The sequence below is a fragment of the Sturnus vulgaris genome, chromosome 2, assembly GCF_052056855.1.
Source record: "Sturnus vulgaris isolate bStuVul1 chromosome 2, bStuVul1.hap1, whole genome shotgun sequence".
Taxonomy (NCBI): domain Eukaryota; kingdom Metazoa; phylum Chordata; class Aves; order Passeriformes; family Sturnidae; genus Sturnus; species Sturnus vulgaris.
This window is the reverse complement of record NC_142244.1, coordinates 44,918,018-45,135,071: the sequence shown is the minus strand read 5'-3', so window position 1 is coordinate 45,135,071 and position 217,054 is coordinate 44,918,018. Positions and strand designations below refer to the sequence as shown.

The window sequence follows — 217,054 nt, the reverse complement described above, 5'->3', positions numbered from 1 at the left end:
ATATGACCCCCATTCCTCTGAATTATTATAAGCTTGAAATTAAGGGGCTCTCAGGCAAAGATATGGGAATAGGAACAACAGTTCTTTGCTAGAGTGTATAATAAAGCAAACAAACGACTACAATTACGGCATTAACACCAACCAGAGCAGGAGCCCAGTGACCCTTCCCGGCCGTGAGTGCTTTCCCCCTGGTGCAGTTCCGGGCACAGCCAGCAGGGGCGCTGGTGGCTCCCGGCAGGCAGGGAGGTGCAGTGATTCCCCCGCGGCTGCAGGGGCGCTGTGGCGCAGGGAGTACGCAGTAGTGGCGGTGGAAGCAGGCAGCAGGATGTGATGGAGAAGAGGCTTCTCCTAGGGACCTCCAGGGGCGGATGATCCCACCACCCCCCCTGGATAGCTGTACAGGAAACCTCTGGAGAAGCAAGCTAGAATGGCAGGACCTGATGGAAAGCTACAGTGTAACACAAACCCAGAGCAATGGCGGAGGTATGGAGGGGGTTGGAGCAGTCCAGCTCTGGAATGCTGTAAAAGTCTCCTCAGACTTTTCTCACCAGCGCTGGCTGGTTCTTCAAATCCAGGCTCTACAGAGGGTGGGGGCAGCCCACGAGGGCAGTCACGGGTCCCAGTGGGGCATCCACTGGCTCTGGGCTACCCAACAGCGGAGCAGCAAAAGAAGCCCAGCCGGCAGGCCCAGTCACAATGCTGAAGAAAAAAACCCAAAAAACCAAACCAAACCAAACCAAACCAAACCAAACCACACCCAAAAAAAAAACAAACAAACCCCCCCCCCAAAAAAAAAAACCAAAAAAGAAGCAGGCAAACCCCACAGAAACAGCAGACACACCAGCCATGAGTGTCCAGTCAACCCTCCCAGTGGAAGAGAGGAGACTGCCACTCGCCTCGCTCCCAGCTCTCCCCAGAAACCACGGCTCAGCTTCTATTCCTCACAACAGCCCTGGAGCCAGGGAGGATGGGAGTAGGGCAGGGACAGCTGCCACCCCTGAGCACACAGCAAAACAAATGCAGATCAAAGACCCCCAAAATGGGATTGGATAATAAACCATCCCCAAGACACACAGCCTGATTTATGCAGTGGAAAACCAAATCTCTTTATGTTGCAGAATAGAGAGGAAAAAGCATCAGTTCAAAAGCTGCTCTATGCACTTCCCATATGGATATGGCAGTGAAGAGTGTGGTAGAAAGAAACCTCTATTCTGCTGTCTCTTGGTTTCTAAAAGTGAGAAGAGGCAATACAAAAGAACAGCAAATAGATCAAAAGTTCCAGAAATTCATGAAGAAGGATGAGTAGGCCTATCTCAGAGGAAAAAATAAACAAGAGGTGTTATAATAATGCCATACAATCAAAGTGGGTTAAGATACAGTGGATTACACTTTCTCATCTGTAAACAAACCTGTGACAAGTCTTTCCTTGTCATGCTCAGTGTCACCTGAGAGAACAAACCAGGGCTTCAGAAACTCCTTTTGGTCCGTAGCAACAGCACCATGCTCTTGCCTCTGCTTCCAATTAAAACCACGTCATTGTTTCTGCAGGTGTCCTAGCAAAGGGCTAGGGAATGAATACACAGGAATGTCCAGACTAGGCCCTGTCCAGTAGTTGACCAGTTATTCTGGCTGCATTTTTTTATTATTATTATTTTGCCGTTAAACAGCTCTAGTGAATCTTTGAGAGTTGTCCAAAACAATGAAAATTATTTTTAAAAAGCACCAGTAAAATAAACGAAACCTTCAACACTGAGCAGGTGACAAAGATAGTTTTATGCATTTATTTTATAAGATATAAACAAAACTACTTTGTAGGCAGAAACACCTTCTGTTTCTTCTGAATTTTTTTCCACAAAGCAAGCAGGAGTTTCAGCCATTTCTTATCAGTAACTGGAGCTGACTAAATCGCTCAAAGAACATGTTTTAAAAATACCCTACATCAGTGAAAAAATTATTTAAAAAATCACTTCCAACTGGATGTCTAAGAGATTATAAATCGAAGGAGAAGCATACAAGGAGAGATAACTGGCTGTAGTTTAATACTGTAGCTAATTTTGTCAAACCAACTGCTCATTTTGTTTGACACACATTCTACTCGTTATTGAGTTAAAGCTTCCCTTTATTGATAAGAATCAAATTATTATTTAAGTTCACTCTAACTGGCATTACTGTTGTAAGACTGTGAACTTCAGTATGACTGAAACAATGATAAATTATTAAACTATTTGCTCCTTATTACGTAAATGTTCAAATGCTATTCTTACTCCTAGACTTCAAAAATTTTAGGAAAAGTAAACCCAAAAACCTTGAAAAGTGGAGTATAGAGAAGGGAAGTGGGGGGTGGGAAGGCCACCTAAGTGTAATCTGTCCAGAATAGAGTACAGACAAATGCAGTGAGCTGCTATCAGCTTATACTGCAACTCCATAAACAGTTGGCATGTAGATGGCATAACAGTACCACTAGTCAAGTGTAAATCTATATGCACTACGTTCAAACTGCAGCTAAGAAACTTTAACTGTCAAGACTACAATGGCACAACAAGAGTAGCTTTTACTGAAATATAAGCATCAAAACCCTCTTTCTCCCCATGAAATAAAAAAATCCTGATCCTTATATTACATTTGATATGGTTTAGAATGTCTATATTAGTTTTTCTGGGATTCCTGCAAATGCACTAAAGAAGACTTTGAAAATGCCATACAGAGTCTGAACCCACCTACTTTCAAATTCATGGTGTTTATACCTTCTTCAATAATAATTATTCTCATAGGTCTCTAATATTCCTCCTAAGACACCTTTAAGTTATACTGGTTTTAACTCTGGACACTTCAGGTACTTCATCTCACTTGAATTCTTACTTTTATGCTTTTTTTAAAAAAATATTAACTATTTTCTTAAAATGCATTGAGAACAGATGTTTCTAGTTTAAAAAACTTAGCAAGTAACAGCACTTGGTAGGGGGAGGGAGTGGGGAAAGGCCCACCTAAAGATACAGGAAAGGGGAAAAAATGTTCCTTTGCGTAGCAATCTTAAAAAGCACTTACATGTTTTCAGACTTCTAGTCTTGACATGTTCACAAACGTTAATGGGTTCAACTGCAGACAACTTTTAAAATTCTTTTTGTGTTTTTTAAGGGGGTTGTCTATGTCAGGCAGAGTGGGTGTAGTCTGAAATATGTCTGAGAAAAAATAGCAGTACCATTAAATTCAGTCTGAGATGCATTTAAAGAAACAAGGTAAGGGGGTTTGATGCTTTTCTGCGTGGCTAGCATTATTTTGAGAACACAGCTTGTCTTTTCATAAGTTATGTCATGATCTCTTTACAGACAGATATAGTCAAAGTCTCTTGCAGTTACTGAGGCAAGGCAGATTTGATTCAAGAGATATATCACAGCTTTCCTCAACACAGCCCAGGAACATGGTGTTGGACACGTGCAGCTGACTGTGGACATAGAAAAAACATCCTTTAACCAAGGTAAAAGGAATATTTGTCATACTGAGTGTTCATTCCTAGTAAGAAAAGAGCAGTCACTCCATGAACAGCACACAAAAAGCCTGACATGAAGAAGCTCATTAAGAAGTATTATGAAAATTTCTGCTGTCATAAACAAGTTTCAGATCTCACCTAAAGTGCTTTTGAAGTCCTTGATGAGACTCATCCCTGAAATTCTCACATAAAGAGAATGATTGTAGTTTTTTTAAACAGATATAAAAAAGCATAAGCTCTTCAAATTTTTTGCCAAAAATTCTGATTACTCTCTTTCCAAAGTGCTTATGAAAAGATAGAAATTCTTTCAATCTTCTGTAGACATGTTCCAAAGAAAGGCACCATTAAAATAAACTGCAACTATACTGTAAGACTGTCAGTAGGAGCAGTCATTCTCCATATTCATACAATTTCTGGACTCCTCAAAGGTCATCAATAAAGAGACATATAATGACATAATTCACAAAGGGAGGTCATGTAGTACATCCTGTCCCTGGGCACAATTATTTCTGCATAAACCACTCCTGACCTATTTTTATTTACCCTACTTATGCAGATTTCATAGTATCCCCAAACAATCTATTTCAATGTTCAGGCTCCTTCAACATTATAATAATTATCTTTATCCTAAACTAAACCTCCCATGTTCCTCTTTCTGCCCATTCATATTCTTCTGCACTAATCTACTGTGACCATTTAATTCCAAGTGTAGGCTTCAATATGTACCATGTTTAAGAGTACCACATTTCCCCTCTGATTTAGCTACTCTTAACTAAAGGAATACACCTGATGGTGGTATCTTGCTTTTTTCTTAATGTACATATCTAGATAATAAACTAACTCAGGCTGTTGACAATAATTACCTTTTAGGGTTTATTGGATTGATTAGCATGAAATACATATCATGTGTGTCTTATCAATAACTTGTAGAAAAATCAATTATCCACAAATAGTTAAAAATGCATTTGAAGAATTTCCTTTCAGGAAATATTGTGATTTCAATGAGGATCATTTGGGCAAGCTTCACTCCCTAACCCTGCATTTATCATCCCATTCTCTTTTCTTGTTTTCACTTCCATTCAGTGTTTTGGGGTTTTGGGGTTTTTTTTCTTTAATTTCTTCAGTTTCTTTTCTCTCTATTTGTTTACCTTTCTTCCATATTCTTTAGGGATTTCAATGGGAATAATTTTGGCAAGTTTGGTCCTTTTCACTGAACCTCATTTAATCTCAGTACATGTGGTTGTAGTCACTGCATTTCAGATTTTCTGGCTTTTTTCAATTGTATTTTAATTTGATCATATTTCCTTTCAAGAATGTTTGTTTCACTTCGGTTCCCTGATTTCAGGATTTCATTCCTTTTCCTAAAAGGAATTTTTTTATCATGTCAGTTATTTTCATAGGTACTTCAGGCACATTGCAGAGCTGTTAACATATTAAAATAAGGTGTTTGTTCTGTTCTCATCTCATGCCCCTGAGATTCTCTGTCTGTGTGGCTTAGGATCAGTATATGCCACATCTAGTTCTGTCCTGTTTTGCACCTGGAGCTGTAAAGGACAGAACAGGCAATGGTGCACCCACACTGATGGGATTTGGGCAACCCCTTTCCCACTGCTCTATAAGCCTCCCTATACCTTAACTTGGTGTCTGCATCATAAGAGAAGGTGGGGAATCTGTGTCTGTGTGGCTGAGGACATGGCCAGAGCCTTGTGTGAGCCTTTGGTTCTGGAGAAGGAGGGGCAGCTGCCATCTGTCACACCATGGGCAACCCCTGCCTGCTCGTGGACTCTGTCAGCCTGCCCTCCCCTCCCTGCCCTTCTCCCTGCCCTTCTCCCTGCCCTCTTGCCTCATGCACTCTTCACCTCCCCTCTGGGCCAGCACTCACAGCCTTTTCTGTACACATCCTGGGCCCCTCTGCCATAGCAACCACCAGCGTTCTCCCTACAGCCTCTTGAGCCAGTTCTGTGGTCACTAGCAATAACCTTTTATTCTCTAAATAGAGCATTTCATCTCACAAGTCATAATTATATGAATGGATGTTCAATCATTTATTACAGAATTCCTATCTATTAGTAAATCCTGAAAACAGAACCACTGCCATGTTGCCTGTTACAGCACAGGATGAATTATACTCAGTTTGAGAATTATGACAAAATGTTATTTGGTTCACAGCCCTATAAGTTGTTTCTTGCCAAGGTACTTTTGTTGTGATCCAAAGCTAGTGCACATTACTTCTTCTCTGGTCTACCTGTTATGATTGTCAAAATTATACAGACTTACAGACTTCATAATCGCCTTCCAAGGTAAATCAGCACTAATTTTATTCATAGGGATAGAGAAGATCTTTAGAAACAGAAAGTTGAAAGTGTCTGCAAAGTTGGAATGCTCAGCCTGAAAATCTTGAAGCCTGGTTTTGCAGATCTCCTAGCAAAATATTTATCATTCATCTCATACTGACTTTGTTTTAGTAACATCTGTGTACCACCAAAATCCCTGAGGATTGGTATTTGTCTCCTCTGACCACAGGAAAATGCACTACTGACATATATAGAGATGTCTGTCTCTATAGACACATAGACAATTGAGTCAATGGAGAGTGATCAGTACTTCTACAGCAGATGACCCCTTTGATTAAGATGAATAGCAACATTAAATGTTCCTGTTTCTCTCCACTGACTGTAACAAGATCCTAACACAATCAGTCTTAAGGACAAAGGATGCCTCTTCAGCATCACAGACTGGTGGTTGTGGAGCAAGTCCTCTAACTGCATGAACTTTTCTGCTTCCCAAAGCCTTGATTCTGTATACTAATATTTTAAACACTCATACAAGAGGGGGATGTTCTGGGTGTCACCAGGGCTATTTATGCAGTCTGCATGGGACATTTATTGAATAATGCATATAAATAGTAGCATCAAAAGTTTTTTTCTTCTAATTTATTACTTCTTATTCTACCCTAATACGATTCAGGGTCCCAAACAGTAAAAATACTTCAGTGCTATATTTATAGCACCCATGGGTACTTGTACCTTGTAGCAATGCCCTTTATTAGGGATAAAATCTGAGCAGGAAGGGAAAAATTACTTTTTTATTAATAGATTTTCTCTCAGCATAATTCTGAAAAAATATTCTTTCAGCAGCAAAGTGAATGCAAAGATCAACAAAAATAAGCAATAGATTGCTTCTCAGACTTGCCAAATCTACTGTTCTCCCCTTACCATACCCTTGCCTTTACAGCAAGAGAACCTATTCCAGGTTTTTGAAGCCAAATTTCACACAGAGATGTAACAGAAAAGATGAGTGTTAGTGGATTTTTTCCTAGTAGCTTTGCACCCATAAAATTTGACTTTTCTTTTCCTATGATCTCTTTTCAAATACCACCATTTAAATTATCCAAATCCAAGTTTCATAGATTGTCATACACATCAACAAAAAAGTGAGTTTTTTTCCCCAAGTGTGTCATTCCCCAGGCACCAAGCAATTCAGTGTCCCTTCTACGCTTTGCATGGCATAAAGTATGTTACTGTGCATGGTGCAGGTCTTACCTGTTCCCACCTTTGCAATTCTTGGCAGAGAGGTCCCTGCAGATTCTGCTTCTCTGTTGCTGGCATCCATCCCCTTGCACAAGAACATCGGCCTAGCAGCCATTGTCTGTAACCTCTCCCAAAAGGATGTCTGATCCCAAACAGCTTTGCAGCTAAATACAAAGGACATTAAGATATATCACTCTTACTTTACAGAAGTTCACTTTTCTACTGTACCCTATTCAGCTGCAGTGCAACATGGGTCACAAAAATTTCTTGTCCTCTCACTCCCTGTAGTTTTTCCTTCCCTTCAGGAAAAACACCATGTGGTAGGAAACAGAAAGAGTATGTGAAACCCAATAGGTGTCATACCCTTCTGAGCTGCAGTGAGCCATTTCCCAGCACTTCCAATTCAGATCTTGCCATTTGATTCATATACAACAGCAGTAGAACACAACAGTCTTCTTTCCCATAATTACAAACACTTTATGGCCAGTTACTTGCAACTTTTTTCAGGCAAGCTTATGAGAGGATGTTGGCAGATATATTTTGGTAGTAGTCCTCAATATGAAGGACCTGACCCTGCTCAGAATACCCTATGAATCACAACATGTGCCTTAGAGCATTGTCCAAACTTAGGCTGGGTGCTGTGACCACTTCCTAGGGAGCCTGTTCCAGTGCTCAGCTGCCTTCTGGGTTAAAAACCTTTTCCCAGTATCTAACTTATATGTCCTCTGACTCAGCTTTATGGAGTTTCCTCAAGTCCTGTCACTGGTCATGAAAGTGAAGAGGTCAGTGCCTATCCCCCTCCTCTTCCCCTCACAAGGAAGCTGCAGACTGCAGTGGGGTCTCCCCTCAGTCTCCTCCAGGCTGAACAGAGCAAGTGACCTCAGCCAATCCTTCACCATTCTCATGTCCCTCCTTTGGACACTCTCTAATAGTTTCATATCCCTCTCATATTGTTTCACCCAGCACTGCCCCCAGCACTGGAGGTGAGGCTGCCCCAGCTCAGAGCAGAGCAGGACAATCCCCTCCCTTGCCCAGCTGGCCATGCTGTGCCTGATGCCCCCAGCACAGGATTGGCCCTCCTGGTTGCCAGGACACTGCTGGCTCATGTCCAACTTGCCCCAGGTCCTTTTCCACAGTGCTTTTCTCCAGCTTCTCACTCCCCAGTCTATACACACATGCAGGATTGCTCTGTCCCAGGTGCAGAATCCAGCACTTTGCCTTGCTGAATTTCATACAGTTGGTAATTGCACATCTTTCTAATTTGTCAAGGTCTCTCTGCAGGGCCTTTCTTCCTTTGAGGCAGTCAACAGTGTCACTGACAAGCTTAGTATTCCTTCAAGCCCTGAATTCGTTTATGAAGATGTTGAAGAGAACTGGGGTGAGGATGGAGCCCCGTGGAATCCCAGTAGTGACTGGATGCCAGCCTGATGTCACCCCATTTACTGCAACTCTTTGTGCCTGACCCTTGTGCCAACTGCTCACCTGTTACAGGATATTAGTATATTCTCCTTTCATACCCTTACCCCTCAGATGCATTTCCTTTTTGGTAGACCAGTATAAGACAGTCCATGAAGAGCTTCTAGCAACAGAAATAATTACTAATTTCTACTTTCCTAGTATATAATTTCCTCTTATTCACTATTCCTCCCTATTCCCTTGTGAGGTTGCACACCACTGCAGGACTGAAATATATAGGCAATCAGAAAGACTGTGTTCTTCCTCTATTTAAATTCTTTAGTCATACTTATATTCTCTTTCATTCAGTTTCTTGCTCTTTCCTGATGGAAGATTTGGACTTATTAAGGGGGAAAACAGGAAAAACTCAATGCTATTTTATTGCATTAGTGTAATCCAAAAATAATTTCAACTTTAACAATTAGTCTGTACCCCTCTCTGGAATACTTCTGGAAGATTTTCTCTTGACTTTAATAGAAATAGTGCCCTGAAAAGCAGGCTGAGAGAGATGGGGTTGTTCAACCTGGAGAAGTCTCCAGGATGACCTTATTGTAGCCTTTCAAAATGCAAAGAGGACTTAAAAGAAAGATGGAGAGAGACTTTTTTAACAGGGCCTGTAGTGACAGGACAAAGGGCTGCTTTAAAGAAGGTAGGTTTATATTGGACATAAGGAAGAAATTTCCTGTGATCATGGTGGTGAGACACTGGAACAGGTTGCTGAGAGAACTTGTGGATGTACCATCACTGCAAACATTAAAAGTCAGATTGGATGGAGCTTTGATCAACCTGAACTAGTTGAGAGCATCTATTCCTATGGTAAGTGGGTTAGGCTAAGTTATCTGTGATAGTCCCCTCCAATCCAAACTATTCTATTAGTGTTAAGATATGAAATCCAGGACTCCATCACATATTTTATGGATGCACCTATGTAATGCAAAGTACAGCATATCAGTGCAAACTTTGGTCATCCTTGAGCGCATCGCATCTGGAGACCTATTTATAAATTTTAGTGCAAAAATTATGTATCATGCTGTGTAGCTTCCCCTTAGAAGAAGTAAATATCACTACTACCATGGCCAGCATAAATTTAGTCTTGAAAGTACTAAAAAATATTTTGGAGAAAGCCTGTGCCTTCTCAGATTCTCAAACTAGTTCCTCTGCTCATCTCGCTGTGAGGGTTTGAACTGGCAGAAGTGAGAGGTCTTGAGGACACATTCTGAACTAAATTTACACAAAGTAAAAAAAAATTCCCCGAATATTTAAGGGAAATATTCGAGCTGTACCTGACACAAAGATCTTGGAAACTGTTTTTATTGTAATTACTCTTTCAGTAAAAAAGACCAAAACGCTAGCACTTCTACTTATATTTGGCCCTTGTTACCACTATGGATATTCCAAGTCCTGTTCAGAATTTACCTGCCTATCTCAGACAGCATGAAGCAGCTTCACTAAAGTATCTGGTTGAGTACCCCATTCAAGAATATCTCTAATTTACATAGGTAAGACACTGTTACAATTCCCTTACATGAAGGAATAAACTGAAGCTCTAAGTATTTTACACATGTCGGACGTGTACAATAATCTGAGAATCTTTGAATAAAGTATGTTCAGTAGTTCTTTAGCCATGTTTTGTGAAAGAAATTTGAGTGAAGAACTTAATTTCATGAAATTTTTTAAGATTATAAGTCTCTCTTCCGAATGAAGGTTTCCTAAATCCGTGGGGAAGAAGAGTATAATTTAAAGCAAACTCATCTTTTTAAGGAGGAAAATCACATTCTTGCTTTCCATAGTCAAGATGCTGATCAGATTGGCTTTTTCCAATCCCTTTCTTTTCCACCAATCACTACATCTGAGTATTGTTCTTCAATGGTCATCTATGATCTTGGCAACTAAAATTCATAACTAGTGGAGCCACAGACTGAATAGAGACATGGTTTCACAACCCTTTGCAATTTTCCAGTCACTTCTTCCCTCTGCCCACAGACGACAACAATCTGTTTTTTCTCTGGTATAAAAATTATATCCATCTCAATCGATCACAGTTGCAATTTAGTTTGATACTTACTCTATTTCTCCCAGTGAAAACTTTGTTCCTCTGGAAGCTTCTTTTCCTTTAGATACATATATATAGATATATAGTAAATATAAAAAACCTGGCAAATACAAATTTTCCTCATTCCCACAAACTTTCCTAAGCGCTTTTCTGTCTTTTTGCTAGACAAATGAAACAAAGGCTTTATTACTCTACTCAGTGATAATTTCAGATCATGGTTGTGATTTCAGCATTATTCATTTCCAAACTGACCCTGCATCAGGCTGTAATTATGTTTCATTTGGAGTGCTGGTTTCTGCACAAAATGGGCAGTGCTTGATGTAGACACGAATGCTCTTGCTCTGAATACTCTGTGGATTCAGCATGAGTGTGAGCCATGAATTTATACAGTGATACAGTTTTCTTTCCTCTTTTATCCCAAATAATTTTCTTGTAAGTTGCGGGATGTGATTTGTTGATTTTTGGTTTGATTTTTTTTGTTTCTGTTGGTTAGTTGTTCTGTCAGGTACTGAGTGCATTTTCCCACTGATCTCTCTGTCATAACCTCAAATCTTACTTTTATAACATTAATGGTCACCTCAGACTCCGTCATTTTATACAGGAAATTGAGTATCTTTCTCCTCACATGCATCACTTCACATTTATCTACACCAAATTTCATCTTTCATTTTATTGTCACTCAATCTCATAAGCTCCTTATGTAGTTCTTCATAGTGATCTTCTGTCTTTTTTATTTTGAATAGGTTCATATCATCAGCAGAGTTTGTGACCTCAGAGCTCATATTCTTCAGCTCATTTATGAATATGTTGTCTGGAGAGCAAATGTAGGCTGTACAGAGAAGAGCTCTCAGTGGAAGGTACTGTGGACCTCCAGCACTTTGGTACAAAAGCACCCACCTGGAAATTTTGTAGAAGCGACTGTCAAATGCCAGTGGTTGGAGGATTGCACAAATTGTCATTTGGATATTCCCTATGGAGAAGGGTGGACTAGGCTGCACTAGAAAAGCAAGAGAAAGGCACACTTAGATACATCATAGGAGGTAAGGAAATAGTAATTCCTAGATAACATGGGAAGAATTGTGCAATATGAAGACTACATACAGGTTTTTAAGTGCTGTAGGAATAATTTGTTAGAGTGAGGAAGATACTCTGACCACTAGCCAAAAGACCAGAGCCATAGACATTACCATGTAATTTCAGATATTTTTTGAATGTAGACTTCTCCATTCTTTGAACTGTTTTCATTGAGAATTATCTTGAGTTTGGTGTTTTTATTCTGCTATCCCATCTCTTTAAATCAAATGATACAAATCCAGAAGCAAGGAACATATATCATATTGAAATGGAGTTACTATTGGATAATTTATTGGATATATTATAATAAAAGGGCATCTTATTTATCATCAGGGAGATGAAATGTCTTTGGAAAAACATCAATCATGAACTGAATGTACAATCCCAAAACAAAGCTGCAGCATCTTACTGGGCAAATATAAACTTTGGTCTCTAAGTAAGACAATAATAAAGAAGAAGGTGATTTTCCTTCTCTGATTATTAATTTAATTTTAAAACCTATGCTGAACATTGAAAGGTATCAGAGATCACTAGAACTTTAAGCAATCTTGCATTATACTAAAAGAAGGAACTCAGTATTTATGGAAAAAAAAATCTGAAAATTACAATAAACAGAACCTGGAAAAAAAAAGAGAGAAATTCAGTGACTGGAAGCCCAAACAAGACAAAATCCAATCAAAACTAATATTGATGCTTGAAGTGAAGTAATAGACTGTTGGGTCAAATGGACTGTATTACTTCATATATTTTGGTCGTGAGTTGGTACTTTTATACAATGATGATCTTACTGAAACTCGTTACATTCCTGTTATGCAGGCTGGTTTGTAGTTGATATTGCCTTTGCCATGCTTAGGGCTTTAAAACAGACAAAGATATAGACTCAGCTTCGGACACAGGAGTAACTGTGTCTGAACTAATGTTTATGGAGTGTTCAGAATATATATTTATTTAATTTTTATATCTTTATAAATATAAAATATATATATAAGTTTATATATATATATATATAATATGACATAATACTGGATACACATGCATTATAAAGTGTCAGGGTGTTCATAGACCCTTATCTCTACATCTCTGTTGCCAAACTGCAAAAGTCATCTTATCACAATTGCATGAAGCTCTCTATCCATTTCAATCACCTGTTTGGTAAATAGTTCCATATTAGAATGATCCTTCATACCAGAATTCTAATATCTAAAAATAATTTTATGCACAGTGTTAACTCTCTGGTACACTCCAAGTGAGAAATACCTTGAATATAACAAACGTCATTAGTGAGATTTTATTCTGCTCTCAACTCAGGACCCAGTATTTTCATCTTCTGAGCAAAAGTAAGATACAGTTGTTGGTCTTAGTGTGATGACTTATCTAAACAATAACTGAGCGCTTCATATCTCTTTATTCCTTAATTTTTCACTATTTCATACACCTAAATAACCTCTTCCTGATGGGTCAGTTTGTACCCAACAATCCCAGAGCCAACCTTGTAGTATCTTTCCCAGAAGATCTCATTTGAAAGACTTGTTCCACCAAAGTACTTAATCATTTCAGCTTTAAATGCTTTGGTAAAGTTTCATAATTTCGTAATTAGTCTATTAACTCTTGTGTTACATGATGTACTTCTCCTGTGAAAACTTTCACCCTAAGGGATTTTGGTATTTGTATTAATATAATGGAAGTATGCACAATTTTGTCCTTGTCTTAAGAATTCCACTGAAAAGTGCCATTTGGGAATGAATTGATTAGGTTTAATTACAGACTTGGATTACTAAACATTATGTATCCAGCATAAGCAATTATTTTGCTCCTTGCTGTTTTTTGCTGGTCATGAATAATGAATAATTTGTCACTAAATAAATATTAGTGGCTCTTATTAGTACTTGCAGCAACTTTTCAGTTCTTACTTTTGCCTGTGAATTTTAATATATGTTAATATCTACTGTGCTAGGCCATCATGATGGCTTTTTTTTGATCCCACAAAGTAATCCTGCAGATGATTAAAAGTGTGTGCTTAATGCTTCAAGTCACCCAAGGGCTTTCTCTGTCACACTTATAACAGCACTACTTTTCAGTGATTCCATTTTACCTGCAGGTCTAGGCATTGCCAAACCACAGCCTTTTTTCCTATGTGCAGTATTGGCTTTCCAGAGATAGAACTAGTCTAGGTAGAATAGCACAGCTCTACTTATTTCAGTCGAAAACTTTTTATTGCCTAATTCATTCTTTCTTACTAAGTAAGAAAGCTAAGTAAGGTCATCTAATGAAGAAGATCCCATACAGGAATAGATTCTCCAGCACAGTTATCAAAAACTAGGGAAATAAAATCCCAGCCACACAAAAGAACGTTGGACTCCAGCTGTTCAGAAAATAATTTGTTATAGTTTGATCATGTGTTATTCCCAGGTGACATTTATGAGCCTCATGTTATTTTTTAATATCTGCAATAATTCAACAGAAAGTGTACTTGAACAAATTTCACACTGCATTTTAGATGATGTTGCTTTCCTGGGAAAACTGTACAATTCCTCATAGTTTATAGTTTTTCTGATGTCTGACTTTTCCATTTTCTAGTTCTAAACTGATACCTTCATGCCTTTTTTTCCACCCACACATTTTCTCTGCTTCTTTTCTGCATTGGATCACAAAACAAATGGTGCAAAGATCATGGCACTGTCACTTACACTTGGGGAAAGGCTGTCAGCTGTCATAGGCAGTGATCAAATTCAAATATTGTTTCAAATAGTCTTTTTTGCACCCACTGAAGAAGCCAGGCTACCTAGGATATGATTCAGTAATGGGTGGTGTTGTGGTCACAGAAAGGCCTTTTTCCTTCCTCTTTGGGTGTCAATTCCTCTCCTGAAATGTGTGTCCATTTTCCAGTGAATCCTAAATAGACATTCTTCTTAAGGACAGCTTGCTCCTGTCCCATGGCTTGCTCCTCTAAGTAAATGTAATTTTGGTTTGAAGTATAAGAAAATGAATGCTTCCTATAAAACACATAAATCATACTAATAAAAAAGAAGAAATTCAGAAGATACAAGGAAATTTGTCTTTTTATCTATTTTGTTTTCCAAGACTGTGCGCTCAAAGTACCCTAATAAAGTGTCTTAAATCCTGAGATCCTCTAACAGTAATTGCCAACAAGTTATGCCACTAATAATAAAATTAAATCAAAAATATATAATACAATGTGATTTCATGAGAATATATTGGGGTCTAAAAAAAGAAAGCATTCAAGCTCAGCATGTGACAATGATCAGAATGAAACTCCTATGTGATTTGCCGGGAAGTAACTTACATGGATATTGTAACAACTTAGAATTGTTAGAGGGGTTTTGTTTTTATTACAAGAGTAAATCTGATTAAAGAAAGTAACTTTGTGATTTAAAACTGCTTAAAAATGGCTGATTGGGGGTTTTGTCCCAAAATCTGTCCTGTGGGAGTGGTGTTTTAGCGAACCTTTGAACTTTATGCCTTTTTTTCCACCCACATGTTTTCAAGCCAATGGGGCTTCTTTTCTAGAGGTATTTAGAGCCATTTGAAATGTCTTCTGTACCCTGTTGGGACTTCACATGCTACTGCAGAAGGGACCAGACTTATACAAGCCCTGATTGTTACCAGTAAGCTGCAATGAATTCTCTAGAACATTTCTAATCTTACATACATTTTAGATAACTGAATCATACTATACATGCTCCAAATAATTAAGAAGAATTGGTGTGACATCTAGAACAGCTTCTGCATCATTGCCATTTCTGTGCTGCCAAGCTGCTAAGAGCATGAGGTCAGCCCAGTGCTAAGGAGAGCCTCAGACCACTTCAACAAACTTCTCCAGCGTCTGTATCTCTGTCTACTCGCAGGCATATAGAAGAGATGCTACAATGATTACTCTGTCAGTGGAGCAAGTTGCAGATTTGAGAGCTATAGAATTGCACAGAGTACTCCATAACATAGAGCTACAGAGTGATTTGGGTTGGAAAGAACCTTAATGAACACTTAGACCAACATACCTGTCATAGGCAAGGACAGGTTTCACTGGATCATGCTGCTCAAAGCTTCATACAACCTGACTTTTAGCATTTCCAGTGGTGAGGCATCCACAAAGTGTCTTAGCAAACTGTTCCAGTGTCTCACCACCCTCATGGTAAGAGAAAAATCTTCCTTACATCCATTCTGAAACATCCTTCTTTTATTTTAAAATCATTGCCCCTTTTCCTGTCACTACAGGCCCTGTTAAAAAGTCTTCATTTTTCTTACAAGACCCCTATACATATTGAAGAGCCACAATAAAATTCCCCCTGAAGCCTTCTCCCGGCTGAATAATCCCTGGACATATTACTTCAGGTGCTGCCTCATGAGAAGAGAGATGATTATTAAAATTCTGTACATACTCTGTTCTTCCCTTTTTGCAGCAGCATCAATGAAGGAGTTGTTCTGTAAAACACTTTACACTACTTAAAAAACTTGTCTTTTGCCCTTTACTTGATAACTTCTTTCCTAAGAAATCTTGTTCTTTTGCTTGTAAAGGATGATAATTCAGAATTGGTTAAGTAATTAAACCCCCAACCTCTTTGTTTTCTAACTCTTGTCTTATCTTTTTATTTTAGAGGGTAGAGCGTACCTTTTAAAATATAGCTAAATCAGAGGAATAAATATTCTCAAGTCTTGTTGTGAGATCATTTGTTCTGATGCTGTGATGATTCCATAGATCCACTTAAGGGAAGTTAAAGGCTCCCTTACTGAGCCGGGCTGCTTACGAGTAAGGACTGTGGGAATTCCTGCTCTCTGGAAAGGGCTTCTGATTGAGTCAGGAGCCAAACATTTCAGCCCCCATGAAAGACTGACATGTGTCTGGTCTTGCCCAGGACAAGAACACAAAGCATCTGCTGAACCTTACTGTTAAAAAGATGGGATTAGTACCTGCATTTCTGCACTGGAATGTTTAAATTTCATGCAGCCCTGGGAAGGTGTCCAAGACTCCCATAATTTGATAATTGATAATTTGACTAATATTTCCATATATCGGTTCCACCTGAAAAATACTCAGGTTCTTCACTTAGAACCCCTATGTCCCAAAGATGTACACGAGGTGCAATACTGACCAGGTGAAATTCATAAAAAAAATATAACAGGGATGGATTTTTCCCTCTCATAGCAGTGAAGCAGCCCAAAAACTTGGATCTTGACAGTGGTATCAATCAACCACAAAAGAAATGGAAGTTATCACTTTTTATCACATAGCAAATTTTGTAAAAAATCTATAGGAAGACTAAAATGAAAACTAGCAGAGGGATATACTTGGCACATCTAAAAGAGCACCTGGTAGATTTTCAGAGGAATTTGGAATTAGCTCTTAGAAAATAATCCACTTTTAGACACTACATTTTTTTTTTAATAGCACTTGAAATACATTTTCAATACATTAATATTACTTGAGATAATTATGTTTCACATAACAGATATCTGAAAAATAGAAAATATTTATTTATACATATTTTTAACATTTTTCTTAGTAGCAACTGTGTAATTTTTAGATTTTTTTCTCCCCACTTGTTTTCTGAGTGGTTTCTTTGTTTTTATTTTTTTGGTGGGGTGGGGGGATTTTTCAGTCTGCACCCTTGGTGTTACAATATGCTGAAAAGCTGAGGCACAGAGCAAAGCTCTATTAAAAGCTTTCAGTAAGATTTCGTCTCTACTACTTCTGTGGCTCATCAGCATTCCCATTCCACAAAATAATTAAGTGGGTGCTTATACTTAGGCTTGTAAAGTGGTTCAATTTGAAGATGGATGCTGCAAGGTTTAAAATAAGGCTCAAGACATTTTTCAGACTCAGGGCCTCATTATTTTCCTAGTATCTAAGGCATGCTCTATCAAAGGGCCACAGAAAATCATCCAGCAGTAACGTAATCAGAGCTGCCTGAGAAGACAGGCATGGAAAAGTCTGTAAATAACGACAAAGCTTTTCTTTAGTTGAAATAGTACAGCTGGAAAAGCCTTTACATGGAGTCTTTTACAATTTTATGGCTTGCCAGTGCTGCAGGATTTCTGCCTCCCTTGACTGGATATGTAGTGAGAGCACTAAGGGGACTTAGATATCACTTACTGGAATGCAAGCTACCACAGCTGAGCAATAGGTATGAGCTTCTTCTACAAATTACATATGGCTTCTCTTTGCCTATACAGAAATTTCAAATAAAAATGCTTTATATGTGAAATTGTCCTATGCATCTTGTATAATTTATATAGCTCAGAATGGCATCTAGCATTCAACAACAAAGTACTTTGCAATTTAGCTAATTTGTAGTATCTCTTATAGAGTGGAAAAATAGAATTTTGTATCTTTCCTCTTTTATTTTGCATCAAATAAAGTAAATTTTGCCATGTCTAACCTTTGTCAGTGTCTTCCTGCTGTCATCCATAAAGCAAACTGCATGGAACAGCTCTATATTCTCTGGCAATAAGGATTAACAAATCATTGCACAAAAGGCTGAAAAATACCCCCAATAACTAAAAAGTCACAATAAACTTTGGCAGCAAGATGAACTTTGGAAAAATCCCATTTATTTATGCCTTAGGAATTCATTTTTTTTTTTCATAATTTTTAGGAACTCATATTTCATACTGAAACTCATATTTATATTTCATTTGCTTTGACTTCTAGGAAACCATCTATGTATTGAATCTCGAGTACCAGAGAATACTACAGAGAAATATACTAGAGATTAGTGAGTACAAGAAATTTTATTAAAGTGCACATTTTTGGGGCTTTATATTATACACAGGCAACTCCATAAAGAAATGTTGAATGCAGAGGACTAGAATTTAAGCCTGATAGGTACTTGACATAGCTCTTCCACTGATGTGCCTCATTTTTAATTTAGCACCTTTGAACTTGCATGTATTGGTCTTTAAAATAGCTGCCCAAAGTCTGCCAAACTCACAGGGCCCTGAGAATTTAATAAATAATATGTGCAAAGTAGATTCCTATCTTAGTGTTGGAAGGGTTTGATAGATTAATGTGACTTGACTAGGAAAGATACTGGAGGACACAAGGGTAGGGATTAGGTGCCCAAATACTTTATAGAATCAGTCCCCTCCATTACATGCACTAGATGTGTATTTAATGTAGATGTTTATATAGTGACTGAGGCTGGGGCAGTGATTGTTATATCTAGTGTGACAATGTAATTTCCCAGAAAAATCAGTCATGCTAAACTGCACTGAAGGCGAGAATAAGGAACCTTTCATGAACAGCGATTCATTTTTATTTTCTTACATTGTTCTACTTTAAATTATACAATGAATCTGATACTAAATCAGAGCCACTTCTAATTAGGAATATTTTCTGAATGACCAGTTTCAACCACTAGCTTTTTATCCGATTTCACAGCAGGAACTAATTTTGTATAATAATTCAGTCTAACAGATCTTTTGCAGTCCTTTTCCACAGCATTTTGGACGCTTATCCTATCTTCATAGAATTTTTGCTTTAGTTTGCATACTACAACAGATTAATTGATTAATGAACTGAATCAACCATTTTTTACTCAGAAGAGAGCCAAATTCCTCACCCTTTAAAATCTTGAATACAAAGCTAAGTCCAGAGCAAATTACTTGATGGAAAATACTGTGAAAGCTATGGTGTGAGAAATAAATAACACTAATGCTCAAGGGATCTCACAGAGCTTGCAATAGAAGTCTTTCTATGCTGTCTTGAGATTATATTATACATTAAACTTCATGGTGGATCACATTGCTTTTCTGTGACTTATCAGTCAAGAAGCACAAAATCACGGATTAATTTAGGCTGGAAAAGACCTCTAAGATCATCCAGTCCAACTGTTAACCAAGCATTTCCAAATTCCCACTAAACCATGTCTGCAGTACCACATCTAACCTTGCCTTAAACACTTCCAGGCATGGGGCATCCACAACTTCTCTGTTCCAGTGTCTCACCACCTTCACAGTAAAGGATTTCTTCTAATATCTAATCTTACCTTGACCTCTTTCAGTTTAAAGCTATTCCCCTATATGCTGTCACTACGTGTCCTTTTAAAAATCCCTCTCCAGCTTCCGTCTAGGTCATCTTCAGGTACTGCAAGGCTGCTGTATGCTCACTCACGAATCATCCAGTATTTTCTGTTTACTCTTGAATTCTTACCTTCAGTACATTCAGTAGCAATGAGTTATACTGGTAGTTCGCTTGCTCATCTGCTTTATTTTTTTTTTATGTCAGCTTTACTCATGTTCGTGTGTCTGCAGCTACACTTACTTCCACATCTCATCAAGTCCTGTAAATTCTGAGTTGAACTCTGAAAGTTCTCTCCAGAGTATGAGATTAGCTGGGGGAAAGAATAAATGATACATTTATATTCTAGACTAAAGAATAAAAATCATTATATTCTTCTCCTGTACATAATAATGCTAATATGAGAGAAAAATTAGCTTATTAATGTCATATGAAGTCTAAGAGTTTTAGGAGATAGTCCAACCTGGTACCACATTCTATTCCTCTTTTATGTTGAAGAAATTGTGTTCCCTGATGTAATGCTGTCAATCTGCCCTTTCCATTTTTTTGTTACAGCCAGTAGCAGTAATTTTTATGTATCTCATGCCCTTTGGGTCTAAAATCTGCTTAGCAGTACTTAGAAGCCAAGTTTCTAGGTGCCTTTGAAATGCTAGAGAAGAGAAAGCCAGAAAGATTGTCCAGGGTTCCATTTACCTTCTATCTATTTTAAAAGCACATTAAATCAAGAGCTTAAAGCACCCTTGCTAATTACTATTCGCTATAGTTAATCACAGGACAAGATGGCAAAATAGCCTACTGAATCATTTGGATAGACTGCATAAGGATTTGATCTTCTGTAGTGCTGTGTCTTGAATTTCAAATTGCTCAGAAAATTCAAACCCATGATCTAAATCAGCTAAACACTGCAGCCTCTGGGTTCAGGGCTAATACCTGTGTACACAGGATAATAATCTCCTGCTTTCTCAATATTTTTGAACACTAGCTAGCAAGTATAAGTTGCTTCAGTTATAGGACAGAAAGCCAAATACCTACAATATTATACAATATTACAACGGCATATGGTATCTACCTTGTCCTTGTAAGCAGCTAGAATGAAGACTGACTAAATTCCACTCTCCCTTGTAAATGATAAATCACTACCTTCTCAGAATTTTGTTCTCTCTTGCATGAACAATATTAGTCCTGTGATGCCACTGCAAAGGTGGGTAAGAAATATGAGAACAGCCAGACACATTCTGCTGGGTGGATCTGATGTCATGGAAGATAACAGTGCCTATGGATGTGCTTTACTATGCAAGAGGTACTAGAAATTTTCCTACTGTGTACAGCAGCTGGCTTACCCTAAACCTGGCCTATGCATCAGTCCTCATGAATAACATGGGCAATTAGTGAATCTGCTTTCAAAGAATGGTGTACACAGAATCTCTGTTTTCCAGTTTGTCTGTAAAATAATGGCAAGTTATAATTAAAAATGCATAACACAGGTATTATGGAAATGAACATACTTTTAAAATGGCTCAGGTATTATTTAAGATGGGGAATGATTGTAATTGCATCAGTTCCACATAGTATAGTGCATAAATTGTATTAAAGACATGGTAATTCTTTATTATTTTTAGTATTGCTATAAAAACCCTAAAAAAAGCAGTTACAAGGTGTTATCTGCATTTGTACAATGAAAGGAAATCTAATACTCCAGAAATGCATCCAAATAATGTAATCTCTAAAGCATCCAGGTAACAATCCTTATATTTGCTGGAATCAGATCTCCAACTTCTATGCGTATGTTCTCTGGTATTTACAACCTTAAAGCCATAGACATGAAAATCATAATCTTGCTTACAAAAGGAATGGAAAAAAAGTATTTTTCACTCACTCATTCACTCACTCACTCACTCACTCACTCACTCACTCACTCACTCACTCACTCACTCACCTAGGTTCTGGCTGGGTTCATCCATGAAAACCTTTCCATATGCAAAAACAAATGGCTCTTAGAGTAGTAAAAAATGAACCACTGATGATGTCATGAATTGAACACAGGAAAGTATGGCTACGAGGTCTTCATTAAGTTAGTGATAGGTATCTGGCTGATAATAAATCCAAAAAAAAAGAAAGTTTGTGAAGCCCTCTTCTCCAGTAAATACTTAATTTATCAATGTCAACCTGACACACAGCCTACTAATCATATTATTTCAACTGACTGAATTAGCCACACGTTTTTGGCTAAGGGAATGATAATGCACTGCACTGAATAAGGTTGCTCTATTATCCAAGTTTCAATGAGAAACATTTCTGAAATGAGAAATGGTTTGATTGGAATTTGGATTAAAAACAAAACAAATCTATTGAGGATATTGGTTATATGCGATTTTCTCTTGGCCCACAATTAAACTGAATTTTTAATTTTTTTTTCCCTGTAGATTGCTGCTGAAAATTCATAGGAAGAGACCAAGTAACTAGTCTTTTTCTATATAATCTAGAGCAGAGCTCATTTTGCAACAGATGAATGAAGAAAGAGCTGAACCGTGTAAAAAAATCAAATATAAACACAGGAATTTTCTTTTGTCTAGGAACAGCTTCTTTCCTTTAATCAAAAAGAAGTCATATATAATATGAGCTTTGAAGTAATATATATTATGAGCCTTATAATGAAGATGAAAACACAGTCATCCCCAGTAAAAAAACAAGGTGATTTTCCATTACATTAAAGCTCATTATAAAGTTATATATTTAAAAACATGTTTTACAGAAATCATAAATTTTTTTAAGTTGGAAAAGATCTCTAAGATCATCAAGTTTAATTCAGCACAGCCAAATGCTCCACTAAACCATGTCCCTGAGTGCCACATCTACAAATCTTTCAAATACCTTCAGGGATGGTGACTCCACCACTGCTGTAGGGGAGCCTGTTCCAGTTCTTGGCAACCCATTTGGAGAGGAACTTTTTTCCCAAAATCCAATTTAAACTTCCCCTGGCACAATTTGAGGCCCCTTCTTCTTGTCCTGTCACCTGTTACCTAGGAGAAGAGACTGACCCACGCCCCATTGAAAACGCCATCCAGCTCCATAGAGTTATGTGTGTCTAAGGGGTGTAGCAGGTGCTGACCATTTCCCCCTGGGTTATAGGGACTTCACTCTGCTCCTCATCTCTGTCTTCCAGCTCAGAGAACTGGGTACCTGGGAAACAACTGATGTTAGTATTATGAACTGAGGCAAAGAAGGCATTAAGTACCTCAGCCTTTTTCTCAGCCTTTGTTGCTAAGTGTTCCCCTGCATCCAAAAATCCAAAAAAGGATGAAGATTCTCCTTGGCCCTTCTTTTTTTTTTCCAGTGTATTTGAAAAAGCATTCTTTGTTGTCTTTTTTGGCAGTAGAGAGATAAGTTCTAGTTGGGCTTTTGCTCTTCTCATTTTCCCCTTCATAACCTCATGACATCCTCACAGTCCTTGTGAGTTGCCTGTCCCTTTTTCCAAAGTGTTTCATAAACTCTCATTTTCTTCCTGAGTTCCAGATAAAGCTCTCTGTTTAGCCAGCCCCTCTGGCTTATCTTTTGGCACATGGTGACAGCCTTCCCCTGGGGCTTTTAGATCTTCTTGAAGAATGTCCAGCCTTTCTGCACTACTTTGCCTTTCAGGTCTGCCTCCCAAGGGACTCTATCAACTGAACTCCTAAAAGGTCTGTGCCCTATTATGCCAGGGCACATTGTGGGGGGGTATAGCAGTCACAGAGGAGCTGCCTCAAAAGAAACCTATATGGGAACATGATGAGAGTACAGTCTTCTGATCATGTATCACATCCTTTTCTTTAATGAATCAAATGTAGTGTGGAAAATACAAAGCAAAATGCTGAGAAAAAAAAAATTAGGCAATGAAAATAAGTTCACCAATGCACTAAAACAGAACAGAATGAATGAAACCTTTAAATGTCATTTTAGTGACTACATGCAAAAATGGCCTTAATCAAAATGAATAGAGAAAATATTAGAAAGGCCAAGAATGGGGATCTCAATATTTGGAAAGTTTGCCCTTTGTACCTTTTACACTGCAAATTAGAGGGAAGAAGGGGCAACACTCAAAGGCTGAAAATATGATCTCTCAGCACAAAAAGACCAAAAGGATAAAGAGAATACAAAAGATGACAGCATTTGGATAAAAGCCAGTCATATAAAGATATCAGCACAGAATAGTAGAGGAGACTGGCACACATCCCAAATCAATTATGGAAGATTAGTGCAGCATAGACCAATATACTTGCCTTAAGAAAGCCTAAGAAGTGCATAACAAAGTTCAAGAATAGCTACAAAAAACGGAAGAAAATGTGAATTTTGGGAGATAGTTGGAAAATGAAGGCGATGTTAATTATAAATCAAAGGAAGGCATAAATGCATTATTATTATTTCACTGCACCTGTTTGTCACCTCTATGAACTACACAAGGTCTGAATTCGCTGATTACAGACTCTGAGTTAGATTACTAAGACAGTAATTTAGTGGGTATGGAACGTATACCTCATTGAGACACGTCATTCTGTTACCAGGTACACTGTCCCTTGATATTCAGTACTTCTGAAAATATACAAATTGGTGTAAAGCTCCCAAAAGCTTAATTTACACAAAATGTGAGATATTCTTACCAAACCAAGCATGTCTAACATGATGGATTTCCATTTTTTAAATTAATAGTGTTTTATAGAGACTAACAAAAAACTTCAAATAAACTACTGCTCATGAATCAGTACTGCTGGTAAATAAGCCCAAGGCCATTTCCATCACTCCCTCAGAAAGAGAAAAATGATCACCTTGGGTATCTTAAAACTTGGGGCAAAGGTAAAGCAACACATAAATGCTGTGCAGGGTATTTCAACAGACATTAATAATTGGCTACTGGGGCTACGACTAGCAGTTACTTACTTGGACTTCACCTCAGCTGTCCATCACATTGAGACTGTGTCTGAAAATACTGACAGGAAGTCAAGCAGTAAAATCACCTACTGTTCAACTTTTATGAACAGCAAACTTCCACTGCTGATTTACTTCTTTAATCTATATCTCCTTCCTCTTCAATTATGTACTGAATTCCAAGCTAAGAATGCTCATCCTCCTTGGATTCATTTTTTTCTTCGTGCTTCTCAAACACCTAATGTAAGAGCAAGCCTTCTAATTTTTCATCTAAATCTCTGTTTACACTATATAAATCTCTATACTACTTAAAGTATACTAGACTTTGAAGAGCATTTTCAGACAAACAGAAAATTGCCCCTTCTTCATTTGCCCCTTCCTTATTTGCTTTTTCTTCTCTGTGTGAAGCAGCAGAATTTAAAAGAATGCATTATTATTACTTCTGTAGAGAGTTGTTATCCTTATTTTGTTATGAAAATGATCAGAAAATAGTCAGACTGTGAATCATAGACTGGTTACCTGCCTCATTGCCATGAAGCTACATTACTAGAACTGAGGTTCTTTTCATCCTTTTCATGACTAGATCCAATGAGGGACATAAAATAGGATCTTTCTCATGCAAATATATGACTCTGCGTGTGTTTGTGCAGGTGTGAAGAGGTAAAAGCGTCAGCTCTAAGAATACAGTAAAAATAGACACATAACTTCCATTTCAGTTACCAAAACAAATTCCTTCTCCGTTAAAACTGTGAGATTTGATCAGAAAACATTGTTTGAATGCTTTTGTAAAATTTGCAGTAAGCTTCTTTTGTCTCTTTTAATCCAAGAACGATACTGATCCTTTTTCCTTCTATAAATTGTTCTTTTCAGATCTCAGTGACTCAGCTGATTCTGCTCCAGATTAGTTTACTTTGACATGTGACTGAAGAGCAGAGCTGCATATCCTGTAGTCCTGAAGTTTTAGCAGAGATATTTCTTACATTGGTAAATATCTGTAGATGTCTTTGTTGAAGTTTTTGCTTGGTGTCTTAGATCTGCACCAGAACCATGATGTGCTCAGTCTAAAACAGCTGTCTGTCTGTAGCATCACCATGTGACATTTCATCATGCAGATCTGCATAGGGTAAATTCAGATCTCTGAATTCATTCATTCCCACCTCCAGTGACTTTTGATATAAGGTAGCTGCCAGTATAGCCACACAAACAGCAGTTCTCAAAAAAATCGTGGTTACTCAATGAGTAGCTCCATGGTCCTTATTTAAACTGTGGGTGGAGAATGGTAGTAATACAAATACATCTAACAATGTGCTGAACTGGTCAGTGTTAACAGAATGACTAAAAAGTTCATGGTCCATTTCTCTTCTTCCTTCCCAAGTACATCTGCAACAGCAATAGAGATACAATTGTAATTCTTGAATATCTACTGTGGCTGAAGATGATGCACTCTTCTGAAAATCAGATTTCCAAAATTATTAGGCTGTTTTGGGCTTGACCTTCATTTAAAGGTCAAAATCAGTGTTCTGGTGTCCTGTGGTAAACTAAATCAAGTCAGGCTCAGATCTGATACCTCCAAAGCCCTTTTCCAATATGTTAGATGTTTATGCCCTGCCTAGGAAGGTCACGAATTCTCATACACTGTTCAGTGGGCTCAGGATGGCTAATAAGGAGCTCACATGGCCTACCCCTGCTTAAAGTAAGTTTTCATTGCAATGCAGCCAGAGCAACCCTACAGCAGAGCCTCTAAGGCCTGATCTTACTGACTTGTCTCATCCAGGGCAGCTTCTAAGCAAGAAAAGTGCAAATGAAAGAAATCTAAGAAGGAAGTACAACGGTATCTAATGCTGTTGGGTGAGATTGAAAGACTTTTTGTTGCTCATAAAATATCTGCAAGACTTACACCATGAAGACACATGAAAGATGCCTTGTAAGTTTAACATAAACTGTGTCTGAGGAGCCATGAATCAAGCAGTACAATCACCTCCTGCCAGACACTGTAATCTCTGAGCTGTTTTCAGTGATCATATCATACAGTTTTCAGGGCTTAGCATACAAACATCAGCATACAAAGCCCACATGGGCTTTGCATGGGACAGTGCAGCCTTGCCAGCAAGAAACAGAGAGAAAACTTTGTAAGGAATGTTAGCCTAATGAGTTAAACACTGACTCATACTTCCATTTGTTACCTGATAGTTTTGTGCAATGTGACACTGGACAAATGATTGCAGTCCATGTTTTCCCTGTTTCTGCAGTGTGAATGTTAACAAACACCTAGATAGCTTCCAGCAAAAGGCTCTGAGGATTAGGCCGTTTTTGTGAAAACTTGAAAATGAAATGTCCTTACTAACTCCAGAGGAATGCTGAACATAGTACTAGAGCTGAGACATGCACAGGCCTACAGGGCTGCCCTGCAAGCTCTGTTGCATGCCACAGGACTGAGAAATGATGAAGGTTTTTCAGGCAGAGCTAGTAAAATTTCCTATTATCAATTTGTTCTCCTTTCCTACTGTTCAACTCTCTTTTCAAATTTTAACTGTTTGAACTTAAATGCAACATTCCAAGTGTCTGCCTCAGGTTGATGTCTTTTTATTACCACTGAATAACTATTATACTACTATTAAGATTGCCATGCCAAACTTTCAAGAAACATTTTGTACAAACTTAGTTTGGTCCCTTGTGCACAGCTATTACAAAGACACTTAACAAATAACATGATCAGAGACTATATTTTCTTATAATCTCTGCTTCATTCAGAGCCCAAAATTGAGATCAGCACAGAAGGCAGGATTCACCTGTACTGCCTCCAGATATCTGCAGCCCTGATGTCTATAGTTAAAGCACACAGTTTGTGCTTCCCTTAGTTTAACTAAAACAAAAAATTCAGCTTATTCTTACACAGACACATTAACTGTGTTCAAAAATTGTCAATTTTTGTCTATGTTACAGACATATCTATAGTTAGATGCAGGATTTTATTTGGCAGATCATATACCATGGATGCTACAGTGTATAGTGAAGTACATCATCCCTTTTCTCAAATGGGATTGGGGTGCAGAAAGATTAAGTTTCCATTAGTCTTAGACACTAAGATTCGTAATGCTTGGTATTATTTAGCACTACACATACTCAAGAAACAGCTGACAACAACCGTTAACTTCAAATATAGTTATGCATGCTCTGAACTTCTAATGAGACTCTACTGTCTCCAGCTGGGCATCCAGAAAATGAGAAACATAGAGCTGAAAACCAGCTGTGAGAAATCTGGTTTGTGTCATCTCTGTAACAACACACAGGTGAGTGTAGAAACCCTTCCATGTCACTCAACTGCCTCAGAGATTCAGTTTTCTTTTCCACCCACCTCCTGCCCCACTCACTTCATAACTTTAAGCACTGCAACGAATGAAGTAAAGGTTCTACAGACTATCTCCCTCTGTACTGCCAAGTCATGATTTATCTCCATTAGGGATATTTAATCCTCTGAAAAATGTAGTTTTCACACATAGTAATTACAACATATGCCCTGCATATGCAAAAAGGAGGCAGAATTAAATTTCATAAAGTGTTTTTTTTCAGAAATGTTCTAACTCCTGATTGGTAACTTAGGTTTTCTTAAGTTAGACACGTAAGTCTGTGCTAATCATCCATATTTGTCTTATTGGGCAAAAAAGAAAGCCATTGCAGATGGGGGAAGGGGAACTCAACACTTCCTAAGTTAATTATGAAAATAGCATGTGAGATCAAGCACCCTCTGGTGGCACCTGATTTTCTCTCAGACTGTAAATGAAATATGCCATGTCTACATCAGATTTAGCCCTGAAAGTTTTGTTTACCCTTCTAAGTTTTGCTTTTTAAATCTATGTTTAAAGCAGATTATTCTGACATTTTTTTATTGAGTACATCAATACTTTAAAATGTCCACAATTGCTGTAGGTGTGCACAAATCTTTCTTTTCCTTGTCTTTATTTTCTGCATGTTTTTATTTTGTTCTGCCATTTTCAGAGGTCTCTGGAGAGGCCTTGATATTTAATTTAATACTTCTGAATTAAAATTGAGCTCAGTAAATGATAAAATATATTTTACTGTACATGCTGCTTCCTAGGAATGCATTGAATTACTATGCCTTGTTGGGTTCTCCCCCAGGAGACTGATTTAGTCTAATGATAGTGCAAGGTCATTAGTGCAGTATCAGCATAAATTCTGCTTAACCAATGCCAGGTGGTTAACTAATTTATGTTAATGTGTTGTGTGCATAAAACTGTGAACTCAACTCCCCTGTATGACAATGTGATCTCAAGAAAGATTTGGGTAGCCTGAATGCAGTCCCACTATCTGGAACCAGAGATAAGTCATTCTCACCGGTGCCCCTAAGATAAGACTCTCATTGCCATCCAAAGCAGATTCAAAAGATTTCTTCTTAGCAAGCTAATTTAAAAACTGCATATATTTAAAAGAAAACCTTAAGTTTGCTTCATGTGCTTTCTCCAATATTTATAAAACAATTCCATTTGAAAATCTGGTTTCTTGTATATTTTTAATCAGTTTTATATGGATTCTGTTTTTCTTATGATCTAAAACAATCTTCGTAAAAAAATCCAAATCCAAACTGTAAGTGTAGAGTACATTTTACAACAACAAGGGTGACTGGAAGGCTCTGCACATGGGTCAGGGCAATGCCCAGTATCAATATGGACTGCAGGAATGAATGGATTGAAAGCAACCATGGGAAGAAGGACTTGGGGATATCAGTGGATGAAAAAATGGACATGATCTGTCAATGTGTGCTCATGGCCCACAAAGCCAACCATATCCTGAGCTGCATCAAGAGAAGTGTAGCCAGCAAGGCAAAGGAGGTGTTTGTGTCCCTCAATTCCCTCTTTGTGAGACCCCACCTGCATCCAGCTCTGGAAGCCCCAGTGCAAAAAAGACAGCAACCTGTTAGAGCAGGTCCAGAGATGGACCCTGAAAATGGTCCAAGGGCTGGTATACCTCTCCTATGGACAAAGGCTGACAGAGCTGGCAATATTCAGCCTAGAAAAGTCTTGGGGGGACCTTATTGACTTCCTTCAGTATCCAAACAGGACTTATGGGAAAGATACGGGAGACTTTTTATCTGGACCTGTAATGACAGGACAAGGGGCAATGATTTTAAAGCAAAAGAGGGGAGGTTCATATTGGATGTAAGGAATAATTGTTTTGTTTTTTCCATTGTGAGGGTAGTGAGGTACTGGAAAAGGTCACTGATAGGAGTTCTGGTTGTCCCATTACTTAAATGTTGAAAGTCAGGTTGGATGGGGCCTTGAACAACCTGATCTAGTGAAAGATGTCCCTACTCATGGGAGGGGGCGTTTCCCTAAGTGATCATTATTGTTCTTTCCAACGCAAACCATTCTATAATTCTATGATAAAAGCTGTGAATTTTGAGCCTCAGAGTTTTGCATTTTTGACTTTTATGTTCTGGATTTTTCCTTTTAATGATGTCAAATTATTTATCATGAAATGACTGAAAAGGCTTCATTTTGATGCATCTGTTAAATACAGGCAAATCCAGAGGAAATATGACAAGTTTACTTTCCAACAACGTAACTAAACTCAGTACCAAGAGGCTCAGCAATGAATAAAGGGTTCTCCATTCTGCACTGCACATTTCTCATTGCAATCCAGAATCTTCCCTACTTATGAAGTGATGTTGGAAAATTCTTGAGAGGGAAAGAAAAAGAGAAAAAATAAAGGCTGAGGTTTTTGGATGATCAGATTTAGGAAGTATCTCCACTGCACATGTGTGCCCAGACCTCAAAAGGGAATGAAATTACCCATGAACAAATGAAAAAAAAAGCCCAGCATCATGGCTTGGCAGTTTTGAAACAGCTGACAATCAGATCCTAGCAATTCTCATACTATCTGTAGTAAAACATTCCTAGAATTTCTCTAAAATTTAGATGACAGTTTTCTAACTCAAATGTATTGAAGACAAACAAAATCTGACATAATTTTGACAGGTGCAAAGAAATTGATTACAGAAATAACACAACTGGTTAGGTAGAAGATACAAGGGTTTGAGGACAGCTCTTTTACTAAATCCAAACCAAGAGCTTCAGATTACTTGCATCCAAATATTTAAGACCAAGCACAGGATCCTGATAAACCATTACTGTTTATTCACAGCACAAGATTCAGAGGGTAAAAAAAAATTAAAAACAGTCATTAATCACTTGAATTACCTAACATTGATGGTGGGTGGTTCTCTGTCTCAAGATACTTTAAAATTAATTTCCTACTATTTTAAAATAAAGGTTTTATCTTTTATTTTTCTAAAAGATACCATGCTTTTAAGCAAACAAAGCAAGAGGTCAGACAGCAAAATGGTTTGGCTTATTAATGCAAGAAGCCAAACTATATCATGTCTGAAAGGTCTCTTTAAATCTACAAACCTGGGAACAGGGCTACAGAAGAAATGCAGTCTTTTTGAAGCTATTACTCTCTTATTATGAAAAACTTACAATAAAACATAGCCCAATATTTTTAAACCCAAACTTATGTCTAAATGCTGGTTCCACTGATATAAATGGGGGGTAAAAATCCTACTTAACCTCAAGAGGGCAACATTTCTTATTTCATTGTGGATTATTTTCAGTTTTTGAAAGCATGATTCTGAATATTGCATGCACACTATATGTCAATTGGTATTGTTACTAGGTACCAGGGAGAGGGAGACACTCTGAGTGATATAGCATTTTGTCAAATTTAATATATCAGTGTGTTCAGCTTGGGATATTGTTTTTCTCTACCTTCCTATGTGCATGTTGGTGCAATATTTGTCTCAACATTTGCAGTGGAGAACTATCCAAAAGTTACATAAAGCCAACAAAAGTGATTTAAGAGTCGGGACCAGAAACAGGTATATGCTGAAAGGGAGAAGGGCACAGCATCCTGTAGTGGTGTAGACACAAGAAGGAAAATCAGAAGACTGAATAAATCAAAGCTGCTTGCAGCTTTTCTCAAGAATGGGCCAGACAAGTGACCTTGCAAATCTGGTTGGTGGAGGAGGACAAAGAGCAGCACCTCTTACAGGTCTGTGGCCCAGATCTAATGTTCAGTGTTTTAACATGAGGTTCCACAAACCAATGTTTGTAGTGATACCAGGCAGCAGTGCTTGGGCTTGTGTTTGATAGGTCTGATCACCTAAAGTGATCAGTTTCACTGGGGATTTTCTGTGTATGTTGTTTAATCATTGCCTGTAGCTTAAGCAGTAAATCTGGCCATAGATCCCTGTGCTGCACTTTCTTGATGTCGTGGTGCCTGGGGTAAATTTCTTAGTAACACATGACTCTGCCTGTGTTTTCTAATTCCAGACATATAATAGCTTTGGTCTAATTTTCCTTACATTCTTTTGGTCTTCCATCATGGTTAAAGTTGTTTACTTAAGACATATTTTAGCAATTCGGAGATGTTTCTCCATCCTACTCTAGGCACCTCTGCTCATTCTTATATCTTATTCACAGATTATAAACTGGGGGATGAGGTCATTGCCCCCACTTGACTGCCCTCCTATATAACAGAAATCACGTTGCCTGGAATTAATCCTTGGAGATATATTTTTTTTAGTTGTTTTCCAAGAAACTGCAGAATCCCTTAAAAATGTGTCTGTGGCTTGTAGTATAGAACATATGAACATACTTTTCTCTGTTGCCTTTACAGACTTTCCAGAAATGATCAATAGGCCCCAAGAGTTCCTAAGCACAACCTGAAACCACTTGACTGGTTTTAGGAAAACACCAAATCTTGCCTTTCAGATTTTCAGTGGTGAAGAACTCTGATACTTCTATAGCTTTCCACGGAGAGAAATGTGCCTTTTACTTCTAAACTTAATTTGTCTATCTCCAGCTTTCACCTTGATATGTCATTGTCCACTAGACAGAATAGCCTTCTAGAATCAATATCCTACCTCCGGGAGGTAGATGTGACCCTTCTGGTTTTCTCCTTGACAAGCTAAATGGCTTGTGATTTTTCTAAGCTTTTTCCTGAGTGGCATGTTTCTCAACCTCCAGCTAACCCTGTAGTTTTCCTCCCAGTGTTTATCATTTTATTATGATCCTTTCTAAGACTTTATTCATAGGAACTTAAAGCAGTAGTTTAGTAATAACAGAAGAAGGCATAATGCCCCTACTCTAACTGATATTACCCTCTTTAAATAAATATTCAAGGATCCCAGAGAAAACTCACAGGGATCTTGGGTTTTGCTACGTAATCAACAGAGTTCAAATGTTCTGTGCTCCAAAGACAAAACTGTATGACTCTGGAGCATGTCCCAGTCAACAAATGATAACAGAGATGGCTACAGCCCATTGACTTCCTTGATAATCCACCCCCAGCATTTTTTTCTGCATCAATGCTTTCTAGGATTAAATACTCTATCCTACAACTATGAATGTATTTTTTTCCCTGCACTCTCTCCATGCATAGTCAGTGGAGAGAAACTGGACCTACCAAACCACCCTAGCATGATTGCCTAAAACCTCTGGGCTAGAGGGCCCTCTGATGGGAATCCAATTCTATCCATGAACAATGAGAACCTGTGTGACTGGCTAACACCAAGTTCTTCCAGAGGACTGAAATGAGGTGAGGTGGATGCCACAGGCACTGGGCAGTGCTGCCAGTGGCTATATCAAAGCATAAGCTGGTCCAGGGCTCAGCTTTACACTTATATCCAGTCTTACACATCTGTCTTAATATATCACCAATGCTATAAATCGTCCTATTGTTACACCCCCAAAGTTTTTGTCATCTTCAAAAGTCATCAGTAGTAACTGCATTTTTCACAGGTCATTGTTGGAAATGTAAACCAATGCAGACATAAAAAGTTAGCTATGTGGCACTCTCTCAAAGCGAATCCATTTAATAATGTTTCCCTTTTTCATAAACATGTTTAAGCCTGTCATTTAAGAAGTTTTGAAAACATTTAGTATACGTGGCTTTCATTTAATATGATTCAAATCATGCAGTACCAATTGGTATGTTATGAAAGCCATAATTTGGACACTATTCTGCCTGTCAACCAGATTTCCAAGTTAGCATGGTAACATCTTCCAGGTTGATTGAAAATAATTATATTATTTTCTTTTTAATTTCTATTAATTGAGTTTCATATCAGCTGTGAAGACTTTTTCATTAGGATCCCAGTTGAGCTTACAAATCTATAATTACGTAGGTTATCACACTTATACATCAGTGTGTACTTTTGTGCAGCAACCATGACTTGCCATAGGTCTTCCTGCAGAAGCCACCTGATGCTTTAAATTATCCCAAGCACTTAGAACACAGATTAGCCAATGTGCTAGAATGTTTGCCAGAAAGACCTAGTGATATGCCTATAAAACTGTCTGAGTATAATCCAAACTTCTCTCTCTTTGATGGGGGTTCTATGACACCTTATTATAAAGATACTTTTCTGGGTTTTAGTGTGCCTAGTGGTTATTAAAGTGAACTAAGAAGCTATAGCAACAGTCATTGGAATGCAAGCCTTTCCTCTAACAGTCTACCAATGCATGTCAGTTTTGCTTCTGTCCCAAAATCTTTCTGTACACCTGTATATCAAATTGGAAAATCTGGGGTATTTTGATACCAGGGCTAAAATAAATATCTGATAATTTATAGAACTAGGCCTCTGTTTTGGACCCTACAATGTTATTCGCCGTTTTCTGATCTGAGAAAGAGACTTGTCTGTTCTGCTACAGAAATATTTTTGCTTTAGAACAAAGAGTGGCATCATCCTATGCTTTGTACAGGAAGAAACAGAAATGAACCATGAGCATATGATAAGAGTTATGCAGAGTTCCTCTTAGTATGTATCAAAGCCACTGGTGGTGGAATCCACTTGCCTATCTCCATCATCATCTAGTTTATGAGGCCCCATACTGTTTTGCTTGAGAATTCCCTAAGTAACCAGGGTATCTCTGCCATATAAACAGGAATTTCATCTTATGTACCACAACAGTATGTACTCTTAAAAAAAAAAAAAAGAAAGAAAGAAAAAAAATTGTGCTGAGGAAACCTCACTTCTGTGCCGTGATCAGATTGAGGAAGTTTAAACTTATAGTCTCTATCAAGCCAGGGAGCATGTCAGCCAAACAGCTGTAGAATGTTTAAGTCAAAAGCCTCTTTTACTCTTCAGTTAAAGTTGGACCTTTGCAGCCAGGGAGGCATGGGGCCAGAGAGACTGTCTCTAGACCAAGGTCTTGGGAAGATGTATGAATTTTATATAAGCAAATTTATATGGATAAATTTGGATACAGAAAGAGAAACAGCCTCAGAAATAGTGCCATTTCTTGACTGAACTGTGCAACTGCTCAGATACTGTCAAAACACCTTTTGTCTGACTTTCAGTTGGAAGATAATCTGTCCTTCTTTCTCTTTCTCTTCCACCTTAGAATGGCCACTTCCTCAAAGAGAACCAATTATGGGTTCCAACGTCCTGGATCTAAAGGAGAAGGAGGGCCTGAAGGCACTAAGAAAGGCAAGACTTCACCACAAGTTGTAGCAAAGGTCAGAAGAGAGCTGGGGAGCTAGGATTCTATTGGCATTTTCTCGCAGTTCCTTGTAAGGTAACTGGAGAGAGGCAGACATATTGACTGGATGAACACAGAACATCTCCCAAGCTCCCCCATACTCATTCACTCTGTGTCCTCTATTTGACTTTCTGTTTCTATTAGGATGATTGAATTGGCCACCTTCCCTCTGTTCACCCAGCTCCCCCCCTGAAATGGGCACCTAAAATATAGGCACATCTGCTCACCAATGAAGCGCTGTTGGAGCCTTTCCATTATCTACCACATGGGAGCAGGATTAGGTTCGCTGTCAGTTTTGGGGAACATGAAAGGGATAAAGAAGCATGAATTATGCATAACAGAATTGCACCCTACTGGTTTCTTAAGACATACAAGATGTTTCAGTCCCATTGTCATCCTAGCATGCTCTTGGAGAAAATGCTTCACACAGCCAGAGGCAGTCCTCACAGTGTAGCAGGACTCATCCAAGACTCCTGATACACCACCATATTGACATTCTTCGGCTAGTGACGTATGTTTCGTGTTGTTAAAGATCTGGCAGCATGTAACAGTTTGTTAGACTGCCTAAGCCTGCATAAAATGTTGTAAGAAATAAACTGAGTAGGGAAAAATTTATTAGAGAACTGTTAAAACCTGAACTTTGGGGTTTTTTTTCTGCATCTTCCTTTTGATTATTTTCATTGGGGCTAATGGAAAGAAAAAGAGTTTTAAACTAGCAATCTGATCACAACCCTCACATACCTTTGGTTTAGACCTAAACTCTTCCAGGCAGTAATACAATCTTTTAATACCATACCGAATTTAATGAGGGTCTAAATTAGTAAGAACTAACTTTTTATGAAAGGCTTTGGACAGTGCTTGGCATGACAGAAGAAGCCCGTATATTTCTCCCAGGGACAACTGCGGGTTATTTACCGGTTGTCCCATTGAATCTCCTCACTCGCCCTGGCACAGCTCGGAGATTTGAGTCATTCGGCCCAGCGATGACTTTTACGTGGTCACCGCGGGCCCGAGGGTGACGGGACCCCCGGGTGCGCGACCCCTGCGCTGGCGGAGAGCCCTTGGCTCACGGCTCCGTCCTACTCAGTCGCCAGGAGCCCGGCGTTCACTGCGCACCGGGGACAGCCCCCTCCTCGCACCATCCCTCCTGCCACTTTTTGCCCGGAGTGCAGACGGCGCTGCCGGTAGCTCAGGGAGGGCCCGGGCACCGCTCCCGCCCCCTTCCCGCGGGCCCCCTTGGCTGCCCCAGCCCCGGCGCGGAGAGCCCCCGGCGCTGCAGCCCCCGGCGGCGGCTCCCGCGGCTGGCGCGGCGGGCGGGGCGGTGCGAGGCGCGGTGCAGCCCGGCGGCGGCCGCGGCAGGGGGAGCGCGGCTGCGGCAGCCCCCGCCTGCTGCTGGGGCACGGCCGTGCCGGACGAGGGGAGTGGGCGGCGGGCCCGGCTCCGCACCTCTGCCGAGTTTGGCCGGCCCAGGAGGGCAGCCCAGAGTTCAGCATGCAGGAAGTTTTGAGGCAGCTCGCAGAGTAGAGCGGCGGCCGTGACCGCTGCTTCGCCTGCTCTTGGGTTTGGGGCTTTTTTTGCGAGGATCGTGCCTTTTCCCCCTCCCTGCACACAACTCCCTCAAACAAACAAGCAACCCGCAACAACCACAAAGTCCGTTAAAAGGGAGAAGAGAACACGAGCGAGGGAAGCACCCTCGGCGGGAGAGGAGCCCGTTTCTTCGCAGCGACACGGTCCCGCTCGCAGCTGGTCCCAATGCAACTGCTCATCCTCCTCCTGCTCTACGCCGTCGTCTGTGCGAACTTCTGCAGCCGTCAGGGCACCACCGCCCCTGCCCAGAGCGGATCTATAAAAGCCCTGCGGGCTTCCAACCTCAGGCGAGATGGTAAGTGTCCTGCTGCGTTATTTAATCCCAAGGGCTGCTTTTGCGGGGGAAGCCCTTAGGCGCGCCTCGGGGCAGCCGCTCCCCTGTCCCGGGAGCGAGGGCCGCGTCCCCAGAGGAAGACGGGGGTCGGTCCGGGTGGGGTCCCGTCCCGGGAGTCAACCAGGACCGTGGGGTCGGTCTGCGGGGTCCGGTCCCGGAGGCCGGTGCGGGAGCGTGTGGCCAGGTGGCCGGAGGGAGGTGTGGACTGAGGGGGCGACTCTGCCCGGCTGCTCCCAGACTTCTCGGGGCAACTTCGAGGAGGTCTGCTGGGAGTCGGCCCAGCGGGGCTGCGGGGGGCACCTGGCTCCTGACAACGCGAGTGCTCGGTCCCAGTGCCCAGGCGGGCCCCGCCGGGCGTCCCTCGGCACCCTGGGCCCGAGTGCCCCGAGTGCCCCGTGTGCCTGTGATGTGCCGGCGTCGGGGCAGAGCGGGCGAGCGGCGGCTTTGCGGGGGCTCTCAGGGGCGGAGTGTCGGGGGCGCCGACAGGGCTGCTTGGCGGGAGCGGGATCGGGATCGTCTCCCGGCCCTGCCATCGCCTCGCCGCCTTCGACTCCTGTAAGGGCTGTCAGCGTGCGACTCGCCGGGTTACGGGACTTCCTCGACCGGAGGGTCTGAGCCCAGGGCTTGGTGTTCCCCTGGATCTGCTGGGCACTGCCCCACCAGGACTGGCCTCGTCCCCTGTGATGACCGGGGATGGTGTGCGCCCCTCTGGGCTCTCGGACACCGCTAGCCCCGTGGGAAGGGTGTTCAGCCTGAGCTCCGATGCGGTTCCCTCCGGGATCCTCCGGCAGAGGATGTCCTGGACAGCCCAGGTGCTGCCCAGCGTCTGCAGCGCTGTGGGACGAGGTGCCTCGAGTGATCGTGTGCCGTGACCCCACGGGAAATGAGTGGGGAGACTGCATAAAAGTAGCGCTGCTGAAATTCACCTCTAGAATCCACGACTTTCATTTTGGGAAGAGTGATGGGCCTCTGGCCAGGGAGCAGCCTGGTGTGTTCCAGCCTCACGTGGGAGAACTTGCTCTTGCGCGTTGCCCTGTACCTTCTTATATGGCGAAATGCAGGATGTTCTCCTTGCAAATGAACAGAGTTAACATCAGTCTTCAAGTTAACATCTTCCAGTTGACAGCATTTATATATTTTATAAACCGTTTTCAAAAACCCAGTCACTTGAGCCATTTCCAAGACTGTATTTGCCAGTGTTTATTTTCTAGCATGTATACAACGCATGTAATGGGTATACAGTTGATTTAGGAAGATGTTTTTGTTTAATGTTTGGAGCCATATTGAACTTAATATTATTTTTTATGCCTTTCCTAGTCACTGAAAGAAGACTTAAAGAAGGTGGAGGAGTTTTTTCTTAGAATGGAAATGTTGAGTCAGGAAGCAGGACAGAAATGCAGTTCTTTCTGATACAGAAGTCAAATTTAATCTCATTAAAGAAAAAGAAAGTATGTGTGCACAATAAAAGTACATATTTGTTATTTCTGGTTCATTTTTTTAAATTGTTCTGTGTTTTATCAAGCTTCATGACTTGTAAGCCTGCCATCTTCATAGAAGAACTGAGACCATCTCTGAAGTAAGCTAAGCAAGCTTCCATCCTTCAAACTTCAAACGAGCTTTTTCATTGAAAACTTACATACTTAGAACATCAAAATATGTATTACTCTGATCTTCTCTGTATAGTCAATGAAGAAATTATTAGCCCCTAATATAAATAAAGTTTTCATATTAATGGCAGTATGATGGGTGTTTTACTCCTCAGAAGACTTCCTGTGGTGAAATTGCTTCTTGTAGTGATGAAGAGAACAAGCCTTTGAAATGATTAGGTAATTGCTGTCTTCCTAGGTGTAATAATTTTATCAAGCTTTGTACCTTTAAAATTATCCAAGGCAACTTGTAGTGGTTGATCTTTGGTGGGTACCAGGTGAGCTAATACTGGGGCTGTTGAAGGGTTGCAGATCTTTGTGTAATTACATCCTGCCTTTCATCTTTGCTGGGACATGTGCTAGTGAGCCTTGCAGCCTACAGTGAATGCACCCATGCTGAAGTCGGACACTTGTGCAGTTCTTGAGTGGATATTATGGACGTGCTGAAGAGGTCACAGACTTTGATGAAGACCACGTGTAGACCCCTAGCATGCTGCAGCCTTGCTCTCTCCCTTGTGCTTGGGAATTCTGTTGCTTTTTTCTCTGCAAAGAACCATGGGTTCTGGTGCAGCCAGTGGAGCTGGGTGTGCAGTTGCAGTCTTTAAAGCAGATCAGCTGCTGATCGCCCTGATTTTACTGAAATAAAATTGTTGCTTGAGTTCCTTGAACGAGGGTCTATATTTGTGCAGCCAGAGGTTTTGAGCAGTATTCCAAATGTTGCATGCATGTGACGAGCTCACAAGCAAATGCTTAGACCACAGTTGGCTGGAGGCCACTAATAGTATTTTTGCCTTTTATAATTCGCAGTGGTGTTTTTGTGTTGTTTTGGTCTGAAGCAATGATATGGAACAGCATGAAAGACATGTGAGTTGCATTGCTGAGTCAGACAGTATTTTTTGCTTTGTAAATATTTGCAGACATGACAATACAGATCTGAGAGCACACGATACATTCGGGTAAATGTGTTACAACAGTCTCTCTCAAAACACACAGCAAAGATAAAAAGTAGTTTAATATTATGTTTTGGGTTGATGATCATGATTATTAGGTTGTGAAATTAAAAGTGATACAGAAGAGGAAACAAGGCCCATTCAGCTTCAAAAAAATACCTTGGGAAGTCCAAGACCACCTGCACATTTTATTAAAAAAAAAAAAATCCATTGAGTTCCAGTTTTCTTTTGATTCCAAGCAGGATAAACTAGTGGTACTGCATACACAGAGTTTAATATGGAGGCTTGGTATTGCTTCCAGCCAAAACAAACATTTGCAGTGTGCATGATTCAGTATTGCCTTTCTTCTTTCAGATTAAAAGAAGTTGGCCTGTTTGTAATTGCTTTTACTTAAGGCTGAAGGTGATCTGATAAGAAATCTATAGATGAGGGCATCACATGCAAAAAATTGCCATTTAATGAGTACCAAACCTAACCAGACTGTACTTTCTGCTGATGATATTAAGAATATAAATAACTTGCTTACAAGACATCCTCTTGTCCTAGTTGAAGGACTGTCATTGATGACTCAGCAGTTCAGTGTAGCACTAATCAATTTTTTTAAGTGTCCTGGAGGTGCCAGTGACATTTATAGCACAAGTAGTGGTATTCACTTAGTGTTTATTAATGCTATTAAGTTAAGTACTTTGAAGTTCATCAGAATAATACAGAGGTGTCCCAGATGCTTCCATTTTTCTGTTTTGACTCAGTATCCCAGTTTGCAGTGTGCCGGTAATACTGCCTAATTACAAGAAGTCTGATATTTTGTTTCTCCTATTTTGGTTGTTTGTGTTTGTACTTGGAGATGAAAAGTGGAAGCTAAAAAGTGGTAAATAATATTATTTACTATATAATGGTTAACTGAAACATCATATGCTTTTTCTTATCAGTTATTGAACAAACATCTGCTTAGTCTAGGAAAGTATGCCTAGTCTGTATCTTCAGACTAAGTAAGCATCACCATACATATTTTAAACTTCAAACTCCAGAGTTTAAAGGAAAGACAGAACAGAACAGACAGCATAGTGTCAGGTCATTTCAGTATGTAAACAACTGAAAGCCATGGAATCAGTATCTTCTGATGTGGATTTGAAACCATAACATCAGATGACTTGAGATGATTCCATGCTCTTGTGGTTTTCATTATGAATCCAAAAATAAAAGGAATTTTCAAACTTTGCTTTTCTTGTGCACACCAAAATACAAAAAAACCCTGCACTTTATAATTCTGGGGAACTGCCAACAGTTTTTGGCTCTTTAAGGGCCAGTCCAAATAAATTTGTGCCATTAACTGTACCCTCTTCTTCCTTGTATTGGCTGATGTCTGATTGCAGGTAAAAGTATATGGTGATTTGGGTGGTATTCTCTCACCAAATCAATGTTAAATGTCTGCTCTTGGGAGAAGATTGTGTTGTTTTCTGTTTTTTTTGGTTGGTTGATTGGTTGTTATTTTAAAGAGGGTAGGTTTAGTTTGGATGCTTAAAGGTCCCTTCCAACCCAAGCCATTCTATGATTCTGTGATTTTAAAGTATTAGGGGAAATTCCTTACTGTGGATGTGGTGAGGCACTGGCATAGGTTGCCCAGAGAGGTCTGTTCAAGGGCTTTTATCAAGCAGATCTAGTGCGAAGTGTCCCTGCTCATGGCCCTCAAGGTTTTTTTCAACCCAAAGCATTCCATGATTCTATGATTTTATGTTTCCGTGATTCTATGAAATCTCTCTGGTATCATCAGTGGTATAGACCATCGCTTTTTGAATGCACTTATTGAGTTATTTTATAAGAGACGTGTATACATTTTTTAGAGGACTCTGGTAATGTAAAATTGTGTAAACGGTAAAATGGCCAAAATAAATTGGTTTTTATAGGCTTTATTTCCTTGTTTTTTTAGATTTTGTATAGAAATGTGTATTTCAGGCTTTCAGTTAAAAATAAAGCCTTACTAATTTCCCTGCAGTAATGCACTTTGGTTTACAATTATCTGACTTTGATGATGTCTCTTATCTGTATAATTAACAATTTGGACTGAATATCAAAGGATATTGCATGAGAATTCCAGCCCTGACTCAGCAGCAAGCAGCATAGAGGATTTCTCTAAAGGAACTTGAAATATGTTTTATCAGGCAGATGTATATCATAGTGGAAGTCAGTATAAATTCTTCAGACAGTCTCTTGAAACTTTCTGGTTTTCGTTTGGGGCTTTTTAAGTATTACTATGAAACTGAATTAGGCCAGCTAATTCTTAAAGGGCTGGAAGAGAAAACTTGATACTGCTATGATTTGTAGAAACCGAACAGTGCTGAAAATCTAAAATAATGTTGGGAGTTTTTTTCTACTGTCGTGGAACAGAAATGTTGTGTTTCATAAAACATCTAGGAATAGGCATAAATAGAAAATTCACAGGGGATCATTAGTGCAGTAATTTTCATCATGTGCTTAACTTTGACTATCTTCATAATTCTGTTAAAGTCAAGGGATTCAAATTGTACAAGACAGTGTAATATGAAAGCTCAAATAGCTTTTATGTAAATGAGGTGAGTAAAAATAACTGTATTTTTTGATGAACCAAGTGTACCAAGTATTTGCAAAATTAGGAACTGTAGAATTTTTTAGGTCAGAAAAGACCTCTAAGACCACCAAGCCCAGCTATTTACTCAGCACTCATACAATTGGCCTTGGGCCATCAATCCAGGTGCTTCTGGATCCTTGGGCTTGTCCAGATCCCTCTGCAGAGCCTTCCTACCCTGCAGCAAAGCAACATTCTTGCCGAACTCGGTTTTATCTGCAGGCTTGCTGAGGATGCACTTGCTCCTCCCATCCAGGGCATCGATAAAGATATTGAACAGGACTGGCCCCAGTACTGAGCTCTGTTGATCTGACTTGTGAGCAGCCACCAGCTGGATGTAACTCCATTCAGCACCACTCTCTGGACTTGGACAATTGGGCAGTCCTGGTTTCTGAAGGATAGTTCTGTGGGATATGATGTCAGAAGCTTCACTAAAGTGTCTTGACTGGCTGAGATGGAGTTAATTTTCCCCACATGAGCCCTCACAGTGCTGTGGTTTGCATTGTTAGTTAGAAAGGTGTTGATGACACAGCAGTGTTGTGGCTACTGCTGAGCAATGCTGGCACAGCATCAGGGCTGTCTCTCTAACATTCTGCCCCTATCAAGTGCTGGGAGTGGGAAGGGTCCTGGGAGGGGACACAGCCAGGCCCAAATTAACCAAAGGGATATTTCGTACTGTATACCATCAGCTCAGATATAAAAACGAAGGGAGGGAGGAGAAATGGGGGGCATTTGTTATTTTACAATATTTGCCTTCTGGAGCAATCACTATGCGTGCTGCACTTTGCTTCCTGGGAAGTGGCTGGATATTACCCCCTGTTGGAAAGTAGAGAAAAAAATTTCTTCTCTTTGTTTAGACTCACCAATTTTTCACTTTTTTTTGCTTTAGTAAAGTGCCTTACCTCAAGCTAAGAGTTGCTTTCCATCTTATTTTCTCTCCCTTGGCCCACTGAGAAGGGCAGTGATAGAGAGACTTGATGGGCACTTGGTGTCCAGCCAAGGTGAACCCACTTACACAAAGTCCATGCAGACAACATCCATAGCCTTTCCCTCATCCACTGAGCGGGGCACCTGGTCACAGAGGAGATCAGGTTTGTCAATCAGGACCTGCCTTTCCTAAAGCCATGCTGACTGGGCATGATTCCCTGGTTGTCATGCATGTTCTGCATGATGACATCCTGTTGATGAGTGCTGCCATGACTCTCCCCTGCACTGAGGTCAGGCTGACAGGCCTGTGTTTCTCCTTCTCCTTGCATCCTCCTTCTGGCCATCCTTGTAGATGGGTGTCACATTTGCTGACCTCCAGTTAACTGGATCTTCCAGATTTGCTAGCACTGTTGGTAAATGTTGGAATGTGGCTTGGTGAACACTTTGGCCAGCTCTCAGGACCCTTGGGTAGATCCCATCTGCCCCCATAGACTTGTGTCTAAGTGGTGTAGCAAGTCACTGACCATTTCTTTTGGACTGTGGGGGCTTCGTTCTGCTCCCTATCCCTCTCTTCCAGCACAGGAGGCTGGATACCCAAAGCAAACTGGTCTTACTATCAAAGACTGAGACAAAGAAAACATATGTAACTGAGGCTTTTCTACAGGCTTTGTTGCTATGTTTTTGTCAGTTGTATGTAGTCTATCAAAATAAAAAGTATATATATATCATAGGCCTGAATCTTTTGTACATGCATTTGCAGAATAAATATAAATATAATTTTTATTTTTAGAATACCATCTAATATAGCAAAATAGATAGCTATCACAGAATCACAAAATACGTTTAGCTGAAAGGGACCAAGAATGATCAGCTCTTAGCCCTGCACAAGATATCCCAAAAGTCACACCGTGTGCCTTGTTCAAATGTTTGTACAGAGTACATAAATTAAGGACAGAAGCACAAGAAAGTGAGGTTAAGTACACTTGATATAGTTGCTTCCAAATCAGCATTAAAATCATAAAAATATTGCACCTGCAAATTTGTTTTAGAGTACAAACCAAAAAAAAAACCAACAAAAAACCCATACCCCAGGTTTAATATAATTTTTTGAAGTCCTAGTTGAACAATGAACTATTAGACCAGTATTTGAGCCTAACTATTCAGGGTAGTTAAGGTCTTTACATGATAAAGTTGGTAGCTATGTAATTTATGGAATTTGGGTTGAAAGGAGTTATGTTTAATGATAATGTATGGCAGTTTTTCAGGTTGCTAGTTGATGTTCTGAAAGTCATTTTCACATTATTGAAATTTTTATTAGTTGAAAGGGAACTTACTAGAAAAGGATTATCAAGGCAGAAATGTATTGAACACAGTAATATACAAATTCACTACAATATATTTCTGTTATTCCTTCTTTAGACTGTGTGTAACAATTACATGAAATGAACATAGTCACAAAATATATATTATTTCTACAGCAAGAAACTCCTTTGGGGAGCTGTAAATCAGAAGAATTTCATGCCTTTCATATACTATATGTACAAAAGATGCAGCAGGATTTTGTGTGTTTTATACTCCAGTCTTTTCCTATGATAGTCTGGCTAATATTGAAATATATTTTCAGCAAATGGCAGACTGATCTCTTTAAAAACAATTAAAATATCTTACAGGACTGGCACTGAACACAGGGTAGGCATCTGCAGATACCAGAGTCCCAAAGGCCTCAAAATACCATCTCCTTGTTGTCACCAGAGCAGTAATTGTGGTTTCTTGAGCTCACTTCCAACCTCAACCATTCCACAATGGCATCTACTACAGCTGAGAGATGAGTGGAATGGGTGGAACACATTGGTCCTAAGAAGCAGTGCTCAACTTCCCTATCTCTTCCATCCTGCTCTTCCTGTTTCCCAATCTCCCCCTTTTTCCATGTGCAGCAGTAGCAGGAACGGGGAGTCCTGCTCTTTACATCTTTTGGTCCAGCTATGTCCCTTTTCCTTGCCATCCTCCTCCGTTCCTTGTGTAGCTGCACTCAGTTTTGCTTACCCAGCTGAGAAACCTTGGGTTAACTCTTAAAAGTTTTTAGCATGATCTCAGCCCCAAAGAAGGGCTGCCCTGGCTTGCTCTGGCTTTTGTGTACCTGCAGGGATTTGACATCAGGATACTAAAAGAGTCCTAAGAAATACCATGAAGGCTCTGTGTTGGCATTCTCTGTAGTAAGAATTTGCCCACTAATGCAGGGAAATGTAGTAGTAATCTTTTAGTCAGTTGATTCAAGCTGTATTCAAGAATTGCCTCCAAAATTCTTGCCACTGTATTTATGAGGTTGATTACATTATACCACATTTTGGATAAAGGAGAGCACAAAAGTGCTCTCATTGCTTCTGGTGAGGTGCTCTTGGCTGAAACACTGGATTATGTAGAGTTGTTTGGCAGTTAGTTTCAAATCAGTCTCCTGTTTACAAAGCTAAGGAAGCGTCCTGTTTACAGTGTGAAACTGGAGATACTTTCTTTTGGGAGTTTGGGTTTGGCTCTAATATTTTTGGTAGTGAATAAATCCTACATGGTCTCAAGCTGCCTATTGTACTTGAGAAATGTTCAGTTTCATGTTTCCTTTTTGATCTGTATTCCATGCTGTGAAGGCCAACATCCCATGTTTCTGCTTTGTTAATTAGAGCTCTGCATATTTGGAGATGGTGCAGGAGGACACATTTTTACCTTCTGTTCAAACTTTCTGCCAATGTATTTTAGTCCTGCTGTGCCTTGGGACTTGATGATGTTGCAACTCTGTAAAACTATTTATTAAGCACTAGATCCATGAAAAACTTGAAAAATAGCCGTCTTGACTTTTGCTGCACTAAAATCAATGAAAAACTTCCATCAGCACTTCTTGTGGCAAGGCCTGGCACGCAGTTCACATGAATTAATACAGGATAAAATAAAATGCTTAGAAATTCAGTGATGAGTTTGTAATACAATCAAAGACTAATCAAAATGTTTAGTTTGAAAAAGACCCTAAGATTAAACCTACATAGCACCGCCAAGCCCACCACTAAACCACATCCCTTAGTGTCACATCTACACATCTTTTAAATTCCTCCAGGTGTAGTGACTCAAACACTTCCCTGGGTAACCTCTACCAGTGTTTGATAACCCCTACAGTGAAGAAATCTTTCCTAATATCCAATCAAAATCTCACTTGGTGTTGTTTAATGACACTTGCTCTTGTCCTATTGCTTGGGAGATCAAGCCCCACCTGGCTACACCCTCCTTTAAAGGAGTTGTGGAGAGTGATAAGGTCCCCCTGAGCTTCGTCTTCTCCAGGCTGAACATCCCCCGTTCCTTTGGCAGCTCCTCATCAGACCTGTGCTCCAGACCCTTCCTGAGCTTCGTTTCTCTTTGGATGTACCTCAGAACCCCATTTTCTTTCTTGTTCTGAGGGGTTTGTGTACAGTACTCAGAGTTAGAATGTTCAGTCCATACACTGAGACAAACCAAACAAATCCTTTGCAGTGGACAGAGAGGGAGGGGTAACTGATGTAATTAGAGATTGCATAGCAAAAATACTAATACTTGTATTCAAATGTCCAGTTTCTTTTTCTCCTATACTGACTACCTTATGTGTCACCCACAGGATATCCTACAAGTGACTTCAGCTGCAGTACATTTCTAAACAAGACCATTAGGAAACCTGTCAGTATTTTTCAGTGTCTTGCATTGTTTCTGTTTGTTTCTTAAAGAGGCTCCAAATGTAATATGCGGGGGTTTCTGTTATTGTTTCTTTTTGGATCAGTTGCAAAAGATTTTTCTCATAGTTGAATGTATTTCTTATCTGATATGACTCACAAAAAAAAAGTGGATTGAGGATGAAGCAGAGACCCAGACTGATTAGAGAGAAGGAGTAAAAATAGATACACAGAATGTTGATTACCAGAACTACTGTGGGATCTGGAAACCCTTTATGTACTGTTCTGCCCTTAATTTTTCAGCCAATTTTCTTGAAAGACAAATCCTTCGCCTCAACAAACCAGTGGCAGTAATGCTGAGTGAGAACAGCAAGTAGGTGGTGATAATGCCTTGGGACTCTTTGTGGAGATGGACCAACACAGCTTAATTGCGATACCACAGCATGGATAATCACTGATAGGAGTGATTTCACTCACACATCCAGATGGCAGTAAAAGGGTTTAAGACCTCCTAGCAGAGGATAATTCTCCTACAGAGAATTTTCTGCTTTGAAATTGATAGAAAGCCCCAGAGTTATGGCACTGTTTCCCTTTGTGGATCAGGTTGTAAGCCTGTTCCCTTGCTCCATTAGCCACATCCATATTGATTTTTTAGGTTTCTGAATGTTTGGCAGTCCGCACAGGGGAATGCTGGTTTGCTTCGTCTCTGTCTGTATAGTGTGACCTGGGGTTCCCAAACCACCAGGTGTGCATGTATCACTGCTACTCTAGTAAGATGTCTTTGAAACTGTGAGAAGAGGAAAGGGATTCTTTGTTTTTTTCATCCTCCTAATGGAAGAAAACTGTCTGTACCTGAATAGGCTTGGTTTTATTTTTGTTTGGAATTAATGCTTGTCACCTGGGAGACTTGCTGACATGATACGCATTTCTCACCACTTCCTATCATTTATAAGATCCTAGAAAATTAAACTCTTGTTTTAAGCAAAATATAAAATTCTTGCATCATATATAGTAGTGATCTCGCTACTCCTAGTATGTGTGTGGTCTGCTGTTACATAATTTGCATGTGCAGACATTTCTCCAGAGTCAGTTCTCTGAAGGTGCACACCCTGTTTACAGCAGACCACAGGGTGTCTTGAGTGGCACCTCTGAGAAATGACTGAGTGACAACCCCATCTTTGCAGAACCCTAGAGTAATGTTAAGGTGTCTTGAGTCTGTTCTTGGACCTGCATGGCAAAGCCCCATCTCCATATATACAGCCTGCCTCCCAGCAGACTTCAAGAAATGAGTAATTCTCTTGGCCACATGACAACATAGAAACAAGCATCACTCCAGAAATAAACTTGTTTACACCACAGAGGAACCTCATGCTATACTATAGCATGCATCTCAGGGCTGATCCTGTACCTGAGTTGTTCCCACACTGGCAAGCAAAGGAGGATGAGAAGTGGATCAGTATGGCTGTTCAGCCTGCTCTTTCCCCAGTTTCCTAACTGGTCACAGTACACACAATAAGCCTTTCCTGGGCAGTGTTCATGCATTTGACAGTATTTTCCTGCAGGCAATATCATTATATGTAAATACCTTTAGTTTCACTGTAATGGTTGAGCCCTGGCAGCTTGGAGAGGCAGAAGTGCCACCCACAGCCACTGCTGCAGGTGGGCAAAGACTGGAGATCCTTACCAGGGTGCAGCCATCCTTGAAATGCTGTGGCCTTACTGTCTGTGCTGTCCTACCTCCTGTCTGCTTTCCTGCTCAGATGTGCCACTGTTTCTGCAGACTGAGAGCTAAGTGCCATACTGAAGTAAAATAACAGGGCACATGAATAGCCAGTATTGGAGAACAAAGAATTACACAAAATGACAGTGTGGTGTCCTGGATAAAAATCAAATATCTTGGTTCTCACATGCTTGCCTGAATATGACTTCAGTGGCATGGGAGTTAAATAGCAGTCTCTTCTCCAAAGAAACCCTGGAACAAAACAGGGAAAGCTATTATTCTGGTTTTGTTACTTTGCACTTTTGTTCCCTGGGTTTGGTTTCATCTAGTGTATAAGGATATAGAGGAAGGTCAAGAAGAAATCATAATGACTTGATATGTCAGTTCAGTTTATTTTTTTGAAGAATGACTTTAAAGGCTTTTTTATCAATATGTGCAGGATATTTTTCAAGGCTTGCAGGAGCTCCCTTTTATTTTTGTACAGGGATCTTGTCTCAGGATTTGTCTCCAATGACTGTGCCATTTCCTGATTCTCCTGCTATCTTTTGTGCCATCACCAATGCTTGCAGGACCTAAAGTTAAACCTTGTCAAGCAGATTGCTTTTAAACCTTACCTTAGGCAAGGGAAAAAAATGTCACCTGTTTTTCTTATCAGAAGTGAGACAGAATGTATTTCTCTGTGTGCTTTTACAGTGAAGTGATTGCAAATTTAACTACGTGTTATTACAGTTTTGACAATGAATTGCTAGCACATCAGTTTCAAAAGGGTATTTGAAAGTATCTTCAAAAGTATTTGGCCAAACCAGACCAAAAATACCGTGAGCTGCCTTGTTTCTTTCTAGGGCAATAGCCAGCCTAGTCACCTAATGCAGCTTCTGCTTCCCTTCTGTTTCCAAAGGTGGGAGAGAAGCATTTCCTTCAGTTATTTATTGTCTTATTTATCAGTATTGTATTTTATTTTCATTTTACATTTACTGTGGCTAAAGCAAAGCCGATTCTTAAGAGACAAGCCACTGTGAACTCCACAGTATTATTATCTTGCTGACTTGATGTTCCTGCCAGTTAAAAATTGCTTAAAATTGCCAGATAAAATAGAGGATCCGATGCCAGCACGTGAAACCAGGCAGTTCTCTAAATTGGTTTTGACAGAGGTTCCTGTGCGTGCAGCAGCAGCTGGCAGAGCTTTTCACAGAGCATGAGCGGGCCTGGTGGAAGAGCTGACTTGAAGAAACACAGGGAGCTCCCACTGGGGGCTTGGCTGGACCTCTGTCAGAGAGCTAAGACATGCAAGATACACTGTGCTTGCTTATGATGGACACTAACAAAGAGTTCTTACCCATAATGATTCCTGAATTATTTCACATGGAGTGTCCAATTTTTCCTGCACATATGCACAGCATTTCTATTAAAAGCTGGTAAATTTTTACTCCTGATGCTGACATCTGAGGCTCAGAAAAAGAAAATTGAGAATAGACTGGCAATACTCGAAGCTGAAGATTTCTAGAACCTGTCAAATCCCCACATTTACTGTATTCAAAACAAAGCACTGCTCTCACAAATTTTTCACTAAATATATACTTTTAAAATAAAGCAGAGGAAAGCAGCCAGAAAGAAGGAAAGCATCAGAGATATTTTCATTTCGTTTTTTGCCAGAACATTAAAGAAAAGGATAGAAAAAATAAAAGCACGCTCAGATCATTAAACGTGGGTTTAACCTTAAACATACTTTTTTAAGAAAGAAATTCAAAATCACATATCACATTAGGTACAAAGCTGAATTGACTACACAGCCTTGTTATATGTTCAAAATAAAGAAAACAGATGAACTAAAAATTTTGAAGTTTTTTTTGTTGTGGTGGTGGTGATTTTTATGTTTCAGGGATTTTTGTTAGATGCATTGTAGGGCCAGATGCAGCAGGAGTAACATATGAAATCATGCATGTTCAGCCAGGTGCATCACCAGCCATGTACTGAGTGTCATAGGGGAGATGAAGGAGCTGCAACCCTGCCTCACTTTCCCAAATAATCTTCCCTTTGGGTCTACCAACACAGTGCAATAGAAGGGGAGGGTCATTGTAAATGATTGGTAAGGCAGAGAGGCTGGAAGGAGTTGGATAGTGTGCTAAGACTCCTACCAACTCCCTGCTGAAGTAATTGCTCAATATCTTGCTGGTGAATGTGGGAGGGCATCCTCTTGTTTCAGTGTGCTCCCTCCTGCCTGTCCGCCTGTGTCTGTATAACTGAGGCCACAGCTTAGCCCTGTGTCAGCAAGCAATCTGATACATTGCCAGATTTGACTTTTCACAGTTCCTCCATGTGGTACTGCAGCTCTTGCTAAGAAAAAGATGTCCCTGATCATTGCAGAGTGGTGGGACTAGATGACCTTCAGGAGTCCCTTCCCACCAACCGATTTATGCTTATATGATTCTATGAAAAACAAATGATGTGCTCAGTCTCTGTATTCCCCACTGAGCTCTTCAGGAGAGACAGTCCGCGTGCACCTCGTGTGAGGTGTATGTATATTTTGTGCATTTGTTTGTCAGTGCATGCCATTTTTACTTCCTGTGGAAAATGAACACTAGGTGCAGATCCTATCTTCACCTTGTTCCCACGACTGGGAATAATGCAATTTTAAGCATTGTGTGATTGTGTTCAGTTTGTAAAAAAGTAATTTACTGTGTTTGTGACCTTATTAATATAGTGTGATTTCAGCTGCAACTCATCTCTTACTAATGAATGGTAAATAAAATGCTAATCTGTTTTACAGTTTTTGTGTTGCGAAAAGTTCAGGTATTCGGATTACTTTATTAGCACTAATTTCCTCAGTGCAGTGATTAGTTTCTTAAATTTGTCAGTTTTGAGACATCTTTGCTAAAAGTAGTCAAACTATAATGATGCTGTTACTGCCACTGTTGCTTGAAGTCTGTCTTTTCGGTATTAACTGGTATCTTTACATTCATACTCTATGAATCCATATTTGACTTCTAGTAGAAAAGAGAAGGAATAGTGTATAAAACAATTGTGGCTTTTCTCCCTTGTGGTTGACAGAGGAGAAAGAAACATTACAAAAAACATGAGAAGGAATGTCTTCATGTGTGCTCCCCTCTCGATCTGGTGTATGAATGTTGTCCTATAGGCAAAGAAACATTTGACTGAGGAATACAGGATCTAGCATTGTGTCTCATAAATCCATCAGGATCACTCAGTCAATACCGGGACAGCAGCTTATTCTGCCTAATTTAAAGTATGTAAATTATGAGTTACTCTTTTATTATCTGTATTATCCTTCAGTGATTACTGTCTTTGTCCTTACGATTATTCTGGTAACTTCGAAACTGAAAAATTAATACCTCAGACAGCTCCTCATAAGGAAATTCTCTGCTGCAACATGATTCAGGCTTGCATTCATCATGCCAGTGCTGAGGGTGTTAAGTGGAAGTCTAAGCAATTCCCTGGAGTTCTCTGGGTTCTGGTGTTCTCAAGGATCTCGTTTTAAGACCTTGACCATATTCTGCCACCTTCTCCCACATCCTGTTTGTCTAAGAGAGGTGGTTCCTGTGCCCGTGTGCATAGCAGCTAATCTGTCTGTGGAAAGGTAATCAGTGTGCAGTCTTGCTTGATTCTAGTGCAAATATCTCTTTCCATAGAGCATTGCAAGGATAACGTGCAGTCTCTATGCTGTAACATTTGCATTTTTCCCTTTGGCTCTTCCTGCCAGAACAATTTCAGAATAATCCTTTTCTGTTTGCCTCTGTTTTGCAAAGAATTCCTGCTATGGACCGAGTGACGTTGTCAGCCAGTGAGAAAGTTTATATGTCCCATATAGTTAGGATTTCTCTCGAATAATTGCAAATTTTTATAGACTCATTTCATTTCACAGTTCCTGGTAGTATGCGTGGTCTTAAGCTGATGCTGATCTCTCAGTAGCTGGGACCTAATTCTGAATTCAGGTGTCAAATGGTACATTTTTGTTAACAGGCCCTACAACCTCCTATTTAAAATCTATGCAGGACTTTTTATTGTTCTGATAGACATTGAAAAACTGGTCATGCTTGTTTTGCTTCTACAGTTTTGGAGTTACCTGGACATAAAACTTAAATACTACAATCCTAAGTGTGTTGTTCTCAGTTATAATATTGGTTTATACTTCAATGAAAATCTTTCTTATCCTATGCTGTTTTGAAGAATTGATATCATGTGGTCTTGATGAAGTTAGTAGCTTTTAGAAGGTCTGTTTACTTTTTCTGTATTGTTTACATCTGTTGCATTGCAGAAGGAATGCCGGTGCTGCTGCTATACTCTGGAGATTACTCTGCACAAATCCCCATAAAATCTGCAAACTTTTCTCTGTGATGATATATAAATATATTTTTCTTTAATCTAAGACTCAATTGTGTAATAAAAACATTCTTAATAGAAAATGCATGCTATCTAGTTTGTAAAAGAAACCCATTTGAAATCATGGCAGCTTATTTGAAGATGTGACCAAAATGTAATACATTGCAAAATGTAAGATGCATTACTAGATAACCACAAAATGCTTTCATTGAAATCTGTCAAATTCTACTTGAAATATTGCAGTTTTCTTAATCATGTATGGAATTGAAGAACTATTTTTATCCCTTGAGTTTAGCTCAAGCTTTGCAACCATAGTACAGTGAGATGCAGTTCATTAAATATCAGTATGGACAACATTTACAGTAGGTTTTTTTTTCCAAAAATCTGCAGTCTTCAATTACTACTGTACAGAAATTTTGCTTTCATTACTCATGTTTTCCATTTACCTGACAGTTGTAGAGTGAATGTTCCTTTTTCACTTTGTTCAGTTCACTCAAAATTGAGAAGTCAGTCTGGGCTTACGAAAGTCCCCAAACCAAACATACCACAAACAGAACAACTGGTTTTCTCTTTCAGTCCATAAGTAAAAACCAAATGTATGAAGTCAACACTGCAGAGAAAAACATCCTGAATTAAAATAGAAACACACCTGCACAGATGCTTTCAAAAAGATTTAAATTTTCATTTTATTTTGGAGCCCATGAGTTATTTCAGAAATATGGCTACTATTGGGTGAATAGAAGCAGTGGGAGTTGATTAATAGGCCAATTTTCTTTGTTTACTAAGTCAAACATATTATGGTACTTCTTTTTCTGATATTTTCAACACAATTAGGTGTTTTTTCCTAATTAAGAACTATTTAAAATGCTAGGATATACACATTTTAATTGAATTCTGATTTCTGTCTAAATGGAGCTTAATGCAAACCATCGTCAAAACAACTTTATTATGAATATGTTCTCTGACATCTTAAAAATCGTAAAATTCAGGCTGCACAATATATGTATGATGAGACAAAATAGATTTAAATATTATTAAACATAGCTCATCTTCCTAGGGAGCAGAACTACTTGATTTTGTGCTAAGTTATATTTAATTGCAGACAATGCGTTCTTGATGGTGGTGTCTTTACATATTCTTTTGAAGCAAGCAATCTCAAAAAGTGAAAATGAAAACTCAGAATTAAAGCTAGATTTCCTACCAATACCTTTAGAACTGAGATGAAATCTCAAATGTGATTCAGTCCATCTGCCTAGCTCCACGATAGATCAGAAAATATGTCATGAAGTCAGTCACTTCATCTCAGGTTGTGGCTGCAGGCCTTTGAAAAGTGTGTGTGTATGTACTTGTGCAGCCATCTATATCTATATGTTGGTTTGCCTTGTGCTTAAGGGATTCACACACATTGACATTTAGATTCAGTCTGCCTTACCTTTTAAATTAGGCTGAAGTGCAACTGGTATAGGAAAAAACCATTCATTTTAAAAAAATTTGGTGGTTTGAAAAATGGGGCATCTTGCTAAAGCTTCCCTTATAATTGAGGGGGAGAGAAAGACACCTGCAGAGAACTGCTCATCCCATTTGTTTTAGATGTCCACCTTCAGGTGGGATGAATAACTTTCTGCATGTGTCTTCTTTTCGCACTCAGAGCAAGTCTGGGGCAAGTAGGTCACTAGCACAGCAAGCTCACAAAATGTACCTAAAATTATTTCAGCTTTTATTACTGTCTGAGAAATGTGGTTTGGATCTTCTTGATGATCTCTTCAAAATGCTGCATCTTTAGGTAAGATTAAAGATTTCTTTAGAGTGATGAGCAGTGGCATTATAGTAGTTATTTCTGACTTGCAAGTTGTAACAGTCCATTAACTCTGTGAAATGTGAGCTTCAGGAATAAACGTTCACTACCACTGCTTCTGGGATGAAATGTGGAGGGCTGACACTACTGTTGGAGTAATAGAAGATTTAGGATTAGATTTGGCTTCTCTCTCTCTTTTTTTTTTTAATTTTTTCCCCAGGATCTCAGGCAGTTATTACATAGACTTAGGCCAGCATATACTCCACAAGATCTTACGTTAGCAATTTTTTATGTGTACAGAGGTCAACTGAGATTAATACATCTCACCCCTGCCAGCTGGTTTAGACCTCATAATGGCATTAGTGCCTGACTTATGGAGAATGAATTTATCAGAGGTTTCTAAGAGGGTCTAAAATCACTGCTTGTAAGGAAGCAGCTCTTGGCAGCACCTGGTTGAAGGTACACAGTCACAAAAATTGAGCCAAGCGTTGCTGAGGAGTTGCAAGTACTGGAGGGAAAAGTTATTGATTGAACACTGCAAAGAACATAAATCTTGTTGTGGGTAGTATTGGTAAAAATATACTTTGGGTGTTGGCTGGTTGCATGAATGTGTAAGTGAACATGAATGAACATGAATGTATATTTTTTGAGCCCAGTACCTCTCTATCTTCTGAATCTTTTCAGTTGTGTTTGTCTCACTGCTCAACCAGCTCTTTTCCCTTTCCCTCTTTTCACTCATCTTGACGAAGCCCACTTAGGCATAATGCTGACTGAAAGATCTGTACCTGCAGATCTCCTCCTTGGAGCAGCTGTAGTGCATGTAATTATTGACTCCTACACGTGTTCCTGCACCTCAGACTGTGTAGTGGGAGATACTTGGTACCTATCTGCTGCTCACATGTTGAAAGATACTGTTTTCCCTTGCTGATCAGAAGATACGAAAGCAAAGAAAAAATAAATAATCTCAAATATATTTGGAATTTGTTTTAGCATTTTCTTCCTTAAAATATCTAAATGCAGATATAAAATGTCTAAATTTTACTGTGTTAAAGCTTAAACATAATTTATTTCATTCAAATCAATTATTTGTACATTTGAAATATTGCAAACTTAAGGGTTTTTACCTCATTGAGAGGCTGCCTAACAGAGTTCATGAAGTGTTTGACAATATTCTTAGGTACATGCTGTGACTCCTGGGGATGGTCCTGTGCAGGGCTGGGAGTTGGACTTCTTGATCTTGGTAGGTCCCTTCCAACTCAGCTTATTCTGTGATTCCGTGATTCTATTAATGTGAGCTGCATTCTAAACTTTTCCCAGTATCAAGGCATACCATAATATTTTCCCCCTGGATTGACTGCTGAAGAGTGAGGATGAGGCTCTTCCCAACTCCCTGGGAAACATTAATATAGTCTCTGTTCTCTATTTTCCTGCTAGTCTTCAGAAAGCTTACAGAACTGAAATACCTGTGAGGCTTTATCCTCAATTTAGCTAACAGGTTCAACAGTTATTAGGGGAACTCACAAGTGGGAATATAGGCATATAGAAAATCGACACTGTTGATGTTATTGAGTGCTTATGGATTAAAAATAGATTTTATGTATGCCTAGAAGTCCATTTATGGAAACATTACAACATGAAATCAGGCCTCAGTGCTGCCTAAGCTCTCATCTCACAGGAGTGTGGAATAAACAAGCAGTGACTTCAATGGGAATAGAGTATTGGGAGCTTTCAGAAATCCCCATCCAGTCATATTTTTATTTCTCAGAGAGCTGGGAGTATTTCAGATACTAGAATTTAAACACATAAATGAACAAAGTCAGAGTCATAGAAGGTAGGGAATTTCTCTTGTTTTTCAAGAAGAGAAAATTAATGTCTCTTTAAAATGGTAATAGTCAAAAGAAATTAATGTAAGCAAGAGTCTGGAGAGACTCTGTTCCATTAAGAATGAACATACAGTTGTATATCTAAACTTGCCAGTAAAGGTAGTTAATGTATAATTCCTATCTAAAAATAGAACATAAGCATAGTATTATAAATGACAGTTTGCATGGGAGAAGTAGTACAGAGGTAAATCACATTTTGGATATTAGGCTGAGATTTATATTGTGTTAGGAGCACCATGCGTCTATAAGGTTTGTTTAGCATTGTTCAGTGGCTTTGAAACCAAAATAATTGCAGCTAGAAACTGAGTATTCTCTGACCATCCAAATACTGTTTCTGGTTCACACATACTGAATTTACAACACAACTAAAACTTCATAACTCAGCATGCCCCATTTCTTTCTTTTCAGGAAAAGACCCAGCCAGTTCTTACCCAGCCCTTTGCATTATTTTATTTCAACTACTCATGTTAAAAAAGCTATTTGCAACTTGGATGTTTGTCACCACAAAGAATTTGTACTTTAAATGGTATAACTATTAACTAGTTGCTTTCTCAAAGTTAAGCTTGAAAAGCTGATATAGAAAAACATTCAGTGGGGACTTTGAGTGTTGCTTTTTTTGTCTTACTCCTGTGAGGCATTTTTTTATATGGTTAAATTAATTGCACCAAAAAAACAAAACAAAACAAAAAAAAAAAAAAAAAGAAAAGAAATGTGCATATATTTATGATGATAATAAAAAAGAAATGGCAAGATTCAGAAAAGCTAAGATGGGATTCTTTCTTTGACCCTCTTTGGGAATATGATGGAACCCAATTTAAAAAAAAACAGCAATTCTGTAGAGATCTCATAAGGATTAATTTACTCAATAAAATCACTTATGAAAATTCATATGGTAGAAGGCTTGATTCAGAATATTTCTAAAGGGTGTTTGCATCTAATGTGAGACAAATTATTTAATATATTTTGAGCAATGCTGAGACATTTCTGGACTAGACCATATGCCCTGGAAGATAATGACATTACTATCTTTGTTTCCAAAGTTCAGTACTGGACCCTGAATGAAATTGAATAGAAACTGTCATTAAATTAACCAAATGTTTATAGGTCTAGGAATCCAAATAGAATTTAAAAAAAAATACCATGAACCAAAAGATGTTTTCCTTTGTTATCTAATATTACAGAATTGCTTGTGCCTGCTGTTTTAAGTTGCCCTTTGAGGAATTTGGCACAAGCACTATCAGTGTAGAGTTATCAGACTGAATGACTGATTTGACCTGTTTCATCAGAGTTCCTTCTTGGCTCCTATTATTGCACTTAGATTAAACAGAAAAGCAAAGGCAGATGTGTGTAATATGTTGAAGATAATGGTTTGGACAAGCTGTGGCTGGTTTTCCTCTCCTCTGGTAATTATCTGTTGACACACTGAAAAAATTCACTTGGAAGTGATCATAACCAAAGGATCTCAGCATCAGTCCTCTCTTGGACTGAATAGCTGTCCTCTGTGAGAAAAGCTGGTTCAGAATGAAGGAACTGAAGAGAATAATAGCATTTCATATCTAAATTTTAGTCTGCAAATTGAAGGCTTTCAACATGCATTAAAAGTGAAGCTAAGGTACTCCTTTTTTGTCCTGCAGCTCTTCATCTTTTCACTTGACATCTTTGTGAGGTTCGCAGTTGTTAGGTGGCCTTTTCCTCCTTTCTGGCTTGATCTTAAAAATGCTGGGAGTTGTGGCTCAGATACAGCAACAAATTTAAATGTGTTTAATTCTGAGAGTAGATTATTCAGTGTCCATCATGTTTTGCAAGCCTGTGATCTCTCTACCCTAAGCAATTGTCCACTTTCAGAGACTTGTTTTGCCTTGTGCCTGGAGTTTCCTCATCTTGATTGCCCTCTCCCATTCTTCGACTGAACTATTTCTGTCCTTCATTTTCCTGTGCAGCTCATTCCACTTTGTATCCTTTGGTAGAGGTACATACCACTTCATGCCACCCACAGGTTGGCTTTCTTTTCTCATGCCTTTTTTATTATGTTGTATTAAACTAATTTTTCTGGGGTGTGAGGTTTTGCCCATTAACAAAGGTGCATCTGTCTCTCTGCTGGGCAGTATTCCTAAGGTAATTTCCTGCTCTTCACACTTTCTATGAAATCCTTTGCTAAAATTCACATACTCATTTGTGCCAGTACTTCACCTTTGTCCCTTTTTTGCTGACACTGCAGTTGAAAGGGTTGCCTCAGTCCAAGTCTCTGTATACAGGTCAAGTGAACTCCATCTTAAAAATAATATATTCTTTGCTACTGCAAGTAGTACTTGGGGGCTGTAACAAAGCTGCTTAGCAGCCTTCTTACCATTCTGGCCATGATCTATGTGTGCCAGGTTTTCGTCTCTTTGCTCCCAGATGAACTCTTCCCTCCGTGTTGGGGGTTCCTCTTTGAAATTAACACCGTGGTGTATTTATAGAATATGATCATTTTGTGTTCTGATAAACTGACCCTTGCTGATAGGAAGATGTTCTGAGTAGTTTTGTTTCCTTCTGGAATGCAGAACTAGCACGCTGGTCTCCAGTTTTAGAATGTGAGGGCTTTACTGCTGTTCAAGCACTATAAAGAGTGGTTGAAGACTTACAGAGATGACAGATTAATTAAGTTTTGGGTGCTAAGCTATTAAAGTGCTTTCCTGAATGACAATAACTAGTTTTATGAGCAGTAAATAATGATTGGTTTCTTTAGGGTTTTCAGCCTTTATGATGAGAGCCAGTGTGGATTCCCTGATAACTGGTAAGGATCCTCCAATTGTGCAGCCTTTTCCTGAGCTTGTCATTAGCAGAGTCCCTTTTTCTAGCTGGTATCCTGTTTTCTCATAACTTGAAGAAATGCTGTACCTTGCTGCCTCTTTTCCTACCTCACATTGGTTCCAATTGGCTTGAAGGTTAAAAATCCAGTAGTGGATATTGACAAGGAGTCATGGTTGACTTAATGTGCTTCCATGGGTAACCAGCTCTAAAATTCCACGTGTAACTGTGTGCCTTGTACAGGATCCCTTTGGCTATTGGATGCTATTGTGCATGCTTCAATCAAATTATAGCTTACCAAGTGCACGTATCACATACTTAAAAATAGTAAGATAGTTTGATTAAAAATGTATATGATTAAAGAGTTTTTGTGGAAACAGTTTGAAGGCTGGTCTCCTATCTGGACTAGCTCTGTCTATCACAGTTCTTTGTGGAAAGTGGAGATAATGTTCATACTCTTGAAATACCAGGCATACACAACCCATTGAGGTGGTTAAATGTTGGAGCTCTAAAGGCTTTGCACCTCTGGGATTTACTGTTGGCTTAAGTGGAAGAAAGTAGAAGAGCAAGAGCCTTTGATGCTCATGATTTACTGGGTGTTAAATAGAAGAATTCTCAGAGTGAGTCTTAGAAGAATATCAGAGTGAGTCTCAACTTTCAACACACATTTTTTGCACCTCTTGTTTTCAAGAGACTTATTTTTTGGCCCTGAATCAAGATAACACTCAAGCACGTACTTCCATCCCATTGACTTCAGTAGCATTAAACATCTTTGTGTCCACGTGTGTACATCGTGAACAAAGAGCTGATTGCAGAAGTTGCATGAACCAGTGGCCTAAAGGCGAAAATCTCCTTCTGAGATGCACTGTCAAATCCTCATTCTTAGGAGATCACAGGGCTATGTGCCAGCAGCTAGAACTAGAGGGGCTCTCAGCCAAAGTTGCATGTTACTGCAGCGTGAAATGTGATCAATACTTGCATTTTTTTTCAGAATTATCTAATGTATTTGATATTATTAGTTCATGGGGTTTTTTTTTCTGTTGAGAGGGATAATGTGTTTTAAGAATGAATGAGGTTAACATAAAAAGTATGGTAATAAAAGAAACTTGAATACTTTTTTTAGGGTCGAAATACTGAGGAATCTTTCTTTTATACTGAAATGTCTTTCCACGCCATCTGTGTATTACTGTTATTTCCATTGTGGTTGCTGATCAGCATGTGGATGTTGAATTGAACGACTGATCTCCCCATCTTTCTTATTTCTAAACAAAGGCCATGTTTTTTCGAGTCTTGGAGACCTTTTTCTTGTTTCACGCCACTGTAGCTTGAATGATTTCAGCAGAAGTAGGGTACAAAGGAGAGTCCTGATGCATTACAGCTGTAATACTGACAGTGGCCTTTCAAATAATGCCATTGTGGTGGGCTCACATGATTGTTATAAATGCAGGGGGTTTTATCCCAGGGTAGTTATTCTACAAGATGAGTTCTTGCAGAACTGGCAAGCAAGTTGTAGGCCAGAAAAAACCACTAGATTGATTCTGGCATTCTTCATTAAACAGAGTGCAGTATTTCACCAAAAGGTTATTTCACTGCAATGACATATTTCTGAATAGAGTTAGAGGAAATTTCTGATTCATTACTTTAAAATCTTTTTTAAAAACATTTAAACTTGCTAGAATCCATTGTTAAGTTATTCCACTGGTTTGGAGTTAATTTAATCGCATTTTCAGTCTGAGTTTGTCTAGGCTTGTCTGAACTGTAGCAGCTTGCTGAGCCTCAAATATAAATATTTGTGATAATGGTAATAAGAATAGAAGATGTGGACTGGCTAAGAAAATTTTCACTCTGTGGATTTGCTCTAGTGTGAGAGACTATTCCCAGCATTTTATAGCAATAAAACAATTTTTTCTTTATGTCAGTTTTATACAGTTTTGTCACTTAAGAGACTGACTGGAATTCAGATTTTTCAAAAAAGCTTTACACTTTATTACTAAACTTTAAAATAAGATGTGACATGAAGTCAAATAGCCCTGCTATACTTATGTGAGGTATGTGTCAGGATGATTTCCAGACTCAGAGCAGCTTATGATCTACCAGTGAAAATCATGGTCATAACACAGCTGCTTTGCCAGAATACATACCTTGCTTTATATCCTGGATCCTCCATGAAGGTGGTTGTTTTGAGAGGAATATTTTTCCCCCACGATGCTGGGTCTGTTCTTTTCCATATGGGAGAACTCTGGAATTAACTATTTTCTAGCTGATAAAAGGAGACTCCTATCTCAAATCTTCTACCTGTTAGGGCATATTGTGTTCCCTCTGACGTCTGCTGCCTTCTGCCCTCCTTACTGCTAAAGAGAGTTTCACATAAAAATTGGGCTCTTATGATTGATGCTTTTCAGTCCCCAGAAACCTGGATTGCTGTGAGACAGTGACACGTATACAGTTATTTAAGCCATGGAGTCTGGAAGACATGGGTTTATGTGTAAAAGCTTTTTTTTTTTTTTTTTTTTTTTTCCTTTCCTATCATGAAGAGAGATGTTTAAGTTTTATTTGGGAAATACGGAATGCAACCACTGTCTCCAGTGTGGTGGTCCTTCAGATTTGGTCTAGCTTCATAACTAGTCTGAGCTGTTACCTCTTGCTTAACAGAAGCAAGGGATTGCAGTTTAGGAATGAATGAAAAAAGGACATTGTGAAGTTAACTGGAAATTACAGTGATCTATTAATTGTTATAATGAAACTTTCAAAGACCAAGATAACATTCCAGAAAGTCTGAGTCTTGCACAGTCAGGAAAGAGTGAATATCAAGTAGTTTTCCAGGAAAACAAAAGAAAAAAAAAAGAGTAGATTGTGGAAGCGGCAGGCTCTGTGGTTGGAGAATATTTCTAGCATTACCTAACACCCCAATAAGACAGTGAAACTTTGGCAGAGATCTCTCTGTATATAATGTTAAATATTGTGCTAAAAAACGCTAATATGTGTTGTCAGTTAGTGATTACAGGAGAAATGCTGATGAAATAGTTTGCCAGAGAGGATGAAAATAGAAAGTGATGTCATCTTGTTTACAAGGAGATGGAGTAGAACACAGACTTGCAGTGGTTCAGAGTCACACACTTGCACAGATGTTCCCTGAGGCTGCCTTACAGATAGATTTTTTTCCTCACTGAAGAACATCCCACTGAATTGGGGCAGAGTTAGTGACACCTTTCAGTTCATCTCAGTCAATGATTTAAGCAGTGTGTACCTGAAGTTGTTCATCTGGGTTCTGTCTGCAGGCAGTGAACCGTGATGGGCTCATCCTGAAAAGTCTTCACATCTCAGACTGATGTTAAAGCAAGGTGATACTAATCCTCTCTTCTTTCCTTTTTTTTTTCTTTTTTTTTTTTCCTGAGCTTCTGGCTTTCCTGTGGGACTGGTTTTGCACAACAGAAGTCTGCATCCCACTACTAGTATTTCAAAGCATGCTAGCTGTTTCTAAATTTCCATTCAATTAAAAACTTTGGTTAGGGCATTTCTTTGATCTATGACCTGTCTTCTTCCTTCTTTTCCTTATTTTATTTGCCCTTGTCCCCGGGGAAAATATATTAGTGTACATTATTTTTTCAACTTCCTTTCTTTCTCTTTGTAAATGAATAGGCTAGGCCACGTATTGCTCTCAAGAGCTTGTAGCACATGAAAGATGCACAACTGGGACCAAAAATGGCTGGAAAAGATGAAAGCTATGATGAGCTGCCAATTGCTGTGTTTGTGTCTTGTTGCTAGAGAGGTTGATACACTTAATATATGGTGAAAAAAATGTGTGAAAAGGCACAGAGTAGAGGATAAATGAAAAATCATGTAGAATGTTTACACAGTCTGTCCCTCATAATTTTAACATCTTAGGTTAAATTTTACTTTCCTTGTAATTTAGCAAAAGTAACTCTGATGACTTAACTCTAGCACAGCACAAGCTGGAGAAAATCATGCAGCAAAAAAGTGGGTTAATGTGTGTACTGGCAGAAATTGAAGAGTGGAATGAAGGGACTCCAGTAGGTGTGATCATGAGTGACCTCACTGCCTGCATTTCTGTTTCCTTCACGTCCTCAGGAGAGCCACACTATAACCAGAATGGATGCAAGATAATTGCATAAAAGTAATTCTTAATGTTTTTTTTCCCCCCAAGGAGAGTGAACTGACCTTTCATTCAGAGGTCTGTTACTTGCTGGTCTACTACTGTTCTGCAGTACATAAGTATTTTTCTCTAAGTATACCAGTCATAATAGCAAGTAGCTGCATTCAGCAAAAGGTCCCTAAGGTCAGGAAGCAACGAGGTGGGGAGGGAAGAACAGCCTGTGCTGGGCCTGGTGCGAGAAAAGCAGGAGCAGAGCAGGAGGAGAGGAGCTCCTTTCTAGGCACTTGCACAGGAGATGGGTGTTAGACCTGACTGACAGCATCTTGAGGTGCCAGCTGCGGTCAGTGTCAGGGCTGAGGAGAGCTCTGCCGGGCAGAGGATGTGCGTCTGTACCGCATTTGCTATAGTGTGATGCTTGTCTGCTAGGAAATTCACTGAATTTAAAATATTCAAAGTTCAGCAAATGGCAGCAGTGGCAACACTTCTGTGAGTAACAGCTGCGCCTTTTGACATCATTCAGTAACACTGCAGTCATTCAGTTCTCTCCTTGCCTTTTACATAAAGGAGAGGAGATTGGAGATGAATGTGGACATTTCTCTTTCTTACCCTTATTGATTTCCTGTTATAACTTGTAGCATAATAGCGCTAATAGCCTGAATGCACTGTTTTTCTCAGCAATAAATGATGTGATAAACTACTGGTCCTTTTGTCTCTTAATTTGCTCTGGCAGCCACATTAAGGCTTTTTACATAGCACAGTGAGAGTTTTATTACTTTATTCAATTAGAACAGCGACAACCTGAATGAAGTATGGAGGTACAAATGTAGTTCACATCTGGTACCCAGAAAATCTCATGTCCAGAACTGGACATTTATTATTACACACAAAATGTCAGCTTTAGGTCCGTGCTTGGACATTCCAGCTCTTTTGACTATGGAGGAAACCCAAACATTGAATTAGATGTGGTAGGAAGCTTCGGATGGCTTATCCTACCTAATAAGCTCTTTGACTGTAGGGACTGCATTTGTGTACACCCAGTGTAACATTGATTATTTTTTGCCATCAGCACATGTATAGAGCTCTGGATAGCTGGGAGAGCTTTCCCAAGGAACTGGGCAAATGCCTTGGTAGCGATTTCACCTTAAGCTTTATGGTGCTGTACTGTTATAGGTATCGAGATTTAGGTAATTTGAAAGATAATGCAGTGGTTTCCATGAATTGCCGTTGCAGCAGACTATGGCATAGTCATGTCTGTGTCCTACAGTCTCTGAGGCAAGATCCATCTGGAAGATACTGCTTATGTAGTATCTCATCTCTACAAATCTCTGGCATGTATCCATGTAAACTTAGTATTGTGACTTAGAAGGTCCTTCTGTGTGCCATCTCGGTGGAAGTGGGGATGGAGATCCAGTCAGCAGCAAAGATGGAAGGGTTGATGATGTGCCTGAGAATGGTCACATTGGAATTAGGACTTCTCCCCCCAAAAATGCAGTGGGATCAGTAACCTATGAAGTGCATCTACACCAATGCACACACCATGGGCAAAAAGCAGAAAGAAATGGAAACCATAGCCTAGCAGGAAAACTACAACATTGCCATCACAGAAATTCGGGAGGAGTCACACAACTGGCGTGCTGCAATGGACATCTACAAGTTCTTGAGAAGGGATAGGCAGGAGTGAGAGGTGGTGGGGTAGTCCTGTATGTTGCTGAGTGTCTTGATTTTCTGGAGCTTTACCATGATGACCATAGGGTTGAGCATTTATGGGTAAGAACCAGGGGGAAGGCCAACAGGGCAGCTGTCCTGGTGGGAGTCTGTTACAGGCACGTGAAATACTCTATAAGAAGCTGGAAGAAGGTTCACAATCACTATCCCTTGTTCTTGTGGGGGATTTCAGCTTACCAGATGTCTGCTGGAAGTACAACATAGAAAAGAGGAAGCAGTCCAGGTTATTCCTGGAGTCTATGGAATAGACTTTACCAACACAGCTAGTGAGGGAGCCCACTAGGGAGCGTGTGCCCCTGGACCAGGTGCTTGTGAGCACAGAAGGAATGGTGGGTGGTGTGGTGGTTGGAGGCTGTCCTGGGCACAGCAGTCATGCTGTGACAGTTTTTGGTTCCAGGAGAACTTGGACTTCAGAGAGCAGACTTTGATGCATTTTAGAAGCCCAGCCAAAAGAGTCTTTGAGACTGAGTCATAAAGGACAGAGGAGTCCAGGAGTGCTGGATGTGTTTTGAGAAGGAAATCTTAAAGATGAAGCAGCAGGCTGTCCCCATATGTCAAAAAATGACCCAGTGGGGAATGGAGAGGTCTGGGTGGAACTTGGGAAGAAAAGGAGAGCTTGTGACCTTTGGGAGAAGAGGAAGGAGACTTAAGAGGACTATAAATGAGTGCCGTGAAGTTATACAGAGAGAAAATGAAAAGAGCCAAAGCCCAACTAGAACTTAGACAGGCTAGTGCCATAAAAGACAACAAAAATATTTTTTCAAATACATTAGCAGCAGAAGAAAGGGTCAAGGAGAATCTGTGTCATTTACTGGATACAGGGGGAAATACAAGCTCTCCAGGGAAGTGGTAGAGTTGCTACCCCAGGAGGTATTTGAAAGACATGGTGCTTAGGGAGATGCTTTGTAGTGATGAGCTTGGGAGTCCTGGGTTAATGGTTGAACTTGATGATCTCAAAGCTATTTTCAAATCTAAATGATTCTATAATTTCATTTCATGTTTAAGACATACAAACATTAGCTAATTAGTTGTCAACAAACTGCTTGCAGGTTGGTGACGGCAGAATGAGAACTGAGGTCACATGCCTTCCCCAGGGCCATAAAGACATTCAGTGCCTAATACAAAGTAGTTTCTGGCTTCCTTGGTGTAGCCTCTTGCACGCAGAGAGGCTGTTTCCAGTTGTGCAAAGGCTGCAATAACACACGGTCGAGCCAAGGAATATAAAATCAGAGTAAAGCTGGAGACATTTCCTCTACTACATTCTCCCAACTTTCAGTAATCAATATCACTATGGAGGCTTGCTGAGCCATAGTTTGCATCCAAACCATCATATTTTACAGCTTATGATGAATCCATCCTCTACAAATGTAGAATATTTTTTAAACTCATGTAAACCTTTTCAATTTCCTGTTACAATGAGCTCTACAAGGTAATGATATGCTGCATGGAAGCTATTTGATTTTGCTGTCTGTAAATGTTTTTCTTGTATTCCACAATATCCATTTTCCTCACTGTGATGCGTCTTTCATCCTGTCCCTGTGCAGAGTGTAAGAGATTTTAGAGAGTGTGGCTCAGAGTACCTGGCTGAGCATGGGCACGTGGTGACCATCCTTTTGCCTCTTCTCCTGTGCCAAAAACATGCGTGACTGGAGTGATTGGCCTTTTTACGTGACATTCCTTGGCTATAGGAAAGCAAAGGAATATTCTTATAAGTTCAACCCAACCATTTCTTGGCCTGCTTTCTTTTGGCAGAAAAAGAAGGTGTCAGTGGCACTTTTTCTGACTTTCTGGAAAGAGGCTGAAGTGAAGTTATATTCAGTGAAGTGTGTGAACTTCCCCGCATCCTCTATGATGCTAACATGCTGTCCCATTTTCAGCCTAGGAATTGAAAAGCATTTAATTCTTAAAACCACCAGCCAGTTATTTGTTAGTTTTAGTTAAACCTCCTAAACACACTTACTCCTTATAATTAAAAAAGAAACTTAAAGTCACGTGTAAAGTATTGTTTAATACACAACCAGTTGTATTTTAAGTGGCGGAGGGCAATAGTATATAAGGTGAGAATTAATATCTGTTGAGATCTGAGCGGCTTTTATTGTTTCTTTTTAAAACCAAGTTGAGGGGGAGGAGTGTGTGTTTGGTATTGTGTTTAAATGCTGGACTGGTTTCTTAGCTTTCACAAGAGAAAGAAGCAGGGAGGAGGCAGCATTCTCTCAAACCCACCACGACTGTGGTGCTTCTTGCAGAGCTGGTGCAGATCTTTGTACAGTAATGGGTCCGTCTCTCTGGCACGAAAGGGACACTGCAAGTGCAGCAGCATCAGCTCTGCAGTACCACATCTTCCCAGGTCTTCCAGCATTGCTCAGAAAGCTCAAAAGCCCTAAATGCAAATTTTCAAGGTCTTTCAATATTGTTCACTTCTTAGGTGGAATTCTCTTTTGTCTGAGGATGACGCTTTTCCTGATTCCTTTTGATTTTTCACTGGAGACCTTCTTGCATGTCTTTTTGCACATCAGCCATCCGCAATAGCATGTCTATGCAGCTCACTCATGTTCTTCAGGATAGAATATTTCCCTTTCTCTCCTCCTTACAGAAATAGGAGGGGAAGCGGCAGGTGCTTCATCTCTTTCCTCTGCTGGGCAGCTGGCCAGCAGTTTGTGGAGAATGTGTCACTTTTTGCAAAGATCGAACAGTGAGAAACAGAGGGAAAAATGTCATTGAGAGAACTTTCAAGTGCTTTTGGACCACCACTGGACTAACGGACAAGGATCTCAAATAAATTCTATAGGAATAAAATGCTTCCTGAATGTCATGAAACCTTTAATAGAAAATAAGAAAAAAAACCTTTATATTAGGAACATGCTCTCAAAGGCTGCATACCTGTAGTATTTTATATATGATAGGTCAAAATGCTAACAGAAAGTTTAACACCTTCTAATAAATCATGTGGCTTTTTAGAGTAATTCCTCTTGAACTCCTGGCATTTCTGTAGGTCTTGGGTGTAGAGTACCTATTCTGTAGGACTGCTGTGCTATAGCCTGGCTTGCTTTATAGTGGTTTTTTTTATGGTGCACTTACTATTCATGGTGCTGTCTCCTGGCATCTCCCCCAGTAACTTTTTTCCCCACCTCAGAAACGAAATCCTGCCTTAAGTCAATGATTCTCAATGAGATAATTGATGATCTTGTAGGATAGAGTTTGGCCTCTGGAGATACTGCTTTTTCAAGTTCAGCTGGGCGGAGCAGCTGGGGTGTAGGCAAGGAATGGCTCCACACCCACCAGAAATACCCTCAAAGGTCCAGGAATGTTGTCTGTGTTTTTGCAACTCCTTGTGCTCAAGACACACCACACGGGGCCACCCTGGCAGAAGCCAAGAAGATAAACAAACAGCCAACTCCTGCTTTGGCTTGGGAAGCCTAGATGCTTCAGCAGCTTCTGTTTCCTCACTGAGGACTCGGGAAATTATTGAGGATCCTTGAGTTCAGACCTCCTGTATCACACGGGTAACATTGAAGGGATCATGATGCTGGAGATCAGGAGAGCAGTGAGTGGTCTGTATCAGGGGTCTGGAACTGTCACGTACTGGTCATCTGTAGTGGCAGCATGGGTAGTCAGGTGGAGTTAGGATTGTCCAAGATCCCCAGTTTGGGGGTTGTGACTCTCTGCACTGGGAGCTGGAGTCGATCAATGAACCACCTGTCCTCCTTCTGAACCCCAAAGTGGGGCTGGGCAGCTCAGTGTGTGGAGAATGGTGGGGTGTGTGGGCACTGCTCCTCTCCAGCATCTCAGGAATAGCAAAGTCGTGTTGTCATATGCTGTGAATTAAACCTTGTGTTTTACTTTCTTGGCATGAAGCATTGAAGTAGGTTGTTTATACAGGTATGGTGCTGAACAATCTCTGGTTTATTCTAGTGGAAATAAAGCAGGCCTGCACTGTTTTAGCTTTTGTGGCCCACCACTGACTAATTCTTGCTGCTGTTTCTCTCCTCACAGTACAGAAAGGGGTTGGGATTTTTCTAGTGCCAAACCATGCAATTCAGGCAGACTTTCTGTCTGTCACAACAGCAGTCTTTTTCTTGTGCCCAAACAGTGTTTGACATGACCAAACTTCATTTCTATATTGAAGTTTTAATGAAGTGGCCTCTTTGAAGACAGCTGTTTAGAGTCTTTCCAAAGATTGTATCTCTGCAGAGAGTGGCCAGGCACTCCTGGAGTCTGCCAGCCCTTCACTTCCAGCACAACGTTTGGGGGAAGCTGTTGCAGAGCTGTTCAAGCACAAGCACCCAGGAGGCTCTTTGCTACACTGAAGTATTTAAAGCTCCACCAGTGATGGTATTTTATCTCTTTTATGCAGTAGTACAGCAGAGCTAAGAAAAGACTGCATAACTGAGTGTCAGGTGAAGCTTTTTTGCCTTCATTTCTTCTGGATACAAATTAAGCAGTGTAAATTTGTCGTCTCAGAGTGATAAAGGACCTGCGATATTTTAAATTCACAGCTTGAAGAATTTTAACAGAAAGCAAATACTTCAGCAGCATCGTCTCTGAAAGAGTTCTTCACATTGACTTCCCTCATTTTGTTCTTTTTTGCACTTAGTTATTAGTGATCATTTACAGGTTTGAATCTGCTTCTGCAGGAGCAAGAAGCATTATTGAACACCTCCTTCTGCTTCTTTTTCTGGTTCATTTAAGTACTATTTCTTCAGTCAATTAAAGTATATGATGTTTTCTGTAGTCAGCCGTGCCCCCCCAAGCCTCAGTCACTTTCCTTGCAGGACTGTGAGGAAGGTAGGGAAACGTGGCAGAGCAGGGCTGTGATGTTGGGTCTAGTACAGTTGTGTGTTATGAGGTCTACACACTTGAGCTAATCCTGCTCCTCACGTGTTTGCTGTGCAGAGCTGTGGCCTCTGACCCTCTCCAGGACTCTTGGTCAAGTGCAGCTTGATCTGCGGTCTCTGCATTTGTTTTTAGCATCTCTTTTGCAGCCCAGAAACTCCAGGCTCAACTCAGATCATGGATCTACAAGTTTCAGTAAAACAAACAAGCCAAAAAGAAATAATGCATTTCTTCCTGGATAATAATAAATGTCCCAACTTGCACAAAAAGAAAATACAGGATTTAGTGAATAATGTCCAAAAGCAGAATTCCTAAAATATTTAAAAGGTAGGACTACCTTATACATGTGAAATATATTTTGTAATTCGCTATTTTTTCTGCAATTTTTGTCATTTATAACAAAGTAATTCATTAAACAAAAGAACATTTTAATTATTGACTTAATGTGTTTATTTCTAATAAACTGCATTCAGGGCTTCAGAACTGCAGTGCTCATCCTCTCATCCTGTGCTTTTATTCACAAGATGAAATTAGAAAGAAATCTGTCTCTGAAGCTTTTTGTTTTGGTTCTTATTGCCTCAACTCTTGGTTGGTTTCAGCTCGGAATGAATTATTCAGTGAACCAAAAATACTGAAATAAACTGTCAAGAAAGATACATTATCTGTATTTGCAGAAGAGACTAGTGCTGTCAGAATCAGTTTCAGCACTTTGTATTCTAGGTGCTTAACCACTGTCTTCCATTTAACTTCTTACTAATAAACCACTTCAGGTATTTGACTTGTTTGGAAACTTTAACAACATGCATGTATTATTTCAATTATCCAATGTAAGTAAAGCAGTATTAATAATACATGTTTTAATAGACATAATTGTTTTCATTTTGTTTAAATAGGCTTATTAGGGACAGATGAATTTAAATGCAATAGCATAATTAAAAAATACCGTGTTTACGTTCTCCTTGGTCCTTTCTTAATTGACTCTTACTCACCTGTAGTTGGACAAGAGGTGCCCTGGAGAACCAAGTTCTATCTAGTTCTTAGGTCACAGACAGCTGAAGCTTGTGCAGAGGCTTGAGAACCCTAAGCACCCATTCATGGAATCACAGAATCCTTTAGATTGGAAAGGGTCTCTAATCTGATCAAGTCCAACTGTTTACCCAGCACTACAACTAAACCATGTCCCTGAGTGCCACAAGTAGAGTCTTTCAAATACCTCCATGGGTGGTGACTCCACTGCCTCCCTGGCCATCCTGTTGCAGTGCTTGAAAGCCCTTTCAATGAGGAAATTTGTGTTAATATATAATTTACACCTCCCCTGGGGCAACTTGAGGCCATCTCCTGTCATCTTTTCACTTGTTACCTGGGACAAGGGACCAACCCTGACCTCGCTACAACCTGCTTTTAGATAAGGCACCCCCAGCTCCCTGGGCCACTCTTCACAGGACTTGTGCTCCAGACCCTTCCCCAACTCTGTTCCCTTCTCTGGACACGCTCCAGCCCCTCCATGTCTTTCTTGCAGGGAGGGGCCCAGAACTGAACACAGGATTGGAGCTGTGGCCTCAGCAGTGCCCAGTACAGGGGGACGGTCACTGCCCTGCTCCTGCTGGCCACACCATTGCTGAGCCAGGCCAGGATGCCATTGGCCTTCTTGGCCACCTGGGCACACCCTGCATCATGTTCAGCTACTGTTGACTAACACTATCAGGTTCTTTTCTGCTAGAGAGCTTTCCAGTGACTCTTCCCAATTCAGTTACTAGAGATGTTTTTTTAATCAGGTACTGTTTTTTATTTAGATCTCCTCTTCATTGGAGCCTTTCCTATCCCTGATGAGGCTTTAAAATTGTTCTGTTTCAGGGATCATGTATCAACTCCAGCTCACTTTTTATTATGATACATGAAAATTTCTCTCAAAGTATATGTATTCTACAAAGCAGTCTGCATGGTAGTGCTCATTCAAGGTACCATTTTAGCCTTCCTTCTTCATTACCATTCGTGGAAAAGAAAAGTTCTGAATCTTGTGGTCCACAGTTTGGATGAATTGATCTTTTGCCAATTTTCGTTCTTTTCTTTTGTACTATGTGTCATTCTTCTGCAATACTTTGTTAGGGATCCCGGATGTTCATCAGGAATGGTTGCGTTGTCAGAGTCCCTGCAAAACAGCCAAGCTGGGAAAACAATAGTTGAATAAATTTGATGGATTGAGCAAACATTTAATGAGAACCAAGGGAGCAGAGGAGTGAGGCTGCGAGGAACATCTAAAGTAGTGCATTTCCCCTCTGTCTCTCTTCTCCATCGCTTTGCTTGCCATGAAAGAGCTTAGGCCATCTGTCTTGTAACATTTGAACGCAGCAAATTATAGCAGCTGATTCTCGTCTCAGACAGTCTATGTGTGCTCTCCTGCCAGCATAGAAATGCCACAAACACACTGCAATAGGACTAGGAGAGCAATCCTGTGACACAGAAACAGCTTGGTAGCTTTGTCACAAAGACCATAGGCTCTACTGTGAAATCCAGAGAGCTCCCATTCACTGCCACAGAAATTCCTGACCTCATCCGAAGCTGGGATTACCTTGAACTGATGCAGACCACTTCTATTTTAGTATTATTTTGGCAACAGTTTCACTCCTCGCAATTGTCTTACTCTTGTGTAGGAAAGAAGGTACCTGAAAAATGGCACACTTTGTCTAGTGGAAATTTGCTATCCAGTTTTGTCCATTTAAAAGTAAATGCCTCCTGTTCAAAGGTGTATGGAGGTTGAGCTCCTTTCCAAGGCAGCCTCTCTTGACCAGCTACAGAAAAAGCCTTGAGGTGATAGAGATACCTTGGCTTTAGATGACTACTTGGATGACTCCCATCCTGGGCAACATAAAATGCATTTATTTTCCACTGCTTAGAGGGAGAGAGGAGAGAAAATTACCTGTGTGGGTTCAAGCTGGTAAGTATCTTGGACTCAAAGTTGGAAGAGGGCAGGAGTGTCCATTTCCCTCTGGGAGACTTCTGGGCCAGTTGCATGACATAAAGAAGCCAGTTCAATCTTTCTGTTCAGAAAGCATCAGCAACCAAGTAAGTGTCAGCTTTGCCTTCTTTTTCTGGAACTTTTTACTTAGAAATCCTGGATCTTTGTAAAGGCCTGCATTCCTCTCTATCGCAATGTTGATTTCATTGTGGCTTTGATTGTTGAGAAATTTTATTGATGATCTTTCTGTTTCCAAACGTATGAGCAAAGAGTGGCCAAAATATCTGTTTCAAATCTTGTTTAACGGCAGAACTGCCAGCTTTCTCACTGGGGTTGCTCTGAAAGCTCCAGCCTTTCCACCTCTGTCGCAGGTCCCAGCTGTCACTCCTGCTGCCAAGGTCCCTGTGCCAGACCTGAGCCTTGCTGGGGGCTGGCAGCCTCTGCTCTGACCTGCAGCCAATCTCTGCCTCCAGACTCCAGCCCAGGGAGACCAAGAATGAGGAGAGCTCCGCTCAAGGGCAGGCACTGAATTTCCTTTGGCCTGAAGGAGGCTTTTGGGGATTTTTTTTTTTTTTTTACAAGCAGCATACCATTTGCACATTTCAATCCCCAGATGATACCAGATAGTTGCAGTGAGTGAAACCACAGAAGTGGCCAGAGTTAGGAGAAGCCTGTCAAAAGCAAAACAGTATCAAGTTGTGGTACTTTGCCAAAATGTGTTAGGCCCAGATTGTATCTAAGTCAATACAAAAGATGAAAGTGGGGGTCAGGGACAAGGTCAGGCATCAGGCTGGAGGTTCACTTCAGCAAAGAGCCAGCAATTACAGCCTGTCAATAAGCAGAAAAGACTTGCCAGACAATCCAAAAGCTTTATGAAGAACCATGGCTTATTCTCAGAGGAATATGTATTACAACAGTTGTTTGTTTTTATATTCATGAGATGAGAGCTTCTTCACATCTTGGTGAGTGATTGGAGTGAATAGTGTGTCTTGGGTTTTTCTTCTTGCTTAAATATATAGAGCTAAACACTCTATACAGTATATTGTCAGATATGAGAAAGTTGGCACTGATGTAAGGCACTTTCCAGTCCTCTAATAAACTAATCATAGGGCTTTCAGAGCCTCAGACAGCTGGAATGGCTGTGCTACTTGTAGACATCTTTTGCATTTGGGGCCAAGGAAGTGACCTTTATTTGTATGAACAACTCCTGCTGGAAGGAGTGGCCTCACTGTGGCCTCAGAGTGGCCTCACTGACATGACGTGAGTTAAAGTTATTTGAAGGGAATGACACAAGAAACTGCAGGATTGTGTTGGCTCCATTGGCGTCCATTACCTGTGCTCCAAAAAAGTTGGTGTCAGTAGCAGAGTGAGTCAGAGGGGTCATGGTCCTTTGTTCAGTTATATATTAGCATGTGGGTGGGGAAAACAGATTGCAAAAAAGACTGATGGTAAAACGATTTTGGATAGTCAGGGAATGATGAAACTTGAGATGTAAAGGTTGTTTTCTTAAGGATCATACACACTTTTTTATTGAGTGTGTGTTGTAGCTCACCTCCTTGTATGGCTTCCCTTAAGTTGTTATGGAATGCTGAACAGTCACTGTTTCTGAGAAGTCAGAGCTGTAAATGCCCCAGTAGGGCTGGTTCTTGCCCCAGGAAGTGTAGCCCAGTGGCTGTCCTGGGCCTTCCACCAGCCAGCCTCGGGGACTGCTGTGCTCTGACATTCCTTTGTGACAAGTGCCAGATTTCTCTCCTGGTCAGACTGATACCCATCTGGTCTGGCAGATTTAAAATTACACGTCAAACCTAGGGAAGGCTTCATCAGTCCTTCTCCACAGTGGATGATGGAAAGAGCTATCCACCTGTAAGGGGGTCCATCCAGTCCTAGCATCAGTATCTCTGGTGGGTGGTGTAAACTGTCCACTGTGTATTTCTGGTGCTCTGGTGACAGCAAGGGAAGCTTCGGCTTGATTTCATAGGACTTAAGGTTTAGCCTTTGTTCTCTTTGAGATGACAAGAATAAAACTGGGTTCTGGCAAGGGCATAAGAGTATAGCTGTGTGGAGCAATGATTTAGGTACTGCCTTGCATGGAAAGAAAACAAAGCACAGTCATATTTAAAACCTGCTGGTTTCAGAGGTAGAGATACAGGTTTCCTCTGCATTTCATTAAGTGCAAAGTGAATACATTTTAAATATAATCAATTTTCTTTCCTTTTTTGAGTAAGATTTTCATTGTTTAAGAAATTACATGCTTAAATGGTTTTATTTTTAATTTAGTCTTTTAATAGGAATAGGTAAATATGTTATTGTTTTGTTTGCTTCAAGATTCTTTGGTCCCATTTTTAAATAGGAAATACTCATAAGTTCCTTATCATTTTTGTACTAAAATGTAATAATACTTTAATGGTTAGCTGTGATCAAGAAAAAATTGCACTTACTGTGCAAGAATTGTTACTCCAAAGCAAAAGACCAGGGTACTTAACACCTTTTGACAAAGCTGTTTTAGACATAGGGTAGTAAAATCTGACTCTGTTATTGTAGTCTGAAATTCTACAGCTGCATGTAAAAATCTGTGTTAGAACTGTGTTATTGCCTCAGGCAGAGGCATCCCCTGCTTCGTGACCAATTAATGTCGTCTCTGCCTGCCACGTCCTGTCCTTCAGCCCCATAAATGCACTGCTCAAACACAGTGAATTTTCAAAAGTATTGTGATTGTACAAAAAAGTATAACGTTTGAAATATTTGAAATATCTGAATTATATTATAATGGCAGTGGAAATAACTGTGTGTTATAACTGAGACTCTGCCAATGTCTCCTCTGCAAGAGTGTTCTGTTTTACATTCCCAAACACATGCCAGACTTCAACTGCAAAGCATTTTTCTTTTATCCTTAACATAACCATGCTATTTAGATATGTACTTTTTTTTTTAATAGCCTAGCTTTTGCCATAGTTTTTGACACTTCACACAAATTATCCCTAATGCATTTAGGCAGTAGACTGTAACTGAGGTGAGGCCTTTGTATCTTCGCTTTTAGTGTAGAAACAGACATTGTAAGGCAAAAGATGCCAGACATAAACTGGAAATCAAAATTCAGTTCCATAATAATTTCCTAGGTTCTTTCTTCTTCCTAATTAAAAACATAAAGAGGCTTGAGTTCCTGACATGAGTTCCCCTTTCTCTTCTTAAACTGATAGTTATTGGGGAGCAGTAGTTCTGTAATAATAGTTTCCTGTGAAGTCCTATGCAGATGGCAAATATAGGAGCCCAGAGGAGGTTTGAAGGTAGTAAATACTAAATCTGCGTAAGTAGAGTGGAAGAGGAGTATGGCTGCTTGTAAAAGGAATTGTCTAGATGGTTACATTCAAAGAGTTATGCTCAGTGTTTCAGTGTCCAAGAGGACACAGTGGGATTTAGTGCACTCTTAGAAAGTTTGCCATTGACACCAAGATGTGTGGTGCTGTTGAAACACTGGACATTTATTTTCTTGTAGTTTTGTATAGTGACCTAACTACAACTGCCCTTTAAAAATAAATACCATATTTGGTGTCAAGAATAAATGTACATTTTAGGTTGAGATAATTCAGTGTTGGATCTGTGGTGTTTTGTTGCTTTGAAACAGAATGAATTTCAGCAGATCAGACTACCTTTATGCCATCAGAGTAACTATACTGATAAATGTATCTGCAAGATTTTGTTGTGAACTAAGCAAATTATACTAGGAGGTCATGAAATTCAGAAGCTCCAAGTTAGATTTCTGTTTGGAACTTGAAAGTAGATGAAGCAGTGCAAGCAAGCGAAATCATTCCTGTGTTGTACTTTGTCACGTCATTGATCTTAGTTTAGTTGGTAATTGCTTTTAATGCACTGAAGATTCCGTCATATTTTTTCCTTCAGTCTTATACAGTGTTTCATATTAAAGCGTTCATCATCCAAAATTTCAGTGATATTCTTGTGGGGCATTGTAGTGGAGCATCTTATTGAACTAGTATATAATTTCATCATAGATAATATATTTAGAAGTTGAAGGTCTTACGTGAAATAAAATGATTTTGTTTTCTCCGATCACAATCACAAAACATTTAGCAATTTTAAAAATGTCTTGAAACCAATAGTCATTATGGCTTTGATTTCAGAAGAAGCTTTTGCAATGTTAAAGGGACAATGCAAGTTTAGAGTTTTTCTTATAGTAAAGTAGTTCACCTTTTACTGTGGGTAGACATTTCAGTCCAGTAGGAATGCGGTTTGTAAATTGGTTACATTCTGCAAAGGTACTAAAGGTGAAAGGATCAATGAGAAGGATCAGTCCCTGTTCAAAGTCTGGCCTGTGGTTCCTGCACAGGAGAATAACGTTGCTGTGCTCATGTTCCTGATACGGTAGAAGAAAAGGTTAATAGGGTGCAAAATTTCTCAGTAAGAAAAAATAAAAGCTGTTTTGCTGAAGTGTGTGAAACAAGCTGACATGAAAACGTACCCAGGTTTTATAAGCCCTTCTCAACTTCAAATACACCTACAAATAGTCCTTCTAGTTTTACTATGGTGAGTGAGTGCTCTTGGGCTCAGATTTGTATACTACATGACATGTCTGGAAGAGTTACAAGCTCTTGAAATGGGAATGGTTTGCTGTTTGTTCTGTGTGTATGTATTGAGGGGTGCAGGTAATTGCACATTGACCTTTTGATATAGCAGCCCTAACAATTGCTGCTGTAATAATCATCCTCCTTTCAATTCCATGGGAGAATGGAAACTGCAGTCCTACAGATTGGTTCTAATTTTATGTATGAGCTTGTTTAGAGCCATCTCTCATTGAAGAACATGCTGTCTCCTCATTGTGGCTTTTAAAACGTCTGTAGCATGTCTACTGTATTTGATGACCTATGATGCTGGATGCAGGCAGATCAAGCCATCGTCACATATGCATCCTGGCATCAGCCAAATTGAGTTGCTTTACTCCCCTGCCCTTGATGAGGGGTGGTGGTGAGCACTGCTGCTTTTCCAAGTGATAGTGAGTGATGGCCCTGCCCTTAATGCTGGCCAGGTATGGAGTGGAGTTTCCTTCTGTAAGGATTTTTCCCTGCAACCGTCTTTAAAGCACTGTAGTGACTGAAAATTAATTAGCTCCTGCTGATATGACGTTGCTCAAAGGTATTGTATTACCTTTAGGGGCATAGATATCTTTAAGAACAGTTCTTGACTTGTCAGAGATCTGCTTTGGTTTGATTTTGGTTGGGTTGAGTTTTTTTGCTTGTTTGGGTTTTGAGTTTGGAGTAAGGAGACAGCATGTTGTGGTTGTGGTGACAAGAGAAGTTGGTGTCCTTCTGTGACACTAATTCAAGAAATATCTTTTATCCACATATCAGGTTTAGTGTTCTGGCACTGTGCCTAAATCCATGAGCTGGTTTCTGCTGGAGGTGTATAATCTCAGTGAGCCAAATCCAGAGCTTCTGGAAAAGCCCATATTCAATTAATAGTCCTGTGGTTTTTCTGTAAATGTTAATGGTGTTAAAGCAACAGAATGACTTCAGAAAGGATCAAAGTGTCAGGGGGCAGGAATAGGGATCCATGGAGCTGAAGGGGGCTTGGCACTGGCACTGCACTGTTTGGAAACATGAAGGCAGAATTGTTAACGTGGTGGGATCAGGGAACAGAAAGTCATGTGCAGATTTTGAGGGGGATCAAAGATAAGGTGAGAGAGTCAACCACGGGAGAGAACTTCCAGCAGAAGTTAGTGATAGGATATAAAAAAAGTAATGAATATTTTATAAGACAGAAAATAACAGGAGAGGTGCTACATCATGCTCAAGGTATAGTGATGCTGGCATTGCCATGTGCCTCACTTCAGAGGCCTCAACATGAATGATTACAGGCATTGAGTCATCTTTGTGCTCTGTGCTCCTAGAATTGACTCCAGTGGAGAGATCCAGGAGATAGTGTGTTCTGGGGATATCATGGAGAAGGTTCGCATTGTGTCCCATGCATATTGCCAGTTTAGATACAAGCAAAAGCAGTTAATCAATTTTTGGAGGTTATTGTTTTGAATTTCAAGCTTTTTTATTTTCTCAGCTTCTCAAAGTCTTCATCTTTCTCTATATCCACTTTAGGACTCCTGAATTATGAAATGCAAAAGTGGTCTTTGTTTCCCTGGTATACAGTGAGTGTGTTTATACAAAAGAAATAGATACTGCTAAGATGAATCCAAGGGAACAGCTCGTTCCACACCTTAAAAAAGCTAAAGCAAATTCATACCAAAAAAAGGCTGAATGTTGAGGACTCAAAGGAACTAAGTGAAATTTGGCTTCAATTATAGTAATGGTAAAACTTGTAAGATAACCATGGAGCCAGTGTTGCAGCTTTGGATTTAGTTTCCATTACTGCCATTAGAAGTACTGCCTGTTCCCCTGGTGTCAAATGAGCACTGTGGCACTTTCCCATCACTGTACAATACTGCAAGGGTCACTGGAAAGAAAGCCTACACTAAATCCAGGTATTTGCTTCGTTTACAAAGCGTTTTATTGCAGATTTATCATGGGGTAGAAAGTGTGGGGAGGTTTCCCAGCTGTTTCCAGGCACCTCCTGTACGGACTCTCCCCTTCCTGACAGCTGAGGCCACATCCCTCTGTCTGGCATGACAGTTGTACTGCCAAACAAGAAAGATAGCCACACAAAACTCAATGTCTTTAGTGTATGGCCTTAATTCACCATCTGTTCTAGCATCCTGCAGCTATTTGAGATGGATAATATTTCCTGGAGCTGTGAATCATAGGGGATTAGGGGTGCCATTATGGGGCCACTAGCTGGAGAGGGTCTTTACATCTTGGACAGGCCCTTTGGTTTGTTATCAGAAATGCATGGATTTTTGTAGTGACTTTTTTGATATAACTTGTCTTAATTTATATTGTTCTCAGTTACTGTCTCTCAAAGTTTTTTCTAGCAGCTGTTTATCATTGTGGAAGTGTAAATCCAGTGGAGAAGAGCAGATGGGCACCTCACTTCAGACTCTCTGGGGAATTAGCTTTGTGAGTCTGTCTTACAAGCAAGTTGGCTTTAGAATTTGCCTTTGTTTTGGAAGCAGAGTTGTGCATTTGGCCAGAGTGCTACCCTGCCTAGGAATAGTGAGGTTAGTATGAGCCGAGTGAGTGCCTAGAATCTGAGCTGCAAATATATGTTTTTCTTGATTGTCCATGTCCAACATATTCTCTCTTGGGTCAATCAAGTTACTAACTGTATTTTAATATAAATTCTGATGCTGTGTCCCTACTGTCTGCTACTTCATATGTCCGTGTAGCTAGGTAAGTTTGTATGAATTGGCAGAAAATTACCTCATAATTTTGCATATCTATAGTAAAGCAAAATTAATCTGAAAAATTGACTTGAGAGGAACAGGAAACTGCCAGTAGAAGTTACTAATGGTCTATTAGTAGAGAAAAAGCTAATGCCTCTTCTTCATATTTACAGGAATATTCCTGTTTACAGGATTCGGCAAAGCACCAAAGGTGCTTAAGCAACACTATGTCGAAGAAGTGAGTATATAAGGAAGGAATGTGCAGGTTTGGAAGAGGCTTGCCAGAATGGTAGCTCTATCCTTGTGACCCTACATATGTGGTGGCATGGCAGAGTGGCTGCATTTGTGCATGTAGCAGAGAAGCTGAGCATCAACCAGGGCAGGGAGGTGATGTGCTCACACCTGAAGTAGGAAGGTGGGAAATTAAGTAGAATAGGTCTGTGATACTGGAAACAAAGCATTTCATCACTAGTGCTGTTAGAAGGAATTTGTGGAGATGCACTTTGTGTACAGAGTTATCTTGACAGCTGATCCATTCTGTGTTATCCCAGAGAGTGCTACTCCCTGTTTCTCCACCTGAAATACCACCCACTCTTCTAACAGCATCTTCCAATATCCACATTTCCTGCACAAGAACCTGCCTTCCCCACCACCCCAAGGCAGCAGCAGGCAACCCACTCACACCTTTTACCTCCTTCGGTATTCTTCCCACCCCATGGGCAACCAAAGATTATTCCCTCTCTCTCTCACCCTCGGGAACAGCATACTCTCCCCATCTGCTCCCTCAGAGCCAGGCGGGAAAGCCCAGAGGCCTGTGAGCCGGCGTGGGAGGAGGCATTTGGCTGCTCAGCCAGCCATTCTTCGTGCTGCCCAGGGAAAAGGCAGCCAGCTGAATGTAGGCACTGGGTTTGACACTCCAGCTGCCAACTGGGCCATGCTGCTGCAGCACATTCCAGTCATGAGCGGAGTAAAATGATACACCAGCAGTACAGATGTGGTTTGATGGCTGGCGCTTGCTTCCCAACATTCCTGATCTGTGCAGCATACGCATCACACTTTCTCTCTTCTCATTTGATTGAAAAATGATGAATACACTGCTTTTCTGCTGTTTAGGGACTTGGGTCAGTTCTCTCTCTTGGCAGAAGAACAGAGGTTGTGGTACAACTTCCACACAGTATTGCAAGCCTGTAAAGCATCTGCTATTCTGCTTGTGTAGACTGCTTGTGTGCATGCAAATATGTATGCACTTTGTGCTGTTGTGCCCTTAAAATGCAGTATTTTCACACTGTAGGAAGGCAGCTGTCACAATACTAGGAGAAACAGAATTGCAGTCATAGAATAGTTGAGGTCAGAAGGCACCTCTGAAAATCTTCAGGGCCACACAAAGCAAGGTCAGCTGGAGCAGATGACCTAGGGCTGTGACCAGCTGCATTTTGAATATCTGTAAACTCCACACTTTCTGTGGGCAGCCCTTTATAGAATTCGGCCATCCTTGAGACTAAGTTTTTTTTTTATGATGTGTAAATGGAGTTTCATGCATTTCAGTTTGTGCCCATCACCTCTTTTTCTTTGACTGTGCACCAGTCAGAAGATTCTAGCTTCATCTTCCTTACACCCCCATCAGGTATTTGCATTCATTGATAAGAGCTTTCCCTTCTCTAGGCTGAGCAGAACTAGCTCTTACAGCCTCTCATCATATGACAGGTGCTTCAAGATCTTAATCATCTTTGTGTACCTTTGCTGGATTCTCTCAATGTGTCCATGTTCCCCTTAAACTGAGGACCCCAGAACTGGGCACAGCACTCCAGGTGTGTCTTGGCAATGCTGTGCAGAGGATCAGTGCTCTGCCTGATGGAGCCCAGGAGGCTGTTGGCCTTTGTTACAGGGACACTTTCCTGGCTTATGTTGATCTAGGTGCTTACCAGGACTCCCAGGTCCTTCTCTGAAGAGCTGCTTTTCAGCTGTTTGTTCACAGTCTGTCCTGTTCTTTGGCATTATTCTCTCACATGTTCTTTGTTGAACTTCATGGTTCTTGTCAGCCGATTTCTCAATTTTCTTTGAGGTCTCTCTGAATCTGAATCCAAATCCATCTGATGTACCAGCCACTCCTCCCAATTTTGTATCATTTGCAACCTTTCTGGTTCACTCTCTTCCATCATCCAGGTGATTAATGATGATACTAGGCAGTATTTAGTAGATGCCAGTATCAGCTATAGAGTACACCACTGGTGACTGGCTTTCAGGCTGGTCTGGATTTCATGTCACTGACCACAGCCCAATGATCTTGACAGTTTTCAGTCCGACTCACTGTCCACTTATCTAGACTGTGCTTCATCTGTTTATAGCTAGAAAATGCCATTGCTTCCTTGTCCTTTGTCAGCAGGGCTCAATTCCTATCCAGCAGCAGGCTTGCATTTTCTTTAGCTTTTCTATTGTGGATATAGTTGTGGAAGCTTTTGCTGTTCTGCATAATCAGATTAAACTACAGATTTGCTTTAGTTTTCCACAACCCCGTTCCTGCACGATCAAGCTGTTTCAGCATTTCTCCTGTCCCTGCTTCCACCTCTTAATACTCTTCATGTTTGAGCAGGACCTTAATCATCCATGGAGGCTGCCTGTCACTTGCACTTGACTTCCTGCTTAGGGAGCTTCCTTGAGCTTGGAGGAGGTGATCTTTGAAAGTCCTTGAAACCAGCTCTTGAACACGTCTTTGCTCTGGGATGATATCCCATGAAGTTCTTCCAAGCAGATTCCCTAACAGGCCTAAATTGATTCTCTCAAAGTCCAGGGTTGTGATCCTACTGTTTGCCATGTTCCATCTTCTCGGGAGCCTGACTTTTACCATCTCATGGTCCTGCAGCAAAGTCTGCTCCCAGCCTTCACATTTCTGATCAGGTTGATGAAGATCAGGTCCAGCAGAGCTGGACATTACAAAATAATCCTCAGACACAGGGGTTTTAAAGCTTGTCTGTGAAATTAGTTACATTTTCTTGAGCCACTGGTATCTTTTATTTGTTACTTTTTATTTTTCTTGAATGAATGAAAATTCACAGCACCACTCCCCACAAGTCTTGGTCCAGAAGATTTGTACTGTGGCCTACTCTGTTTTTGTAGGTGCCATTGCATGAACATTACTTCTATCATCCACTAAGTATTATCCTGTATTTCTATGCAGTGGCACTTACAGAAGCAGAGCCACAGTATAGTTATTCCTGGCCAAAATTTTTGACATTATTTGGAGACAGTGTGGCTTTGAATGTGGAGCATGCGAGCACCATTCTTTCTAAAAAGTCTTTTTAAAGATAAGCCAAAATTAAAGACATAACAAAAATTGTGTCTTTGTTCCCTCACATTGCAGAGAGGTTAAGTTGGTTCTGTTGTCTTTTGTGTGTGCTTGTCACATTGATCTCTTCTTGGCCTGTTACCTGTGCCAGTATAGACATGTCTTCCTGAAACTGGGCTTTGGGAAGAAACATTACTGCACAAATACCTCAAGTCTTGCATCTGATATTGCTTTTACCAGGTTTAGTTTGACTTTTTTTCCTAAACTTGAATTCTTGCCCAAGGACAAGCCAGTGTTTGGCTCTTGGCTTTTCCAGAAAGTGCTGGTGGTGATATAATCAGTTCTTTACTGTCAGTGTGTCACTTTTCAGTTGGCTAGCACAGCAATAGATTAAAAATTTAAGTGGGTGGAAAATCAGCTTTAATTAATTAAGATGCTTCATAACTATTTCTAATGTTACTGTTCTCTGAGGAAATAGTCACCCATGAATATGCTGCATTAGTTTAAAAAAGGCTAATTTCTCCAAGAGAGAAAGATAATTTTATATAAAAAGCTAACCACTAACAGTCTATGTAGATATTTCTGTTTATTTTTTTATTGCAAGTGGATGTTGCAAGTATGGTTCATAAATGATGAATTGCAGTGAATAACATAATCCTGCCTTTTTCTGCATTTGTCTAAACTCACGGACCTCAGTTGAGTGGCTTTGGTGAAGCTGAGGACAATATTTGCCCTGGATATGTTTAGGTAAGTAAATTTGTTATTGTTAAGAAGCTATACAGTCGATAGGACAACATGGAATATTGTGTTACTCAGTATTATCCCTTTCCTCCAGAACATTTTTATGACTGTCCAAGCTTTTGATCACCATCTTTTTACGTGATCAAATTCACTTTCCGTGTCTAGAGGCTATAGAGATTAAAAAACTGATATCTCTTAGAAAATTAAGCTTCAACATTCATCTTTAGTATCTCTTCCTAGATCTGTGGCACTCCCTCTGGTGAGTACTTGCCAGGAATGCTTTTCGTGGGTATTTATAGCAGTATTTTTTTACAACTAAATCTTTTATGATAGACTTTGGCTTTTGGGCTCGTTTTTATTCCATATCTCTACTTCAGTTGCACAAGACCTGTGACATGTGGTAATCTAGTGGAATAAGTAGAGTTTTCAGTTTAATATAGGTTTACACAAGTTTTGAGGCTTTGTGCAAGTTTTGGAATATAATTCAAACAACTTTTTCCAGTATCATTATTGAATTCTTCCAGATATTTCATAGTACGGTGTGATAATTCTTGGCTTTGTAACACATCAATCATTTAAGTTACCTAGCTAAGGAAACAATCTGGGTGAAAATGAAGATTAGGTGCATGAGATATTGAAAATGCATCAGTAGGGATATTTCTTTAAGAAAAGTAGATAGATCAAAGGTCTCAAAACAGGAGGAGAGGGAACTGACTGACAGCTCATCTGTCTGTGTGTACTCCCTTGGATGACGATCTCTGATCCAGAACACTGGGTCACTGAGATAGTTTAAGTCAAACAAGGCTGACCAGTAAGAAATTTCGAAGTTCATTTTGCAAGTTGCACTGTCACTTCATTGATAATCTTTCTGTTGTATACATGATGCCTGATATGAATTTCCAGATGTAGGCCATTTCCCAGCACCAGTAGCTTGGAAATGCGCTTATCTTGAAGAAACAAATGGTCTTAGATATTGTTTGCATCATACCTGAGGGCCTCCCTCATATTTATTCATTCTACTGACCAGGACTACATCCCTCTCTCAGCCAAAAGTAAGCATATGCTTTCTTGATTTCCTGGGAGAATTTAAGCAAATGCGTAAGAATATTACATAACTGCAAATTTAGCTTCTAAGAGTCCTAAGTTTTAGTAAAAGCAATGACTTTCCAAACTTCCTATCATTTGTCATTCCATTTCTATGTAGTTTACAGCCCTGGGAACTCACTCAACCTGATATCCCATTCATTTTGTTTGTGTTTTTTTTAATTTTTTGGCTATTTAATTCAATTTGATCTAGGACAAAAGATTGTTTTATCTGGTAATATGGTAAAAAATACTACTTAATAACCTGAATGACTCAAGGGATGAAGAAGCCTATTTTTTTGTTTTCTTCCTTCAGCTAATTAATTTTGGTTTTCATCCTTTCTTTTCTTTACTTCATTATCCTCCTTTCTTCATTTGTGAACTTATAGTAGTTACAGTAAATATGGGGAAAAAAATAAAAGAACCCCTCATTATAAATGCTTCTGAGGTTGTAACTCTCTTAAAAATACCTGTGGTAACTTTGAAGAAGCTGCAATATTCGGCATGCTGTGATGTGATGTGCTGTGTGTTATGATAGCTACCCTGCTATCAATACTGAGATAGCTAATTTAAAGATAGCTCCAATATGTTCCCATGAGCTCTGGTGACTCCTGGAGTGTTCACTGTGAATAAGTACTCTGATTACACAGTGAATGAGTATTCTATATAATATATGGGGTATACCCAACAAGATAATGGAAAATGGAAAAGGAAGAGTGCTTTTCTTCGTTTGCAGGTATTCAGTTTGACTGTAGGAAATAAAAAAGGTAAAGAAAATTATGTGAGAGAAATGCAGGATACCATTATGATAAGAATTACTGTGTCAATTTCTTATTGTGAAAGGGCAGTATTAAAATTCAGACCATCCCAGCATCAGGCACAGCATCAGTGCTTTCAGGAGAGAGGAAATGCAATTCAACAGTGCTAGCATTTGTCAGCAGATCATGAGATTGGGAAGGGGGAACCCACATTAAAGATGTCAGCATTTCTGCACTGACTTTGGGTTCCAGAATAGTGTATTGTCTCATAATTATTTCCTTTACATTTGGTCCAGTGAACTTTCCTCCACTTCTGCCATCCCACATCTGTTTTGTTGCACAGCTATAACTGGTTTAGAGTCCTCATAATAAAAAGGAAACTTCTTTTATTTCAAAGCAGTCTGTAGTTTGGCAGGGAATAAAATGGCTACTTCAGCACTGGCAGCAGAAAAATCTGCCTTTCATTGACAGGAATAACTTTCTCCAGACTCTTGTTTAGGCACACTGTCTGCACATATACACCCTGAAGTACCTTAGGGGTTAACATGTAGCACAGAAATACAGTTTAATTTTTTATGCTTTGTAATAATTTTCTTTACCTTATTTCTCTGTGAATTCTTCTCCCTCTTATGCTCTAGTGTTTCATTCAATTTCATGCATTTCTCTGCTGTAATGCTGTACTGCAGTTTTGATCCACTTCATCTTTTGCAATAAAGCACTTACTTTCCTTTAGAAATAATTTTAATTTCTCTGCTAGTATTTTTTTCCAGGACCCACATTTCCTATTCTGAACAGAAATTGTATGTAGTAAGGTGGTTTTACAATCCAAGAAGTTCTAGAAGCCCAGACCTGACCTGCTAAAATTTGGGGTTTGCAACTCAGAAATGGAACAGAAATAAATTTGGAGAGTAAAATGTTATTTGATGAGCCAAACAGTCACCACAGCCTCAAAATGCTCTCTTCCCAGTCTCAAACCAATGCAGAAAACAGGGACAAAACACATTGCACCATTTTTGTCATGCATCCTGAAATATTTTTCAAATCTCTAGTGCCTTCTCAAGCTGCAGACTCAGCCTTTGGTGAGAGAGAACGTGAAGTTGCCTCTGGGCAGTGGGATGGCAGATTTCTGCAGCAGTTGTCTTCTTCAGCCATTCTGTCTCCCTCTGTTTTCCACAAGTTCTCCTCAAGCCATTCAGCAGGGAATTTACAAGCTATAAAACTGCATTATTCAGTTATGAAGTAACAACCTCATCACCATGACTTCAGCAAGGGCTCGTAAAAGGCAGCGTCAGATTTACAAGCAGAGGAATTGCCAGCTTAGTCTAAGAGATGGTTTGCAATGACAGACTTGCTGGTTTTTGTAACTCAAGAAGGTAAAACTCTGATTAGGTGTTCATTGATAGTCTTTGTAAATTATTAAACTGGTTAAAAATAAAGACAAATAGTTCATGTGGAGCACTTCTTTTAGGGACATAGTATTGTCCCCTTGGATGTGATTTTCTACATTGCAAATGAATTTCCATGTTCTTTATTGCTTTTACAAAAGCAGTCATGATGCAGAAAAATGCTGTTCTTCCATGTCACAGTTTGGTCATTTTGCCATGTATAGTTTGTCAATTTTCTGTTCTTTTGATGCTTCTTCAATATGACACCCAAGTAGTATGTTCACCTGTGGATTAAGTAGAGGCTGGGTGTAGCTGTGGGTTAGGGACTTAACCCTTTGGAGCAGTGGAAATAAGACACAGTTACATGGTCCCTCTCATGATAGGAAAGAGACAACTTTATTGAGAGCATGATTTACACTTATAGGATCTTCTGCAGAGCTAAGACAAGACAGTAGCTCATGGGATAATTGAGAGAACGCCTTTGGGACAGTAGTTCAGGAAGAGTCTTACAGTTTGTACTAGGTGTTAATGTTGTTAATTCCATTCTATTTTGACCAAGTTATCATCCTGGGAGAAAATTTCCCTACCGAAGCTGACACATTATCAGCTTGGGAATGGAGCTGAGAGAACAGGAGAAACTCCAGCCTGAGAATGATTTTCCAGGCTATAATTTTCCTAGATCTCTAACAGTGTGTCCACAGCTGGGGACTCAGCTGCCTACCTTTGGAAGGGTCAGAGCACGTACCTTTGCTCTCCAGGTACTTGTTATCTCTAGTTTTGAAAAACAGATTCCACATTTTCTTTTTTTTTTTTTTTTTTTTTTTTTGGAGCTCCCCAGATCTATGCAGTCTTTCAAATCTAATTGCCAGTGGCTCAGAAAGTTCATTTATTTCCCTCTCACCTGAGGCTGTATTTCATAGCATTTATTAGTGAAGTGAAAAATATTAATGAAAGCATCAAGCCAAGTTTTTTTTCCTTGTAGAAGCATGAAAAAGGGTGAAAGACAATGAAATCCCTTATATCACCCACACATATCAGACTGAGTATTTGGAATATCTTAGGAATTCTAATATCCAAAAACTGGTAGTTCAGTCTGGACCTATTATTAAGGACAAGCTGGAACAGAGATGTTGAGAGGGTTTTCACAGTACTTCAGAATAGCTGTTTCCCATTAACCCTACCAGGACCCTTTAATATTGCAGAAGGTGTTAAAAGGTATTCAGAGATCATTAAAAGATTAGGCATTTAAAGATCATGCAGAGTCGTCTGCATGAACCTGGTGATCGTAATAAATTCATGACTGCTTGCATAGACACTTCTCTTTCACAAATATTTCAGTAGTCATGAAATTAGGACATATTTAATTAGAAACATTGAGACTTCATGATAATATCAACATAATTCCAATCACTTTGTCTGATTGCATGAAATCCTGTAGCTCATGGAAGAGTGGGATGTTGTCTCATTTTGGCACAAGTGGTGTTCTGGTGGCATGAGTAAGCGACATGTTTAAACAGAGATCATGTCTGCTTCTGCTTGCTGTGATTGCCCATCTGTTTCTTCTCTATTATTTGCAATTATTTATCTCCAAATTGAGGAAATATAAAAATGGCTATTATGGTTTTGTAATAATGGTATTCAAAGTCTGATTCCACACCATTCTGAAAATACTAGAATATTGAGTATAACATTACACAGTGTAGGATTACGAATAAGAATAATTTCAAGAAAAATGCTCAATGCATAACGAACTTAGCAAAGTTAATAGTTGCTGACATTAGTGTTTGCCTGAAGGTCAGAGTCATACAAGTCTGGTTGGACAGAGGGACAGTATGTATCATCATAGGCCGGGGGTGGCATGGACACATTAATGCTGCCAGCCCATGGGTGTACTGAAAGTTATTTGATTCTGGGGTTCCACAGACCATTGCAGTGTGGAGGTGATGCTGAATTATGTTTCAAAAGGAAAATAGTATTTGGAACATCAAAAGGGGAGGACAGGGCAGTGATCCATGCTTAGGGGCAATGTGAGCATTGTCCATGGTCCCCCTGGAAGTGGTCAGAGCGATTTGTTCACCTCTTGATGGATGCTTGGGAGAAAATGGAAGAAGTGTCCTCTCCTAAATGCTTTTAACCCTCACTCCACGGGCACCTTTTGAATAGCAATCTCACAATCTCTCAAATCTCACATAAAAAATCATAGTATTAAAAAAAAAAATGAACAACTGTGTGAAAATGCATTAAGGGAGTGACATGCCTAAAAAACAACGTGTTAAATCAGTAACATTTCTCACCAGTGCAACATGAAAATGGGGTGATATTTTAATCACCTAAAACTTTACTTTGGTACTTCTGAGTATCCCATAAGTACTATGATAATCCTGTGTCCTGATTTAGGGAGAAATACAGAGAGATGTTTCTGAAATTCTGAGAAAAAATAGTGAACTGTACACCTTCAATTGCTCATTGTAACTTAACAGATTTTATATAAGGAAGGATGACAAAGTCTTTTGCAGCTCTATCAGGTAATATTGTCATTTAGTGGTTCCAAATTACTCCAGTAGCCTTGTAGGCTTTGCAATTATTAATTATTGATTAGGATCAATTGAGATTATACAATTCCGTAGATATCACAGCACTCTGATCAAGGGTTGAACTAATAGATAGGGAGATCATTGGTGCAAATCATTGAATCACAGAGTCATTAAGTTTGGAAAAGACCTCCAAGATAATTTCTAACCTGTGACTGAATACCTCCATGTCGAGTAGACAATGACAGTAAGTGCCACATCCTGTCATTTCCTGAACACCTCCAGACTCTACCACCTCCCTGGGCAGTCCATTCCAATGCTTGTAAACCCTTTCAGTGAAGAAATTCTTCCAGATGTCTGACCTGAACCTGCTGGTGCAGTGTGACTCCATTTGCTTTTGTCCTGTCACTGGTTTCCTGTGGGAAGAGGCTGACTCCCACCTTGCTGCAGCTTCCTTGGGTTCGTGCCAGGTATGCAGGCTGCTTTTGCACAAGTGGAGGTTAAAGCTTGTTAGCTTTTTTACAGATTGATTAATGCAATATGGGCATGGACCCTGCTGGGTTTGAGTACAATTAACAATAATGATGCATGCTATTAAAACCTGACATTTATTAAGCACAGCCAGACTTCCAAGTCTGCTGCAGCTGTGGGCTTGGGTGTGCCCTCCCCCGTGGGGTGCGTGTCATCTTCCTGAGCCACACCAGCACTGGTGGGAAAGCAGGAGAGACTGCAGGCACTGCCAACAGACCACTTCAACTCTCTTCCCAAGACAGTTGTCAGGATCCTGGGAACAGGGAGCTCAAATCTTCCCTCAATCCAAAAATCCAGGTAGATGGTGAACCCATGCCTCATTGAGTTCAAGAATTTGTCTCTCTCATTAATTTTTGAAAATTTTAACTGCATTTATTGGAATGATTGTATACACTTTCTACTGATTTTATTATGGCTTTCATTTCATCTAAGACAATTCCTACTTATTTATTTCATTAGAAATTGCTCAGAAGTCAGTTTTATGCTAGCACATCAGAAAATGAGACCAGTTGTACTTCAAAACAACACTTCAAAGGTTTTATTGATTTTTGGGGTTTTTTTTCAGAGGAATGTTTTGCCAAGGGCTTTCAGTGAAGTTCTTTCTTCAACACTTCTTGTAATATACAGTGCTCTGAAAAGTCAAAATGTTGTCTTCTTAAATGATTAACATTAAAGGGCAAAAGCATCAATGCCTGAGGAGTAGAATAAGTTGAGATTGTTATATATTAGTTAGTAATGCAGGTTTTTCTACTTAGATGTACAGAATTTAGAACTATATCCTGGCAGGAGGCAAGATATGAAGGAAATTCTCAGTTAGAGGGGGACTACATATTCAACTTCTCAGTTTATGTGGATGTGTGCATATTTTATAAAATCTTAATCTACAAAATCTGAATGTTGTAATGTGATCAGCACTTCATGGTGGTCTTTTTAAATTTTATACAAGATTGCACTCATTAATTGTATGTGTTTACAGGTAGAGAGAAGGGTGAGAGGGAACAAGGGGAAAAAACCTGTGTTCTGTGGGATACAAGATACAGATTTTATTGTGAGTCTTGCAGGGGCAGTCTGTACTACTGGAGATGAGCCATGGCACAGTTATGCACTTTTCTTGGAGGAGAGCTGGTAAACCCTTGTGTCACACCAAAGCAGAGAGAGGTCTGTGGTGGAGATGGATCAGGCAAGTTCTTGGACAAATAGTTACAGTGCTCTTAAAAAGTATCTGTAGGATTATTGCTCATATCCATTTGCTTTTAAAGCTACACTCGCTTCACTTATATGGCCTGGAGTTTATCCTTTGAATTCTGTGCTTGGAGAGAGAGCTCAAGTGGTGACCACCATGCCCCTGAGGGCAGCCACCACTCAGCACACTCCGGAGCTGGCTGGCACACCTCTCACCATGCGGTTTGCACCACCCACCAAACACCACCCAGTGTGTTCTGGAAGGAAGGATTAGCTCAGCTCAGGTCCACTCACAGTCCCACTGAGCATTCTTAGGAATGACATCTCTTATGAAGACTTCATTCACTTCCTTTTTCTTTGTCTTTTTCATTTTTTTCTGTCAAGATTGATGACTGTGCTATACTTTGACAGCTTGGGATGAGTTTTCCCAAGATGAATATCTGCCCTAAGCCATATTATTTTAATTATTTTCTTTAGAAGAATGATGACCAGAAAATGTCAGGAATTTCTGGGAATGAAGCAAGGGGGAAAAAGTTTGTTTTCTGATCTTGATAAATGTGTTGACTTTGAGTAGCTATAACTTCTCTGTATTTTCACAAAGGCTTGAAATTAATCAAAGCACTGTATTTACCAATGTTCACCAGGAGGAGGGGGCTGCTCAGGAGGGATCCCCACACTCTGCTCCTCCATCTCCAAGCAGTGGGAGATGTTCTGCCTTGTGTCAGGTGTGCTGTCTCCAGCACAGGAACTGGAGTGTGCACCTGTGCATCATTGGCTTCTACAGCATTTGGAGTCTCCAGCTCACTCCTCACAGACTCCTGACTCCCACATCATGAAACTCAGAATACCCAAAACTGGCAGCAAGAAGTTGGAAATCACACTCCTGCCACTGAACTCAGGCAGCAGCAGTCACTCATGGTGGGAATCCTGTTTGGGTGTGTGCTCCGTTTAAGTTTGTTTCTAGCCTGTGTAAGTGCTTAGTGGCTTTGTCTATGCTAGATGTTTGAGGGTGAGGTAACTCTGATATACAGCCCAGGAGTGATTTTAGGTGAACTAGGCACTTTGTCTTGTGTGCAGATGAGTTTTTTTCAGATGTAAAGTGTGATCACATGGTTTTGGGGCTGGCCGTCATATTTATGTTAATAAATACAAGACAAAGAGCCAAGGTTTGTGATGCCACAGCAGCACCAAATGGTGGAAGGGGGAAAAAATAAATCAAGCCCTACTCTTTTTAGCCTCTTTCTCCTAAGCTGTGCTAGTTTGGAGAGGCTTATGGATAAGAAACAAGGAGGAAGAAATGTCTGCAGTATCCAAGTTTGTGCTACTCGTTGAGAACACGGCATCAGACCTGGTTTTCAAGAAGGAGTCAGAAACAATATATTTCTACAAAATCAGACAAAGTTGTCAGTGTTGTCAAGTATTGTAGTATGTATCAGATCGTGTCAAGTCTATTATAGGTATGAGTGCTATCCCTCTGGTTTTGAGTTACTGGAGGGGAAGAAAAAAACTTGTGGTCTTGTCCAGAGGAAAGAAGAATTGTGAATCTTTTTTTAAATTTCTGCAGTCCCCAGTTAGGCATGATCAAAGTACTTCTGAAGTAATTTAGCTCTCTGCCTCTCACTAAAACTTAATACAAACCATTCACTTCACACTGTGTGTGAGAAGCCCCCTGTTACTCCAGTGAGTGCAGTGTATTGACAGCAGGGCAGGCAGACCAGAAAGTCAATTAATCTTTCCTGAAACTTCACTTTCTGTTGTGATTGAAGCTATGTTAAATTTCAGTAGCTGGTTAAAACTTGTGGCAGTGGTCCCAAAGTCCTCAGCCCTCTTGGTAACACCAGGTGCTGTGATGGTCCTGGTCAAGGTACCCAGCTGTGATGAAGGGGGCTGAAGCAAAGGAGGTTGTTGGACCTTGCCCACGTGTGAGCAGGTCCTCGGCGGATGGGAATGGGTGCTCTCCAGAGTCCCTAGAGAGGAGCTGGAGAAACCAATAGCCCCATGTCTTCACCTGCAGCCTCCTACTTCAAGATGGGCATTGCCACAACAAGCAGTGAGCATTCTAAAGTGAGATGCGTCACATGCTTTGGCCAGCAGATAAATATGTTAATTAATTCTGAATCCACTGAATGTAAGTGGAGCCTATGTGACAGGTTTAGTGGGATTTTCAGCAGCAAAGATATTACCTTCTTCAGCGTGTTAGCATCCCAGTCCTGGTTTTGCTTAGGTCACATTTCCCAAACATAAATCAGTCTTATCATCTACCATGAGTACTGTTGGGCATCTTTTTTGTCCTGAGTGTGGCATGAATAAAAAAGTAGAGGAGGTTACTCTGACCAGATGGAGTCCAACACAAGCAGTGTCAGATTAAATTTACAAACTGTTAAGGGGAGTCCTGCAGAGAAGGACTTGGAGGTACTGGTGGCTAAAAAATTTAAATTGACTTGGCAATGTGCACTCACATCCAGAAAGCCAATCGTGTTCTGGGCTGCATCCAAAGCAGTGTGGCCAGCTGGTTAAGATAATACCCCACCTGAAGTGCTGCATACATCTCTGAGGCCCTGAGCCCATAAAAAAAAAGCATGGGTCTGTTACAGCAAGTCCAGAGAAGGACCCTGAAAACGATCGGAGGAGTAGAACATAACTCCTATGAAGATAGGCTGAAAAGGTTGAAAATGTGCAGCTTAAGGAACAGAAGGCTCAGGGGAGATATTACTGCAGCCTTTCAACACATAAAGTAGGCTTATAATAAGGAGAGAAACTTTTTTACCCAAGTGTGTGGTGACAGTTCAAGGGACAATGGTTTTGAACGGAAAAGAGGGTAAGTTTCTATTGGATGTGAGGAAGATATTTCTGCAGTGAAGATGATGAGATGCTGGAACACGTTGGTGAGAGAATTTGTGGATATCCCATCATTGATAGTTTTCAAGGCTGGGTTGCATGGAGCCTTTAGCAACCTGATCTAATGATAGATATGGCAGGGGGATTGGACTAGATGATCTTTGGAAGTACCCTCCAATGCAAACCATTCTAAAACAAGTTAGCAAAATAGCCAACATCTGGTCTGACCTGGTCATTGTAAAGTTTCCATGGGTATTATATGCAGGAGAGTGAGTTCGTCAGTGGCTGGTGGGGACATGCATAAGTTACAGAAATTACATAAGTTAACCAAGTTACATAGCAAACTAGTTATGGCAAGGACTGAAGATCATAGAACATAGTTTATAATCACAAGTTTGATAGCACATAAGAAGTTACAAGTAAGCCACAATGAATTATACAGCCTTTGGAAGTCAAGAGAAGTACTGTATATGTGCTACAGCAGAGCGGACTGGGTCAGTAAGGGATGTGTAGATTATGTGATGTGGTCAAAAGCACAGGCCTGCTGAAGGAGCTTTCAGAATAGATATGAATGGTGCACAAGTCCATGTGATGAAGGTAGAGATGACAGCTTAGACTGCATTTCAGCTATACAGCTTGCTGTGAGACTACAGGTGCATGGCAAACATGACAAATACAGGACCTGGAGTGAGAGAGTGCTGCCAACCCTACACACCAGAAATAAGACGGTAGAACCCCGATAAATGAGATGTAAGGGACTAGCTGTTTCTTTCTCTCCTTATCTGTACATCTTTTGTCATAGATACCTACTTTATTGGATACAGCAAAGCTCAACATGTCAGCTATTAATTTAAATGAATTATCCCAGGCTTGGAGTGTGCGACAAGGCTTTGATGTCTCGCTGCCTGACAGTGATGGTTTCTTAATGGTTGATGTTGTGTTATGTGAAAAAGTATGCAGAGAAGTATGCGAGCATTGCAGTGTCAGGTTTGGTGATTTACTCCATTTTCTTCTTGTTTAGTATTGCAGAATATCAATGTTTTCAGTCCTCAGAAATGTGACACTTGTACAAGATTTGTGACTGTTGCATCAGTAAGGAGCTTGGCACTCTGTCAGCTTGGCACGCCGTTGACTCTGCAACTTACTCTTGAATGAGGGAAAGCAGGCAAACAAGGAATTTCAGACTGTGGCCCCTGAAAACCATGAGCATGGCCTTTTAAAATAAATGCTTCTCATAAGTTTGGTTTTAAAGCACTTCAAAAGGACTTACATGACTAATGAAACTTGAAGTTACTTTTATTAGAGTTTTACCTTTGGAACAGAGCAAGTCTTCCATAAAGGTTTTATTTGTTCCTGAAATAAAAAAAAAAAACAAATTCCCTTTTCTGGGCTATTTCTTACCTTGGAAATATTTTTTCTTGCATTGTAGCTCTAAATAACTTTTTTTTTTCTGACTACAGCATATCAGACCTCCCTGACCTGAAGTCCAGCATGCTGTTCAGTTCCATTATAGAGCCTTGCCTCCTTTGAGTGCATGTGGACATTGGTGTGCAGGCCCACATGCTTCCACCAAGACAGCTTTGTCAGACTGGCATTCTGACCTGGCTCTGGAGGATCCAGAGCAAACCAAACAAATTGTGAGTGGCAGAGTGCCACCATCCAATGACCCATCACAGGGCTGGCTGAGCTACACACAGTTCTTCCAGCAAGCATGGACTGCAAAAACAAATAGCCTATTCTTTAATTTTTGACAACCAAATATATGCAGCCTTATCTCTGCTAGGACAAATAATCCTGAGAGGGTAGGGAGTGAATTTTACATATATTATTAATGCTGGTTAGAAAACAAAGAAAATGCAGTGACATTTGCCTTGTTCCAGACGTTTAGGTCCATATGTAATTTCAGAGACATGAGAGGTTGCACCAAATGCTGTTGAGGGACTTCAGAGCCCTTTGGCAAAGGACAGGAACTCCCTTCACCTCAGTCTCTCTCAGAGCATGGGGGAAGCTCTATGAATAGCTAGCTGACTCTCAAGTTCAGAAGGGCTGCTTATTGAATATGGACTTTTGAAAATAACTATTAAAAAAAAAACCTCCATGCTATATGCCTGACTAAGCATGATCTGAATGTCTTTAGAGGAGCAGCTTCCGGGTCCCATAGCAGTTTCATCTGACTCATATTATAAAGCCAAGGTGCTGCTGCAAATAAAAAGTTCTGCAAAGTTCCTGAAATTTTTTATAAGGTCGCAGAAAACTATCTCTCCTGTAATTGAACTGTATATATCTGGCATATAAATTGGAAATTTTTGCTTCATTTTATAAAATTAGAGGTTTTGAAAAAAAAAAAACTCACAAGAAAGACTAAAACCAAAACTCTTCTCCCCTCATAGTAATGGACATCTTTATTGCTTGTCTACTTATGCTACTGCTGTTTTAAGACATTGTCTAGATTTCACTAAACTTCACGATGTTGTCTCCATAACTGAGATTATTTGTTCTAACCCTCTTTTCTTTTCCCAATGTTGTAATTGGCTTCTTATGCTAAGTTGACCCTTCCATTTTTCTAAAGATGGGTTCCCTGTGATGGATACATTAAAAGTATCTTCTGTACACATCGACCTTCTCCATCAACAGAACAACCATTGACAAACACGATCCTTCCAATGCTTAGGATCCAAAGTGGAATAAATTGATACAATTGCTGATCTGTTTTTCTGCTTTTTCGATATGTGTGTGCTTTCAAAGCAGCAAGTAGGAGAAGTGGTTGGGTTCCATAATGAATGGTGACAAGTAATGATCCTCATACCTGTCAAATACGTAAATATGCTGTCACACTGGATGAAACTGAAATAGAGATGTTGTCTGCTTTGCTAAATAATAATTTCTGGGAAAGGACAGGGTTAGAAATTAATTCACCATGGAACTACTTTCTCTGCATTCCTTTTCTGTGCTTTATTTTGCCGGTTTGAAAGGTACTTTAGATACTGTATATGGTCCCTGAGGTGTGGTTATGTCCTTCTCAGAGTCAATCATTGACACAGCATTTGGAGAATTAAATTCATACCTGAATTTAGTGGAGAAAGAATGCCATTACTTTTTTGGTGTAGTTTTAATTAGTTTTGCTCATTATCCCTGGAGGCATCTAGAAGAAATCAGATTGATAAACATATATTCCATCCTACTGCTGGAATCAAGGTGGGAGACTTCTGTGTGTTGAGTTGTTAATAGTTCCCTGTAAGCAGCCAAGTGCCGTATCTCTTTTCCATATGCAGGTGTTAGTTACCACAAATATATGTATCTGCCAGGCTGCTCCTCACATGTTCTCACTCTGCTTTTCTCTGACCACAATTACATCTGTGCCATAACTTATTTTCTTCTTCTTAAAAACGTTATTGTAGAGGTGTTGCTACCATTTCTAATTGCCTCAGCCTTGGCCAGGAGCACATCTGTCTTGGGGCTGCCAGGGATTGTCTGTGCCTGACATGGGGGAAGCATCTGGAAGCTTCTCACAGAAGCCACCCCTGTAGTCCCCTGCTACCAAAACCTAGCTACACAAAATCCAATGCAGCATGTTGTCAGTTAACTCGTGATCTCTGATCTTCACATTTGAGGTTAAGAAAGGGCAATTTTGGCATCATCTGTTTCCCACAGATCTCTCTGATCCCTCTTATTAAGACAGTCTGAATCTGAGAGTGGGGCCGGCCTTTGAAAATGCTCACCATGAGCCCTTGAAGGTCAGGTGCTTGCTGTTCACGTCAGGTTATTCTGCCCATTCTGCCAATGTTTTACTGCATGAGCTGGAAGAGATCAGTGAAGTGCTGCAGCCATAGCATCTTTGGGACCTCTTTGCTAGAGAGGTCTTTAGAGTGCTGCCAAATGCAGTGAGGTAAAAGGAATAAGGAGAACAGCAAAGGTAACAGAATGTCTTAGTATAATTCAACTAAGTTGAGCAAGCAAGAGAGAGACAGTAGGAAACCAATCTTCATTCGTTCTGCTGTTTGCAGAACCATTGTTTCTAATCTAATACGTTGTTAATAATCTAATGGCTGTGGGCCATAGCCTGTATCCTGCTAAAGTTGGATGGATGTTCATGATGCTTTATTTTGATTTTATCACCTGTGAACTCTTTGTCCAACAATAATGTATTTGTTGATTAATACTTATCTTGTCCCTATTTTTCCCTTTCCTTTTTTTTAATTGACACTGTCATTATAACCTGTAGATCATGGATTTAGATAATGATTTGGGTTTGGTTTTGTTGGGTTATTTGTTTGTTTGTTTGTTTATTTATTAATTAGATAGATAACTCCTGACTGTTGTCTCTCAGTTTCTCTGAAATCACTTCTTCAGTGAGGTTTGAAACAAGAAGATCCCAAATTTTGCTTCCTTTCTCCATGTATTTTTACTCTATCTTCAGCCATGGACTTTCTCAATGAGGGCAGTCCTTTGTGTCCCCAAGACCTGTCTAGGTATTATTGTAGTGTGTGCTCGCACCTTTAGGAACAACTTAGAGACGTGAACAATAATCCTCTTCATACATTACTGAGGGTTTTTTTCACGGTAGTATTCACCTGTTCTCGTATCAGTGACGCTTATAAAACACAGAGAAACAATACTGCTCTGAGCTTTGGTTGCGACTAGACTGTTCTCTGCAGAAATTCTTCCTCTTTGGGAATTATTTATCTTAGTGCTCCATAAAGCTTGTTGGTTATCACAAAGATATTTTTAATCCCAATTGTTAATTGTTAACTTTTATTTCTGGAAATTTGGTATTGTGCAAAGACTTTGCTGAAGCAAACAGTGCAGGAGAGAGTGCATCAGGTTCAGATCCTGGGTCCCTAGTCAGTTCTGAGTATTTTTCTCTAATGTAATTGCAATACCTAGACATTGAAAATGTCATTTAAAATGTTGCAGAAGAGCCTGATCGTTGTAAGAAAAATGCTCTGAGTTATTTGAATCACATTGCAAAATGCAAATACATGTAAGACTACAGTAGGCATAAGATTTTCACATTTTGGTGATGAAGTTAAGAACACCAGAACAGCATTGCCCATGGTTTCTCTCTAGCGGAAATGAATGAGTATTGCATAAAAAAATCGTACTCTGAAGAGAATTCTGAAGAGAAGTCCTTCTTCTTACGTAGTACATAATGCTTACACAAGATCCGTAATTTTTGATATTACGAATTCTGTCCACTGCTTCTCTTCTCTTTAATTTCTTTGCCTGTATTCTATGTATTTTTTTAAAGAAATGTTTGGAAGTTTTTTAAAGAAATTCAGAGATTAATATATGATTTTAGCAACCACTTTCTAGTAGTAAAATATTCACAAAAATAAAAAAAAAAAAACATAGTGAAATAAAAGTTATTGATGTAATGATGAAGTGTTTTTCCATTATGGATTTCGTAAAAGGTCTGTTGAAAATACAGCTTTCTAAATAATAATTGAACATGATCAAGATTAGATGTCACTTTGAAAGGGAAATGTTAGCATTTTTTCCACCTATCTTTTACTAATTACTTTTACACTGCTTTTACCATAAATACAGACCCATTTTTCAGCCTTTTCCCTTCCAAAGAATCAAAGTCAAGATCGATTGCATCCATACCATAGCCATGCCTGGAATGAAATTTCTTCAATATTTTAAGCATGTGCTGCTACCCCAGAATGGACATAGATAATTGAACAATAGTAAGATAATACAGAGGAATCTTCAGCGTCTCATTGTGTTGAAAATACTGGCTTTATTCCGCCTTTAAAGATTAATAGTTTTGCTGGGATATATTCAATTCCTTTGATGTTTAAATACTAGAAGCTGTAGCTCAGATAACGTTAAACAGAAGTCATATTTCTGTTCAAATCTTGATGGTTGGCAGAATTCTCTCACTAATATGTGAACCAACTGAAAGGACCTTGTACACCTTCATCTGATTGTCATACTAAAACACTTGGATCCAGAGAATATGAGGTGTATAGTGGTTGGATTTTAATGTGCTTTGGTCAAGGCTTTGGGTTTGGATTTGATTTTTTCCCTTGTTTTTTTGATCTGTCAAATTCCCAGGGGAGTTTTTGCATTGACTGCAGTAGCATTTGAACAGGACACATAGTAGCCTGAAAAACACGGTTACTTTGCCAAGGAGTTATTTTCCTTTATCTGTTTAACCAGGCATTGATTTTCCTCCCCCATGTGCTCTGAATGCACTTCAGAATTAAAGCCTGCTTTTATTAGCAGTTTTTAAGGCAGGGAGCAGTGTGATGTCTTCCTGAGCATCTTTAGAGAACAGCAGCATCACGGCTCCCAGAAGAGCTTTGCAATCTATATGTGTTAATTACTGCTAAAAATTCTTATAATAAAGTAGGTATGATTCTACTTACGGTTTTGTTAAAAATGGAGTTCAGCCCTAGCATCTCATTGGCATGCAGTAAGGAAGTTGTTTAAATCAGGAGTGGTTTAGCTCTTCTCTATTTTCCTCAAGGTGTTTGCTTTCAGGAGAAAAGCTCTGGTCCCAGTGGTCTGGTATTTCATCTGCCCTTCCTGCACTCCCCAGTCTGGTATAAGAAGGAGGGAAACCTCAAAAAATCCTCTCCTAAACCTCACCAGTGGGACATGGACACAAAAAAAGAGAAGATCAGTGAAAATCCTGTATACCCAAAGGCATTTTGATTTCTTTTTAAAGCCAATTCAATTAGTCTAATTAAAAATGTTAATTTTTCTTACAAACTTCCTTTTCTACTTTCAGACCACATGGTGTTTTTCTACTGGCAAATAATGGCCATATAATTAGTAATGAATATGTGAATATAAATATTAGTAATGAATATGACTTGCTTTTTTCAACAATAGTTTCTCATTGTTGCACTTACCTGGTTTTTGTGCTCCATCTCTGTTTCTTTCACTGTCCTGCCACTTGTCATCACGGCAGCTTTTGCAGAAGAGTTCTATGTAACCATGTGGTGCCTAGCTCAGGAAATACCGTGAGCCCTGAGGACTACAGGTTTCTGCCATGATGCACTTTGGGAGCAGCAGCCATGTGATGGAGAGACATCTTGTCACTGAAGGTGTCCCCAGGCAGTGGTGGCGTGCTGCTCTGCCAGCCCAGGAGGAAGGCTTGTGGAAGCTGTGGGCACGTCTGCACATCTGTCCTGCATTGCACACTGCACAGCAGAAACCAGCACCACTTTTTTTCCTGAGTATTGTGTGTCTGTGGTTAAGTTAGGTGTGAAAACCTTCTGTAGACCTTTCTATGTGCAAAGGGGGAAGCAGATGAGAAATGTGTTGCCTGTCATCTTGACCAATGATACACAAGCAGTCTGCTGATGTGTTTTGTGTGATTGCAAAAGGAGGGGAGGGAGGAGAAGGATGGCTCACACAGCAGATGATGTGATTGATCAACATGCTAACTAGTGTAGCAAAATCCCATCTGTTTATATGGTTTACATCTTTCCCAGCTATGAAGCAGGGATGAAAAGAAAAAAAGCACAGAAACAAAATCTATCATTAATGAAAAATTGGAGCCCAGTCCTGTTACTGATGAAAAACTAGCACAGTTTCAAGAATAAGATCATGTCTTAAGAAAGAGCCTACATGAAATTCCACTAATACTATTCTCCCCTAATTCTGCTTGGCAAGAAAATTGAGCTTTTTCTCTCCAGATCTCTTGTTTTTTGTTCAGAATGTGGTTAAGCCATTGGCTGTCTTCTGCAATAATCAAACAGAATCTAGAATAAAGGATATTATAACAAGGGAGCCTTTCATAACTAATTGCTACTTAATTGTGGTTGTAGGTTTTCAGTTTCTGTCTGCTTGGTTTCTCTTATTCCTGTTGGCAATGGAAGTGAGTGGGATAGTAAAACATACTGAAATCCAGACCGTTTCTGATAATTGCATTTTTTCGTTTTAAAATATGACGACACTTAAAAATTATTTGTGCTGTGAGCAGATTCTATGGAGTAACAGCGCCATGTCTGCCTCGCTTCTTTCCATCATTTCTACGAAAGAAGTAGCTGAAGTGGCTTTAATTCTGAATGAAGCAATGTTTATGGTTTCTTTAATCACTGTTTACTTTCAGTAAGAGAGCTTTTTCGAGTAATGTGAGTAAAATATATTCTTCTATCAATCTGTCTAAACATTAAGAATGCTATGTAGAAAACTGTTATAATTTAATCATAGATGTACTCATCTTGGGGGAAAAAATCACCAGAGGCATGCATGAAGAAATGTCTTAGCTGTGTATGCAGATTCTCAAAAAAAGGGCCATGAATGTATAATTTGGCATGCACAGAAATTCAGACAATCAACATTTTGACTTCTATCACAGTATGCATGTTCCATGGCATGCCTGATGAAAAGCTTTTGTGATCTGCCAGAAGATAACTATTATCTCTTACAAACACAGAATCAGGGGTAATTTGTGACCAATCACTCTGTGTTTGGGATCTCCTGGAGGTGGGCTAGGGCAGAGGGTGGAAAGTAAAGACCTGCAGAAGGTGTGGTGCTCAGAAGTATCTAAGAAGAGAGATGGATAGCAGTTTTACAGTGAAGTTAAGAAATTGCCAGAATTGTAGTACAAATGTAATACCCAAGTGGTATTTTTGGATCTAGCTACAGTTTGGAGTACAAATAATATGAGTAATGACAAATGTATTGGTTGTCCTTATAAAGCAATCCAGTGTCCAATCTCCCTGAACTGCAAATTTTGTCTGAATCTCAAAGTAATTTAGAATACTTTGGTGATATCTATTCAATACATGGCCTCCAAGAACTACAATCTTTTTCACATTCCGTTTGTCAACACCTGTCATAACAGAGCCTTGGTCTTACTCTGCTGGAAGAAACTGTGTACTAACAATATTTCTACTACTACCATGATTCTAATAATTTATAGCTCTAACATGCCTTATATCGTTTCCAGCAGCCAAGAAAACTCTCTTCTCTTCCACTGTTTTTGGAGAGTAATACTTTCTTTCATATCCTTCACTAACCTTAGATACTTATGGTAACATCAAGTGCTTTGACAGTCTTTGTGGCCTGCTCCTTTAATTTCTGAGAGAAAATACATTCTTCTGGCTTCCTCATAATCCCCCATGTGTTATGTTCTGGTAGAAAGTCATTCTCTGCAAATTTTTTCCTCTCTAACAGTGGGTGCAGTTTATGATTTCTTGTCTTTTTTGGGGGAGAAAGAAGTTAATCCCTACATCCATTCTATTAATTCTCATTTAAGAAAACAAATCCCTGTTTTTTAAATTACTCTTTTTATTGTTTATATTTTTCAAGCCTGTAGTTGGCTTGAGTTTTTTTCCTTTAATATTTCTTTTAACAAAGTGTGTTGCTAGTGGACTTTTTTGCAACCACCTCCTCCTAATTCTTTTTTTGAGCTGTCTCCTTCTGCTCTTGGATTTCTTCATTAATTATTATAGTACATAAAGACCGATAATTCTGCATCTTGACAAAACAGCAACATGTATTTGGAGAATGTGAAGAACTCAGTACATATGTAATTGATTCTTAGGCTTTTAATAAGTAGTAAGCATTTCTTTCAAGACTTGCTTCTCAAAAGCACTCTTTTTATAGCCATATGGAAATATTTCAGATGATTAAAGAAAGGGAGGGGAAAAGCCCTAAAGTCAAGTATCTTATACAGTAATCTGGCATTGACAAGATTTTAGGTGAATTTTGAAATAAAGCCCTGAAAGTGTCTATGTGTTTACATCAGTAACAGACATTACATTAGCTTTTAAAAATCCACAAATTATATAGCATCTGAGTGATTTTATAAATGGTAAACGGTGTATTTCAATGTTAAATTCTTACTTCAAAATCTCTGGTTTAGCTCTGTGCCGTAGTGGCAATTTTTTTCAAAAGGTGTGACCAGGAAAGGAAAAAACCATGACAGGGGCAATGTTGCTGGGATATGAGCAATACTGGTTGAGGAGCTGACATTCTCTGGAATTACCCAGTGCATGTGGGTGGGACTTTCAAGGGGCCTGACCTGCTGATCTCGCAAATTCTGCCAGTACCAAAACTGTGAAAAGAATGAATGAAATTCACAAATTTTGCTGCATTCACTTATTACGGTTATGTACAGAAGATAATTTGGAAATGACCAAAAAAATTAACAGTATATTAATATTTGTGTAGAAATAAACAAAAATGTTTTCCTTTGAATCAAGCAACTCAGTCCATGTTGATATAATTAGGAATCCTCCCCAACTGGACCTGCAAATAAAATAAAAAACATGCATAAATTCTTCAACTCTGTTTAAAAGGTCAGAGGCACACTTTGAATTTTCCCTATGAGCAGATTTAGTTCAGTTTCTCCTGAGTTCAGTGTATCACTGCACTGAGCACTTACTGCTGCTGCTCCTGCCCAGATTAAAGTTTTCTCCTCCACTTTTCACCTGCTGCTCTGGTCAGATCCTCAGCTGGTGTAAATAGCTGTGATCACTGTAGGGATGCTGCTGATTTACACAAGCAGGTGGTCTGGTTCCAGGCTGTCTTACTGCTCTATGAAAATGGATTTGGTGAGCGAGCTTCTTTTGTAAATGTCTGAGCTGAGTTTATTAACATCTCAGTGTGCCTCAGAAAAGCAAGGATTTTTTTTTTTTAGAGTGTTTTCATTTTATTTCTTAGGAGAATGTTATGTTTATTCTTTCTTTATTACTTAAAGGCTGTGTTGGAGAAACAAATTGTCCATTGAGATGAGTTTAGTGGGGCATTTGTTTTGTTCTTGACAGAATAGTTCTCTGCATCCATTAAAAAGTAGGAACAAAAAAGAAAGGCATTTTATTTAGAGCTTTATGTATGAAATAACGAAGTAAATGTGTATGAGGCTAGACTTGAACTGGCAGGTGGGGGACCACTAGTCCCTTAATTATAGAGAATGAATCAGAGAAGACTCAGCCTTTATCTTGCAGCTGTGTAGCAGACCAGCCCTCAGCTGGTGGGAGCCTGGGGTTCTGCTGGGCTTTTAGGGTTTCTGGTGGCTTTTTGGGGAATGTCACCACCTTCTGCCAGTGCCTGCCAGGACTGACCCTGCTGCTCCTGACCAGGGAGGGAGGGAGGGAAGGAGAGAGAGGATTGCCTTTTCCTTGGCAGATATTTGCTGCGCAAATCTTGGTAGTGTTCACATATGTCAGTGTGGGCTCAAAAAACTCATACAGAGCTGTAATCTTGAGAAAAGAGGATGGATATGGGCAGCCTGTGCCATTGCATACTCCATCCTGTCCATAGCCCATGATGCCCCTAGGGAACACAGTGAGAACAATGGCTCTGAAACGCTGCCCCTGGTTTTGTGCAATGAAAGGGCAAAGACTGGCTTGGCAAATCTGCTGTGTGGGAAGGAGGTGGCCTGAAATGTCTCACTGTGATTCCACCAGTGCTCCTGCAGCCTCCCTTAGCTGGTGTCTGCACCCCTCCCCTACTGCTGTGGCCAAGTCCAGCATCTCACTGGTCCTTGCAGCTGCCTAGTGCAGCTGTGAGCAGCGAGGAGAAATGGCTAATCATGGAGTGTACCAGTGTCCATAACAGCTCATGAGATTTACCATGTGGGAACTTCGTTTTAGTAGCAAATGAGAAGTCAAGGTCTGAGAAAGATGGAGCTGTTGTGAGATGAGGAGCGCCATGAAAATGCAAAAATTAACCAGTTGAAATAAAGTAAATCAGTACATAGGCCAGCAAATGATAGGACAGTAGTGCTGTATAGACTACTTAAACTGTTCACAACTGGTTTTAGTAACGCAGTGAAGCTGTCATTTACTGAAACTGTCAGTTATTTAATTATAGTTTATACAGATGATATTTAAGGTCATAGTTGTGGTATTTTCTTATTTACAGTCTAAACTATAAAAAGACTCAGAACATTTCACCCTAGGGAATCCAAAAATAGTTGCTGCTATTCATTCTTATGGAGTAATCTAGAGTGTCTGCTGTAAAGCAGGACTTTTGAAGTCTCTAAATCAAGAAAGGTTTAAAATTTCATCCTTTGATGGACTGTTCTTCCATGGCTTCCGTAGAAAAGACTGAGATAAACTAAGCAGGAATAAATAAACATGTTGGAAGTTCAAACAACAAAAAAGGTAGTCTCTGGAATTCTTAGTAATAATAAATAGAAATCAGAAAAATACAATTTTGACACCAACTTCGTCATTAATCCAACTTTCATATGTGTTCTTCTGAGATTTTTTTTCTTTCTTTCTTGTGTCAAATACGTGAACTAAAACATTTTTCTGACATTGTGTATTTCATTGCTATTATAAGTAGATATGTTTTTTGTCTTACTGGACTGTAATCCTAGATGTCAAAAAAATATGCAAAGCCAATTGAGTAAAAGCCACTTGTTTGGGTAGTCCAAAGTGCACCAAGGTATCCTAATGCATTTCAAGCATTAGTGTGGAAAAGTTTTCACAGGAAATGGTGTAGTATGTCCCTGTCTCCCTTCAGCAGCTCTGATACAGAGTGTTCATGAAATGATGCGAGAGTACTGTATTTATTGGACTTTCTCACCCTTTTTATCTCAGTTACATAAGCCTCTTATCTGGCTCCTCTTTGGCCAAACAGCTGCTGGGAGCTGTGTTTAATAGTCTGCACACAGCTGTGCCCTCTGAGCGGACAGGACCTCTGCACATAGTGTTCACCCAGATGTGCAACATCAGTACCAGCACAGAACTGGGGTGAGGCAGGAGTAAAAGAGTCCCCTTTGACCTCCCTGTCTAAAACAGATGGAGATTACATGGTCCCACCTGCAGGCTGCAAGCCTTGGTGGCCTGCTGTTGATCTCTTGTGTTCCACATCCTCTTAGGGAGCTACTCTGGTCCTGCCTCAGCCAAGCATCCAGGTCCTGCTTGCTGTCCAGCCACATGCTTGCCACCCCTGTGTGCATCTCTCCTTTTTTACTCTGCAGTCTGCATCCGGAAGAGTAAAGCAGAACCCGAGATTGCTCCCTTAAACCCTCTGCCATGATACCTACGGGCATTTCTCCTCACCATTAGGCTTTCAGCTAGCTTGGGGCAAATGGGGTTTGGTTGGTTCACCATGTTTCTCTGGAAAAGAGATGTGAGGGGGTGCTGGTGGGGGTCTACTGGCTAACCTTCAGTCATCTCGTGTCTTCTGAAAGCTGGAGGAGTGAAATGGTGTTCCTTCTGGTGAGATCTGTAGCCAAAGCTGGTTGAGTTTTTCATTGTAACCACTCAATTCTTTTTTTTAAGTCAAACATATCACTGAATCTGCAATCAAAGGATGACTTTGAAGTTCAGCTTTGTCTCCAGTGCAATTGCATAGGGACTCTAGCTTTCCATTTAAAACTGAGAGTTCGTTGAAGGTCCATGAAAGTGAAGGATTATTTAATTACATCCTGATTTGCCAACAGTATACTGAGCCCTACTCAGAACATAAAGATGCATAATGTCTGCTCCCTGTGGTGTCTTAGCGCAGTCCTGCTTATCATTGCCTCCATGTAGGTTTCAGTGTGTTTTCATCTGCTCATGTAGGATCTCTTGTGCCTCTAACTTAACAAACCTAAGTTAGGCTCTTCTTATTTTTCATCAACATCCCCCATACAGCCTAGAAGGAATGTTTCCAATAACTTCCTCTTGGTAATAAGCCAAACAGCTGTTTTTCCAGAAGGGACTTGGGAAGCTGAGGTGTGTAAATCAAACCTTAGGAGCAAGTTCCTTTTCCAGGTTTGGTTTTGGCTTACAGTGGTCAGGATATGTCTGTACTGGTATGAGAGATGGTTGCTGCCTGTGGTACAGCAGCTCCTGAGCTTGTGGGCTGTGCTGATACACACCAGTATCATCTTCCCAGCCACTGGTCCTTATATATTGGCAGTGATTGAGCTCTCCTGCACTTCAATGACACGTCGTTTTGTTCCCAGGTGAAGGACTAGGGAAATGTCTACATGATCCTTTGGTGCAAGATCATAACAATAAAAGAAGACCACAGCCAAGAATTTTATGTGCCTGGAAACTTGGTTGAGTTGCAGTATCTATCCACATGACAGCTCTGCAGCATTCTGATGCCAAACCTCCAGAGAAAATCCTAAGCACTTACAGGAAAGATCCCCCGCACTTGAAGTTCTCAGTACTTTCAGTATGCATGACTTAAATTACTTTCCAGACTGGGAATTGTTTCTCAACACGGGTTTTATCTAAATGATGTAAAGCTGCCCCTGTGGCCCTACTTGTGTTCTGCCTTCATGCCAGGAAAAGGTCTCAATGTCTTCTGCTCTCCTTGCACCAGTGCTGTGGTTTTCAGCAGAGGAAAACTGAGGCATGGGGGCAAAACGGGGGCTGTGGCATGCTCCACTCTGGTCTAAACTGTCAGTGACTGATGACAGAGTGCTCTGGAGTAGAGAGTAGAAAAGCTGCTGAGTCTTTACTTTTTTGGCTAAATCTCGAGTCCTGGTCCTTGTGCCAAGAATTTCTCCTGCATTTTACCTCAAATTCTTCAAAAATGGACAAGCCATCTTTGAAGCAGCACCCAGAACCTCTCCATCCCTTGAGAGGAGACAAAAGTGGTCTGAATTCTCTTGAGCAAGTAGAAGAATCACAACACAAACTTCTGTTTCTTTGGAGGAGATTAAGCTGTGTCCTGATTTTGAGAATAGAGTCCACTGTTTAGCTGTTAGGCTACTGTATAAAAAGGAACAGACTACCAACAATCATATTTTAATGCAATGAGATCTGCCTTTTTTAAAAAAGATTTAAGAAACTTTACAGTATTAGGTATCTAGTGCACCTGCCTTAAAGGGACTGAAACATCCCCACAAGCTTTTATCTTTCCACAGTTGATTGATATATGGACTCTAAGAGACAAAATCATGCCCATAGTAAATGCAGTCCAAGGAAAGGATGTCTCTTAGAATTCTATTGCCAGACTTTCCATTATAAGAAGTGACCTTTCACTCCCTTTCAGAGATTTTGTATCTTCAATACTGACATAGAGGGTAAGGAAACATCACATCTCAAGAGAAAATTGCCTTGATTTGTCTCTGTGGAACAGATCTCGTTTTACTGCCTAATGTTCTGACATGCGACCTCCACTCTGTAATTGCCTATCTATCTGCTACAATATGTTCAACATGGGAAGGCTTTCCCCTTTTGATTAGACCTTCTTTTTCCTCTATCAACATTTTTCTTTCTGTAAGAAAAATTCCATGTCTTGTTCAGACTTAGAAGTGCTTGAGTGAAACAGTTTCTAAAACAATATTTTAAAACAAATTCTCTTTTAAGACTTGAGCTATGCTAGACTTAGGAGACTAAAAGTCCTTTTTTGGTTGTAAAAAACTGAAAAATAATGAAGGGAAAACAGAAAAGGAATATATTTACATTGCAGCAGGAGAACTTGAAGGAAGCTTCCCATAAGGGTCTACTTTCTTGAAGCCACTGCTTAGACAGGAAAATTTGGAGTCTCTAAGTTCACAATGTGCTATTTCTTTGCAAAGCATTATGAGCCGGTGTCCAGTGTTGATATTTGTGCTTAATAGCAATTGTGTCTCTAATTGGCACCATCTTGTCCAAGGCACTACACAAGTTTTATGTACCAGCCTTCTTACAGAGATGTTGGCACTCACTGCAAACATCTGCTTCAGTTATCATGCTTCCCTTAAGCTCTTTGCAGCACCAGGAGAACCATTTCCCTCTGTATTTTTTTTCTTGGAGTTTCTCAAGGTTTTATGTGTTTTTATGCTCATGATCATAGGGATATATACATTAGTCTGACTGCACATCATTAGAGCTACACATTCTTGATATACACATTTTCCTCTTTCATACTTAATTATGAAATCCCAAGGAAAAAAATACATAAATGTACAGCATTCAGTTTGCTGTTGGTTTAAGAGTCCGAGAGAGGTGCATTGCAACACTATCACCCATCATGAAAGAAGCAGCAATTAACAAAGTGCTTTATATGTTAGCCTAACATATGTTGCTTTTCTAAAGACACTCTTGCTTTACTACAAGACATTCAGGATGTTCTTTTGTGTAGAAGAAAATCTCTATCAGGAAGTGAAACAAAAGCAAGTAATACAAGTTGCTGCTAAAAGCAAATGCCTCCGAGCTTGTACCTTTGTAAATATAATTAAGAAATTGTTTTCTCAACATTCATCTGTGGAAGTCTAAGAAAAACCCCTACCAAAGCAGACAAAAGGAGAGCCTTCACCCCACAAAAATGCAGTCCTGCCTGTTCTTCATTTCAGGACTTTTTTTTTAGTTCTATATGCAAAATGCAGTTATGATGGTGACCATTTCACCATGGGGAAAATAGTATTATTAAATGCAAATAAAATTATGCTTGTTATAGCGAGAGGCATAGAGACAGGCTGTCTCTTTGAATTATATGCCTGGACTTCCTTATCAATTGCTCATTTAATAGTGTTATAAGTGGTCTTTGCTGAGGTCATGTTCAACCACAGATTGCCTGTGTACCACCAAGACTAGTAGGGTTGCTCTGCACAGAACCACTGGCAGGCTACTAACCCTTCTGTTACCAAATGGATGATGGCTATGAATTGAATTTTAGATGTCTGGAGTGTTTTCATTCTTTGATACCTTCTGTACTGATGTTGTGCACTGACTAATTTTATTTCTTTCAACTAAAGCTCAATTTTTAGTTTCTTTTGTAAATCTTCTTTGAATATATTCTATCAAAGATCTGCACACAGCTCAGGGCTTGGAGTGAGCTGATTGCATGTGAGGTCTGAATTTAGCTGAACATGCAAAGAGCATCTTTTGATATTGCCTCTGTGACAGAATAGGTCGTGCTTTAGATTTGAGCTGTTATGTTGCTTGGAGTATCTTTCATACTCCTGATCAAAAAAAGAGGCCTGTTGATAAGAGAAGGAGCAGCTACCTGGAGCTTCTGCTTTAAAGTCCAGTGGCAAACCAGCCAAGTTGATAGTCTTTCATCAGCTCCCATGGGATTTAGGTTCCCTTTTAAATTTCTCATTTGATGGGTGGTAAGTAACATATTAGGTGGTGTTAAAATGCTGTTCTCTTTTTTTGAGCCTTGATCCAGCAAACTCCTTAAATATGAGCTTAACTATAAGTTTGTTGTGTCCTTGAAATAAATGGGGTTATTGAAGTTGTATAAAGCTGAAAGCAACTTGAAGTGATGTTTTGGTTGAATCCACTGCCTTAATACACTCCTACGTATACATCCTTATACCAGATTGGCTCTTTCTCAGTTTAGTGTCTCTATAAGAGACAATTTGCAACTTTTAGCCTGGCTGGGATTGTGCTATAGCTGTTTTATCATTGACCCAAACCTTTCCCTCCTTTGGTTTGCCTTCTTGGAGAACTGCTGGTAAATTGTGATGGGAGCAGAGCTGGCTTAGGTGAGTTAGGCTTCTGTCATTAAAAGGACAGAGATGTGTAGGACTGGTACTAACATGTAGTATTATATTCTGTGTTAGAGAGAAGAAGTGTGATGTTGTGTTCACTGTCTAGGATTTATTTTATTGGTTATATCCACTGAAACAAACAAATCCACAGAAGATAAAAAAGCAAATCCAAAAACCCTCAATTTTTAACAAGGAAAATGACCTTACAGTTTTACATTTTCCCAACAAGCTGTAACCAGCTACAGAATACACTATTTTGACAATGAATTCCATCATCTTTTCATCTGATTTACACAGAACCTTATGGATAACAAAGTTTCTGCTTATTGTGGGGGGGATAAAAAAAAGCCAGTGGCTGCCTGAACAGGCTGCCATAAATACAACTTGCTTGGCATGCCTGTCCCTGAGATGAACTGATTTGTGGTCTAGATTAAAAAGTGTTTTACTGTTCTTTGCTTCTCTGTAGATTCAGCTATTTAGATCAGGCTAATTTTCAACTGGAGGAACTGAAGAGCTATTATTCTCCCTGAAGGTTATCTCATTTGTTTAAAAACTGGTGGCAAAACCACTGACTGCTGTATTTATTTTTTTTTTTTAAGAACAACAGCAATAGGGGAGGAGAGTTATATCTGGAAAACTCCCACGTGCAAAACCCCAAGGTCCTTTCCTGAAATAACAAATACTTTCACAAGTAATAAAATGAACTTCACCATGGTTCTCAGAAACTCTCTCCTCAGCTGTACCAGAGGATGAGCTCATCATGTTACGCTGCATGGCATTTCAGAGGGTATATTTCTTGTCATAATACATTCAGAGTATGGTATTTTTTCAGCCTTTACCACTGTGTCAAAGTTGGTTGGCCAGCTTGCCCAAGGGGAAGATAGACAGAAGCAAACTTACACACAAGACAACACCTTAAGAAGTGAAGCTGAAATTAAAGAAACCTTAGAAAGGTGGAACTAAGTATTCTATGTTGTTGGTTAGGTCCTTAGACAAAATAATTTTCTTAATTCTTCTTTTTTTCTAAAGGAATTGACACACTTACAGACTCTCCTTGCTGGATATATCATAGAACAGATGTTAGATTAGCTATTATCAGTTAGAAATTGTCTTTCTTTTTAAAAATTATTATTACTATTGTTTTAGTGAAGGAATTCATTCAGTTGAATGATGATGATACAAGCAGACTTCTGTAATAAAAGGCATGTCATGGCTAGGAGGAGCAGCTTTAAGAGTGCAATGTTGGTACGTTGCTAAAGCTCACAAGGAAGTGCAGGCATCCAGAGAAAAACACAGGATGAAATTTTTCTTTCTGATTCTTGCTGCTCCTGCAGCATGGCCTAGCTGGGAAACATGGGATGTACTGGGCACCCATGGTGGGGACTGTCTTGGGACAAGCACATTTTCCTGAGTATTGAACTGTACCTCCCCGTGCCCACTCTGACACCCAGCTGCACTCCTTGCAGGGGGAGGAAGGCAAACACTTTGGAAAATGCAGCTGCCTTGAGCATTTAGATGGGAGCTCCTCTACTTTGGACAGCTGGACTATCATGTATGCCATTATGTTTAAAATTAGTGGTTACGAAAGAATTAAGAGAAAAAAAAAAGGAGAGATTAGTTCAGATAAATAAAATATAGAGCAAGCTGCTTCGCAATCAGCTCAGACTCCCTACAGGGAATTGCCTCACCAAAAAGGATGTCTTCCAGATTCCTTCCCACTCATCTTCCTTATGAGATAGTTTTTCTTCCCCAGTGCGAGGATGTGTTTGTGACTCCTGCCATCTAGAATATCCTCCTTCTGTGTATGGCCTAAATGGCCTTTTTGCCTTATGACTTAGCACCTGCTTTTATTCATTGTGAAATGATTTTATGTGCTATTCACTGAATGTGACAGGCAGTGCATTGTGCACTGTCGTGTTTTATTTACTCCCATAAAGCACTATGGAATACAGTTAGACTGTGACATCCAGGACACTGAGTAGTGCTGCATTGTGCTGTGTTGCAACATGGGACAGTTCAGTGCCTTCAAAGACGCACTGTCTTTTTTCCTTTTCCTTCCTAAAATATCTTTTATTAAGTGTTTTTTACCTTGACTTTCCCCTTGGTGAATGCGTGATTTCCATGAGTTCCCCTAGTGTCTTGTCTGCTTGGAAAGGTCTTATTCTAGTCTCATAGCTTTGTTGATACAAAAGGTAGGAGAGTTGCTCACATCTCCTCAAGCTGTTTCCCAGATGCTGGATGATCCATGAGGAGCCAACCTTCTGGGAGCGAGTCTGGGTTGACTGTGTCCTATCTGAGCCTGTTAACACTGGGAAATCCCAATGAAAATCCCCTTAAGAAAATTCTAGGGTGTTTGATTACAGTGCTGGCTACAGCACTTCAGGTTGTGATTTAGTGCATGGTAAGGAGGGTGAGAGGGGAATCAGGCTGTTCAGAGCTCCTGAAGAGTCTGCTCCAGCATCAGGTGAAGGCTTGGAACAGCTTTAGATTTCATCCCATGTGGGCTATAGAAACAGTATTTGTGGCCTTTCTCATCAAACATGCTTTCTTCCTTTGTGGAAAGGGCTTTTCCTCAGAGTGGAATGTTTGAATATCCCTTATTTTACTATAGTGAATATCCCTTATTTTGCTATAGGGAGAATTTTCTCCCTGTGCTTCTCTCCAGCCTTTCCTTTCCAATGACTTTATAATTTCCTCGTTTACCATGATGGAAATAACAAGTCACTGTGCTTTGATTTTTAAGCTTCATAACACGTGCAGCTCTATTGCTCCGTGTATCTGTAAAACTTGGATACTGCAGAGCTGTGCTAGCAATGACATTTCAGCACTAGTCTTGGTCAGGTGTGACTACCTTGCAGGCAGAGCACTGTGGTCTGTGGGATTCAGAGTTTAACTTAAATGAAAAGCTGTGACAGACCCTCTTCTTGATGTAAGGGAGAGCAGGTAGTGTACATTCTCCATTGGTGTGCTGTGTGCACAGCACACAGGTGTTTTGTTTGGGGCTACACATCTGAGCACATTTCAGAGATACTGTCCCCAGAGCTCTAATTTCAGCAGATGACGACACGAGGGCAAAGCCTGTGCTAGCTAGGACTGCCTGGGAAAAGGGAACCTTTCCCTCAGAGTCATAAGCCAGGTTGAAATGCATGGTGACAGAGGGAAAATGGCAATAGTTTGCTGTCCAGGAAAGAAGAGTAAAGGACTCTAAGGCACAGGATGAGTTTTGCCATGTTTTGCTGCAGTAACTTTTGTTCTGACTTAGGGAATGGTTGTTTTTTACTAGAATTTGTTATCATCAAATCAGCTTTATTTTTATCCCTCTTCTTGGATGTTTTGGATAAAGTCCTGTGAAATATCTTGTCCTCTTAGTGTACTGGGTGTTTTCAGAGTCCAAAGGTCCTCAGGATTTCAGTAAGAACTCAGTTGTGTTGGCTGGACATTTTGTTTCATTCCAGATCAGGGGAGAAAAAAATCCCCACAGATGTCTTTCTTCCCTTTTTTTAGAATAAAAGCAAATACAAAACAGACTTCAGCATAGATGTCACGAAAATTGCAACAAAACTATTAGGTGGGTGGTCTTTATTTTCACCAAATTGGCCCTTTTCCAATCCAAATTGTTTGGTCAAAGCAGAACAAAACAAAACTGGCTAGTTCTGCACTTTGTGAGCTAGGGCTGTGTTTGCTTAGAAAGGGTGGCTCAGAGTCTGAAAGCATCTTAGAAAGATGTTACAATTAGATCTGTGGAGATAGTTTTATAAGAAAAACAGACTTTTTTTGTACGAGTTTCAGGTTGTTTGGAAGCTAGAATTACTGTGCTGTCAGAAGAGTACAATGAATTGCTAGAAAACCATGCTTTCCTTACAGCTGCATGCAAGGAGGTATTTACAGCCAGGAACCAGTGAAAAGCAAACTGAAAAATAGATGTACTAATAATGAAATTTGTACCATTTTTCTGGATTCCTGTTTTCAATGAGCATTTATAAAACAAGTAAATGTATTTCATATAAAGAGCTTAGAAAACTTCAGTCACACATTAGATTTTATTTTAAAAGTGAAGACTTAGATTAGTGTATGAGACAGATGGCTGCGGCTGGTTGCTTTGCTTTTGTATTTCCAGCATTCACAGACTGGCTTGGTGGAGATATTTTTCCCCCTCTTGTTCTTTTTCAATAGCCAGATTCAGGAGAAGGCACCAGTTTTCTATTTCTATTGCTTGCAGTGGAACTGGAGGTTGATGTGGCATTTGGCAGAGCGGAATGATGTTCAGATTAAGATAAAGACACCAGAGTTTGGGTGTTTACATGAAAACAAGAGTACAAATTCATGTAGATCCCCAGACATCATGTGGGGAAGGATCACAGGTAGCTGTCCCACATGTGAAGTCTCAGAGGTGTGTGTCTTGACTGGGAACTGAAACCTGCCATGATCTGCATGTTGCCTTGGAGTCTTCTGATCCTCAAAATGTCCACATACTAAAGTTGTCAATGCACAGAATGGTTGTTTGCAGTTATTTGATGCAAACTGACCCGAATTCCAGTATCAGAAACAGCTGGGCAGTGCAAGTGCATGGTGCAACGAGAAGACATTTTGACTTTTAGAGAGCTGGGTCTTGACCCAGTTTCTCTAATCCATGGAACCATGGATTTACAGCAGCAAATGTTTTACTCAGTATAAGTAAACTTTAGGAACAATTTAATATTTGCTCAGGCAAAAGTTGTGGAATTTTAATTAAGTAAAGACTTGGCTATTTATCTTGAAGTTACTGAGTAAGATGGTTGATGGGACAGGATCTGGCCTCAGTTACATCAGAATAAGCATGGAGTAGCTGTTTGAGTAAATGGACCATAGGCAGAAAATGGTTCACACCATATAAATAAAATCAAAACATGACCTTACACTTGTTTCTGGGAAGAAACACTTAAGCACAGTAAAGAAATTTAAATTCAGCCATACTCACTTTCCTGCAGCCCTTCATTGCTGCTTTTGTTTAGGGGCATTGCTCCCCAGAGCACAAAATTTGAGAAGCAGGACTGTTTACCTTTTTTATTTCAGTATGCCTTACTTCATTGTTCTCAAGCTTGTAGCTTTTATTAAAGTTTAATTCTGTTTTAAAACCAAAGTGGTGAGAATGGCATTATATGATCAATATAAATGTAAAAATATTTGTACATTTCTTGTAAAATAAAGAGTCTATATACTGGAGCTCTGTTGTTCTTACTGTTTAATAGGGGATTGAATTAAGAGAAAATACACTGTACTTCCTATTTAATAATAACAACTGCTCCTAGACCCAACTTTTTATAGACTTGAAATGCAAATAATTTTGCTGTGTTATAAACTGTTGTGTTTTTTGCCTTCCTGTAACTGGAACAACATACTAATTTCTACAAGTTGTGACTACTAACAGAGAGCAATCACCTCACAGACTTGTACCGAAAAGAAGAGAGCATCAGCGTGGCAGGGAACGGCTGCATCCACAGTCCTCGCTTCCCCAGCAGCTACCCCAGGAACCTCCTGCTGACGTGGCGCCTCCACTCCCCAGAGAACACCAGGATCCAGCTGGCTTTTGATAATCAGTTTGGGCTGGAGGAACCCGAAAATGAGATCTGCAGGTGAGTGGCAAGTGAATGTTTGCAGGGGGCTCCTTAAGATCACCTTTGAGCTCACTGGCATGAGAGTGCAAAGCAAAAGCAGGGCATCTCTGGCTGGGTCTAGGATGTCCTTGCAAGGAGGACAGACCTTTAAGGGGTTCTCCCAGCTGAAATTGATATTTGAGTTCATAAATAAACTGAGCTGTCCTGGACCTGAAGCAGTTTCGTCAGGTTTTTAGTCCTTCTGTAACGTTTTAAGCACAAGGTACTTGTATGCTCAAATCCAGCTACCATAGCATATCCTACTTTATCCAACAATCCTACTTTAATAGGATTTTGTCCTCCGTCACCTCTGTCGTGTTTCAGCCAGGCAAGAAACATCTCTTTCAGTAGGTGGAAGGCTTTAGGATGTTTGAGTGAGAAGGTAAGTGTTTATTTTGAGGTGTGAGGGACAGAAAAAAATGCTTTGAAAAATGTAATTATGTTCAAATTACTTGCTTATCTTTCGTTTTACTCTTCACTGGTACAGTTCCGTTTAAAACTTTTAAATATAGGTCCACAGACATCAGCGTGTTGATGCATGCTGATGTATCTATAAATCTATTAAAGCCTACCCTACTCTATCCCAGGTTTTTTTGTTCCCCTTTTAAACAAAAAGTGACCTTAAGCTCAGATGATCTGGCTGATTAACCTAGGTGGATAAACTGTTTTCAATTAGTAGAGTACAGAGGTGAATCTTGCCAACATTCACTAAAACAGTATAAATCCATGTGTTTATATTTCTTTTATTCAGCTCTCTTTTCTGTGGGGGAAGACAGGCTCAGGGTTCCCATGCCCTCGGAAAGGCAGATTGCTGTGATGCTACTTAGTTAAAATGCTCGAGTCTCAGCCTCCAACTCTGCTTGATCATGTTGTTACTTACACCTTATCTAATGCAGAGAACTTGGTTGTTAGTGTTTATGCACACCCAGCCTCTTCTTATCTTATCTTTGTCAATTAATTTGTGTTTGTAGGGTTTGGCATCTCTGCAGGCATTTTACAGGGTGGACTTCTTTTCCTTATTTTTCTTTGTTAAATTTTCTGCATTGCTGATAGAGAGAACCATTCCTGCAGGTTTGTTTTCCATGTGGTAATAAAAGAATGCAGCCTAAAATTGGCTCTCCTTCCCTGCTCCTTGGCAGGTCTGCTCTGGTGATGTTGGTCCAAGATCAGCAGCAGAGTCAGTAACAACAGTGACCTCCCAGTACCCCAACACTTTCCCAGATTCAGAGCCTAATGCACACAGAAGCAGCCTGTTAATATTTACACAGTGGATAAACTGTGGCTGACCTGAAAGCATTGCAACCCTGAAACAGAGGGCTAATTTACTGTGGAAAAAAGGATGAAGTATTCTCTGTCAAAAGCCATTAAAGGTGGTGGCACAGTGAGGGAAAGTCAAGCTGTTACTGGCATTGTGTGCTTGGAGAGCATCTTGGAAGACAGTCTGCTTGCTTTTTCCAGAGCAGCTAATTTAGAATGCAGAGAAAAGCAAAGACCTTCCATCATCCATAGTGTCTGTAGAAGCTGGAGAAATATCACATCCTTTTCTGCAGTAAAGCTTTCCCTAGAGTTTCTGGAAGACCTTTATTTGGGTAGTATTACTTCCAGAGTGAGGAATTTTTTGGTCAGACAGTTTGTGATGGCTTTAAGTCTGTTAAGTACTGTGTGCAGTTGGATTTTTTACTAATGCTCAATATATTTTTCAAAACTAGATCCTTTCTGCAGCTTCAGTCCCTGACAGTCCCTGCAGTGCTGCTTTAGAGAGACAGCCAGGACTGTTTTTAATTGAAATGAATGCCGAGAGCTGAGCATATGCTTGAAGGCTGGGCATACTGGACAAGTAATTCAGGACCTCTGCACCTTACCTTGCTTCTGTATTTGCTTTTGACCTTAAGCTTTTTTCTCCAGAAACTTCCTAGTGTTTTCTTTCAATTTTTCATTAATGCTAATTATTGTAATTTGCATACTATTAAGACTGAACTGATTGAAATTCGTTCAGGCTGAGGAATAAAAAGGTATATTTTAGCAGGGCTGTATTTCTGCTGGGCTTCTGAAGAAGGAGAGGAAATATTCAAGGTATTAAAGAATGTTCAAAAAGTGCTGTTACCATTTCCACAGGCACTTGATAAGAGATGATTCTGAAAAGCAATTAAATTACCCAGTCTCTGAGGCTCCTTGGATGCACAGAAGCAACTGAGAATACACTTACTTCCATGATCATTGCAGCAAAGCCTCTGCTGCTGAAAGCAGTTATAATCCTTGAAAGTCCATGGATTTTCACTGGTTTTGCTACTTAGTCTGGCCTCTGGCTTCCAAAAGTGGGGAGGCCAATCAGGACAACCTTCACCAAAGCTTACGAGGTTATCTCCTGCTGAACACCACAACCTCTTGTGTTGCAAATAGGCATTCACAGTTCTCTGCTGCCCAGAGGTGGGGGTGGATGCTTGGGAGCTCTGCTGGGTACCACATCCATCACCACCAGGGAGTGGGAGCTGGAGACAGTGGAGAGAGATTGAGACAAGTTTGCCTCTGCCTGGAACTAAATTTTGGTGTGTTACAAAAAAAGAATATTTCAGCAGAGTTTGGGCAGATTTAAGTGGTCATGGTAGATCTGTTATTTTCTGTGCTGTGCAATTTGGGGTTGGTGAATATAAAAGCAGCAGAGCTGATATTCTCAAACCACATAGTACTTGCGGTTTTTTTCTCATGGGCTCTCAGCAGAAAAAGAAAAGCATGTCTGTTATTTACAGAGCTATTCAGCTCCCACAACTGGGCAAAGAGGAGGGTGCTTGGCCCACAGACCTGGGGGTGGGGAGCTAGGAAGAATCACTTAACAGTTCTGAACTCCCTCTTTGGAGGGAGCAGATGCTTTGATAATAGAAAACATTCCTGGTAAAGACCTCCAGAGTTTTAAGGCTTAACTGTACTGTGAGGATGGTACTCAAGCTGCCCCTCTTGTCATCACCTCTGCCTTGCTGGAAGCAATGTGTGGGGCCTAATTCTGGCTCAAAGATACTGAGAGACATTCTGTCATAGACTTAGTAAAAGCAGAACTTTATTCTCTATCTCCATTATTCTCCCGCTCAATAACTGTACTCATTTTTTTATTTACTTATATGGTCATTTATACCTGAGCAGGCGAATGCACAGGCTGGAGCAGTGAGTGCTACCACTGTGTCCCTTCATCCCTAGTGTTTAGTGCCTTCTGCTCCTGGCAGAGCCCTCTTTGGGCTCAGGGACCTCTGCTGTGGCACAGGTGCCTGGCCAAGATGTGACTTTTCACAGAACACTGCAGCACGCAGACCAGCAGCATGCTTTCCTGCTTGAAAGCTAGACATAAATCTTTCCAAACCAGCTGCAGGAGCAATGTACCACCTACAAGGAAAGCCCTAAAAAGCACCTCTCAGTAGCATGTACTGCCCTGTGTCCCTCCAGCATCTCCCTTTGCTCATGTGGCACAGTGGCTGCCCCTCTCTAGCCCTCTGACTGACACAGCAGGCAGGTGCCTGTGGCTGCTGCTGCTGCAGGGAGTTGGGCGACCACCAGAAAGTGCACAAGTGCTTGCAGCTGCTCAGGTTGGGCAGCCTGCCTTAAATAATATTTTATCAGGTCTCTAAATTATTTACCCACCACATGAAACGCAATGCGTATGCTTACTGTATACTAAGTGCATGCAAGTGCCTCTTATTGCTACTTTAACATGGTAGCAAATACTGTCATGTTCCAGGAGCACAGAAATCAGTCATTTGAGCACTCAGGCAGTAGCCTGCAGCTTAGTGTATTTTGTGGCACAGAAACTTGTCCACCATTTGTAATATTTAGTCTGATGTTTTGGAGAGGAGAACAGGGGACAGTTGTCTTTTTGTCTCCAGCTGTGCTCCTGTCAATTTGCAAGCACCCTCTTTAACCAGTCAGCAAAAACTGATTCTTCACATTCTTTTTCAGGTATGACTTTGTGGAAGTGGAAGATGTATCAGAGACCAGCACAGTTATTCGAGGACGGTGGTGTGGACACAAGGAAGTACCTCCAAGAATAACATCAAGAACAAATCACATAAAGATAACCTTCAAATCTGATGACTACTTTGTGGCTAAACCTGGATTCAAGATATGTTACTCTCTTGTGGTAAGTCTCCTAGGGATAATAGGGGTAAGGGACAGCTTGCAGTGTAAAAGAGCATCAATTCTTGGAGATGAATTGGTGCAGCTAACCGTGGGAATCAAAACACTAAATGACTGAAAGTAATTTTATTCCAGCAACTGCATTAATGCAGATCAAAGTATATTTGACATCGTATCATTAAATACAAAATAAAGTCAATTTCAGTACAAGATTTACTCTAATAACATGTTTCAGAAGCACTAACACTTTCTACACTGAAGCTGCACTGCTGCTGCCTTGAGAGATGCTGCAGAAATAGCAAAGAAATGGCTGCTTTGTGAACCCCTTTTTCTTGTTCATTTGAGGTCAAATAAAAATATCTTGAGGGGTTATGGCTGTGATTCTTAGATGAAGAGTAGTTTATTCTGAATGCAATAAAAGTCTGCATGCAAGACATTTTGCTAAGGCTCAGACTGTGTTTTTAATCAGATATCAACATATCCCTGTATATGCAGAAACAGTAGTGTATCATGTACTGTTTCAATGACATGAAAACCTCAGTTTTTTGTTTTTATTTTCGATTTGTTTTAAGGGAGCAGGAATGCTCAGTACTCTTAAATAGAATTTGATACAAAAATGTATTCCTTTGTACTGCTCTGATTAATATTATAATGCTTTTGGTGCAGTGTAGCTCGAAAGAGGCAGATTTTGCAAACACTCAGGAAATGGTAAGCAATCATTTATTATACTGTCATCATTATATTTTCCTATCCATCACACTTCTTATTCCCTTTTTATTCAATCCACTGTCCTTTAACAAGAATAAGAAGGCCTGGAATAGCAATAATGTAACAGGAAAGATTCATTGTTTGAGTCATCTCACTTCCACCTCTTGGCTTTGCATGCATGTATGCCTGTGTGTGCTAAAAAGAGTCCATAAACAGCACATTGTGAAGACAGAGCAAAGCTATAAAGATTTTGCTCCCTTGCATTTGAATTGTTAGGTTTCTAGTGGAGTAAGGCATTAAATTGTAAGTACATCTTGAGCTCTAATTTGAAGATAATCTACTAAAACTGAAATTCAGGCAGAACAGTCTGTTGAAAGACCACTAAGCATAAAAATGAGAGTGAAGCAGCAGCCTTTTTTTATACTGTTTGTATCTCAGCACAGCCATAGAAACTCTGCTGCATTTAGCAAGTTTTATTCCAGAGAATATACAAATAGTCTGATAGTTTTAGGCTTTCCAAAAATGAATGTTGTCACAGGATAATAAGATAATAATAATAAGACACAGGATTCTCTGCACTGGAAAGCTTAGAAAAGGCTACTGTATTTATCTCATTTCAAAACTGACTAAACAGAATTTGCAATCTTGCAAATACATTTAAAAGAATAATGTCAAAATCACCCTCTGAATGAAATACGACTTTATTTTAGAGAAGAGCCCTGTACAGGTGATTGGTGGTATTTGTGAGGTGGGGGGTGATTTGTACTTAGCTGCTCTTCAGATTCTGAACCATCCAACCTTATACTGCAGGATTAATACTGAGCAGAGCCCTTATTCCATAGTCCCCACAGTTGCCTAGAGCACAGTTCATAGATATCCTGAGCACTGCTGACCCCTGAAGGTTGGACTCGCTCTGTGTTTCTAGTCGGTAAACCAGGGAGCATTAATGGAGCATTCAAAAACATTTGGTATTTTATATGAGATTAAATTAAGGACCTTTTTTCATTCTCCATTTTAACCTTCTCCAACAAAGGGCTACTTCTGGGGCCTTTCTTGGAACATGGTGCAGAAGACGTGCAAATCTCTTAATTCTCTTGCTTTTTCTTATGTTAGGAGTTTGGATCTGCATGGTAGTTGTTTATTTGTACACCAGACCCTGATAATTTTCCAGAGAAAAATAAAGCAAGTGATTTGGAATTTATTGATCAGCTCCATCTTCTGTGCATCATGCCAGAATGACTGGGTGAATTTCTCACAGTTACTCATGCAGCCAAACAGCCTTGCAGCCTGACTCTTTGGCCTCTCATTTATAAATCTTCCAGGAAGTTAGTGAAGTTCACTACATTTGATGCAGATCAAGCTTTTACTTAGATCAGCACTCTGCGTGAGGCACAAATAAGGCACCACAGAATTTAGCAGAAACGTCCTTCACTATCTTAGTATACTTGTGTTTTCCTATTAACTTCACATTTCAGAGAAATCACCATTTAGGGAAACAAAAGGGGATATTTTTTCTAGAGAAGATATAAATTAGACTTGTACCACTTGTATCACATTTGCCCCTGTGAAACAAGATACAGGAAGTAAACATGCTGTGTAGGATGAAAGGGCTCAATGGGATTAGAACTCAGACTGATTCTGGAAAACTAGACCAAAAAGATACAAAGATGGTCTTTAACAGTATAAGGTTGAAAATTATATGGATGCATGTGAATATTTAACTGTCCCAATATAAGATAAAGGACAAGGGACAGGGGAAAAATCTCTGAAATAAAGTCTGATCATCTAGCTACAGCATTTAGCAGCTTTTGCTTGCCAAGGCTGTCTTCCTCCACGTTCTTTCTCCTCCTCTTCCCTCATCCTCTGTGTCTTGGCACGTCTGCCTCTGCTCTGCCCTCTGTGGGTCTGAGGGGCTCAGAATGCTGCAGGGGGAACAGTGATGGTGGTCTTGAAGGCACAGGACAGGTCCAGCATGCTGCTGCCTGCTGTCTGTCCCAGATCTGTTCTTCTCTCATAAAGTTATAGCACTCCCTAGAGTGGGAGCTCCAGGGTGGACCTGGCTCCAGGAGTTTGTTAGTCAGTTGAGTGTGTCCCACTTTCCTCAAGCTACCTAGGAGTCAAAAGTGTCCTAAGTTCTCTGGAAAAAGTCCCTCCTCCTCTGTGCCGGCTGCAGGAGGAGGTAGGTGCGCACAGCTGTGAGTCTCTACACTCCACACTTCACATTCAAAGCCCCCAGTTGTAGCTCTGTGGCTTGTTGGCTTAGTCTGGGTATCCTGCAGAGAATTGTTTCCCTTGAACCTATTTAAAAATTGCCTTTTCCTTTGAAAATTGCCTTTTTCTTTAAGCTTCACAGATCTATAGCAAAAATGGTCTGGAGCAAGACATAGACAGCTATTAGGCATGAGACTCATTTGATTGCAAATTTGTTTGGAATTCCTCCTTACCATTATCACTTAAAGCCATTATTACTCAACTTTTTTAAATGCTTTTTCCTGACTGAGTTGTCTTAGAAATATTAAATTGCATTATAGCAGGCACTGAGGTATTCTGGGGTGGTGTTTTGTTTGTTTGTTTGTTTATTTGTTGGGGTTTTTGGTTGGTTTTGGTTGGTTGGTTAGTTGGTTTTGTTACATTATTTTTTACTCTAAGGACATAATCATTCACAACAAACAGTGTAGAAATCCATGAAGAAGACGAAGGTAAATATATATAATCCCCTTTTTCTTTCTGAAGTTCTTTCTATGTCATAATTCTGGAAAGGAATGTTAACAAGATTGGATCCCATGTTTTACAACTTAATTTGCATGGACGTTTAGTGAAAGAGTATAGGAACTCATTCAAGAACATGTTTCAACAATAAAGATGAATGTTTGGAATTAAAATTTCCAACTCTGCATCTAATTTCATTTTAATGAGACAACTAGAAATTGTTAGATTCCTTTGCTAATTACAAACATTATTTTAAGTTTATTGTAAAAGGCACATAGTTGTTGTACATTTATAACAATAAATTCCTATTGCCTTACTAATTGCTTGGTTTTTCCTAAATGAAATCCGTACTTTGGAACTTTGACTAAAATCATTATGGGAAACAAGGGCTACCAAAAAACTAGGAACATATATACGTGTACTTGTATAAACATGCATGTATATAAAGATGTATGGTTATATATACGTCCTTTTACATATACATGTGGACATGTGGTATTAAAGAGGAGAACATAAGAGCATTGGTCCCAAGATAAGCTTATGCAGCAAAATATGTGTTGGGGTGTTAAATCCTAAATAATTTTGGCTTGTTTAAAAATGAAGTTTTTTGGATGAGGGAGCCATAAAGAAATTAATAGAATAGAGGAGGGAGGAACTTTGAGTTTGGATCCATATTTGGAATTTTACAGGGAATGACTTTCTGCTAAACCCCATGTATATATGTCACCACTCCTATGATCAAAAAGAGCATTAGTCACAAACAGGGGTAAGATACCACAATAAAATTCAATTACTTTCCCATGCAAGGAATATTGACCAGTCAAAGTTTGCCCAAATTCTAGGCTTAAACTGTTTAATACTTGCCTGTTAAGTTTGGAAGGAAACAAACAAAATTGGAAGACCAATCAGAAAATGAAAATGGGAAGAATAAGAACTTGATCCTCATACTTGCACTCACTACTATCACTCTGAATTAAGTGAGTGGCTCCCTTTATTTTATTACACTTGTCTGCACAAGTAGTGCAGCAGCAGGCTTAAGGATTTTTATAAATAAGTCAATAAATAAATGCCCTTAAGAGCTAACACCATCACAAAAAGACTCACCAGTGGGAATACAGATTCATAAAGATCATAAGGAATGATTAATTCCAAGCTTGAGCCAGTCTGGAAGCTGCATGAGTCTGCTGCTGTACTTCTGTTTTAGCTTGTCACTTCTTTCACAGAATGGATAGATAATTCATTTCTGTATCAATCAAAATATTCTGCCTGAAACTCCATGTAATATATCTCATGTGACAACAGGAGTGATAATGGGACATCTGTACCTTCCCTGCTATTAGATAAATCCACAGAAGGAATCCCAGTAAATAGCTGGGAGTACAAAAAGAAAGAAGGGGGTGGAGTGGCATGTCTTGGTTAATAAAGTGGTCAAACATGAAATAGATTTCACAATGAAGAAAGAAGAACTTAATTGTGGACCTTTTATCAGTTCTTCTGCTACTTTTTCTGATTTCAGTTTTGATTGCCCTTCTATGCTAGACAGCAAAGACTTTTTATAAATACAATCCATATGCAGAACACATAACAATCTATATGATGAAACTTCTATTTTCTTAAGTTCTGACAGAAAACTATTTTCTGTGTTTTGCTCAAGGCATACTATCCTCATAAAATTATCTGCCAGAGGCGGCTCATCTTTCAGGAGAGAAGTAATTAAGTCCTAGGTTCTAATTAGCAAAATCTTTAACATTACTTCTCCAACTTCACATAAGCAGAGAATTTAAGAGATTATCTATACATAATTTTTTTTTCTTTTTTTTACTTTGGAAGACGTTAAAATTTTTAAACGGCAACATAAGATGGCAGCATGTTAAAAAGAGATGTTACTTCTCGGTGCCTCTTGAGACATGGAGTATCTCGGGGTGATTTTATATGGGGAGTAGGAATGCTTTCCATTTAATAAAGGTTCCTGAGAATCCAACAATCCTCAACCTGGTGCTTAATTCACAGGACCTAACCTGTCCTTCAGCAAAGTTTGATGAAGAAAGAAAGTGGCATGGTAGAAAAGCAAAGCAGTGTGGTAGGCAGGCACATTCTGGTTCTCCAAGCACTCAGATCAGAACAAAAGATAGTGAAGAATACAAAAAAAGCAAAAAGTGGGAATTGGATTGCTTGGCAATAAGGAAAGGTTATTCATGGATTCAGAAGGCATGCATGGACGGTCAGTTTCACACGCAGCGTTGGCTGCTTCAGGGACTGCCAAAGTTTCTGATTAAAAGATTCATTCTGACATTTGCACCAGCCAAGAGCTTTTTCTGCCTTCAGCATCCTGTCACACCTTCCAAAACCCTAAACCTTTACTGACTAACTCCTAAGTCTTGTCCAGCCAATCTCTTTTCCTCCAGGGTGAGAAAACTTGCAGGTTTTCAAGTCTTAGATGCACCAGCTGAATGCAGCGTGAGTCACAGGGAGCCTGGGGGCTGCAGCCAGAGCAGCCAAACCTGACATGACCCAGCATTTCAGAGTCAATTGTCCCAGACTGCATTGTCCCCCAATGTTCCCTAGACTGTAGTTGTAACATGGTCCTTCTCTTGGCAGGTCTTCTGAAGGTCTGATGTCCCTTCCATGTTTACTTTTGTCTCAGACATTAAGATCGGTCCCAATCCTTCTGCTATGTGACTCTCTAAATTTTAAACTTCATTAGGAGTCTCCCTGTTTTGTGTCTTAATTTTTAAAGCCATTCAAAATTAAGAGATATCAGGGAGAAGAGGAATCGCCTACCAGCTTGGCATTAGAGGATGCTACAAGTACTAGAAGGAAGGACTGATAATGGCTATTGAAACAGTGGCAGCAGCAAAGACAAAGGAGGACAGTTACGTATAGTCCAAGTTCAGAAATAAAGGTTTTTGTGGGTAAGGGAAACATAGATAGTAGAAGAGTTAACTCCACAGAGAGGGAGAAGGCAGCAGAAACACCAAAATGCCATGCTGGAGAGGTAGGTGAAGCCCTAGACAAGCAAATATTCTTGAAAACAAAAGGACACATTCCAAAACCAAAGTACAGAGAGGCTGTGACTAACAGTATCAAACTTCGTGAGCACACAATAAAAGAAGGAGCCTTCTGTCTTTACTAGGAAGGGGTTCACACTTGTTCATTACAGTCACATGAATGCAGTTTCACTTGGACTCAAGAGGGTGAATAAGGAAACATTTTTAACAAGGTGATGAAGGGAAGGAAGGATTTGCATAACCCAGAAGAGGCATGGTGGCATGATTCGGAAGGAAAAGAGGAAAATGAATGGGAGATTTTAAAGAGGAAGTGGACTTGAAATAAGAAAGACCGTGTCCAGGAAAGGAGGGAGGGCAGGTATGGATCAGGTAGAAAGCAAGACAAAAGTAAGACCATTTCACTAGATCAGCCTCTTTTGGCAAAACCTCTGACTGTGCACTTGAGGACTGGGTTTGAATATATTTCAAAAGTGAAGAGTCGACTGGGAATACAAATGAGGAATTGAGTTATGGCCAGGGAAATACAGACCTCCTTGCAAGGAAGATAGCCGAACCAGAAGCAGTGGGACCATATAAGCACACAGAAGCTCCTGGAAGCTGTCAGACTTCAACTGATAAAACAATTGTTTTAATCAGAAAGGAAAATAGACCTTAATGCCTGTGTTTTCTCAGCTGCAAGCATGTGTACCTGGCAGTTTTGTTGTTTGAACAGCATGAGGGAGAACTGGCCATTTGCTTTCCTCTGTCCTTGATTTGTTGACAGCTCAGTTAAAGTGTGGCTTCGTTGCAGGATGTTGTCATTGATCTGTCTTAACATAGCAGTAGTCCTGTTACTGTCTGATTTCTGCTGAAAATGCTATGTCTTACCCCAGTCATGTGCTGTACACTGGATGAGAATTTGCTAAACTCATAGTGGTGGCCAAGGATGAGGAAATGCAGCACTTTGCACCTTCAAAGGACTGCACAAACACAAATGTGTTATTTTCAAATCCAGTATAGTGTTTCAAATAATTGATTCTAACAAGACTTAGAGGCATTGTTCATTTAGACCAGCTTTAGATTTTGAAAGATTGCATTTTATGCAGTCAAAACTTACCTGTTTAATTCCTGAGGAAATTAGTGACCCAGAGGAAATTTCCACTTTTCCAAGATAAGTCAGACGTACAAAAGATACCAACAGGAAAAGATCATCATGTGCAGTACAAGAGAGTTACTTACCTATGTTAGACAAAAATAATCAGAGACTCAAAAGCCTCATTCAGTCTGAAGATGATTTCTTGCAAAATACAGCAGAAGCAAATTGGAAAATGCAAATTCCAAGAAGCACACATTCATATTAGCAATGAGATCATAGCATGTAAGAATAGCAGAATAAGAGCCACAGGAATGTTGCAGTTGTTGGGAAGTGTGTAATACTGAGTAGTGACTTCAATATTTTAATTGAATGAAGGGAGCCACGGTATCATAGCAACTGGCTATGATCTTTCCACTGTATTTGACTAAGTGAGGGCATGTGTGAAGATTCACAGTAAATTGTTTGCCCTATTAGCTTTCATGCTGTTGTAGTTTAAGCCCAGATGGAAATTAAGGGCCGCACAGCCACTCACTCACCCCCCTTCTCTCTCCACCCTGCCACCCTGGTGGAATGGGGAGGAGGATCAAAGCAAAACTTGTATAGGAACAGTATAATAATTGAAAATAAATAATGAAAATAAATAATTGAAATACAGTAATCATAACAAACAGTAAACAAAAAGTGATGTTCTGTGGTGTGCAATATCCCTTTGGTCAGTTCAGATCAGCTGTCCCAGCTCCCTCCCAGTTTCTTTTGCATGCCTCCTCACTGGCAAAGCATGAAACTAGGAGAGAAAAAGGAGTTCTTGACTTAGGATAAACATGACTTAGCAAAAGAACCTAAATCTGTGTGTTATGAACACTGTTCTCTTTCTGAACCAGCTCTGTAACAGCTACTGAGAAGAAATTAACTCTACCCTAGCTGAAACCAGGGCATATGTCCATATTGCTTCCTGGTTCATAGTCACGTTTTAGTCATAATGTATCTGGATACATAAAAAAATTCAATATGAAAGCTAATATTTTCGTGTTTCTTCAAATGTCAGTTAAAGTCAAACAATCTCTGTTAAACAAAAATACAGAGTACATGAAAAACAGACTTCCAGTGAGCCGGAGGTCATGATACTGGTTGTGGCAAAAGTGTTCTATTGGACAAGTAAGAAATTAAACCCATTCCCGAACCTGTCAAAATCTTATGTAGATGTTTTAATTAGGGAAACAAACCAGTGATTCCTAGTAGTCTAGGAATCTTTAGAATAAATTTTGGTTAGAAAATGAATAGAAGATATTCACGGTAATTTTTATTAAAATTTCTCTGGGTAGATCAGTCAGTTTAAAAAAAGATTTAATACTTAAGAACTTTTTTAGAGCTTGCCAGCATTAAAATCCATAATTCTGCTTACCAGGTGTGTTGGGCAGCTTTTCATGGTATCTATAAAGCAATATTTTTTTTTAACACTGAATATGTGTAGGTAGCAGAAAGTTAGGATGGATCCAACACCAAAAATTGTAGTGCATGAAATGGAGAGGTACGTTTTATGTGCCATAATGAACATAACCTGGGAGAGAACAAAGACCACCCTGTTCTCCGACTTTGCTTCCCATGTCTGTGTAAACAAACAGGAGATATAAGGAGCTTGGACCTGGTGCTTTGGCACTGTACTAGAGACAGACCAGTCACACCTTTAATTCAATTGCTTTTAGAAGTCATAGAAAGGCCTCATAGTTAATTTGTCTGCTTGGAGTTGACCATTAAGAAGGCACCAGAAGGAGAGATGGGAAATGCAGTTGCAAACTGAGCCTGCCATAAAGACTCAATCAGTGCTGCTGGTAGACTTGTGATCCTCTTTTGTATCTGCACTAAAGAGGAGGGTTAAATCCCACCATTCTCCCCTGTTAAACCTAAACAGCACATCAGTATGCATGAACAAGAGGTGAGTTTACACTGTCAGACTTTTTTAACAGCACTCATTATAAACCTGTCGATCACATTAGCTGTTTGTTTGAAAAGTGAAACTATTTTAGACTGTTGACTTGAGGACGTAATGCTGTCTCTGTAAATCCATATTCTGTCCTTTACCTCCACTTCAGCAACAGCTGAAGAATGTTGGCATGTGAAATGATCTTAACATATGAAGAACTTATTTTGGTTTGGTAAATCTGGAGAGTGTTTTCTAAAACTTTAGTTAAAATGGCAGATTTGTTGGGAGAAGAGAGGTGCCATGCTTGATTCTGTAAAAAGTTTAATTGGGCATATTCTATTGCAATGCTGAAAAGAGAACTCCTCCTTGTTCTTCAGTGTGGCAACACTAGTCTGACCTACTACCGTGGCCACAGGGGAAGAGGAAATGGCATGTTCTTCCCAGGCCCTGTTCCTGTTGAGCAGCCTCTGCTCTAGATTTTCTACAAAAGACAAAGGTGCACAGCTTAATTTAAGTGCATGTACCAACTGTGCTGGAGAAGAGTAGGAAGTCAGTCTGCTTCTTCTGGAAGTCTATCAGAAGCAAATACCAAAATTGGTGTGGTGCACTGAAACATGCTAGACCTCCAACTGCACTGAGGAACTTGTGAAAATCCATCACAGGAGGTGTTGGTTGCAAGTTGTCTTTTAAATCAAAACAAGGATTGCGTGTCTTCACAGCCATGTGTAGAGAGGGGCTCCAAGGCACAACTTTATGTTCTGTACTCCTCCAATACTATTTATTTGACTGTGTGTCAGCACCTTGTGAAGCCTGGCAGCACAATCCTGCTCTTGTACTGTTCTAGCCAAGTTTGGGTTGCAGGGTCTGTTTCAACCTTAGCACTGTTCAGTGTGTTTTTGTCATTCTTGGCAAGCCAGGGAACACAATGCATTGTGTATAATGGGTGTTTAATTGCTTACATAATAAATCTTTGCCTTGTTTGTTGCAACAGCTGTAACTGCTGTAAACTACTTACATCTCTGGATCAGATGATACTGATTGTTTTAAGATTACTGAATCTTAATTTAGGCTTTTTTTTCCCCCCAGTAATGTCTAAGGCAGACAAACCTAGAATTCTGATGTGAGGTCATTCAGTCAACTTTCTTTCAGGACAAGAATTTTCTGTATTGTAAATTCATTGCTTGGTCATCTAGTATATTTTTTAAATATAACAAGCACATACAGAACGCTTAACTGTGGACTAATAAATCACTGTTGCAAAGACATTTTTTCTTTCATAACAACTTTTAATTATTTTTTAATGCTATACCATTGTCTGCAATTATATTCTATCTTGACTTATGATAAAGAAGTCTGTTCTTTTTGTTGTAGGTGTATATCTCCCTTAGATATTTGCAGTGTTCTTTCACACTTCTTTGCTTTTTGCTTAGTCAAGCAATTATGTCCATATTTAGCTTTTAATCTTATCCAAAAAATCAGACTATTTAATCCCCTCAGAGTTTCTGACGTTCTTATCAGAACTGCCCCAGATTTTCCTGACTTTTTGCAGTGTCTCTGTGGTAGTGAATGGAACTGAGTCTGGTGGTTCAGGCATCACCAGGGCTGTGTTAGGGATGGTGGTGTTGTCAAAAATAATTTTGGCATCAGTGTCACCTGCCAGGTTACCCTGCTTAGGCAGGTCTGCATGACAGTTGCCAGCCTGTCTGCCCTAACACTGGGAATGTGTCCTTTAATGGGATTTCTTTTGTCAGCTCTGTCTGTCTTTGGGCTCCCAGGTTTCCTAGCCTCCTCCTTCTATTCAGCATGTAATCTAAAACACATTAGGTTGCATCTTTCCACAGCAAAATTTCCTTGTGATGGGTTATGATACCATTAGTGATTTTTGCATGTCCTCAGTGAAGATGGTTGTGCCTCCTGTGGTTCCATTTTCCATGGGCTTGGATGCAGCATCATGACCTCATGGAGGGTGCTGGCTTCCAGGCCAGGCTCCACCACTGCCCTAACACCTTATTACAGCCTGAGACCTTCCCACCTCAAAGACAGGCACATCAATTGTAAAATGCCATGAAATTAACTTCTAAAAGACAGTACAGAATCAGGTCGTGGTGTTCCAGCTTCCAGTCTGGGACACTGCCAGCAGGGTGGGCTGCATGGCCAGACCAAGAGTGATGAACAAAGGGGCTTGTCTGCTATGCTGTTTTATTCAGATTCTCACTTCTCCTGTGACTGCCAGATTTACCTGGGGCCTCTCTAGTGTAAGGAATTGCATGCCTACAAAATAGAGAACAGCAATCCTGGATTCCAAACCAGGAAGGTGAAAGAACAAAAATCAGCCTCAGACCACGCTGAGCTGCTGGTCTGGTGATGTGAGAAAGTTTGTTGCTATTCTCATCCTCCCCTTCCTTCTAAGGTGGCATGATGACTGGAACTCTTGGGATCTCCACACTTCCTTTTAACAATTCTTAATATTTTTTCTGACCCTGTAGCCCCAGGAACAGGTCATCAGAGAAGGTCCTTTCTCCCTGCTGGCTTGCTGGCAGAGTGCTGCTGTTCTTTGCTCAGTGTAGTGATTCTGGCTTCAATAACCTTCACACTCTACACCACATTCCCAAAGACAGCCACGGCACTGTGTAAATCTGACTTGTGATTTGCATGCATACATCTTTATTAAATTTACAACCTTTGGTTTTGCCCTGAGCACTTGATAAAGTCCATGCATGTCTTCATAATAAAATACGTGACAGACATGGCAGAGTGATTTTGGTTTATCCTTACACATTTACATTTACACACACATCTTTTATTAGTTGCAGGGTTCCTGTCATTTTTAGACTTGATAGGATAAATCTTAGTTAAAAATTTTTGGCTAAATGGCACTGTTACATAAAATAATCCCTTGCATGTTGCTGAGCTTTGTGCTACTTAACTGAACACCTCCTCCAGCCCAGGGCTTGGGCTGTTATAGTCATTCTTTGCCTGCAACCTCGTCTCTGGTTTTCAACCCACAGATTTCTCTCCACGTTGAACTGATTTTGAATGTACATGGCATGCCAAAAAAAAAAAAATCATATTTCCTATCTCTTGTAATACCAAGAAAAATGCAGTTCTGTTTTCCTCAATTGTCAGTTTGATAACTAGTCACAGCTTAATTAGGGAAGGTCTGAGCCTGTAACATCAGATTTTGCAACGCATCTGTTGCACTGAAAGCTAAAAATAGCTTTTAGGTTCGTGGAATTAGTGTATTTTCTTGTTAGATCATTTCCAGCAGAATCAAATAACATCCAATTTTGCTGTGACCTGTAACAACAGGGTTTTTTTCATTTTAATAGTTTTTCTTCAGGAATATAGCTTAATTGTACAAAATAATGTTTTGTGGCAGACAAAACTTATTTTCTAGATCCCTTTCCTTAGGTCATGTTTTGTGAAAAACAGTAATAAACTTTTCCTCAGACTGTAGGAATCAGGCACTATGTTGTCTCATTGTGTGTTCCTGATTCTTAGCACCGTTGTCCAGACATCAACCATATAATTGAAGCCTAAATGCAAGCTCTTGCAGGATGAGACCCTCTAATAAGGAAGTCTGTGTACCCAGAATTGTTAGCAGAGACTTTTCAACGGGATGCATGTGAGTCAAGGCATAGGCACAAGGTTGTTTACACACATCACATTTTTAGCATGGCCAGTTTGGAGCTGGCACAGGCCCCAGGCTGTTTCCAATGTGCAGTTTGTTGTGGCCACTCTGTTTTACAGGGTAATAGTTGTGTCTGAAGACATGAGTCACACCATATCTAATCAATCTCTCCCTCATTTTACCACTTTATTTAGATGTAGCCTAGAAGTTCTTACATGGAGGTCATCTTTTCTTTCATTTTCTTGTCACTCCTGAAAACACTGTAAGTGACACAATTAATGGCATTTGTAAGCCCTGGGATTCAATGTTTGCAGACTTACAGATAAGTTTGAAAAAGAATTTTATCTTTGAGGAAAGAAAAACAAAAATAACAAAAAAACTATGAAACTTAAGAAAACAGTTTAGAAAGTATGAGGCTAATTTTTCCACTGCTGTAGGGTAGGGCAGGGTAAAAAAAAAATCCACCTTGGAACCGCAAAAATTTATCTCACACTAAGGTCTGGGCAATAAACTTGAAACAAAAACAATTCTTGAAAGAACTGGGCATCATGAGGACAAGTAGTCTGCTCTGTATGGTTTGTGTTGCATGCTAAAGAGGCCACTAGTGATAGAAATAGGCTGCTGAAAACTTTGCTTGCTCTACAAGAAATTGGGAATGCTGTGTTGGTGTGGGAACCTAAACCAAGCACAAGGCAATTGCTGCTTTTTACAGATGAGGTGGAACTTTTGTGCCTGGCTGCAAATGAGATCTTATTTCAAAATGTGCATTGTATTTATATGTGTGTATTATCTCTGAGCTGCCTCTAAGCAGGAGTGGTGTACACAAGGTCTTGTGTGCTTATCTTATGCTGATGGTTAGGAAAGAACCTGAATGTATCAGTCATGTTCTTATTCAGGCCTTCCACCTCTTTTTGCATATGCATGAGTTTATACAGAAAAATTGTCATTATTAAGCTCTGAAGAGAGAGCAAAAAGACCAACTCAGGGAAGGTAATTTAAGGCAGCAGAAAACAGGACACTCTGCTCCCTATACACATAATTTATCTCCATCAGAAATATGTGAAAATAAGGTGTTTTCCCACCTTAGCAGCAACTTTGTGTGCTGATAGTGCTAGCTCAGTGCTGGTTCAGGTACATTTTCCAGGTGCATTAAGAAGTAGACTAAAAGCAGAGGCAACGCTTGTAATTCCAGCTGCCAAAATTGGGACTATTGCATAGTTGCAAGCCTACTGCTGGTGCAGTCCAGGTCTAGTCTTCCTGGACAAGGTGGACAGAAATGGACAGAGTGGCCAGGAGGGCTGTACTAAAAACCACCAGTAGAAACTAAACAGTCTCTGGGTTTGGTACTTTAAAAACGCTGTCTGGTGTTCAGACTCAGAGTTTTTCTAACACAGAGCAAAGCCTTTCTGCTGGAGTGTGTGAGAGCCCTCCCCAGTGTTTTCTCCTCAATAAGCCTGCATTGCTGATGGAGGTGGGCAGCTGAAAAGCCTGGCCTGCACAGACCAGCACTGCAAGGCCGGGATGGCAGGGTTTGGTGTCACCTTGGCTTCTCCAGTTTTTATTGACACTGATATCACACCCATGCAGGTTAAGCCAAACTGTGCCTGTTGTCTTCAGAATACCCATCTTCAGTTTCCAGAAGAGCTGCTTGCACAAACGTCACTTTTTTCTGGGCATAACCCTGTTCTGCACCCATAGGAAGGTGGTGAAGATGTGTAAATGCTCACACATCCCTGGCAGTGAGGAGAGGCCCTCACCTGTGCCCATGGTCCCCTGGGAGGTGGTGGTTTATGGTGATGTGGTGGTGATTTGTGTTAGTTCATGTCCCCTTGGTATGGGGAGAGCATCTTCTGCCTGGGGAAGATCTCTGTGTGTGCAGGTGTAAGTCACCCTCCATGCTGTGCCACTGTATCACATTTCAGATTAATATCATGTTTTTTTATCTTTGTTCATCCAGGCTCTTGGCACCAGCTCCTTTCTGAGTCCGTGTGTGCCATCAGATAGAGTTTATGGCTTGTACCTTTTTCTCCACTTACATTCTTTAAAGTGAAAGCTTGTTTTTCTTACCTGCCACTGCTTCTGACCTCTGGTAATCCTACCATATTTCTTTGTATTAAATGATGTTTACAACTTCTTTTTTTTTTTTTTTTTTTTTTGCCAGTTTCAATTTACTGTGGCATTTTCCAGTTCATTAGTATAAAACTGAATTAAACTCTTTGTCTTGATTTTCATCGCTTGAAAATATTTAGCCTGTTATAATTTTACAGCCATCCTTAGCCTATTTGGTTATGCTTATATTTAGCCAGAATTCAAATAAAATGTTTCACGCACTAATTGTGGCACATTACACACCTTCCTGGTCCTGAGATTATGGTCTCAGTTTGGTGTTTAGAAGGATTTTCAAGGCCAATTTTTGGTAAGCTGATGCCAAAACTGGTAACATGGTTTAGTTAGATTGTTTGCAAAAGGTGTTTTTTACTCGTAGTGTCTCTTAAAATCAATATTTGTAAAATTATGCATAAGAGGAATGACAAGCCTAACTGCTCCTGTTGTATTTAGCTTTAGCAGCAGTGATGTTTCTGAGGAATAGATCTGGAAGTTTAGTTGGAATAGTTTGTTTTTTTCCTTAATTTAGCTCTTTGATAAAACTCGAGTTAAAATCCCCAGTAAGAATTATCCTGTGCTGTGTGCAGTAAATTGACTTGCTTTTGATCATATAAAAAACCTGGAAAGGCTAAGAGAAAATAGTTCTTTTATTTTTCAAAGATTATGTTTTCTCGCTATTTTTATGATTATTGAACATCTTAGAAAACTTGGATAGCAGTCCTTTTTTGTTGTCCTAGAAAATGTAATGCCTTCCAGTCAAAGCAGGAGGGTGAACAAATGCTTTGTTTTGCATTATCTGTGAAACATAACACATGCTCCTGCTGCATGCTTACTGCAGAATTAAACACCATCTTCTGACAGAGAGCTCAAAAACAAATGAATCCTTCACAAAAAATCAATAGGCTGGGATTGCTGCTAGGATAGCTAATGTCCCTTACCAGTACCCTTCCACATTGTGTCCTCAGCTTTAGAATTAGATTTGCTTAGCTCTATTAGAGTTTTTTGTTATTATTATTATTGCTTCCATGTTTCTCCCAAATCACATCTGAAAATGTAAGTGTGCATGTCTGAGCACTTAGCAGATCGTCCTGGTAGAACAATGGAAAACTTGGAATATTAAATGAAATTACACTGTATTGTTAATTATTATTTTTCTCTGATTATGGACTGTCTATAAAAATATATAAAAATCATGTAGAAACCCAAGTGGAAAGAAGTCAGAAAATTAATAGCTTGCTCCTAGGAAGTTTTCTCTCATTAATATTTTTCCTTATATCCCTTGTACTGGGGCCTTTCAGTACATTCCCATTTGTTAGGAGTCACACCAAGAAGGAGGACCTGAAATAACCAGCTGTCACCGCCTTCTGTTAATGCTGAAAGAGTTTTTTGCCCACCTGGACATTACTGGGCAAGTGAAGTATCAGCTTTTCAGTTTTGCTCAGGGCAGAGTCACCTATTACCAGGGAGGCTGCTTCCAAAACCCTCCCAGTCAGCATGGCAGAAGTTCACCAAAGTCCTCACAAGGGCACTAGATACTGACCTGACAGCAAGTTTTTTGGCTCATGGGATCACTCCTCCCAAGCTCTTTTCACACTTTGATGTGCAGCATCACCCTGATCACAACCCCTCTGGATGTTTGCTTCCCACTGCCCTGGCAGAGCCAGCATGGGGCATCACAGGGGGACTAGCAAGCCCTGCAAAATGGGAAGCCACCATGGCCCAGGTGTGCTTAGACGCAGAGCCAAGGTGAGCAAGGAGCCCCATTGCCTTCAGACCACTCCACTGTCACTGCTGAGAGATGAGCACTGCAGACTGTAAGGCACCAAGAGTCACTTCTGAGGGCAAGACTCCTTCATATACAATAGGAACAGAAAGGGAGTGAGGAGCAGATGCAGTGTAAGCCTAATGGACCTGGATTGCATCCCTGGATTGCAGTAAGGTGAGCCAGGGCTCATGTGGAGATGGTGAATGCAGTGGCAGCCTATAGCATCAATGGCAGGAGAGTGGCCAGGGCACCTTCACCCTCCTAAGTCTGACCTAGAATGCTTACGGGGCACTTCTCAGCAAAAAAAGGTGGTTAAGGATGCAGGAAACTAGAAAAAAACTCCACATCTCTTCATCAAAGGAATTCATTCCAGACTGAGAGATAGCCTGGAATGGAAGGAAATGCTGTCTAGCAAATGCAGTTGGACTCAGAGGAGCATCTCACCCAGTGTCACGCAGGAAATAGCCCCTTGTGCTGGAGAAGATGGCACATGGCAGTCAAAGGGCAGGCACTGTAATGCAGAAGGGAGTACCTAGCCAGGGACAGCTTGCTAATAGGAGCTTCTAAAAGGTTGATCTTATGGTCAGTTTTATTTTTGGGATGTTTTAGAGACCAAAGTACAACCTGCAGAATAGCATTTTAATGGTTTTTGCAGCACACATCGTGCTGAAGTGCATTGCCCATGAATGGTAAAACCAGAGTATCGGAGAGACAAGCTGGATGACCTTGAGCAGCACAGAATTGATTTGCAGTGAAATGGAACAGCCTGAAAATGAGTAAAGAGGTCACTCATATAGAGATTAATAGCAAAAGTATTTCCTGTTAAATGACATATTACTGGTTATTGAAGAGGGGAAAAGAAAATTTCTCAGTGTACTAGGCATGAGACCAATGAGGCTGTAGTTGCATCTTTTCTGGAATACTTTGTACAGTTCTGTTCTCCATGGTACAGAGCTACCACATTTTTCTTGGACTGAGTTCAGGGACAATGGGAGAGAAGAGGACATTTCTTACTAAGGGCCAAGACAGCTTGGCTTGCTTAGTGTAATAAAACGGATGCTGAGAGAAGATATAACATCTCTTCAGAATTACTGCAGGAAGCAAACTTGGGAGGGGAAGAAAAGGATAAAGCTGGTACTTACATAAGTGCAATAAAGATAAATTTAGCTTGGAAACAGCCAACCAGTCTGAGGGGTTTTGAAGAGACAGCCTGGGAGAGCCTTTCACGTTTTGTGTCCTGGTGTTTAATTGCATAATCAAAATTTGCCATTCAGATAAAAATGACAAAGGAGGAATTGCAGCATATTTACAATGAATGCTAGTTGATTTGTGTGTTTTTTTAATAATTGCTTAACTTCAGTATGCAGCAGATTAGCTATTAGCAAATCTCTTGTACATGGAGATATGAGGACAGGCCTCTGTGTGATAAATAGAAAAAATAAAGGTAATGCACCATTTGCACAGCATGGTAATGAAGTCCTGCACACTTTCTTTTGGGTATAAGTAGCAAACAGGATGCTCATAGGCATAGTAGTGTCAGCTGACATCTGATTTTTCAAAGGAATAACATTTGAACAAGTATTATATGACCTTTTAGACAGATCAGTTAAAAGTCAGTGTCTCAGACATTCTTTCATTATGCACCCAGCAATGCCTATTTCCAGAGCTAGGTGAAGGATGAAGAGGAGTATTGACAAAGCACAACTTGTTAAATGTATTCTTCTGCTTCAGTTTTACTTCAGTTTTTCATAAATAAATGCAACAAACTGCAGTTAACCCAAGTCATTATTACAGTCTTAAACTTTTGAAATTTTAAGTATCTTATGTTTCCCGTTCATTTATAGCTAGTAAATGTGTCAGAAAAATCAAGAGGGATTTTATATGTTGACTTGCACTAGTATTAACTTAGCTGATAAGGTTATAACTACTGATATGTAGTGGCAGCTGGGTTTCAGAAACTCAAATTATGTCTTTTTTGACGGGCAAGAATCACACTATTACATTTGAGATCAGACAGTTTGGTGGCTGTTTGACCTTTTGTTACTGACTTCAAAATACTCTTGTCATGGATGGCCTGCCTTTATGGGTCTATATCAAGAAATAGAAAAGAAAATTCAATATGATTAAAGTTATTTGTTAATTTCTTAGCTGTTCCAGTAATAGCTGGCATCAGTGGTAAAATTTACTCATTTACTTCCAGTTTGGATATTGCTGCTTTCACATATCAGCTACCTGGATTTGTTAATGCTTGCACTGCCAAATAAAGGAGCTTGTTGACATTGATAGTAGGCTCTTTTAGCAGAGTATGGGTTATTATCTGGAGAGACAAGGTCAATTCACATCTAACCTTCTTGAAAGACACTGGCCCACACTTAATGTTTCATTGCAAGGCATGATTCCCAGATTACAAACCATCATTGTTCCATGCTCTCCAAATTCAGTAACTTATATTTTAATGTTTGGTCACCAGAGCTGAAAGAGCAGTGGTTTAGCCATTACTGTAAGAAAAATGCAGCCTCTGGCTTCCTAGTAGCCTGCTGTAGGTATCTTTCAGCATCCTTAGGAGGTGTTAATAAATATCATTCTGATACTAAATTAAATCCAGCAATGTGACAAAACGAAAGTATGGTACAAGAATAAGATATTTGAAAGCATGAATCTATATGCTTATATTTATAGAAATTGGAGTATACTAAAATGCCACATGAGATATTAAATTTAATCAATTGAAGTGTATAGCCTTGAATATGTATCACAGCATTTTTTTAAATGGAACTATGATTTTTCTTTTGCCTCTAACATATAAGAGCATTTCCGTTATACAGCATGTTCTGAGTTTGGAGTTTATTTGCTTGAAATACGTGTCACTTTGTACAGGAAATGTAATACCTGTAAATTTAATTGTTAGTGAGAATATAGGTACTATTGCTGGGGGCAGGAAAAAAAAAAGAAATATTTACAGGTTATTATACTTTGTTGTTACTATATACAAATACAAGTTTATCTGCTTATCAGCTACCTGTCTGCACATTGCTCTAAATGCAATACATACACGTTGACTGTTGTTCAACAATGGGCATCATGGAGTTTCTGTTTATTAATCTAAATCTTAGGATAATTTTGTCTCTTTTTTCTTCAACTTGCAGTTTACTCTAATTTTTCCTTACAGACCTTCCATTGTCTTTCATCCCTAATTCTTAAATTCCAGGGAGAGCTCACAACTTCTTTTTGTTTCTATACTGGACCTCTTTGAACATGCCCCATTTCACCCATGATTTGTTTCTGCAGGATTTTCTGTGTGTCTCAGTACATCCCTTAGTCCCATTCTTCTGTAAATTTCTAGAAACTGCTTTTTTTGGATCATTTATAGTTGTGGTGTCTGAATACCACAAATGGGGTGACCACAGGCAGATCTCAACACTTCAGCTTCTCTGTCTTTTTTCTTCGTTTACTTCATTCTTCCCCCTTCTCATGCTTACTTGGCCCAAGAACAAGAACATGCCTGCATTTTGACCCGTTCTCCCTCACTTCCCTTCTGAGAGGAAGGGCACAATAGAGAAGGTGGCTCCTTTAGGAGAGGACCTTACTGAACTGGTGGGCCCTAATCATCAGTCAGGAGGCTGCCTCGACTCTTCTTAATCACAGCTCTTTTGAAAACCTCTCCCACTCACTGAAGTGGAGAACATCGCCTCAACTTTCATGAGCAATATTTTGTAGTTTTTCTGTCAGATGAACATTTTTTTACCAAAACTAATCCAATCACCCCAGAAACCTGCAGATTAAGGAAAAGGATTGGCAGAGAAGCTTATAGAGGTGTGGGGCTGCTTCTTGGCACTGGAGAGAGCTGTCAGTGTGCTGTGCTTGTCCTGTGGTGGCTATTGCCTATCCCAGGCATCCTTCCTCATGGTAGTCATGCACCAAGGTGACAAAAGACTAACCTCTACAGTGAAAAACTATGTTTAAAAAGTGAAGAATCACAGTGCTTCTTTCTTTTAATTTGAGGACCAGGCAGTAAGTCAGCATAGCTGGGAGGGCTTGCATGTTTTGCCACATGGCTAATACAACAAAATGAGTCATGCATGACAACATGCTTCTCCAACTGGCGAGCTTCCCAGCCACATCCCGGGTGTTTTTCTGATGCCTCTCTGTTCCTACTCAGCCTACCAAGCCCCATGGCTTCAATAGAGCAGAGCCTGTGCTGCTGCAGGTCATGGACCCCCAGGCTGCAAATCATCTTCCTCAGGAACCAGAGCTATCTGGTTCTGCAGTCTCATATGTCATTGGTAGCTGTGGTTTTGCATCATGATCTCCACTTGAAAGTCCTGGGTCAAACACTGATTATTCCCTGTGACTCCTTGTCACTTATTGGTGATCAGTGGTGGGAGACAGGCTATAAAGTCATCTGTGAAGGAGAGAGTAGCTTTTATTTGTCTGAAACAGAGCCAGGAACAATATATCAATGTCCATACATATTTAACTCTGAGGACTGACTCAGAATTTGTCTTGCTGAGGTGTAATCTTGGAAGTTGATGTTTGGAAGTCATTTTTCTTCATTGAGTGTAGGTGCTATCAGAAGGTGATTGGTAGTCCTGTTGTTTTGCCTGTATTTTTGCTGCTTGTAGAACTGTTAATTCAATGCTTAGATGAAGTCTCTAGTAAAGTTTTTATGTTACCATGACACAAATACAAAAATAGAAGCACTATTGTCAAGGTCATGTAGCCAAATTATTGCCAACCTGTTCCTGATTCAATAAGAAAAGATATTATAATTTTGCTGGTTTTTAAAATGTTTAAATTAAAAGTTTTAATGTTGTTTTAAGTAATGAAGAAGCACCATCAAAACAACAGCCAAAGCAATCGCAGGCAAATTCACATGAACGAGGTAGAATGAATTGAACAGATAGCACTGAAAATAGATTTGTCCTTCAGTTTCTGCTAGGGGCAATGGTGAGAAGGAAGAGAGGGTTTTGTAATGATGAGAACCACTTTGATATTATTATTTGAAATAGCTGTAAGCAGAAGCCATAGATAATAATAATCTCCAAACTGTAGAGGTTGAAAGCACTGAGAAGCCAAGAATGACTGCAGCTGCCTTGAGTGGTGGTGGAACAAAGCCATGGAGTTGTGAATAGTTTATGCAGATTGAATATAATCAGAGTTGAAATGTGCAGTCATCAGGTTTGAGATCCAAGAAGCAGGTGGTACACGTGTCTATATCAGGATTTTGGAGGGGTTTCCTGGCACAAACCAACTCAAAGAATCACAAACTAAAGAAACAGTTTTGATATCTGAGTTGAGATAAAACAAGTGGTCCATCCCTTTGAACACAAGACTACAGTCTTCTCAAAACATTCAGTGAAGCAAATTGTTTCTGTTTTAAAATAATGCTTTAGAACTCAATGCCACTTTTTTTCCCCTGGAAGTGCTAAATGGAAGCTAATGACAGAGGGGAAATTATTTCCAAGTTTTGCAACTGGCTGCCTTTACCAGAGGATTCATGAGCTTTTCAAATACATTTTTATTTAATTTAAATTGTGGCTTGTCAAGAGCTGGGCAACCAAATGTGTAGAGAATGTGGCCAAGGTAGGCATATTCAGAATGGTGTATGACTTGATTATAGCTTGCAGATCTCTTTACTGTTTCTAAGAAAAAAAATCTGCATTGAAAATTTCACCAGTGTTTTTCTTCTGCATTCTTAGCACAAAATGACCATATAATTATTAACTTTTTAATTGCTGTGCAGCTTCAGTGGTCACTTAGTGATGGGATTTCTTAATTTCTATTACTCTTAAATACTGAAGAAGAAGAAACAGTAACAGTATTGGATAAACAGTCTTGTGACTTTTGAGTCATTTAAATATTTTTCTCTATCAAATGAAAAACATTAAAAAACCAAGTGTATTGATTCTGGATCTGAAAGCAGCTCTGTTTGTTCTTGACTAAAGGAACATTTTATTGGTGAATTAGCAAATTATGAGATCAATTTTCTGTTTTCCATTCCTAAGAAATAATTTAATATATGCATATATATATGTGTGGTCCAATACAGGATCAAGTCTAGTGAGCATCAGCTGTGCAGTTTCCTTTCCATTTCCCCTTTCAGTTGCCAGCCTAAAAAAAAGCTTATCAGATACTGAGTCAGTAAGAAATTTTAAGCCAAGGCGTTGATCCATCTTTCTTAAACCTTTTCATTATAAATTCTATTATTAGAAATTAAAATCTTGGTATGCTGTCACTTCAGTCCCCTTACCTGCATATTCTTGCCAATCATTAGCTAGTCACTGCATGTGTGTGTTTAATAACCATTCAGTAATGCTGCCTTTTTTTCCCATTTTTCACGGTTTAGTTATTCCAGCTGGAAATCAGTAAAGCTGCCAAAAGATTAAAGAAATGGCTCCTTCTTTATTTAAGTAGTGATTGCTCATCACTGGTCAGACAGGTGGATTGGGATTTAGGTGACCACATGTCAATATCTACATTTTTGACATCTGTATCTAAGATCATCTTCCCAGGTTCCCTTTATAGAGACAATGGAGACAAAAATGCATTTTCAGGGTCCACTGTCATCTCAAGTAAAGCTTCTAAAACAGATCAGATGGTTTGCACCCTAGAAATGCCAGATTTAGTTTACTGTAAATGGAAACGAGACTAACTAGCATAGATGTTGGCTTTGTAGATGTCCAGAGATAGATTATATGAATCCCAGCCCTGTACTCAATGCCCAGGGATTCTGTGCAATGACACTGTTAATGGGAATGTACTATGGCTGGTTTTTTTGATGTAACAAAACAGAGTGAAGTGACGATCATGTTCTGTTCAGCACAAGTACCAGAAGCAGTACAGTCATGTTAGCACTAGTTTTCAAATGGATTAGATTACTCTGTTTTTCACCTTGACTAAGTAGAACCAGGGAATTAGCATGTTCACATTCTTTCCAACACATCATTTGGCAACTGTATTATTACTCTGATTGTAGACATACAGAGATGGTGTTTAATATTTTTGTTGGCAGATGAATGTAATGTCCTTGACCAGATTAGGTCCTGCTATGCAAAGCAGCATATATCAGATTGGTATTATTATTACTGTTATTGTTGATAATAATAACAATAATAATAATAACGATAATAATAGTAGTAGTAGTAGTAAACAATAATAATAATAACCCATTCTTCTCCAAGCAAGCTCAAAAGGAGTTTATAAGCATTGAAAAGGGAGGAACCTGAATAGAAGTAGCTTTATTGAGGAGTGACACATGGCGAGGGACTTTTGCATTAGAAAGGGTTAGGAAAAGGGACAGATGCTGAATGCTGAAACCTTTTTTAGATTCTGTCGTTAATTTAGGATATTGCCTTAACGGTGATTTTTCCTGTGTGTTTCTCCCCTTAGGATGATTTCCAGCATGCAGCCTCAGAAACCAACTGGGAGTCAGTCACAAGCTCTGTCTCAGTAAGTAGTTTCTCACTGTTTTTCCCATGGATGGATTGAAAGGGTGGATTGAATCCAGCTCTATAAAATGGCATCTGTACAGAGAAACCATGTATTCACCTTTGAAAAAGGATGAATAAAGTTTTTATCCAACTGATGCTGGATTCAAACAGTATGTTTCTAGGGATAAAAGATTCAGGACATGCCCTTAACTGTTGTAAACATGTGAGACAGCCATTGGGAAAAATTTCTTGCTTTCAAACTCACCCTGCCAGTGTGAAAATACAAGATAAAGCCTTAAAAATTTTAATCATAGAATGTCTTGACTTACATGGAAGACTTTACGTAAAGCAGGCTGGCAGGAAAATTGATCTGGCCTTTCATTGTTAATGCTGAGAATTTTTTTTAAATGTTTCCAATAAAATATTATATCCAAAGTCAGATACAGTTACACCATATTCAGCAATGAAGTGAAACTTGAGAGAAAAATTAAGAATTAAAAAAATCCAGGTAATCTAATATAAAATCTTAATTTTCTCTTCATTACCTTTGATTTGTGTCGTTGGCAAAAAATCTGTCCTCTACCATTTCCCAGTGCTGGAGAATGGCATAGTAGCATGAGAATTCATAATATGGGCAGTCCTCTTCTGTGTGCTTTGCTGCCTGCTCTGCGCCACTTCACTGTTCTTGTTAACTCCTCTTAAAACACATGAGATAGGGGTAAGTGCTTAAAGCAGACTTGAGACCAGTATCTGAAGCATTCATGGAAGAGAGCTTAGTGATGGCACCTTTGTCACAGTAGCTGCCAGGAGAAGCTGGTGAAGGAGCTGTAAATAAAATACGAGTAAATTCTACTGATCAGGGTCCAATCAAGACAGCAAGTAGAGAGAAAATTCTGAGCTGCCAAAATTAGAAGATGTTAAGCCAATCTCACTTGTGTTTACTCTTAATTTTGCAAATGACACTTGCCCTTCATGATACGATTCACTGATTGCCTGGAACCAACTGTGCTGAAAGTCTCGAGGAGTAATGTTAGCAGGGCTGAGATCTACTGGATGTGCCAAGCAGGAGATGCTAGAACAGTTTTACTAAAAGACACAAATTCATTTTTCATTCTAATGTGGGCTTAGGAAAAAAAAATCAATGTGATGGAATATTTTGTTTAAAAATATGGTAGGCTGATGTTTGAAAAGGTGAGCCTAGGGCTCCCTCATCAGGTAACTATGTAAATGAGACTAAGACATGGTAAATGCCATGTTAGTTAACATCCTTAACACCATAAAATGTGCAATATACCAAACAATAACCCAGTATCCTTTTAATATTGAAAAATCAAGTTTATTTTTTTGCATTTTTTTTAATTGTTTTTAATGTGTTGCCACTAAGTTCAGTACAAATATTACAGGTAGCAAGCTGATGCCCAAGGTCACATGGAAACCTGTAGATAAACCAGAAGCAGAACCTCGGATTCATTGGTTTCCCCAAGTCATTCCCTATCTAATAAAATACTCTCTCCAGCATTACATTGCACCCACAAGTCCTTTTAATCCTCAGAGAAAATAAGGCAGGGAGATTGAGCAATTTTTCACAAAGGCACCAAGGAAAATGTCTGAGGACATCCAAGTTCTTCAGGAGAGAAAGATTCAGAGTTTCTGTTATGGTCTTGAGAGGCAGAAGGACAAACTCAGACCTGTCAGTCTTGGACAAGATGACATACAATTCTGCTGATGCTCAGGTAGCATGGCAGGTCTGAGTTTCTTCTCTCAAACCCACATGTAACCTGTAGGGACACATATTGAGAAAGTAAGAAAATTACAGCCTGAAAAAATATTCCAGTCTGGAGCTTTTCAGTTCTGTTCCCAGCCGATAAGCTGGTCCAGCTCAAGGCTAGGGAGAATTTCTCCCAGGGTGATATCTTAGTCAAAATTTTAAAAAATTAATAACAAAGATAGAACACTTGTTGTGGTGCATAACCAGGCCCTGGGAATGGGGTGTCTTCTCTCTAAACCAATCATCTTTTCTCTGCTCTTGGAATTACGAGTCATGCTATAAAACCAAGTGTGTTTCTGAATAAACGTCTCTCTTTCTCCCTGTCATGAAAGACGACCATGTAGCTGTGCATTTTATTTCTGCCGCACTTAAAGGGTTAAAACCCCTTTCCACAGCTACAGTAACCCAAAGACTTCTTTTAGGATATAGACACATTAAAACTCTCAGAATGAAAATTTTAGAGTGAGCAAATTCTTTCTTCCCCTTCTGAGGTCATATTACAGAATTATATTTTGGTTTGGTTTTTTTTTTGTTTGGGTGTTTTTCTCAGAAAATTAAAAAATGCTTCTGCCCTTAACCCGTCATGGCAAACTCAGGGAAAAAAGAGAAACAAAATCCAACTCCTTATAAGGTTAGTTTCCATTATATGTAAAGTAATTTTATGACCAACAAAAAACTGTGATGCACATTGAATTGCCTCTCAGGCTCACAATAGAGATAGGAAAGTGAAAAGAATGAGCGAACAGATATTAAGGGCAAGAGCACATAACAAAAAAAGATACCTTTGTGTTCTAGTAAATTAAAAATGTATTCTGTACTTTTAAGAATTGCAAAGGAGGTACATAATGTGGAAGATCTTTTCTCCTCATTGCTTCTTACATTTTCTTTTACCCTCTCTTTGCATGTGATCTCAGAAATCAGATTACAACAAGCACAAACTCTCCTAAAGCCAGCGCCTCATTCTTGGCAGGACAAAAGAGAGGCAGTTGGGTTGGCAGCTTTGAAGTTGCTTTTGGGCCTGTCACATGATGTTGCTGCCAGGAGGCTATCTCAGCTGTTGAAATAATTCCTCTTGATTTGGCTGTCACTGAGAAAAAGTTAAGCTTTCTTCTGTGTTTGAACGAGGCTGCACAAATCTCTTGAGTAGGAGCTTTTATTTGAAAAGAAAATGGGGAATCTCAGCTGCCTGCATGAGTTTCAAATGCGCTGCATATTCACAGCTTGACCTCCACTTCTGTAATTAAAGGTACAGTTGAACATGTGGGAAAAAAACTCCTGCACTGAGTAAGCCACACACCTGTGGCCTGTTTTTTATGCGCCTGTTTCTTCAGCCTCCTTGGACCACCTCTCTCACTTTTTGGAAGGCAGTCAGGGTCTGATCTTTCCCTGCTGGACTGCCGTGAGTTCCACCAAGCTCTCCCCAGTAAGAAAGTAGCGTTTAGGTGCTTTTTCCTTTTGTAACCTCAGCAGCTGTGTTAGCACACTGCATGATGCTGGCTGCAGCATGTCTCTTCTGCACCATTGCTTTAGATAACAATGCTGGGTTCGCTTTGCTGGTGTGAGCTTTTCAACTGCTGGGGCTTCCATCTCTGACAGTCTCTATTCCAAGCCATGTAGAGGTCAGGAGGGAGGCTTCAAGACTTCCTTTTCGAGGGGTCATGAATTTTTACAGGCCTCTGCACTGTGTCTTGGGACTGCACTAGAGAGGCATTGCAGTCACGAGTGGGTCCACTGAAACTTCTTGGGCTGTTGGTTGGTAAGCTGTAAAGTGCAGCTGTGCTTTCTTGACTGCACTACTGTTATGTTTGCTGTTCCTTCTCTTCCTGATTTTTAATAATTTGGACTGTCCATATTTTCAGCAAACATATGCAGGAGAATGTCAAGAATTGTCAGTTTTGTGATACAGCTTATTACTTGTGGTGTTAAATACAATTGTTTCATTTTAAAATATATATACTTTAAAATCATTGTAGGAGGAATTGAAGGACACAATCCTGCAAAAAATGAGTGAATTCACTCAAATGAGTTGACCATCCAATTACGACCCAAGCGAGTGAAGTTAATCACAAAGATTAATAGTTTAACATAGGCATTTACTTGGGAGATGAGGCAAAAAAAATATTTTGAGAAGCCATTAATTTTAACTGGCATAGTTCTGCTGTGTTACTCCAGAGCTGGGTTTTATGAAAGATTTTAGGTTTCTAGGGTTTTCTCCCCAACATTTGAACTTAAAAGACCAAACAATTAATGTACTATAGTATGCCTGTTATTGGACAGAATTGATTGTGGTCCTTTGGAAAGTAAGAGATCTGCATTAATAGTTTTTTTGTACATATTTTACATCCTATTTGGCCTTGTGCTTGGATAAGGGAAAAAGTGATATCAAGACAGTGAACATTGTGATTCTAAATTAAGAATTTTAAAAATGTTTCAAGTCCTCTTCAATAAAACTGAAAATGCCGCAATCATTCTGTTGAAGTCAAATTGTACCAGACATTCAGTGGGAACACTCAGAGAATGGTACTTGGTCTTTACTAGTGGAAAATAAATATTCCATTTGGTATTATGATATAATTGAGAGGATATTACTATGCTGGTCATCCATTCATTGTTATATTGCTGAGATCATAGAATTATAGAATGGCTAGGGTTGGAAGGTTCCTTAGAGATCACCTATTTCAATCCCTTTGTAGCGGGCAGGGATGACTTTCACTGGACCAGGCTGCTCACAGCCCTCTCCAACCTGACTCTGAACAGTCAGGGATGGGGCATCCACAGACTCTTTCAGCATCCTGTTCCAGTGTCTCACCACACTCACAGTAAATAATTTATTCCTCAAATCTAATCCAGACCTTCTCTCTGTCATTTTAAAGCCATTCCACCTTGTCTTATCACTACCTGCTCTTGTAAAAGGTTTCTCTTCATCTTTCTTGTAGGCTCCCTTCAGGCATTGGAAGGCCACAGTCAGGTCACCCTTTTCTTCTCTAGGCTGAACAATGCCAATTCTCTTAGTCTTTCCTCCATCCCTCTGATCATCCTGGTGTCCCTCCTCTGGGCTCTCTCCAGCAGGTCCCTGTGCTCCCTGTGCTGGGCCCCCAGAGCTGATGCAGCACTGCAGGTGGGGTCTCAGCAGAGCAGAGCAGAGGGGCAGAATCCCCTCCCTGGCCCTGCTGCCCACGCTGCTTTGGATGCAGCCCAGGACACCTTTGGCTTTCCTGGCTGCAAGCAAACTGTGAGGTCATGTCCAGCCTCTCACCCACCAGCATCTCCCAAGATCCAAATATCTTGTTTATCTGTTTGTTTAGTAAGTTGTATTTTTGGTAAAAGGTCAGTTCAATGTAAATTCATCAGTGTTTTGTAATACATTTAATTTTGGGTAATAAAGGGCCATTTTTCCAAGTCTCTAAATATGCCAAATTTGTTTTCCAAATTGACCAGAGCAAGATAGTCTAGTGGACCCTTTGCATTTGTCTTTCTCTGCTGTGGTTTCTGATCTGCCTCATGTGAAATAACCAACAGAACTGGCATCTCCATTTCTGTGGCCATGGCTATCACAGTGCTTTCAAAAGACATTTTCATTACATTTTTGTGTATATGCAAAGAATCATCCCTTTGAGGAGTGCATGTAAATACTGTCAGTCCACCAGTGGCAGTGCTTTTGCTCCCTGCATCTCCTCTGGGATTTGCTTGGGAATTTCTTGGTATCTCTTCTCCTTACAAAAAGAAAACACAGGTATAGCAAAGTACTGGCCCAAAGACTTGAAAAGATGGCCCGAAGTAACTGTTTCACTCAATAATGAAACAAGTTTGTCAATAACTGTTTTCAGTTGTTTGAAGTGATGCTGTAATTTATTCCAAGTACACTGAGATGTATGTCACTCTTAGGGGGTATCCTATCCCTCTCCATCAGTGACTGACCCTACGCTCACGGCAGAAGCACTGGATCAGACCATTGCTGCATTTGACACCGTGGAGGATCTGCTCAAACACTTTAACCCAGACTCCTGGCAAGAAGATCTTGAGAATCTCTACACAGACAGTGGGCACCATTATCGAGGCAGGAGCTACCATGACAGGAAGTCCAAAGGTAGGAAAAGACTTTGGGACATACTTATGCCTACTTTGGGACAAGGACAGGATATTCCTTCTCTCCTCATAGGAAAGTCCATCAGTCAGGTATTACATTCTATTGCTCATGTTCCTGTTGGAGTCACAGAGCAATGTACCACCCATTAAAACCTGGGATGTCTATTTTAATCCTTAATCAATTTCCAGGTAGGATCTCACTTGAGAAATCACATTGCAAACTGCCCTTTTTTATGACAAATTCACAAATAAAAACCCAGGTCCACATGTAAAGACAGATGGTTTTCAGCTTTACCCTCTTAAGCATTGCATTGTGTATAAAGCATGGGGCTTCTAATTACCTGTGTTATCATCCTTCTTTAAATACCTGCTTAGGGACTGTTCTCTGTTGAGTGAGGAATAATCACTTTTATCACATTGTGCTTAGGGAAGCATCTGGTGCAGACACCTGTATGTGCAGCTGGGTTTTTTAGGATGTGAACATCTCACTGTTTTTCATTATGTTGGCAGGGAACATTATTATGGTTTAACATCTTTGTATGTAATTGAGCAAAGCACACATTTTTGGGTTATGTTTCTTGTTTCCTTCTGTTAGTTCAAATCATCCACCAAATGGTAAAGCAAAGGGGCGTTTAGCTGGCAGTACAAAGCCATAATGATAAAGAAACACTATTGAGAGGACACAGTTGTGCTCTGGGGTAACCATGCACTGAAAGGCCTGATGAAATTTCCCTTCATGTGCAGTACAGATGTAGGAGGTCTGTTAGGATTCTCCTGGATGACAATCGCTGTAGTTTTCACAGAAGATCTGAAGGATTTTATTTGATTTCTCTTGCTGTCATCTATTTTCAAGTTGTGTATTCACATGCATTCTTCTTTATAACTTTAAAAATATAATTCTCAAATCACAGTTCCAATTCTGTGCAATCTACCATTTATTTACATCTCAGATCCCATCTCCCATACCATAAGCATGTTCTAAGGAGGGAGAGAGGATTGTAGTTCCGTGTTTGTACCTTACTTGTTACCAAATGTTGCTCTTAAAAGGGATATGTAGATCGCATCTGTATTAAGGAAAACTGGGTCAAGAAGTGTTCCCAGGCCCTGAAATACAATCACCATATTGCTAAATTGTCAGCCTGGTCATTGCTGTGCCTGAACCAGGATCTGGGAGGGGCTACCTGCCATTCATGTGTCCATCCACCTTGACTTGGAGAGTAGGAGGTGAATGGTAGGAATGTGGGCTGTCCCGTGGCTGTTGTCCTTGGAGCAGAATAACTTCAGGCACATCTAATGTTTTAGTAGACACAGTACTGGTGTACAGTTTCCAAGACAGGTTGGCTTTCTTTGTTTCTGGCCTCAGCACTTCAAAGGAATCTGTGATGAAGCCCTGAGCACCTATTCAGCAAAAAGTGAAACCCTTTACTGTGCTCCCTCTTGGCATGTCAAAAATTTCAGGCAACCACCACACCTGCTGGTAGGGAAAATCTTCACCTAAGTGTCACTGCATGACTTTCAAGAGTGGTTTGATCTCTGTGAGGGTGTGTGGAACATGATCTGTGTGTCCCTTACTCATCCAGGCTGGATTTGGCACCAGTAGATATGTATAAAAAAAGAAATGAAGGGTTTGTTCTGTTTTTAATAGAAGCTGATTAGAATTCTGGAACCTGTACTGGTTCTGTTCTCCAGATATCATTTCATTCTCACATCATATTTGGCCCAGTGTCCCATATATTTAAATAACCACATAAATATAAAATAGCATTTGATGCTTTATTGATGCTAATTATGCAGGCTACTGGTATCAAACTGATCTGGTAGTGCTCAGAAAATTCAGGTGCATAACGTTTTTTTTTCTTTTATTATAAATGTAATTCAGCTTCTTAAGTAGCAAGAAGCCAAACATTTTTCCAGTTACATTTTTAATACTCAGTTTCTTTTAATAGGATTTTTTGTTGATGGTAGTAGTTTGGTTACAGGAAAAAGAAAAAAAGTTTTATAATAGTTTTCCATTTGTTTTCAAATGAAAGGCCAAATTCCCTGACTGTTAGCGGCTCTCTGGGCTAAAGTACCTTACCACAATGAAATATTTTTAAAATTTCAGTTAAGATTTTTTATTTAGTCATAAACTTTTGACAAGATTAAAGGCTTGTTCTTGGAGGATGTGAGGAGTAAGGAATAGCTTTAACAAATCCTTAAATTAGGAATGCTTGGTGGCTTTTAAACACAGACCGTGCGGATCTCTGAGGAATGTTTATAGGCACTGGGGTAACCTTGCAGCAAAGAGAGCAGTAGATTATATCATAATTTATTTCAGATACCAATCTGTTTAGACTTACAGCTTGGGTTTTATTTTTTTATCCTAAGTTAGAACAACCCTGAGGCACGTAAGAACAATTTGATGTTATCTCTGCCTATCTCACAACATTTTGAGATCACGCCATATAAATGGTATAAATTAATCACTGATAATTTCACTTCTATCTAACCTTCTGCCCATGCCATACTCTGGCACAACACTGAGCTAAAAGAGGCAGTGTTGCTGAATACTGATTTTGATAACAGAGATGGGTGATAAATGAAATATAAATGGTATGTTTTCTTAATTTGCCAATTAATAATCTACAAATATCAAGGTCAGGCAAATAAGAAGAGAGTATTTTATCATAGCTGAAACTCACAGAATCAGGGAATAGATGAAGTAGGAAGACACCTCAAGAACTTAAATGCCCTTCCTCAAGGTAGAGTCATCAACAGAAGGTTTCTCATGACCATGCCAAGTCAGGTTTTTAATATCTCCAAGAATGGAGGCTGCTCAGTCTCTCTAGAACCACACTCTGAACAAAACCAAACAACAAACAAACAAACAAACAAACAAACAAACAAACAGTAGTTTTCAACAGTTAAATGGGTTTTCCTATGTTAAAATTTGAGTCCAGAAACTTTTGTTCTTTCAAAGTAGACTCCAGCTCCATCTTTGTTTCTTCCCATCATTGCTGCACTGATGGACGAAAACAAGCTGTAGTGAGGTTCAACAAGGCCAAGTGCTGGGTCCTGCTCCTTGGACACAACAACCCCAGGCAGTGCTACAGGCTGGGGGCAGTGGCTGGAAAAATGCCTGACAGAAAAGGACCCGGGGGTGCTGGCAAACAGCAGCTGAACATGATGCAGGGTGTGCCCAGGTGGCCAAGAAGGCCAATGGCATCCTGGCCTGGCTCAGCAATGGTGTGGCCAGCAGGAGCAGGGCAGTGACCGTCCCCCTGTACTGGGCACTGCTGAGGCCACAGCTCCAATCCTGTGTTCAGTTCTGGGCCCCTCCCTGCAAGAAAGACATGGAGGGGCTGGAGCGTGTCCAGAGAAGGGAACGGAGCTGGGGAAGGGTCTGGAGCACAAGTGCTGTGAGGAGCAGCTGAGGGAGCTGGGGGTGTTTGGTCTGGAGAAAAGGAGGCTCAGGGGAGACCTCATCACTCTGCAGCTGCCTGAAAGGAGGGGGTAGCCTGGTGGGGTCAGCCTCTTCTGCCAGGTAACAAGGGACAGGATGGGAGGAAACGTCCTCAAGTAGCAACAAGGGAGGTTTAGATAGGATATTAGGGAAAAGAATTTCATAGAAAGCATCATCAGGCATTGGAACAGACTGCCCAGGGAAAGTGGTGGAGTCGCCATCCCAGGAAATGTTCAGAAGGTGTGTGGATGTTGCATGTGAGGATATGGTTTAGAGATTATGGCAGTGCTTGATTTATGGTTGTATTTTTGATCTTTGAAGGTCTTTTCCAAGGGTTCTATGATTTTTTTGTATTTGTACACATTAATATATGAATATACAGTCCCTTCCTGGATACCTCTTGCAAGTGCCTGAATATTGAAGTGTGTGTTGATTAAATTTGTATTTATGGTAACTCCATTCAGTCTACAAAATCTGATCTCACACCTCTACAATACTGATGTGCAATTCTGTTAAGTGCTTTTCTTTCTATTGAAACCAAAATTGCATTTCTATTGAAATTTCTATTGCATTTCTCACTATTGAAGTGAGATATTGGTATGAAATGTGTCTCACCAATAACTACATGCAGTTTGAAATTTAGTTCTGTGTATGTTCAGCAAAGTTTGCTGTTAGCTACTCCAGTGAAAGCTGACTGTAAAATCACAGTGCAATCCAGACTGGCAGGACAGAAAATAAAGGGGAAGACACATTCAGACTTTCCCAATTCTGAAATGAGAGGCCTTGTATAAGCTATAAACTACAGTGTACACCTACATGAAAATATGATAGACATTTCAAATAACCTGTGCAGTTGTAAATATACTCATAAAGACTTGCTACCAATTGCTGCATTTTAGAAACTCTTAAAGTATGAATATTCAGCTTTATATTCATCCTAGGCTCTTAGAAAAAAAGCAGGTCATACCAAAGTATATATTTTAAAATAATTCCTTTTACATTGCTGTAATATATTGCTGACCTCAGTGTCACAGTAATTTGGTTATTACAAATCTTAAGCATCTGCAGAAAGATATTACTGGCTATTGGGTTATTTAATACTGCTCATAGCAAGAAAACAAGCAAAGAAGTAAACATCCATGCTTCACAATTATGTTGAAATTCTTCCCAAACAGGTTTTTATTCTTCTAGAGAGTTCAGACATGTTTCAAGGAAGCATCTTCATCCTAGTTTGAATTTCTGAAAGCATGAATTTATCTGGTTAATAGTATTAGAAGAACTTCTAAGAGGTACTGTTGTAAACAGTTCAATCAGTCAATTAAACATTATTTAACTTTTCCCACATATTTGTTTGCATTTCTGTTTTGCTGTTGTCTCTGATTTTTTACCTCCCATTGAGTAAGGATTTTTAATTAAAAAAAAGACCTCCACCTGTGAAATGGGTACAAAAGAAGAAAGAAAGTAAAAAGAACGAGTTAACTATTTCTCACACAGAAATAAATCCAAATGTCGTGGGGCTGGTACCCATAGAAAGGGGTTATCTTTAGAAAGGAATTGAGTGCTTTGGTTTGTTTTCCCATAAATAAACCTTGGAAGCAGGAACACATGTAGATAGATACATTCTGATAATTAACAAGACTACCCCTGCCTCTAAGCTCATTTTCTTTTTTGGAAATAGTACACAAGAAGCCTTTGGCTATCAGAAGAAATTAATCAGGTGGGACATTCTTGCAATAGCATCTGTCTGCAGAGACAGCTTTACAAGTTAAATAAATAAACACTTGCTGGCATAACCACACTGCTCTCTGGAAGGGGAGTAGTGAGGTCAGACCATGGGTCTTCACAGAATATTTCTGCTGTTCATTGCCAAATCAGTTCCCAAAATCAGGCAAGTTTTACCATGTTCTTAACAATAGTTTCTGATTGTCATTACTTAAAATGGTCTAGCAAGAAGGTAACATTTTAGTGTTATTTCTCAGAGGCTTGCAAGTAGTGGCCAACAAATTACTGCAAAGTCCATGTACTCTTCCTTGAAAGATTCTGGGATGGCTGCCAGCAAGTTGCAGTGCATCAGACAGGCAGTGCAAGCATTACAAACACTGAATGTTCGCTCATTGGTGGCAAATTTGAGTATTCAAGTACATGGAATACCTTCCTAAAGTGCTGGTAATTTAAAGTATTCCCTGTGCTTAAAAAACAATATCTCTCCCACCCTTGTTCAGTTAGGAACCAAGTTGTCTGTTACATGCAAGCTGCCCACATTCATTCATTACACAATTCAATTCAGATCTACATTCCTACCTTCTCCCTCTGTGACAAATGAGATTTTCCCTCGTGTGTTATGCGATGTAATTGTTGGTCACTGCAGTGAAAGGTTTTCTTATTAAACCCTTTTTTTTTAAATGCTAGTGAAACTTATAGCATGTTATTTATCACTGGAATAAGCTGCTCTTTTCCATTGATTTCAATGAAGCTGTGTCAAATAGTTTGGCCTGCTTTTGCTATTTGACCTGTACCACAGCTGATAATTGCTTTGCCAGTCCATAATAGGCCTATATATTTTGCCCTGTGTTCCATGAAAACAGCTATAATCCTACTGAAATCTTGATCTTTCATTCCTCGAAAATAATAGTTGCAGTATTGAGAAAGTTTGTCTTGGTGCTGTAATTCTGCAGTAAGTGCAAATTGCAAGTTCTTCTTAGCTCCCATGAGAAGGATTTAGATAGCTCCCAAGTTTCCAGGTATATTTTAAAAATTGCTTATTGTGATATCATTAAGCTTGGACAATGGAACTGTCAAAACCATCAGCCATATGTGTTGAAGTCTAAAAGCCACGAGGTTTGGTCAAAATTTGGTATGGAGAAGAATTATTTCATCAATGTCAGAGCATTTAGATTATTTAACCAGCAGAAGATGCGACTGGGAAATTATATTTCATTTGTTATTGCAATATAATTGTGAGGATATCATTATGTTGATAATCCCAGTGTTCTTTGTTAGATTGTTGAGATCATAGAATCACAGAATGGTTTAGACTGGACGGGATCTTAGAGATCATCTAGTTCCAATGCCCGTGCTGGGGACAGAGACTCCTTGCACCAGACCAGGTTGCTCAAAGTCCATCCAACCTAGAACACTTACAGGGATGGGGCATGCACAACCTCTCTGGGCAACCTTTTCTGGTGCCTCACCAGCCTCACAGTAAAGAATTTCTTCCTAATATCTAATCTAAGCCTACCTTTTTTCAGTATGAAGCAATATACCCTGGTCCTATCACTACTTGCCCTTGTAAAAAGTCACTGTCCAGCTGATTTGTGAATTTTCCAACTGAAGTTCAGCCACACCATAGCTTCAGTCAGATACAGCACTGCTCTGAATGTCTTTGATGGCTTTTACAGTTCCTCTAGTTTGCATGCAGGTCTTTAGCAGTATTGACCCCAGCGTTACCCTGTGGGGAACACAAATATTAACCAGCTACCAGTTTTACTAGGAATTGCTGACCATTTTCCTCAAGTCTCTGAGATATTCCAGTTATCTACTGAATTTGTAGTCCACCTATTCCATTATATCTCAGAAATCGCTCCAAGGATGCTATGGATCACTTTCAAAAATCAGCAGATGCCTCTGCTGCTTTCACCTCATCCAGCAAGACAGATGTCTCATCATAGCCGACTCTGAGGTTGGTCTTGTTAAATCTTTCTGGATGTTCCCAGTCATCCCCTTGTCTGTCATGTGCCTGGGCATTGCTTCCAGGAAGAATTTTCCCCTTAATTTTATCATGCTGACCAGTCTGTACCTGCCTGAATCCTTCTTGCCTTGCTTGTAGATGGCTCTGACATGCAGTACAGGAATACCATGGCAAAGTGGCTACCCTCTCTTACACCTTAGCTCTGCTCTGTGACTGATGCCTGAAAAAAGTGTAGAATGTTCAGATGTGATGATGTTAAGACCATGTGTGAATTTGAAACAGATAAAGTGTTAAAAGCAACTCTAACAGACCACCTGTCTTTTTAAAATTAATCAGTGATCAGTAGCAGAGGTTTTCTCCTCAATCTTTAAGGCCTTTTTCAGAATTAAACATGGCATTAGCTGCAGTCTCTGATTTCAGTGCCTACCTCTGATTAAGATCACAGAATCACAGAATATTTTGATGAATGCTTCAAGGTAAAACACATGCCATAGAGCTATGTGAAATGAGGGTGGTTTTAAGTAGAGGGTTTAAGGGAAGGAAGGGGTAAACATTGGGCCCCAAGTATCCAGTTTAGTGCTCCAGTGCATCTCTTTTATGTTTGCCTTACTTTTAAGATGTCTCTAATGCAGACATTCTGTAATAACACTTGAGAATTATTTGTATCCAGTCTAAAGAACCGTTTAGTTCTAGTTTTAAATTAAGGACTCCAGTGGTTTCAGTCCTTGATAAGTAAAGCAACTGGATTTCACACCAATCACACCAAGGCTCGGTTACATTTTAGTCACAGCAGTGAAGTGATGCATGAAACTGACTGTACTGTAAAATCTCATTGTTATATGGATGAGGAAATGGACTAGCTCCAGACAGTAAAACAATCCAAAGACAGGAAAAAAATGCATATTGAAGCTTTCAGCAGAGAGAGTTGCTCAGAAAAAAATATGTTCTTTTGTTAGGGGGCAATAAACCATGATCTAGAGCTTAGGATTTAATTAGTCAATGGGAACTATTCTTGTGTGTCAGTGTGGTGCTACCAGAGTATACAGTATGCATTTTTCACAGACTGCACTGCATGCTCACCTTATTCCCATCAAGCACTGCAGTTCTGTAGAACAGAGTAAAAAAGAGTGTAGGTGTTTACCTCCAAAATAATTTTAATGGAGGATGACTTGTGTATCTCTTAAATTGTTTATTTAGGCTTTTCTTCTCTGCTTGAGATTACTTATTTCATATATTCAACATCACTAAAATAAGACCTTTCTGCTTGTCTGAGTATCTCATAGATATTCCTCTGGATTGCTGCAGTGTCAGTGTGCAGATGATTCAGGCTTTCCCCTCAAGCAATCTAATTAGTGATGAAGGCAGAAAATTTTCAGCACTCTTCTTCCTTTAGTAGATTTTTCCTTCACATCAGTTGGCTGAAATTAATACTAGCCAGATAGTGCTTTGCTTTACCAATTAGCAAAGCTGATGGCAAAGGTCGTGGTGAGATTGTTTAGAAGAGTGGGAAACACTTCCCTGTGGAAAGAATTAGCCTGACAGCCTGCAGTGAGAAGAGGTGCCTTTGAAGAATGACAGTGAAGAAGAAAATATCATCTGTTAAAACAAAGAAATCAATATACCCTGGACTTGCTAGTCCTGGATAAGGACACTCACAGTGTATTTTTCTCTCAGTGCATGAGTATACCACCAGTCCCATTGATTTTGTGCTTATAGCAGGAGGATGATCTATACCTCTTGTGGAGAGATGCTAGCTCTCTGGAGTGAACCACTGAGATTTCATGGGGGAATGTATCATAATTGCTATAAAATAGCAATTTATCTGCTAAATTCCCATTGACTGAGATAATACCTTGTCAGGAAAGCGAATCTGCTACGATTTTCTATAATAGCACTTCTGACATTTATGTATCCTTGCCTCTTGCATATCAGCCTTGTGGATATCTCCAGGTATAATATTTACAAATCAACAGCTTTTCCCACAATTAACTTAGTGATGTTGACAAGGCCTGAGTCATGGAAAGTATGAAGTGTCTTCATTGTAAGTTTTCACATATTTGTATTAAAGTGCAAGCATAAGTGTTCTCAGAACCAGAGGTTATGTTGACCTGTTAAACATGCCCTGAAAATTTGATATGTTCACAAACACTAGTCTCCTACCTCGGTTCTCATTTGAGCTATCTCTATTTTCCTGTTGATGCTTCTGTTAGCAAATACTGCTTTGAGTCGAACTCAACACAACTTCACATGTCCTCCACTCCTGAATGAATTACCGAGCTTTGAACATTTAGTTGGTGGAGAGAATCCTAAGGAAAGAAGAAGACAGAAAAGGAAGGAAAAAGAAATCTATTTCTATAGAAATAGAACTCATTAAATTTGTTAATTTTCTGTGTGTCCCAGTTGTGGAAAATATATTTATAAAAGCAGATTTTTGTTTTGTTTTAGCCTTACAAGCTAAAGCTAGAAACAGCATTTAAGCTCACATTTGAAAGTCTATTAGTTATTTTTATGGCTGGCTTTACCACTTGTTTACATGACAGATCTCAGATACTAAGCAACATCAACCAACTACTGGCATTCAATGAGCCTATTAATTTTGATTGTATTTATTTGTATGCCTATTATAGTAACATTTACTAGATGAAATTAATACTGCTTAGATTGGTTTCTCCATCTAAAAATGAATTATCTAAATTCTATTCATAAACAGTAGAGACAGGCAACTTGAGGAAGAAATTGATGCAGGCTGTCCTAAATGCTCTTGCCAAGGAAGGGATGAATCACTCCCCAAAAAAATTTCTTTACTAACCACAGGAAGTGTCTTGTTTTTGCCCATAGTAAAAAAATAGATCATAGCATCTAAGTAAGCCAGGTATAAACAGAGGAGGGAAGAGAGTAGCAGAGGTGGAATCTCTTGCCCAAAGATCCAGTAATGAGTGACAAAACAAATAAAATGACCAGTCTTCAGCTTTCAGGCCAGTATTCTACTGCAAAATAAAACTTCCCTTCACCTTTATATTCGGTGTGATCTCTGCTATGGCAGTCAGTGGGAGAAGGATGACAGCTTGGATGGCCACCTGGAATGATTTAAAATTGGTAGGTTTATGTTTATCTGTTCAGAAATCACTCCTATTGTTCACATATTTTTCAACCAGCATCCCATCACTCTGTGTTATTGACTGCCTGGGCAGCAGCATAAACCAGAGGAATATCCCAGTCTAACCTCACTAATGAAACTTCTTTTGCATTGCAGTTGACCTGGACAGGTTGAATGATGATGTGAAGCGTTACAGCTGCACTCCAAGGAACTACTCTGTCAATTTAAGGGAGGAGCTGAAGCTGACAAATGTCGTTTTCTTCCCCCGCTGCCTCCTTGTCCTGCGCTGTGGTGGAAACTGTGGCTGTGGGACTCCAAACTGGAAATCCTGCACGTGTGTGTCAGGGAAAACAGTGAAAAAGTATCATGAGGTATTTTCATTCTTTCTTTGTTTCTTCTTTTGAGTGTTTGTTGCTTCCATGGATACTGAACTCTTTTCTCAGAGCTTTGTGTGCTGTTTGTTAATAGACTATGTATGTGTGAGAAGGGGGTGTTGGCAGTATTTATGTGTGAGTTAACTTGGAAGAAGTTGGAGAGAGCTTTTGCCACCTCTGAGTAGATGCCACCACAGAATCCTAGCGAACTTTGTTTCAGGAATGAGCCTTATGTTGGACTGATTTTTCCCAGTCAAGGACTAATACAAACTAAATGTATATACCACTGGAAATACTCTTTCTGGTAACACAGAGACATGGGTTCCTTGAGATATTTGACTTAATTTCCTCTTGCTTTAAGCTTAAGCTCACACTTGGAAATTACAACTCTCTTCCCTTCCAGATTTATTACTTACAAGAGGCACCCGAATCATTCGGCCTTAGCATTTTTCCCCCACTCAGCAATTTTTTAGGAAGGCAAAATTTTTGCATAGGAACAATGCCCATTATTTAATCCATTCAGAACACATCTAGAGAGGAAAAACACAAAGAAAGAGCATTTTATATTCTTGCCTCTAACGCAGCATTTTCAGATAAAGACATGAGCAATGTTCCCTGAAGTGAGCATATCTAAGAAAGTTACTTGGTAGTTGCCTTTCAGTTGTTGGAAGGTAGGGTAGCTGCATGTCATGCTGACTTACTTCTGACACATATCTCTTGTAAGAGCCTAATTTACCACTTGGCTTAAGGCCCAAGTGAAAATGAACTTTATGGACCTTAAACCTGGATGCAATGTGGGCTCATAACATTAAGGCATTATCTTGAGAGACCCTGGGGCTGCAGTAGCAGAGGGTTGTTGAAGGTCAGAACTTGCCCACATTGTGAGCAGTGTGGTTACTCTTTTCAAAGGTAAAAGATATTTTCTCACACATAACTGCAGAATACAGCATACTCCACGTGCTAGGAATGGAGAATAGTTAATACTTTCTCTAATTTTAAACGAGATGCAAGGGATGACCCTAGTAATTACAGAGCAGAAAGCCTTATCTCAGTGGTAGAAAAGTTAATTGGAAAAAAAATTAATAGGTCTAAAGCACCTAGATGACTATGAGCTGATAAAATTAACTCAGAATGCCTTATATATGAATAAATATTTATACAGAAGCAAAACATGGTACAAGAATGCTAAAAGGACTGGCACCTCCTGCAGAGACCAAACAGTCAGCCAGACAAGATCAGACGTGGATTAAAAGCTGGTTAAGAGATAAAGATCAACGAGGTGGAAGAGACAAGCAAGTTTCTAAATGGGAAAGGGCTATCTGAGGGTGCCCCCATTACAAAGATTATTATTTCATGTGTGTTGAGTCTGGAGGGAGGTGAGCAGAGAGGTGGCAAAAATGACAGGTGGCACAGGAGGTAACATACTTGAACAGCAGAGAAGGCTGTGAGGAATTTCAGAAGGTCTTTGTAATTGCTTTTAAATGCAGGTTAGAAAAGCAGTAAGCACTAGGATGAGTGGTCTCAACTATTTATTCATAAGACAGGGGGTGTGTGAAGGGAGGAGGAGGAAATGAGGGGTGGAAATTGGGCTAAAGGTCAAGCAGTGAATCACTGTGAAGAGCTTCAGGAAAACAGTTGGTTAGTGCAGTGATAAGAAAAAACAAGTGACAGTCTTGATGAACGGGTAATAACACAGCAAATATTGTGATCTGGATAAATTGGTGGGGGACTTGCACTAGGTTTTGACCACTGATGCTTAAAAGGACAAAGGCAGGACTAGAAAAAAAAATAGAAGCAGCAGGCATACATTACGACAGATATAGGCAAAGATACAGATCAAAACCATTTGTAATGAAAGTGGCTCCAAAGTTTTGGATCATTTAATTAAAAAAAAATTCTGAAGAGAGGACACACCGAAAGATAGGAAATAATGAATAGTAGCTAAAGGAAAATTAGATCTTCCTAAATAATCTTTTCCTTAAGAAAAGAACAAGAGAGAGACTGGAAGGGAACTAATTTAAAATTATAAAAAGGAATTTTTTTTTTCACAGTAAATCTATATGGAATTTCACACTTAAATATGATTTGTGCATAATTCAGAAGATTTCTGAAAGAACAAGAAGTCAAATATAAACTAAGGAATCCTGGGTTACACCTGTATCAAAAATTAAGTCAACTGTTGGCAGTAGCTAGAAAGAAAAATGCTGATTATAAATCTGTTATCAAGCACTTACTTTTTCAGGTGTTTGGGAACAGCTAGTGCTGGAACACCATAATATCACACTAGCCAGGTATTTCTCAGCATCAGGATTTCATGACTTATGACTGCCCCAAATTAATCACTAAACTCAGGAAATTCAACATTCACACAAATATATCACTGCTAGTTTATTTTCCTGCTAATTTCTACTCTGAAAACCATATGAATTCAAGACAGTGTTTCATATTTAATATTGAATGGCCTTTGTAAGTTTAAATTTAAATTTTATCCCTTAGGGATGAATTAACAGCTCACTGAGCAGATATTTAGCCAAGTGTCTCCCATTAACATGAGTGGAAGTCATGCAGATAAATTCATGTATGACATACTAAAGATGTGTCCATTAATTTTAGTCCAAAATGTTTTCCACTTTATTATTATTATTAGCCACACACAGTTAATCAGTTTTACTCTTATTCTCCTTTGACACTTTAATTTTACTTAAATACCAGGTGGAAAAGGCACTGAGGAGAGGCCTCTCCACATTCCAGTTTCAGAACCATAGAGCCAGTTTACTCTCTTAAAAGCCAATTTGAAACCCACTAACCTTATCCAAAGAGCCTTTAGTTGCATAACGAAGGATGGAGCCTTACACTTTATGAAATCCCCTGCACCATTAATTTGGTTAATCTGGTAAAAAGATTGGCATTCTACTCCAGGAGGACATAGGCCAGATTCAAGCACAAGTCTGAATTAATTTGATTTACAGAAGACAACAGAAGGAGATATTAGGTGGTGGAGGAAGGAAGGTGTTTGAAGTAGCTGAAATGGACCCTTTGTCTTGCCAGACTGATTTCCCCTAACTTCTATCCTGGAGCTTCATTTACTGAGCTCCTGAACCTTTCAAGAGTGTTGTGTCCCACACATGGATATGCTCGTCTTCAAAAGTAAAAATGTCTCTGGAGATCACTTAAAAGTCTCCTGGCATTTCTGAGCTACCCAGTATTTCAGTGTGAGAAAGGCAGGCAGGCAGGCAAATTTTCCAGAAGTGATAGGCTCCTTTTTGGCTTTGTGGTGAGTGCTGGAGTAGCTGAATGTTGGCAGCTGAGGGGACCTTAAAGGCCAGGGGGTTTCTTGAAAGAGAGGCTTCTATTCCAGAGAGATTTCAAAGCTATCTCCTCCTTTTGCTCTGAATGCTTTTTAGTTCCCTCTCAGTTCCTGTTCCACTGTAATCACTGAGCACTCTCTCCTAGCCTAGCCTCTCAGGACTAATAGCTATCCATGGAGACTTTAATTTTCCCGAGTTGAGAGTGCTGCTCCAGTTCCTGAATGGAATGTACGCCTCTTTTCTATCATGTCCAACTGTAAGAAGTGATGCAACAGCAGGGAAAATGAGAACGTGAGATGGCCACAATAAGGGGTAGCTTTTTCCTTACTGTCCTGGGAGATGTTAATCATGAGATCTTCGGTCATCTTTATAGCCTGGAAGCTTGCCATGACTTTACCAAAATACTCAGCAATTTTTAGAAATGAATGGGGTCATAACTTGGGTAAACAGATAATTTCATTCGTGGGTTATTTATTTTTTTTTCTGCAGGAGTCTTGTGATGCTCTGTGGTTTTCCATGGCTTCTGGGTTTGCTTTGGAGCAGAGCAAATACTCTGGACAAATACTCATGACTTACCACATAGTGTCACGAACCCTGCAAACCAAACAGGCCAAGTCCTGGCAGTGTCTGAAAACATCTCTCAGGCATAGTCTGTCATTAGTGATACTGAGTTATGTTGCAATGCTCTGTGCAAGGGAAGGACAAAGCAATACATGGAAATGGATGCAGCACACCTTAATCAAAGCTCAGCCTGCTGCTGTCTAACTTTCTAAAGTGAGCTTGATATAAAGATGTGTTTCCCATTGCAGTTCATTTCCTTAAAAATGCCTGGAGCTGCTCTCTAAAGAGGCACAGGCTCTAAACCTGGAGATTACTCAGCACAGAGAAGGTGTGGGGAAACTCAGGCCAGGACTCAGTTCAGCTGTGGCTGTGCTATCCAGCCAGCATGCACACACCTCAGAGAAACAAGAAATCGGTTTCCCCATCTCATTGCTGTAACTGATGAGATGTGAAACGAGTTTCCGTGGGGAATAAGTGCTCTTAAGGTAGCAGCCAGAATTTGTCAGAATGTATAAACCTCTGCAAACACAGTGCTGAGCTGCACAGCTAAGGGGCATATAAGGAAAAAAGGAAAGTGGTAATAGCTGATTGCAACTCACTTGTCTCTCCCGTAAAGACTGACATGTTGTCCACTGTCTATAAAGTGCCTCTTCCCCCACCTCCCATCCCAACCCTTTATGAAGCATTATGCTTCCATTCAAGTTTGATGTTGACTGGAGGTTTCACAGGACATACATTCAGTTAATTCTCAGAGAGAAGGTTTTGATTAGTGTTAGGGTGGCAATTTCATAACCTTTGGTTGCCTTGAGAGAGGCAGTAGGTACTCCAGAGCACACAATACTGTATCTTGGCACAACTTGCTGGGGCATAAAAACAGCTTCAACTGAACCCAACCTTGCAAAGGGAAAGCAAGACAGAGGAAATATTATATGGGAGAGAAGAGCACAAGAGCACAATAGAGAATTAAAAAGTAGAACTTCAGTAAGAGACGAAGTTACTGCAATGGAGTTAAGAAACTTAACTAATACAGTTTGATGCTGCTGGGGCTTTTTTCTTTTCTTCTTTTATTTTTCAGAGAAATGAGAAGCAAACCTTAAGGTGGCACTTGAGAGAGAAGACAGTAATTCTCGCCATGTATTTACACAGGGAAACATAAGACAACTGGTCAAAAAATGATCCAAATGATGCTGACACAACAAAAGGAATTTGCTAAGGGATTAAAAAGAGCTAGAATCATCAAAGCAGTGTGCAAGGAATATGGTCTGATTGTTGTATGTCCTGGAGTTGATAGTACATGTGTAAAGGAGATAAAAGGTTGTTATGGTAATAAAGGCACAGAATTAGCCTGACAAAAGAGTTAATTCATGGAATATTGTACAAGAAGCAGCAATGGGATTTATTTGGAATGCAAGTACAAGGAAACAAAATGAGTCAGAAATGACTGCTAGGTCATGGGATGAGCAGAGAGAGCACAGAAGTGCACTGAGAGAAAAAAGGTTCATTTTTAACTAGATGAAAAATAAAGTTCTTGGGTTGACATCTGGAAGTTAAGCAAGTGAAACATCCTGTGATACATGTCAGGACAGAGAAGCAGTTTATGAAGGAGGAACACCTGTATCTAGTCAGTGATAAAACAACAGCTGTAGCATAATGCACACATAATTTATGGCAAGATCAGCCAAAGTGAGGGTCTTGATGTCACATGTCTCAAAAACATCATAGCTTTAGTGAGTGCTTCAGGTACTTGATTTTTAAGCCAATTATTTCTTCCTGTGTTTGTTGCATTAAAACCAGGTGTACCTTATACGTACAAATAAAAAAACTAGAAACAATAACCCCATCTATATTTAATAATCCCTTAGTTTGCCTGCTACCACTGATCAGCAAGCCAACTGATTTTTCTTGTTCCTGATACCCTGTAATTATTTCTAGTAAGAAAGAACACATCTTTGGGTCTATGTCATTGGTTTAGACTATGTTCCCTCTAGAGTAAAGGTCCTTATGCTAAATTTTGAACCACATTCCCACAGTGCTTGGCTTCTTATACTCAGAGCACAGCTAAACCGTGGGTGACCTTTGGATTAGATAACTTTCAAAAATTCCGGAGTAAGATTTTTTATGTCTATCAGAACTTGGATCTATGTTGAATGTTTTGCACTTTTGATGCTTCCTCTTTCATGAATCTCAGACAAATATAATTTGGTTTGCATGCTAGAATGGTGTTATTTTTAGATGTTCAGAAGGAGATTAGATAATGCTGCATAGCGAAATTTTAAAATAAGTTCTGCAAAGTACAAATTTCACTATCTAAAATAGCATCTAGAGTTGCTCACCATCCTCTGTCACAAAAATAGGAAGCTAATTAGATATTGAGCAAGCCATAGTCATATTATTGATTTTCTGTAGGCTTCTTAAGCTAATCAGAAAGAAGAAAAAAAAAAGCTGATTTTTGAGTGAGGCTTTATTTTTCTGTTGGTGCTTAAAATACTGATCAAGAATTTAAAAAATTATGTTGCTGTTGTCACTAATAAGTAAATGATAAGTCAAAAATGCCTGTGGGCAACTTTCCCTCTTTGCTTTTTAAGAAAGCAGAAATCAGCTATCATGGACTGCTACAGCTAAATGTTGCCAGACTTCAAGGGTCAGTGATGCCTGGCTAGGACTGTCAGCAAATGCTGAAGGGATGGTTCACCTCATCTGGCTCTACCCACCTAACACTGTGGGTCCCAGCTTTGGGCTCCTTTCCTAGTCCTCAGAGCTAGCCTTGCCAGAGGTGGGTGTTCCAGGTGAATCATGCTCTGGTGTTGCTGCTTTACTGTGGCTTCTATGGAGACATGCCACATAGGGATCAGGGTGAGCAGGTTATTTCCAGCTGGGTCCTCTTCCTGGCAGTCATTGCCACTCTGCTGTCCTCAGCCCCTGATCTGGAAGTGTTAAGAGTTCACAAAGTGTTCTTATAGACCTGCTGAGGTGATAGGGACCATCAGCCCTGACTTCCTGTGCTCCACAGGCAACAGGAGAGCACCTGCTGCCCCCAGAGCACAACCCAAACTAGTACTGAACACCTCCTGGGAAGGCAGTGCTCAAACAGGCTGGAAACCCCCCAGTTCCTTGGAGGGCTGTCCAAGTGGTGAGTGGGCCTGACTTAAACAAGCGTGCCCTAATTCCACTTGAAGTTTTCTGGCTTCAGCTTCCAGATCCTGTTTTTTGTCGTGGCTTTGATCTCATTTAAGGAGGCTTTCAGAAGCTGGCATCCAGATTCAATACATGATCAATGAGCAAGATTGCTGGCAGGGAAACACATGTAAGCATTTTCTTTATATTTCCTACATCAGTGCCCCCAAGGAAAGTTAGGTGGTAGCTACAGTCATCTTACCTTGAAATTTCTCAGATGCTCAGGCATGTGTACAAAGTGTCATCCAGCACACTGGTGTGCTCCTATGGGGTTCTCTGCACAGAAAATGCCCTGCTGCACTTTTTTTCATGTTATCTATAAGCACCAAATCCAGCTCAGAAGCAGAATAATCTGTCTTGATTTTATTTTAATTGTTTTAATAGTTTTATGACCATCATTTACTCGGTGTTTGATGAGAGGGACATGACTGTTGTTACATGCTCTTTGTGAGGCAATGATCTGAGTAGCTGAGGCACTGCAATTTGATGAGAAGTGACAGACAATGATCATTTAATTTGAAAACTACGAGGTTGTTCTTTTTCACTCCCACAAAAAAAAAAAAAAAAAAAAAAGACAAAAAAACCCCAACCTTTTGAGCGTTCTAGAATTGTCATATCCATATTTTCTTACAGCTACTGCTCCCATCAAAAAATGAGTGATAAAAGTGTCCCGAACAGAATTTATTTGAGCTGTTCTCATTAATTCAGCAGTTTCTCAGTTTTAAAGATGTGAGCATGTGATAAATAAACAGCAGCTATGTGCAGAATAAAGGGTTGTCTTCTATCTACTGTGGTCACCAGAAGTGGCCTTACTTCCAGAATCTTTTCAATTCCCTTGTACTTAGATGAAAATAAAACTAGTAGGTGGGAGTGAGACAGAGCGCTTTGAATATCAGTGATGTGATCATCTATTAAAATAGCTCTGGAGAGGGATCTGGACAGGCTGAACCTGACACCAATTGTGTGAGGTTCAACAAGGCCAAGTGCTGGGTCCTGCACTGGGGTCACAGCAATCCCAGGCAGTGCTACAGGCTGGGGGCAGTGGCTGGAAAAATGCCTGGCAGAAAAGGACCTGGGGGTGCTGGCAAACAGCAGCTGAACATGATGCAGGGTGTGCCCAGGTGGCCAAGAAGGCCAATGGCATCCTGGCCTGGCTCAGCAATGGTGTGGCCAGCAGGAGCAGGGCAGTGACCGTCCCCCTGTACTGGGCACCGCTGAGGCCACACCTTAAATCCAGGGAAGGGCAACAGAGCTGGAGAAGGGTCTGGAGCACAAGTCTTAACATCTGAGGGAGCTGAGGGTGTTTAGACTGGAGAAAAGGAGGCTCAGGGGGGAACCTTATCACTCTGCCTGCCTGAAAGGAGGGGGTACCCAGGTGGGGTGGGCCTCTTCTCCCGGATAACACGCAGCAGAACAAGAGGACATAACCTCAAGTTGCACCAGGGGAGGTTTAGACTGGATATAAGGGAAACTTTCTTCACAGCAAGGGCGGTCAGACATTGAAACAGGCTGTCCAGGGAAGTGAGAGAGTTGCTATTTCTGGGAGTATTCAAAAAGCATGTGGGTTGTGGCATTAGGGGACAGGAGTTAGTGGTTGACTTGGCAGTGCTGGGATGATGGTTGGACCCAATGATCTCAGAGGTCGTTTCCCACCTAAAGGATTCTATTATTTGATAACTTCAGCTTGTCTGATGTCTGAGGAAGTGCCTGACAGTGCATTTTCTTATCAACAAAGCCTATATACTGTGTTCATGCTTCTTGATAAAAAAACACAGGGAAAGCTGTCAGATGGTCTGTTAACTTAAATACAGTCCACATCTTTGCTCTTACCCCATTGCATACTTTGATTTGCTCTCAGCTGGAAAAATCAGATCTACGTACCCATGATCTTGCAAACTGCCAGTCATCTGCATTTGTCATATTTTGCTGGAAGACTTCTTTAAATAAGGAATTTATCATGGGCTCAGTGTCAGCATCTGTACTTGATTTTAAAAGTGCATTTTCTTTATAAAAGCATCTTTGAAGACGTGGTCTATTTTTAGCTCTGTAATAATTTCAGCAACCTGATGGGGTTCAGTTCCTTTGTGCTTGGGATGACAGTGTGATACAGCAAATTGTCCTAGTGTCCATCAGGATTTGTTGCATATATGGATGCAGACAATGTTTGAAACCAATTCAAATATACTTTATTTTTGTTGCTTAAAAAACAAACAAACAAACAAACAAAAAAAAACCACAACAAAACCAAAATATTGTTTAGTAACAGAGAGATCTGTTCATTATAAATCAGTATGATCTGCTAGGGCAGAAATGTGGGTGCTTCCGTGGTTGAGGTGTTAGAGACATTAAGGTCCCACTTCCCAGTTGGCCCACTGGCATTTGGAGGTCATGCACTTAAAAGACATCTCTCATTTCTAAACAAGCCAGAGAAATCCAGCTTATCTAGCAGTCACTTGGCCAAGCTAGCTCTTTTTTACAACCTACAACTCCCTTCCTAGGGGTCTTGAGATCATCTTGCCTAGATAGATTTTTTTCAAAAGTGTCTATTATGATGCATACTTCCCTATGAAGTTGGGTTTTTTTCTTATTTTCTTGACGTTATTCACAGTAAATTCTTCAGAAATCATTTAGGTTGAGGCAGAGATTTTTAAGGTAAGCCAACAAAACTCGTATTCCACAGAAACTACAGTGGTATCTGACACATACTTTGTGCAAGCTCCTTCATCTCCTTCTGCCCTTCACAAGTATTTAAGTTTTGGACCAATTCTAACAATATGTGCTTCAGAAATTTAAAATTGCATAAAAAGATGTTCCTTGTTCTTAAGAGCAGAAATATTGTACAAGGGAGAGGAGGGACAGGACGACTCAAATAGGTATGGGGCTGCAAAAATGAGCTGAAGGAAACATGCTTGATAATTCGCAGGCAAAGGAGCAGCTCTGGCCATGGTTAAGAAACTGCATGATATAAAGATACCTGACATAGGAAAAAATATAATCTGTCGAAGCTCCAGGACAAACAATACAGCAGGATGTCAAAGGGTGCAAAGAAAAAGCTGGAAATAAAATAAAAATGTGTCCAAATTAATGCTGGTCAGGGCCATTAAGGGCTGTCGGTGCCCTTGAGGCCCCAGCATTCTCATCCTCAGATCTCCAACAGCGTTTTCTAATTCAATGCAATTTTGTTGATCCTTCCAGGTGCTGAAGTTCGTCCCTGAGGCTGGGCATACCAGAAGAAGAGGCAGAATCAGGAACAACATGTCCTTGGTAGATATTCAGCTGGATCACCATGAGCGTTGTGATTGTGTCTGCAGTTCAAGACCACCCCGATAAAAAAAGGAAAAACAAAGAAAGAAAAGAAAAAACCAGACACACTAATTGCATCTTACCGGACATTTACTTTCAAGCAGGATTGCTCTGAGGACCTTTACTCACTAATCATTTGAAATTTGCTACTAGCCTGCCTTTGCAATTAGCAAAAGTCCTTGCTGTGCTGATTAGTGTCATGGCAACTAAACAGATATATCATACATTTATGTATCAGCATCCAAGAATTTAGGATTGTGGTTATCTGTAGCTAGATTCTGAGGGTTGAGATTTTAAAAGCTAAATTCCAGTCCTTAGGTACACAGTGCCCACTGAATTTAAATACCAGGTATGTAGGTATTTGTGGTAGCTGGCAATGAAATAGCATTGGGTTTGTTTTTCACTCACCAGTTCCTACACTCAAATTCTGCTCCCATTTCTACTTCCTCAGCTCTCCTGATGGTGGGTAGGGTTTCATGGTGGGTATAAATGAAGAGAGAATTTGAGCCTGTAGGAGTGCAAAATGGCTTGTCCCACTCTCAGAAGGAACTACCCAGCATTCTGGCCCAACAGAGTGAGATAGAATGCATAAAATCCATCATTACATGAAATTACACATCAGTAAAGTCAAATCTCGCTGTTTGTACTCGAGCAAATCATGTGCTGAAATTAGTAGGTGCTTTGCATGAGCCAGGACCCGAGGGTGGTAGGGGGTGCAGAGGCTGCTGCTTTTGCCATGGTGGCTCTGTGGCAGCCATCGCCCAAGTGCTTCTGCTGGAGAGGGCTCCTGCCAGCTCCCCAGGTAAATACCTGCAGGCTGGAACAGATTTTACCTGATCTGGATTCCTGCCTCTTGCCCAGAGTGGCCCCACGGTTGCTCAAAAGAGGAGCCCCTGTACACAAGAAGGGAGACACAGCCCTCCCCTTGGATCCTCCTCGCAGCAGCTCGAGGAGTGCCGTGCTTTCCTGTGGAGGAGATGAAGATAGAGCAATTGTTTGTTGAAAATATTGATTTGTTTTGCAGTTGTGTTACTGGGAAACAAAACCGTGTTTGAGATTTAATTATCATTATTTGGTTTGGGGTTCTTTATTTGTTTTTTAACTTTGTCATATATGCATTAATCTTAGTTATCTGAGGTTAGTTGTCTCATTCCAGCTCTGTGTATTGCCGTGGTTAAAGTGTTGACAGTGAATTTCTTTCTTTTTTTTTTTTTTAATTGCATTTTGCTGAAGCATATTAACTCATTAAGTAATGTCTGTCAGTCATGGAAAATGTGCATCATTTATTAACTTCCAGAAGAATATTACTAAATACCACCTCATAATAAAATTAGCACTTTAAAAGCTACAGCATAGCTTTCTATGCCTTTTAAACTATTACAAAAGTGCTCTAGCTGAGAAAAAGAAAAAAATCCTTCCAAACTAGCTTTAAGGATTTTCAAATGCTGCTCCAAATATGTGAGAAACCAGACAGATTTAAGTCTAGCAAAGAATTGGAGTTTTGATCATGAATGTAACAGAGGGAATAGGGTGGCACATTTAATGGCTGAGGTTTTATGTTTTATAGTAGGCATAGGCTGCATCAAATCATCTTGTCTATGTTGGCTCTTGTCTTTCTGTCTCTCTGAAAGAGTGAAGTAGGTTGACAATAATGCATTATAATTAGTGGAAAATGGCATGTGCTATAAAATAAAAGGCCTTCAAACCAGTATGTTTTAGTACTCCACAGGTTTGTTTCAAAAGCACCCTAATGTTGTCATTTTCTCTCTTCATCAGCTCAAGTATTTTGTAAGTGCTTTTTTATAATTTTAGCAAAACTTTACTGAAAGATCCCTTAGAAATGTTACTTTCTTTCCTGTACTTAAACCTTGGAGATTCAGAAAGTGTGGGGGTTTTATTATTTATATTAATTTTTCCTCTCTGGCTCCCAGATGTCTGTTTAAAAATGCTCCTGAATACTTACTTGGGAAGTGATTCATCATTTTTCAAAGCAATTCACATTTAAAGAACAGCCCTGTAACCAAAGATTACCACCGTCATTTTGTAGTTCAGGACTATTTAAAGAACATCTCATTCTTTTTCTGTCTCTAGCTTAATAACAAGATTGACCCCGCCCTTCCATAAGTTTTAGCTAAGTTTGGAATAAATCTGCATGCAAGGCCTTGGCAGTATGGATTGTTTTGGAGATACCACACTCCTGTTTGTATCTCTGACTGAATCGTGCCTAAGCACTCTGATTTCATAGTTGGCATTTGTTGTAGGATGCACAAGTTTCACAAGGCTTTGTGCTCTAAGTGGTCTCTTAATTCCCAAGAGCCACGTGTTGTGGGGGGTGCTTGTGCCTCCTGATCAGGGGGATTCAGCCTTGCCTGGGAGCCTGAGTTACCCCTGGAGGCAACTGGGAGAGGCTCTCCCATAGTGTGCCTTAGTCCAAAGGTTGGAATCACTCAGCTGGGGAACATTCCTTTCTCTCCTTTGACTATACAGAAAGATTAGAAATTTGATTTGGACATTTAAGTGGGATAGCCAGAGGTAGATAGCATGAATACTCCTTTTGAAGACTGAACAGCTGAGAATTCAGCCGAGTTAGATAAAGGCAGCTGTGGACGCCAGGGTCCAACAAAAAAATTGAGATGCAAAGTTAAAAAAAAACCCTCTTCTTTAACGATGTGTTTACCTTCTTAAATATAAGCCAAGCTTGTCACAAAGTTTAAAGTATTACTCCTGGGACACTTACTAATTGATAGAACCATTCACTGCTTCCTGCTGCCATGCAGACACCATGCTCCCAACCTGTGCAGGAGGGTCAGGGATGGACTTTGTGTGGCAGTGTGAGGATGATAACATACATATGAACTAAATAAAACTCCCCAAAACCCAAGCCCTGAGATGCAGTGAACCTTGGTGAACACAAATATCAGCAATTTTTTTTTCTATTTATTTATTAGCAGAAATTGCAAAGGTGTATCTCCCTACCTTTTTTCCTCTTTTGTCTTTGTATAATTGTTATGTTGTTTACATACTATTTTAGGTTGAAGAGCAAAGCTGTTAAAAAAAACAAATCTGGTTCAATTTTATTGGTGGAATTGGAACCCCCCAAAATAAATACATTTTCAAAGGCAATTCAGCAAGAGTCCTAATTTCAAACCACTCATCAGCTTTTTATTTACTATATTCTTCTGGGATAGAGCCTACTTTCTCAAGTGCAATCTATGTATATTTTTTTATCTCAGTTAAATGCAGCTTTCCTAGCAGTACTTTTTACTTTATGCAGTATGTAATGTGTCTTATCTTGATGAAAAAATAAATACTGCTTTTGAAAGAAGATACTCTGAGTGATTATTCATATTTGGATGAAGAAAATCCTATTATTTGCTGAAAGACATTTCCACACGATGACACCATCCCTACTCACAAGGTCTCCTTTTGAATTTTAGCAGTCATTCCCAGGAGCATCAGGGAAGGACCAAAGTGCAATTTTGGGATAATCGAGTTTGAGCCCCCGAGCTGGCAGAGCTTCCTTGAGGAGCAGCAGCAGTGTGACAGCAGCACACCATTTCTTAGAGCAGGATTAGGGCACCCCCCCATATTTGGTGCTGATCTCAGCCCCTGCAGGCTTGGCTTGGCTCCAGGAGAGATTTCACACTTGTCTTGCTGTAGCTGCTCCTTACTGCCAAAGGAAGCTGCTGCAGAAGCTCTGCATCTCACCTGAGCAAGGGCAGAGCCGAGCATCCACAGTGTGCAGGGCAGCTGAAGGAGCCTAGGGCCTCTCGAGCTGGGCACATTTGAGCTGTGCTTCTGAGTTTGGGCATTTCCTCCAGCTTTGCCAGGAGCAACTTTTGCTGTGTCGTGGCAAATAATAACCTTCAAAGCTTTGGTAACTACTTTTAATTTAAGGTTCTCGTGTTAAGCTGAAGCTGCTTTATGCTTTCACTCGATCTTGAACTGAATAAGAACATGAAATTTTTGCCCAATTGATTATTCACGAGCTAGATTCCCTGTTCTGATAAGGAAAATACAGATAGCATACAGTAGTCTGGGAACCTAGCCTTTTAGTCTGTCCTCATGCATGAGGACATACATTTTTCTGTACAGTAATGCTACTGATCTGAAATAGTCAGCCATTCACATAAGTGTATTTATCCCCTTTGTTTTGGCCCTTGTTACTCAGAGAAAATAATTACTGTATATTTTTTCCTTTTATTTTTTAAAGGCAGTCAGACATGTTCTAACAAAGGAATCATTTCTTTTGCTTACAGTGAACAGGGCCATAGTTAATGGGTAGAGGAGATATTTTTTGCCTTTTGGAAATGCACTGAATACACTTCATAGACAGCAACTAAGCAACTGCACAATGTTCAAGGATGGCATAAAGCTCCTCCCACCTGGCACTGCTACACACCTCCATAACTAATGGCTGGCTAACACCAGTTTGTCCATATGCTCACAGGACAAGGAGTGTGTGAGTGAAAGCTTTAACAAATCTGAAACTTGGAAAGCAGCTCTGCATGGCTTCATCTGTAAAAGGATATGGTTCACAACGTCATCCAGGAACTCACCATCACCTTTTTCTAAAAGTAGTGGGTTTTTTAAACATTCATCTTCTCCTTTTTGAACACAGAATCTTCCTCTAGCTAATTTTAAGATCTGTAACAGCTGTAAAAATACTTGCCTGTAAATTAAGATTTCTCTTGCTCTTGTCCTGAGTGCATTGCCCATACACACTGCTGTAATCCAAATTCAGCAGAGATCCAATTTGTACTTATTCTTCCAGGGACTCCAGTGCAGCACATAATGAAAATTTAGAAATCAGTATTCCTGTTTCTCATTCTAGGAGTTTTAACTTTGTTTATTGACACTCTTAGTCAAATATGCTGAAATACATAACATTCATCGTTTATTTGGTCATTCATTGACAGGCTGTGAAAATCTGCTTTAAGTGTTCAAAGTCCAAATTCAATTTTCCATTTCTTTTCAGAGAATCATAGAATGGCTTGGGTTGGAAGGGACCTTAAAGATCATCTAGTTCCAAATACTTCTACTAGAAATGGAATTTCCAAACCTGCAAATGTTCTGCCATGAATAATTGGAGGGAAATATTCTAGGTTCAGTCTGTCTTCTAAAATTGATTTGACTTAAGATGGTCGGAAATCATTGTAGCAAAAAATTATATTTCAAACCTGAGTTGATATAACCTGATTTTTGAAACTGAGTTTCAAAACCTCATTTATGTATTGCTTATAGAAACTTGCTGTGGCGCAGACATGCTTCAATAAAAATGGAAATAGTTATGTAATAACAGTTAGTGTATTTGATGCTCCAATTTCAAGCTGACAAAGATTTCTGCTTCACTTGAAAGAATTTCAGTTTCAGAACTAGTACAAAGCAAACAGGATAAAAACAACGGGCTACTTCAAATATTTTGACATAAAGGGTCAAATTCTTTGACATAAGAAAAAAGGCCTTAACTTTTATTCATTGCATTTCCTTAGAAAAATAATAAAAGCAGACATCTTAACCTTTTTGTTCTGAGTTTGGAGAGTATCATCTCAAGTAGGGGATACACTGAAATGAGCTCTCTCATTTCAGTTTGAAATCAGTTTAGCCTTTCTGAGATGAAGGTGGTCTGCAGAACCACCCTTCATATCAATGTAATTCTGACAAATCTTTCTATATGCTCCTGTTGTCATCACTTTTTGTGAAAGAATAAAAAAATTCATTTCGTTTGGTAATACTGTACTTCCACTTGCATGCAGTATTGGAAGAAAGAGGATTCCCTCCTCCAGAATGGGGGACGATTTTACATTGAAGAATCCCAGACTGCCTGAGGTGGGAAGAGAGATGGAGATGGTCTTGTCCAGCCCTCTGTTTACTGCACTACAGCAGTGCTCAGCAGTCCTGTCCAGTTGGGTTTTGAATTTCTTCAAGGATGGAGATTCAGCTCTTTTTACTAGACTTTATTTAGAGAAAGGATGAGGCATTAGTTATGACGAACTGTGTGGAGCCAGAAAAGTCTGAGGAACCCTTGAGCTGTGGCTCATGGAAGACTCTCCAGTCCATGATGACCAGGCCTTTCTCCCTGCCACATATATCCAACAGTATCACCAGGACAGTAAATTCCAGGACCAGAAAGAGTATCTTAGGCAGTGTGGGGAGAAGGGCCAAACATCCATGCCAGAGGATTTTTTCCCCCAAGGTATGGTAACAATTTTTTAGCTTAAATGACCAAAGACTTATACCAGTGCACGAGAAGGAGGAGAGGGACACATGGCATAGGAGGGAGCCCCTGTCACCTCACCACAGTCGTGGAGACCCCAACACTCACTCCAGGCTGCCCTGGAGAGTCTCATGGATGTGGGACACCCACCACCACAAGCCAAGAGGACAGGGTCCCCATCATCCACAGAGGGAGGGGTGGTCACTGCCATCGGACCATCATGGGAGGGTGATTGCATCAGCCTTCATCCAGCTGCCAGACTCAGGAGCCACTAACACTGCTCAGCAAGCCATCACAGGGATCCTTTATACATTGTGGAAATACTGGAGACTGCAGTTATCTTGCAGCTTCCAGATAGATTCTCTCATTAAGGCATAGGAAAGCAAATAGTCCAGCTTTCCCAGAATATGCAGGTCAGATGCAGCACAGAGCAGAGCCCCCAGAGCATCCTCCTGAACCTGTAGAGCACCGGATGTAAGAGGCCTTCATTAAACTGTTCTGATACCCGACAGATGGCATTTATTGCAACCTTTACATCAAAATACCAACCCTTGGATTCTGTTGCTAATTTATTTCAAAAGGTCAAGTAAGGATTTGTGTGCCCTCAAGGAATTGATCACATTATAGGAAGCTGCACTTTCAGTATTCAAATAACCCCACATAGGCAAAATGCTGCAATTTTCTCAGCTAAACTGTATCTGAGCACCAATTACACAACTGATTATTAAATGAAGATAAGCCATGTAGGCGTGCATAAAGAAGACTAATTGTTTTTTTCAATTAAAATAAAGACACTTGGGTCCAAATTAAGACCCTGACAAGAAAAGGTAAGCAAATTAGTTTCACTGGGAAATGCAGCTACCGAGTACCTGAAATGTTGGAGCGAATGAGTCAGCAATTTTAATAATCAAAATGGAAGTATCCCTTGAAAAGTCCTTCTACATAAAGCTGATTGAAAGAGCAAATGAAGACGAGTCCTTGCATTTTAATATCATAGCTGATTGCAATGAGCTATGGCCAGCATCAAGAACGTTTTATTTTATCTGAGTTCTGTCTGACAGGCATTTTAAGAAGCTGTGCAACTTCCATGAAATACCAAACTGCTGTTCTTTACCCCTCACAAAAGTGCTTATTGAAAAACAGAGTCCAAAGGGTACTCCTTGAATATACCAGAGCTCCCATGGACACACAAATCTATACATTAAAGAAAAACCACAACATGTTTAGAATGATTTGTGGGTGTGTGCTGAGGGATTTTTCTTGTGGCTGATGTGTTTACAGGCAGTAGTTTGCTTTTAGTTTCCAGAACACCATGTTGAATATTCACGTAGAACCCTACGGAATAATCAACAGTGGCTACAAGTTGGCAAAGTAGTAACCCACCTATAAAGCATATTTGAGGCATCTGCTAAGTGAATTATTCCTCCCACTGACATCTCCTGCCTTTTCCACTGCATCCTGACACTAAACCAGACTGATATTACACAAACTGCAGTCTGATCCCCTGTGACCTTGACCTTCAGGAATATGCAAGTAAGCACTTGACAACTGGTTTGACCAAAGAATCAACCTGACATTTTTTTAGCTTATCAGAGTGAAAGCTGACACAAAATATTTTTATTTACTTTTTATAAAATGTGTGTAAGCCACACAATTACACGCAGCATAAAACAGCTAAAAAGGTGCCTGTAGATAAATGCTGGAAATTTTAAAAGACTGTGCTAAAGCCTTTAACTCAGAGAAAACTCATGGAGGCTGCATGCTCCAGAAAAAAACAAATTATCTATGTGGTCCTTGAAAACTGCAAATGACCTTATGAACTTTCCTTCATGTAGAGCACCTGATAAGGTACCAAATAACAGAGAAACTTGCTGTACAATAGTGTATGATAAATTACTCTTAAGGTTGTAGTGATTTTTCTGGTCTCAGGAAGTTTCGGGGGTAATTTCTTCAACTGCATTTTGTTCCAAGCAGCTGCTTCTCCTCAGTTTAATAAAAAAATGCAACAATTCTCTGATCAAATGCATCTTGGGAATTTATCTGTGTATGTATAAATATAGCCACACTTGTATATAAATCTTTTTTTCATATACAAGTGTACAAACTATTACATAACTCCACATGTAAAAATAGGCAGAAAAAGTTCAAATCCTCCACCAAAGTAAAATTCACCAGCAGGCAAAGAGAAATATTCTTACACTGTAGGTAAATTTCCTTTCTTTAAAAATCACTGAAGTCTTTTAATACAAATGCTCTGCAAGACAGCCTCATTTTTCTCTCAGTCTTCTCTTCCATTGTTCACACAAGAAATCCTGAGATGTTGGCTCAGCACACTTACTGAAGGTTGTTCGTTGTAGCTCACTGAAACTCTTCAGCTGGATGTCTTTGTGTGAATTTTGTAGTTTGGCTTTTCTGCACAAGACTTGAAAGATTGCCAACAGCTGTGCTTTGTCTTTTGGGTGTTTAAACCTACAAGACATCAAAGGAATGTGCCTTTGACAGAGAAATTCAGTGCACGAGAAAAGAGGAAATGCTACATGTACATCAGCCAAGGTCTTTGAATTAGGCATTGCTGTTGACCTCAGATATCTGTTAGAAGAACCCTGAGGTCTTACTGTCTCAAGATACAGCAAAGCCTGATGATCTTAGGGAAATGGTGAACTGCATGAAAGCATGGACATCCTCCTTACCTTATTTCACTTGCAAGCAGCAACCTTGAGCTGTAACTCCTAGAAAACCCTCTAGCACTATCATTTCCATCTAAGGTGATAATTAGTCTCGGGTTCATAGGGCCACAACCTGCACAGAGAGGAGGCCTTAAGGAAGTTATCCAGTATGTACTACAGCGGTCTTGACAGAGTGGGAAAAGACACATGGAGGATGAACAAGGAATATGAGCCTTCTGTCCTCTAAAAGCAGCAAGAAGATTAGTCTGGCTTTGAGACTCTTTGCTTCAATTCAAGATCATGATTGAACACTGCTCATCAGTTGTTAGCACTGGATAATTAACTGAATCTTTGGCCCAGAAACCCAGCATTGTTGAAATGTCTGGTAATACATCTCTGGCTCAGCCTTTTATCCTCTGGCACTCACAGGACAGAATCCATGCAGGGCAGCTTCCCTGACCATAAGACAAATATCTAAATCAGGTCAGGGAAGAAGAGGGAGGAAGAAGCTCTGCCTTGTCAAGGTCTCCCAAAAGCTCACTCAGTACAACTTCTACAGCTTTGGTTCCTAATGCATACAGCTCATTAGCAGGTGGCACCATAAGAAGCAGGGACTGGTGAGGCATGCGAAGAGCAGCTCATACCAGATAGTACAGCAGGTTACTAAGTCTTTTTGGTGAGGGTTGAAAGCTGTTAAGCACATTTGTAGAGGGGAAGCTGAATAATTGGACTGAGTTGTGACTGGCAACTAAACACACCTCTCCCTGGGCTTTGAATAAAGGTCACCTAGATTAGCTGTTCCTACTTGATTGTGTAACCATTTCCCACCTCTTCCTTCTAAAACAGTGGTTTTACATGGTATTGCTACACAGGCCTGAACTGGAATATGATGTTAAATGCAGTTATATTTGTTAAGTATGGTCTCGAGATAGTGTTTATAAGACTGGAATGCAGATATGTTGGCATGTTCTGTAGGGAGTAAGGTAAATTCAAACACACTATTGCATTGCAAATAAATAGTTTTCCTCGTTGAAGAAAAGTACTAATACAATACTGTTTATTCACACTGTCTAGTCCAAGACAGTGTTTGCCAAATAAACTGGCCTTGATGATTACATCATCCGTTATTTCACACTAAAATCTGTTGAAACTAAAAATAAATGATAGATCACTGCAAAGTCCTGTCCCGTATCTATTGGCAAACAATGCTCTCTGTTCTCTTCAGTGATGACTGAATGGCAGGATGCAATGTAACAAAAAAGTCATAAAAACTGCAGAAAACAGAAACTTCCCGTCTATTAATTCTGAACTGTCTCTTAATTCTGAGCAGTTAGGACAGAGTGAAGCAATGGGTAATTATCAAGTACATTCTGACTAATAACAGGAAGACTGAGTTCCTCTAAAAGAATTATTGCAAGAGAATGTACAAGTGGCTGGGAAATCTAGCCTGCCCAACCGTTGTTTGGAATTCAGCTGAAATGGATTGTGTGAGGCAGAGGAAGCCATAGAAATTCCTCTTTCCTTTGGGAAGGATGGCAGATGGATTTATCATGCTTGTAGAGTACTAATTCTTTTCAGGCATACAATGTCATATATCATGTCATTTGTGGTGTGGATCACTACAATTGTTTCTAGAGGTAGTTCGACAGCAAAATGCCAATCCCTAAGCTCCCAAGCTAAGCTGGGGTACATGCTTACAACTCACAGCTTGGTATTTCTATTATTTCTATTCCAACACAACCAGTTTGCTCCAGGTTTTCAGGTCCCTCCACATCAGGTAGTGTGCAGAAGCAAGATTTCATTTTAATCTCATGTCCATGTCAGTTTTCTTCTCCAGTGGATTCACAAGTTAACTGATTCTGGTCCACAAAGAAACAGTTCTTCTTTCTGTGGTAGTCCTGCTGATTATTTTACAACAGATCTTGACTGCAAGAAAGTTATTTTGGTGAAATGAGGGGGCAAACCTCTCTGTGCAAATCAGAGCAGCCATGCTTCACTTGAGCCATAGTTTTCAGCTTGTGCTGAGTATTTATTTACATGCATCAAAGTGACATCACCACAAGCTAGAAAAACATTCTAAGAGCACACATCCAAAAATGAATGCAACTCAGAGTTTCAGCTTCCCCAAATTTCCTGATGTGTCATATTTGGAAACATAGTGAAACTTAGAATACGCAGATACCTTCTTCACAAATGTTTATTTTCTGTAGAGGCTTTCCTGAGTTGTTGAAGATAAAATTCCACCTAAAACCATTTTTTCTGAGAAAAGCAGCCAATTTTTAAAACAGGTTCCTTTCCAACCTGTGCACAGCTGGTGATTTGCAAGCCCTGATTTCACCTACTGTCCGTGCAGCAACATTGCTCAGTTAAACTTCATGGGCATTGGCCAGTGCTCATTCCTGAGCAATGGGTGCCAATAAAACCTGCCAGAAGAGGCTGAACTCCTGAGCACTCAAGGAAACTGTAGATATTGCAAATGTAATGACAGAAAGCTACCACTCACAGGATTGTTTTTTTAAGATACATAGATATGCTGATTCTGGTTCCAGAAAAATAAAAATATTTATCTAGTAGCTGTATAGCATAGCTGATTGTATATTTCCAGTCACATTAAAGACAAACTGGATATTGAAAATAATTTTTGAAATTCAGAATTTTTGTAGACACCTAATGTGTTCACTTACTCAATGTTGGGCCCACTGAACTGTGTGATGCATTAGTAAAAAGCCCCAAAAAATAATTCAGCAGAATAATATGGACAGGATAAGCAATATGAATTTGAGAAGAGATATTAGACTGCGAAACCATGGTACAGTAAGCCTGGTGGGAACTGTGCAACAACCGAAAGCTCTGATGATTAACTCCCCATGACATTCAGATATCACAGAGGGTAGAACTGGTCTTTCTAGTTGAGGAATGGGTCAAGAAGCATGCTATAAATTATGCTTTTGCTCTCTCAAAAATCCTCACTGTGTTTCTTACTGTGCTAAAGAAATCCTAGATTGCAGAAAAACAAATGCTAGAAGCCTTGCAGAAATTAAAGTGCAAGATAGGTACTGTGCCATCATTTCTAGTGCTGTATTTCTTAGCAGCACTGGCAGAATGATAAAGAAGATACCATTTAATTTAGTGCTGCTTTCATACTGTAAAGACTGGATTAATTTTGTTTTGATCTAGTAACCAGAGACAGATTCTAAACACTAAAATAAATTTGTGCTGCAGTTTATTTCTCAAAACATTTTTCAAAATTACAGACAGTAAATATCATAAGTGAGCTTACAAATAATTACCTGTGCAGTTTTTGAGACAGAAAACAGCATTATCCAGAAAGACCACTTGCAAGAACTGTTATACAATATGATAGAAGTATTTATATACAGAATATATAAAGCATCAGTTTCCTGCAGTTAAAAATATTTTGGGTTTAAGGTATACTTTTAAATAAAAAGAAAAGTGCCAGAGGGATATAAGGGTCCAAAGCTGGAATCTGAGAAGAAAATTCATCATAAGCTGGAAAACAAGTCAATTTGTGTGTTCCTAATTCTGGTTTGGTTTCATGGATCTGAGCATGTCTAGAGGGTACAGCTTCAATTTCTGAATCTCAAACAGATTTGTTCACAATGGAATGTCAGCAAAGCTTGTGTGTGCATGCTTAAGTTAATTTCTTGAAGGTAATGAGGTTTGGTAATGTTGTCACTTTGACTTAGGATGGTTTGTACTTCATCCAAAACGCAAAGTTCCAGTAGCTTTGATATCAGTCTAGTGGACTTTAGCTTCTTCTGCTTGACCTCCACTCTTGACAGCACATAATCGTGAAGTGAGCTACACTATGGAAGTATCTGCATTAAAATTAACTGAAAAAGAAAAAAAAAACAAAACAAAACGTCAGAATCATCACTTTAATCTGTCAAGAAAGGCTGGCTGGAGGAGGCAGTATCCACTTGTTCCCTGACAGCATAGTGTGGAGCTTATTCAGCTTCGTATTTTTGCAGTTGGAAGTAAATTCTTTATCATAAATTAGGTAATTTTAACAATTGATTGTTTTAGCTAGCTAAACTCAAGTTTATTAGCAACCATTTAAAAGGGGGAAGGAAGGAAGGAAGGAAGGAAGGAAGGAAGGAAGGAAGGAAGGAAGGAAGGAAGGAAGGAAGGAAGGAAGGAAGGAAGGAAGGAAGGAAGGAAGGAAGGAAGGAAGGAAGGAAGGAAGGAAGGAAGGAAGGAAGGAAGGAAGGAAGGAAGGAAGGAAGGAAGGAAGGAAGGAAGGAAGGAAGGAAGGAAGGAAGGAAGGAAGGAAGGAAGGAAGGAAGGAAGGAAGGAAGGAACACAAATTAAAAATTTTAAAATCCAATGCCTAAAGAGAGAGCTGCAACTGCAGAAAATTGTGCCTTTGCATGGAAGTGCATTGGCACAAAGTGAGACCATTCTGAAAAACTGTAAAAATCCTGCAAGTTGAAAAAAGTAAGTGTTCTGAAAGTGATCAATCTTGCTTTAATACCCTTTTGACTACAGCTTTGTGACCCTAGCAACACCACCTGCCATGAGGAACAATAGCCAGACTGGGAATTAGTGTTATTAATAAAATGTGATATTTTTCCTTGTTTGAATCTTCATAGCAGAGCATGTAGGCATTTAAATATGTAATTAAATGTTGCCTGCCACCCCTGCTGACTGCACAGTAAACAGTGCCAATTTTTCAACAAATTTTTTTTGAGTAATGCTGTGCTGCAGTCAGCAGATGATTCTTGAAACTCTGCAGTCAGAACAAATATGCTGTAAGTTTTATACAATCTTTAAAAGAGGTAGAAACTTTAACCACCTTATTAGTTTCCAAAAGCATACCTTACCACTTTGGATTTTGAGGCAAGATTCAACAGCTTGCCAGAGAAGAAATACTATCTGAGCACACTGTTTTCCACAGAACCTACAGAATTTTACTACACCAGGAGGGGTGTGTTTTATAGCCAATAAAAGCATGATTTCATTAAGGAATTTTATCATATGCAACACTACATAAACTACCTCTTTTTTCACTACAGAAATTCCCACTGAGATCAACTGGGCAGCTGTCCAATTCCCAGACTAGGAATTCTATGTAACAAGCAGAATATGAAACAGTAGAAAATAGTTTTATTTCAAACAAATTATGATTTCTAGGTAGTGTCTGGCATTGCCTTGTGAAGGATCCTGTTTCCTCACTGAAGTCCAAAGTTGTGGTTCCAAAAAAAAAAAAAAAAATAGGCCTCTCAGGCTTATGTCAGGGCTCTTCTATGCTAGAACATTGCTGAGGATTGCAAAAGAAATTCCACATCAAGCAGAAGCAAGTTTTTCTAGGTAGCAGACCCTAAGTAAGAGGAAATAGCTGAGAAAAAAGTAAGGACCTAAGGAAACAGAATGAAGCTGAGTTGGGGGAGTTTTAGGTTGGATACCAGAAAAAGGTTCTTCACCCAGAGGGTGTTTGGGCACTGGAACAGCTCCCCAGGGCAGTGGTCACTGCACCAGCCTGCAGAGTTCAAGGGCAATTTGGACAACGTTCTCAGGCACATGGTGTGACTCTTGGGGTGTCCTGTGCAGGGTTAAGAGTTGGACTCAATGATCCTGATGGGTGCCTTCCAACTCAGGATATTCTGTGATCCTGTGATTCTTTGATGCTAGTGGTCACCTAATACTACTAATGGTATTACACTGTATTATTTCTATGGACAGTCCAATGTTCTTCCCACATGGCAATAACAGCAGATATCTTTTTCAATCCTGTTAATATTAGAGATTCAAGGTCTCTAGTCATTTATGTACAATTACAAGAAATTAAAATCTTGTGTATGTGTTCTAATACAAAAATGACAGCTATGTAAGTGGCTTTTTTTTAATACTGTGATGGACTCAGTCTTGCCTAACTGAGTAAAAGCAAGGCTCATCTAATTTTCTATTTGGATACTGAATTTTATTGTGTTCTGTCACCCCTCTAGATGTTCCTCCTGATTCTTTCCCTTCTGAGTCTGTCAAAGATTTTTCTTTTTGTCCCTGCAGTTTCAACTACTGTTAGATTACTCTTTGTTTTATAGTTTGGATAAACCACATGTCTTTCTAGGATGCATTTCCAGAGGTGTCCTCTCATCATGGCTGTACAGGAGAAAGGATAACTGATATTTGGAGTCTCTCCCATTCTCTACAATGACCAAAACGTAGAACAAAAATTAGTACAGCAAAGATGGATTTAAGTTGCTACAAGCATTTAGATGAGCTCTTTGACAGCAACTGATGAACTTCACTTGATCTAAGGTCACAGAAATCAGTAAGAGACAGTTTTCATTTCATTGCAGAACAAAAAGAAGGAACATATTTACTCAAATTACATTTGGGCATGGAAGTTTGGAATTTGTGTAAACCACAAGATCCTTCTATATCAACAAGGGTGAGATTCAGTTGACCAGGTGAAAATATCCAAAACACAAACATTCACAAGTAAATCAACAATAACTATATCCCATATATAACCAAGAGAGAGAAACAGACAACCTAAGGTGGATTTCTACATTTAGTCAGAAGAATTATGCCTGAAAATGTTTATTTCCCCACTGCATGCTCAGTATCTGCACTGTAGACCTCTAACAACAGGTGAGATGAATCCCCACTGTAGGAGTCAAAGCTGCCTCTGAGGTGGGATGAAGTACCTGCTGGACAAAGTTGTGTGTGGCTGGAGCTGTGCTTCTCTGTTCCTATCTTCTTGTCTTCCCTTACTGAATTTAGTAATGAAATACAGCTTCTACCTTGACATCTGTTAAGTACCTGACTGTAGAAATTAGTGCATTCTCTGGACATTGAACAAGTCATAAATTTCATGAATAATGCAACATTTAATCACAAAAATTTAGTACCTAAGTCCATATTTTAACTAATTTTTTCTCTACTCTTTCAAAGTTACTGAGTTCACCCAGCTGTCTTTGCTTTCTGCAGGAAGCATATGTTCCCAGCACTTAGACCTTAACTGTTTTAATTTAAGAGGTCTGTTGAGTTTAAGAATATGCAGTGCCAGTGTAATCTGATACATATGAACAAACAACAAAATATTGACTGGGAAATAATGTAAACCAGATAACAGCTCTGAATTCTCTGCAAGAGTGTAAACACGATACCCAAAGGCTAGAACAAAAGAGTCTTGTTTAGTGTCTTCATCATTGTCCTGTATATGGAGAAGTAAAAACTTTAGCATATCTTTAAATGACAATATATAGGAGGTGAAAAAAAAGAAGGCACTGTGAAGGCAGTGCATTATAAAGTCCAGAAGGACCCTGAGAAATGGCCAGCAGAAATGACACGGATTTCAGCAGCAGGAAGCAAAACTCTCTGTGCCCAGGTGGACTAACTCAGTACACCAGCAATCTGGGAGATGACCTGCTGGGTAGCAGCCATGATCAAAGGACAATTAGTGCTGGCACCAGGCTGAACATCAGCCAGCTGTGTGCTCTCAGTGCAAATGCTGCAAACTGCATCCTGAGATCCATTAGGGCGATTTTCATCATCTGAAGATGGGTGTCCCCCACATTTACCACTGATGAAACAACACCAGGAATCCCATGTCTAGATTTAGTCTCCCTAGTTCAAGACAAACATTGAAAGACTGGAGAAAATACAAGACAGTGAGGAAACCTTGAGCTCATGGGCCATAGGGAAAGGCTGAGGAAATGGGTTTGTTTGATCTGGTGAAGAGGAGAGTTAGGGAAAAGCTAATAGTTGTCAGTGGCTGCTTGAAGGAAACTTAGGAAAGCAGCAGTGTGAAACTCATTTTGGTATAAGATGGTGTAAGAAGGAGCAACAGTCACTGTTCCTGACTTGAGACATTCTGCATGGACATGAGAAAAAAATTTTTTTCAGCAGTGCAACCCTGGCACAGGTTGCCCAGCGAGTCTTTCAAACCTCCATCCTTGGAGGCTTTCAAGACTCATCTCACTAAAGCCATGTAGCCATCATCTAGTGTCAGCAGCTATCCTGCTTTGAGCAAGAGGTTGGACAAGAAGATTCCAGGACTTACTCCCAACCATTTAAGTGACTTTCCAAGACTTCCACATAGTCCTGATGCATAGGAAAAGTATAAATGATTGAGGACTTAATTTTCAGAAATTAGTTAAGTAATTTCAAGGCCTTTTAAAACTGTACCACATATGGAAATGGCAACTAATTTGTATCCTCTTTCTCTACCTTCCTTCCCCCAGGGCAGATCAACTGCTATATAAGACACACAGTGAGACCAGTTTCCTGAACACTGATATTCAGAAACACATTTCTCAGATGCTCTGTGGTATCTGAGACACCCAGCTGGGACCAGCAGATGTGAAATAATGTCTGTAGAATCCCAAACCCTTCTGGAAAGGCAGCTTGAAACCTGTACTTAGAAGGCTGAATCCCACTCTATTAGTCAAATAATTTATTGTATTTCTGAGAAAGCACAGTGGCAGCATGGCTGGACTAAAAAGCAGTGAAGCTTTTTTGTTTAAATGTCAGTTGTGGCAGATAGTTAATGCTACCAATAATTTGATACTGCTGATTAAAACATAAAATTGTAATATCTCATTTAAAACAATTTTCAGGGTCTTGGGGTGCTTCCTTCAAGTATTTGTCAGCACACTGAAAAGGATTTATTAATATCCTTCAGAGCACAACTACATTTTAACCACTACTTTCCTTTAACCCTGCAATCTGTGTATTCAAGACTGACACCAGTGATTATAAATAACAGTCATCCAAATTAATAACTGTAATAATACAAATTTGGGAAGAAAAGGAAGATACAGGATTATCTGGGCAGGGTTACAATTTGCTGATGTGCAACTCAGAAGGAGAAATAAAATATACACAGAAAAATAGAAGACAAGCATAGCTTGTCTTTTTTTTCCAAGATATTGTTTTTCAGCAGTTTTGAGTGTTAAAAAAAACGGAGTAACAACAGTTAAAACATAAAAAATATCTGTTATGAAAGCTTCAAATTCCAATGAATTAGACAAATAGCTCTTAGTATGCTCATATTCTAGAAAGAAAAGCGCTTCAGGAGTTGCCAAACACACTGAGTAAATACAGGGATTTAGCTGAGTTTAGGGACTTCTGGAACTTTTCATTATTAAGTCCATGTTTAATCACCTGTCCTGTTTTCCTTCCTTTAGTTGTTTTTGGGTTTTCTTTGGGTTTTTTATTTATTTAATTTTCTAAAATATCAATAATCAAGAAACCAACAAAGAAAAAAATTTAACTCAATCACTGCTTATTATATCCAGCAGAAAACACAAATACAGATACACTGGTATACATTTGCATGTTCTAGTTGTCAGTTGTACTAATTTATTTTTGTGGGGTCTTTTTCCTAAGTGATGTTTTGGTTCTGAGTTTGATTTGGTTAAATTAAATAGAAGAAGATATTCTCATGAATTTAGGTCTTTTGTTTTACCAATTATTCACAGAGAATTTATTGGACCAAAATAATGTGAACATCAGTCCCACTCAGTTTCATTGCCTGGAATGAGAACCCACAACATGCACAGCTCTGTGGATGACCCCCAAAAGACATTAGAAACTTAGGAGAAGTAAAGACAACAGTGTACACTCAGATAAAATCTCTTCAGGTAGGGATACCAAAAATTAAAATTCACAGTTGAAACATCAACCTAAACACTTGAACCTGTATACAGTCCCCAAACCAGCATTTGATTTTTAATATTTCTCTTTAAAGCTACAGGCAGTGAAAAGCAGCCGCTAACTCTCAGTGACATTTAGCAACAGTGCTTCCATCTTTAGGGAATTGAGATTGATTTTCCATGGCTACCAGTGTAAAGACCTTTTGCCTGGGAGCATACAATGATACCAAGGTCATAGGATTTGAAGGCAGCACTTTTACAGGGTTGGACTTGAGCCATGTGGTCATTACAACTGCCAATTATTGTCTCCCATTTTATACCCTGAAGTCACCTGTGATTTCAAAACAGATTAAGCAAAGTGGTCCCTGCAAATTCATGGGGGCAACTCTCTGAAGTCAAGTACCAGACTCAAAGGAGGCAAGACATAAATCAAAGCTAACTGAAAAATACCACTGCACTATGTGCTGGATCTGCAGTCATCACATGGTACATATACAGTAAAGTATATGCTGTTCTCTTTAATCCTGCTGCTGCCCCTTTTTGGGGAAAGTGGGCTTATGCAAACAAGAAAAGGAAGTCGACCTGCTTGGTGGATAGGCTTCTGGCAAGGTCATATTGCTTTTTCCTTTTTTAAGAATATTTTAGAGTCCCATTTCTCCTTTTTATTCTCAAGGTCCCACCTCATCTGAAGCAATACTTGCTCTTAGGGACACAATTTATACACAGCATGTACCTCCTCTCCATCACTATTTTCTTCACATGTCTTTGAAATGCTGAGCCTCTTCTACTACAAACCTCGAGTATCATTCAGCCAGACAAGAAGGCAGAAGAAGGAAAATTTTATATGGCATGTACAAACCAATGCAGAAAAAGTGCTGCTCATACACCATAACAATGAAACACCCAATAACACATAGAATCAATTTACTCCTGTACAGTCCCTGTCCTGAAGTACAGCCCTTTGGATCTGAAACAGAGCTGAGAACATGATTACTGTATATGGGGAGTTGACCCTGACTGTACACCAAGTGCTCACCAAAGCTTCTCTATCCCTCACCTCTGCAATTGGACAGGAGAGAAAAAAATATAATAAAATTCTCATGGGCTTAAAACAAGAGCAGGGAGAGATCACTCACCAGTTACTGTCACAGGCTAAACAGACTTGACTTAGGGAAATTACTTGAATTTATTATTACTCAAAATCAGAGTAAAATAATGAGAAGTAAAACTAAATTTTAAAAAACACCTTTCCACCACCTTTTCCTCCTTCCTGGGCTTCACTTAATTCCCATTTCTCTATCTCCTCCCCTCCAGTGGCACAGGGAGACGAGAATGCAGTTTATGGTCAGTTCATACCATGTTGTTTCTTCTGCTGCTTCCTCCTCAGGAGAGGATTCCTTCCCCTGCTCCAGTGTGGGATCTCTCCCTAAGGAGAAAGTCCACTATGATCTTCTCCAGTGTGAGTCCTTCCCACAGGCTGCAGTTCTTCATTAACTGCTCCTGCATGGGTGCCTTCCACAGGGTGAAGTCCTTAGGAGCAGGGTGCTCCAACCTGGGTCCCCCCACAGGATCATCAGCAAATCTTCTCCAGTGTGAACTCCTCTCTCCATGGAGCCACAGGTCCTGCCAGGAGCCTTCTCCAGTGTGGGCTTCCCACAGGGTCATAGCATTCATTTGGGCATCCACCTGCTCCAGTGTGGGGTTCCTCCAGGGGCTGCAGGTGCATCTCTGCTCCATGCTGCATTTCCATGGGGAAACAGTTGCATCACCATGGGCTGCACCAGGAGCTGCAGGGAAATCCCAGCTCCGGTGACTGGAGCAGCTCCTTCCCTTCCTTCTCCACTAATCTTGGGGTCTACAAGGCTGCTCCTCTCACATATTCTCACTCCTCTCTCTTCTGGCCACAATTACCCCTGTGCAATAATCTTTTTCCCTCTTAAATCTGTTCTCCTAAAGGCACTACCACCATTGCTCGTTGGCTTGGCCTTGGCCAGTGGCTGTATGTCCATCTTGGAGCCAGCTGGCATTGCCTCTCTCAGACACGGGGGAAGCTTCTGGCAGCTTCTCACAGAAGTCACTCCTGTAATCCCTCCCAGCTCCAAAACCTGGCCATGAAAACCCAACACACTGTAGCACACTTTGGAGACCCATCTCCTTCACTTCCTTCCCATCCTGTGCTGAATATCAGGCAGGCTGAAAGGGCACATTGCCTCACACCTGAGAGCAAACATTGGCAGCTTTCTCTAAACTATTAGATACTGAAGTCAAGATAGGACTGAATACCTTCAAGGGTCTCTCTACTGTCAGTGGAAGGAAATCTGATTGAAAGAGAATCAGAAAGTAATTTATTGTATTCGTGCTACCACACAATGTAAACCCTGTAGGTCCAGGAGTTACATGACTGATATAAATGAATAAATTAATTTACATATGAAATGTGGCTTCTTTAATTTTGTGACGAGGCAGTGACTTAATTCCTTTATTATTCTTCTGAAGATGATGGGTAAGATGTTTATCCAAAGTTATTGACTGCCCAGAAAAAGACTTTGAATTCAGAAGTGTTAAAGGGCAGACAAATCCATGTAGATAGAGTCTTCCCCCTGTTAAAAAGATGTAAGTGGAAAGTTTCAGAGCTGCCAATTATTTGAACCATTTAAATGGGAAATGCTGGTTTTGTATTTAACATTTTTGCATTGCACTAATCTGTGCTGGCAGCAGAGTCAATGAAAGCTTTACAGGGAGTCTGAACACAATGTGATTTTTCCTAGCCAGATAAATCTTCCCTGTCCCCACTATCCTTATTATCCTCCTGACAATGCATCTAACAATTGGAATAAATGTGTAATTGAGATATATGCTGCAAAGTGAATTTGCTCTGAAAACATTTTGCAGGAAACAGCCACAAGTGAAGGCTCAAGTTTTGTATGAGTTGCATGTAGTTCTCATTGCTCTGGGGGACAGGAGTCTCATCTACAAAACAGGAATGTGCATCAGTCAGGAAACTGACTTCCAAATTAATTTCTGATTCCAATTCAGTAGCTATAAGGCTTTCCTAAAGAAAAAAAGAAATCCAATTGCTAACAGCTGTGGGATTATTTCAGGTGTTTATTGCCTCTGTTCATCCTGATTGAAAACAAGAACAACAAAACCTGATCACAGGTATCACCTTGGAAGAAAAGTGGAAATGAAATGGCAGAAACAAGAGGCAAAATTGACTGGATGAAAAATAGCAATTCCCTCATAATCTTCTCATGTAAGCTGCCAAGTCTTGCCCCAAAGGTACTTGCTAAGATGATAGCTATAAGAATATAAACCAAAAAAGCCTTCCTGATTCATTCAGTCTGGTCTCTTGATGTTACATTCAGCCAAGTTATGAGTTTCTCCTAATTATCTTTAACAAACTCTGCCTTAAACAGTGTTGACTTTCTTTCCCCAGCTGGAGGAACTTTGGAAAAGTCTACCAAAGATTCAGTCTTTAGAAGTTTATGAAATTTCTAGTAAATTCTGACCTATTTTTATTTATAACCAATTTATACCAATTAATTTTCCTGCCAGAGAAGTCCTAGAGTTCAAATTACTCTTACTCACCTTGGAGAAATATTATCCATATTTTTACAATGAGCCAACATCAATTTATTTGCAACCTACCTTTAAACTCTTTCTAACATAGTAGCACCTTTGACCATTCAAAATTTAGAGGTCTGCTTTGGAAGACTATTTATCAACCAGACTGCCTAGGAAAAAGAAGACTGGGAATTTTTTCCTTCTCAGGCTTTGATGGTTTGAAATCCTTGTCCTTGTTTCCCTTCCCAGAATACGCCCTTAGATCAACAAAAAAAAAAAAAAAAAAAAAAAAAAAAAAAAAAAAAAAAAAAAAAAAAAAAAAAAAAAAAAAAAAAAAAAGCCACAGCAGAACTGGGGATATTACACAAGAAGGCAAGTCAAATTCCAGCTGACAGGACAGAATATGTCTGGGAGGGAGCCTGACTCTTGCTTGTATCCAGTGCCCTGAAATCAGCCTTTCCCTTCCCCACTGATAGAGAAGGCTTGCTCAAAGCCAGGACAACCACCTGTGTCTATTAGTAGCTGTGAAGAGTTAATACCCCTTTCTCTATTTCTTTGCAGGTCACTGCAGGTCTGTGACTGATATCACATAAGCTGGGAAGGTGTGAGAAGACTGCTTCAGTATAAGGTGGTCACAGAAGTGTGGGACAGAGCATGTCAGCCTCAAAACACCTCTCCACCTATTTCTGAGCTGTTGAGGCAGGTACTGAGGGCTATGTACCCTTGTTACTGTCCCAGCTCCCTGGGAAGGTGGTCATTTCTTTCAGTGGCACTACAGAGGGAATTTCTACACTTCTTTCATGGGAAGTTCTATTCTGTCTATGCCTCTTGGAAATACTACAATTAACAGGAAAGTGCCAGTAGAGGTAAATGAGTGCAAAGGAGTAAGTCCTGCTGATCAGTGGACAGAGGTCTTTTTCCTTCTGAGAATTAGGAATTCCTGTCTTAAATGGTTTATAAACTAGATTTCTCCTTCACAAATATTAGCCAGTCATCCTCTAGTAGCCTATTTTTGATTCCTTCAGTTGGATTAATTACTATGCAAGAAACAAGAGTAGAGAATCAAATTTGGTCTGTACATAACCCCTTCCAGCCACCAGACCCACACTCTATTTACAAGACTTATGTAGGAAGATGCTGTCAGTAGCACAGGTCTGCATCAAAGGTCACATCATTTCAGTGCACCAGCTCTAATGCTGCTTTGCAAGCTATCTCATTTGGTGAAATTACAGCACAATTAATGGCTACATTAAAATAGAATTTGCATTGGGGTACTTATGACATTCCCATTAAAATCACATTAGTTTATAATGATTAACACTCTTTTACTGAGCATGGAACAAATTAATCTGTGGGTGCTTTGTTTTACCTGTGCCCGGGAAAGCAACTTGCAGAAGTAGAAAGGGGACATGCATTGTCTCTGCTGTAGATAACTATCCAGTGCCTGTTTAAAATCAGAGCAAGTGGAAAGTGAACCTTAAACAGGGCTCTGTGTAAACACAAACACAATAAATTAGTGATTCATAAGAATGGCCAAATGATTTAAAACACACTTCCTTTCTCTATGACCAAAAGAGAGCCATGACCGTTTCCAAAATTAGTGCATTAGATTGTATTTTTTTTTCAAACACTGAAGTTAATTATTTTGAATTTGCTGAAATTATTACTTTTCAAGCCTATGACAGCAGAGATCAACAAATGCTGAACACACAAATCCTTCACTTCTTCAACCAACTCTTAGATGTGATCCATTGGTGTGGTAGTCCTAACTAAGCTTTGCAGAGTGCAACTCTTGATAGTGACAGGAAATAAAGCATGGTTTATATTTTGGAGTTTCTGTCATACTGGGAGAAGCTGAGTGAGCTGGCACTGTTCACCCTGGAAAAGAGACTGGAAAACAGGTGATATTGTCTACAGTTATCTGATAGGATATTACAGAGGAGATGGAGCCAGATTATTTTCAGACCATCACAGCTTTTCATGTTCCAGTCGAGATCAACCTTAGCTTGTTAAATCTGTGCCAAAACTGACCCCAAAATAGCACAAGAAGCTCAGCTAGCAGCTAGCTAGCCCAGAAGCCTTTTATCCTCCACAGAAAATGCTTCTTTGATGCCATTCTTTTGCCAAAATTACTTTAAAGAAAGAGAATACCCAGTACTTTTCATTTTGTTAGCTACTTGGTGATAAAATATTCAAGGCTACTGATGAGAAAGTGATGTTTCCTAGCTGAGCTATATTATTTCTTTTCCAAACCCAAATCCTAAGTATTGTTAAAAGAGTAATTTTTAAAATCTCATTCTGAGGCTAAAATAAGGAGTGAAGAGCTCTACAACTCAACACTTCAGGAAATCAATACTCTTAAATAAGGGGTAGTTTGTTTGTCTCCATATTTTTTAGTTAACTTAGTATTGCCTCTCAAATATACTTTACAGGAGATTTTTTAACTGGTCAGCAAGAGAGATCCTGAAAGATTAACTCCCTGAACATGGAGGAGAATACATTTTGATTAACAGGTTGCCTTGTTAACAAAATTAAGTAATTAGAGATAAAATATTCATGGATGCTACAGAAGCCCATTGCAAAGATGCAAATAGCAGCAGTAGCATAATAAACAAGTCCCCTTGATCATACTTTGAGACACACTGCTGGGGAAATCATGATCGATTTATTCATGGCAGGCATAAATAATTTGCATGGGTTCCTTGTACGGAACTAATTTCACCTTCTGTCTTCTTCAGTAGCAACACAAGCATCATGATGGCTTAAAACTGTCACACAGCTGAATAAATAGTGCAGAGAACCACTCAAAAATTGCCCATAACCTAAAATGTGTTTGATAAAGACTAATCAACTTTAGGAATCACCTCAATAAAAATATCATTATGTTCATAGACGTCATGAATGCAAAGACAAATCTGTATTTTCAAAATTTAAAAATAGTCCTAATTTATGGAAAAAAAGGCACTGTATTTAAGGCTATAAAATTGGGCAAACAACTGTCATGCACTCCACATTTTTTCTCTAAAAGGTGTCTATAAACCTGGAGTTTCCTGTATTTATCTCTGACAAGAGGAGCATTTTGAGAGAGTTTGAGCTAAATCACTTCAAAGTCATTAAACAGCTGTTGCTATTTGTTTTTTTTATTATTTAAATATTCCATTCATATAAAGCGCTTTTAAAGAGATCACCATTTCTATGCATGATTCTTCATTTGTTTCATGACAAAATTTAAAAGACCATATAGACTGTAGACCAGTTAAATTCTTCTCCACAATAACACACTTCTGATTCATCAGAAATCCAGAAGCCAGACAGGCAGCTATTTTCTCTTCTCTGTTGTCTTTATGTTTGCACTAAAATTTGGTATACCTAATTTGTATATATATAATGTAACCCTTTATTGGCATATATAATGCAGCAAGATGCTTTCCTTTCTTCAGTTTTCTGCATAGCTATTTTTGTGTACAGTAAATGGGGGTGTTTTTTAAAAATATATGTTTATGAATTTGCTAACTCTTGGGTGCAGTGTTCATGGTAAAATTCTCTGATTCTTACTTTGGATCACTGTGTAGTTTATGTGAGCTCTTTAAAAGCAGTTTCAGTATTTCAGTACAAATTCAGAAAGCTGTTTTATTTATTTGTCATAATAAAATCAAATCTGGAAAAGTCTTCCACCTGATTCACTACCTACTTATTAAATGGCATCTTCTGTCAATATTTCTGAAGGTATTTTTAACATTTTCCTCTATGTATGCATAGAAAAGTAGCAGATTTTTCTCCCAAATATGTGTTAGTGTACAACAGTACGGTAAAGTAATGGCTAGCCTTTCCTTAATCTTATCTACCAGTGCATTTCCAGATTACTTGGATTTGTAGAAAATGGGAGGACAGTTTCTCAGGACAGATTTTAAAGGACAGACTAAGGGATATTTATTAACACTCCTTTTGCACCTCTAACTACTAGTATGCGGCAATGACATGCCCTAGGGAGAAAAAAAACTCTCCAGTTCTTGGGATTGGCACACATTTTTGTGTAAGGAAAAGGTGCAAAGCAAAAAGTACAGCTGCAAGTCACCTCACAGTCTGAAAGTTGCTACAAAGTGTGATTATTGTGCTTTGGTCTGCACAGGTACTTGAGCACCCATCAGACTTGGCCTTTCTTCCCACCACCACCCTTACTATGCACTGGCCAGTGAGAAAGTCCAGGACAGCTGAGTTAAAAGGGGATTCCCAAAACACGTGCAAAGATATGGGAGAATGTAGTGTGGTCTGTAGTTTTTTACTCATGGCAGTAGATCTAGCTCTCATATTTTCTCTGCTGCAAGCATTCTCAATTACAAGGCAAAACAGTGACAACCATTACAGCAGTGACAACTGTCCAGTGAAATTTCCATTTGTTCTAGAGGAATAACTCATGTTTACTGGAAAACAAAGGCCCATCCCTGGTTTGCATGACTGAAAAAATCCTCACAGAAATGTAGAATCATCCTAAAATATTGTGGCTCTATAACACTTGCTATTGGATTTTGCTTCAACCAGGTTGTAACTCCTGAAACAGGCTCATCACATCATTCCCTGTCCCCAACGGGATGTGCCATCAGATAAACAGTGCACTCTAGCAGATAGAGAATTATCTCACCAACATCTACAAAGAGCAGAGTTATAATATTTTGCAAATAACAGAAGTGAAAGAAATGCATTTGAGTGCTCATTATATTAGCATCCCTGTTAGAAATATGCCTCAGCTCCTAAAAAATCCCCCCGTGTATGCATGATTACAAAATACGACACGGTGTCAGTCTGTTCTCCACAGCGTAGTGCATTGCTTGACAGCTAATGTGCTTTGCTGCACTGTTATTAGCTGTCTTGCTGCAATGCAGTATGTTACAGAGAGTAACTCTGCTCTGTGTGACTCTGCCCTGCTCAGCCTCGAATTCACAGAGTTAATGCTGATTATCTTGGAATGGCAATAACGCGATTTTCCAGTACACACCACAACAGCGATCATAGAGTTAACAGCAGCTGTGACTGTCAGCCAAATCACATACTGAGCACAATTATTTGAGCCATTAATTGCAGTATAGCATTTCCTCTTGAGATAACAGTGATTAAAATTTATGCTGATAGATAACTCTAGAGTAGGACTGGAAAAAGAGATTTCTGAATGCACATGCAAGTCACACCTTTGACAACAACTTGCTGATAAGCCTGACAGTTTATCACTGCTGTAACAAGGAGTGTAAGCAGCATCGATGTGAAACAGCAGCATCCAATGGGCTGAACACCAACACTGAGTTCACTAGGCAGAAAGATCCTGAAAGATTTGTGCTGCTGTCCATCTGCAAATGGTCTGAGCACCTCTTAGGTAAAATCAGCAGGCATAATGAGGCATTATTAGATACTCAGCAGGAGCCTCTGTCCTTGTTTTTCAGAGCAAAGCTGCGCTTGCTGAGCTAAAGAAGCTTTAGAGTCCATCGGCCCAGATCTTCAGAGCTGGCCAGATAACTAACAGGTATTGATTTCAGCAAGCTCTGTGCATCTGGACACCCAGGCACTAAATCACTGTCACTGTATAGTCTCTCTGTCTCTAAGGGTCGTTTACCATCATCTAATAATGACTCTGAGAGTGCCCATCGTGGCAATGTCAATACCATGAGGTAAGATTTTGTGACTACATAAGTTTCATCCCGTCAGCCACTGGTGCAAAGCAGTCCCTGCCTCTCTATAAAAGGTGATCTAAACCTAAGAATATCACAATCTGCATTTTCACAGATAACCCTGCTCTTAACCAGCTGTGAGTTCATCTGTAGCAGTGTAAGCTCAACTACAAAGATCTTGTTGGTGCCAGCAGCACCCACTAGCCCTGCTGCTGTCAGTGGGTGGCCAAACCGTGGGGCTGGAGGCAACACAGTGGGGGCTGGAGGAAGGGGTGGTGTCCACAAAGAGCAACCCTCCTCACCTGAAATACTGAGAATGTCATGGAAACTGAAAGAGTTTCAGAATTAACATACCATTGTGCCCTTGGTGAACTGCATACGCACACACAAAAAAATGCAGCCATGACCATGGACCCACACAAGTTGCAGCAGTCAGCAATATTCAGCAGAGTTAGTCCAATCACTCTACTGCAGGATGGGGATTGGGGAGATCAACCCTGTGCCACTTTTATTAACCTGTTTTAACCTTCTAAACTCAAAAATCTGTCAGTCATGAGGAGTCATCATGAGGAAAAACACTGCTGAAATTCTGCTCATGTTCCCCTTTGAAGAAAAACTCCAAGAAACAAATACTCTGAGACTGATGTATTTTATAATTTTTTTTTCTGTGAATGACATTTTGGACCCAAATCCCTATCATGTAACACAGCTCTGTATGAATGCTAATACCCAAGAGCTTTAGGTGCTGTAACCAGGATATTGTTTTCAGGCTTGAGTAGCTGACACCACCACACTGCCAGAACAGAGAAAGCCTTGGTGATCTGCTCCCATGGGATGTACAGATTCTAGGAAGTCAGGACAAGGATGGGCAAGCATGACTGTGCTCTGCAGCAAAGCAATTTTTCTTAAAGACATTGCATCAAAAACTTTGCAGGGTGGTAATAAATTGCTTTAAATGTTAGAGTTCCTCTTATAAAATATGTCTGTGTGAGGGTCCTTGGTTCCTGTGCATTCCCTTGCCTATGCTTAGAACTCTCTGAACATTGCACTATTGCACCACTATTTGGTAAGTTCAGCAGGTGCACAAAAGACTCACAGCTCCCACACCTTTTCTGTTCTTTGGCTTGTCCAAGCAACTTGTGGGATGAGCTGCATGGAAAGTCCAAGTGCCTTTCCCATTAACAACATCCTACTTACCAATAAACTGAATATATTCTTACTTGACCCTTGTCTTCAATCAACCAGCCCCTTCACCTTTCTTCAGTTCATAGTTTAGAATAAAGAACAAAGGTTTAATGGGTTTGGATTTCTATGGGCTCTGTAATTAAATAAGCAAACCACAACAGAACAATCAAATGGCATAGCTAAGCATATTGTTATAAATTTAAAAAATAGTGCCTATGAGAGATACAGAGAAATAATTAAGAATATGGAATGTCAAAGAGATGCTTTAGGGTCAGGATTTTCTTGTTATGAGGGACAAAAATTATCCTTCAGTCCTACAAGAAACGAGGATTGCAAAGATAGAGCAATACACCCACTGCATTGTGAGACCCTGGGAAACACTTGTCCTTTAATTTTAATATTTGTTATTACATAGTGATATAATACAGTGGACTGAATGTCCACTGCCCATTAGATACCAATTACCAAATTAAACCAGAGTCCATGGGCCAAGTCTCACAAGTCTCTTGCTATGTTTTTCTGCAACCTGGCTTCAGTGGGAAAGAGATGTGGCAAGTCTTTAAACAAGCACCAAACAATGCATAAAATGTGCCTATAAAATGACCCTCTAGAGCTTCTGTTTGGTGTCTGACAAACATTTCTTATAGATGTGTATCCCAGCCATCTGCTGGTTCCTGCTCTGTTTTCTCTCTCTGTGTACGTTGTTGGTATTCTCCCCTCACTGGCTCTGCTGCTCAAGCAATCCATCACAGCAATCCATCTCATATGTCACTAATGTTGTTGCCATTCAGACAGCAAGACATGGGTAGATATATGAAATAGAAAATGACCCTCTTATGTCAAAGAAAAAAGAAACTGAAAACTGGTCATTGGCTAAGTCTGGTGTTTTCAGTCCCAGGAATCATTTCCTATTGTCTGATGTAGAGGAAGTTGCCACATCTGCACAGCTTGGGTATGGGGCAGAAAAAAAATTTTGATAAATGTCACAGCTGCTTTGACCCAGGAGTCACTATCTAGGATTTCAGCTTTGTTTCCCAGCAATTACTGTAATTCTCAAGACAATTATTTGCACTGACTCATTAAACAAAATCTCAACATGGATAAGGAAATTAACACAACTTAGTTTTTCAATTTATAAAATAAGACTAGAGTCCAATAGCCATAACTTTCCCATGGTTCAGTCTGTACCTGAGTTTCCAAGTGACTGCATGGAGATTGGCTCTGCACTCCCATTCCTGGAAACCAGATAATTTCCTTATTCACCTGGACTGCCTGGCCTCACAGCTTGGATCAGAGACCACACAATCTCAGAATCATAAATTGTTTTGAGTCCTTTGAACACCAGATTTTTGTTCCAAGTAAAAAATTGTTTAAGGACAACTTCTTTAATTTGAACTCTGATTATATATTAGAGAATAGAGGACTGCCTTGTTATTGGCACTTGCAGGAAGGTGAAGCTACACATGATGTTAGGAGATTGCTAAATCCTGCAGCCTGACAGAAGCCACATCCCCATAGTCCCAGATCCAGCCATCAGTGAGGGTGCCCTGGTGTCCCTAGAAGGCATATGTGCATATACAACACATATATACATCATTTGTACATATATACCTAGCTGGCCACACAGAGCAACAGAGCTAGAGAATATAGCACTCCAAAAGACACAAAATGCACCAATGGCCTCATTCTGCCCTGTGTCTGTCATTTCAGGAAGAATGTCCCCTGCTGGGAAATGTGATCCTGCAAGGTGAATTCCTTCAGCAACTGGGCTCAGACACTCAGCTGTTTCAGGAGTTGCCTGGGGCTCCCAGTTTCCCCAGCTGCTGGCACTTGGACATACGAGCCTCTCAGGCTGCCACCCTGCACCTGCTGCTATGGACGGCTCTCTGATAGGCAAAACCACACACAAACACACACACACGCACACACACACACACACACACACACACACACACACACACTCTGACCTGGACCCTCTGGTCCCTCCAGCAGCCCACTTGTTCTCTCCAGACACCAGAGTGTCTTTTCCACCCGAGAGACAGAAGCCTCCAGCCCCTACTCTCAGTCCAGGGGCTGCCACTGATAACTCTGATAACAGAGGACAGGCCTTTTTGCCTGGAAAAATTGCTAGAAGTGGGGTTTAGTCAGAATCCAGGATGGACTACACTGCTCACACCTAGGGCACAGCCAGGCAGGTGCACTGATCAGCTCATAGCTGTATATTGCATCCCCTTATCCTACTGTTTTTCCACTCACCTCTCTCCAAAACACCTTGGTCCCCCTTTCCCCCATCCTTCACAGAACATCCCATAAATCCTGTGCAATCATAAAATATCCTTTCCCTGCCTCCCTGTGGTGATCCTCACATCCCTGACAGTGACACCTTTGTCAGTGGGGTGATGGAAACTCTTCCTTTGGCTTGTGGTGATGAGGTGCCCTAGAACATCCCAGAGGGGTGAACTGGGCCTCATGTCAGTGATGGGGACACCAGGAGTCAACATCTCTCTGTGCCTTAGGGTCCTTCATGGTAGGGAACAAGCCTTCAGGGGTTTTTCAACCACCCTCTATCAATGCCCAAAGAGCAGCGACTTGGGACATAATTGGAGTTCCCCACACTGATTCGGAGGGATTCTCTACGTGTGGGAACCAGCTTCATGCTACATAACCCAGCACAAAAACCATTACATCATTTTCCAAAGGCTACACAATTACAGTGCATCAAGTACTTCACTTAAAACCTTTGTGGTGTTTAAGTTCTTTTAAAAACTTAGTCCTATTTTCAGTCACCAAAACGTTGATTAAAAAAAAAAATCTAGGTTTGAAAATACTCATCTGAAGAAAGACATTTAAGTACTCATTTCCTAAAATGTGGTCTCAAGCTTAAATTGGTTTCTTTGTAGAAATGTCACAACGAAGTACATGTATTTCCTGTGCTATCATATTTCTACCTATAGGACAAATATGAAGTACCTGAAAACTTCTCCTGTGCCTGAGCCCTCCAAACAGCCAAATTAGCAGTTCAGGAACAATTTGTCAAAAATTAATCCTTTCTGATGCAGCTGAACTGCTAAGTAAACCATATTTTTTTATTATTTTAAGCTCCTTTTAATAGGAAGTTATTTTTTAATAAAAATAAAATAGAACAGGAAGCTGCTAGCAGAATCGTAATTTAGTAACTGAAAAAAAATTTATTGCAAATGATTCAGTGAAGAAAGTTTTACTTAAACTGACATGCTGTACTCCAAAGCTTATGTCATAGTATATAATGCTACAAATGAGAAATAAAGCATATCATAGCTTTGCAAAAAAGAATTATTACAATGTGGGAATCAGTCATATAGAAAAGGATAGGCTCCCCATGGTCTGAGGAACTTCAGTTGCTTTGCTGAACAGCTAGGCTATTTTCAGAAACTCAGATACGTTATTTATAATGTAAAGAAAAATTATGCAAAGTCTTTTTCTCATATGTAATCTAAACTTACTCTTTCAGTTTGAAAGCCATTTCCCCTTGTCCTGTCACTACATGTCCTTGTAAACAGTGTCTCTCCTTCTTTCCTGTGAGCTCTCTTCAGGTACCAGAAGGCTGCAATTAGGTCAGCCCAGAGCCTTCTCTTTTCCAGACTGAACAATGCCAACTCTCTCAGCTTTCCTCACAGGAGAGGTTCTCCCTCCCTCTGATCATCCTGGTGCCCCTCCTCTGGGCTCTCTCCAGCAGGTCCCTGTGCTCCCTGTGCTGGGCCCCCAGAGCTGATGCAGCACTGCAGGTGGGGTCTCAGCAGAGCAGAGCAGAGGGGCAGAATCCCCTCCCTGGCCCTGCTGCCCACGCTGCTTTGGATGCAGCCCAGGACACCTTTGGCTTTCTGGGTACATTGACAGCTCCTGTCCAGCCTCTCATCCACCCCCAAGTCCTTCTCTTCAGGGCTGCTCCCCATCTGTTTCCAGCCTGTGCTGATACTCGGGGATGCCCTGACCCAGGTGCAGCACCCTGCGCTTCGTTTAGTAAAACTTTATGAGATTGCATGGCCCCACTTCTCAAGCTTGCCCAGGGCCCTGTGGGTGCCATCCTGTCCTTCAGGTGTGTCAACAGCACCACTCAGCTTGGTGTCCTCTCAAAACCTAAGGGTGCATTCAATCCCTTAATCTATGTCATTAGTGAAGATATTAAATAACACTGGTTCCAGTATGGACCCTGGGGAGACACCACTTGTCACTGATGTTTACTGGGACTCTGAGTCATTGATCACCACCCCCTGGATGTGACTGTCCAACCACTTTCCTATCCATCTCACAATCTACCCATCACATCCATTTCTCCACACTGTACACTAACCCAAATTAAGACAGAAAAACGGCAATATCTTTAGAATATTTTATATAGAAAAGCCTTCTTGGTATGTCCTCCTTTTCTTTGGTGTTATGCTCACCCTGTCAGTGTTGTTCTGGGTACTAATGCTGACAGTCACTCTATAGAAGTGTCAGCATCCTGGGGTCTTTGCACGGAGAAGGGCTGAGAGAAGATGGGTCTTCCTTCTTTTTTCAAGAGGTTAGATGGTTATCCTGATTGTGTTGGGGTGCACATTGCATCATTTTTATAAATTTTCTTATCCTTTTTTTCTTAATTCCAAATTATTTAGCTTTGTTCAGTTCTCTTTGTTTCAGTTCTCAATAACTAGTTTTCCTGAACAAGTTTCATAGAGCAAGCCAGAGGTTTTCTCTCACTCCATGTTGTCTATATAATGAGCTGTCCAGATGCTACCTTTTTAAGGTAAACAATATTTTGTGCCTATGTTTCTGAAAGAGAATATGGATTATGGAATGCATACTTTCTTTCCAGCCGCAAATCCTTGATGGAGTTACATTTACATTCAAATCTCACCTTCTCTGCCCTTTTTTTTTAAATTTTCTTGTCCTGCCTTAGTTTTCTCAATTTAATTAGGGAATAAATTAAATAACAATATAATAAAATTACTGGATGCACTGGCATTTAAATAAGTTATTAGCATGTTGTTTGACACTTTGAATAAAACACTTGAGCAAAGCAATATTCCGGCACCAGGAACTTGCATTGCACTATGCAATTTATAACTGGCATCTGGACTTCATACAAGTAAGATATTTGGCTTAGGCCAGGAAGGGTAACAGCCATTGCTTTTCACCCTACTTAAATTTTAATATTATTTGAAATTTTATTTTTTAATTTTAAGTTGTAGTTCATTTTAAATCAATAAGGATAAATGTTCCTTATTCCTTTTGTTGGATGATACATAAAAGAACCATACAGCATGGAGAACATATTGCCTCAAACACAAGTAGTTTTTACAGAGCATTCTAATATTTATTTAAGCTCCTATGCCTCCATGCTAGAGCATTTTAACAGAATTACACAGTAATAAAATGTGCAATCAGAAATACATTATATATGGTCAGCAGGTTGCACAACTGTGCCTAAACTGAACAAGCTGTTTAACTTAATCATCAGTGACCTGGATGTGGGGACAGAGTGCACCCCCAGCTGATGAAGTTTGCTGAGGATGCAGAACTGGGAGGAAGGACTGATACCCAAAGGCAAATGCAGGGTCCTGCACCTGGAGAAGAATAACCCCAGGCACCAGCACAGGCTGGGGGTGACCTGCTGGAAAGCAGCTCTGCAGAGAAGGACCTGAAGGTGCTGGTGGACACCAGGCTGTCCTTGAGCCAGCAGAGTCCTCCTGGTGGCCAAGAAGGCCAGTGGTGTCCTGGGGTGCATTAGGAAGAGCAGTGCCAGCAGGTCAAGGGAGGTGATCCTGCCCCTCTGCCCAGCCTTGGTGAGGCACATCTGGACTGCTGTGTCCAGGTCTGGGCTCCCCAGTTCAAGAAAGACAAGCCTTCAACTGGAAGTCCTGCCCAGCGAGAGGGCCTGGCTTCAGCTTCCCAGAAAGCTGAGAAGCTGGGGAAATGCTTAGCTGGCTTACTTCCTGCCAATGAGTAATGACTAAGGTTGTGCACATAATATATCCTGAAATAATTTCCCTTGCTTGTTGGGACCTCATATACATTCAGAAAGATTCCTATTAAAGATGTACACAGTGTATGTGTTTTTGTGTTGGGGTGGTGTGTGTAATAACAGATTTGCTACAGTGTAATTCAACAGAAAACAATTCTCTGGATTCAGATTATCCCCATTTATTTTTGTCAATCTGCGTGTCTCAGCAGGTTTCATTTATCCACATGTGTGCTTTCAATCAGTATCAGGTGTCTCATAATCATTAGGAGGCATTATCTTGACAGCATTCTCTAAAACAGAGAGGCACTGCAATCCATATTTTATAAAGGAGGAGGTGAGATGCAGTAGCTAACACAGACCATCTACAATGTCCATGATGAAGCTGTAGAATGATCCAGGTCCTTGAGTCCCAACAGGTGTCCCAGGCTCTGGATACAATGTAACTCCCACAGCACTGTTTTTCACACTTGAGAGGACACAGGTAACAGTCCAGAGTGAGTAATACTGCCATCAACATCTTAATTCATATCAGAGAAATAAAAAAAACAGAGATAAAACATTCTCTTTTTGTGAAATCTGTCCATTGCAAAACACGTGCTAGATTTGTCAGTACTTTCATTAAATCCACGCACAAACTTACACTGACTCATTTTGATTCTGTTGAATCATTCCTGTCAAGGAGCAGAACTCTTGCTTTTCCCATTACTTTCCTGCATTTTGAGCTGTCATTGCTCCGTTGCCACACAGCCTTTGAAGCATAGTCTCTGAGAGCTCCCAATGGATTAAGCAAAGCTTCTAAATACTTGCCTGAAGTCAGTAAGATAACTTGAGGTGCAAAACTGGTCAATGTAGGTACCTTGAGGAGCTGTAGGTTTCAGGACCAGTTTTCAGAATCCCCTGAAATAGGCAGGAATTTTTCACCAATTGCAGTGGGATTTGGTTCAAGTTCATTTTCACTTCAACTTGCAAAAGACATGAAAAAAGCAGTAAATAAGGGAAATATTTCAGCCCTTTTTGCTCAAGCCAGTCAGCTCACCAGGTCCACGCTTGCAGTGCGTGGTCACCCACGATTGCATAAAGCCATTCCTGTGCTAATGGGGGTGTCTGCGCTTTCTCAGAAACACTGAAAACCCATAAACCAGAAGCTGAGCTCAGAGGCTGCCAGCAGCTGCAGAGGCAGCAAAGGCACTGCAGAGTCTGAAGGATTGTGGTGGAGGTCTGCAGGGAGGCTTAACAGGCTTGAAACGATAAAGTAAGTTGTTATCTATGAAGATGTATCATATTGATTATAGGAGAGCAAAAAGCTTGTCTCAGACCAGCAAAATATAAGACAAAGTGAAAGAAGAAAAATGTATATCAATTCAAATAAATATGAATGATCAAATGAAGGCAGGTGCCACTTTCCATCTTCCAGACATATTAATCCATCAGAAATTACACCAGGTATTGGTTTTAGCTGGGGCAGAGTTAATGCTCTTCCTAATACCTACTATGGGGCTGTGTTTTGGGTTTGTTCTGGAAACTGTTGATAACCCAGGGATGTTTTAGTCACTGCTGAGCAGGGTTTACACAGAGACAAGGCTTTTCTGCTCCTCACCCCACCCCACCAGTGAGGAGGCCGGGGGTGCACAAGGAGCTGGGGTGGACATAGCTGGCTCCAGTTGATCCAAGGGACATTCCAGACCTTACGGCACCATGTTCAGCATATCAAGCTGGGAGAAAAGAAGCAAGGGGGACACATCCAGAGGGCTGGAGTTTGTCTTCCCAAAAATTGTTATGTGTGATGGAGCCCTGCTTTCCTGGGGATAGCTGAACACCTGCCTGACCAAAGGAAGGGAAGAATTAATTCCTTGTTTTGCTTTGTTTGCACACACAGCTTTTGTTTTACCTATTCAACTGTCTTTAATCGCAGCCTAGGAGTTTTCTCATGCTTACCCTTCTGATTCTCTCTCCCATCCCTCTGGAGGCAGTGAGCAAGGAGCTGTCTGGGGATTAGTTGCTGGCAAGGGTTAAACCACAACATCGGGGAACACAGGATTTCTTTCTCTTTGTCACACATCCATCTTGCTTTGCTCATGTAGTGTAAGAGGAAGAAAAAGGAAAGCCTAGCAAAGTTTTCATTTTCTTAACAAAAAACAAAGGTCTGTTGCCCAGGGAAATGGTGGAGTCACTATCCCTGGAGGCATTTAAAAGACGAGTGGATGTAGCACTTAGGGACATGCTTAAGGGGGGGATTTGGCAGCGCTGGGTTAATGACCAGACTCAATGATCTCAGAGGTCTTTCCCAGCCTAAAGAATTCCGTGAAGTCAGCAGCTCCCGTCGCTGTCAGCAGAGTTCCCCGTGCTGCTCGATGCTGCTCTTTGGCAGCACACGGAGGTCCGGCAGGGTCCAGCCCGCGTCCAGGACAGGGCACTGGGGGGAAGCTGTGGAGACAAGGGAAGCAGCACAGACAGTGTTATGCTGGGAGGCAGGCGGAGGAAATGAAGCAGGAACGGAAACAAACAAGCAAACCCAGCTCAAGGCTAAGCTGCGCCCAGAACAAAGGTTGGACTAAAAAATAATTTATAGCATTGTAAACAAGAAGGGAAAACATTCGGCACACGGAATGAGGAAAACAGCTGTGTCCATTGCTCTATTCTCACACCCTCGCAGCCAGCGACATCCCCTAGGAGAAGTTCCACAAGCATGCCCGGAATTCCCCTAGGAGGGCAATGGTTATTAGGGCTGGGCTGCGCTACTTCCCAACCTGTGCAGGACCTGGCTCAGGCTGACACTTTATTCCCACTAAAGCACTGGACGTGTCCCAGCAGCTGTGCCAGACTGTCTTGGGGCTCTGCACACTCTGTATTTCCCTGTCCAACTCATGTTAGATGCTAAATAGAAAGTAGCAAACTTCATACTGCGCTGGGTATCTCGTGAGTTTTGACGATGAGTCCCTGGGGTTTGGAAAGAAGATTTTTGGTTCAGAAGGCATAGGACAAAACTATAGTCTGGACCAGGAAAAAATGCATTCTGCTCCAAAGAGAGCACAAATTATCACCTGAATCTCAGTGAAAAAGAAATGTTGTTTTGTCTTCAAGGCTGAGGTTGTGGCTTTTCCATGTCCAAAGAACACATGTAACATCTCATGCAACAAGAAAAAACATATATAAAGAATCTAAAATCATGGGAAAAGGACAAAAAGCAGTGACAATATCTTGGCTACAAGATATTGGCCTAGGAATTGAGTATTTTACACTTACCATATTCTTCCAAAGTACTTGTAGCTGAGCACCCAGCTGTCAGAGATTTGGAAGCAGACAGGACAGCAGATTGGATCCTGCTCACTGGTTCCCACATTCAAGGCTGCTCATCCTCTGGGGTCATTGACGTTTTCCCACTAACTTCACAGAGGCCGGGTGTCACCACAGGCAGTGTTGTTTACTGCAAAACCCACTTCAGCTTCAAGAATAAATCTGTAACATGTAGAGTCACACAACCTTCTCACCACTACAAAGTTTTTTGTAGGACCTACTCAGCTATTGTGTTTCAGTCCTTTTGGGGAAAAAAAGACAAAATTATTTTATAGTTTTTGCATAATTTTTAATCCCCCTTTTTCCTCAAATGGTGCATTTTCCTTTCTGCTCAAGGAACATTTTCTCAGTTCCAGGAAACCAAATGCCCACACCATGGCAGATACAGGTTTCAGGTCTCTCCAGGGACACAATGGACTGGCTGTCTAAGTACTGTTTCAGTTCTCAAGCCCTCTGCCCATCTACAGCCTAATTTTACAGTAGCTGAGAGCCTAAACAGACAGCAACACCCATTAGGTGCTTATGTTCATGTCTGCGTGCTTGTTCCAGCTCACCAAACAAGTGTCCCTGCTGGACTGCTGAGAGCTCCATCACAGCCTCTGCTACTGACCCCATCTGAGGCTAAACAAGGTCAATGTCCTCACAAATTACAAAGAAGTAAATTTCTTGGAGCAGGTTAAATCCAAGCACTCATGGACGTGACAATTCCTTCTCCCTGGAAGAAAACACAGGAGCAGGATAGAGACTGATCTATGAGTTATCCAACTAAACTCTGCAGTAATCAGGGGAAAGAAGAGAGGACACAGACCCCATCTATGGAACACATTGACAATAGACTTCGAGGTCCTTCATGGTAAAGGGTTGGCCTGGATACATTGACTGGGAATGCCAAGAGCAGGTGGCTATCACTGCTTTCAAGTGGCAGAGATTCTTGAGGGGTCCACTTGTATTAGATACATCGTATTTATTTCACTGTGTTTTCTGAAAATTCCCTGCTTACATGCCTGTATGTCTCCTTGCATTGCACAGAGGAGTCCACAGGCTGCACTGAAGGTAGAGAGTTTTCCTGGCTGGCAGTAGTAGCTGGTCAGTAGAGCAGCTAAGGTCCTGATTGATTATGTCAAAGGAAATACACTAGAAATCATTATAACTTAACCCAGAAGGCTGAAAAATCAAGAAAAAGACAATTATGTGTCAGAAGTTGAAGGGTTTATATCTCAGTGCTGATGAGTGTAACAATATTTTGCATTAATTTGGAGGGAGAGGAAGATATATTTAAAAAAATAAATAAAAGAAAAAAAAGAGATTGGATCTCAACCTGACAGTTTAGTGTAATTTTCCTTGTAGTGAGATTGTACCAGACTGAAAAACCTCCCAAGGGAAGGGATGGCAGCTCCATCAATTGGGTGATATAATTGCTGCATATTGTGCTTTGGTAAAGCCTGAGAACCTCTTTCTGAACTGAATCCAGCCCAGGATATTCCATTCTAGAGAAAGCAGAATGCCTAATAAAGCTGCCAGAATATTTACTTATTTTTTGCAGATTTAATGGCTGTGAGTTGAACAAGCATGCCATATGCTTGTAAGTCAAAGCGTCCCTTTTATGTTTTGAACTAGAGCTATTCCCTTGAGCATGGGCAAACTTGTGAAAGTCTTTATTTTCAGCCTCATAGCTGTTTTATTACACCTCTTTCCAGTCCCTTATTTAATGAGGTGTTGGGCTCCTAAGTAAATCTTTGCCAGGTTTGTTCTTCATGCTGCCACGATCACGGCAGCCAGTGTTCACCAGTCAGCTTCTGAGTTATACAAGGTGGTGATGAAACAAATAATGCAAAATGGTTACTAATTTTGATCATACAGATATTGTAGTCGACATCTGGTACCTGTCTCTTCACATGTGCACACAAGAATATTAATTCAAAACCATTCAAAAGTAATAGTCATTTCAGCAAACTTTTTGGGGGATTAAGGAATTACAGTGAAGATAACCATCCCTGGATCTTTTGCCCATAGAGCTTGAAGCATATTACAAAGTTGGTATCAGAAGCTCACCATTTAAAATGGAGAATCAAATGAATAGAATACTCTGTGATGTGCTGGGCAAGTGAAGAGGACGTACTGTGGGGCCCTGTGGAAATGTTGTTCATGTCAAAACCAATTTTATGTTTGAAATCTATTTTTTAAATCTTTTCTTCTTTTCCAGAAGTTAGAAATTTCTACCAGCCCTGGTAAACTCCCAGACAATGGCTTTACCATCCTCACTCAAAACAGCACTTGCTTGTCTAATTTTGAGCACCAACTATGTTGTAGAAGTCTGGCCTGACCAGATTTCATGCAGCTGTGGAAACTTGCTTATGAGCTGGTAGAAATACCTCACTGTAAGCTGACATGGACAGCTGGTTTTGTCCTGAATCCACTCTTACACAGAAATACTGGAGCTTCTGATGATAGCTGCAAGCCTGGTGTGGCCCATGTCTCTGTCACCCTTTTTGACTGGCAAGCTTCTGGTATGTTTTGGGTAACTAAAGATAGGATTTACCTGATTCCATGCATCTTGAGTATGGTGTCTGGTCCAAGCTGGCTGTCTGAGCTCCTTTAGTCACAGAAAAAAGAAAAGTGCATCCAGAGAGCAATTTGTGGTATTTTTGAACAGTCCTCCATCCCTATAGTCACCCCAAAGGAAACTGAGGTTACCAGGAACAAGATGCTCTGGACACCAGGAGTTAAGAGAGCTGATTCCAGCCCCCTAGATGACTGCCAAAAAGGCTTGTTCATGTCTGCACAATTCTTTGTTGCCACATGTAGGCTGAGAAGGCTCCTTACATTTCCCAGCTTATTTTGCTTTTTCAACACCAAGCCTGAAAACTTCAAATATTTCCAAACAGCAGAAGGGCACTTTGTTCCTGTATCGTGTTTGGGTCTTTCCTCCACAACCACCCATGCTGAAGTTTGCTTACTGCCCTTGAGCTAGGCAGCACTCCACCTCTCTGGTCAGGTATTTGAAGGCCTTCCAATTAACTTCTGGAGGATGAGGGAGAAAATTAATTTCCTTCACTATTAGCATTTTGAATCCTGACCTCTCTCTCTCTTGACTTCTAGTGAGATTAATCCACAGACAAAAGCAGTTGACCATACTGTGTCAAGCAGCTCTTCACAGAGGAAGGGTGGTTCCACCCTGAGAAAATCAGCCTACTTTGTGTTTTATCATTTCTCCCAGATAGTTTCTATTTTGCTGCTGTCAGAGGTCCAGATTCTGTTTAAACAAATGGAGGTGAGGCAGGTGGTGTCTATTTTTAATACCTATAATTTTAAGATCTTGACATTATTGTTGTTTATAGGTAAAGTAAATATGAATAGGATCAGAACTGAAGAGGAAAGACAAATAGAGGAAACATACTGTTTCTTTCATTATCTTTCAGTATTTGCGAGAGTTTATAATGCATTTTTTATAATTTATTCTACAGGATCAGGCTAGAGTTTTGCTGCATCAAAGCTTCTTCACTTACAACTCCACTGCATTTCTCTGTCTTTACTCAGAGATCCACACAAGAGTAATAAATTATCTTCTTTAAGAGAACTGCAGCATCTCAGGACAATTGATTTAACCACTGCCCCTGGTTCTAACCATATTACTCTGGCTCTACACCAGCATTCCTGCACTGATGACTTAGACACAAGCTTTCTATGTCCCTGAATTGTTTTGGGTTTTGAGTTAATTTAGTATTCAATACACAGCTATGACAAAGACAAATACATGGCTGTGCTCATTGCCATCTATGCCTGTGCTATGCTATTAATTTGAAGCAATATATTTTGTGTGCACAAAGTATTCTGTTTACCTGATTTTTTCGCTATTACATTACCCCTTAAGTGAACTCAGAATGTTTTTCTCCATATTTTACATCACTGTCATTTCATGTCCTTCTGGATACCTGTGTTTTTCCTAGGTGAATTAAATTCTGTGCCCTAGATGGGCTCATTTCTGTGGAAGCAGAATCACTACTAATGCACATTTTTTTGGGTGCCTATCCTTAGTTTCATAAAATAAACCTAGTTAATTACATGCAGTATAAATTCCTTCATCATAGATTATCTTGAAAAAAGGCCTTCAGAGCTGGCAATTACTTATAATGTAAGAGGCAGCTACATGACATTTTTTAAATTTCTACTTTTTTTGCCAGTTTCCAGATGTCAAAAACATCCAGATGCTGGTGAAGTTTCAATTGAGAGAGTGAAACTCATCTGGGAGGAATGGGGAATCTTTAGGAAAATGCATTTGAAAACCAAGCAAACAGAATGGAAGGAAGTAGAGATGACTGGGAATGGATGGGTCCTCCAGCAGCAGCATGCAGAAATGGTCTTGCAGCTCACTTCCAGACACATGAGCTGGAAGAGCAGTGGGCAAAGATAAATTAAAAAATAGAGATTCAGTTAGTATTCATATTGCTGAAGAGATTGCTTTATCTCAGGTGCACTCTTTTATTCTGGCTCAGACCATTTTGGATCAGGGAGTGTTAGCAGAAAGGATATTTTATTATGCTTTTGAATGGTAAACCTGTTGGAAGGCTCATCCTTTGTCCTGCATTAGTAGGAGCCTGGCACAGTGAGGTGCTGATGTATGGCAGGTGTTCTTTGAGCTTACTGCAGTACAGCAATTACAGCAGCAATGGAACATTAGACTTTATTGGCTTTCTTGTGCCCACCTCTGGCAGTGGTGGAAGACTACAAGTCAGTCCTTTCTGCATGGAATGTACAAATAAACCCTTTTACCACACACTTTCTCCCACCTTTGTTGCAGAACAGAAGAGGGTGACTGATGTTTGAATTTCTTCCCGCTAAAATAAAAAGTAGCAAGAAATTTTGTAGCTTTATGTAACCTTTATTAGGATAAAGACCTCTATTTCTTAACCTGTGTTGACAGTGACACCACTTGAGTCTAGATATTTATAAACTTAGAATATAATGTAAGCTAAGTACCTAGGACTCCTGTAAGAGATAGAAAGAATTTCACCCTTTAAATGAAATAGCAATGGGCTTGATCTTCGCTTACTTAATGGGTCTTGCCATGGAAGTACAAGGGATCCCATAGGGATGCCAAATGCACAAATTACAATAGAAAATTGTGGTTGTAAATAATCTTGTAGAGATAATTTGCAATTAACATTATTTAGCATGTATAGGTTATCCTGTATTAAATAGCCTTGACTTTATATTATCTTATCAAGTTTGTTTGCCAATATTGTGTATAAGAAGAAGGAAAAGTTTAAAACAGACTAAAAAATGACTTGTTGGACTAGGATTGTAAATGGGTACTTATTTGTGATGCTTTACTGAGTTAATGGGTTTTAGATTTTGCTATTTGATCAGTCTTTAGATTTTGCTATTTGTCTGTTCAAGAAAAAATCTGAGCATAAAAATACCATCTTGCTGTTTCTGAAAGGTGATGAGTTGCCATGGTATTGAGATCCTTACACTAAACACTGTAAGAATATTTAGAGCTGTTCACCTCTAGACATCAATGTACTTTATATTTTTGGGTTTTACAAGTCTTGAAACTGGAGATGCCTAGGGGTCTGTCCATGCACAAAGGACCTGATGAAATAATGAACTGAAGCAATCTGGTCCTGTCTTGGTGTGCTGCCTCATCTACCCACATTGTGCCTCTGCTGGAGGGGACAGCAGTAGCTGCAGCATTCTCCACCTCTATCCTCCCTGTCTGGTGCAACCCTGTGCTATCATGCAGTGCCCCATCAATGCCACAGCTGTACTCCTTTCTGTGTATCTTACTGTGGCATTTTGCCCCTTGACTTCCCCCAGCTTTTTCCAGGAATTACTTCTTATATGCCTGGTTTTGCACTGCTTTCCAACAATTTTAATCTAATTTCCACTTTAACAAGATTAATGCATTCAATATCATCTTTCACAAAACATTTTACTCATCAGCTTTTCATTGATTTGTGCTAATACGATGATGGTCAGGAGCTCATTTCTCTGCGTTCATTTCTCTTACACAATCATGTCTTGACAGTAAG

At 40.0% G+C, this 217,054-nt stretch overlaps 1 protein-coding gene across 4 annotated transcripts; it reads left to right on the top strand.

Moving 5' to 3' along the window:
* Window positions 1-36,560: 36,560 nt before the first annotated feature.
* Window positions 36,561-176,160, top strand: PDGFD (platelet derived growth factor D). 4 transcript variants are annotated; one of them, XM_014886591.2, is made up of 8 exons: window positions 36,561-36,974; window positions 117,335-117,539; window positions 121,503-121,683; window positions 122,346-122,387; window positions 145,992-146,051; window positions 151,686-151,887; window positions 162,270-162,484; window positions 172,726-176,160. In XM_014886591.2, exons 1-8 carry the CDS (start codon window positions 36,845-36,847, stop codon window positions 172,858-172,860), a joined length of 1,170 nt encoding a protein of 389 aa, XP_014742077.1. In that variant the 5' UTR covers window positions 36,561-36,844; the 3' UTR covers window positions 172,861-176,160. The 4 variants fall into 4 exon arrangements, with proteins under 4 accessions (XP_014742077.1, XP_014742079.1, XP_014742078.1 ...); XM_014886592.2 differs by having other exon boundaries at window positions 36,569-36,974; window positions 117,353-117,539; XM_014886593.2 differs by lacking the exon at window positions 122,346-122,387.
* Window positions 176,161-217,054: the final 40,894 nt, after the last annotated feature.

Coding starts and splice junctions, on each gene's coding strand:
- PDGFD (XM_014886591.2), top strand. CDS start 36,845: ATGCAACTGCTCATCCTCCTCCTGCTCTACGCCGTCGTCTGTGCGAAC. Junction 36,975..117,334: donor TTCCAACCTCAGGCGAGATG/GTAAGTGTCCTG, acceptor GACTACTAACAG/AGAGCAATCACCTCACAGAC. Junction 151,888..162,269: donor CCATGACAGGAAGTCCAAAG/GTAGGAAAAGAC, acceptor TTTGCATTGCAG/TTGACCTGGACAGGTTGAAT.